Here is a 288,358-nt window from a genome sequence, read left to right as displayed (position 1 = left end):
GGGACATGCGGGAAGGAAATCATGCCTAGGGTACTGAGCCACAGCCGGGACTCAACCTGGCCTTCTGGTTTGCTGTGTGACCTCAGGCCAGGCACTCTGCTTCTCTGGGCCTTTACAGACTCAGGGGTTTGGCCAAGGTCGGCTCCATTCCCCAAGCATCTGCCTGGTTCACTCTGCCGGGGACAGCAGCCTGCTGAGGGCTGGGTGCCAACCAGCATCTGGAAATACTTCCCTGGGTACCTTCTGTTGCAGGTGACTCTCCCTCAATTAGGTGCCTTAGTTATTTATTTGCTTATTTTAAAGACATGAATCTTTAATTAACCAATAGCCCCACACGATGTGTCTTTGCTTGTTTTCGCTGGCAGGCTCCCCGGCCCCCTGACTATCCCGGGTGCCTGTCTAATGAGCCCCGGGGAGTGGACCTGTGGCTCACCAATATCTGTGTCCCTCCATCCCTGGACTTGGGTTTGCAGTCGCCTGTTAGGAGAGAGGGATGTCCCCCAAACGATGGCTTTGCAGTGAAACCTGAAGGCCCTGCTCTTTCCTGCCATGTCCTCACTCCAGGGACCTCTCGGCTTCCTGGGTGGACACAGTTGCCCACCTAGAGGAGCTGGGCGCCCAGCACAGGGCCTGGCCGGGCATTGTCTCCACCCCGCTGGGGCCCAGGCCACGCTGGAAGCTCTAACCTGTGCACACGAGGACTTGGCTTCCCGCTGCTCATCGCGGGGCAGGCGGGGGCACCTCCCCAGCTCTCTCCCCCACCCAGGGACCCGTCCTCAAGCTGGCAGAGAGGGGTGGGTCCCCCGATTGCCAAATGGAAATGCCTCAGGAGGTGGCAGAAAGGAGTCACCCCCAGGTAAACCAGGAGGCCGCGGAGAGGGGGAGCTGCTTCACTGGTCCTGAAGCTCCCCTCGGTGTGAAGCACCAGGGGCGACACCCAGAGAGAGGAGGCCTGCTCAGACCGCGCACGGAGGGCTGCAGGTGTGCCCCTCGACAGCCGTGTGAGTTCTCATGGAAGGCTGGACTCAGGCCCAGCAGGAGACCCCTCGTAGCCAAACGTGACCACAGGGTGCAGACTCCCCAGCAAGCCCCGGACAGAGGGAGGGCCGGCCGCGTGGGGGGAGGGATGTGGCGTGGCCTTGGCGGGACCTTCTTTCCCGGAGGGAGAGGTGAAAAGGATTTGGAGGAGGACTGTGGCACTCAGACACATCGTCCTGTGGGGCGCGGTGCATCTCTCTGGGTCTTCATTTGTAAAGGAAGGGTCTGGAAAGGTGGGATTGTACCAGAAGAGGAAGGGGTGGGAGCTCGGGCCTTGCAGGTGCTCGTGAGACTGGACCCTCCAAATCATGGTCCGGGGAGCCGTCTCCAGGGGCTGCCGGGGCCTTTGTCTGGAACTTTGTATAGGACGAGCAGCTTGGCAGGGGCCCTGGCTCGCCTTTCTGGGCCTGGGTAATGGTCATTCCCAGCGGTGAAGGTCCACTTTGGAAGACAGCAGAAGGGGGTTCAGGTCTGGGGGAGTGAAGGAGGAAGGGCTCGAAGGGCCCAGGGGACTGGCCTTTATATTTGGGCAGTGGGTGTTCTATCTTCTTCCCATTCCCTTTTGGAACCTAACGTTGCCCTTCTGGAGATCCCGGTCCAGCTTGTTGGGAACCTTGAGCATCCAGAGAGCAGGGCTTGGATTTGACGAGGGAGGGCTTGTCACCCTCCACAAGCCTCGGCTCCTACAAATGGAAAGCCGCGGGCTTGCCTCTTCCAGCTGGCCGAGCGGGGGTGGGTGGAGACGGCGTGGTCGCTGGAGCCACTGTGCCCAGACATCACTTTCTTGTCTGTAATCGGGCCATGTGGCCTCAGGCAGGTCACTGCTGATCCTCTCCTCCAAAAGATGGAGTGGCTCGGTGAGAAGCAGGTATCTCCAGTCAGAGACTCGTGAAGGTGAAATCCATGTCACTAGGTTCTCCGTTTACCTTTCGCTGTGGGGTGTGTGTGGGGGTCCAGGGCTGCCCTCCCAGCAGCCGGCCTGCACCCCGAAGCAGGGCCGGCTTCTCCCCCTGACATCACGTTGTGCAGGCACAATTGTCCTGAAACGTCAAAGAGAAGGCAATAGACTTTCTCTCACCAAAGAATCATGTTTTGAGCTCTGAGCCTTCTTTTATGGGATTCCCTTTTCTGTCCCCAGCTCTCAGTGTCCTGGTAAACCAGCACACATGGAGAATGGTGCGGGGTGGCAGGATTTTCAAGTGAGCCAAAGCCCATCTTTCCCCTGACAGACCTTGTGGACGTTCTGTCCTTTTGTAACTCAAGGATGTGGGCATCGCAGTGGTGGGTCTAGTAGCTCCATTGACTTGGCAGTTATTTATAGAGCGTAGTGAGCACCTGCTCGATGTCAGTCTCAGTGAGAGGCCACTGTGGTGAGTGAGCAAGATGGTCAAAAGCCAAAAATCCCAGTAGACAAAAGCCCCATAAGACAAAATCCCCGATGGACACGTCCTTTCAAGATGTGGGAGGTCTAGAACTAGAGCCAGACGAACAGGTGTTGGAACCAGAACTTGCCTCAGCAAATGTCTTACTTTCTCAACCTGGATTTTAGAAGTTGAGTAGAAAAATTAAAAAAAAATCCAATGACAGGGAAAACATGGTTAGTGGGAACCCAGTGGAGCAGAACCTGCAGTTAACAAGATTTCTCTCTAATTTGATGGCTTCCCAGAGAAGAACACATTCTTGAAAAAGGCTAATTATGTATTTGTTTTTTTTTTATTCAGCTTACAAGTAGCATCCTGACAGCCACTTGGGGGCTGGAGATGAACTTAAGGGGTCAATTCCATTTACCCTCTGCTTTACCAGAAATCCCCACTGCAGTGATGCTGCACTGGCTTGGGGGAAACCATTGGCATCACTGAGTAAAGTTTAAATAGGACAACAGATCAACCCCAAGTGGAAGCTTTGAGGATGTCTCGTGTGCCCAAACTGGTTGGTTAGGAGTTTTGCAATTAGACAAACATAGACTTAGGACAAAGACATCAAGGACGTTAAAGAGATTTTAAAACCACTGACTTGATTAAGAAGGAGGAAGAATTTCTAGTCTATTCCCAGTGGGCCAAGGAACTGCAGACACCCCCTCTGAGATACACTATTTTTAACTTCAGCCAGCTGTGTATCCTTGTACCTCAAAACATTTTTTACAGAAGACTCATTTGTGACCCTAGGCATAGAAAAAGTTAAGCTCAAATTAGGTCCAAACTCACACCCCTCGAAAGGATTGGCCTAGACTCACAGGGTGCATGCTGGGTGGGCCTTGGGGGGTGGGTCCTCGTGCGTTCACCTGGGGCGTGTGTGCGTGTGTGTTGACTGGGTGTCGTGGGTCTCTGGATTCTCTTGCTGTTTGCTGCACTCCTGGGCGTTTCCCTGGATTTGGTCCTGAGGGTGGTGATGTTGGAGACCCACCAGAACTCTCTCTGGGGAGGGTGATGGGAACCAGAAAACTTTCCCCAAAACTGGGTCAGCCATCCCAGAGTCCAGTGTGGCCGCATTCCGGGAGGATGTAGGGGTTTGTCCCCAAACACCGACAAGGACCTGCCTTCCCACGTTGGTGGGCATTTGGGACTTGGGTGATGGGCTCAGGTGTGGTCCAGGTGCCAGCTCATTGGTGGGGAGCCGCGCTGGATTTGGCAAAAGCCAGTGATTCCAACTCGACCCCAGAGAACCAAATTCCAAGAAGCCTACTGTTATTGTTTGTTTTCCTTTTGTTTCTCTTCTCTGGCCTTCTCCACCTGTGGAGAGGGCACCTTCACAAATGGCCTTAGAATGCCGTTCTGAAGTTTAACAGAATGAGACAACCATCAAGTGAATAGCAGAGGTATTTATTATCGCAGCTTACCTAAAGAATGAAAAATCAAAAAACTGTATCACCAATGTTTACAAGTCCACGTAGACATCCAGCCCAATGTAAAATATGTAATTTATGCAAGGGATTGCATCTTTCTTTTGTAACGAATGCACTAAGCAACCCTGTATATATTTTACAATGTCTTTACAGAAAAAAAAAGAAAGAATCATTTACTGTAGTGTTGTAAAATAATGCACTTTTCTAATTTTTTCATTAAAATCTCTATGGCACGTTTGCAAATGTGTCTTGGTCTTCCTTCGCTAAGAAAGGCTGGTCACGAGCTGCATTGGCACACCTTCTCCCTGCCCTTAAGCCACAGTCTGAAAGACTAAAGCCAGTGGGTAAGTCCTGATTGGGTATCACATTTGCTAATGGGCATCTCCCTTGCAGACAAGGCCCGAGGTAGGCTTCCCCCTCAAAACCCGGACCAAGTAAGAAGTCTGCCTGACAATACAAAATCCCTTCCTAGACTCCACCTGCCGACTTGGTCATTTTGTATGGCTTGACTTGGATCCTGGGATCGGGAGGCCGCTGGTGTTGTCCGAAGAGGGAAAGAAACCAAATCAAAATGTGGGACTGACCCCAGCTCAACTGACACCTGTTCTGCTGAGTTCTGTTTTTATTTTCTGGCCAAGAAACCTTAGTTCAAAACCCAAGCCAACAGCCCCGTGGCTATCATTTCCCACCGACTCCGTGTGTGGGGGGAGAGAAAGAAGGAAAGACTCTGGTGACTCAGAGGTGCTCAGTGTTGTCTCTAGGTGGACAGCACACCTGTCCCTAGCTTCTCCCTCCCCCACCCTAAGCCCTCCAAACCCCTGCTTCTCTTGATGAGCCCCCCATCTCAGCACAAAGCACTTCCATCCATTTAGCTGCTCAGGTCAACTGAGCCAGGAATTATCCTTGACTCCTCTTTTCCACCCCAAATCCAATCCTTTAGAAAATCTTGGCTTCAGAATAGGTCCGGAATCTGACCCTTTTTCCCAAGCCTTCTTAGTCCCCTCCTGAGTTGCCCAACCCATCTGTTTCCAATAAAGCAGCAACGCAACCCCCATTTTAAAAGTCAGGGTCATCGAGGCATGTTTTACATACAGGAAAATTTACCCTCTTTAGGCATAAAATTCTCTGAATTCTGCCAACATAGAGGCTCTTAAAGCAATCCTTTTAAAGGGTAAATGAGCACAGGTCCTCTCTGCTCCATCCTTCCAATGGTTTCCCAGCTCACCCAGGCAACAAGGCTCCAGGACCAGCTCCCCACTGGTCTTGGACTCACCTCCCATTTGCCTGCTGCCCACTCCCCTTCTCTAGCCATGCCATGCTGACCTCCTGCTATCACATCGACATCCAGCTGCCGTGCTGACCGCCAGCTGCCATGCTGACCTCCTGCCACCATATCCATCTCCTGCTACCACATTGACCCCCAGCTGCCACACTGACCTCCAGCTGCCACGTTGACCTCCAGCTGCCACGATGACCCCCAGGTGCTGTGCTGACCTCCTGTCATGCTGACCTTCAGCTGCCACGCTGACCTCCTGCCATGCTGACCACCAGCTGCTGTGCTGACCTCCTGCCCCTACACTGACCTCCTGCTGCCACACTGACCTCCAGCTGCCATGATGACCCCCAGCTGCCATGCTGACCTTCTGCCACGCTGACCCCCAGCTGCCACGCTGACCCCCAGCTGCCATGCTGACCTCCAACGGCCACGCTGACCTCCAGCTGCCATGCTGACCCCCAGCTGCCACGCCAACCTCTGTGCTGTGCATCAAACAGGCCGCCTGCTCCTGCCTTGGCCCGCTGCCCGGCTCTCGCCCCTGCCCAGACCACCTTCTTCCTCACCTCCGCTTGGGTCTCTGCTCGAATGTCACCCCTCAGTCACTGCTTGGGTCAGCCCTTGCCTCCCCTCCCTGCCCACCCCCCAATCTGTCGTCAAAATGGCAGCCTGTGCAATCCAATCGCTTTGCTAAAAGTCAAGTACACTCAGGTATTAATATGTTAAAATCATAGCATGTATCATTTGTCATGTATTATTTAGCCGTACCTTTTCGGTGAGGCCCTCCCTGCCTCCCTGGCCCTCGGGATCTCCTATTCCTCCGTCCAGCTTTATGTTTTCCCTAGCATTAATCACCCTCTGCTATTGCACAGTATATATTTGGCATATTTATTGGTGTGTTGTGTTCCCACCCGTGAGAGGGTAAGCCCCATGAGGACAAGGGTTTTTAGTGCTTTACCCCTCTCCATCCAGAGCCGAGATCAATGTGTGTCACGTGCCAGGCACTGAAGCCGCGTGGGGGCTGGAGGGAAGGCATGCAGAAGGCCAGCCCTGCAGAGGCGCCCCCCGCTCTCCTCCCCACCTCTGCCCGCCCCTGCTCGGAAGGCTGAGTTCATGGCCCTGAGGTGGGCTGGAGGGTCTCGAGCATCACACAGGTTGAGAGGGGTGTCCAGACCAGGGCTCGGCCCAAGGCCAGGACGGGGTCTGTCCAGGCTGCACAGCAGGGAGTCCGTGTGCAGGGCTGGTGGCCTCGGGAAGGACCTGCTGCTGGCCTTCGTGCGGGGTCCAGCGGCTCCGGCGGCGTGGGCTGGAGACCCAGGCAGGACCAGTTCTCCGTTGGGACCCAGGGCAGTGCGCTCTGGGAAGGCACCTTCTGTCCACCGCGAATGAGGACATTAGCATGCCCTCGGAACCGCCTGTGCTTTCCAGAATCTCCTCCAGGGAAAGCTGGGGAGGGCTCCCGTCTCAGCTTCCAGGGCTGCTGGAGCAAATCCCACACACTAGTTGGTTTAAGTACCAGGAATTGACTGTCTCACCGTTTGGGAGGCTAGCGGCCCACATCAAGGTCTCGACAGACCCTGCCTTCTCCCGGGTCGGCAGCCTGCCGGCGCTGGCTGCCCCAGCCTGCGGCTCCTGGACTTGCATGGCTGCCTGCGCCGCAGCGCTTCGTTCTCGGGCTTTTCTGGCTCCTGCTGACTTCTACTTCTGTATCAAATTTCCTTGACTTACAAGGACTCCAGCCAAATGGATTAAGGCGTGATTCAACTTGGTTTCACCTAAATGGGGTCTTTGAAGATCCCATCCACAAATGAGTCCTGAACTAATAATGGCATTGCCACAGCTCCTCTTCACACCCATAGGAACACAGACTGACGTCAATGTGTCTTTTGTGGGTTTCCTGTCTTTTCAATGATTACTTACCTGAGCCCCATCTAGCTCAGGGGCTGCTGAGACAGCCATTGGCATTGGCACTTTACAGTTCTGGAAGGTTTCTTGAGCCCTTCGCTAACAGGTGGAGGATCCCCAGCCTTCCCTCCACAACCCGGTTGGCATGCTACCTGCAATCAGAACACCCCAGGCTCTTCCAACCCCAAAGCTTCCCCCTCGAGTCCTGCTGGCGCATCAGGTAATCAAGGCGCACAGGGATAGCACATGCTTGACTTAGAGAATCAAGGTGCGCTCCCTACCTGCCGCAGGTGCAGGCCATGTCTTTAGAGCATGTTCCAGATAATCTTCTTTATCAACATTGTCACCATCCTCATGCACCTGTTAATAAAAGTCATGAACACTTTAACATAGTTCATAAGAGAGCTAAGTTTCTCTTCGCTACTGCATCCCATGGAAAGGACTGGCTAGAATTTCGCCAAGTTCGTAGGGTATGTGTGCAATGGACTGACACTGCGTCTTGACATCCCCAGCAGGAGGGACACATGGCATCCACTTTGGGAGTCACTGAAGATGACCCCCAGGGGAAAGACAGCTCTCCTCCAGGGCAGCTGAAATCAAGGGGCTCGAGACTCGTTGGGAGGGATGTGCCACAGAGCAAAGAACAGGAGGCTTCAGAGGACTTAGTTCCCTTCGCACAAATGAAAATGTGTCCCAGATTGTGGGGCCTATTTCTACTGAGCTGCTTCTCATACAGACAACTCCATATCCTGCTCGAGAGTGAATAGCGTTGGAAACTTCTTTTACGAGGATTAACGCGTTTTCCTGGAGAGGTCAGGAAATGGCCTATCCTATGGTTTTTCTGGGAAATCCTGCTGACCTGGACAGGTCAGCACTCCCACTGGTGATGGGCATGTCCTCAGTCACTTTCCTCACCTGTGAGTGGTCAGGTGGATGTTATTAACAAGAAGGTAGGCGCCCGCCCTTGCCGGGCTCTTAGTACAATCATTGGGTGCCAGGAGTTGTGCTTTTCGTGTAATAATCAGTGTTTCCCAAAGCATGTTCCGTGGACTGCTAGTCATGCAAGTTGCTCTCCCCCACCACCAAGAAAAGCAAACGTTCATGAATTTCTGCGTTCCATGTCCCCGCCTGGGAGATTTACAAGCCGCCACGCCACCAGACTTCTTTCAGCCTCACTCTTCTGAAGGACCTTCAGAACGGCGAGGTTCCCGAGCACGTCCGACCGAGGACTCCTTCCTCCCCCCTCACCTGGCACGTGCTGGCGGCTGGCGCCGCTGCGCCCCCGTTTCCAGCCCCCCGCCTGCCCACGGCAGGGCTGCGCTTCCATGTCCCTGGGGGGCGTGCTCATGCGACCTGGGAGGGGGTGAGATGGGCCGCTTCCAGGCTGACGAATCTTCACTGTGAGACATTCCGGAAGGCTTTTTCCTTGTCCACAACAGTCAAGTTCTAGGCTAGTGGCTGCTAAGCCTGGTCCCAAAGGAGGCGGTGAGGCGTGGCGCCCCAGTGGCCCACAGCGAACGCAAAAACGAGGGACTGGAAACCCCTCTTCGTGTCTAAACTGTCAGGGCTGTCAGCCCCCCCAGACATACCAGCACGTCCCTCAGGACCTAGCCCCTCGGGTTCTAGCGCCCGGCACGGGGGCCTGAGTGGCCGTCCCACGACCAAGGTGAGACGTCTTCTTGGAGACAGCCCCCTGCAAGGAAACCCCACCGGCAGGAATGTTTTTTTTTTTTTAGGAGGTACCAGAGCTTGAACCCAGGACCCTGTACATGGGAAGCAGGCGCTCATCCTTGAGCCACGTCTGTTCCCAGGAATCTTTCTTGGGGCTAAGCCTTGCCCACCCAGGCTCATCCCCATGCCAGCAACCTTGCTTTCTTGTCACCTCTTTTGCATGGCCAGTTCTTTCCATTTTATTATGTATGTATGTATGTATTTTTAAAGAAATTTTATTTATTTATATATTTATTTATTTTAAAAAATTTATTTCTTTCCCCTTCCCCCCTGCTCCAGTTGTCTGCTCTCTGTGTCCATTCGCTGTGTGTTCCTCTGTGACCGCTTCTATCCTTATCAGTGGCACAGGAACCTATGTCTCTTTTTGTTGCGTCATCTTGTTGTGTCAGCTCTGTGTGTGTGTGGTGCCATTCCTGGGCAGGCTGCACTTTCTTTCGCACTGGGCGGCTCTCCTTATGGGGTGCACTCCTTGTGCGTGGGGCTCCCCTACGAGGGGGACACCCCTGCGTGGCATGGCACTCCTTGTGCGCATCAGCACTGAGTGTGGGCCAGCTCCACACGGGTCAGGAGGCCTGGGGTTTGAACCCTGGACCTCCCATGTGGTAGGCAGACGCCCTAACCACTGGGCCAAGTCCGCTTCCCTCTTTCTGTTTTAAATGGCTCTTCCCTTCCAATTCATTGTATTCTCTCCTTACAACTGGGAGGGAGGCACTTCGGGGTAGTGACACCCTCCATAAACACGGTGGTCAGGAAAGCCATTGCTTTTCCCCACCGTGGGTGAGTCAGAAAGTGCCCTGGCTTTGGATGAAAATCCAGACCTTGTGCTTTAAAACTTGTTTTGAACTGGTGGCAGCAAGGAACAAAATGAGTCTCTGCCGTGATCGCCCCATGTCCAGTCCTCACGAAGACTTGACTCATCCAAGAACGGCCTTAAGAAGGCTGGATGGGGTGGGGGGTATATGGGAACCTCATATTTTTTGAATGTAATATTAAAAAAATGAATAAAGACAAAAACAAAAACAAAAACAAAAACAAAAAGAAGGCTGGATGGAGTCCGGGTGTGCATGGGGCAGGGGCACGGCCTGGACAGCCTTTTAGAGTCCCCAGCACGGGGCTGGAAAGCCCAGCGACTCAGAAGCTGAAGTCCACCGCTTCAGCAGCTTCAGGGGACTCAGCCTCAGCCAGAGGGAGAACCGTGTTTATAAAACAAACCCGGTCTGCAGGGCTGGCCGCGGCTGCCGGCGCTTCCAGCGCACCACCTGCAGCTGTAGTTGTACCTCAGGGGGGCCCTGAGCTCCGGGGGTGAGGAGGGGTCTGCTCTCTGCACGGCGCCTGTCTCACGGCTTCACCTGCACGTCACAGCCCTCTCATGGGCAAAGCTGGGCTCTTTTGTGGAATTATTATTATTACCATCTCCCCATGAGTGGAGGCACCAACTGAGAAAATACATGTAATACTCCTAATAAATGCCCGCTGCGTGCAGGCTCCGTTCCGGGGCTGCTTTCCTTGTTATTTGTAGTCCGCCTGTGTGCACTCACAAACACGCTCACCCCCGGCTGCGTGTCTACTGCAGGCCGTGTGTCCACTGTGCAATGGGACTTCTAGTGTATTTGTTTACCCCGTGTCCCCCTTCTTGTCATGGTCCAGCCACCCCTGGGAGGAAGGGAGGCTGGGGCTCTGTGAGTGAGGGCCCTGCCACTCTGCCCAAGCAAGTTCATCCTTCTCAGCCACGGCCATTTATCAGGGTGACTGGACTGGGGAACAGGAAATGATCAGCTTTTTGGGAGATGGCTGGACACCAATTCCAGGAGAACCCAAGGGTTCCTGTGGTCCAGCAGGCAGAGCAGGGGCTCGTGGAGGTCAGGTGACCGTCTCCCAGTGTTGTCGGCCAGTTCTGGAATCCACGACAGACACGGCCCTCGATGCGCAGCGCTTTCCCGCTTCCAGGGTTCGCCGCCCAGGCTGGGCTCCCCGGCCACACGAGGGTCGCCCCAGGGACCCCATGACCCATGCTGGGCAGGGTCCTCCCGCCTTGTCCCCGGCAGGAGGTGGCAGGGAAGAGCTCTCGCCGCCACCGGTGGCCTCGTGGGCTGGCCAGAGAGGACGAAGCCAGAATCCAGGCGTCCCGAGAGTGCCCGGCCTGTGGGCTGTCACCCCTGCGGTCAGACCCACTGCCCTGTCCTCTGGCTGATAACGCGAGCTGGTCAGTTTTCACTGAGCCCGCGCGGGCCTGGAGGCTTGTGACGTGAGCTCCAGCGTTCTGGGTAAAACTCTGTGCTGGGAGGCTTCTCTCTGCCCCTCCAGACCTCTCCCCACCTTTACCTGTTCTTCTCGGCGTCCATGGAAACAGGCCTCTGTGGCTTCCGTCTAGTTTAGCCAAGGGTGGCCTGGCAGGAAGTCAGAAGTTTGGAGGAAGAGAGGTGGGGGGCTTGATCCCCCAGTTTGCCCTGGGCCGACTCTGGGGGCTGGCTGTGTTCCCCGCAAGTGTCCCGGCCTTCCCAAGTTACCCAGTGCGGTCTCCTACCAGGACCCTGCCTGCCCTGCCCCACCCACTGCCACGCCCCACCTGCTGCCACACCCACACAGTTCAGCCTAGGTGAGTGGAACAGCACCGTGCTCATAAAAGCATCCCTTCTGAGAATGGGGGCAACTGGAACTGACCCACTCTTTTATTTTTTTCCTCACTCTAATCCATATTTTATTCCTCCATCCTGTGGACCCTGGGATGGTGATGTCCCCTCCACCTCTAGATCAAGAGGGGGCCTAGATTCCACATGGTGATGGATGGAATTCTCCTGCTTGCGGCTGTAGACTCTCTCTGTTCCCTGGCATGGTGGTTGACCTTCTTCACCTCCCTGTTACCTGACCTGGGTAAGTCCAATGAACCAGAGGGTAGGAGTTGCAACTCTGCGGAGGCTCAGGGCCCAACTGGCACATGGGCAGTCCAGAGAGTCAAGTGTCCTGAGTATGCACCATCTTTAGCACCAACCACAGGTTCAGTAAAAGGGACAGAAGAGGCATGTGAAGAAAGGTCACATCTGAGTCCAGCTCTGTCACACTCAGGAGCACAAATTCCAAAGTAGGGCCCTCTGACATGGCGCAGAGCCCCAAATCCACCTGCCATGACCACATACTCTGTGGATCTCCGTAGCCTTCAGGAGAACCAGCACCTAGGTTTGGATCTACTTTGGCTCTCTCTGGGCTGACCCACTCTTGGGGATGGCCTGGAGGAGGGCCGGCAGAGGACCTTGTGGCCTGACTTGTGCGTGACCTAGTGCCAGGGAGGAGGCCACACTGCCCCTGCACCAGCCGTCTTTCAACTCCGACCTCAGGGAGGGCTGGTCAAATCCGGCCTGCTCGCGGCACAGCCGCTCCAGTGCCTTAGCTCCAGTTCTCTTTGGAAGCAGGTGGACCCAGCCGTCCCCTGCGCTGGGTAACAGTGCCTGAACCCCCACACCCACGCCCGCAGGCAGGCCTTCTCGTCCCCGACATGTATGTAGGAACGCGTTTTCCTGTACTCCGCAGCCAGCACTTCTTCTCTATGTCCCTCCTGCCAGGTCCTCAGCCCCTGGGCCTGAATTTGGGGGGAAGGGGGACCGGTGAGGAGGGAAGGAAGTGGGCTCTGTGTTCACCGCTCGGAGCAGCTGGTGCTTGTGTGTACGGTCGCTCTGCAAATGATGCAGTCCCCACAGAACCATTGGAGAAGCCAGCCTGCTCCCTGGGCCACCTGCATTGCCCTGTTGCTGTGGCAACGCCCCAGGCTGGGCACCAGGAATAGATTTTTTTTTTTTGGTGGCAGGGAGCGGGGAGGCAATGGCATCTTGGGAAAACTACTAGCAGGTTAGGGGTTTGGGGTGAGGGAATTTTCCCTGAAGGGCTTCCCCGAGCCCATGTGGGGGCCTGCGCTCTCGGCCCATGGGGCCAGCTCTGCTCCGACGGAATGAGCCTCCTCCCGAGGCCCTGTCCTGCCGGGGAGTGGCTCTTCCTGTCCACGTGACAAGTGCTCACCACTGCCTGAAGTGTGGGGTGTGAAGGGCAGTGAGGTATAAAGTTGCATATGTGAGCAGATGCTTATTCATCCTGGATCCCGGGAGGGCAAGGCCAAGGGGGCGTGCGGGCTTTGGGTCAGGCAGCCTGGAGCCTCGCCCCGGGCTCCCTGCCCCCCGGGAGGATTTCCTCACCTTTTAATGAGATGTGGACTTATTCGTGAATAGGATCTTCAATGATCCTATTTATATGATGCCAGATTGAATCAGGTTGGGCCTTAATCTGTATTATAAGCAAGGAACTTGGACATGGAAGTAGGGTCAGTGGAAGCCAGAAGAAGCCAGAGAATGAAGCAGATGGCCATGTCACAGGGGCACAGGTGCAAGCCCAGGAACCCAAGGATCGTGGCAAACCAGCTCCGAAGGCTGGCGACTCGGGAGAGAGCAGGGTCTGCTGCGACCCTGATATTGGACTTCTAACTTCAAATCCATGAGACAATAAATTCCTGTTGTTAAAACCAGCCCAATTGTGTGGTATTTGTCATAGCAGCCCCAGCAAACCAAGACATCAGATCTGTAAATCCCCTCTTTAAACTCTCTCCAAGGAAAGCGTTGGGTGTCTCAGCTGTTTCCTGCTGGAACCCTGATGGACGCCATGGGACCTGGGGAACTGGGAGAGGGTTGACGGCATTGGCTGGAGGTAAGGCAGGAAGTAAGGAGGCCCCTCCAGCCTCTGCCAAGGACAGCACCCTTTCTGGAACTTGCATAAGACAAGCTAGGCTGGGCCCCCTTGGATGTCAAGGGAGAAGTGGTATGCCTGATGCCTTCTGATGTGACTGGGATAATCCTGGTTGTAGCACTAAATGTCCCATATCCTGGGAACCCCATCAGTCTGGGCAGACCTGGTCAGGTGGTCAGCTTAAGTGAAGTGACTTGGCTGTTTTTGCAGAGGATGCTCCCTGGGCTCACCCCTGTTGGAGATGCTCAAACTCTTCTCTAGGAGCTCTGGGCTGGGCTTTGATGGGGCCGTGTGAGGGAGCTGGCAATTGGGCAGGTACTCTCAGGCCCTGCTTTGCCTTAAGGAACTCACAGGCTGGAAGGGCCACTTCCCCCAAATGATTCTCCTGAATGCCTGGCTAGGTCTAATTGCTTGGCAGATGGCATCCCCAGGGCCCCAACACAATTATGACTATTTAATAATTAAAACACAAAGAGAGAAAGTGCTCCTCCTCTGTACCTACCACTGTAGGATCTGTATTCTCCAGGCAGACTTTTTTTTCTTTTCTCTTCTTTTATTTTTATTAAATTGTCTTTTTCTAAAAAGATACATAGATCACAAAAATGTTAAATTAAAAGATATAAGAGGTGCCCACATACCCCTCATCTCACCCACTCACTCCTTTCACATCAACAACCTCTTTCGGGAAGCGGACTTGGCCCAGTGGTTAGGGCGTCCGTCTACCGCATGAGTGGTCTGCGGTTCAAATCCGGGCCTCCTTGACCTGTGTGCAGCTGGCCCATGTGCAGTGCTGATGCATGCAAGGAGTGCCGTGCCATGCAGGGGTGTCCCCTGCGTAGGGGAGCCCCATGTGCAAGGAGTGTGCCCCATAAGGAGAGCCACCCAGAGTGAAAGAAAGTGCAGCCTGCCCAGGAATGGTGCCGCCCACACGGAGAGCTGACACAACAAGATGACGCAACAAAAAGAAACACAGATTCCCGTGCCACTGACAACAACAAAAGTGGACAAAGAAGAAGCGCAGCAAATAGACACAGAGAACAGACAATTGGGGGGGGGGCGGGGCGGGGAGAGGAGAGAAATAAATAAATAAATCTTTTTTAAAAAAAACCTCTTCCATCATGTGGCACATTCATTGCATTTGGTGAATACATTTTGGAGCACTGCTGCACCGCATAGATTATAGTTTATATTGTAGTTTACACTCTTCCCCCAGTACATTCAGTGGGTTGTGGCAGGATATATAATGTCCAACACCTTTCCCTGCAATATCATTTAGGACAACTTCAAGTCCCCAAAATGCCCCCACATCTCATATCTTCTTCCCTCTCCCTGCCCTTAGCAACTACCATGACCACTTTCTCCAGATCAATGCTACAGTTTCTTCCATTACCTGTCACAATAGTTGTATAGTAGAACACCTGGAAGTTTCTAACCCATATTTTATTCCTCCATCCTGTGGACCCTGGGTTGGTGATGTCCACTCCACCTCTATATCAAGAGGGGGCTTAGATCCCACATGGTTGATGGATGCGATTCACTTGCTTGTAGTTGTAGGTACTCTCAGTTCCCTGGCGTGGTGGTTGATCATCTTCACCTCCCTGTTAGCTGAACAGTGCAAGTCCAACAAACAGGAGAGTAGGAGCTGCAACTCTGCTGAGGCTCAGGGCCCAGCTGGCACATGGACAGTACAAAGATTCAAGCCTCCTGGGTATACACCAATCCCAGTACCAACCACAGATTAAGTAAAAGTGACAGAAGAGGCATGTGTAGAAAGTCCGCATCTGAGTCCAAACTCTATCACACTCAGGAACACAAATTTCAAAGTAGGGCCCACTGACAAGGCACTGAACTCCAGAGCCAACTGCCATGATCATAGAACCTGTGTGTCTCCATAGCCCTCAGGAGCACCAGTACCTGGGGTTGTATCTACTTTCACTGTCTCTGGGATCCTGCTGAAGTGTGTGTAAGCATGACCCCTCTAATGACCTCCTGACTTTTTTTTGAAGACACTTAGCCATGTTTACCCATTTGTCTTTACCATTTCCCCCTTTTATTCAAGGTCTTTTTCTAGTTGCATCACCAGTTGGTGATTGGTAGTAATCTGTCCTTGCCAGGGAGGCTCATCCCTGGGAGTCATGTCCCAAGGTGTGGGGAAGGTAATTTGTTTACATGCTGAGTTTGGCTTAGAGAGTGGCCAACTTTAAGCAACTTTTGAGGCTCTCAGGAGGTCATTCTTAGGCACCCTGTAGCTCTAGGCCTAGTTCAAATTTTAGGCACACAGGCACATAAACATAGTCATCAGTATCAAGAGCTTATCATTGGAGAATCCTTCTTCACTGGTCTTTGCCTTTGCACAGGCAAGGGATAAGATTGGGGCATAAGAATACCTTTGGGTGGGGTTTTGCAGGCTTGAGGGAGACTAGGGTTGGGAGGATGGATCAGATGGCTCAAGGAATTGGGGGAGGGGTGGGGGAACAGCTGAACATGGGAGATTGTTGTTTATGTGGTTGAAACTATAATATTGAGAAAACTCTTTAGAAAATTTTATAAGAAAGGATTACCTGTTTAAGGTGCTTAAGGGGGCCATCTGGCACAGGGGCAGGCTTCTAGGGAGTGCATGAGTGCTCATCTTGTCATAGTGTGTTATATCATTGGGTGGAGACCCATACAATGAGAGGAAGTTGTACCCACATCCTGGGGAGGCCTGATGTTCTCTAACAGAGGGACTTGTGTCTCTCAAGAGAATTGGTGGCTCCCAATGGGGGAGGACAGTCTAGTATGTCAAGCCCTCAGCATCGTTGCAAGTATCTGTGAATCTGGTCCTTCAAGCAGTGAAGATTGATTGTCACTGTGGGCCCTGAGGGGAGGGGGAGAGAGGAATAGAATAGATGGAAGCAAGGTAACTGGGGGGCAATGGAAGTGTTCCACAAGATCATGCAATGATGGATATAGGACATGTTAACTTACACCAAAAATGTATAAAAGTCTGTAGGCTAAAATATAAACCATAATGTAAAACATAAGGTAACTAAAAATTTAGAAAATTATACAGCTTAGGCAGCCTTAATTGCTGTAATGACAGTGTCAGCAAGCAGGCCACCTTCTCTTGAAGTCTGAAGAGGAAGGACGAGAAGTTTGTGTTTAATCCACAGTGTCTGGCAGGGCACTGGGGCTTCTCAAACCTGCCTTGGCATATGCTGTACTCTTTTCTTGGGCATTCTTCCCTCTCTGATAACAGATCCTGATGTCCACCCCCATGGGTTCAACAAATGCCCCACTGAATGCTCTCTCTCTGGGTTTGACATCCTCCAGACCCTGGGGGTGCAACACTAAGCAAAAGGAGCAGCACTGAGGCACAACCCCAGGGCCCATGTCTATCACTCTCCCATTGTCCCCAGTGGCTCAGAGCACCAGAACAATGTGGTGTGGATCAATGTGGGGTCCAGAGGGGACTGAGCCTCATCCAGCTCTGGTCCTCCCATCACTGAAGTCTCTAGTCTCACAAGGGAGTGAAAATGATCATCATCAGTTTTTGAACCAAATCAAAGCATCTGTTTGGGAAATGGCTCTGCTAGTTTTAGCCTTCTCTGGTAGGTGACAGCCACCTCCAACACAAGGACACCATGGCACTAACCACGAAGCTGCCAACGGGCTTTGGGCAGAGGATGGCCATTGTCTGAGCTCTCCACTGTCCAGGCTCCTCTCTTCTCCTCAGCCACACCCTTCTTCACCAATTGACCCTATCACTCAGGGCCTGGGCCCTTGCTCCCCATCTGCCGACAATGTCCTCTTCTGGCATCTGGTCAACTCCTCATCCTTCAGGACTTGCCCTTTGTAGCCCCTCACTATCAACTCTGTGTTCCTCTTGCACTCTCTCATTATGACCTGAACTTTTCTTTCATAGCATTTGTGGAAATGTGTAAGAAGACCTTAAGTAACTAATTATACAATGGTACATGCCTCCCCACAGCTGAGTAGGCTATATGGGGGCAGAATCTGATTTATAGTCACTGCCATGTTTTCAGTGCTTATGCTAGCACTCAATAAATGTTGGTTGAATTAAATGACTAAATAAATGAAGAAAACATGACTTCCTCTTGGAAAAAAATTGATACTTGTGGAATTGTCCTCTATGAAAAAAGAATTTTCCTCTCTTGTACTCCATCTACCCCCAAACCTCTTACATAGGAACAAGTCTATTGCACTTAGTATGTGTCAGGCACTGTTCTAAATGCTTTATATATATATTATCTAATTTAATTCTCACAGCAACTCTATAAGGTACGCATTATTATTAGCCCCACTTGACATGGGGAAAAGCCGGGTCTCAGGAAGTTTAAATAATCTTAAATAACTGAGAAGGCTGCAGAGATAATACAAATAGAAGAAGGCTGTAGGTGGTTTGTTCTGATCTTCAGTTCAGTAATCAAAGAAAGGAGAGAAAGGGTAGGTTGTCCCAGTCTGAAGAGAGAGTAGAAACTTCATGAAACTTTGAGTATCTGACTTCTTCAGAACTCAGATGCCTTTCTAGATAGTCATCTACTAATATTCTTTGGCAATCCCTGAATTGCACATCTCACTGCGCTTACTTTTGGTAGAAATATATCATCATAAACCCTAAATTTCTTTGATTAATTAAAATTTGATTGAAACCATACAAGAGTCACCTAATAATTAATGAGAAAACCTTTTAAAATAACTTCTATCATGAAGCTGCCCACAAAAGTGCTTTGAGAATGCAAAGCACTGGGTTAATTAACCATCAACCTTACTTTGGAAAGAAAGATAAGACAGCGAGCCTTGCATAACAGTACCCAGATAATTTAAGTTAAAGCTATACTTGCTCAGCATTTTGTCATCAAAAAAATTTGAAGGGAAATGATTACCAACTTAGAATTCTATACCCAGCAAAACTATGATAATAATCATATGGGAAGGTAGAATGAAAATACTTTCAGACAAAATGAATCCTGGATCTTACTAGTTATAGCTTCGTGGTTTCTTGATAATGGTAGTTCTCAACATGTTTGTCCCCAATTCACTCTTCTACTACCACAGACTAGTTGCTTGGTACACAGCAGTGAACTAGTTTGTATGAGAGTAGAATTCTGAGTTGGAAATACTTTCTCTCAAATTAGAAAGGTATTGCTTTAGAATTCTGCCTTTTTGTGTTGCTGTTGGGAAGTCTAAAGACTTTCTGATTCCTGATTCTAAGTTTGCAAGCTTGTTTTACCTCTGAAGGTGTATACAATCTTCTTTTCATTTTCACTGTTCTGTAGTTTCATGGTGATGTGCTTTGGTATGCAAGAAACTTGGTAAGCCCTTTCAGGTTAGAAAGTCATGTCCTTCATTTCTGGGGAAGCATTTTTAAAAAATCTACTAATGATTTTTTCTTCTTTTTCCTGACCTCCTATTATTCAAATCTTGTATCTTCTGGGCTGATCTTTTAATATTCTTATATTTCCTCTTCTATTATCCCTTCCTTTTTTCTTTGCATATTTCCTGGAGCATTCCTTAGAAATGTTTACAGCTCTTCTACTGAGTTTTTCATGACTGCACTTTATGTTTTCTAATTCCAAAACTTCTTCCCTGTTCTCTAGACTATGTTTCCCCTAAAAATAGCATCCTGGTTTATTTCATGGATGCAGAGTCTCTGAGGATAGCAATGAATTTTTTTTTTTTAATTCTTCCTGATTCATCTCAATTTATCCCCAACTTTGTTTTTTTCTGCTTGTTTGTTTTGGTCTTTTTTCTATGTGAGGGACTTTCCTCAGATTTCTGGGACTCTTTGGCCATCTGTTCATGTTCAAGAGTGGGGAATGATAAAGCTTACGGGGCCTTCGAGCACACAGTGGGGCTCCTGGATTGTCAAGGTCAGTGGAGGGTGATCTAGCAGGCCTTCCTTTTCTTGAGGAATCCCTGATGTTGGCCAGGGTCCCCAGGGTCTTTTCTGGAGGACTAAGTCTACCAGTGGTTGGGAGCTAAGGAAACGAGCTGGAGCGTTTCACCATTCAGAGTGCATGCCCTTGTGTGCTAAACAGTACATGTGCCAGGCTAGGGATCCCCTGTTGGGCTCCCTCCAGCGAATCCACTGTCCATCTTCTGCCAGGGGCGGGAAGGAAATCCTAGGGCTGTGGCTGGGGAGGGTTCTAAGGCAGCTTTCAAAGAGTCCTCCTTCCTTTAGCCCCCCTTTGCACCTCCACTTCCAGAAGTATCCAGCACCATCAGTTTCCAGGTCTTTTGTGGACTCCATACTGTTCATCCAGTTGTTGGTTTTCTCAGACAGACTGAGCTAAGGACTGCTGGCCCACCTGCTTCCCAGGTATTGGAGTTTGTTGCTGCCCATTGCACTTCTCTTCTTCCTGTCCTTCTGCATGTAGGCCTTTAAAAATACAATTTTTCTGTAGTTTTAGTGGGGATTCAGGAGAATGAAATCAGCTACGTTTGTGCAGGCTGCCATCTTCTGAAGAGACAGAAAGCTAAAAGAAAGGTACAGAAAGGTAAAAGATCTTCAGACAGACCTATGCTTTTTACCGGGTATCTGCCCACAGCCAGCTAGGTGACTTGGCCTGGTCCCTGCCCCATCTCCAGGTCTGAGTGTCTTATTTCAAAACACCTCCTCCCACCTTTGTCCAGGTAAGGAGGTTAACACTGGAGCACTCAGTGATTCTCTCACAAAGTCACGCTGTTGCAGGCCACAGCCCTGGATGGAACCCAAGAGCTCACAGAGGAGGTAAAGGGCCAACTGAAGAGTTTAAGAAACGTGATGAGGAGAAAAAACCAGTGAAACTGTCTGTACCTGAAGGTGGAAGTCTTCCTGGAGTGCTAACGCCTGGGACATCACGTGAGCAGCCCATGAGAGAAGTCTTCTAAATAAGGCAGTGATGGCCAAGCGGAAAGGTCTGGAGCTCAGCAAGAGCAGCCCCTCCATGCCCAGATGGGGAGACCGAGGTCTGGGAGGGCAGTGCCTGGGATCGACGTCCGCCATGGCTAAGGGGCTGCCTTGGTGGAGCTCGTGGGAAGCAGCCGAGGAGCAGAAGGCAGGATGGCGAGTGGTTTGTTGGGGATAAGGTCTGCAAAGAATAAAGCGGGAAGGTGGCAGGGCTGGGCAGGGGAGGCCTTCAGATCCCAGGGCAGCTCTGATGAAGCCCCCAGGAGCTCCAGGGCCTCCAACATTCTCGGCTGGTTCCGGAATCAGAAGGCGGCGTTGGGAGTCGTGAGCTTTCTACTCCTCTGACAGGTGATGCTTTCATGTGCGCTTCAACTGCTGTGGCCCACGTCACCTCCTTGAGTACACACAGAGCCATGGGTGCCACCCCCCTGAGCACTGAGAATGCTCGTTCCGTCACAGGCCCCAGCCAGCTCTCCTGACCCTCGTGAGGGACCTTAGGGTGGTAGCGGTGCTTCTGGAGCACTGTGACAGTGCCATCTCTGTGTGGCATGAGATGTCCATCAGAGTTCCGCCCAAACCCTTTTGGGGATTCTTACAAGGATTGAAAAGAGAACGCTCCACCAGGGCCAGCTCACAGGGCGTGAGGTCTCGAGTCCTGACACAAACAGGCCCTGGGACGGGGACCCTCGCCTCAGGTCAGCTCAGCCCATGCTGTTTCCGGGCTGTCCTGTGCTCTGCTCTTGTAGGCAGAGGAAGGCGATTTCTCGAGCTCCAGGAAGTCAGGGCTGGGCCTTATCCTGGTCACCTGCCTGGCCACTAGATGATGCATGTGCAAACGCAGTTTTCTTTTTGATTGGTTTGTTTTTTTAACAAACCCTGTAAATGTAAAGCAGAGAAAAGCAGCAGCCTTGATTTTTGTTATTTAGCTCTTGTCTCAACACATTGGAGAGTCAAGGCGGGTGACATGAGGCCGTGCTGGGCAAAGGTGGGAGTATGGGCTTGGGAGGCGGATCTGGACTCCCCCCCCAGACCCTCTCCATACAATGCTTGTTCTTTTGTGTCTGGCTTATTTTACTTAGTATAATGTTTTTACAACTCTCGCATGTATTGTAACTTCGTTCCTTTTTTGTAACTGAAGAGTATTTCAGGGTGTGTATATACCACATTTCGTTCATCTTTTCATCTTTGGATGGACACTGTGTTGTTTCCATTTTTTTTCCAGCTAGGAATACAGCAGCTATGAACATTGGTGTATGTGGTAGACTGAGGTATGTACCCCAGGAAAAAACATTTAGTCTGTGTTCCTGTGGTTGTAAACCCATGGTAACTAGGACCTGTGAAGATGTTGTTTTTAATTAAGGTGTGGCCCAGCCAAATGGTGGTGGTTTTTAGTCCAGATTACTGGAGATCTGATGAAGAGGACCTGGCAGCCACAGGAGCCAGAAAGCATAGGAGAACCTCACCGCAGGACAGGAGAGCCGAGGAGCGCCGAGGATTGCTGGCAGCCCATGCTGGAAGGCTGCAGAGCTTTGGGGAGAAAGCACATCTTATTGATATCTTGATTTTGGAACTCACCTAATCTCAAAACCACAAGACAATAAATTCCTGTTGTTTAAGCCAACTCATTGTGTGGTCATTGTGATAGCAGCTCAGAAAAACTACAACTGTGTACAAGTGTCACTTTAGACTATGGATAAAGGAGACCTCAAAAAGTATGAAGAACGCAAGAGGTTTGGAGAACAAAAATAACCCTTGAGACATGCCACCTTGGGACAAAACTACTCTTTTATTTGAAAAAAAACCACAAGCACACATGCAGTTGTATTTTTCTGAAACTATTGCTCTTAAGTATAGTCTCAATCACTTATTATATTAATTATATTCATTACTTTAACCAAAGTAGCTAGCTCTATTTATCAGAGAAAACTAGGGAGTGAATAATTCAGAGCTTTCTGTCACATACCTGCATTTTATTAGACTGTACTCTGAATGTACACAGTATAGCTTCTGTGTATTCATGCATAGTATGATGATATACCACCTGCTATACAACTTTTCAACATGGCAAAAATGAAAACATTCATTCACAGACCCAAATATACAGCCTCTTTGTAGTCATGAAAACAGTAAGCAAATCCATATAAGTTTGAAACTTTGCTTAGTAATCAATGTTTCACTATTCTGTCATGCTTGCAAACTATCTGGGCATCAAATGAATATTCATGAATTAACACAGTTTCGTATCACTCCAAGGTTTTAAGTTACCTAAAGACCTTGGAAATTATCTTTAAACTGATACACTACAAAACATAATGTTGAAATGTAAGCTTATCATAATAATAATTCAATATAGTTGAACACAAATTTACATTTTCCATAGTCTTAAACACTTAAGAATAATTTTAGCTTGTCTGATCAATAAAACTGTATTAGTTTAGGAAGAACACACCGAAAATAATAAAAATACATGCACTATTATACGTGACACTGATAAGTCTGGGAAGACATAGTTTTTTAATTAAAAAATTGAACTAAATTAAGCTAAATTAAATTGGTCTCGTTTGCCAAATATTTAAGTAAGTTATATTGACTTGAATTCTTAAAATATTTAAGAGTTGATTTTTTAAAAGTAGCTATTAAGGAATAATTTACCTACCATAAAATTCACTGTTTTAGATGTACAATTCAGTAGTTTTTACTGTATTTACAGAGTTGTGCAGCCATCACCACAATTGAATTTTAGAACATCTCCATCACCTCCAAAAGAAACCCCAGTGCATCAGCAGTCTCTCCCGCCGGCCCTAGGTGAGCTCTAATCTATTTTCTGTTTCCACGAATTTGTGTATTATGGACATTTCATATAAATGGAGTCAGACAAAATGTGGTCTTTTTCAGGTTCATCCACATTGTAGCTTGAGTTAGTGCTTCATTCCCTTTTATTACTGAATAGTATTCCATCACAAGTATATACCACGTTTTGTTTATCTGTTCATTAGCTGATGGACATTTGGGTTTTTTCCACTTGGGAGCTATTATGAATAAAGTTGCTATAAACATCTGTGAACAAGTCTTTTGTGGATATATGTTTTAATTCTCTTAGGTAGATACCTAGTAGAATTGTGGGGTCATAGGTAACTCCCAAACTATTTTCCAAAGTGGCTTCACCACTTTACATTCCCACCAGCAAGGTACGGGAGTTCCATTTTTTCCACACCCTTGTTGATGCTTGTTACTTTCTTATAGCCATTCTGGAGCATGTGAAGTATTATATCTCACTGTGGTTTTGATGAGTATTTTCCTAATAGTTAATGATTTTGAGCACCTTTTCATGTGCTTATGTGTATCTGCTTTGGAGAAATGTTAATTCAAATCCTTTGCTCATTTTCAATTGTCTTTTTTATTAGTGAATTTTAAGATTTCTTTATATATTCTGGATACAGGATATATGGTTTGCAAAAAATTTCTTCTATGAGATGCCATTTTACTTTCTAAATTGGTTTTGTGAGAATATATATTTTTTCATTCCAGCACATTTAAAGTATTTATTTATGAATTCCACAAATAAACATCAGATTATGTTTGTAAACTGGTCTGTTCCCCTGGGCATATTGGATTATATTGGATTCAGAGGTTTCATGTTTACTTGATTAAATTTTGATTAAGGCTTTGATTGGGCCACATCAGTAAGACATTGAGTCCCAACCACTTGGTGGGTAGGACTCACAGCGAAAATGACATGGCAGAGGAGTTAGTTGGAGTTTTTAATGCTGGAGCCCCAGAAAGTAAATACATAGAGAAGCAGATACCAGAGGAAAGAGAGAAGGCTCCACTAGACATGGCAGAGGCCCCAGGAAGAGAGATGAGCCTCTTGCCTGATAGTTTACCGCTGGCCTTGTGGAGAGACTAGAACAACTGAGCCCAGAGAGAAATGAGCCCTGGGAGAGAGATAAGCCTTATCCCAGCCTGCAGCTGATATTTCAAGAAGGTGGGACCACAGAGGCTTAAGGGGAAGAGGAGGTCTGATCTCTGGCAAACGCTGGCAGCCATCTTGCTCCAATACATAGAAACAGACTTTGATGAGGGAAGTAACTTACTCTTTTTTTTTTAAGATTTATTTAATTTATTTATTCCCCACCCCCTTGTTGTTTTGCACATGCAGTCTGCTCTCTATGTCCATTCACTGTGTGCTCTCTGTATCTGCTCTTCCCCTTTTCAAGAGGCACTGGGAACTAAACCTGGGAACTCCCATGTGGGAGAGAGGTGCTCAATCACTTGAGCACCTCAGCTCCCTGCTTTGTTGTGTCTCTCATTGTCTTTCCTCTTTGTGTCTTCTTGTTGCATCATCTTGTTGCATCAGCTTGCCATGCCTGCTGATAGTGCCAGCTTGCTGTCTTGCTTGTCCTCTCTGGGAGGCACTAGGAACTGAACACAGGACTTTCCATATGGTAGGCAGGAACTCAATTGCTTGAACCACATCTGTTTCCCAGTAAGTTACTTTTCATGGCCTGGAAACAGTAAGCTTCTACCCCAAATAAACACCCTTTAAAAAAGCCAACAGATTTCTGGTATTTTGCATCAGCACCCCTTTGGCTGGCTAATACAAATATGAATGCTTTCATTTTCTTATTTCCTGAGAATATTTAAGAATATTTTATTTATATAATATAAGTGCTTATTTATTTTAATAAGCTAATCAGAAAAGAGCTCCTTTATTTTAAGAGACAATTTGGACATAGGAAAACATTACCCATGTACACAATCATACACAAAGATCTTTCTGAATTACAGACACACACAGATGTAGAGCCATAGATAGACAGAGAGCTTGTAGTTTTCAATCTGTAATTTCAGCCATGGATCAAGAGTAAACACGGAAACAAAAAAAACTCACCAATCTTGATATCAAAAAAGATGTTTTCCTTCCTTGTGAACATAAAACTTTTAATTTATTGAGCTCAAGATGGACAAACAAAAGGAATAACAAACTAGATTCTCTGTCATCTCTTACCCAGCAGAAGACAGATCTCTAGAAACCATTAATCCATTTACAGAGATCACCAAATGGTCAATCATCAAACCAAATCCACAGTCATTGCTGCCATCAGTAAGAAATTTCTTAAAGTCCATAAATGAGCCAAAAAGCTAAACACAAAATTGGTAAGGAGGAAAATTAAAATCAGAAAAATAGAGCATAATAAAGTTTTATTGCTGCTTTGGATTCACAATGAAGCCAAGGAAAGGTGTACCTCTTACATGGCTCTTGAGGGGAACTTCTCCAGTGATGAAGGTGACCTGTCTCTGCTGGAGGCAGTCACTGGATAACCCAGTGGAAGACTGCCAAAATTGTTTCAAGTTAATTCTCCAAAAAAGGGTAAAATCATGACTTACGTATTCATTCATTCATTCATTGACTCTTATTTATTTTTTAAATTAAATTGTCTTTTTTTAAAGATACATAGATCACAAAAAAATGTTACATTAAAAAATATAAGAGGTTCCCACATACCCCACACCCCATCCCCTAATCCTCCCACTTTTCCCACATCAACAACCTCTTTCATTATTGTGGCACATTCATTCATTGCATTTGGTGAATACATTTTGGAGGACTGCTGCACCACATGGATTATAGTTTACATTGCAGTTTACACTTTCCCCCAGTCCATTCATTGGGTTATGGCAGGATATATATAATGCACCTGTCCCTGCAATATCATTTAGGACAACTCCAAGTTGTGAAAATGCCTCCACATCTCATCTCTTCTTTACTCTCCCTGCCCTCAACAACTACCATGACCACTTTCTTCAGATCAGTGCTACAGTTTCTTCCATTACTAGTCACAAAAGTTCTATGGTCGAATACCAGTAAGTTCACTCTAATCCATATTTTATTCCTTCATCCTGTGGACCCTGGGTTGATGATGTCCACTCCACCACTATATCAATAGAGGGCTTAGATCCTTCATGGTTGATGGATGCAAATCTCTTGTTTGGAGTTGTAGGCACTCTCAGTTCCCTGGTGTGGTGGTTGGCCATTTTCACCTCCTGTGTAAGTTCAACAAACCAGAGAGTAGGAGCTGCCACTCTGCTGAGGCTCAGGATCCAGCTGGCACATGGCCAGTCCAGAGATTCAAGCCTCCTGGGTATATACCAACCTCAGCACCAACCATAGGTTCAGTAAAAGTGACAGAAGAGGCAAGGTAGAAGTTCACATCTGAGTCCAACTCCATCACACTCAGGAACACAAATTCCAAAGTAGGGCCCACGGACAAGACACTGAACTCCAGAGTCAACTGCCATGATCGTATAACCTGTGTGTCTCTGTAGCACTTAGGAGAACCAGTACCTGGGGTTGTATCTACTTTTGCTGTCTCTGGGATCCTGCTGAGGCATGTGTAAGCATGACCCCTCTGATGACCTCCTGACTCTTTTTTGAAGACTCTTAGCCATATAAACTCATATGTCTTTACAATTTCCCTCTTTTATTCAAGATCTTTCTCTAGTTGCTTCAACAGTTAGTGATTAGTAGTAATCCCTTGGTGCCAGGAAAGCCCATTTTGGGTAAATTTATTTCTATATATCTTTTAGATTTATTGCTACGTGAATGGAATTTTATTCCATTTCCATTTCTAACTTTTTAACATTAATATAAAGAAAAGTTATTGAGTTTTTAATGTATTCTTATATTTCTTCTCCTAGGAAATTGCATCTATTTCTTTTACCTAAGTCTCTAGGGTTTTCTTGCTTTATATTATGCAATTATAGCATCTGTGAATAAAGATTTTGTCTCTTTTTCAAATATTTCATATTAGTTTTGAGCATCAAGTTTCATATTTTATCTATTAACATCTCCAATTATATTACGTAATAGATTTTGATAGTCTTTATAGTGTCTAAGAGCAAACACACTGCATGTGAAAATATTAAAGGTGTTTTTTTTTTAGTGTTTTCAATTAAAACCCAGAACACAAGTAACTTCCCATTTAATGCTGTTTCCTATAACTGGTATTTTGATGTACTCCTGAGGTCTGTGCTTTGCATGTATATTCATAAACACAATAGACACTTTTGGTTCTATTCTTTTTATTTTTTAAGGTCAATTGATTTTTTTTTTTTATTATCCTCCCCCCCTTGTGGCTTTTTGCCTGTTGTCTCCTCTTTGTGTCCATTCACTGTGCATTCTTCTGGGTCTGTATTTATTTTATTTCCCCTCCCCCCTTGTGGCTTGCTTGTTGTCTGCTCTCTGTGTCCATTTGCTGTGAACTTTTCTGCCTTTTTGCTTGTTTCCCCTTGTTTTTGGCTGTGTCACCTTGCTGAGTCGGCTTTCCATGGCGCTTGCAGATTGGGTGGCGCTCCGTGGTGTCTGCGGGCCGGGCAGTGCTCTGTGGTGCTTGCAGGCCAGGTGGCCCTCCACAGCGTGGCACAAGGAAGCCCTGGGACGTGAACCCAGGGCCTCCCATATGGCAGACGGGAACCCAACTGACTGAGTCACACCGCTTCCCTGGTTCTATTTTATTGGATTTTGATATTAAGATTTCTCTAGGTACAGAAAACTAAGTGACGAGCTTTCAATCTATCTCTGGTATTTAAAACCCTGGGTCTAAATGACCTTACCTGGAAGTGAGGTAGGTTGAATTATGTACCCTAGAAACACATGTTCTTAATCCATTCCTGTGGGTGTAACCGCACTTCACAGTGAACCTTTTGAAGATGTGATTTAAAAAATTTTTTTAATTGTCTTTTTTTAAAAAGATACATAGATCACAAAAAAAGTTACATTAAAAAAAATATAAGAAGTTCCCATATACCCCACCCCCCACCTCCCACTCCTCCCATTTCAACAACCTCTTTCATCAGTGCGGCACATTCATTGCATTTGGCGAGTACATTTTGGAGCACAGCTGCACTGCATGGATTATAGTTGACATTGTAGTTTACACTCTCTCCCAGTCCATTCAGTGGGTTATGGCAGGATAGATAATGTCCAACATCTATCCCTGGAGTATCATTTAGGACAACTCCAAATCCCGAAAATGCCCCCACATCACATCTCTCCTTCCCTCTCCCTGCCCTCAGCAGCTCCTGTGGCCACTGTCTCTACCTTAATGATATAATTTCTTCCATTAAAGTGTAGCCCTACTGAATGTGCTTGGGCCTTAATCCTATCACTGGAGATTTATGAAGAGAAAGCCACCTGGAGGAGTAGAAGCTGGAAGTCAACGGAACCCAGAGGAGAAAGGAGAAGGCACTGCCATAGGAAGAAAAGCCGATGACCAAGGCTTGCTGGCAGCCAGTCCCAGAATGCTTCAGGCTTCAGGCAAAGATCACCTTGTTCACGCCTTGGTTTGTGGTCTTTCCTGTCCTCAAAACCACAAGCCAAGAAATTCCTGTTGTTAAGCTAACCCACTGTATGGTATTTATTTTAGCAGCCGGGGAAGCTAAGACAGAAGGCAAATGTGAATAGAAAAGAGGTTCGAGGAGCAAACTCCAGGGCTCTCTTACGTTTAGAGTCTGGAGGAAGGAAGAGGATGCAGCGAAAAAAACTGAGAAGAAGAGGTAGGTGAAGTAGGGGGAAATGAGGAGACTGTTGAATGAAAGTTTCAGATGCTCCACAGGAACTGTCCTTTGATTTTCCCCTTGTAAGAGGAGTATTGGGGGGATCATCTTCTCCATTCCAGAGATCTTTGCGGAAGGGGTTCAATTTATGTCCCCTTCTGGCTTTATCCCACTTTATCCCAATTTGACCTATGGACAAACTGGGAAGAATAAACCTGGCCTGCTCAGCCCCGCCCTTCCTCTCCTGTTGGGCACAGGCATCCACAGGAGAACATTCTCCCCTGCTCCTTCAGGGACTGGCCAGGCACTGCAGTTCCCTGCTGGAGGGGGTGTGGTGGCTCAGGTTTGTGACTCGGTGAGCAGCTCCTTGTGGCTTCCCCCTGGAGTTACCTCCTCCAGCTTCGCCTTTGCCCATAATAACGCTGTTATTTGGAGTCCCTCTGCCACTCCATTCACGCTATCTAAATGTGTTCAGAAACCCGTGACTGTGGGGGTGAACACATTTATTAGGTGTGCCCCTCTGAAATACTTTTTTAAAACTGTAGCTTGCTTTTCCTACTCTTAAATTAATATCATGTTTCAAGTTTTTGTGGTAATATGATCCAGATTACTTTTCAGATTCCAGATTTCTTTTATTAAACTAGTATATCTAACATTATATATAGTCTCTTAAGAATAAATATACTTAAAAGATTGAATTCAAATATTAAAATTAGGCTTGTGCAAATGTGGAGTTAAGTGTTACCTATTATGTGTCATCTAATTTAGTTCTTCCAACAATACTAAGACTTAGATGCTTTATTGACCCAACTGTAACAATGTTTAATTGGCTTAAATTTAGTTCTTTTATACCACCCCTTCCCTTTTTTCAAGAAAGCTCTTTGGGAAGTAACCTCCAATGCCACAGCTTCCATTCATATATGAACAACCAAGTTTTATCTAAAATTGAAAGCACAACATGATACTATAAAAGAACTCTCCTCTTGACATAGAGGTGCAACGGACACAACCAAGGTCCACAGAGAAAAGGTGGCATTGGAGTGGGAAAAGTGGACATGGTGGCTGATGGGTATGGGGAATGACAGGAAGAGATGAGATGTGGAGGCGCCTTTGGGACTTGGAGTTGCCCTGGATGGTGCTTCAGGGGCAATCACCGGACATTGTAAATCCTCCCAGGGCCCACTGGATGGAATGGGGGAGAATATGGGCCATGATGTGGACCAGTGACCATGAGGTGCAGAGATACCCAGAGATGTACTTACCAAATGCAATGGATGTGTCATGATGATGGGAGTGAATGTTGCTGGGGGGGGGGAGTGGTGGGGTGGGGTGTTGGGGTTGAATGGGAGCTCATATTTTTTTTAATGTAATATTTTTACAAAATCAATTAAAAAAAAGAAAGTTAACTTAACTTGAAAGCCTGGAAAAGAAAAATAAAAGAACTCTCATATTAGGAGAGACAGAAAGTATAAATGATTTAAACTCACTTACTAAAAACAAAACAAAATACACCCAACTCTCAGATTGGGCTAAAGACACAAAATTCAACTATTTATTGCTTATCAGAAGCTCACATAATAAATGTGATTCTTCTATTTTCAGCGTTCTGGTTTTGTTTTGTCCAGGCTTTGCAAACAAAAAGAAAGCTAGGATGGAGATATTGATTTCAGACACAGTATGAAATGGAATGAAAGGCCATTATATATTGATAAATGATCCAGCTCACAATGGGGACAAAACTGTTGATGTTAATATGTTCAATACATAGGTTCACAATACAAATATACTCAAAGTTCTAAAATGCCCAGTTATGCTCTTATGCATGTCTCCCTCCCTTTTCCCAAATCCTGCTGAAATAACCAGTCTAATAAAATTGTGAAAATGCTTTCATGGTAGCCTGTACTTGGTGTTCTCGTTTCCTTGTTGCTAAAGAAAACACCACGCAATGGGTTGGCTTAAACAATGGGAATTTATAGGCTCACAGTTTTGAGGCTAGGAAAAGTCTAAATTCAAGGCAGTGCTATCTTCCTGAAGACTGGTTTTCTGGGGTTGGCTGTGGCCAATCTCTGGTCCTTGGTTTCTCTGTCAAATGGCAAAGCACATGGCGGCCTCTCCTGGTCTCCCCCTTCTCTTCTGGGCTCCACTGACTTTCAGCTTCAGCCGGTTCTCTCTGTGGCTTCCTCTCTGCCTGAGTTTCAATCTGCTTCTAAAGGACTCCAGTACCAGGATTAAGACCCATCCCAACTGCGCTGGGCCCCACCGTAGCTGGTGCAACTGCGTCAAAGGTTCTACTTACTATAGGTTCCCACCTATAGGAATGGGTTGTTTAAGAACCTGTTTTTCTGGGGTACATAGCCCCAAACCACCATACCTGGGGAGTCCTGTTTTGGACTTCAAATGGTTCCAGCAGGAATTATTGTAGCACCAGGGTTGAAAGGGACCTTGCTTATACCGTCTCCTCATCCTTAGGAACTGACATCGTCTACAGATATTTGAAGGACCTAGAAGGCCAAAATAGGAGATTAATCTGAGAAAATAGAACAAATATTCTCAGATGAAACAAAATAACTAGGGAAAATTGAAGAGAAGAAAAAAAATCTCAGAGGAAACACCATGAAATGTAAAAAAAAACAAACCAGGTGATGTATTTGTGAAGCTTCTTTTGGTCACGGAGGGAAAAAACTGACTTTAGCTTAGGGAAAAAACTGATTTTAGCTTGTGTTTCTGTTATTATGGCTGCGTCACAAACCACCCTGATTCTTAATGGCTTCAAACAATCATTATGTTCTCTCGCGGTACTGTGGGCTGATCGGGTACCCTTGGTGGCTCTTGCTTGGGGGCTCTCATGTGACTGTCGGTCAGATGGTGGCTGAGTCTGGAATCACCTCAAGGGGAGGCTAAGGTGGCTATGGCTCCCCCACGTGGCCGGCAGTTGATGCTGGTGGTTGGCTGGGAGCTCAGCTCTCAGCTGGTGCAGGTGCTGCAGGGCTTCAACAGGTCCTTTGCATGGACCGTGGGCATCTCGCAGCTCGGCAGCTGGGAGCCCAGAAGGGGCGTCCCCAGGTAAGCAGTGCAAGAGGGCCATGTCTTCAACCAGAGGGCAAGCCTCCCCAGGGAAGCCTGGACCATGTTCTTTTCTGGTATTTCATTTGTCTTGAGCTTGTGTGGATAAAGTTGTTGCTTTTCCTTCCAGGTGCTGATAGTGGGATCACCTGAGGACATAAAGTTCTGAACAGAACCATTCTGTGTTGACTGATTCTGCAGAACTGGAGGTGGGCAATGGAGCACCCAGAACAAACACTCCCGAGCAGCCTCTTCCTGGTAACCACGGTTCTGCCTGAAATCCCGCACAGGCTCTACTCTGCAATCTGCTAAAGGCCCCGACAGTGGTAGGTTTCTTTGTCAGCCAGGACTTATTCAGGAGCTTGCTCACTGACTTTCCCAGAATGGGCTCTTGTAACTATTCAGGCAAACCGAAGTCAGATGAGGACAAAGGGAGTTTGTTTATTGTATCTCCTCTTAGAGGCCTTTGTCAAATAGGGGTAATAGTACCCTTTCCTTAGACAGCTGGGTTTGTATGCTTGTTACTCAGTTTTTTAAAAGCTATGCAATATATTGTTTTGGAATTCCTATGTAGGATTTAACTTTATAAATAAAAATAAAAAAATTATAATCAGTATGCTAACTTTTGTGCTAATCTCTTGGGTACTTGCAGGAAAATTAGATGCTATTAACAAGTCTCGTAGAGGGCTTCTAAAGAACAGGCAATGTTCTATATTTAATGTGGGTAGTGGAAATACGGATATTAGTTTTATTATTCTTTAAATATATATGTAGTATACTCTTCTATATGAATGATGCATTTCACTACAAAAAAGGACAATGATTCTCAAAGTGCTTTAAAAGTAAAATCTCTCTCTTTGGTATTTCAAGACACACCACGCAGTTACGGGCTTAGCCAAATTTTCTACCTCATGTTGAGTCAGTTGTTAAAAACGTTTTTTAGTAAAGCATCTGTTTCTGCTAGATTTTAGAATTTGTCATAAAGTTGCACATAAAATTTCCTCTATGTTTTCAAATTTACTATCAAAGAGTTGCAAAGTAATTTAGTAAGTTTCTAGAGGGTTGCAAATATAACCACAGATACAGAAATGCAACACCTTTCTGTGGAATCTATTTTTTTTATGTATATATTCACATGGTTTTCTGTAAATCTAGAGAGTATTCCAGGCAGAGGAACAGTGTGAATGAGGCTCCGCACAAGGGACGGAAGCAAGTGTGGCCGAGGCACGGTGAGTACGTGGGTGAGAAGCATGAGATGAGGTCGAGAGGTAGGCAGGGCAGGGCACACAGGCCTCTACAGGAAGGAGTTTGGATTTTACCCTAAGGGCAAAGGAAGACACGGAAAAGTAATGTAATATCAATAAATATAGATAAGCCTCTTTATGTTTAATGGTCTGTGCTACAGTTTGTATGATGTACAACTATTTGGTCAAAATCCTATTAATGGATATTTAATGGAGTGTCAGTGTTTTATGGTCTTAAACAACTATGTGATGAGCAGCTGGTTTGTAGATTTGTGTGATTATTACCTAATAATAAATGCCTTGAATTGGTTTGGTGAGTCAAATGATATGCATATTTTAAATGCATATTGTTGTTGTTGTTGTTTATCAGATTGGAACCCCTACTGGTAAAAGTATAAATTTGTACTGTCTTTCTGGGAGGCAATCAACCTCATCGACTGGTGCTGCCAGTCCCTTCCACGCCAGCCGGGGGCTGGACATCATGATGCGCCTGGGTAGAACTTCAGCTGTAATTTGAGCTGCAGTATTGTCTGTTGCCTTTAGCACCATTCCTGCCCACCTCCAGGGCTGGTTCCTGGAAACTGTATTTTCCAGAATCCGTTTCCACATCCTTGAGAGGCCTTCAGGGAAGATTTGGAAGATGCCAAGGAGGCAAAAGCCATTCTTTTTCTCCTGGTGGTAGGAGGGAGAGAAATGGACTTCCTTAGACTGAAATCTGCAGAAAGCCCCCAGGTAAGGAGGGGGCATATTGGCAGTGGCTGCACCCACCACAATGGGAAAGGCCAAGGGATGGGGGAGGGGGAAATGACAGCCTTGGATGCATTGAATTATTGGGCTCCTTAACACTGGTGGGAACTGTGGCTAAAACTTTTTTGGAATCTGAGGAGCGATGTATAAAGTCTGTAAAAGGCATGGAAAAGGGAGTGTAATTCTATATTCTATTACCCATTTGCTAGGGGGGAATAACAAGCTTGCAATTCCAGGTTTGTGCCTGAGCCAAAATGGAGAAGTGGGCTCCAACAGATACTCACAAGGCAGCAGCAGAGGCGTCCTGGGGTAGAAGATAAAAGTGGTGCAACTGAGCCGAGGCGGTGACAGACGATCCCTGTCTAACTGCACATCAACATCAACAATATGAGAGTGTAAGATGGGAAAAAATGAAGACTCAATCCATACTCCAACCTTCCCATCTTTGTAAGTCTTTGGATTCCATCCTGTATTAGTCAGCCAAGGTTGGGGGGGGGGGTGGGATGCAAAGTACCAGAAATCTATTCATTTTTATAAAGTGTATTTATTTGGAGTAGAAACTTAAAGTCACAAGGCCCTGAAGAGTCCAACTCAAAGTTATTTCTTCACCAAACTCTCTTGTCACATGTCAAAGCAAGATGGTGGGCGACACCTGCAAGGAAGGGCCTTCCTTCTTCCTTTTAAGGCTCCAAAGTCCCAGCTTCTTCCTATTTCACCTGGCATAAGGCACAAGGCTTGCCTCTCTCCCCAGGGCTCGGTTCTTTCTGGGCTCAGCTGCTCTGTTCTCTTTGTAAGGTCAGCTGTAGGTACCAGGCTCATCTCTCTTCAAGGGCCTCTGTTGTGTCTGTGGCACTGCCTCTGTTCCTCTGCATTCTTCTGTGTGTTTACTTCCAGGTGAGAGTCGGTTTTATCCCCAGCAAGGGGGTGGGGACTCAACCCCGCTTGCCCTAATGACATGGTTAAATAAAAGCTGTAATCTTGAATTAATAAAGTAAAAGTGAAACCTCTGAATCTAATACAATCTAATATGCCCAGAGGAACTGTTGGAGAAAATACGGTGCTTACTGGGACACGGAGACTGATTGACTATAGACAAAGAAAGATTTATTGAGAGGCTCTCTCAATGGAAGGGGTCTAAAGAACAGACTTCAGCCCCCCCACCAGTTTGGTGGGGGTCTGAAGAGAGACTTCAGCTCACTCCTGGAAGGGGGGGACTTGAATTTATACAGAACTTTCCTAGGTGGGGAAATGACAGTTGGTGGGAGGGAGTTGAGGGTCCGAGTGATGTGCAGGGGCCAATGGGAAGCTCTTAGAGGTGGAAATTTTCCTGGTAGTTATGAGAAGATAGTGGGATAGGGAGTTGTGGTTTCTTGGAATCCTGCAGGAGCAGATGTTTCTTTGTTCTGTAGGAATTTTATCTCTCTCCGATATGTAGGTAGGTAAGATTTCCATTTCCCTTTACTCCGGTCTCTATGTGGTTTCTGTCTTTAACCTGTGGGAAAGCGCTGTGCCCTTAGACACGCAGGCTTATGGGGGATGGGGCTAGCCTTTCCCCAGTGCATATCAGGGGAAAATGAGCTACAGCTTGTTAATTATTGCAAACCTCTAACAGGAACTGACCACTTTATAAACATGATCCAATATCTATTTTTGGAATTTATAAACAATATCAAACTGTTACACGTCCTTTACATTTTATTAAAGAAGTTCTGGCATCTTAACTTCACTTACTGTAGGTCAACGTTAAACTCGTGTTTACATCAACCAATTGATTTACTGCTAGCTGCTCAAGATCACACATTAAATCTGGACATTTACAGTAAGTGCTCTATTATTGATAATTTTGGACCCATGCCATTTTAGTTTTCTTCTCTCCTGGTCCAATACTCTTACAATCTCTTTCTATACCCACTCCTAGATTTCTGCTGTTCCAACAACAGACTTACAAGTCCTGACAGTGTGTAAGGTGTGGCTTTCCATTTCACCCTTGTTTCCTGGGTATGTTTGGCTCTGTCTCATTGAGGAATTGAGTGTTGGTGGAGGTGCATTTTATGGAGCTTCTGAGGCCCCTTGCAAGGTAACATCCTCGATGAACTCAGTACAGGATCTTTAAATCCAGGGGAGATGAGAGGCTTCAGACAGGTGATGTGGAGCTACTTCTACATGTCTTCTGAGCTATTTCTGGAGCTCGCTGGGATTTGTGGGCACATAACTGATTTGAAATTATAGTATCCTGAGAACTAGAATGAGAATATTTGAATGAATCTGACTTTTATGTAAGAGTTCTGCTAGGGATATTAAGCTAAGTTTTGTGGCTATTTTTCACTCTATAGGATCAAAGGATCAAAATCTAGGCTTGATTTCTTAATACATTGACCCTCTACCTACTAGGGATAAGACTCTTTTTAGGGAAATCCTAGCATCTCTCTGATTCTCTGACAATGCCTTGCAGTGAAAATTTAAAGGCCTAAACTTGCCACTATCTTTCTGTAAGGTCTTCAGTGCAATCAGAAGTAGCCAGGCAGCTCCATTTTTTTTACGCCTCAAATACCATATAATTCAGGGTAAACAAAGCCAGAAAATCGCTTGGGGTATTTCAAGCAGGAATGATTTAATTCAGGGAATCACCTACTGACAAAACCACTGTATGGACTACAATGGTGAAAGTTAGAAGGACAAATTTAACTTTCAAGTTCACTGCTACAGAGGCAACTGCCACCCAGAGTTTAGGTCCTTAAGGAAATCACTAAAATTCTCATAGCTCCTCTAAAAGCAGGATATTAAGGGTAAGTGGAAGACATGACAGAAGCTCAAATTTGTCAAGCCTATCTATTAGAGATGAAGAAATGGATTCTGTTTCATTTTCACCTTTCAAGGCTTGCATGAGCATGTCTCATTAGGTGAATTCTTTCTAGAATACTGAAGGTCAGAAAGTCTGGCAAATATAGTTGCTAGACTTCTAGTGCCCTTATTGGGAAGAGGAGAATGAATTTTGATTGCCCTCCCCCAAACAAACTTAAAGAATATGCAGCAGAAACCGTAACAAATATGTTCATACAATTGCTGGCTTTAAAATGTGGAGGTTCTGAAATGGTGAAAAAAACTCCAATCTTGGCAAGAGAACTGGATAGAAAAAGAACAGTTTTTACTAACGAACTCTGACCTTGGACTTTGATTTATGCAAATATATAGAGATAATTTGGTTACAATTAGTGCTCAGCATTTGCAAAGTTTTGAAAGTAATTGTTTGGAAAGATGCCTTCTCAACAATCAATTGTAATACTTAATTGGAGACATAAAATTTCCATTCCCAAATTTGCGAGATGCTTATTTTAGAATCTTCTATTTGAAATATGTTTGTGTCTTGGCCAAGTAGAATGTTTTATAAATCTTATATTTCCCTAACAATTTACTCAGAAACTAAATGATTTATGGCTTCCAAGTATGCTAGACTAAAAATAACTCTGAATAATTGAAAAACAAAGATATATTAAACCATATCCCTTACACTTATTAATCAAAATTATTTTTTATTTAATTTTTCCTTTAGGAAAAGAAATTGTTTCATATAACAATCATGTCTGTATGGCTATCTGGACTTAGAAATCATTGAGAGAGAAAAGCTTTTGGGCTTAGTACATAAAAGAAGAAAAAGAAAACAAGTGAAAACATGTGCAAGTCATTATTTTTTCTGAGGCAACTGCCTCACAGTGAAAAGGAAGAAGTAGTGGTTTGGTTAGTTCCACTCTCCTTACCTTTTAAAAATTCACTTATTTATCTATTTATTTACTTTTATTAACATATTTTTAAAAATTAAAGTTAATAGATCACATAGAACATTACATTAAAAAAACATAAGAGGTTCCCATATAACCCACTTCCCACCCCCATCATTTTTGTAAATCGTATTTTTTTGAAGATACATAAATCACAAAAAGGGTTACATTATAAAAAACATAAGAGGTTCCCATATACCACCCATCCCCCCATCCCACTCCTCCCACACCAACAACCTCCCCCATCATTGTGGCACACTCATCACACTTGGTGAACCCATTTTGGAGCACTGCTGCATAACGTGGGTAATAGTTTACCCCGTAGTTCATGCTCTCCACCAGTACATTCAGTGGATTATGGCAGGATATATAATGTCCAGCATCCGACCCTGCAATATCATTTGGGACAACTCCAAGTCCCAAAAATGCCCCCTCATCAAATCTCTTCTTCCCTCTCCCTACCCTCAGCAACTACTGTGGCCACTTTCTCCACATCAATGATACAATTTCTTCTATTACTAGTTAAAATAGTTTTATAGGAGAATATCAGTAAGTCCACTCTAATCCATACTCTATTCCTCCATTCTGTGGACCCTGGGATGGTGATGTCCACTCCACTTCTATATCAATAGAGGGCTTAGACTCCACATGGCTGATGGATGGAATTCTCCTGCTTGCAGTTGTAGGCACTCTTGGTTCCCTGGTGTGGTGGTTGACCATCTTCACCTCCCTGTTAACTGACCTGGGTAAGTCCAATGAACCAGAGGGTAGGGCTTGCAACTCTTCTGAGGCTCAGGACCCAGCTGGTACATGGGCAGTCCAGAGATTCAAGTCCCCTGAATATACACCATCCCTAGTACCAACCACAGGTTCAGTAAAAGTGACAGAAGAGGCGTGTGTAGAAAGGTCACATCTGAGTCCAGCTCCATCACTCTCAGAAACACAAATTCCAAAGTAGGGCCCATTGACATGGCACAGAACTCAAAATCCATCTGCCATGATCATATACCCTGTGGGTCTCTGTAGCCTTCAGGAGAACCAGTACCTAGGGTTATATTTACTTAAGCTCTTTCTGGGGTTCTGCTGAGGCGTGCATAGTGTGACCCCTCTGATGACCTCCCAACTCTTTTTTGAAGACTCTTAGCCACATAAACTCATTTCTCTTTGCCATTTCCCCCTTTTATTCAAGGTCAAAAAGCCATTTTAAACACATGACTGTACATGCAGGCTGAGATATTCTGCTGGTCTGAGTTGACCCTTTTATTCAAGGTCTCTTTCCAGCTGCATCACCAGTTAGTGATTAGTAGTAATCCCTTGGCACCAGGGAGGCTCATCCCTGGGAGTCATGTCCCATGCTGGGGGAAAGTATTGCATTTACATGCTGAGTTTGGCTTAGAGAGTGGCCAACTTTGAGCAACATGGAGGCTCTCAGGAGGTAACTCTTAGGCATCCTGCAGCTCTAGTCTTAGTTCATATTTCAGGCACACAGCCACATAAGCATAGTCATCAGTATCAAGGGTTCATCATTGGACCATCTTTCCTTGTTGGTCTTTGCCATTGCACTTGGGTCTCTTTACCTTTCAAGAAGACTTGTACTAAATTAAGAAAATATTGAATACAAATAAGTTAAAAATCATTAGAAAGTGATTAAAAATAAACAGTAAAATAGAAGTAGGAAATTTAAGATTGCATTAGGGAAAACATTTATTTTTGTAGTATAAAGTGCTAATGGGTTTTAATTAATTAATGGTAACTACTTATTCCACCTCTAGAAAACCTGTAAAATTGCCAAAAATACAAAGTTGCATTGCACGTATACTTACTATAGACCGTGCAAAAATTTGGATACACGCACTAAAGGAAAAACTTAGATATTTGCTCAAGATGAAATAACTTCCCATTACTGTGTATTTCAGAATTTTGTGTATTTCTTTTCTATAGAAAGCCAAGGTTATCTACATCATTACTACTGTTGGATTATGACAACTTGGCTTTTGATGACTTAAATACTGTAAATAGTAAATGGGCCTATTCCTCATGAGAATTGGATAATTTTTAAAATAGCAAGTTTGATAATTTCCCCTAAAACCTTTAAATTATTTGAAGTAAATTTTCTGACAGTTATGTCCATCTTCCTATTCTACCTCTTACAGAGAATGCTAAGAAATTTTATCTATCACCAGAATCTCCTGCCTGAAAAATAATCAAATATTTAAACTTATGAAGATCTGGATTTGTCCATAATATGGGACAACCTGCAACTGGCCCAGACTGTTCAAAAATACCAATGTCATTTAAAAATGATGAGGGTAATGTATGAGATCAAAAGAGACTAGAGGAAAAACTTTAAAAGAAAGGTAAGAGAAAATGCTAAGTAAGAACCCCTGAATACCTGGTCCTCCATAAAAGCAATGAAAACAGTGAGAAAATCTGTCAAAATCAGCTTTTTCAGAACTCTGGAAATTAACCAAATGCTTGCAACAATCAGAAGAGTGTTTATTCAGGAAAAACAGCTGAATCTCATAAGAACAGTAAGCTTTGTGATGTTTTCACTTTTCCTATCCCCAGCTTCCTCTATCCAGAGTCATGGTAGCTTTGAAAATCAAGAGCCTTACAACTATAGTACCTATGAAAACCAGCAGCCTGGAAGGTACTGGGAGGGGCAGAACACTTGGGAGCACCCCCTAATCCCCTCCCCAGAGGATTGTCACTATTTGACTTGAAAAGCTCCCCTGAAAGCTCTACTCTCATGGCTTGTCTTTATTTGAACTGACACAGCATGATAAGCCATATGCTTAGTGTTTGTCAAAACAACCAGAGGCAATTGTTTAACATTGCAGCTGCCTAAGGAGGCATCACAAGTTGGGGCTAAGAAGAGGTTGACCCCAAAACTTAAAAGGAAATACTTAAGAATGAGTGGCTGTGGGGAGGTTTGAAAAGTTGCAACATATTCCTGAGAATATAGAAGGAGAAAAGTACAGGACTGTTGTATTCCAGCCTGAGAAGTCCATCACTTCTCACCTCTGGCTGACCTTGAGACTCTGTGGAAGTGAAGTGAAGGCTGAGGAAGAGCTGTAAGCTGCCTGCCAGAGCACTGCAGGCATGTCCCAATATATACAAATATCCCCCTGGCAAAGGCTGTGAAACTTAGTACCTCAAGACATTTAAGGAACTCTCAGTCAAATCATCAGCTGACTGATAGGCAAACTGTGCAGAGACTTCAGTGGCTACACAAAACTGAGTACAGACTTTACAAAAATAAGCCCAGGAAAATTACTACAAAAGTAAATGACAATAGCAGTGGCAGCAAACAGCAACAATAACAAAATCTGGTGGGTGGAGACAACAAGCAAGATGGTGGCAGAGTAAGAAGATCCTAGAGTCAGCTTTTGCTACAGGGCAGTTACTACACACCCAGAGCTCTCTGCAGCTAGCTGAAACACCTGTTTGGGGGCTCCAGGAGGCCAGAAGAGCATCCTGCAACATACTTGAAGGAGTGGAAGAAGGAGACTGCCCATCTGCAGAGAAGACTCTAAGTAGAGCACTCCATGCCCCAGAGGCTGATGCCCATCTCTACTGGAGGCACAAGCTGCCTTGAGAGCTGTTCTGTGGCTAGAATTGAAAGCTCCAGTTCCCCAAAACAGGGGAGGAAGAGATGGTTGGGCACCAACTTCAGCTACTGTTAAGTAAATGCAGTGGGCTAAAGTTTAATCCTAAGAACAGCTAAAGTTCGAGCCTGTCCAAGTCAGAAACTAGCTGGTAGCTGCCATCTTAACTCTATACCTGGCACGAGGGAAAGTGGAGCAGACTGAAAATCACAGTACTGGTGGGGACAGGCTTCTTTCCATTCAGATCAGATTGCAGCTCCAGCCTAGGCCCCAGTCCCACTTCTGGCAGAGAGGAAGCTGGGGGGATCTGCACCAGCCAGGAAATTACTGGCCAAGCTGAGGAGGCCACTGATTATCCTGCTTTGGCAGGGCAAGCTGCCCCAAGAGCTATTCTGTGGCTGTAATTGGAAGCTCCTTTTCCCAAAAACAGGGGAGGAGCAGATGGTTGGCCACCAGTTTTGGCTGCTGATTGGTGGACTCAGCTGGTTGGGATGTAACCCTAGGAATAGCTAGGGTGTGACTCTGTCAAGGTCAGAAGGAAGCCAGTGGCTACCATTTTGACTTTGCCACCAGCCTGAGGGAAAACCCGGCTGACTGAAAATCACAGTAATGGTAGGAACCAGTTTCTTTCACCCAGATAGGCCTGCAGCGCTAGCACAGGCTTCAGCTCCATCTCTGCCAGGGAAGAGGCTGGTGGGCCCTGCTCCAGCCTATCCAGGTAACTTCAGGTAACTTTGGCTGGCACAGCCTGAATACTCAAAAGTCTACTGGAGAAACTCAGTCATCTCGAACCTGCACTGTGCAGATTGCTGCCCACACCTGCAGCTCCATCCCTGCCCCAGGCAGGGAGAAAGGGGCATAAATCTTCACCAGTCTAGAGCAACTGTAGTGTAGAGCAACTACAGTCTAGGCCTGCAGGACTTGGATTATTCCACCTTACTCCTGGTAAAGGAGAAAGTTGGGAGAAGCTTCATTGCTTCCTGCAGCAATGAGGACAGCTTGAGACTCCACAGCTTACTGCACCAACTACATCCTTGGCTCCTACTGCACAACCAGCAAGGGAGAAAGGGCAGGAAGCCCTAAGCTAAAGAGAAAAACTGCACTGAGAATAAATACTCTAATAAACCAGATGCCAAGACACCAAAAAAAAATTACAATCCACACCAAGAAACAGGAAGATATGGCCCAGTTAAAGGAACAAGATAAGCCTCCAGATGACACAAAGGAGTTGAGAAAACTAATCATAGGTGTTCAACCAAATCTCCTTAATAAATTCAATGAGATGTCTAAAGAGATTAAGGATATTAAGAAGATATTGAATGAACACAAAGAAGAATTTGAAAGCATACATAGAAATACACAGATCTTATGGGAATGAAAGGTGCAATAAATGAAATTTTTAAAAACATTGGAGCCATATAATAGCAGATTTGTGGAGGCAGAAGAAAGGATTGGTGAGCTTGAAGAAATGGCCTCTGAATTTGAACATATGGTTCAACAATGGCAGCAGAGGAATACTGGTATAGGATACTATTGACAGGTGATATATGGCTGACAGGGAGCTATACAGGGCATATGTCCAGGGTGCATGGTAATGTTTGGATATACTCATAGTGGCAACAATTAAAAACTACAGCTGGGGGGGTACTGGGTTACTGGCCGGGGGTGCTCTCTCGTGGTCCCTAGGGGAGCAGCGGCAGTCCCCCAGGTGCAGCAGCAAGGACTGGGAAGGAATGAGGGTCCAACAGTGAGCCCCTGATACTAATGACTATGCTTGTGAGCCTATATGCCTTAAATAAGAACAAGGCCTTGAGCAGCACTGTGCCTGGGAATTTCCTCCTGACAGCCTTCATGTTACTCAAATGTGGCCAGTCTCGAAGCCAAACTCAGTATGTAAATGCAATGCCTTCCCCCCAGCATGGGACATGACACCCGGGGATGAGCCTCCCTGGCACCGAGGGATCACTATCAACTACCAACTAATGATGCAACTGGAAAATGACCTTGAATTGAAGGTTTGATGTGGATCAGCAGAATATCCCTGTCTACATAAAATAACATGACTTTAAAATGCTGTTTGACCTAATGTAAGGGGGAAATGGAAAGGAGAAATGAGTTTATATGGCTACGAGTCTCTAAAAAAGAGTCTGGAGGCTGTCAGAAGGATTGCCCTTATGCACAACTGAACAAAGTCTACTGAGACAGATAAAGTAGATACAATCCCCAGGTATTGGTTCCTTGGAGGGCTAAAGAGACCCACGGGTTCTATGATCATGGCAGAAGGGGTTCACTGCCATGTCAGCTGGCCCTTCTTTGGAGCTGGTGTTTCTGCGTGATGAAACTGGACTCAGATGGGATCTCTTTTCATAAGACTTTCATGCTACTTTACTGGAATTGTAGTTGGTGTTGGGGTTTAAGATATAATTAGGGGATTTGAATCTCTGGACTGACAATATGATAGCCAGGCCCTGAGCCTCAACAGACTCCAGCTCCTACAATCTGATTTATTGGACTCACCTCACTCAGCTAAGATGGAGTTGAAGAAGGACAACCACCATACCATGGAGCCTAGAGTGCCTACAACTGAAAGCAGGAGGATTGCATCCAGTATCCATGTGGAATCTGAGCCTCCTCTTGACATAGAGGTGCAACGGACACAACCAATCCAAGGTCCACAGAGAAAAGGTGGCACTGGAGTGGGAAAAGTGGACATGGTGGCTGATGGGTATGGGGAATGGCAGGAAGAGATGAGAGGTGGAGGCACCTTTGGGTCTTGGAGTTGCCCTGGATGGTGCTTCAGGGGCAATCACCGGACATTGTAAATCCTCCCAGGGCCCACTGGATGGAATGGGCTATGATGTGGACCATTGACCATGAGGTGCAGAGATGCCCAGAGATGAGCTTACCAAATGCAATGGATGTGTCATGATGATGGGAGTGAGGGTTGCTGGGGGGGGAGTGGTGGGGTGGGAATGGTGGGGTTGAATGGGACTTCATATATTTTTTTAATGTAATATTTCTACATAATCAATAAAAAAAGAATCATAAAAAAAACAATAAACAAAAGAACAGATGAAGAAAAGAATGGAAAAAATTGAACAAGGTCTCAGGGAACTAAATGACAGCAAAATGTATGTAAACATACGTGTAACATACATGTCATAGGTGTCCCAAAAGGAGAAGAGAAGGGAAAAGGGACAGAAGGAATATTTGAAGAAATAAGGGTAGAAAATTTCCCAACCATATTGAAGGACATAGATATCCATGGCCAAGAAGCACAATGTACTCCTATCTGAAAAAATCTGAATAGACCAACTCCAAGATACATACTAATCAGAATGTGAAATGCCAAAGACAAAGAGAGGACTCTGAGAACAGCAAAGGAAAAGCAATGCATAACATACAAGGAATATATAATGAAATTAAGTGCTCATTTCTCACCAGAAACCATGGAGGTAAGAAGACAGTGATCTAATATACTTAAGATACTACAAGAGAAAAACTTCCAGCCAAGAATCTTATGTCCAGCAAGACTGTCTTCAAAAATGAGAGTGAGATTAGAATATTCACAGATAAACAGAAAATGGGAGAATTTCTAAGCAAGAGACCAGATTTTCAGGAAATACTAAAGGGTGTGCCAGAGCCTGAAAAGAAAAGACAGGAGAGAGAGGCCTGGAAGAAAGTCTAGACATGAAGATTATATCAATAAAAATAACTAAAAGTATCAAGAGTGGTGAAAATAAAATATGACAGATAAAGCTCAAATAATCAGGAATAACCTTAAGCAATGATGCAAAGCACTTGTATTCAGAAAACTGCAACTCGATGTTAAAAGAAATTTTTAAAAGTCCTAAATAACTGGAAGAACATTCCATGCTCATGGATTGGAAAGCTAAATTCATTAAGATGTCAAATCTATTCAAATTGATATATAGATTCAATGCAATCTCAATAAAAATTCCAGCAGCATTTAAAAAAAATTGAAAACATGATTATCAAATTTATTTGGAAGGGTAAGAGGTCCTGAATAGCCAGAAACATCATAAAAAGTAAAAGCAAACCCTCTTCTCCAGACTTTACATCATATTACCTAGCTATAGTGGTAAAAACAGCATGGTACTGGCATGAAGACAGACAAATAGATCAATGGAACCAAATTTATGGTTCAGAAACAGACTGTCACAGATATGGTCAAGTGATTTTTCATTAGTCTTCCAACCCCACTCAGCTTGGGCAGAACAGTCCACTCAACAAATGGTGCTGAAAGAATTAGATATCCATAGCTGAAAGAAGGAAGAGGACCTCTAACTCACACCTTATCCAAAAATTATCTCAAAATGGATCAAAAAACTAAAAATAGAAGAAAGAACCATAAAACTTCTAGAAGAAAGTGTAGGAAAGTATCTTCAAGACCTGGTGGTAGGTGGTGGATTCTTAAAGGAGATAAGAGGAGGACTGAGTGGACTGCTGATGTTTAATGTCTGTGTAAGTTTTAATTAGCTTTACTGTAAAAGTGTGGAAATGTATAGAGTGGATGGTAATACACAGTGAGTAACAGCTAGTTTAAAATGGGGATGTGGCTGAAAATGGTGATCTAGGGATATAAATGCCAATTGACAGGATGCTAGGGAATAATCTAGGAACTGGATAGTACATTAAAACAAGAGGTGGATGAGAATTGTGGCTGATGGTATAGATGCAAGATTGTCCTTTGTGAGCTAGAGCAAATGTATATCAGTACTGCAGTATGTTGGGAATGTGGAGAAGCATGGGAAAATACAACTGGAGTGACCTATGGACTGTGGTTAGTAGTAATAATATATTCTTGCATCTATGCGAAAGATGTACTGTGCTGATAATGATGCAGTATGGAAAACATGAGCCAAATGTACACTATGGACATGGTAATAATTAGATGATATTATCTTATCTGTAGCAAATGTTTCAACACAGTGTGGTGTGTTGATGGAGGGGTGTTGTTTGGGAATTCTGCACATGTGCGTGATTGTTTTATAAGTTTACAACTTCTGTCATAATAAATATATTTAAAAAATAATAATTGGGGGGTTGGGGGAAAAGCACACCAAATGTAAGATAAGGACTTAATTAGTAATAAGAGTTTGACAATATTCTTTCATAATTTGTAACAAATGTTTCATGATAATGCAAGGTGTTGGTGGAGGGTTGATGTATGGGATCCCTGTATGATGTTATGCTTGTTTGCTTTGTAAGTCTATAAATTTTACTATACACTTAATTGTTTATGTATGTTCATATATAAATGATATAAAGATAATAATAATAATAGGGTGGGTTGGTAGTAATATTGGTTAGTAGTAATATTTTGACAATGCTCTTTAATATTAGTTAAAAAGGTTTAACAACAATGCAAGGTACTGGTTGTAGGGTGAGTTATGAGAGTCATGTATGATATTATATATATTTGTTTTGTAATTTCACAACTATTTTTTTACACTTATTGTTTATGCATGTTTTTGTATGAGTGATATACTGGAATAAATTTTTATAAATTAAAAAATATATATATATTTGGTGGGTGATGGACATCTGATTTCCACAGTTGCCAGTTATTCAATGTCAAGTTTTCAACCAAAAATGAGAAATGAAAAGAAAAAGGGAAGTATAGCCAATATCTTAGAAAAATGCAGTCAAAAGAAACTCTACTTGAGGAAACCTAAATTATGGGTAGCTACTATCAATTAGATACCATAAACATGTTCAAAGAATGAAAGGAAACCATGTTTAAATATTAATGAAAAGTAGGAGAACAATGTCTCAACTAATATTGATAAAGAGATAAAAATTTAAAAAAAACCTAAATGGAAACAGTGATGTTCAAAAATAAAATAACCGAAAGAAAAAATTTACCAGAGGTGATCAACGGTAAACTTTACATGTCAGAAGAAAGAATCAGAGAAGTTGAAGACAAGTCAATTGAGATTATACAGTTGGAGGAAAAAAATAGAAAAAGTATTGAAGAAAAATGAACAAAGACTCAGATACTGTGGGAAAACATCTAGCAGACCAAAAGAGAAAGGCACAAAATATTATTTGAGGATATCCAAGAATCTCAAAAAACTCCATCTGGGATAAACTTGAAGAGATACATGCATAGACATGTCATAATCAAGCTGTCAGAAGCCAAAGACAAAGAAAGACTCTTGAAAGCAGCAAGAGAGAAGTGATTTATCATATACAAGTCATTCTCAGTGGATTAAAGGCTGACTTCTCATCAGAAACTATGGAGGTGAGAAGGTAGTGGGATGATATCTTTAAAATACTGAAAGAAATAATATATTTTCACCTAGAATTCAATATCCAGAAAAATAATCATTCAACACAAAGGATTACTAAGAGAGATAAACAAAAAACTGAATGAATTCACTGCTAGCAGACCTGCCCTGCAGGAAATACTGCCCAAAGCGAGCAGAAGTAAAGAAACATTATGACAAAGATTAGAGTGGAGAGAAATGAAATAGAGAATTACAAAACGGTAGAGAAAATCAACAAGCCTAAAGTTGGTTATTTGAAAAGATCAATAAAATTGACAAACCTTAGCTAGATTGACAAAGAAAAAAAGAGTGAACACAAATTAGGAATGAAAAGGGGGACATTACCATCAGCCCTTCAGATACAGAAAAAGTAAATAAGAGGATACCAGGAATAAAAAAAAACTCATGTTGAACTTAATATAGATACGGATGGTTACATGCAGAAACATTTATAGATATGTATATACATGGCTTAGTATATACTCATATTTCTTTGCTCTATCAGCTGAGAGGGCCTAAAAGAAATGACATCCCAGTACCAGTAAGTACATGGAGCACTCACATCTTGGTTTCTAAAACTATTCTCGAATAAAAGAAACCAGGACTCATTGGAGAAATGGTTGATTCTAGGACCGGGCATGAAATCTACAAGGTGAGACTGGAGCATCTTGTGTTGTCAAAAAGTAAGGGGCTGTTGGTTCCGTGCGACCATGTGCCTTGCCTACAGGGAAGCCCTCCGGAGGCTTTGTTGTCCGTGGAGGTTTCTGAAATCTGCCTGAGAGCTGGGTAACTGCAACCTCTAGAATGACCTCCCACCTCACTTTTAAATCTCTTAGCTGTAAAATTTTTAAATTTAGTACTTTCCCCTTTTGGTAAGGTCTTTTCCCAGATACATTACTGGTTAGAGCTTGGTAATAATCCCCTGGTGCCCGGAAAACTCATCTCCAGGATTCATGTCCCACATGGGGACGGGGAGATGGCAGATAGTGAGTTCATGTACTATATTTGACCTAGAGAGAGGTCACATTTGAGCAACAAGGAGGTTTTTCAGGAGGTAACTCTTAGGCATTAATTAAAATTAGGTTAAGTTTCATTTTTACAGGAATAAGGTTCATAATTATGAGCATTAAAATTGAGGGCTTGGTGTATTGGCCTGTTTTGTTACATATGGCTTATATATTCCAGGGATTTTTACCATTTTATTTGGCCCCATTTGGGAATATATGATAATCTATTTCCTTAATATAACATAATCATCCTCATTTATAATTCCCCTACTCAAGATTCTTCTACTCCTTTTATTTGAGCTTTAATTTTAAATATACCCATTAAATATATCTCTCAGAGAGTTCAATCTTTGTGTTGTTCATATGCCAGTTGAGCCCTGAATCCTAGCAGAGTTGCAGCCAACTCCTACTCTCCAGGTCTTTGGGCTTGCCCTGGACAACCTACAAAATGATGATGATGGACAAGTGCCATCCAAAAAAACAAGGAGTAGCTACAACTGCAGACAAAAAAATTCCTTCAATTTGCCCCATAACACCTAAGTCCCCTCTCAGCCTGATGCAATCAAAATGGACATCATCCCAATTCCCTCAAAACTGAGGAATGAACAAACATGAGAGGGGGGGGGTATAACCATGGCCAAAGTCGATTTATTTTTATTGTAGTCATTATATTGTGCTAATAGAAGAACTTGTAACACTAATATAAAGATAGTGTTTGCCAGAGGTTCAGAAGGGATAGGAAGGGATGAGTAGGTGGAGCATAAGGCATTTTTAGGGCACTGAAATTGTTCTGTATGACACTGCAATGATGGACATATGACATTATACATCTGTCAACTCCTATAAAACTGTACAGCATAAAATGTAAACCATAATGTAAACTATAGACTTTGGTTAGTAGCAAAGCTTCAGTATTGGTTCATCACTTGTAACAAATGTACCACACTAATGTAAGATGCTAATAATAAGAGAAGCTATGTGTGTTGGTGTGAGGTGGGGATTATATGGGGATTCCCTACACTTTTGGTGTCATTTTTCTGTAAATCTAAAACTTCTCTAAAAATAAAGTTTATTATTGCAAAAAAGGAAGCTGGGGAGTGGATGTGGCTCAGGCAATTGAGTGCCTGCCTCCCCCATGGGTTTGGTTCCCGGTACCTCCTGAAGAAGACAAACAAACAATGAGCAAAAACAACAAGCAGACATCAAGTGAAAACAATGAGCATGACAACGAGCAGACAACAAGCAAAAACAAATGAGCAGGGAGCTGATGTGGCTCAAGCAGTTGAGCACCCATCTCCCACATGGGAGGTCCCGATTTCAGTTCCCCATGCATCCTAAAGAAGAAAAACAGAAAAACAAACAGACAACAAGCAAAAACAATGAGCAAACAGACCAGGGACCATCTGGGGGGTGGAGGGTAGGAGAAAGCTAAATATAGAACTACCGTAGGACCTGGCAATCCCACTATAAGGTATATACCTGAAAGAACTGAATACAGGAGCTGGAATAGGTATTTGCATACCAATATTCATAGCTGCGTTGTTCACAATCATTAAAAGATGCAAGAAACCCAAGAGTCCATCAACTGATGAATAGATGAATAAAATGTGGTATATACATACAATGGGATATCATTCAGCCATAGAAAAGAATGAAGTTCTGATACAAATGGCAACATGGATGTACCTTGAAGACATCATGTTCAGTGAAATAAGCTGGACACAAAAGGACAAGTCTTGTATGATAGCGCTGATTTGAAACAATTAGAATAAGCAAACTTATAAAATCAGAGTCTAGAATATAGGTTACCAGTGACAGGGTAGGAATAGATGATAGGAAGTTAAGGTGTAAAATGGACAAGGTCCTATTTGGAAAGATGGAAATGTTTGGGTAAGGAATGGTGGTGATGGTATCACAACATTGTGAAAGCAATTAACAGCACTGAAATATATGACTGAATATGAATAAAAGGAGAAATGTTAGATTGTATATATGGTAACAGAATAAAATTTTTTAAAACCCATGGAACTACACTATACCAACAGGGATCCCTAAGTTAAATTTAAGTAATGAAATTTAAGTAATAGTACAATTAGAAACATGTGCTATCATTAATTGTAACAAATGTTCCACACCAGTACAAGGTGTTGGAGGTGGAGTGGTTATGGGGACTCTGTATTTTATGCATGAATGTTCTGTAAACCCATAATTTCTCTAATAAAGAAAAAAATCTGAAAAGGTAAGGGGGTTCTCAAAAACAAGTTAAGCAAAAAAAACACTTTGATGGTGGTATATTGAAGGGATACACAAGCCAATTGAAAAAGTTTTCACTTGCCAAAGCTGGAGCAATTTGAGCAACAAAATAAATAAAATAGTATTGGATTATAACACAAAGTATAAATATCCTTGAAACCATACTAATAAATAAATGGAGAAGTGATAAATCTCCGAAGCAAATGATTCCAAATGAATTATTTAGATATTGCATTCTAAAAGAGAGGTAGCATAACTCCCTTCTCCTTATATGAGGAGTGTGCACAGTGACTTCTTTCCAAAGAGTACAGTAGTGAAATAAGGAAAAAGAATAACTTTATAGTGGAGAAACCTGAAAAATACCAATTTCAGCCAGGTGATCAAGGTCAACATTAGTAGTCATAAATCATGTTGAAAGGATATAACCTAGATACAATGCAATGAAAATGGGACTTAACCTCTGTGATCTTCCTTCTTCACATTAATAACTCTACTCTATGAGGGAAACATTAGGAAAATTCCAAGAGAGGGGCATCTACCAACATACCTAACCATACTCTCAAAATTGCCAAGGTCATCAAAAATAAGGAAAGTCTGAGAGACTGTCACAGCCAAGAGGAACCGAAGGAGACCTGACAATTAGATGTGTGTGGTATCCTGAGTGGAATCTTGGAACAGAAAAAGGATATTTGGTAAAAGCTAAGGAAATTTGAATAATGTATGACCTTTTATTAATAATAACATATCAGTGTTGGTTCATTAATTGACACAAATATGTCATATTATTATAAGATATTAATAATAGGGTAAACTTTGTACAGGAATATATGAGAAGTTTCTATACTATGTACTCAATTTGTCTATAAATCAAAATCAAAATAAAGTCCAATGATAAAACATATTTTAAAAAGACAACTGCATAAAGTAAAAATTATAAACCTACACTCATGGGCTTATAATATATACAGAAGTACATTGTACGATAAGAGTAGCACAAAGGAGAAAGAGTAGGATGGAATTATATTGGAGAAAAGTTTCTGTATATGATAAAATTAAATGGGTACAATTTGAATTAGATTGTTTTAAGTTAAGATGTTAATTGTAATCCCCAGGGCAACCACTAAGAAAATAATTAAAATACAGTAACAGAAAGAACAAGGGCATCAAAATGGTTAAACACTCCAACCAAAAGGCAGAGAATGACAAAATGAATTAAAAAAAAATGACCCAACCGTATGCTCTCTATAAAGAGACTTGCTTTAGATTCAGAGTTACAAATAGTTTGAAAGTAAAAGTATGAAAAAAGATACACCTTGCAAACAGTTCTCAAAAGCAAGTTAGAGTAATTATACTGTTTTCAGACAAAATAGACTTTAAGACAAAAGAATTATTTTGTGATGATCTAAGTCAACCTACCAGAAAGACATCACAATTATAAAAATATATGCACTAGCAACAGAGTGACCAAAATACATTAAATAAAACCTGAAAGAATTTAAAGGAGAAACAGGCAATTATAGAAGAGTAGTTAAAGATTTCAATATCCCACTTCAAATGATGGATAGAAAAACTGAACAGAAGATTAACAAGGAAAGAGTATACTTGACTAACTCTTTAAAACAACTAGACCAACTGAAAGAAATCACAAGGGAAATTAGAAAATACTTGAGATGAATGAAAACAAAAACATACAAATTTGTGAGAGGCAGCAAAGCAGTGCCAAGAGGAAAATGTATACCTGTGAATTCATATATTTAAAAAATATATTAAATCAATAATCTAATCTTTGACCTTAGGAAACTAGAAAAGAAGACCAAACTAAACCGAAGCAAGCAGAAGGAAGGAAATAATAAAGATTACAGCATAAACAAATGAAGTAGAAAAGAGAAAAATAGAGAAATCAACAAAGTCAAAACTTCCTTCCAAGGAGCAAAAAAATTGATAAATTCTAGTTAGACTGAACAAGAACAAAAGAGAAGACTCAAATTATAAAAACAGTAATTAATTATGGGATATTACTTTAAAAATTTACACAAATTTTTAGAAAGGATTATAAGGTGATAACTTGAACAATTGTATGCCAAAATTAAATCAACAAACTAGTAGAAAAATACAAAGTACTCAAATTGGCCTAAGAATTAAAAAATCTGCATAAATGTATAACAAAGAGAATAAATCAGTAATCAGATATCTTGCCACAAAGAAAATTTCAGCCCAGAAGACTTTATCAAATGTTTAAAGAAGAATTAACACCAATTCTTCAAACATTTTTCCAATAAAAAGAAGAGGAAGGCATACTCACCAACTCATTTACTTAGACCTGTATATAGCCAGATAACAAAACCAGAAGACATTACAAGAAAAATAAAACTTCAGACTTACGGATCAGAAGACTGAATACTGTTAAAGATGGCAATCTCCCCCAAGTTGATCTACATATTTAACACAAGGCCTATTAAAATCCCAGCTAGCATTTTTTGCAGAAATTGATGAGCTGATCCTAAAATCCATAGGGAAATGCTTGGGATCCCGAAGAGCCAAGCAATCTTGAAAAAGAACAAATGTGGAGGATTAATTTCCAAATTTCAAAATGGAATACAAAGGTCTAGTAATCAAGACGGTGTCATATATAAATGGAATGGGATTGACAGTCTGGAAATAAACCCTTATATTTGTGGTCAATTGATTTTTGACAAGGGTGCCAAGAAAATTCGATGGAGAAAGAAAAGTCTTTCAACAACTTTTGCTGGGACAATAGAATATCCACATGAAAAGAATCATGCTGGATTCCTATTTCACATAATACACAAAAATAAACTGAAAATGGATCATAGAGCTAAAAATCTAAAACTCAGATGAAAACCTAGGTGTAATCTTTGTAACCTTGGGTTATGCAATGGTTTCTTAGATATGTCACCAAAACACAAGTCAAAAAAAGAAGGTAAATTGGACCATGACCAAATAAAAAATTCTGTGCTTCAAAAGACACAAGTGAACAGAGAAAGAACTGCCCTCAGAATGGTAGCAAATATTTGCAACTTATGTTTGATAAGGCACTTACATCCAGAATATAAAGAATGCTTACAACTCAACAGCAAAAATGTGACCCAATCAAAAAATGGGCAAAGGATCTGAAAGGACATTTCTCTAAAATGCATATGAAAAAATGATGAACATTAGTCATTAGGGAAATGCAAATCAAAACCGTAGTGTGATACCACTTCACACTTACCAGAATGGCCAAAATAAAAGACAGACATTCACAAGCCTAATGAGGATATGGAGAAACTGGAACCCTAGATATTGGTGGTAGGATTGTGAAGTGGTGCATCCACATTGGAAAAGCTTAACCATTGCTCAAAATATTAAACATGGTTTTACTATATGACCCAACCATTCCATACTTGTAAGAAATGACACATATGTCCACATACTAATTTGTACACGAATGTGCATAGCTATATTATTCATATCTGCCAAAATTAGAAACAACCCACATGTTCCGTAGCTGATGAATGGATTTTTAAAATGTGATATATCCACACACAATTAATGTGATTTGGCTGTGAAATGGAATGAAGTACTGATACATGATATAACGTGGATAAACACTGAAGATATTATATGTGACAAAAGCCAGACACAAGATGTCACACATTGTATGATTCTATTTCAGTGAAATGTCTGGAATAGGCAAATTTGTGGAGATAGAAAGTAGATGAGTGTTTGCCAGGGGTGGAGGTTTAGGGAGGATGACCGGGAGGGCTGGGTTGGGTAAGTCCTGACTGTTAATAGTTACGTGTTTTCCTTTTGGGGTGATGAAAATGTTCTAAAATTTGATAGGAGTTGTCCTTGCAAAATCTATGAATATACTAAAACCACTGAATTGTACACTTTAAAAGGGGGTATTTTGTGTTAGATGAATTATAGCTCAATAAAGCTACTGCAAAAAAAGTTAAGAGAGAGGCTGAAGAGACAACCAAATGCAATGCAAAAACCTTAATTGGGAAGAGAGTATGTGGCAGTGTGAAGAAGAGCTAACAAATGTAGGAAAATGCTACAATTGGTGATCTGGATGATGGATACATTACTTTTTTCCAGCTTTCCAAAAGCTTTGGCGATTGAAAAAAATTGGGGACATAAAAATTATAAATAAGCATTAATGTTTTAAAAAAGAAAGATCTAAATGTTGGCCTGCAGAGCAAAGAGCTAGAAGTAAATTTTAGACAAAATGCCAAAACCAGTATCTTCCTGTGCTCTCCTTTTCATTGTTTTATGTAAGTACATAGACTCTATCTTCTGTTCCAGTATGTTCACTAGTGCACCCTAGTATGCCTTTGCTTTCAAACAGCATGGCTATTCTCAGATGATGCTGTCAGGAAAGATCATCTGGATCATTTCACAGTGGAAGTAACTAAGGTGATGATCTTGGTGTTTATAGAAAATCAGAGGGGGTGTTATATGGTGCCACATCATCCCCAGGTGAGCTCCACTTCGGTGCCACAGAAGCCTTTGAGGCCTTGTGTCTCATCCTGTTGTCCCACCTCCAATTTCATCCCAAAGGACTGAAGCTGTAAACTGCATCAAAATTTGCAGAAATTACCAGAAATCCCTTTGCGAAAATGGAAAAACAAAACCCTGTATGTTGTCTATCTGGACTCATTTTGCAATTTATAGATCTGTACAGAAAAAAATGGAAATAACTAGCACGTTAAGGAGAAACCTGGGAAGTCTATTTTATGTGACTACAATCAATAGACACAGACAAATGATTAAATAAGTTCATGTTCCAGTCTGGGACCATCACTGACTCGAACCCTAACAGGCTAACTTTCTGATTTATGACCCCCAGGATGTGCAAGACGAGGAAGCGGTGGGGACAGGTGGAGCCACAGGGGCCCAACTGAAGGTGTATTTAGGCAGGTGCAGCTTATAGGAGGTGTAATGAAATAAGAAGCATGGCAGAAAGGTGAGAAAGTTGTCTGGGGGAAAAGAATAATCAAGCAGATAGTCCTAATATGGAAAAAATAAATCATATAATATTTCTAAAATGTGTTAGAATAATTTGAAAATAACCTGCAAAAGACAGACATAAAGAAAATTTCTAAAAGGGCCCCAATCTATGCAACCATGAAGCGGTAAAATTTTAGCCAATTGTCTAGGAAAAAAAGGAAAAGAGGAACATCTTTGAGTATATACTTAATAAGGGTTTAGGAAAAATTTTGGACCCCCAATTACTGAAAATTAAGAGGACTTAATCCATTCCAGGATGGATCCCAAGACCTGGCTCTCCGAATAATGGCCTCTGATGTCCAGAGCTGGAGTCAGGACCCTGCTTCACATTCCAGGGTGGCCTGACTATCCGTGTGGCCAGGGCCAACGGAAATGTGGGCATAGAATGACAATTTCTGGAGTGAATGACGCTTGTCTGGGCCTTGCCCTGTGGGAACATGCGTCTCTGCACCTGTCAACATAGTCTCAGGCCCTGGGGTCCTGTTTATTGTTGCTTTGTCATAATGTTCATAGGTGAAGGATACAGAAAAATTGACTATTTGCTTGAGGAAAGAGCTGTGAAGACCACAGAGATCCTAATCATTTGTGTTGCCTTGCTATCTAAATGGTATAGCAGCCAGACTTAGCAAATAAATCCAGGAGATGCCCAGTTCGATTTAAACTTGAGAGAAACAATATATATTTTTTAAAGTGTATGTATGCACCCTATAATATTTGGGACACATGCTAAAAAATTTTTCAGGAACATTTCGTTGTACATATCTTAAACAGCCTTGGTTAAATTATTCCTAAGTGATTTTTTTTTCTATTGTAAATGGAATTGTTTTCTCAATTTCACTTTCAGATTGTTCATCCCTAGTGAACAGAATTAGAACTAGTTTTGCACATTGGTCCTGTATCCCGCAATCTTACTGAACTAGATTACCTCGATCAGTTTTTGTGTGTGTTCTCTTCAGGATTTTATATATGTAAGATCACATAATTTTTGAATAGAGATGGTTTTCCTTCTTTCTTTCTAACATGGATGCCTTTATTTCATTTTCTTGCCTAATTGTTCTGGTTAGACTTTCCAGTAAAATGTTGAATATGAGTACAAAGAGCACACTTCCTTGTCTTGTTCAAGATCCTACAGGAAAATCATTCAGTTTTTCATGTTAGTTGTTAGTTTTCTGTAGATGTTATTTACCAGATCAAAGGATTCTCTATTCCTAGTCTGTTGAGTGTTTTTTAGCATGAAGGAGTGCTGGATTTATTAAATTCTTTTTCTGCATCTATTGAGATATCATGTGCTTCTTTTACTTCTTTCTATTAATGTGGTGTACTACATTAATTAATCACCATATGTTGAACAAACCTTATATTCCTTAGATAAACTACACTTAGTCATTGTGCATAATCCTTTAATATGTCGCTGGATTTGGTTTGCTAGTTTTCTGTTGAGGAATTTTGCGTTTATATTCATAATGGATGTGATTTCTAGTTTTCTTGTATGTCCTTGTCTGGCTGTGGTATCATAGGATGAGTTAGGAATTGTTCCCTACTCTTCTATTTTTCTGGAAGAGTTTGAGAAGAATTGGTGTTAATTTTAAAAAATTGTTTAATAGAATTTGCCAGTGAAGCCATCTGTTTCAAGCTTTTTGATTAGTGATACAATCTCTTTACTTGTTATAGGTCTGTTCAGAAATTCTATTTCTTCTTGAACCAGTTTTGGTAGATTTTATATTTCTAGGAACATGTCATTTAGAACTCTGCCTTACCCTTCACTTCCTGCTTTTGTAGCTCCTAGTGTCACAGGAGAAAGCTCAGGGCCTTCTCAGATCTTCTCTGAGCATGTGCATGGCGTTTCGATTCTCCAGTGTATGTGGGAGATTTTCGGAGCCCTTATTCCCCTACTATTTCTTTTTCCAGTCTCTTCCTTCCCTCTCTTTTTTCTAATGCTGGTATCCCTTGCCCCAGGTGGCTGTGGCTAATACATGTGCCTTTAAGTGCTTTTGACAAAAGCCACCCAGGAAGTTGCTTCAGCCCTGGAGATACCCCAAGGCAGGCAGGCAAAAAAAAACAACAAAAAACAACAAAACGCCTTGAGCTTATCTTCATGGAGCCACCAGACAGATCAAAATGGACACCCACAATTCTTTTGGAATAAGGTTTGTTTTGCTCCCCCTGGCTCTGGCACTCTGCACCAGGAATGCTGCTATCTTCACGGCTGCTACTTGGCTGGGGAGAGTGAAGGTAAGTGGTAAGTCAGAATGCCGCGATGCTCTCTTACCAATATTCAGCAGTTTCTTTCATAATTAAGTATTCCCCTTTTCCTCTAAGTCTTTAATTAGTTTCCAAAATTTTGAAAAAGTTGATTCTTACAGTTTTTGGCAGCTTATTCATTGCTTTTGTGGGCCCCATTCACTAGCCACCATTTTTGATGACATCCTCGGAAGATTTTAGTTGCTATTCAGACTCTGATGAACAAAGGGACCAGCTTTATAAAATACGTGAACTCATGGACTGAATCTGTCATCACTGGTAGTCATTTTAGGGCCATGTGCACCAAGAAAAAGAGTTGGTCTACAAAGACGATTAAATGTGACAGAAGGATCTACTTCTCCATCTTTTATTCCTAGGGAAGACTATAACACTGACCCTTGATGGCTTTCTTAGTCCTACTTGCAGACATCCCTACAGCTCTAATGACCCTCAAAAAACCCTTGAGATACTCTTATATCCTGCCAATACCAAACCCCTCCTTTGCTTGAAAGCATGCCAGGGAGTCTGCTTCTTGCAACTGAACAATGTCTGAGATATCTGTCCAATATGGAGCAGGTTGTAAGTATTCAGTAACTCTTTGATTGAATGTACTCAGGAGAGTGTAAACTACAATGTAAATGATAATCCATGTGGTGCAGCAGGGCTCCAAAATGTATTCACCAAATGCAATGAATGTGCCACAATGATGAAAGAGGTTGTTGATGTGGGAGGAGTGGGGAGGTGGGGTGGGGTATAAGGGAAACTCATATTCTTTAATGTAACTTTTTTTGTAATTTATGTATCTTAAAAAAGAAAAGACAATTTAAGGAAAAATAAAAATATAACAAACAAAAAATAAAAATAAAGAAAAATTTTAATTAAAAATAAAATAAATAAATAAATAACAAGAGGCTCTCTGTCAGGATTACAAAGAGCATTGGGTATCACAACATCTGATGAACCCACAGCTACCAAGGCCATATAGCAATTTAGCCAAATTCATGTCTCAGGCATGGTTTGTTTTTTTTTTTTTAAATTAATTAATTATTTATTTTTTAAATTGCATTAAAAAAAAATATGAGGTCCCATTCAACCCCACCGCCCCCGCCCCCCACTCCCCCCACAGCAACACTCTCTCCCATCATCATGAGACATCCATTGCACCTGGTAAGTTCATCTCTGAGCATCACTGCACCCCATAGTCAATGGTCCACATCATAGCCCAGACTCTCTCACGTTCCATCCAGTGGGCCCTGGGGGGATCTACAGTGTCCCGTAATTGTCCGTGAAGCACTATCCAGGACAACTCCACGTCCCGAAAACGCCTCCACATCTCATCTCTTCCTCCCGTTCCCCACACCCAGCAGCCCCCATGGCTACCGTTCCCACACCCATTCCACATTTTCTCTGTGGACATTGGATTGGTTGTGTCCATTGCACACCTATGTCAAGTGAGGGCTTAGATTCCACATGGGTACTGGATGCACTCCTCCCGCTTCTAGTTGTAGACACTCTAGGCTCCATGTTGTGGTGGTTGACCTTCTTCAACTCCATGTTAGCTGAGTAGAGTAAGTCCAATAAATCAAAGTGTAGGAGCTGAAGTCTGTTGAGGCTCTGGGCCTGGGTGTCATATTATCAGTCCAGAGATTCAAATCCCCTACATATATCTTAAACCCAGCACCGACTACAATTCCAATAAAGTAGCATGCAAGTCTTGTGAAAAGAGATCCCCTCTGAGTCCAATTCCATCACGCAGAAACACCAGCTCCAAAGAAGGGCCATCTGCCATGGCAGTGAACCCCATCTGTCAGGCATGGTTTTAAGTCATTCCACTTCCTAACAGGAAGCTGGAGAATCCAAGGTGACAGTAGGGGAGAGAGGGCTGTTGTACAGTTCCCTAGTCAGATGGGACCATTATCTCAGCCTGTTTTGAGGAATGACACAGATACCAGGCCTGAGGGTCCTATGACCTGAAGTTTCCCATGGTTTCCACAGATCCAAGAGTGGACTTAAGCTATCAAGAGCTTTCCAGAAAGGCCGAGAGTGGACTTAGGCTATCAAGAGCTTTCAGAAAGGCTGAGAGTGGACTTAGGCTATCAAGAGCTTTCCAGAAAGGACCGGCTTTATTCAAGACAGAACAAAGTCATCCATCCTGCTCCACCTGAGAGGAAAAAACTCAGGTTATCAGCTGACAGTTTGCATTTAAGGTATTGATCCTGGACACTGATGTCATTTGCCTAAATAAGATCAGACACTGCTCATTTTTTCAAATGCCACGTGCTATAGAGTGACAACTGGCTGGGCAAAGCCACAGGAAAATTGCTCCTACTAAGGAACATTCTCAAAACTCAGATGAAAATTAGAATGGTGTTGGTTATTAGCTATGGAGGAAGCAAACTTGGAGGAAGAAGGAATAAGGAAGAGGCCTGCCTCTTCTAGACCTGATGATCAAGTTTACCAGATCTGTGGAAGGATGGTAAAGGGACCTGATGTTGATGAGAGGACAGGAAGATGTTACATCTAACAAAAGCCCATCCTACCTCGTCTCACTGACACACGTTGCTCTGCTGTATTCTTCTCCCAGTGCTCATGAGTCTCTCCCCACTAGAAGCTCCATGAGACCAGGGGTCTTGTTCATCTTGTTCCCTGATGAGTCCCTTGTACTGAGAACAGTGCCTTGTACAAAGCAGGCATCCATATTTGGTCAAAAATGGAAAATTTAGAGATCATTTGTTTATAAAACTGGACAATTCCTAGGGGAGTGCTAGGATCAATGTGGAGGTAAAGAGGGATGTAGAGTGCTATATTACCACCTCTGGAAAAAATGGAATGAGCTCATTTCAGAGAGGGAGCCTTTGGGCATAGGCAGAGAAATCCTTGCTCCAGCCAGTGTATCTTTTGCCAGCCATGGCAAACGCACCACTTTCAGAGGCCATTCCTCCAAAACCCCTGGAAGGGGAAGGCCCCGGTGTAAGATAAGCAGGGCATTAGCGACGTAGCTTCTGGTTACAGCCATAGGTTTACCCAATTGCTGGGGCAGGGAATGCCATTGGCTGCAGTTGAGGACATCCAAGGACAAGAGGGACTTGGGAACCTGCAGCATGTCTGTCTTTGTTTTACCATGTGCGTCCCCAGTTGACTGCACCTATGCTCATCATCCACCAGGTGGTCAACCAGCATCTGCTCAGCTACCAATAGGAAGAAGATACCTACTTGATTAATCAACTCATTGCACCTGTTGGCAGTGGGATGGAAACTTCCTCATTTTGAGCCAAAAGCTGCCTCGCGGTACATAGCCATAGATCTTAGACCTGACCTGGTGACTCATAACAGACAGCCATCTTTAAAAACATAAAGAACTTTCCTATTCCTAAGCCTTGAAGACAAATGGTCCCATTGTAAGCCATTCCCCACAAGACATGGATTCCAGAACTCTGAATCATGTTCATGTCATGTATCTGGAGCCAAATAGCTCACTCTTGATTAGGTGCTTAAGTGTCCAGGAAGTCAGAATTACTATTGCCATGTGTGTGATTCTTGATGTGGCTGCCACATGAGCTTCATTTAAGAATGAGCACAGAACCAGTAAAGACCATCGTAGAGCCTCTTGTGTTACTGGCACCAATTCTAGTATTCTATTTTCATTCACTCATCCCAAAGCCTCACTATACAAGTGAACATCTTCAGTGCTATCAATTATCATGGCAGAATCCAACCATAGGATACAAACTTCATCTCCCCTTGGAACGTGCTAGGTCTGCATTCATCCATCCAGCCCAGACACAGTGTCTTATGTTAACCATAGGGGTCAGTTGACCCCATCAGCCCTGCAAAACAGAATTCAAACTCTACTGCACTCAGACTTCTGATGAAAACATACATGTTACTAGCAAAGCACTCAAGCACTATCAATAAGTGGTCCCAGACTTTAAGATTTCAAAGTTAAAAATTTTCAGTGTGGGGATGATGTACTCAGTATCAACTTCATTTTGATGAGCAAGTCTAAAACAAGCATCTACTCAACGTTTTATTTGAGAAGGAACAAGAATGCCAAAAACATAGAATAATTCAAAGTTGTGCTTTATAAGAGTTAAAGCATTAGCCCTACTTCTCATTTTCAGAGAATTAGTGAAAGATTTTGAATACTGGCAGAGGACAGTACACTGTTGCTTGGGAACCACTGTTTTGACTGGTAAAGCAAACATCTTATGATGCCACCTTTTGAACGGTGATGATGCTAGTGTGCTAGGTACAGAGACAACATGGCCAGGACAGGAGTCAGGCTGTGCCCATCATGGGGTAATTTTCAGAAAATTTCCCTCATTAAGTGATAGGAAAGGAGATAGATTGCATTATTTTCTCTTCCATAAGAGGGCCTTAGTTTATAGCAGTGTCATCTGTTATGTAAGGACAAACTGACTGAGAGAAACACCACATTAACTTGTCTCTAAAAATTGGACTTAAGAGCTATTTTATAACTCTCCTCTTTATTTTCTTAAGTTTTCATCAAGGAACACTGAATATCATCCATAGAGTATAAAGATAGCTGGCACATTTGCTGTGTAGTGGCATTTTCAGTTGGTATCATAAAGTGCAGGTAGCATTCCAGTTCCAACAGATAGTGTCCTTGACTCTGACTTCATCACTCCCTGAAGTGAAATCTCATAACACCCTAGGAAACCATTCTTGTCTACAGGTGTGGGAAATAAGTACCAGATCATCTAGCAGACCCACACAAGGATTCATGGCTCAGTTTCACTGATTACTGGTGTTATGCAATATAGAGCTTTTGACCTAAACAGAAGACCTAGGACTCAGTTCCTTCTCTGCTAGTAACTTGTGTTGCTTTGAGCAAGTAACCACTAAACCCACTTTATCCCCTCTAAAATGGGGATCATGCTTTCTCTCTGTTGACCTCATACAGTGGGGAGAGTGAAATAGTGACATGCTTCCACACTGCCAACCACGAACCCCTCACAGTTGTCTGAGATCCTGGAATCATGTCACCCTATATGCAATGACAAAGCATCGAAGCACTGGGAGTTTCAAGAGATACTGAAGCATTAGGCCTGGCCAAGGAAGAAGACTGTTAACCAGAGTTTAGTTTATGTCAAATTGAGTCTTACTGGGCCAATAATATTTACTGAAATTACATGAACAATATCCATCAAATTCTTCGGTTACTATTTAATTCGCCAACAGTATGGTAAGCCTGGTACCCAGGCAGTGCTTCATGGCAGAGGAAGTTTAGTTATGAGGGTTTCCCAGGGAGCACTCACTCCTCACAAGCATGTCTGTTTCTGTCGAGGCTCCAACTATATCTTACATCCCAGCCACGGTTTATGTGTTCTAGTACTAGAGAGGGGCCTAGAGGCAACACCTTCACTTTTCCTCATTTACTAGAAGAACCAGCTCCAGAATTTTGGCCATGTTGTATTGTAAGCATCCTGCTGCGGTCACCCCTCGGGCTGAAGTGTGGTTTGCTGGCCTGGCGGGGGAGCAGCCGCGGCAGGCCAAGACGCTGCCCCCATAATAGGGTGGCTGGTCGGACTCACCGCCACCCCTGAAGGGAGCTCGGCATGGGCGCAGAGTGCCCTCGGGTCTCCCCTTCTCGGCAGTCATGCTTCCGCGGCCGCCCCTCCTCCCGGATGGCGCCACACGATGCCTGTGGGGCGGCACCCTTCTTCTTCTTTCTCCCTGCACAGGCGCAGGGCGGAAAATTCCAGTCTGCCCTTTTCCCCTCCCCCGACAGCAGCAACAGCCAGGCGTGGGCGGAAAAATCCAGTCTGCCCTTTTCCCTTCCTCCAACAGCAGCAACAGCCAGGCGTGGGCGGGAAACTCAAGTCTGCCCTCCACCCCAGCAACAGCAGCCACCAATCCCTAAACCCTGCCTCTTCCCCCAGCAACAGCGACAGCCAATCCCTAACTACCACCCCTCCCCCGCCCAGTACCGCCCACTGACCTTTTGCCAGCAACCAATCAGAACAGGGCGTGGCTTTGACCAATCAGCCTTCCCCAGCCCCTATAAAACTGTTGCCTCTCCCTCAAAAAAGGGACTTGCGTGTTTACCTTGTCTCCGCGGTAGTTCTTCTGCCGTGCACCCTCCAGTCCTGAGAGCCCCCGACAAGGGCCTGGCCTCCCTTGTCCCCAGTTCATCGCCTGCTTCTCCGGGCGACCCCTTCGTTGCCTGCTTCTCCGGGCGACCCCTTCGTCGCCGGCTTCGCCGGGCGACCCCGTCAGCCGAACCGCGCAACCCCTTGTGAGACCGATCCCTCGTCTGCTGCCGGACCGACCCCTCGTCCCAAGCGGGACCGACCCCTCGTCCAGAGCTGGACCGACCCCTCGTCCGCAGCCAGACCCCACCTCTACCGACCGAGCAAACCGTCGCATCCTGCCCTTTGTGATTCCACAGGATATCTACCACAATATAGATTTATTTGGATCAAAGGAGTGATATTCTAGAGCTTTACATCGATAGCCCTTGGTATTTCAAGGAAACATCACCCATCTGCTCTTCAGAAACCACGAGATGTACTGAAGTAAACAGCATCCCGAAGACAGGGCCTGGCTCTCAGTGGGCTCTGGCAAAGAGAACTTTTTTCCTCATTATACAGAGACAAAGTGGAGCATTGTGTATCTACCAATTAAGGGATCGATATGACCGATGATACTCAACAGAGAACTGCACCAGGGCTTGGCTCTCGCTAACAGAATTGTCGTGTTAAATAGAGATTAATGAGGAGGAGTTCAATAACATCAAGGAAAGCTTCAGTGCTTGGCTCGCCCACTAGTGCACAATGCTCCATTCCTCCAGCATTTAGCAACTCTCCATTGAACCCCTCCTCTGTTCCTCCCCTCCCCACCACGCAGGCATTGGGTATCGAGGGACATGTGGAATCCACAGTCTGTTGTTAGACCAGTAGAGTTCAGCCATCTCTGACCTGCCTTATGCTTCTGAGTCAATCCTGAGCCTCACTCTGGCTTACTGAACTAGGGACATTCAGTTTCTAAGGTCCATTATGAAGGACAGAAAAAAGGCTTTGAAGGAAATGAAGGCCCTTTGTCGGAAGGGGCCTGGTTCTGGCAGGACCTTCTTGGGGCCCCCCTCTGGGTCTCAGTGGACAAGGAGTTCATGCCTGCAGCCTCCTTAGATGTTCATAGGATGAAGTGATAGTGAGGGTGGGAGAGCTGGTTAGTGAGAAGTACTTGGGAAGGAGGCAGGTAGAGAGAGCCTTGGAAGACAAGTTTCCCAAGGAAAAACAAGGATGGAGTCAGCAAGCCTGTCTATCACTAAAAGGACTTCCAGCACCCTCTGAGAACCTGGCTCCCCAGGGCTCAGGGGCCACCAGGATAGCTCACCAGATGGGATCTGCCCACAGAGGAGGCATACCTGCTGTTGGCTTGCTCTACCTTCTTCCTTGGTCCCCAGCTAGATGGAACACTGTCCTAGGGCACTTACTCTTCCCCAGCTGCCTCTTCCTGGCTTTCCAGGGTTAAGGATGATCCTGGGGCTTTGAGGATTTTCAGAGGGCGGGTACCATGATCATCTCTAGCCAGGTGGGAAGAAGAGACTCTGACAAAGTGCTTGGTTTCCTTTGATCTATTTTGAAAAAGAAAACCATTCAATGGTAGTGTTCATTGGCACATTTGGGATGCAAGTAAACAAGAAGGAATAATGCTTTGGGACCTTGCTGGGGGTGAGTTTGGGGTTTCAGAGGAAGAAAAGACTACCGCAGTGGAGATTAAGTGCAGGGCAGGCCACGTAATTTGTGGGCTCCAGTGGCAAATGAAAACACAAGGCCCTTTGTTCAAAAATTATCAAGAATTTCAAGATTTTGACAGCAGAGCAGTAAGCCTAGTTCTGAACATGGGACCCTGTGAACCTGCAGGGTTCTCACATCTGGGATGCTGGTCCTTGATAAGACACTTAGATGGGAGGTGACATTTTAACTGGGCCTAAACAATGTCACTTATCTTTTCATGGGTGACTTTACTAATGAGCTTTAAAAATTACCCTAAGCTATGTCTGCTTCTAGATAGGCTACAGTAGAACATAACTCCTGCTGTTAACTAAAGAAAAACAGATCGATGACAAAAGTCACACTTTTACAGCATCAGAGAACCATGGAAGCAAAGAGGACTAGACAAACTAAAATTTCAGGGAAGGGAAACTGCTGACAGTGAAGTGCTCACAGTCAGCCACATCTTGCTGGTGACAACTGTCAATCCTGGCAGACGGCTGAGGATAGGGCTGGCCCAGGCTGGTGGGGGTTTCAGGCTGGGGAGAAAATCATACAGATGTGCTGTGACCCACTTGAAGGGCTTCGTGCACCTGGCCAGCTGTGCCCGAGGACACCTGCTGAGGTCTGAGTCCTGAGGCTGCAGGGAAGGCTGGCAATTCCACGAGCAGAGTAGAAACATGGGCAGTCTCGCCATGCTCAGGAAACGGACCTGCTGGGGAAAGGACCTGCCTCCAAGCACTGCGGCATCTCCCCTGGGGACAGCTGCCAGGGTTTGAAGCCGGGGGCCGAGGGGGTGGCTGGAAAGCTGGGCGGGATCCCTCTGACCGGCAGAGCTGGGTCTCCACACACTTGGAGTGATGGAAATCTAGAGGTAGACCGGCCTTAACCCACCTGAACCTCGCTCCCACCCAACTCAGACTCTGATTAGGGCAAAGGGCCAAGTCCCTCAATCCATGAGTCTAGCAGGGAAGGGGACTCTTCTCAGGTGGGAGGTCACATCGGAAGCCCCTCAGATTATTTTATCCACAGTGCCTGTGGTTCAACACAATTACTAGACATGTGAAGAGGAGAATATAGCCCAGAATCAAGAGAAAAAAAGATGATCTACAGCTCTACGGTCTAGATAGTAGTTCTGTGGACAAAGTCAGTGCTCCACACAGATGCTCTTTGCCTCTTGTATGGGAACAGTTCTTAACCCTTTGTGAGGCACGCTAAAAATGTCACAAGGAAGAAGGAAGACTATACACCAATCCCTCTTGTGGATATGGTTTCAAATATTCTAAACAAAATGTAGCAAATCAAATCCAGTGATATATAAAAATAATTCAGGCTGATCAAATTGTTTTCTCCCCCTGCCCCAGGAATGCAAAGCTGTTTTACATACAGTGTCAGGGAAATTCACAACATTAACAAAAAAAGCAAAAAAAAAAAAAAAATCATATGCATATCACTGAGATATGCAGAAACAGCATGACAAAATTATAACCCCCTTTTATGGTTCTAAAAAATAATGCCTCTTAGCAAACAAAGAAGGAAAAAACCCACAGTAAATAGTGAGAAAAGGATGTACAGTATCATTCAACAGTGTACTGGAGGTATAATGTGAGGAAAGACATAGAAGGCATAAGGATTCTAAAGGAACAAATACAATTGTTGTTATGCACAGACAACCTAATTTTCTATGCACAAAACCCAAAAGAAGATACAGACAATTCATAAGTACAAACAGTTTTGAACAAGTTGCTGGACGCAAAGTCAATATTAAAAAAATCAATTTTATTTCTATTCACAGCAAATAAAACTAGAAAATGGAATAAAAGTGCTATTTACATGAATGCATTTATAGCTGCAATTAAATTTCAATGTTTGCTTATGATGGGTAATTTTCTGACAGTATATTATACCTTAATAAACAGCTTACTTAATATGAAGATAAATAAACACATTCTGCAGTGGAACAAATACCAAAAGAATTTATCAGCAGCAGATTTGCACAAGAAGAAATATAAGATTGTCCTTCAGGAAGAAGTAAATGATTACAGATTGGAGCTTGAGCAGGCAGGATGGAATAAAGAATAACTAAGTACACATATAAATAAATACTGGCTACAAACAATAATTTTAAGTATTAATATGTAATATATAAATATATTAATATATATAAATAAAATAGATTTAGAAATAAAATAGGATTGGCTTTTGAGGAAGCCCTCCTGACTTTCACGTTGTCATGAGACAAGGACTTCGATGCCGTAGTTTATCGGGGTGATAATTCCAGGAAGCAGGGGTGAAGGAAAAGGGGGAAAAGGAATGTAGGAAAAGCCCAAATCAGGCAGCATTTTAGAGGTCACCTCTGTTGGCAGCAGGGCCTCTCAGAGCAGCCACTGCACACAGAAGATGGGAGCGTCTGTCCACTGGCTCCAGTACCCCACCCTCTAAGGGCCGTCCTGAGTCATTAGTGGACCCGCTTTTCTGGGCTGGAAGACCTAGTGGTTTCTGGGCACTGGAGAAGGCTCTGTGGCCAGAGGAAGAAAGGAGTGGGCTTGAGGTGGAGACGGTCCTGCTGTGTCCACCACCACCAGGGCTGAAATCAGAGCTGGGCTGATGGGGTGTGGCAGGAAGGCCACGTGGTATGCACAGTGGGGGCTTCGGGTATTTAGAAACTGCTTGTTTCCATGGTTTCTTCTTCAGCTCTATGGCTGACTTGATGGGTGGGAGACTATGGGAGGTGGCGGGAATATTCTAGGGTGTCATGACTGAAGGAAAGAGATGAAACAGGAAAGACTGAATAGATAAAAAGACCCCCTGTGACTTCTGAGACACCTAAAATGGAGAAGAAACCTGCCTGACAGGTAAGGGATGGGGCAGGTCTGGCCGGGGGTCCTGGAAAACATAAGCACAAGCAGAGATTTTTAGATGATTCCAAACTATTCTCTGGTCTTAAACGATTTCTCTGTTGTAGGGATAGCTCAATAAAAGTTAATTATAAGAAAGAAACCAAAAAGGACTCTTTGCTTAAAAACTGGCAGGGAGAGGAACTGGGGGAGCATAAAATTTCCCAATGTCAGACTTCTTTAAAAGCTCAGCATGGAGAGTTTCTGTCTGTATTTTCTTGGAGACTGAAACATTTTTCAAGATTGAGAAATATATTTTGAACATCTAAAGCAGGAGCAGATCAAGCTATCAGAGTTCAAGAAATTAATGGGGATAAACATGTTCCAGGGAGAACATTAACATCAGAAAGAAGGAATTGCAGAATGCCTACTATTTATATCCTTGTGCTAACACACACGAGGCACTGTTGCATGGGCTTCACTTGGGCTCCCACGGAAATCACATCAGCCTCCTAGGATGGGGGGGTATTGAGAGGGTTAGCACCAGACTTCAGATGAAGGTTAACCTTTCAGATAAAAGCTAACTACTTGTCCATAGTCATATCTACTAAAGCAGAGCTAAGATTTGAACCCAGGCAATCTGACTCCCTTGCTTTTTGGCCCCTCCTCACACTGCAGCTTAACATAAACATTAGAAATGTGCCAAGTAGGCATAAAGGAATTAAATCAAATGGAATGCAGCTATGGCAAATTTATACAGTTAGAAGCAAGGGTTGGAAGGAGGCAACCTAGAAAAGAAGAATTCAGTTAGGATGGTGCCATAGTAAATGGGAAGAAAAATGAGGTTGGTTTGAATTTGGATTTAAGCTCTAGAGAAAAAAGAATATAAAAAATTCCAGAGACTTATGATTAGAATAATCCAGAATTGGTGATGGGTTAGATTTGTTTGGGTGGTGAGGTGGAGAAAGGGGAGATATGTAGAGTGTTTCTAGTTTGACCTTCTGGAAGTAAGGCACTTCTGGAGAGAGAGGGAACAAAGGAGAAAAAGAAGATTTTAGGTAAACTGAGTCGGAGGTGACTGGGAGGCATTCACTGGATATGTGGGGGATCAGACATACAGATGGGTATATGAGTCTGACGCTCAGTTCAATTTTGGGCTGGAGGTATAACAGTTGGAAAAGAGCAGGACTTCCAGATATTGTTGCACCCATGGCCTTCATTGCCTTCACTCTGAGAGGCTGCATGTCTGAAAAGAGAAGTCCAGAATCTCATGGGACACAGCCAATAAAAAGAGCAAAGGTGGCAAAAGAGGGAGCCAGCAAAGGAGACATAGAAGCAGAGACCAATGAAGAAATCAGGGGAGTATCTAAGGAAGAGGCAGCAGAGCCTGAAGACGAGGAACCAGGGTCAAAGACATCCCAGCCCTTGGTGGGGAAGCCCACTCTGACATGGGCTGGTTCCCACTGGGAGGGATTTGGACACTAGGAAACTCTCAGAAGGTGTTCCTTGAAGCCCAGGGCTGTTGTCTTGCCTTCTAATTTTTTAGCACAATAAAAAAGAAGATGACCCTCCTAGAATCAAGTAGGGCTGAGGAACCCTTGGCCCAGAGTTTGCCAACAAAACTGACAAAGGGCCAAAAACAAAGTGAAAGAGTCCAAGAGAAAGTCCATACTCCAAAAATATCCAGAGATAATAGCAACATAAGAGAGTCTCTTTGGAAGAAGCCTGTAGTTTTTTGGGATGCTTCCATATTCATAGGACTCAATGCCTTTTCTGCTAATTAACAAGAAATCTTGCCTACGCTGTATCCTTACACAAGACCCTGGTCTAAGACCTGGTATGGGTTGCAGCTACTGAAGGAGAACCCAGTCTATGTGTCTAACTTGAGACCCATCTTCTCTCACCTCTAACAATAATCAGAGAACTTGATGTGAGCTTTGTCTACTGTACCTAACCTGAAACCAAGACACATGAACAGGATTCCATCTTCATTCTAGTCACAACCCAAAAGTCCTACCTGGTCTTGAACTGGATCCCTTAGCAAGCAACCAAGAAAGCAATTTGCCACTCCCCAGTAGAGCACAGAGAGAACAGACCTGGATCCCTTCTAAATTCTCCAGCTTTCTTTAACATCACTGGACTGGTCCCAACCAGAGAGGCACCAAGCTGGACTCAGTGGTCCCCTGGGCTATGTTTGTGGCTCAGGCTAGTCATGGTGTTGGAACACTGAGAGTCATTCAGCCCTCCACAGCACCCCATCTCCCCAGTCCAACATCCCTCAAGGACAGTGCCTTTTTTTTAAGGTTGGGAAACATTGATGGCAATCCAGATAGAAAGATGCCCCAGCCTAACTTCCTAGAGAGGACCTCAAACATACTGCTCTATCTTCTGAGAAACACTTTCCCCTCTTCTTCCTCCTTAAGATCTGATCATCTCCTCCTCCTGTGAGTGAAGTGATGGGCTGAGATGCCTCTGAGGCAGGGGAAGTTTGTGTGTGAAGAGGGAAGTGAATTGCCGACAGTGTAAGTGGGAAGCAGAATCTGCTGGGGCTGGCAAGTCGGTTCTTCTGGATTGTGGTGCAAGTTCCACTGGCAGCCACTGGAAGACCAGCAAGAACACTGGTCACATTTGAATAGTTTCATATCATGTTTTTATAAATAGGGCAATCATGTATTCAAAACAAATAGGAGCTCTGTAGTCTAGAATATAATATTTGTACCAGAAATAAGAAAACATTAATTTTAAACAAATGGGATATTATTTAATCTTTTATATTGTGGATACATTCTTCTCCTACACCCACATCAGCACAAAGCAATCTATCAAACTGAAAGCAGGTGGGATGTGAATGAAGAAAGAAACCGTGCATTTGCTTTTCAAGTCTCTTTGTAACTAGCACTTATTTTCTTCAACATCTCTATCATGTTAGATGATTAGGTTCGCCAAATTCAGGACCATAACAAAAAAGCAACCAGCCTTAATGGGACCAAAAGCATGCTGGGGCCCTCACCCTTTCCCTAATTCAGGTGCTATCTGTGAGGCGGGAAGCAAGGAGAGGGCGTGCCAAAGCAGAGGGGGCTGGTGGGTGTGAACTCAAGGATCTCATCTCCTGTGTCCAATTGCAGGGATGACACTTCTCTCCAGGCCAGGCTGCCCCTGTACTTCACCTTCAGGTCAGATCTGAAGGACTCAGAAAAGTCACCAAGGAGCTCTACACCCCGTAGTAGAGAATGGACGGTGGGAGAATCAGGTAAGGACTTACCTTTACTCTTTAGAGGAAGCAGCTTTCCGCTGAGCCACAGCACGTTTCACTTCAATATGTTCTCGTCACCTCTGTCAAGAGCCCTACCCCTTTCCCAGAGTCCACTGCTTCATCAGATGTACCTCTGCATTTGGAGACAGTTCCCTTACACCACCTGATTTGGATGAGGACATCGCCTGGAAGTTCTAGAAGCAGCTAAATGCTGTGGCCAGGGCACACTGGTAGAGGAATTCTTCAGCTTTGGAAGTGAGCAGGAGCATCCCCTGAGGTAGATTCCCAGTCTGGGAATGGCATCCTGGCTTTTGTGCTTAGTGCATGTGACCTTTCCACTGCACACTGCAGCCTTTGTCACTGGCTTTGGCTTAGCAGTGTTTTCCTCATGGGTTTCTTGCTAACACCCAGCTCAATGAATGCTTCATCCTACAAAGGAATCGCTGGTCCAGACTTGATTGGAACCAGAGGAGCTGCTCCAAGTCTCAGGAAATCTTCTCACGGTTGCAAAATCTTCTCACGGTTGACTGCAAGACAAATAGCTTTCATAGCTGGAGACACCATCAGGCCTCTTTCCTACCCTGCCAGAAGTGTCAGATGCCCAATAGTATAAAGGTCTGGGAAGATCAAAAACAGAATCTGAACCACATGAATCAGCACCCACTGAGGGCATTGTACAAAACATCAGCCCTTCCTGTGGACACTTGGTGCTGTTTGTGACCTAAACAGATTCCTTTGGCCTGCAGTTCAAAGACCTTTAATTGGAAGCTCCAAAAGCTTATGGCCTTTTCATTTCTGTACATCAATTGGAAATGGAAGAATAATTGCCTCTTTTTTGCCTTTGAATGACAAATCAAGGTACTTTCATGGTGACCTTTTGTCCTTGAGGATACTCAGAGACTACTGAGGTCACAGACTCAGTTTGATTTATTTTGGGAGAGGCTTCTAACAGAGAAGGGGGACCAGCTCTGCAGGCATTTGGTACTTTTGTCATTAGGCATGGAAAAAGGCACCTCTTGCCCAAAGGCCACCATCAAGCCCAGATATAGAATATGTAGTGGGGCAGGGGGGCATATGTGGAAAACCTCATTTTCATATTTTGACATCAGAGATCAAGGAAAATGAGTTCTGATGACAACATAATATTGTAAATGGAGAGATGTCCATGTTAAAACCAAAACAAAAAAACCAAAACCAAAAAACCCCATAATATTGGGCCAAGGAGGAATTCCCAGAGAACAATGTGCATGTGTGTGTGTATGAGTGTGTTGTGTGAAAGACAGAGAGAGAGAGAGAGAGAGAGAGAGAGAGAGAGAGATTGAGAGAGAGAGATTCCCTTTCTCAGTAGTGTTCAGAGATATTCCAGGTGAGAAGCTCTCTCAGTGGACTTCCTTTGGTCCATGCACAACTCAGGCCTGACTCTGGCAACACTGGTACCCGATCAGGGGTGAATGTGGCCTTGCAGAGAATAGTTCTTCTTCTGCATTATAAGTCCTCATCTTGTGGACATTAAAATATTGTGAGCTACCTTGGGGTCTTGGCTGAGTCCAAGACTTCTCTGTGGGATACCTGTAGCCTGTCATGGTCATGGTGGAATGAGGCATTGGTCCATTTCTAAGAGGTATGGGAAAAGAGTACTGGGAAGGAGTGGGTTTGGCCATAAGGTAAATATACTGGGTTCTGTTCCAGAAATTAAAGGGCTAAGTGATAAAAAATAAAGACAAGAACAAAACCTAAACAAAACAAAACAAAACAAAACAAAACAAAACAAAACAAAACCCTATCAGACCAGTCAGTCTCAAATCCATACCATAAAATTCAGAACCACAAGAACATATTATTGTGAACCATACATGACTTAGGTTATGCCAATTATAGCTCAAAACTGCAAGGTAAGGTATTTCATTCATTGCAACACTTAAAGAAACCAATTTCTTAACATAGGAAAAACAGATTCTCCCCTGAATGTTGGAAAAACAAGGTAATAAAGGGCCTATAATGGCCTGTGTCTGATTTTCCTACCCCAAACCCACATCCCTCATACTGCACAACCTTCAACCTGGAATGCATGCTGATCACCTCTCCTTGGCCCCAAGGCCTAGCACAATTCGTGAAGGATCCCTGAATGGCAGTTTGGGAAACAGACAAGACTAATACTTAAAAGAACTACAATTTGTACAACAGACATGGAGGTGTGATGCTTGGCTCTCCCTTCAAGAAAGAATTTGCCATTTTGTTGCAAGTCTCCATCTGTTAGGGACTTCAGGATCTGCCATAGCTTTTGAGCCAAGGCCACATTCTTCCCAATGACCAAGCATGGTGGGGCACTAGAGTCTGGTCCTGTCTGCCATATGCAGGACTTCCAACAATCTTTGCTCTGGAGCTCTAAGTTGGGTCATCTCTTTGTCAGATCTGCACCCTGCTCTGATGCTCTCCCTGCCCACTGCTGCCTCCTTTCCTTTTTTATCATCCATGGTGTTCACTTCCCCTCTCCTCCCCAAAACAAAAACAGAAACAAAAAATGATTGCTCTCCAAATTCCTTCTCAAAATCTATTTCCTTGAAGACCCAACTGACACAGCTGGTACCAAGTATGGTCTGAAAAAGCAAGTGGTAAGATGGGGTTTCTGGACTGGATCAGTCACCATCTGGCTGATCATGGGGAACCTACCCTATATTGGCATGGGAGGACATGAATATTCCATGATATTAGGCAGCGTCCCAATTTCCAAAACTTTCACCAATGGAAACTTGGAAAAATGTTCCTTGTGGAAGGAATGCCCTGGTTGGTGTGATGCTTCAGACATCTGAAAAGTACAGGTGGGAGGGTGAGCAGGAGACACTGCATACAATAGTGGAACTGCCTGGTTATTTATTAAAAGGAATATTTAAAAGCTGAGGGTGGTTAAACAAGTAAAAGCTCAATGGAGTCAGAGGTTGGCAGTGCTGTTCCTCAAAGGCAGCACCCTCTCCAGCAAGGGTCCCTGGGGTAGGCTGAATAACGCCCCTCCCCCATCAATGTCCACATCCTAATATCCAGAACCTGTGATTATGTTACCTTACATGGTGAAAAGGACTTTACAGATGTGCTTACAGGTCTCAATTCTCCTGGCACATCTGGGTGAATCAATGTGATCACAGAGGGGCAGGAGGATCAGAGTCAGAGAGAAGATGTCAGAATGGAAGCGGAGGCCAGTCAGGAGAAAAGAGGCTGTGCTACTGCCTCTGAATATGGAGGAAGAGGCCACAAGCCAAAGGATGCTGGTGGCCTCTGCATGATGGAAAAGGCAAGGAGAAAGATTTTCCCCTACCGCCTTGCTGACACATTGACCTTAGCCCAGTGAAACTGATTATGGACTTCTGACCTCCAGAACTGGGAGACAATGCATCTGTGTTGCTGTAATTCTTTGGGTTTGTGTTAATTTGTTACAAGAGCAATAGGAAATGAACACAGTCCTGTTAATCTTCAACCTATGCCCATTCTTGAGTACTTCAGGCTCCTTGTGCCCAGAAATCAGCAGGCAAAGAGGACTTACCATCTTGGTAGGGGCATTGACCTTGATCATCAAGGTGAGATTCTGTGGTTCTGACCCAAGGCAGGCAGGCTGGAGAGTCGGTCACACTCAGGAGCTCCACTTGGATACATCATGGTCTTCTGTGGGTCAACTGTGACAAATGGAGCAACCACAACCCTAGAAGAGATAGTTTTCAGGGACTCAGATCCCTCAGAAAGCCAGATAAACAATGGAGACTAGCAGAGACAATTGCTGAGGGAGACGATTCAGGATGGACAGTAAGGAGAAAGAACTTAAGTACTATTGTGGCCCAAGACCAACTACAGCCATGAGGCTATAGCTCACTCCTCCAACCTCCCTCTTCTAAGTTTCCCCAAGGAAGAGAGGCCTACCCAAGGCTGGGAAAGCTGCTCCCCACACATATGGGGAAGTGGACCCATGAAACAAATGATGGACTGTGGCCACCATGGAGTCAGCCCCTTGGATCTTCCTTTAAGACCTTGTTACCTTCAAGGAGAACAGTTATTTGACAGCCTCCAGCAGTGGTGCTTTCAGGATTCAACTCAGCATTTGAGCTGAAGCATATGCCAATGACTGAGCATGGTGGGAATAGTAAGGTCTGGCCAATGCATGTGTCCTAGTTCCCTGGCTGCTAAAACGTATACCATAAAATGGGCTGGCTTAAACACTGGGAATTTACTGGCTCATAGTTTTGAGGCTAGGAGAAGTCAAAAATTGAGTTATCACATCAAATCTCTTCTTCCCTCTTCCTACCCTCAGCAGCTACCATGGCCACTTTCTCCACATCAATGCTACTATTTCTTGTGGGGGCATTTTCAGGACTTGGAGTTGTCCTGGGTGGTACTGCAGGGACAGATGCTGGACATTGTATGTCCTGCCTGCCCACTGGTTGTACTGGGGGAGAGTGTAAACTACAATGTAAACCATTATCCATGTGGTACAGCAGTGCTCCAAAATGTACTCACCAAATGCAATGAATGTCACACGATGATGAAAGAGGTTGTTGATGTGGGAGGAGTGGGGTGAAGGGGGTGGGGAGTATATGAGGACCTCTTATTTTTTTTTAATGTAACATTTAAAGAAAATAGAGAAAAAATTGGGCAGAAAGCATCACTTCGCTGATGACTCAAAGACTGATGTTCTGGGGCTGACTACAAGTGATCCTTGGTCCCCGGCTTTTCCATCACAAGGCAATACATATGGCAATATCTTCTGCTTTCAGTTTTGTGACTTCTGGATTTTTCCCATGGATTTTTATGTCTGAGTTTTATTCTGCTTATAAAGAGCTCCTGTAATTCAGAGTTCAATCTGATTCATTTGGGCCACAGCTTAACTGAAGTAACATCTTCAAGAGATCCTATTTACAATGGGTCCATACCCACCAGAATGCAGACCAAGTGCAAGACCATGTCCAAACCAGGGTCCATAATGCAATCCACAACAATAGGACTCCCCTGTGTGGCAATCTATGCTCCAGAGTTCCTCATTGGTTCGTGGAAACATTGTCAGACCTGCATGGTGGTCTGGTCTGCCTAATCCTGCTTTCTTCCCCTCTTTTCTTTCACATCTTTCACCCCCCCCCAACTTACCCCCAATAAACCCAATGCACATTTTGCACTCCCAAATCCATCTTAGGGTTTGCTTTTGGAGGATTCAACAGCCACAACTTGTTTCTGTGGTTTATAAAAACCTGTGGCTGGCAGTGTCAGGGCAATTGTGGGGTTCCCAGTGGACTTATGCCACATCTGAGACTTGACAGACTGTTGCAAAATTTGCAAAGCACGTTGAACCCAACTTTGTATGTCACTTAGGATTCTTTGGTCATCTTCTTTCTTTGGGTGACCTACTATCAGACCTTCTACAGCTCCTGTGAAGTGGTAGCGAGAGGGGAAACACAGTGTACCATGTTGCTTCCCATCTTTCCCTCCATCGCTTATTTCTTCATCCTCTCTACTGGAGTTTGAGATCTTTCAAAGGATCAGCACTCTAATCTTTTGCCCCAGGCTCTGCTTTCTGGAGGACCCACACCAAAACACAAATGAAATCAATTTCCTTGACTTTCCTGAACTTCTCTTCCAAGGAAAAGAGTTAATCCCACTTCCCATAGTTTTCAACTGAGGGACTCATAGCACATCTGGAGCCATGGCTTTAGCCCTGAAACAGACAAAGTTCTTTGGCCTTGAATTCTGGAGAGCTCATAGGAAGGTTGTAAGATGCCACAGGAAGACATATATAGGTTTCAAGAGAGATGCCCTAGTTACAGGGAGCAGAAGGAGGACAGTGTCCTGGCCAGATGGAACACAGGATAGTAAGCCATGGATGTGGAACATAAAGTCCTTTTAACCATACTTAAAAATGGAGACCTGTCCTAACTATTCCCTATTCTATTTCCTCTGAGCTCTGCTTCATGCCATCATCTCAATGCCAACTTCCAACAGCCCTTCTCTGTCTGGAGTCATTTGACTCTGAAACTCTTTTATTTTTAGTGTCCCCTGGGCTCTCCTCTAATCTGAATCAGTTCAGGGAGGCTTGGAGTGTGGGATTGCCCCAGATCATGGAGATCTGGCCATGTGAGTCATAGGAAGAAGTCCACACCCTTTCCTGGTGGCAAGAAATCTCTGAAGACATGCTCCCACAAATGATCTTCTTCTGTTCCAAGGATCATTGAGGATTTTCCCTCCACTATATATATAGCCGCATATATATTCTGAGGCTTATGCCCTTCTCCATGCGTTCTGCTGTTGAATAATGCTGGTAAAATACAGAAAAAATAATGTAACTTAGAAGAAGCCTCACTTCCTCTGACTAATGTCATCATAAGCAATGTTAGGAATAAACTCTTCTAATTGATTCATTGGCAACTTCCACATTTGACTCTCCCATTATAGTCCTGTTCATGATGAGATGCATAAATACCACAAGAAAGCATCTCTCTCCAAATTCTGGGCAAGTGTAGAAAGGTGATTCATTTAATTAATGCCCTGAGTACCTAAACCCTTCAGAATTATGTCCGTCCATTTACAGAGCCATTAAGTACCTCTCAACAGAAGCACCTCTCCTGACCCCACCAAGAAACACCAATATAACTCCTGCCATAAGCTGTGTAAAACCCATTTTATGGGTCAGATTGGCATCCTTTCTGTGAAACTGGTAGACTATTTCCTACTGAAGTGGAGCCAGGGGTCTTCAAACTTCTTTAGATATACTAGACTCTTCCAAGGAAGAGACATGAGCATCATTTCCAAATACCTTGAGAACTGCAAGGGAGAAATTCTTCTAAGAAGTATTTGAATCAAGTTGGTCACAGTGCCAAGCAAATAAAGCAGAGGGCACAGTGATACCTTCATGGTTTCAGACAATTATGGGAACAGCTCTTCCTGTGCTCTGGTGGGCCTCCCTTCCTGGGGAGGTGTATCTCAGAGAAAAGGATAAATCAGGATAATCTACAGTCTATGTCACTGCAATTGGTCTCAGAGCTGCAACGGGCATCCATCGTTTCCCTCCTCCGTTCTGTGTTCTAAAAGTTTCTTAACCCTCAGCGCCACTCTGCAGCTCTTGCTGATTTTCTTTGTATTATGAACTAACTCTCCTTCCTGAGGGATCTGAGCACCTGATAATCATAACCTTCTCCAACTGGGATTGCTGCACTTATCCATTCATGGTCACAGTTGGACCAAGAGCAGGCCAAGAAGTATCCAAGTGATACACTCTTTGTCCTCCTTGTGTAATGGCAGCCCTCCCTCCACCTGATCCTCAGGGTTAACCAACCCTGCCAAGATAGTGCTTCTTCTTCCTGACTGCTGGTCTTTGGACAGCAGTAGTAGCTTGTAATTCAATGGGACACCTGCTGTGTTTCTTGAAAAAGTGAGCCCTTCACTGACCCTTTCCCCTCATCACTCCCCCTGGGACTAGGACCTCCAATCCTGCAGAACCCAGTGTTTGTGATGATGAGCACAAATTCGCCCCAGAGGGAAGGGTGGCAAGTGGGGCTGTACCTACTTCCAACCCTTGGCTCCCAGACATACGTGCTCTTTTTATTGAGGTGGAAGGCCATGTAGAGTTATGATTTACTGTGCATTCTGCATCCCGGAGGACAGCACCCCATCTTTGCAGAGTTTTGTCCTAAGCTGGTTTTGCAGCTGCACATACAACAGGCCATTCTTTTGCTCCATAAGGACAGCTCTTGGGGTTGCTCTAGGCAGATGGCATGTCTTGCTTTAGAACCCCAGGGGCTTGCAATGTGATTTTACCATGGGAGTTTCCCACTGACACCTCAACATTTCAGGGTCTGCCTAATCATACAGACCAAGTGTCAAGGCAGTTTGTCCCACAGCCCTTACCTTCTGCAGAGCCCTTTCCTGTTCCCAGCCCCACACGAATTTTGCAGCCTTTCAAGCCTCCCAGCATATGGTCTGAAACAGTACATCTAGGTTTGGAGTGTGGCCTCTTCCTACCAGGTTATAGATGTGAGGTGTCACAATTTGTCTTTTCCCAGCATGCCCTTGATCTCTTGAATTCTAAAATCTTTGCTGAAGCTGTAGGTTCCCCAAATTTTTGTAGGTTTTCTCTGAGGTGCTTCCACATGTTAGCCACCTCTTGCACATACTCATGATGTCTAAGTAACGGATTTGTGTGATGTTCTACAAGACATTCAGACAGTTCAGGTGTATTTAATATATATAATATAACAGAGTGGGGGAGTTTATATAATTTTGGTGCAAAATGTGAATGCATACTGTTAAATGTTCTATATAAATACAAAGTATTTCTTATCCTCTTTCCCCATTGGGATGTAGAGTAATGCATTTGCCAAGTCAATGTACAGCACACATGAGGTCATGATAATCTGCTCTAGCAATGATGTTAATGTGTATAGCAGTTTGATATGGTTATGAATTCCAAAAATAGATATTAGATTATGTTTGTAATCTGGTCTGTACCTGGGTGTGACTAAGCTATAATTAGGGCTTTGATTGGATCATGTCATTAGGGCATTGAGTCCCCACCCCTTGGTGGGTAGGGACTCACAGATAAAAGACATGGCAAAGGACAGAGTTGAGGGTTTTTGATGTTGGAGTTTGATGCTGAAGCCTTAAGTTGGAGCCCCAGGAAGTAAGCTCACAGAGGAAAGAGAAGCAAGCCCCAGAAAGAGAGGAAACCTGAGCCCAGGAAGAAGCAAGCCCTGGGAAGAGAGGAACCCTGAACCCAGCGAGAACCAAGACCTTGGAGGAGGAAGCCAGGAAGCCTGAACCCTTGCAGACATCGGCAGCCATCTTGCTCCAACACATGAAAATAGACTTTGGTGAGGGAACTTACGCTTTATGGCATAACTTATGCTTTATGGTATCCTTAGGCTCCTTCCCCAAATAAATACCCTTTATGAAAACCAACCAATTTCTGGTATTTTGTATCAGCACCTCTGGCTGATTAATACAATGTGGTATCTGGCACAGTCAATGGATAAGGCCCTACTTTGTTGAGCTAAAGGTCACCCATAGTCATTCTCTAAGATCTCTCCAATTGCTACTGGGGCAATCCAGGTGAACAAAATGGAGATGTGATAGGGATAACCATACCCGCTCCTTAATATACTTAAAAGTGGCATAAATCTTTGCCGTCACCCTAGGATGAAGTTTTGGATATATTATCTTCTTGGGGAGGAAACAGTTTAAGTAGCTTCCACCATAGCGTGCTCACTGTGACAGTCAAGAATCAGCATGACCAATGTCCACATAGAAGAGGTGGTATTGGATTGAGAAAAGTGGACATGGTGGACGATGGGTATGGGGAAAGGCAGGAAGAGATGAGAGGTGGAGGTGTCTTTGGGACATGGAGCTGCCCTGGATGGTGCTTCAGAGGCAATCACCGGACATTGTAAATCCTCACAGGGCCCACTGGATGGAATGGAGGAGAGTAGGGGCCATGATGTGGACCATTGACTATGAGGTGCAGAGGTGCCCAAAGATGTACTTACCAAATCCAATGGATGTGTCATGATGATGGGAACGAGTGTTTTGGGGGGGAGAGGGGGGGGGTGGGGGAGTGGGGTTGAATGGGACCTCACATATATATTTTTGATGTAATATTATTACAAAGTCAATAAAAAAAAATAAATGGATATTATCAGACAAAATATAAAAAAAAAAAAAAAAAAAAAAAGAATCAGCATGAGCTTCACCCTGCCCAGGGGATCATTTATACTTGGCCCCCAAGTGCTCTCATTTTAACTGAGGCCATGATGATGGTAGAAATTCTTGAATATCAATGTCAACTCATATCCTGCATCTAAATAATCCTTGAAATATCTGGGTTTTCTCCATTCCTCAGGGTACGGTCTCAAGTAAATGGCCATAGGTCTATTTGGGAAAAACCTGGGCAAATTATTAGAACGTACACTTGTCATGCTGCAGGATCTTTCTCTGGCATACCTGCCCACTTCTTCAGTCAATGGGTTCTGGGTCTGAAAATTGTCTCAGGTTCAGGAATTAGGCCAAGGATCATGGCTCTATTATGGCAACTAATTGCCCTTGGCTCCCTGCTCTCCATTCTCACTTTCTTTTGGTCATATATATAAAGCAGTACCCTTATTGGCTGACCATCTGTTTTGCTCCTACAGAAGACATGTTCTACTAATCATCTCCAGTGTCTCTGCAAGTCATGGGCCCTGGGCTACCACTGTCATCTTCCCAGTCTGTAGGTGGATAAATTAGCTACCTGACCTTTATTTCTTGGTGTGGGGGTAGGATGTGTGTGGATTGACCCTCATTGCTATCAGTGAGCCAAGTTCTGCAAAAGCCTCCCAAACCATCAGCCCTGGCCTGCAGGGGAGGCCACCACTGCATTTCTTAGTGATGCTGGTCCCCTGTCACCTGTGCATTCCTGATGGCCTTTGTGAAGGTTGTGTCCTCTGACCCTTTGTATGGAACACAATCCTATTCATCTTCTGAGCTCACATAATATACCTGTTCCAGTATGCTCACTTCCAGAGCCTTTTCATTCCTTTCTGTACTGTCTACCATGGCAACTCAAGCATTTCCACTTTGTTCAGCATTTGCTTTCTCAAGGCTTTAGGTGGCATCCAGCAGAGTTTGCACCTTCACCTGAGGTCCCTGATAGGGTGTTAAATCCTGTATCCCAAGAGAATGTCCCCAGGTCAATAAACTCTCCCTTATCCAGTTTTAATTCCATTCTCTTGGATCAAGCATCTTCACACACAACCCTACATGTACTGCCCTGGCTCCTGCTATCACATGATGGCTATTTTTTTGCAGAGCTTAGCTCTGGTTCTTCTGCCTCATCTTCTCCTGGACCCATACAATGGAAATCTGACTACATCCCATCAGAAGGGAGGGCTGCTTTGTGAAAAATTCCTACTCTTTGTTGGTAAGCCAAAGATGCTCCTACCTTCAGAGTCAAGGGAGGTGAGAATCAGGGCTGGGCTCCAGGGAGGCCCACTGTGAGTCCTCCAGGGGGATGGTGACCTCTGAGATCAGCTACACATCAAGGCCAAATGATTCCCAGAAGGAAGTAAATACTCTTGGGCCTGCCCCAACAGGGAAGAAGCAAACTCCTGGGAATAGCCCTAGTTTTCAAGAATAGGGAACTCCATGAATATGACATTAGCTTTCTAAAAAGTGTAATGAGGATCTTGGCCTTTAGTATCCATAGGGAGAAGTGGTCAACCATAGAGTTTGGGGTAGAGGAGGGTCCAGGAGCCTCAGGAGGAGGAGTGCCTGTATCCAGATCCCACCCAGTCCTGCCTGGCTCAGGGCCTGATCCAGGCACATCTCTACTCTTTGCAAATGAGCTATGCACTCATTCCAGTCTTGGCCTACTTGGGGGTCCCTTGACTCTGCAGAGAAGCGTCATTCCTGCTCTTGGGCTAAGGTTCAAATATTCAGCCCCAACGTATTCCACAGAACCAAAGAGCCCCTTTGTCTTGTGCTTCTTAGCTCCAAATCTTGACAGAAATATGGCACCTTTAGTGGGAATTTCAGAAAGCCCAATGGGATCATTTAATTAAGACTGAGAGTGACATCCTTGGGGATGAAGAGTCTCTGGCCTGCTTCCTCCTTCAGTGGCTCTGTGGTTTTCTCAGGCCTTTGAGAGACACCACTCTGTGGTCTTTCCCAGTCCATGGAGAGAAAGGTCCCCAGAAGGTTCACCAAAATCGCACCTCCTCTCACAACAGGCTCCACATTTAGACTGATTTCTTTCACCGCAACAGGACCAATGGAGGAAAAGTCCACAGGTTCTGGAGGCCTGTGATGACTAATTTTATCTGTCAACAAGGCTAGGCTACTGTATCCAGCTGTTTGGTCAAACACTAATCCAGATGTTTCTGTGATGGTATTTTGTAGATGTGATTAACAGCTACAATCAGTTGACTATAAGTAAAGGAAATTATCCTCAAGGATGTGGGTGGGCCTCATCCAATCACTTGAAAGTCTAAAGAGCAAAAATTGAGGTTTCCCAGAAAAGAAATTCTGCCTCATGAATACAAACATCAAGCCCTGTCTGAATTCCCAGTCTGCCAACCTGCCCCTTGGATTTCAGACTTGCCAGTCCCAGTAGCATGAGTCAATTCCTTAAACTCAATCAGTCTCTCTCTCTCTTTCTGTGTGTGTGCACGTTCTATTGGTGCTATTGGTTCTCTTTCTCTGACTGATAAGAATCTTGATTTAAATTTAGGTAGAAGCATTTCTGGTAGCAGTAGCCACAGAAGCAAAAAGTGCACTTCAGCCAAGCTGGCTGAGCCCCTTCCCTGGGTCTCTCAGCCCACAGCCTTGACAGACAATGTTCTAACCACAGACATCTCCAGTCCACGTACCTCAAGGTTTTCCCCTCCAGGAAAATCAGTTGCTCTGTTTTTCCCTTCTTGGCAACTTAAAATTTCCTTTAAATTTCACTTTTCATGTGGTGCATACTGATTTGCTGGATTGTGGATGGTCCCTCTGGAGAGGATGTAAGTCTTAATTATTTTATTTAACACTATACCAAAGATTCCCTTTTCCTATAAATTATTCATAATCATCACATCTGGTAGAATATTTCTATCACATCTGATAGAAAAATGGTAAACTAGCTAATGTAAAACCACAGGGATTTTTCCTATTCTGGCCATAATGACAAATTCATGCTGTATCTTTTCCATTTCATGATATTATATTAACTTGGAGTTTTGTTTGTTATGATAAGTTTAAAAGAATGGTTTGGAGCGAAACCATTTTCTAAATTAAAAAGAAGTCTCATAACAAACAAAATTGTACCTGACTCCAGACATACCCAGGAAGATTACATGTTACAAAAAAGTCAAAACTGGGAAATGGATGTGGCTCAACAATTGACTCCATATAGGAGTTCCAGGGTTTGATGACCAGTCCCTACTGGTGAGGACAAGCAAACCCACACAGAGTGCCAGCTCACGCAGGAATGCCACCCCATGCAGGAGTGCTAGCTGACGCGGATAGCTGGTGCAGCAAGAGGATGCAACAAGAGACACAAAGGAGAGAAAGTAAGAAGACAAAGAAGAACATGGAGTTGAGGAGGTACAAGAGAGTAATCACCTCTCTCCTACCCTGGAAGGTCCCAGGATCGGTTCCCAGAGCCACCTAATGAGAATAGAAGCAGACACAGAAGAGCACACAGCAAATGGACACAGAGAGCAGACAACAGGGGGAATGGGGATTGGGGGGAGGGGGAGAAATAAAGAAAATAAATCTGTAAAAAAAAAATAAAAACTTTCAGGGAGCAAAGTGTTTCCATGGGTCAAAAGAGCTGGAGGAGCTAGTCAAGCACCTGAAGCCATGAATCCTGGTGGCACTTCAATGAGAACCACTTACCCAGGCCCTGTAGTAGGAGACATGATCTTCCCCTTGAGGATGTGCTAAGAGGATGGTTATGGGTACCTTTCTGACTGGAAGTATGGAACCTGAGTTGGAGAAACACAACACTACAAACTTCCCATATTACTGTGGACATGACTCAGGTTAACTATCTTGCAGGGAGAGTGGGGGAATTAGCAATGACTATAACCTTTCCAAGGATGCCCTTATTCCCAGAATGAACAAATTGATTTCACTGGATTGATTAAAAATTTATTTGCCTCCTTGAAATGGGTTATCTTCTAGCCCCTTTTTAGCTGGAAACTTAGAGGGATATCATAGATAGTTTTGTGAATGTAAGAACTTATTTCTGCTCCAACAAAAGAAAATAAAACCCATCATAGCTTCTGTGAAATGCCTTGTGGCCTGTTGATCATGGAGACATAATAACTGAATTCTCATATGCTTTAGGTACTTATGGAAGCCTGGAAGTAACACCTTTGGAGATGAAGAGTCTCTGCCTGCCTCCTCCTTCAGTAGCTCTTAATAATTGAAATAGTCCTGTTAGAAGCTAGGTGTGTCTTTCTTCAGATTGGCTCCAACTTCAACAACCAATCCTCCCAAATATGCCTGGGAAGTGACGTGGTTCTCCTAGCCTTAGCTTTTCAAAGTCCCCTTGAAACCCAAAAAAGGAGAGCTTGGTCCATAGTCTGATACCATCTGCTTCTTGCCTCCTTAATTCCATGGGTCACAATCCCCACATTGGATGGAAACCTTCAAGTCAGCTCTCCTTTTGTCCTCCTTTCAGCTTAGGACAGAGACGACCCAGGGCAAGCTAAGAGAATGAAAATTCTACTTTTTGTCTTCAATCAGTTCCCCTTCACCTTCCTTTCTATCTAGTTAAGACCCTATTGCCAATTCGTTCAGCCTCATCTACTAATACCTCCAGTCCCTTAGCCTAATCGAACAGAGAAGTGATTATTTCACAGCTTAGCCATCCCCTGAGGGAATACTAATCTACTAGACGGCCTGGCCACTAGAGTTTTTCTAGTCTTGGACATCATACTACCTCATGCCCTAATGCTTACAAATTCAGTCGTGTCCTTTCTATATTTGAATTCCACTTTGAAAGAGCAGTTAAGTGAGACCAGCATGAAACAGGACCTTCTTCAGAAAACTGGGTACCTGGATGGATTTGTTTTTGAGAGTGAAACTCTGAGACACAAGGAGTCTCACAGTTATCTCAACCCTCAAAGTAACAACTCCCCCAAAGCTGTTCCCTGGCCAGTGTATGGACAAGGAAGCTTCATGAACCCAAAAGTGATCATGATTCTAGACCTCTCTGTCTAAAGGTTTTGCTACCCCGCTGTGGGGAATTAGGTCATCAGGCCATTTCAGCTGCCAACCCACCTAATGATTGAAAAGGGTGGGGTATAAGAACCTGGCTGATGGACCTATGGTTTTGTTAGCCCTGCAATAGCCCCTCTGCCCAATCTTACTTCCTCCACTTTTTTCTCCTTGGGTTCTAAGCCTAACAGACATACTTCATACCAGCCAGATTCCCAACATCTGCTTCCAGAGAATTCAACCCATAAAATATGGAGATGGAATAAATACAAGATTCAGTGAAAAATCTCATGTTCATGAGGTAGAGGATGATATTGGTCATTTTGGGAGTTTGCACCTGTTTTTGTCTGCATTCAGACATGATCACAGAGAGGTCTTTTATTGCCTTACTCCATCATTATTTCACAAAGTGATCTTATTTGACTTTGGTATTTTGTCAAACAGTGTATAAGTATGGACATCATGCCCTCCTCTAGTCCTGTTACCTGTTGAAAGCTATCAAGATGCTCCTGCTCCCCTTATTGTCCCATTTTGGCCAAGATGAAACCAGGCAGTCCAAATCCTCACCATGGCAACAATCTTGATGATTAGAAGATTAGCCATAGGATATAGTCTGTAATTAGCTGAGCAGGCTTAATCAACCAACTATAAAGGAGACAATTACTAGAACTAAAAGGTTTATTGGTCCTTCTACTGGGCCCCAGAGTCAGGAGCCTAGGTTAATTAATTCAAGTCATGAAAATATATAAAAGCATGGACCAAAATTCAACTGGGTCTGTTGTACAGAGCCAGGAAACTTTTTATTTTAACTTAGTTACAAATTTTTACTTGACTTGTATTTATGTAATTTTTCTCTAGCCCAATGTCACTCTGGGCTAGCTAAGCAAAAATCAAGTATTTATGAGTGTTCATCACAACTATGGCTAGTGTTGGGTTTCTAGAGAACTTTTGTCTCTTACACCTGCTAGGGTCAGAAGCAAATATAGACCACCTCTTGATCTGCATTATTCCTACTATGGGAATTGAAGCTTGAATAGCATGAATGAAGGGGAAGCTACTGCTCTAGGATTTTCTTCTGAGTAGGACATGGTTGCATTATTTTGGAGGTTTCTAGGTGTGCTTTGCATGGTAGTAGTTGTAAACATATGCAAGCCTCCAACAATTACCCCCTTACACAGAGTAAATAGTATGTGGGGTGGATTGGTAAGCAAGGCGTCTGCATTGGAGGTGTATTTGAGTAGGGCACACACAGCATTAGAAGTGTAAGTACTGTTTAGCACAACAGAGTGAGGCTGCCTACCCTTCCAGGTAGGCAAATTCATTGAGCAGGGTTAGTTCTTGCAAAGCAAACAGAATCTCTCTGCAGAGAACAAACTGATCATTGAAGCAAATAAAGCTTCAATATTAATAAGTATTCGTGGTGGGCTGGATTTTGCCAATAGGGTTGGAATGAACTCAGAAGTCCCAATTATGACAAGGAATTAATGACTCCAGGGGAAGGAAAGTACCAGAAAGATTTGTAGAAGAAAACCTACCTTCCGAAGTGTTTAAAGGAAGCTCTGTTCAACAGAGCTGTCGGCCCAGTACGGGGGTTACTGCTCCTGAGTCGGTTAAAGTCACAGCAGTTGTCAGGGTCTGAGAAAAACACTGGACTGCTTTGTTTTTGCTTAAATGTCAGAAGATGGTCATATGGGATCAAAAATAAAAGGATGAAGGTAAGGAAGAGCATTTAGAGAACATTTTTGTTGGTCAGTTGGGAGTATCAAAGTACAATAATAGGCAGTATTAGTAAATGAAAGGGAAATAAAAACAATGCTGGGAAAAATTTTAAAAAGGAAACTTATTTGATGCCTTGGGTGAAGCAGTCTATTCCTTGCAGTCAACAGCTTGCTCTGACAGTTTTGACCAGAAGCAGTCTACTCCCTGCAGTCATCTCTTTCTGGATGATTCCTAATTGTCAGTTTTAAGAACTCCTAATGGCATATCCTGAGGTTGAGAAACCCTGCTCTAAAGATCAGTGTGAGACGCAGACAGTGTACTAATAGAGGTTAAACAATCTGGGAATCCTTCTTCAGATTAGAGAAGGTTAGTTGTGTTTAGAGTTTACAGACGTGATGAGTAAAGAAGCAATATCACACAGGAAGAGAGGCTACAAACTGAGAAGTCCTGAGAGTTTTCTGTCAATTTAAGATTGTATACGGTGAAGATCTAGAACTTAAACAGCTGAAGATTTCACTCTAGCTTTTAGATAAGGTTCCTATGCCTTGGCTACTGGATCTTATGAAAGATGGAAATAAACAAGTCACTTCTGATGACTCTACATGTGGTGAATACTGATGTGTCACCCAGATCCCACTTCAATGAAGAACCTGTGGCCTTAGTTTCTGGGACCGCTGCCAGCCACAAGGTACTGTCTCAGCTATGACAGACAGTTGGCCAAAGGGCATGCCCCTTCCTGGGATGGCCAGTGTCCAATAACAGTGATGCAGAGGTATGAAGGATCGACTATTTTGATCCAACTCAGGACAGTTCTGAAGGCTTACTTTACCTTGGGCTCGAGCAGTCCCCAGGGGTCAACGGGGGCTGTCACTGGGTTTGAATTGCAGCTCAACTCCTCCTTCTGCCTAATCCTGCTTCCTTTCCCTCCCTTCCACAGGTGATAATGCCAGGGACATTTTAAAAATAAATATTCTGCCTTCCGACTGGGATCTTAACATCTGCTTCCTCAGGCATCCAACCTGTATCACCATGTAACAGTGCTATTATCCCTAAGGCCTGTACAGACTTCTTGTGAACAGAAAGGAAAAGGGTTTATGATAAGTAAGCAACTTCAGAGGGTTGCTCTGGGGGCACTGTTTGTCAAAAGCTTGTTTATATTTATTTTTCCATGGTAGATGTTAAGGGGCCAAAAGCATATGGGTATATCATATGAAAGAAATGAAATTTTAAGTTGAGACGCAATGCCTGCTATACTCAGTCAGCTTTAGAAATTTCATTCTGGTAATTGGTCCAGGAAAATTCTGGACAGTTGGTAAATCTTTCACTATTGAGAGATTTATTTTCCTGGTATATCATGCTCTAAATAATGACTTTTTTCCCTTGTAAAACTGAAAAATTTTTTGGAAGCTTTATGTTCCTTCTGAGCTAAATCAAGTCAACCTTAGAATTTTGTTAGTCCTTGGAGTAGAGCAAAAGTATCTATTATAGGGTACGAGTACAGATATAAGAAAACCATGTCTTTAGTTCTTGACTGAGGATTTAACAATAGGAGGTGGCTCCAGCAGACTCTTGAGGCATAATGTTCTCATTTTATTACCAATTTTCCCACAAGAAGACAAATGTTGACTCTGTATCTAAGAGTGTACTAAAGTGAGAATGTAAGTCTATGACAGTAAAGTGGATGACTTCAGAAGTATTGAGAACAAATGGTATTTGTTAGGGACTATGGGAAGGAGTCATAGGCTTGCTTATGGTGCTAAGATTTTGCACAAATGAATATTCATAAAATAGTCATCAAATTGGCCAGTGCAAGGAATAATAAACCTCCTTTTATGGACTCTTTCACAATAGCATCAGTCCATCCCTTGCTTCAGATTTTAAAGCAGGGGTTCTTAACCATGAGTCCATGGACTCAGGGGGTCTATGAGCTTGATTTGGAAAAAAAAAAAAAAAAACCATTATTCTTGTGGGGACATGTTGGTGTGGGTGTGATATATTTATTAAATGATACACAGTATAGTGTGGACTTAGTAAGGGACCCATGGTTTTCACTTGACTGGCAAAAGGGTCTGTGGAACAAAAAAGGTTAAGAACCCCTATTTTAAAGGGTTTTGAGCAATAGGTAAGGGAACAGACAAGTCAGAGTCTACACTGTTGGGTTCAGCTCCTAAGATCCCCTACATCAGTAGAACCACTGGCCCAAAGGGAATCAGAGATCTGACATAAATTCTCAGGTTGGGACTAAACACAAAGGGATGGACCAACTGACTGCCAAGCCAGCTATTAATAGATTGTGTACTGGGGAGTCCTCTGATTATTTCTAAAATAGTCTGAAGAGCATTTGATCTGACAGTTAATTTACATAGACATCTTCCTATTAAATCTGTGAAAGTAGTATGCAGTGATTTTAAAATATGTTCACAAATTCTATGAAGATCATCTCTCCAAAAAGTAGAGCCTAGTTCCCTTGAATAGTAGGCCAGATTTAATGACTTGTTTCTGACTAGTAGAAAGTGATGATATATTGCTGAGTGACTTCCAAAGCTAGATCCTAGGATGGCTTCTGCCTGGATCTCTCAAAGATGGCTCATTCTCGGGGAAGTCAGCTTCCTTGGCATGAGGACACTAAGTGGAAAGGTCCATGGAGGAGAAAGTGAGGCCTCTTGCCAACATCCATCACCAACTTGCCACCTGGTGATTATCTTGGAAATGGGCCTCCATCTTGGACAAATCTTTATCTTGATGACAACCTCATGAGGGTACCTGAATCATAAGTGTCCTGTTAAGCCTCTGAATTCCTGACCCAGGGAAATGGAGAACAATGGCTATTTGTGTTTTAAGTCACTGAATTTTGGTGGTAATCTGTCACACACCCATAGATAACAAATATATGTTAGCAGGGATCAAATGCTTAGTGAGTGGTTGGGTGAGGTGAAGAGTTTGATGGCTATGCAAAAGATCTACCACTGAGGGAGAAAGAAAAAAATCAGTGGGCTTTATAGTTGCCAAAGTACCACCTGTGGCTATCAGGAACGGTTTTTGTCCTAAGAGTAAAGATAGTTCTTTCTGCTGATTTAAAGGGATTCTTGGAAATTGGGCACTGTCTCCCTAGGAGACCTTGAATAATTCCTCAGGGAAGAGGTCTTAGAGTCCTTTTTTCCTTAGGTAGGATGAGTGAGTTAGTTTTCTAGCATTCCTTCTGTTTATAATGGTAAGCATCCCTGTCTAAAGGAGGATATTTTTTGCCCCTTGAGGGAGTAGTAGATCCATCCAATTGCTTTTTTTCTAAATTAATCAGTTTAGCTTGGATCTTTTCTCTTTTATCTAATGTCTCTTTAAATCCCAGCCAAATGCTGAAATTTATGTAATGGTGTAATATGCCAGTGAAATTTGTTTAAGTACCAGATTTTCAATTTCTGTTTTTAAAGCCTCAATAAAAAGCTGGAAATAGAAGCAGAAACATAAGCATTAGGTGTTAATCCTGATTATCTGAAGGTATCAATTTGTGTCTGAAATCTATGAAGTCATTGTTAACCAAGGTGAATCAAGACCTAGTTTATTTTAACAGGAAAGATTTGGGCATAGTTCTCCAAATGTCCTATTTTATCTTATATGCTTTAAGGTGTTTCATGTGAGTAAAGTTTGTTTCACTATTTTTAAGGCATTTCTGTATCCTCCCAATCAGACTTTTCCAACCAAGTCTGTGAATCTTGTCCCACCAAATCCTTTAGACAGACACTTAATATTATAAACAAAAGGATCAAATGATTTGGTAGAGTTCATGGAAGCTTAGGTTGTATGTTCCTAAGACAAGTATAAATTCTTCAATAATTTGAGAATTTGATAAGTCCTTAGCAGGGTCAGAGATCTGAATGTGCCCAGGAAGTAAAATCCACATAACAGCGTTTCCTGTCCCCCACACTGGGAATGCATTTTTAAGACACACTGAAGTACTGTGACCAGTTCATGAGGAGGAGGGAAAGGTAAAGAATATGAAGGTTGGGTAAGGTTCTGGGCTTAAAGAAGGAGAGGTATGTGAAACACAGACAGAAAAAGTAGAATAAATTTTTGAAAGGTCTGACAGTGAAGACGAAGCCAGTGTGAGGAGACCTTCTGAACTCCTCAGTCCCTAGGCTGGCTTAAAGATGGACTTAATGGTTCCATATCTGTTCTCTTCCTTGGACTTTTCTTACAACACACAAAATGTGAAAAAGCAAAATTAGAAAATGTGAAAATACTAGAAGGTAATTTCACCAAGGAACAATACAAACCTGATTAAGGTAACTTTTTTCCAGGAATAATGTTCCTTGGAATGTTTCAAAGTAAGCCCAAAGCTGAAGGGCATCACCAAAATAATCAAGTCTCAGTCCATCACAAAATGATTACAGACAGGATAATCTCCAACAGGTATAGATTCAAGGGGTCTCAGGTGTGTCTGCTGTTACTGAGTCAAGGGTCTGCATCCATGGCAGTGAGGATCTTAGTTGAATCTGGTTGTACCTCCATGTCCATTGATGCTCACCAGCTAAAGTTGACCAGAAGTACTCTTGTTATCAAACAGTGTTGGGTTTATTGCTTGTTACACCAAGAAGACTGAACACCATGGAGAACTGTGGAGCAACTCAATAAAGGGAGGGGCACATTATAGGATTTGTATTTGTATTAAGTGTTTTTGCCATGGGGTTTTGCTCTAGATTGGGTGCTGGTGGAAAGCAGAGGTAATTCTATGATTTGGTTAACTAATTTCTTATCTAGAAGATCAGAAGAATGGAGATGAGATAGTTACAACTTATAAAGAATCAATAATTACATTAGCCAGGAGAAGAGGATGTTTGGTCATTTTTGTGGCTTGCACTATTACTGCTTTTGTTTGTCTTCAGACATGATTGGGAAGTGGTCTTGTTTTTGCCTTGCTCCTTTGTGGCTGAAGGATGACCACATCTGATACTGCAGTTCTGTAAAGATTTTATATTAAATAGGCAAAGCCATCACCAAGGTGTTAGTCCTAGTTCAGCCGCTAACTCATAGTGATTAGGGCTTCTTTTTCCTCCTTTCCCAGGTGATACTGGATTACTGTTACATATTGGGGGCAAAGAAGAGGATACTGGGGCTTGGGAGACTCAGTGGAATGCTTCCTCATGCAGTCTATGATAAATTGCCCAATTTGTGGTTAACAACCATGGCTGACAAGGTCATAATAATAAGGGACAAATTCCACTCAAAAGTTGCTGGCCAAGAACAAAGGAAAAATGGAAGGGGTAGTAGAAGAATAAGTTGGTGAATATCAATTATCATCTCTGGATGAATTATAGCAGTGGGGGCTGAATCTTCTTTAACCCTGTGCTGTTGTTTTGTTTTAGAAGCTTTGACTATGCATCAGCTTGAAGAAGTAGTTTCAAAACAGATAAAGGACTATCTTAAGGTGGGGTCAAGTGGCCAAGAAACCTGTGTAGTACAAGGGATTGACTGCAGCAGAATCAGTCAGCACTGTACCCTATTACCCATGGACATCCTCCATGTCCACACATGCCAACCTGATGGCTTCCACCTGCAAGCAACTGAGACACTGTGCTTGAGGGCTTTCCAGAGTTTAATGTTCCTGGGAGCCACCCTCAAATAAGTACTATGGCAACAGCCCCGTGGCCCACAGATGGGGTGATTCTGAGGCACATGTCCACATGTTCTCCCAGAACTCCCCAGGGGAGTCAAGCTCCTGGGCCCACAGTGATAATCTACTCAATAGCACCCCCTGCACAGCTTCCTTCCCTTCCCTGTCTCACTCCCCCATTTCCATTCTAGTGTTTCCTTGGATCTATAATCTAGAAAATTACATTGCCATCCTGGTCTCGGGGTATACAATCTAAGAGCTCCCCAGATAATCCAGGGAGAGAGAAACTTTGGATCAGTATATGAAGTCCTGGGCCCTCTGTGCCTGGAGGTTTTAAAACACTTTGAAGATTTCTGGTTCTGGACAAGATGGAGTAAATGCAATCCCTTACACTTCTCCTGCTAATTGCAACAAAATACCACGGACAAAATAATAGATAAGTCACCTACCAGAAGACTCTGAAAAGTGGATAAAAGAAGGGAACCTGGCTAGGGATCTTGGGACTCGAGGAAGAACTCTGCAGTGTGTTTCGTGGGGTATTGTCTGGTCTCCTGCATACCCTGGCCTGGGTGCTAGAGAAGTCTGCAACAAGGATGGGCCAACAGGCATGAACAAGAAATAGTCCCAAGGAAAACCTACATGCTTTAGCCAAAGGCCTGGGAAAAGGGCAGATCAACATAACAGAAACCCTTTAAGCATACCTGCCCATTCTCGAGGTGAAAAAGTCAATGTATACCCTATTTAAATAAGCGTGGCAGCAGAGATTATGGGAAGAACTTTCTTATCTTCCACCTCCTCTGAGGTAATGAGGAGGTTCCCCCTTCTCCCAGAACTTATGGGCAAAACCCTGACTTCCAGTGCACTCCCCTCCTGCAGTAAGGAAATGGCACTCCCTTCCCCTCCCCAGCTGGTGCTGAGGAAATTCTGCAGGAGAGTCTTGTCCTCTGGGCCACATATGAGGGATCAACCTAAACAGCACTGTGGAAACTTTATAAACTAAATTGACATTTGAACCACAGCCCATAAAACTGACATGCATTCTGAACCTATACAGGTTGACTACACGCAAAAATGAAGGCAAATAGGAAACTCCCAAATGTCCAGGATACAATCCAAAATTACTCATTATACCAAGAGCCAGAAAAATCTCAACTTGAATGAGAAAAGACAATCAACAGATGCCCACGTGGAGAAGACACTGAGAAGATGTTGGAATTATCAGAAAAGGATTTTTAAAAATGCTCCAGCAATTATGAACACTTAAAACAAATGAAAAAAGAAAATTTCAAAGAAATAGGAGGACCAAATGGAAATTTTAGAACTAAAATACACAGTGTAAAATTTTTAAAATGACCAGATAGACTCAATAGCAGGATGGAGATGACAGAAGGATGAATCAATGGACTTGAAGACAGATTAATGGAAATTATCCAATATGAACACAGAGAAAATAGATTGGGAAAAAAAAAACTGAGCAGTCTGTGGAATCAGGACACATCTTGAAATTATTAAGTCCAATAATACAGGAAATTGGGCCAGCCTTGAGTGTCTAGATTGCATTTTCACTATCACTTCTACATTGAACTTTGGTCTTCCAAAAATATTTATGGAGCAGCCAGCTAGAAAAGTCCCTTCAAGAAGGTCAATAAAACTGAGTGTCTCAAGGGAACTCTAGTCAAGTTTAGGGAGAATGATATCATGGGCAGAGCTCTGCCCTGAGCTCTGCCAAGTAGATGAACTCTTCTGAGCATACTACTGTCTCTCCTCCACTCTTAAGGGCCAGTGCCAGACGGCAGCCACACCCCTGGGGCCCCAGTGAGTGGGAGGCCCTCACAGCCTGTCCTGATCCCTAACTCTCTAGGCAGATAGTTTTTATTGGGCTGGTACCTCCAGGCTGTGAGAACAGCTCTGACCTCAGGTCTACTGAACCCTGGCTGAGCAGGTCAGAACACATCCAGGTGAACGTCCTGCTTGTAGAGGTCAGCAAGGTGACAAACAACCTGCCTGGGCTTTAAACAGATTCAACGAGAATTCTCTAGGGAGAGGCACATCCCAGAAAAACTGGGGTCAGGGATTTAGAACTTGTTGGGAAATCCTCATCAAAATGAAAGAAATAAAAATTATGAAACAATAAAATAATAAGTAGTCAAGAAAATACAATAGGAAACCAAAATGGAAAAGATTAAAATGCCTGGTCTTTTATAATTTTTTTACCTGGATCCTTATTCCCTAAAATGACAAACTCCCTTTACAAAACATTTCCCTGACTTCTTCGAGGATGTAAGCAACTCTGCCAAAGAAGATCAGGAATCTCAACCTCCTCTGAGGGTTCTTGTGGCTGAATTGTGTACCCTGTTCACCCAATGGGTCCCAGGTCAGAATTGTGATGGAAGGGACACATTTAAGAACCTCAGATGATACACCACCACCCTTCCAGGAACCCCACCCTCTACTACTAATGTACTCAGGCTGTTGCCATAGTGGCCACTCTTCCTACTATCCTGACAAACGAATCATGATTCTCTGGGATTGTTGAACATTTTCCTACTTTCATCATCATATATTGACACAAGTGCCTTGCAACATTTTAGATGCCTGAACAGGAGATGTAATCATGACTGAATGAACTTTCAGCAACCCAAAATACTACTACCCAGCCACCAAAATGGCTGAACAGGACTGACATTACTAAGCACTGGTAAGCATGTGGAGCAATTGGAACTCTCAGATATCAAGAATGTAAATTCGGACAAATTTTTAAAAAACTGCTTTCATGTGTTTCCCAAAACTAAACAGACAAAACCTCAGACGTACAGATTCCAGTGCAAGATGCACATACTCCAGGGAAAATGTACCTATGTACACCAACAGCCACATTCAACAACATTATAGTTTAGTTTCAATAGGCACAAACTGCCACCTGAATTTCTGCAGATAATAAAATGGTAAAGCTGAGGTATATTCATATAATGGAATACTAACCAGCAATAGTAATGAGTGAACTACTGCTGCATACAACTTGTTTAACTCTCACAGAAAAGACAGAACAAAGAGACAAAAGCATATACAAATGGAACCACAGTATGTAATGTTCAAAACACAAGCAACGATCACTTTTCTATCACTTCTATAACCATAGATAAATTTTACCTTGGATTGTAGCAACTAGAGGGGACTACGGGTTGTTGGTAACATTCTCTATCTTCCTGGGTTGTGGTTTTAAGGGTATGTTCATTTGGAAAGTCACCACTCTATAAACTGTTTATTTATCCTTTTCAATATTTGTCACTTCAATTAAAAAGTTAGGGAGTGGGTGTGGCTCAGTGGTTGAGCGCCATCTTCTCATGTATGAGGTCCTGGGTTTAATAATAGGTACCTCCTTAAAAAAAATAGAGTAAAGTTAGATTGGGGGGAATGCTAAACAGTCCAGGCATTGCAGTCTGACCATCAGGATCGCTGCCCCATTCCCAGCAACTGGAGTCTTTCTGGCCGGGTTGTGAAGAACATGGGTGCAGACCCAGATCTCCCTAAGGACTTGTTGGCCACCATGGGCATGAATGAGCCTTGGCTTGACTGACTTCCAGGAGGTGTGGTAGAATTCCTAAGGCTGCCACATCTGGTAGAGTGACTATAATTCCCAGCAGACTCATAAGCACCATCCTCTGTTTTATTGGCTTGAAATGAAACTTATTTCTTTCAGTCTTCTGGGAACTGCAATCGTATCCTCTGGCTACTTGTTTGCTGGAAATCTATTGGTGTTCTTTGACAATTTTGTGAGTGTAGGAAGTTGTTGCTAGTTGAAAGCGTAAAGGAACAGTAAACACTTCCTGTCTAACTAGCTATCTAGTCAGTGGATTACTTACACTTGCTACAGCAGTCTGCTGTGGGCACCAGAGCGACACAGAGCAGCAAGAACAAATGACCATCTGTGCTCTACATATCCAAACAGGCTCTAACAAGCCTTCTTTTGGGGAGACTTTGGCATCAGCCGATGGCCCTCTAAGCTGTAACTCAGAGGGAAATTGAAATCATTCCATCTCAAACTTCTCAAGATACTATTAGAACTCCAAGAATATAAAGTGCTTTCCACAGCCTGATGTTTCTTCCTGTGATTCTTATACTGTATATATGCCCTTCAAGTCATCTTCCTCTTGGCCCCATTATGGTTAGCCTATTCCAGCTCACCCTCACTCCGAGTTTATGAAAACCTCCCTCTTAGCAACTATTTGATTTAGATTTGCTCTTCCCTTCACCTTCTCCTCTCTAGGAAGGCCATCAGAAGTCAACCATTTCTCAGCTACACGTTTACCACTTGCCTCAGTCCCTCAATGCATGTTTCTCAGGTCACCTTTCTTTTTTTTTAAAATTATTTATTTATTTATTTTTTTAAATTACATTATGAAAAATATGAGGTCCCATTCAACCCCACCACCCCCGCCCCCCACTCCCCCCACAGCAACACTCTCTCCCATCATCATGACACATCCATTGCACCTGGTAAGTTCATCTCTGAGCATCACTGCACCCCATAGTCAATGGTCCACATCATAGCCCAGACTCTCTCACGTTCCATCCAGTGGGCCCTGGGGGGATCTACAGTGTCCCGTAATTGTCCGTGAAGCACTATCCAGGACAACTCCACGTCCCGAAAACGCCTCCACATCTCATCTCTTCCTCCCGTTCCCCACACCCAGCAGCCACCATGGCTACCGTTCCCACACCCATTCCACATTTTCTCTGTGGACATTGGATTGGTTGTGTCCATTGCACATCTATGTCAAGTGAGGGCTTAGATTCCATATGGGTACTGGATGCACTCCTCCCGCTTCCAGTTGTAGACACTCTAGGCTCCATGTTGTGGTGGTTGACCTTCTTCAACTCCATGTTAGCTGAGTGGAGTAAGTCCAATAAATCAAAGTGTAGGAGCTGAAGTCTGTTGAGGCTCTGGGCCTGGGTGTCATATTATCAGTCCAGAGATTCAAATCCCCTACATATATCTTAAACCCAGCACCAACTACAATTCCAATAAAGTAGCATGCAAGTCTTGTGAAAAGAGATCCCCTCTGAGTCCAATTCCATCACGCAGAAACACCAGCTCCAAAGAAGGGCCATCTGTCATGGCAGTGAACCCCTTCTGCCATGACCATAGAACCCGTGGGTCTCTTTATCCCTCAAAAGAACCAATACCTGGGGTTGTATCTACCTTATCTGTCTCTTAGACTCTGTTCAATTGTACATAGGGGTATTCCTTCTGACAACCTCCAGACTCTTTTTTAGAGACTCACAGCCTTATAATCTCATTTCTCCTTTCCATTTCCCCCTTACATTAGGTCAAACAGCTTCCCGAAGTCATGTCATTATATGTAGACAGGTATATTCTGCTGTTCCGCATTGAATCTTTAATTCAAGGTCATTTTCTAGTTGCTTCTTCAGCTGGTATGTGGTAGTGATCCCTCGGTGCCAGGGAGGCTCATCCCCGGGTGTCATGTCCCACGCTGGGGGGAATGCATCACATCTACACGCTGAGTTTGGCTGTGAGAGTGGCCACATTTGACTAACATGCAGGCTGTCAGGAGGAAACCCCCAGGCACAATGCTACTCTAGGCCTTGTTCTTATTGCAGGTGTATAGGCTCAAAAGTGTAACCATTAGTATCATGAGCCCACTGTTGGGCCCTCCTTCCTTCCTGGTTCTTGCCGTTGCACCTGGAGGATTGCCGCTTCTCTCCCAGGGCCCACAACAGTGACCCCCCGGCCAGGAGCCCAGTACCCCCCCAGCTGTTGTTTTTGTTTCCACTATGAGTATATATAGACATTACCATATACCCTGGGCATATGCCCTGTATAACTCCCTGTCAACCATATATATCCTGTCAATAACATCCCATATCAGTATTCCTCCGCTGCCATTGTTGAACCACTCTGTGATCCAAAACTTCCCGTAAAGTGAATCTCAACATAATGTCAGCTTCAGAAGAGTCTTAGATCACCGAAATTCATATATGCAATATACAGTATTTCCCCAGATCCACCATAAAACCTTTTCCCTTCCACAGCAATAATCTTTTAACTTATTCATATCATATTTCCTGAAACTGATGTACAGATTCCAACACTATAGTTTTCAAACAAGGTGACATTTGTGCTTACTATGTGGTCCATATTTTAGGCTGTACAGTTTTCTAAATTTTTTAGTTATCCTATGTTTTGTCTTATGGTTTTCATTATTAGTCTGTCGTCCCCTATATGTTTTTGGTGTAATATTAGCTGTTTTATATTCATCCTCGTGTACTCTCACATAACTCCTCTTTTTCCCCCTTATTTACCTTTGTTCCATCCATTCCACATCCATTTTCCCCTCCCCTTAGGGCCCACAACGCCTGCCAATCTAATACCCTGGGAGCCGTCCTTTCTCACGAGAGATACAGTTCTCTCTATTCAAAGGCATTAGTCTTCCCCAGGATATGGGTCCACCCCACCCAATCGTAGAACCCACCTTGGCAAAATGAGCCTTCAGCTATTCCCTCCAGAGTCCATCACGCATCAGACCATACCCCCTGAGCGTCCTAACCAGGTAACCCTCCTACTTATAATTTGATACGTTTTACTCAACATTTAGTTCTCAACAAACTTCTGACACTCTCCCATATTCGTATGTTGCCCCTCCCTCCCACCTATTTCTTGGACAATATTACCCCTCTTCCCATCCCCAGCCCCCCTCAAACCCAGAAAACCCCACCCGAAGGTAACCCCTTGCCCCCATTTTGTCCCTTCTTTGTGCTCATACTTACCGCCAGCTCATCACAGATTCCACCCCTGCAGACATTAACTCACATCCTTCCTCCACCCCCCGATTTCCTGTAAGCCACTTTTCAAGACTCTAGCTCTCTGAGGCAGTTAACTTATTTCATATCATTGAGGTCATATAGTATTTGTCCTTCAATGCCTGAGTTGCTTCACTCAACATAAGATTCTCAAGGTTCATCTATGTTATCACGTGCGATTGTAGTGTATTGGTTCTTACAGCTGAGTAGTATTCCATTGTGTGTATATACCACATTTTATTGATCCACTCATCTGTTGATGGACATTTGGATTGATTCCAACTTTTGGCGATAGTGAACAATGCTGCTATGAACATTGGTGTACATATATCGGTTTGTGTCCTTGTTTTCAGATCTGATGGGTATATACCCAGCAGTGGTATTGCTGGGTCATATGGCAAATCTATGGATAATTTTTTGAGAAACCGCCAAACTGTCCTCCAGAATGGTTGGATCCTTCTGCATTCCCACCAGCAATGGATGAGTGTTCCCCTTTCTTCACATCCTCTCCAGCATTTGTATTCTACTGTTTTTTCATGGCTGCCAATCTTATGGGAGTAAGATGGTATCTCATTGTAGTTTTGATTTGCATTTCCCTGATTGCTAGAGATTTGGAGCATTTTTTCATGTGCTTTCTAGCCATTTGTATTTCTTCTTTGGAGAAGTGTCTGTTTAAGTCTTTTTCCCATTTTTTAAATGGGTTGTTTATCTTTTTGTTTTCAAGATATATGAGTTCTTTATATATGCAAGTTATAAGTCTCTTATCAGATATATGGTTGCCAAATATTTTCTCCCATTGTGTGGGTTCCCTTTTTACTTTCTTGACAAACTCCTTTGAGGTGCAGAAGGCTTTAATTTTGAGGTAGTTCCATTTATCTATTTGTTCTTTTGCTGCTCGTGCTTTTGGTGTGATATTCATGAAGCCATTTCCTATTACAAGGAAATGTAGATGTTTCCCTACACTGCTTTCTAAGGTCTTTATGGTCTTGGCTCTTATATTTAGGTCTTTGATCCATCTTGAGTTGATCTTTGTATAAGGTGTGAGATGGTAATCCTTTTTCATTCTTCTACATATGGCTATCCAGTTCTCCAGGCACCATTTGTTGAATAGGCCATTCTCTCCCAGTTGAGAGGGTTTGGTGGCTTTATTGAATATTATATGGCTATATACATGAGGTTCTATATCTGAACTTTCAATTCGATTCCATTGGTCTGTGTGTCTCTCCTTATGCCAATACCATGCTGTTTTCACTACTGTAGCTTTGTAGTATGTTTTGAAGTCAGGAAGTGTGATTCCTCCTATTTCGTTTTTCTTTTTCAATATGTCTTTGGCTATTCGGGGCCTCTTTCTATTCCAAATAAATTTCATAGTTAGTTTTTCTAGTTCCTTAAAGAAGGCTGTGTTGATTTTTATTGGGATTGCATTGAATGTGTAGATCAGTTTTGGTAGGATAGACATCTTAATAATATTCAGTCTTCCTATCCATGAACAGAGAATATTCTTCCATTTTTTAGGTCTTCTTTGATTTCCTTGAACAATCTTGTATAGTTCTCGATGTATAAGTTTTTTACCTCTTTAGTTAAATTTATTCCTAAGTATTTGATTTTTTTATTTACTATTGTGAATGGTATTTGTTTCTTGATTTCCTCCTGATCTTGCTCATTATTGGTGTATAGAAATGCTACTGATTTTTGCGCATTGATCTTATAACCTGCGACTTTACTAAACTCATTTATGAGTTCTAGGAGCTTTGTTGTAGATCTCTCAGGGTTTTCTATATATAGGATCATGTCATCTGCAAATAATGAAATTTTGAATTCTTCCCTTCCAATTTGAATGCCTTTTATATCTGGTTCTTGTCTCAGTGCTCGAGCAAGTACTTCCAAGACAATGTTAAATAGGAGTGGAGACAATGGGCATCCTTGTCTTGTTCCTGAGTTTAGAGGGAAGGATTTCAGGATTTCGCCATTATAAACAATGTTGGCTTTCGGTTTTTCATATATACTCTTTATCATGTTCAAAAAGTTTCCTTGTATTCTGATCTTTTGGAGTGTTCTTATCAGGAAGGGGTGCTGTATTTTGTCAAATGCCTTTTCTGCATCTATAGATATAATCATGTGGTTTTTTTCTCTGAATCTGTTTATATGGTGTATTACGTTGATTGATTTTCTTATGTTGAACCATCCTTGCATACCTGGATTAAATCCCACTTGGTCATGGTGTATAATTTGTTTAATGTGTTGTTGAATACGATTAGCAAGTATTTTGTTAAGTATTTTTGCGTCTAGGTTCATTAGAGAAATTGGTCTGTAATTTTCCTTTCTTGTGGTGTCTTTGTTTGGCTTTGGTACTAGGGTAATGTTAGCATCATAGAAGGAATTAGGCAGTGTTCTTTCTGTTTCGATTTTTTGGAATAGTTTCAACAGGATTGGTGTTAGTTCTTTCCGGAATGTTTTATAGAATTCACCTGTGAAGCCATCTGGCCCTGGTCTCTTCTTAGTTGGGAGATTTTTAATGACTGATTCTATCTCTTTGCCTGTGATTGGTTTGTTAAGATCATCAATTTCTTCTTTCATCAGTATGGGCTGCTTATGTGTTTCTAGGAATTTGTCCATTTCCTCTAAATTGTCATTTTTGTTGGAATATAGTTTTTCAAAGTATCCTCTTATGATAGTCTTTATTTCTGTGGGGTCAGTGGTGATATCACCTTTCTCATTTCTTATTTTGTGTATTTGCATCTTTTCTCTTTTTTTCTTTGTTAGTCTCACTAAAGGTTTGTCAATTTTGTTGATCTTCTCAAAAAACCAGCTCTTGGTCTTGTTTATTTTTTCAAGTGCTTTCTTATTTTCTATTTCATTTAGTTCTGCTCTTATCTTTGTTATTTCCTTCCTTCTTCTTCCTGTTGGGTTACTTTGTTGTTGTTTTTCTAATTCCTTCAAAAGTGCAGTTAGTTCTCCAATTTTTGCTCTTTCTTCTTTTTTGATATATGAATTTATGGCTATAAATTTCCCTCTCAGTACCGCTTTTCCTGCATCCCATAAATTTTGGTATGTTGTGTTATCATAATCATTTGTTTCAAGGTAGTCATTGATTTCTTTTGAGATTTCCTCTTTTACCCACTGTTTTTCTAAGAGTGTGCTGTTTAATTTCCAAATTGTCGTGTGGAGTCTGGGTCTCTGTCCCTTGCAAATTTCCAGCTTCACTCCACAGTGGTCAGAGATATTGTTTTGTATGATTTCGATCTTTCTGAATTCATTAAGCCTTTCTTTGTGGCCTAGCATATGGTCAATCTTGGAGAATGTTCCATGTGCGCTTGAGAAAAATGTATATCCTGCTGTGTTTGGGTGTAATGATCTATATATGTCTATTAGATCCAGCTCTTCTAATATACTGTTCAAATGTTTTGTTTCTTTAGTGATTCTCTTTTGAGATGTTCTGTCCAGAGTTGATAGTGGTGTATTAAAATCCCCCACTATAATTGTAGATGCATCTATTCTTTCACTTAGTTTTTCCAGCGTTTGCCTCACATATTTAGAGGTGCCCTTGTTAGGAGCATAAATATTTATGATTGTTCGATCTTCTTGACAGATTGTCCCTTTCACTAAAATATAGTATCCTTCTTTGTCTCTCACAATTGTTTCGCATTTAAAGTCTATTTTTTCTGATATTAATATAGCTACTCCTGCCTTTTTTTGGTTGTTGTTTGCTTGTATGATTGTTTTGCAGCCATTCACTTTCAACCTCCATGAGTCTCTGGGTCCAAGATGTGTCTCTTGTAGACAGCATATAGATGGGTCATATTTCCTTATCCAGTGTCCCAGTCTGAATCTTTTGATAGGTGAGTTTAGTCCGTTGACATTCAGTGTTATTACGTTTAGAGAGTTATTTATGGTAGCCATATTTTGTTTGGATTTGTGTTTGTTATATTTTGTTTGTATTATTTTATTTTCCCCTTCTATTTTTGTCTTTCTTGTTGCTTTTACACTCTCCTCCATCTCTGACTGTCCTGTTTTTTCCTTTCTTCCTGCAGAACTCCCTTAAGAATTTCTTGAAGAGGAGGTTTCTTGTTGATATACTCTTTCAGTTTCTGTTTATCTGTGAATATTTTGAACTCTCCATCATTTTTGAATGCTAGTTTAGCTGGATAGAGTATTCTTGGTTGGAAATTTTTTTCCTTTAGTACCTTGACTATATCATACCACTGCCTTCTTGCCGCCATCGTTTCAGATGAGAAATCAGCACTTAATCTTATGGAGTTTCCCTTGTATGTGATGGTTTTCTTTTCTCTTGCTGCTTTTAGAATTTTTTCTTTGTCTTGAGCATTGGATAATTTGACAAGTATATGTCTTGGGGTGGGCCTATTGGGGTTTATGACCAGTGGAGTGCGCTGTGCTTCTTGGATATGTACATCTGTCTCTTTCAGTAGATTTGGGAAGTTTTCATTCATTATTTCCTGCAACAGTCCTTCTGACCCCTTTCCCTTCTCTTCTCCTTCTGGAATGCCTATAATACGTATGTTTGAGCGTTTTGCGTTATCATTCAGGTCCCTAAGTCTTATCTGGATTTTTTCTACCTTTTTATTGACCACTTCTACTATCTGTTTGATTTCCAATGCACTGTCTTCCACATCACTAATTCTCTGCCCTGCCTCTTCTAGTCTGCTGATATTTGCTGCAAGTGTATTTTTGATTTCTTGAATTGTGGTGTTCATTTCCATCATATCTGTTATTTTTTTGTGCATGGCTGCAATTTCCCCTCCAAGTGTTGTCTTCATGCTGTTAACCTCTTTCATTACTTCATCAAATTTGTCGGTGATAAATGATCTGAGATCTTTCATTGCTTGTGCGAAGTCCTGCCCCCCTTCCTGATTGGATTCAGCCATGTTTTCCTGATTACTGGTTTGGTTTGTAGATTTTTGTTGCTGTCTTTCAACATTTTTTCTTGACGGGTTTAATCAGCTCCTTAGCTTCTTTGTCTAGTCTTGGAGATTAATTAACTGTTGTTTTTGCGTAAGTGTTATATCTTCTCTTTGTCACTTTGTTCTTCTTATTCCAATTTCTTATTGCTAGTTAAGCTCACTTTAAAGGAAAGTATTAGTGCTGGGGAAAGGCAATTGTGTAAGGGAGGAAAAAATGTGAAGTAGTATTGGTGATATATGTTAACAAAGCAACAATATGAGTTCTGGGAGGATGGAGGTTAGATCATGTAAATTGTGTAGCGTTATAGTAGTAGGAAAGTACCTATAATGAGGTAGACGACTGAATATGGGAGGAATGTGGTACGTACTAAGAGGCTATTGTTTCCGTGAGAGAGGGAAAGAGAAAAGAAAGGTAATAGTTTCAGGGATGAATACCAGATGGAAAACTAAACAAAGGTATTAGAAATTAAGAGTTAGATACTTTGCGGATCAAAGAAAGGGAGATGGAATATAGGAGAGATAGCAGATGGTGGAGGATATCAAGTTGTAGGGGAAAGGGGCTAGTGTAGATAGGCTAAATCTATTCACAGAAAAATGAGGCAGTGGAGGGTGAGGAAACCCAGCAAATGTGAGGTATTTCCTGTAGGACCTATTGTATTGTTAAGAGAAAATAGTATAAGAAGAATATTGGGGACAGGAAAGAGAGGATTAAAAAAAAAGCAACAACAACAACAAAAATAAAATAAAATAAAAAATAAAAAAAACCAAAAAAAAACAACAAAAAAACAAAAAACAAAGAACAGAAACCCTGCCGCCATGCTCGGCTGGGCTCGGCTGGGCTCCGGTCCACTGCCCTCTGCGGCTCGGCTGGGCTTGCCTGGGCTTGGGTAGGCTCCGCTGGGCTCTTGTCCCCCGCCCGTCGCAGCTCGCCTGGGCTCGGCTGGGCTCGGCTTTCCCGCCTGCCGCCCGCCGCGGCGCAGCGCGGCTCGGCCGAGCTCGTCTGGGCTCGGCTCCCTTGCCCGCCACGGCTCGGCTGGGCTCGGCTGGGCCCGGCAGGGCTCGGCTTCCCTGCCCGCCACCCTCTGCGGCGCAGCGCGACTCAGCTCTCCCGCTCGCCGCCCTCCGCGGCGCGGCTGGGCTCGACTGAGCTCGGCTGGGCTCGGCCCCCTCGCCCTCCGCGGCTCAGCTGGGCTCAGCCCGGCTCGGCTTTCCCGCCGGCCGCCCGCCGCCCGCCGCAGCTTGGCTGGGCTCGGCTCCCTTGCCCGCCGCCCGCCTCCGCGCAGCGCGGCTCGGCTCTCCCGCCCGCCGCCCACCGCGGCCCAGCTAGGCTGGGCTCGGCTCCCTTGCCCGCCGCCCGCCGCGGTGCAGCGCGGCTCGGCTTTCCCGCCCGCCACCCACCGCGGCCTAGCTAGGCTACCCTGGCCGCCGCCCGCCGGGGCTCGGCGCCGTGCTAGCTGCCTTGGCTCTGCCTACCCAAGGAGGGAATCCTCCACACATAGCTGGGATCTCCGTGTATATTTCACGGATGGATCCTCTCTGTTACCTTCCCTCCAAATCGATGTCTAAACACCTTGGGACCAGGAAAAATCCCGAAACAGCCCGGTCCCAAGGAGTCTCCGACGCCTCCCTCAGGTCACCTTTCAAGGCTCCTCATCTCAGGAGGTCATGGTAACAATGTGGAGGAGGCCTGTGTGCACACGACAGTTCTACCATATCCTAATGAACTCAGACAAGGACATTCAAACAAAACCCTGCAACATATTAAGTTTACATTGGAGAAAAGAGACTTATACCCAGACCAGCACAAAGCTGAAACTTCACAGAATTGGGTATCTTAAATGATTTGACAGCAAACCTTTGACAAACAGGACAAGTCTCATGGCCTTTTCTAGGATTAGTCTTACTCAGCCCTGATGGATTACTTCAATAATGGTGATGGATAGGTGATGGATGAGCCAATTGTCTAGAGAAGTGTCAGACCAGTGCTCCACCATCCATTCTGGTGGAAACAGGCCAGGTCCAGAAATTAGGACCCCTGCTCTTATTTCCTATGTGTCAGCTTCCTCCCTGACAAGTTACCTGTTAGATGGCAGCTAAAAACTAGCTGTCCACTTGTTCTAGCCTTTGTACAAGCCCTGAGTATACAAGCAAATCATGATCTAAAGTGCAAGACAGTTAAGCATCTTGGAGTCAAAGATAGGCTCACTTCTCGTAACAATGTGAGTCAATTCCGTCATTTTGAAAAGCAATTTGGCAATAATAATACCCAGAATAATGCCATTGGGATAAAATAAAGTAGGTAATCCTTGGTCACTTTGTGTTCACTTGGTAAAGTTAAAAATATCTTGAAAACTTTTCATAGGAATTTGCACAATATCCATTTGTATATATATATGCCACATTTTGTTAATCTATTCCTCAGTTGATGGACACCTGGATTGTTTCCATCTTTGGGCAATTGTGAATAATGCTGCCGTGGACATCAGTGTGTGAATATCTGTTCAAGCTCCTGCTTTCAATGCTTTGGGATATATACCTAGAAGTGAAATTGCCAGGTCACATGGTAATTCTATCCTTTTTTTTTTTTTTTCCCAATCTTTTATTTTTTTATTTTTTTTTTAAGAAAGTATACTTTAATCGTAGCAAAAAATAAGAAATAGAAAATAAGTTTCCTTTCTTCCCCAGCTACAATGTAACATTTTGATAAATATGAAATCCAACAATCCTCAAACTCCACATGAAGAGGTTGACTATTAGTGTCTCTTTAATACAATCTTTGATTTTCTATACTTTTATTTATTTTTCTTTTTTTTAAATTGATTTTGTAAAAATATTACATTAAAAAAATATGAGGTCCCATTCGACCCCACCACCCCCACCGCACCCCTCCCCCCCCAGCAACACTCACTCCCATCATCATGACACATCCATTGCATTTGGTAAGTACATCTCTGGGTATCTCTGCACTTCATGGTCATTGGTCCACATCATGAATTCTATCCTTAACTTTCTGAGGAATCCACAAATGGTTGGCAACAGCAGTTTCGACATTTTACTCACCAACAATGAATGAGTTTTCCTGTTTCTCTTTGTCCTCTCCAACACTTGTTATTTTTTTTATTTTTTTAAGAGTAGATATTCCATTTGGTATGATGGTATCTCATTATGGTTTTGGTTTGCATCTCCCCAATGGTTAATGATGCTGAGCATCTTGTCATGTGGTTTTTGGCCATATGTATACCCTCTTTGGAGAAATGTCTATTCAAGCCTTTGCCCATTTTTTGAATTTTTTTTTCTTCTCTTTATTATTGAGTCATAGGATTTCCTTATAAATTCCAGATATTCAACCCTTATCAGATAGATGGTTTCCCAATATTTCTTCCCACTTTGTAGGTTGTCTTTTTGCTTTCATGACGAAGTACTTTGACGCACTCAAGTTCTTCAGTTTAAAGAGGTCCCATTTATCTATTTTTTGTTGCTCAAGCTTTTGGTGAAAAGTCTAAGAAACTATTATGTAACACAAGGTCCTGAAGATGATTCCCTATGTTTTCTACCAGCAGTTTTATAATCCTACTTCTCATATTTAGGTCTTTGATCCATTTTGAGTTAATTTTTTTACATGGCATGAGATTGGGATCCCTCTTCATTCTTTTGTATATGGATAGCCAGTTTTCCCAGCACCATTTATTGAAGAGACGATTCTTATCCAATTGAGTGGATTTGGCAGCCTTGTCAAAAATCAGTTAGCCATAGATATGAGGGTTTATTTCTGAACTCTCAATTCAATTCCATTGGTCTGTATATCTTTCCTTGTGCCAGTACAATTGTTTTGATCACTGTAACTTTCTAGTAAGTTTTAAAATCAGATGTTTGAGCCCTCTAACGTTGTTCTTATTTTTAAAGATGGTTTTGGCTATTTGGGGCACCTTACCCTTCTGAATAACTGATGATTGGCTTGTCCATTTCTGCAAAGTAGGCTGTTGGAATTTTGCTTGGGTTGTGTTGAAACTGTAAATAATTATGGGTAGAATTGACATCTTAACAATATTTAGTCTTCCAATCTATTAGCATGGAATGTTTTTCCATTTATTTAGTTCTTTGATTTCTTTTACCATATTTTTGTAGTTTTCTGTGTATAGGTCATTTGCATCCTTGGTTAAATTTATTCTTAGAAATTGGAATCTTTATGTTGCTAATGTAAATGGAATCTTTTTTCTTGATCTCTTCAGATTGGTAATTACTGTTGTGTAAAAACAGTATTGGGGAAGTGGCTATGGCTCAATCAGTTGGGCTCCCATCCACAATATGGGAGGAGCTCCTGGGTTCATGTCCCAGGGCCTCCTTGGGAAGGCTGGCTCACCTACATGCTGCAGAGAGTCGCTGGCCTGCAAGCACCATGGAGAGCCGACTCAGCAAGGTGACGCAACAAAAAGGAGATAAGTAAAAACACAGAAGGACGTGCAGCAAATGCACACAGAGAGCAGACAACAGGCAAGCCACAAGTGGGGGAGAGGAAATAAAAATAAATACAGACACACAGAAGAACGCACAGTGAATGGACACAGAGAGCAGAAAGCCCCACAAGGGGGGAGGGGGAATAAAATAAAAACCAAAAACCAAAAAACAGTACAGATTTTTGTGTGCTGATCTTGCATGCTGCCAACTTTGCTAATTCATTAATTAGCTTTAGTAGCTTTGTTGTAGATTTTTTGGGATTTTCTATATATGTGATCATGTCATTTGTGAATAAAGAAAATTTTACATCTTCCTTTCCAATTTATCTACCTTTTATTGCCTAATTACTTTGGCTAGAATTTCTAGTACAATGTTGATAATGGTGGTGACAGTGGGCATCCTTGTCTTGTTTCATATCTTATAAGGAAATCTTTCAGTCTTTCACCATTGAGTATGATGTTAGCTGTGGGTTTTTAATATATAGCCTTTATCACGTTGAGGAAGTCTCGTACTATTCCTATTTTTCTAAGGGTTTTTACAAAGAAAAGATGCTAGATTTTGTCAAATGTTTTTCTGCATCAATTGAGATGATAATATGGTTCCCCCCACCTTTTTGGTGATATGGTGCATTATATTAGTTGATTTTCTTCTGTTGAACCTCCCTTGCATACCTGGGATAAAACCCACTTGACCATAGTTTGTAATTCTTTTAATAAACTGTTGGTTTTGATTTGTTGGTATTTTGTTGAGGATTTTTGCATCCACATTTATAAGAGAAATTGGTCTATAATTTTTTTCTTATAGTATCTTTATCTGGCTTTGGTATTAGGGTGATATTGGCCCCACAGAATGAATTAGGTAGTGTTTCCTGGTCTTCAGTTTTTTGGAAGAGTTTGAGCAGGATTGATATTAATTCTGCTTGGATAGTTTGGTAGAATTCACCCATGAAGGCAGAAGATCCTGGGCTTTTCTTTGCAGGGAGGTGCTTGAGAACTGTTTCAATCTGTTTACTTGTAATTGGTCTGTTGAAATCTTCTGTTTCTTCTATGGTCAATGTGGGTTGCATGAATGTTTCTAGGAATTTGTCCAGTTCATCTAGGTGTCTAATTTGTAGGCATACAGTTGCTCATAGTATCCTCTTATGATCATTTTTATTTTGTGGGGAGTAGTAATGGCTCCTCTTTATCAATTCTGATTTTATTTATTTGCATCTTCTTTCTTTTTTCTTTATCATTTTTAGCTAAGAATTTGTCAATTTTATTGATATTTTCAAAGAATAAACTTTTGGTTTTCTTAACCTCTTTTTAAAAAAATTCTCAATTTCATTTATTTCTGCTCTAATCTTTGTTTTTTCTTCTGCTTGCTTTGGGTTTAATTTGCTGTTCCTTTTCTAGTTCCTCCATGTGTGTGGTTAGATCTTTCATTCTAGCTCTTTCTTCTTTTTTTTAACGTAAGCATCTAGGGCTATAAATTCCCTCTCGGTATTGCCTTTGCTGCCTCCCATAAGTTTTGATATTGTGTGTTCTTGTTTTCATTCATCTCAAGGTATTTACTGATTTCCCTTGTAATTTCTTCTTTGACCCATTGGGTTATTTAAGAGTGTTATTTAACTTCCATGTATTTGTGGATTTTCCAGTTCTCTGCCTGTTACTGAGTTCCAGCTTCATTCCGCTATGGTTAGAGAAAAAGCTTTATATAATCTGTCTTTTAAAATTTCTTGAGACTTTTGAGACCCAACATGTAGTCTGTACTGGAGAACAATTCATGTGCACTTGACAAGAATATATGAAACTATTGTTTTGGGGTGCAATGTTCTATATATGTCTATATATAGCTATAGTTCATTTATCATATTATTCAAGTTCTCTCTTTCCTTACTGATCTTCTGTCTAGATATTCTATTATTGGTGAGTGATGAACTGAAGTCTCCAACGATCATTGTAAAAGTGTTTAGTTCTCCTTTCAGTTTTGCCAGTGTTTGCCTCAGGTATTTTGGGACACTGTGGTTAGGGGTATAAATATGACTGTTATTTCTTTTTGGTGGATTGACCCTCTTATTAATATATAAGACCCTTACTGTCTTTTGTAACAGATTTTGACTGAAAGTTTATTTTGTCTGATTTTGTATAGATACCCCAGTTCTTTTCTGGTTACTATTTGCATAGAGTACTTTTTTTTCCCTATCCTTTCACTTTCAACCTATTTGTGTCTTTGTGTCTAAGGTGAATCTTTTAAACAACACACAGTTGGATCGTGCTTTTTTAAAATTCATTTTGTGAATCTTTGTCTTTTGATTGGGGAGTTTAATACATTAACATTTATTGCAGACTCCTTTTGTGTGTAGGTGATCTTTTGTGATGTAACTGATTGATCCCTTTCTTATTTCTGTTTCTGTATATTTTTAAAATTCTTTCTTTGTGGTTACAGTGGGTTTGTATTTTACAGCCTAAGTTGATAACCTACTTGTTTGAAAAGATACCAATAATACACACATTCTCTGCTCTCTCATTCTTCAGTTTCCCCACTTTGTTGTTTTTGTCCCATATTCCTTCTTTATATTATGCATATCAATTTTAAGGAAATATTACTTGCTATTCAATTGTATTCTAACTATTGGTACACTTCATGCTGTCACACAGATTTGATGTGCTAACTCTGAGAGTCAAATTTTCCATCTTGCCCAGGTTTTATTATAGATTGTCTGTGTGTCGAGGCTCTTCAACACTTGGTCCAGCTTATACTGGACCTTTAGATCAGCCCGTGTTTAACTGTTCAGATTTTCTCATGTTCTCTACACCAGTTTCTTGCCCTGGGCATGCAATGCAGTACAACTTTTGAGATTGCCCTTTTATGGGTGAATGTTTCACCTCCAGAAGACTTCCTTTCCTCTCTTCCTTCTCCAGGAGTCCAGAACAAACTCCAGGGCTGTTCTGTTTGTTTTCATGCAGATTTTCCTCCCCTGTGGCATTGCTCAACTTTTCTTCTGTGCTCAGTGCTCCCTTTACATTACAACTTTCGGTCCTGGGGCCCATCCTGCCTTATTGCAGTTCATTTCCCCCTTTTTTCCATGAAACTTTTACTTCCATGTTCGGGTTTCCTGCCCCAGAGAGCCAGATGGATTCAGTGTTCAGAAACACCTGACTTTTTCTGTTCAGGTGTTCCAGCAATTAGAGACCTGGTTGGGTGTGTGTCCCCCTTACCAACAGTTCCGCCACAGGTCTTGTTTCCTGGGGACCCCACTGTACGCATTTGCTCACCAACTGCCTGGGCTCTGCCCAGAGTCTATGTTGTCTTGTGTCCCCTTGTCTAAGTGTGGGTGGGGTTCTAAATCGTGGCTTTGAGTGACTCTGCGTCCCACAACTACAGCAGGAGGTACCTGGGCTGGGATGCCACTGTGCAACTCTTCAGCTGCTCAGGACCATGTGAGAAGGAAGGCTCCAAACTGACAGGTCCAAGTCACAGATCACCTACCTCCTTTTTTGATTTATTTTGTTTTTCCCTTCAATTCAGCATTTGTGGAGTCCTTCTCCAGTCTTTATCATCCTCCAGAGTTCCAAGCAAGTGGGAATTTCCCTTTTATTAGTTATTTCTGAGGAGAAAGTTTTCTGGGGATGTCTTACACTATCACCTTGATGATGTCACAAGCAACCCCCAAAATGATTTTTAATTTTGGCTTTATCATGTACATCTCCAGCCCCAGTAACCTATTCCAGATTGCTAACAAGTCATCAACCTACACCTGCTAAAACTCCTGTATTAAAGGTTTTCCTCTAGTTCTAATTGCTAGCTCCTTACAGTCACTTAAGTTCTTCCTTATTGTGAAGAAAATAGCTGAACTGTTGTAATCATCCCTTGATGCTCATCCTGATGCGTGGACTAATCCCTCTCCTGCACCATGTAACCTCTTTTCATTAGCTCTTCACAAGGGACCCCTATCCCAAGTGAACATAGTCACCGCTCTCAATCATAGTAGCAGTGACACCAATTGGGCATCAAGCTTCAGCTCCCCTGGAGTGGAAATGGGTCTGTACTCTGGAAACCTAATATCTTCTAATGTCAACCACAGAGGCCATGTGGGCACCTCAGCCCCTTGTAGGATGGCATCTGAATGGTCCCAGGACAGACGTCAGAGGACATTGTGCAGGTCACTGGTGAAGTGAATCTCCCACCTGCATACTACCTAGTCAGTGAGTGGCCTCTGGACTTACACATCCAACATTTGACGGTGGTGATGGTGGTGATGGCGGCAGTGGGAGGGTTGAGAAGAATGGAAGATTAGAGGCATTTTGCTATGTAAAGACTAGAATGACCATCTACTCAACATTGTAGATGGCAAAATTCATGCCAAACCAAAATAAAAGGCAGTTCAAAGTTCAGCTTTAAAACAGTCATTGTGCTGTGCCTTTCCTCTGATTTCATTGAGAATTAGAAAAGGTCCCCCATTAACAAAGGTGCTCATACCTTTGTTTTGGGAACTACTGTTTGGACTGGCAAAAAGCTTAAAGGTGCCTTTTCTCTGTATAGACCACAGGCGGCTGGCAGCCTCCAGAGACTGGAGGAGAAAGTCAACCTTCTGACCAACACAGGACGGACACAGCGTCATGTTCTGTGGCTTCCTATAATTAAGCCCCTAAGAGCTAGACTGCAGTATTTTTTGCACAAGGGGACTTCAGGATGTATTGATATTCATCACAGGATAGCAACATCTAGGTCCCACTCCACATCGTTAATGTGCTCTCCAGGATACATGCTTATGAGGCATTTTCTAATCCCTCTCTGCATTTCCATGTTCTCTGCAAGGGACACCGACATCACCTGCATGTAAAGCAGGCTGCATCTGCTGGCTGATTGTAGGCAGCGTTTTGGGGCTGCCTCCAGTGGTCCAGTTGTGTCTCACTTCCAGCTGGATGTCCATTCCTGCACCTGCATAAAGTACTGGCATCTCCTGACATTGGGCACATCCCACACAGAGTGGGATCTGAGAAAGTCTCCACGGGAACTCCCTCCTCTCTTCGTTTTATGGCTGAGGGCAACTTAGCATCAGAGCAGTTAAGCCCAAGTTTCCAAGGTGAGGAGTAAGTGGAGCTACAGCTAAATTCGCTTGGCTCCCAGTATGAGGCCATAGGAGCCAGGGACTAAGAGGGCTGTGTCTCGGCTTCTTCCCCACCGGTCAGTGGTGATGTTGCTTTGAAAGAGTCCTTGGTGACAAGACATTTCTTACCTTCTCAAGAAGAGATGGTCTCCTCCACTTACCTCGTATGAATGGGAGGGGGCAGCAGAAGTGTGGAAGTGTCACCACGAAGGACTGTGGGATGGGGACCAAGGTCACTTCCCATTGGTGACACCGACAGTGACCAGAGAAGCATCAGAATTGGTAAGGGACACTGAACGCCTGCCAGGTTAAGGAGGGAAAAATGCAAGATTTTGGTTTGCCTAAGTGGAGTTACGACACACCAAATCTTAATGGCAGAATGACGTTTGTTGAATTTGCAGAACCCTCAAGTTCTGCTGTACACGTTCGCTAATGGCGTGGCACCCAGACTGCGCTCACGTGCCAGGAGGCAAAGTCACAGCCATCGGGTTTCTGAGCGACCAACTATGGCTACTGATGACCTCTTGCTCCCTAAAAGCTCTTTCATAGCAGGGATATTTAGTCCGATTGAATTCTTAAAGAGGTCTAAGAACAAGGGCCTTTGTTTTAGTCATTCCCTGCCCAGGAAAGGAACCGGCCTCCCGAATTTTAGGCAAAGTTGGTGGCAAGATCCTGGCACATCTCAATTCTGCTGGGCACATGCCTTGGTCTAAGGTTGTGGATCAAGAGACTAAAGCACCAGCCCAAAAGATGACTGGGCTGTGTTTCCTTGACCGTCACTAGTTCAGATTGGAGTGAGGCTTCTGCACTCACCAGGGAAACCTCCACTACCCCGAGAGCTGTCAATGAAATAGCCTCCAGGGGCCCTGGATGGCAGCTGCTGAACCCATCAGGCTGGAGTGGAGAATTCCACAGCTAAGCAGTGCTCGGCATCTCACAAGTTAGGATCTTGGTCACCTCTTGAATCCCCTGGGCTGGCCTCCGTTCAGCCAGAACGCTGCCCGCGGGATACCAGGCCCACCTCCGGGAGGCGGGCAGCGCTGAGCAGCAGCTTCAGGGCAGGGCCCATCTCTTCTGCATGAGCTTTGCCCTTGATCTCCCCACTCTGGTTCACAGGCTCTGTGGGGCCCTGCCTCTGGCTGCAGGAATCTGTGTTTCTTTTTGTTGCATCATCTTGCTATGTCAGCTCTCCCTGTGTGCCGAGCCACTCCTGGACAGGCTGCACTTTCCTTTGCGCTGGGCGGCTCTCCTTACGGGGCACACTCCTTGCCCGAGGCGCTCCCCTACGCGGGGGACACCCCTGCGTGGCAGGGCACTCCTTGCCCATCAGCACTGCGCATGGGCCAGCTCCACACGGGTCAAGGAGGCCCGGGGTTTGAACCACAGACCTCCCATGTGGTAGGTGAACATTCTATCCGTTGAGCCAACTCCGCTTCCCCACACTGGCTTCTGATGGCTGCAGCCTCTTCATTCGGATGAAAAGGAGAGGGAGAAAGAAGCCTGAGACTCCGGAGGAAGGGAGGCCACCCTGCAAGCAGAAAATCAAACGCCTGAGGAGCCGCCTCCCTGACCCGCCTGGCGGCCACCCCGGCAGCACCTCCGCCCCATGGAGACGAGGGCAGCGGCTCCAGCCCGTCCACCCCGATGGAAGGGGGGCGGCGCCCTCCTCTTAGGGTCCTCCCTCCGTCCCCCGCCTCCCAGGTGACAGGCGGGTGCGTCCCGCCATCAGCCTCCTGCCTCCAGGGCCCACAGGGAGCAGCGTGCTGGGAGCGCGGCTCCGCCAGCTGGGGCGGCGCCCTCGGAGGAAGAGAGCTCCCCGGGGAGACGGCCTTCCGGTGGGGGGCCCCGGGGCGCCTCCGTCCTGGGCGCCTTCCCCGGGGTAAGAGCCGCGGGGGGCAGCGCAGGGCAGCAGGGCTGGTGGGCGCTGTCGGGTACCACGGCGGGAGCTCAGCTGCCCGCGGTGCCTCTGCACCACCGAGCTTTCCACGCTACCGCGCACGCCCTGACTGCCTACCCGCAGCGAGTAAACGCCCCCCCTTACTCGCTGAAATTCAAACCATTTCTATTTTTGGTAGGACGTCTAAGAGATTTGTGAGACGGGTTAAATCTGTATCTATGAGTGTTTGTTAAAAATAACTCACCAACTGTATCCTTGGGGATTAGTTTTAAAAGTTTGTCTCCCCTCTGCTTGAGTAGGAGTTAAGGCAGGTTTTCGTGTGAGGTTCCCGTCAGTTGAGACAGCAGGTCCACAGGGCGACAACTGAGGGGGGAGAGAGGAAGATTTGGCGTTTGGACTCTCAAATGTTGGCGGGTTTGTTTACTTACTGTTATTTCTCCTCATGACTGGGAAATCTGGTGAGTTCAGGACAATTAAAACAGTTTTGGATTCATTTGCCAGCTTTGTGTTAAATCAAAGCACTGTCAAATGTATCCGTTTGTAAAATTTCACTGGTATGGGTAAGTGTGTTGATGATCTAAGCTAGCCAACTTGAAACTTACTGAAGACATTTTTATCCTGTCCATGTGTGCTTCAAGGAATGTCAGTATCAACAGTGAAAAGTGTTTGGTACCTTTAGCCTGTACCCCAAGGGCCTCTGGGACATGCCATATTCTAGAGGTACCTGCCGCCTAACCCTTCCCACACTGTCACCTGTTTCAGAAGGAAATTAGAGATCATTGCTCTTGGCAGAACTGAGGGCTGCTCAAGCCACGTGGCTGACTGGTAAGGTTCCGTGGACACCATGGCCTTGGTCTAGAACAGTCTAGAACCCAGCAGCCAGCAGTGCACGGTCTTCCCCGCAGGAAACGGCCTCTAGAGCCCCTAGGGGGTCTGGGTTTTCCTTCCCACCCCCTGCCTTCACAGGGGACTCCAATCCCCTGAACAGAGGGTTTCGCTGGTTCTGTGTTTGCCCCAGAGGGAAACTTTGGCCATGTTTATGGAATGCTTGAGGACAGTGTACGGACTTCTCTGAACTCGGGAAAATAGAGTGTATGGCCATTCCTGTGTGACTGCTATGGACGCTGCACATTTATCAGAGCGGAGTCGAAGAGTCGCCTTCCATGTAGTTTCCCCAGGGTAATGGAACCCCGGAGAGGAACATACCTCCCTCCTGCCTCTCAATGCCTGGCAGGGCTGATTTTAAAAGCAGGAACCTCACTCACAGCACAGAAGCTGACAACTGTTGAATGGTTAAGTTGTCTTATGTCATTGTGCAATAAATACCATTTTATGTATTTTAAAGTCCTAAATAAAACTTTTTTTGCCCTGCATTCAGATGAATTGGCTGTACCCATCTGCAAAGGAGTGACTTCCTATAAATGATTTTTAATCCCCTATAGAAAGGGAAACTTGGCCAACATTCACCGAATAAAAGAACGGGAGGGGTAGAGACTTTTGTAATCTCAAATCAGGTATCTCCTTGAATTTATACATTTATTCTACATGTTTGTTGAGCACCTCTTATGGACCAGAAAATGATATAGCTGCTCTGAACAGCAGTGCATAAAGTAAACAGAAAATATCTGTTTTCACAGAACTTACATTTTAGTGGGAGGTAGAGAGTAAGCAAATGGTAGATTTTCTTATTAGATGGTGACAGCACTGCAGAGATAAAGCAGAGCAGGACAACAGATGGCGTGGAGTGCCACTTTTTTTTTTTTTTTTTTTAAGATTTATTTTTATTTATTTAATTCCCCTCCCCTCCCCTGGTTGTCTGTTTTCTGTGTCTTTTTGCTGCGTCTTGTTTCTTTGTCCGCTTCTGTTGTCGTCAGCAGCACGGGAAGTGTGGGCGGCGCCATTCCTCGGCAGGCTGCTCCCTCCTTCGCGCTGGGCGGCTCTCCTTATGGGTGCACTCCTTGCGCGTGGGGCTCACCTATGCGGGGGACACCCTGCGTGGCGCGGCACTCCTTGCGTGCATCAGCACTGCGCATGGGCCAGCTCCACACGGGTCAAGGAGGCCGGGGGCTTGAACCGCGGACCTCCCATGTGGTAGACAGACGCCCTAACCTGCCACTTTAAACAGGGTGAAAGGCAGCATTAAGCAGAGGCTTTGCAAAGGTAAAGGACTGAGCCTGTATCTATTTAGAGGAGAATAACTTACTCTGGGACCTGGATGTGCAATGGTCCTCAGAATGGACTGTACTTGGTTTGTTCTAGAAACAGCTATGAGACCAGAGTTTCTGGGGGTGGTAAGTGAAGTGCAGGGTATTAGGGAATGGGCAGGAGAGGCCACTGTGGGCTCAAGTCACCAGGGTCCTTGAAAGTAATTATCAGGACTCTCTGGCTTTTCCTTTATGGGATATGGAAAGCCCGGAAAGTTCTGAGAAACACATTCTGACATATTTTAAAAAGATACAACAGCGGTTTTCCAAGCGTATGTGGTCCCTGAAGCAGAAGAATCAGTTGCACTTGGAATTTGTTAAAAGTAACATTCACAGTCCCACCCTAGACCTAATTAATCAGGAACTGCAAAGCGGCAATCTGTGTTTCAACAAGCCCTTCGTCTTCTCCAGGGAAATCAAATGCAGTATGTCCAGTTAAATTTGAATTTTAGATAAACAATGAATACTTTTTTCAGTATAAGTGTGTCCCAGGCAATATTGTGGACTAATACTAAAAATTATTCAGTTTATCTGAAATTCAGAATTTAACCGGGCAACTTGTATTTTTATTTGCTAAACTTGGAGCCTGACCTCCGGGTGATCCTGATGCACACTGAAGTTTAAGAACCACTGTGCTGGAAGCTGTCGGTGCCTGCCCAGATGCCCTTCGCCAGGGCGGATAGCATTCCCCACCTGCTGGGCCTGTTGACTGCAATGGTTCTCAGCCGCACCCCTTCTCTGGAAAATAGCCCTCAGTTGACCAGAACCACCACTGGTCTCTGATGGGGGATGCAAAAGGCCAGATCTCTCACCTCAAGGGGCAAAAGCTCAGCTGTAAGATTTATGCTTCAGAGCCCTCCCTGCTGTGGACCTAGCCAAGCCAGACTTTACTTGAGACCCCACCCTTGCTCAGATCTTCCTCCTTCCCTACTCTGCTTCCCACACTCCCTGACTTTTTTCCTGAGAGCACACCCTGAATAAATCACATGTATCCACACCCTTGTCAGGGGCTCCACTTCTAGGGAACCTGGCCTAAGACAAAAGATCCCTTTGCTGTTTTGAATATAGACTCTTAAGGCAAGTATAGAAAAAGAGAGATAAATGAGCAATTTTATTGCAAAAATCTAGTGGTTTGGCCAAGGTGGTGGCAGTGGAGCTGTTGGCTTTTAGACAAGTTTGAAGAGGGAGCCAGCTGGATCTGCTGGTGAGTTTGGATGAGATGTGAAAGAAGGATGATTCGGGGGTTCTGCCATTTACCAAGATGGGTAAGACAAGGAAAGGCATAGGTTTCCTGGGGGGAAAGATCAGGACTGTGGTTTCCAACACGAGAAATTTCACCTACTTTTTAGCCATCCCAGCAGGTGTACTGAGAATGCAGCTGGGCACCAATCTGAAGCTCTGGGTAGAGTCTGCGGTGGACGGTAAGTTTAGAGCTCTGAGGATGCAAGCAGCAGTTAAAGCTGTACTGTGGGCTGGGACCACCCATGGAGGGGTGCAGACAGAGAAGAGGAAAGTTGCTCCCTGGGTGCGCTCTCTTAAAAATCAAGAAGATAGGGACAGATGAAAGGAAACTGAGAAGGAGCTGCAGTGGGTGGAAGGACCACAAATGGAGGTCACTGTGCTGGAAGGCAGAAGAAATCTTTGCTCTGATGGAAAGAAAGAAGTATTTGGTTAGATGGTTTCTTTGTGTGTGGAGATAATACTTGTTGGAGTCTATGAACTCCATGATACACATCAAGGTGCCCCTGTGTCCCCCCCACTCACATACGCCACAGCCACCACCACCTCCTTAGATGGCAGTGGGGGAGGAATATTAGAAAGCTGCACCTGTCAGAGAACAAAAGCTCACCGAGTTGTGGAGAAAAAAAGAATTTTATTAACGTTCTTGCAAAAATGGGCATGAGACCTGGATAAGATGGCCGGTGCACCAAACAACACGTAACAACATTTATACCCTAAGCCTAACACACAGGTCCCTCCCCTGTTCCCCACTGATTGGGTACTTCCGAGGTTACAGCCTATCTGAGGTCTAATTACTTACGTGGTTTCCTGCTCTCAACTGCTGCTCCCCTTCCCTTCATTCCAGTAGTTGGTGCCGCTTTCAAACCTGGTGCCACTTTTAGGTTTGGCACCACTCACATTTGGTTCCACCTTCACTTTGGTGCCACTTTCAAACTTTGGCATCAAACCACTAGAGCCCCTTTCCCTCCCTCCACCTGCAGAGCCAGCTTTAGTTTCACTTTCGTGTGGAAGCTAAACTTAACCCTTTCCTTACAAATCCCCCCTTTCTTTAATTTTTAAAATTTATTTAAAAATTTGTTTTTAAAGATACATAGATCACAAAAAATGTTACATTAAAAAATATAAGAGGTTCCCGTATATCCCTCACTCCAACCCCCCCACTCCTCCCACTTCAACAACCTCTTTCATCATTGTGGCACATTCATTGCATTTGGTGAATACATTTTGGAGCACTGCTGCACCACATGGATAAGAGTTTATGTTGTAGTTTACACTCTCCCCAGTCCATTCACCAGGTTAGGGCAGGATATATAATGTCCTGTATCTGTCCCTGCAATATCATTTAGGACAATTCCAAGTCCTGGTCTAAGGTACCAGACTCAAGCATTGCTTCCCCCCTCTTTCTTTTAGACTTTTTGGTTTTCACAATTTAGTTTTTCAAATTTGCTAAAAGCCTCCTCACATTCTTCATCACAGAGATCTTCTTCTTTAAGGGGATACAAGTTGTTTTGCTTGTACCGTATGGGCATCTGTTTGGTTAGGTCTGTTTCAATGAGTTTTTGAACTAACCTTTGGGCACATGGAATGATGTAATATTCAATTGCTGTAAGTACTCCAGCTATGATGATAAGGGAAGTCAGAACAGATAGTGCCACCCCTTTCCATTTCCCAAACCTGCTCTCTAACCATCCTGTAAGTGGGTTGTGAATGCCAGAATTCTCTGCCAACTCTTCAGATAAGGCTGTTAAGTCTTGCAAGGCCTTGGTGACAGTCCTGTCTGGGGCTGTATTATTGGGGAGGAATGTACGGCAACGACCTCCAATCATAATGCAGATGCCTCCTTTCTCTGCTAGCATCATGTCTAAGGGCTATCCTATTTTCCCAGGCCATTTGGCTAGTAGTATCCAACTGTTCTGCTATTCCCTTAACTGCCTCCCTGGAGTAATTGATAAATCTTTGTTGATTATAATATATATAGTTAATCCAATCCATATTTTTGTTAACAATGACTCACCAGAACAAGAATGACTCAAATCCTGCAGCGAAGATGGTGGCTGAGTGAGCTTGCCTTGCCGTCTCTCCTGGGAAGAGGCAGCTGGGCACCGCTGGAGGTTCTCCGGGACCAGGCTTTTTCAGGATTTTTTCAGGGCAGGAAGTGTCTGGACATCGATTTGGTGGGAAGGTAACGGAAAGGATTGGTCTATAAGATATAATTTGGGACTTTTCAGGAGGGGGAGGCAAGATGGCGGCTGAGTGAACTTCCTGGTTACTAGCTCCTGGGGGGAATCGGCTGGGAGGCGTCGGAGACTCTTTGGGACCGGCTGTTTCGGGATTTTTCCTGGTCCGGAGGTATCTGGACATCGATTTGGAGGGAAGGTAACAGAGAGGATCCATCTGTGAAATATACACGGAGATCCCAGCTACGAGTGGAGGACTCCCTCCTTGGGTAGGTGGAACCGAGGCAGCTAGCACCGCGGCGGGTGGCGGGCGGGAGACCCGAGCCGCGCTGTGCCGCGGCGGGCGGCGGGCGAAGGAGCCGAGCCCAGCCGAGCCCAGCCGAGCCACGGCGGGAGGGGAAGCCGAGCCCAGCCGAGCCGCGGCGGGCGGCAGGCGGGGGACCCGAGCCCAGCCGAGCCCAGCCGAGCCCAGCTGAGCTGCGGCGGGCGGCGGGCGGGGGACCGGGGCCCAGCTGAGCCCAGCCGAGCCTGGCGGCGGGGTTTCTGTTCTTTGTTTTTTTTTTTTATTTTATTTTTTATTTTTTTATTTTTTGTTATTGTTGTTGTTCTTGTTGTTTTTTTTTTTTCAATCCTCTCTTTCTTGAACCCAATATTCTTCTTATACTATTTTACCTTAACAATACAATAGGTCCTACAGGAAATACCTCACATTTGCTGGGTTTCCTCACCCTCCACTGCCTCATTTCTCTGTGAATAGATTTAGCCTATCTACACTATCCGCTTTCCCCTACAACTTGATATCCTCCACCATCTGCTATCTCTCCTATATTCCATCTCCCTTTCTTTGATCCACAAAGTGTCTAACTCTTAATTTCTAATACCTTTGTTTAGTTTTCCATCTGGTATTCGTCCCTGAAACTATTACCTTTCTTTTCTCTTTCCCTCTCTCACGAAAACAATAGCCTCTTAGTACGTACCACATTCCTCCCATATTCAGTTGTCTACCTCATTATAGGTACTTTCCTACTACTATAACTCTACACAATTTACATGATCTAACCTCCATCCTCCCAGAACTCATATTGTTGCTTTGTAAACATATATCACCAATACTACTTCACACTTTTTCCTTCCTTACACAATTGACTTTCCCCAGCACTAATACTTTCCTTTAAAGCGAGCTTAACTAGCAATAAGAAATTAGAATAAGAAGAACAAAGTGACAAAGAGAAGATATAACACCTACGCAAAAACAACAGCTAATTAATCTCCAAGACTAGACAAAGAAGCTAAGGAACTGATTAAACCCGTCAAGAAAAAATGTTGACAAGACAGCAACAAAAATCTACAAACCAAACCAGTAATCAGGAAAACATGGCTGAATCCAATCAACAAACTGAAAATCAGGAAGGGGGGCAGGACTTCGCACAAGCAATGAAAGATCTCAGAACATTTATCACCGACAAATTTGATGAAGTAATGAAAGAGGTTAACAGTGTGAAGACAACACTTGGAGGGGAAATTGCAGACATGCGCAAAAAAATAACAGATATGATGGAAATGAACACCACAATTCAAGACATCAAAAATACACTTGCAGCAAATATCAGCAGACTAGAAGAGGCAGAGCAGAGAATTAGTGATGTGGAAGACAGTGCATTGGAAATCAAACAGATAGTAGAAGTGGTCAATAAAAAGTGTAGAAAAAATCCAGATAGGACTTAGGGACCTGAATGATAACGCAAAACGCTCAAACATACGTATTATAGGCATTCCAGAAGGAGAAGAGAAGGGAAAGGGGTCAGAAGGAGTGTTGCAGGAAATAATGAATGAAAACTTCCCAAATCTACTGAAAGAGACAGATGTACATATCCAAGAAGCACAGCGCACTCCACTGGTCATAAACCCCAAGAGGCCCACCCCAAGACATATACTTGTCAAATTATCCAATGCTCAAGACAAAGAAAAAATTCTAAAAGCAGCAAGAGAAAAGAAAACCATCACATACAAGGGAAACTCCATAAGATTAAGTGCTGATTTCTCATCTGAAACGATGGAGGCAAGAAGGCAGTGGTATGATATAGTCAAGGTACTAAAGGAAAAAAATCTCCAACCAAGAATACTCTATCCAGCTAAACTAGCATTCAAAAATGATGGAGAGTTCAAAATATTCACAGATAAACAGAAACTGAAAGAGTATATCAACAAGAAACCTCCCTTCAAGAAATTCTTAAGGGAATTCTGCAGGAAGAAAGGAAAAAACAGGACAGTCAGAGATGGAGGAGAGTGTAAAAGCAACAAGAAAGACAAAAATAGAAGGGGAAAATAAAATAATACAAACAAAATATAACAAACACAAATCCAACCAAAATATGGCTACCATAAATAACTCTCTAAACGTAATAACACTGAATGTCAACGGATTAAACTCACCTATCAAAAGATTCAGACTGGGACACTGGATAAGGAAATACGACCCATCTATATGCTGCCTACAAGAGACACATCTTAGACCCAGAGACTCATGGAGGTTGAAAGTGAATGGTTGGAAAACAATCATACAAGCAAACAACAACCAAAAAAAGGCAGGAGTAGCTATATTAATATCAGACAAAATAGACTTTAAATGCGAAACAATTGTGAGAGACAAAGAAGGATACTATATTTTAGTGAAAGGGACAATCTGTCAAGAAGATCGAACAATCATAAATATTTATGCTCCTAACAAGGGCACCTCTAAATATGTGAGGCAAACGCTGGAAAAACTAAGTGAAAGAATAGATGCATCTACAATTATAGTGGGGGATTTTAATGCACCACTATCAACTCTGGACAGAACATCTCAAAAGAGAATCACTAAAGAAACAAAACATTTGAACAGTATATTAGAAGAGCTGGATCTAATAGACATATATAGATCATTACACCCAAACACAGCAGGATATACATTTTTCTCAAGCGCACATGGAACATTCTCCAAGATTGACCATATGCTAGGCCACAAAGAAAGGCTTAATGAATTCAGAAAGATCGAAATCATATAAAACAATATCTCTGACCACAGTGGAGTCAAGCTGGAAATTTGCAAGGGACAGAGACCCAGACTTCACATGACAATTTGCAAATTAAACAGCACACTCTTAGAAAAACAGTGGGTCAAAGAGGAAATCTCGAAAGAAATCAATGACTACCTTGAAACAAATGATAATGATAACACAACATACCAAAATTTATGGGATGCAGAAAAAGTGGTACTGAGAGGGAAATTTATAGCCATAAATTCATATACCAAAAAAGAAGAAAGAGCAGAAATTGAAGAATTAACTGCATATTTGAAGGAATTAGAAAAACAACAACAACGTAACCCAACAGGAAGAAGAAGGAAGGAAATAACAAAGATAAGAGCAGAACTAAATGAAATAGAAAATAAGAAAGCACTTGAAAAAATAAACAAGACCAAGAGCTGGTTTTTTGAGAAGATCAACAAAATTGACAAACCTTTAGCGAGACTAACAAAGAAAAAAAGAGAAAAGATGCAAATACACAAAATAAGAAATGAGAAAGGTGATATCACCACTGACCCCACAGAAATAAAGACTATCATAAGAGGATACTTTGAAAAACTATATTCCAACAAAAATGACAATTTAGAGGAAATGGGCAAATTCCTAGAAATACATAAGCAGCCCATACTGACGAAAGAAGAAATTGATGATCTTAACAAACCAATCACAAGCAAAGAGATAGAATCAGTCATTAAAAATCTCCCAACTAAGAAGAGCCCAGGGCCAGACGGCTTCACAGGTGAATTCTACAAAACATTCCGGAAAGAACTAACACCAATCCTGTTGAAAGTATTCCAAAAAATCGAAACAGAAGGAACACTGCCTAATTCCTTCTATGATGCCAACATTACCCTAGTACCAAAGCCAAACAAAGACACCACAAGAAAGGAAAATTACAGACCAATTTCTCTAATGAACCTAGACGCAAAAATACTTAACAAAATACTTGCTAATCGTATTCAACAACACATTAAACGAATTATACACCATGACCAAGTGGGATTTATCCCAGGTATGCAAGGATGGTTCAACATAAGAAAATCAATCAATGTAATACACCATATAAACAGATTGAGAGAAAAAAACCACATGATTATATCTATAGATGCAGAAAAGGCATTTGACAAAATACAGCACCCCTTCCTGATAAAAACACTCCAAAAGATCGGAATACAAGGAAACTTTTTGAACATGATAAAGAGTATATATGAAAAACCTAAAGCCAACATTGTTTACAATGGCGAAATCCTGAAATCCTTCCCTCTAAAATCAGGAACAAGACAAGGATGCCCATTGTCTCCACTCCTATTTAACATTGTCTTGGAAGTACTGGCTTGAGCACTGAGACAAGAACCAGATATAAAAGGCATTCAAATTGGAAGGGAAGAAGTCAAAATTTCATTATTTGCAGATGACATGATCCTATATATAGAAAACCCTGAGAGATCTTCAACAAAGCTCCTAGAACTCATAAATGAGTTTAGCAAAGTCGCAGGTTATAAGATCAATGTGCAAAAATCAGTAGCATTTCTATACACCAATAATGAGCAAGATCAGGAGGAAATCAAGAAACAAATACCATTCACAATAGTAAATAAAAAAATCAAATACTTAGGAATAAATTTAACTAAAGAGGTAAAAAACTTATACATTGAGAACTATACAAGATTGTTCAAGGAAATCAAAGAAGACCTAAATAAATGGAAGAATATTCCCTGTTCATGGATAGGAAGACTGAATATTATTAAGATGTCTATCCTACCAAAACTGATCTACACATTCAATGCAATCCCAATAAAAATCAACACAGCCTTCTTTAAGGAACTAGAAAAACTAACTATGAAATTTATTTGGAATAAAAAGAGGCACCGAATAGCCAAAGATATATTGAAAAAGAAAAACGAAATAGGAGGAATCACACTTCCTGACTTCAAAACATACTACAAAGCTACAGTAGTGAAAACAGCATGGTACTGGCATAAGGAGAGACACACAGACCAATGGAATCGAATTGAAAGTTCAGATATAGAACCTCATGTATATAGCCATATAATATTCGATAAAGCCACCAAACCCTCTCAACTGGGAGAGAATGGCCTATTCAACAAATGGTGCCTGGAGAACTGGATAGCCATATGTAGAAGAATGAAAGAGGATTACCATCTCACTCCTTATACAAAGATCAACTCAAGATGGATCAAAGACCTAAATATAAGAGCCAAGACCATAAAGACCTTAGAAAGCAGTGTAGGGAAACATCTACAGGACCTTGTAATAGGAAATGGCTTCATGAATATCACACCAAAAGCACGAGCAGCAAAAGAACAAATAGATAAATGGGACTACCTCAAAATTAAAGCCTTCTGCACCTCAAAGGAGTTTGTCAAGAAAGTAAAAAGGGAACCCACACAATGGGAGAAAATATTTGGCAACCATATATCTGATAAGAGACTTATAACTTGCATATATAAAGAACTCATATATCTCGAAAACAAAAAGATAAACAACCCATTTAAAAAATGGGAAAAAGATTTAAACAGACACTTCTCCAAAGAAGAAATACAAATGGCTAAAAAGCACATGAAAAAATGCTCCAAATCCCTAGCTATCAGGGAAATGCAAATCAAAACTACAATGAGATACCATCTTACTCCCATAAGATTGGCAGCCATGAAAAAAACAGAAGAATACAAATGCTGGAGAGGATGTGAAGAAAGGGGATCACTCATCCATTGCTGGTGGGAATGCAGAAGGATCCAACCATTCTGGAGGACAGTTTGGCAGTTTCTCAAAAAATTATCCATAGATTTGCCATATGACCCAGCAATACCACTGCTGGGTATATACCCATCAGAACTGAAAACAAGGACACAAACCGATATATGTACACCAATGTTCATAGCAGCATTGTTCACCATCGCCAAAAGTTGGAATCAATCCAAAAGTCCATCAACAGATGAGTGGATCAATAAAATGTGGTATATACACACAATGGAATACTACTCAGCTGTAAGAACCAATACACTACAATCGCACGTGATAACATGGATGAACCTTGAGAATCTTATGTTAAGTGAAGCAACCCAGGCATTGAAGGACAAATACTATATGACCTCAATGATATGAAATAGGTTAACTGCCTCAGAGAGCTAGAGTCTGGAAAAGTGGCTTACTGTAAATCGGGGGGTGGAGGAAGGATGTGAGTTAATGTCTGTAGGGGTGGAACCTGTGATGAGCTGGGGGTAAGTATGAGCACAAAGAAGGGACAAAATGGGGGCAAGGGGTTACCTTCGGGTGGGGTTTTCTGGGTTTGAGGGGGGCTGGGAATGGGAAGAGGGGTAATATGGTCCAAGAAATAGGTGGGAGGGAGGGGCAACATACAAACATGGGAGAGTGCCAGAAGTTCGCTGAGAACTAAATGTTGAGTAAAACGTATCAAAGTATAAGTAGGAGGGTCACCTGGTTAGGACGCTCAGGGGTATGGTCTGATGCGGGACGGACTCCGGAGGGAATAGCTGAAGGCTCATTTTGCCAAGGTGGGTTCTACCATTGGGTGGGGTGGACCCATATCCTGGGGAAGACTAATGCCGTCGAATAGAGAGAACTGTATCTCTCGTGAGAAAGGACGGCTCCCAGGGCATTAGATTGGCAGGCGTTGTGGGCCCTAAGGGGAGGGGAAAATGGACGTGCAATGGATAGAACAAAGGTAAATAAGGGGGCAAAAGAGGAGTTATGTGAGAGTACACGAGGATGAATATAAAACAGCTAATATTACACCAAAAACATATAGGGGACGACAGACTAATAATGAAAACCATAAGACAAAACATAGGATAACTAAAAAATGTAGAAAACTGTACAACCTAAAGTATGGACCACATAGTAAGCACAAATGTTACCTTGTTTGAAAACTATAGTTTCGGAATCTGTACATCAGTTTCAGGAAATATGATATGAATAAGTTAAAAGATTATTGCTGTGGAAGGGAAAAGGTTTTATGGTGGATCTGGGGAAATACTGTATATGGTATATATGAATTTTGGTGATCTAAGACTCTTCTGAAGCTGACATTATGTTGGGATTCACTTTACGGGAAGTTTTGGATCACAGAGTGGTTCAACAATGGCAGTGGAGGAATACTGATATGGGATGTTATTGACAGGATATATATGGTTGACAGGGAGTTATACAGGGCATATGCCCAGGGTATATGGTAATGTCTATATATACTCATAGTGGAAACAATTAAAAACAACAGCTGGGGGGGTACTGGGCTCCTGGCCGGGGGGTCACTGTTGTGGGCCCTGGGAGAGCAGCAGCAATCCTCCAGGTGCAACGGCAAGAACCAGGAAGGAAGGAGGGCCCAACAGTGGGCTCTTGATACTAATGGCTACACTTTTGAGCCTATGCACCTGCAATAAGAACAAGGCCTAGAGTAGCATTGTGCCTGGGGGTTTCCTCCTGACAGCCTTCATGTTACTCAAATGTGGCCACTCTCACAGCCAAACTCAGCGTGTAGATGTGATGCATTCCCCCCAGCGTGGGACACGACACCCGGGGGTGAGCCTCCCTGGCACCGAGGGATCACTACCACATACCAGCTGAAGAAGCAACTAGAAAATGACCTTGAATTAAAGATTCAATGCGGAACAGCAGAATATACCTGTCTACATATAATAACATGACTTCGGGAAGCGGTTTGACTTAATGTAAGGGGGAAATGGAAAGAAGAAATGAGATTATAAGGCTGTGAGTCTCTAAAAAAGAGTCTGGAGGTTGTCAGAAGGAATACCCCTATGTACAACTGAACAGAGTCTAAGAGACAGATAAGGTAGATACAACCCCAGGTATTGGTTCTTTTGAGGGATAAAGAGACCCACGGGTTCTATGGTCATGGCAGAAGGGGTTCCCTGCCATGACAGATGGCCCTTCTTTGGAACTGGTGTTTATGCGTGATGGAAATGGACTCAGAGGGGATCTCTTTTCACAAGACTTGTATGCTACTTTATTGGAATTGTAGTTGGTGCTGAGTTTAAGATATATGTAGGGGATTTGAATCTCTGGACTGATAATATGACACCCAGGCCCAGAGCCTCAACAGACTTTAGCTCCTACACTTTGACTTATTGGACTTACTCCACTAAGCTAACATGGAGTTGAAGAAGGTCAACCACCACAACATGGAGCCTAGAGTGTCTACAACTAGAAGCGGGAAGAGTGCATCCAGTACCCATGTGCAATCTAAGCCCTCACTTGACATAGGTGTGCAATGGACACAACCAATCCAATGTCCACAGAGAAAATGTGGAATGGGTGTGGGAACAGTAGCCATGGGGGCTGCTGGGTGTGGGGAACGGGAGGAAGAGATGAGATGTGGAGGCGTTTTTGGGACGTGGAGTTGTCCTGGATAGTGCTTCACGGACAATTACGGGACACTGTAGATCCCCCCAGGGCCCACTGGATGGAACGTGAGAGAGTCTGGGCTATGATGTGGACCATTGACTATGGGGTGCAGTGATGCTCAGAGATGAACTTACCAGGTGCAATGGATGTATCACGATGATGGGAGAGAGTGTTGCTGTGGGGGGAGTGGGGGGCGGGGGCGGTGGGGTTGAATGGGACCTCATATATATTTTTTAATGTAATTTAAAAAAATAATAATAAATATTTAAAAAAATAAAAAAATAAAAAAAATAAAAAAGAAGAAAGATTGTAAATTATTCAACTGAAGATCTAACTTCAGAAGTAGAAAAAGAAAAATAGAAGAAACACAAAGGATACAGAAGGAAGGAAAGAAATGACAAGATAAGAAAGCAAATAATAAACTAGAAAATAAAGACATAATAGAGAGAATCTGAAAGCCTAACAGCATGTTCTTTGAAAAAAAGTTAATAAAAAATAGAAAACTCTTTGGCAAGACAGTTCAAGAATAAAGACAAAATCCATAATAATGATTTTTAAATCCATGGTCAAAAAGGGGATTTCACTACTGATTCAGAAAAATTAAAAAATGAAAGAGAATATTGCAAATAGCTTCATGCCAGACAGCCAGGCAGACTGCAAATTTTCCTGGAAGGGTATAACTTGCCAAAACATTTCAGAAAAAAGAAAAGAAAAGAAAAGAAAACCCATATAGAGCCTTAACTATGGAAGAAATGGACTCAGTCATTGAAAATCTACCCAGCTACAAAAATGGCATGTCTATAAGAGTGTCCATAAGATGACACACGCTTCAGCTCCTTCCGTGAGACTGAGGGTGACTCATTTGGGAGATGAGGAAGAAGATCCCCGAAGCTTCACAAGCCTGTAAAGAACAGGGACCAAAGAACCATCACAGGGTAAGAGAAGAGCGCCTCTGACTGCATTTTGGATCTTAAAAATATACGCAGCAGTTACAATCGATATCGTTTCGTTAAGGACCTCTTGGATTACAGTTCATGTCTGCAGTTTTTGTAGAAGATACAATTTATTTAAGTAGCTACAATCAGGATCAATATCTCTATTCTGCCATCTACATAAGGATCCATGGAGCTTTCCAGACAAGATTAGGTATTTAAGGAGATTGAATTAATCAAGAACCCTAATATAAACTATGGACGATAATTAATAATATAATAATAACAATAATGTCTCATTAATTGTAACAAAGGTCCACACCAATGTAAAATATTAAAAATAGTGAAAACTGAAAAAAAAATCCTGCAGCTACCTGATTTCTAGCTTTAAATTCATTTGGGACTCTCTGGGGAACTGCTATATTATCTAGATAAATTCAGTCAACAAAGGAACCAGGTAAACTTTCCTTTCTCTTTCCCTAATTTTGTGTTTCCTCCTCTTTTTCAAATGCCAGGGTAAATGGGATGGCCAGTTGAACCAGAGCACAGGTTCCTCCCCACTTCTCAGGTAACACTGGTTGGAGGATGCCCTTTCCACAGTACCACCAAAGGTCTGCTCAGGGTGTGGCCAAACTGGAGAAATTGCCAGTACTATCCTTACTCACGTTCCATACTCATATATATAAGGCCATGGTCCCAAGGTCCTGGAGCCCTTTTCCCCATCTAGAGAGACAGGCAGAGTGACTTCCTGGACCAAGGCAGGAAGCTGGTATAGCTTCGATGTTTCCCTTTTTGACAGGAGGAAAGAGAGAGGACAACATTCCACAATTTTCACCAGAAGTAGCATTTTGGAAGAGGAGCACCATGCACTTAAACTCCCTTTCATGCTCTTCCATACCTAATGGAAAAGGCACGATATGAGCAGTGGGCCAGTCTATTGCACAAGCATAACAGTTGCTTTTGTTCAGACTCTGGACTGTATTTTTTAAAATTATTTTCTAATTCATTTTTTAAAATTATAATTTATTTTTATTTTTTAAATTCATTTTTAAAAAATATTACATTAAAAAAATATGAGATCCCCATTCACCCCCACTGCCCCCACCCCACCACTCCCCCACAGCAACACTCTCCCCCATCATCATGACATATCCATTGCATTTAGTGAGTATATCTCTGGGCATCGCTGCATCTCATGGTCAATGGTCCACATCATAGCCCATACTCTCCCACGTTCCATCCAGTGGGCCATGGGAGGATCTACAATGTCCGGTAATTGTCCCTGCAGCATCACCCAGGACAACTCCAAGTCCTGAAAATGCCTCCACATCTCATCTCTTCCTCCCATTCCCCGCACCCAGCAGCCACCATGGCCACTTTTTCCACACCAATGCCACATTTTCTCGATTACTAACCACAATAGTTCATGAATAGAATATCAGTAAGTCCACTCTAATCCTTACTGTATTCCTCCTTCCTGTGGACCTTGGATTGATTGTGTCCATTCCACATCTATGTCAAGAGGGGGCTTAGATTCCACTTGGATACTGGATGCAATCCTCCTGCTTTCAGTTGTAGGCACTCTTGGTTCCATGGTGTGGTGGTTGACATTCTTCAACTCCATGTTAGCTGAGTGCGGTAAGTCCAATAAACCAGAGTGTAGGAGCTGAAGTCTGTTGAGGCTCAGGGCCTGACTATCATATTGTCAGTCCAGAGATTCAGATCCCCTAGATATATCTTAAACCCCAGCACCAACTACAATTCCAGTAAAGTAACAGGAAAGACTTGTGAAAAGAGATCACATCTGAGTCCAGCTTCATCACGCAGAAACACCAACTCCAAAGAAGGGCCAACTGACATGGCAGTGAACTCCATCTGCCATGAACATAAAACCTGTGGGTCTCTTTAGCCCTCAGAAGAACCAATACCTGGGGTTGTATCTACTTTATCTGTCTCTGAGACTCTGCTCAGGTGTGCATAAGGGCAATCCTTCTGACAACCTCCAGACTCTTTTTTAGAGACTCAAAGCCATATAAACTCATTTGTCCTTTCCATTTCCCCCTTAATTTAGGTCAAACAGCATTTTTAACTCCTGTTATTACATGTAGACAGGGATATTCTGCTGGTCTGTGTTGAACCTTTAATTCAAGGTCATTTTCTAGTTATGTCATCACTTGGTACTTGGTAGTGATCCCTCGGTGCTAGGGAGGCTCATCCCCGGGTGTCATGTCCCACGCTGGTGGAAGGCAGTGCATTTACATGCTGAGTTTGGCTTCAAGCTGGCCACATTTGAGTAACATGGAGGCTGTCAGGAGGGAACTCTTAGGCGCAGTGCTGCTCTAGGCCTTGTTCTTATTTCAGGTGTATAGGCTCACAAGCACAGTCATTAGTATCAGGGGCTCACTGTTGGACCCTCATTCCTTCCTGGTCCTTGCCATTGCACCTGGGGGACTGCCACTGCTCCCCTAGGGACCAAGACAGAGCCCCCCTGGCCAGGAACCCAGCACCTCCCCAGCTGTTGTTTTTAATTGTTTCCACTATGAGTATATCTAAACATTTCCATGCACCCTGGACACATGCCCTGTATAACTCCCTGTCAACCATATGTCCCCTGTCAATAACATCCCATACCAGTATTCCTCTGCTGCCATGTTGAACCACTCTGTGATCCAAAACTTCCTGAAAAGTGAGGCCCAATATAATGTCAGGTTCCCTTAATAGTAAAATGGAATATAGTGATGAGTTTAAAGGTTAGATATAGAATACATACTGATTTGGAAAAATTCTACATCCTATCTTTTTCTTTTCTTTTTTCCTAATTATTAAGCTTCTCCTCACAAGAGCTATAGATCACAGTAATTCATATATACAATATACAGTACTCCCACATATCCAATATAAAACCTTCTCCCTTCCACAGCAATAATCTTTTAACATATTCATACCATATTTACTGAAACTTATGTACAGATATTGAGACAATAGCTTTCAAACAAGGTAACATTTGTGTTTACATTGTGGTTTATACTTTAGGCTATACAATTTTCTAAATTTTTAGTTATCCTATGTTTTACATTATGGTTTACATTTATTAGTCTGTTGGCCCCTATATGTTTTTGGTGTAATATTACATGTTTTATATCCATCCTTGCATACTCTTGTGAAACACTTCTGTTGTCCTCACAGTTACATTGGTTCCATCTATTCAATATCTATTTCCCCCTCCCCTTGGGGCCCACAGTGACATTCAATCTTCATTCCTTGAGGAGCTATGTTCAGAGATACTTGCAACAGTGCTGAGGGCTTGACTTGCTCAACTGCCCTAATGCCCTGGGAGCCACCATTTCTCTTGAGAGATACAGTTCCCTCTATTTGATGGCATTAGTCCTCCCCAGGATGTGGGTATACCTTCACTCTCATTATATGGGTCTCTACCCAATGGTATAACCCACTCTGGAAAATGAGCATTCAGATATTCCCTAGGAGTCTGTCCTACATCAGATTATCCCCTTTAAGTATCTTAAACAGGTACCTTTCCTAATAATATTTTGAAAAGGTTTTCTCAACATTATACTCTCAACCAACACCTGACAATCTCCTTTGTTTGTATGTTGCCCCACCCTTCCCCCAATTTCTTGGGCAATATTACCCACCCATCCCTAGCCCCCATCAAGCCCGCAAAGCCCCACCCAAAGGTAACCCTATGCCCCCATTTTATTCCTTCCTTGTACACATACTTACCTCCAGCTTATCATAGATTTCACCCATGTAGATGTCAGCTTACATCCTTCCTCTACCCCCCGATTTCCTGGAAGCCTATCATCCAGTCTCTAGCTCTCTGAGGCAGCTTGGTTTACTTATTTCATATTATTGAGGTCATGTAGTATTTGTCCTTCAATACCTGGGTTGCTTCACTCAACATAAGGTTCTCAAGATTCATCCTTGTTATCACGTGTGTTTATAGTGTATTTGTTCTTAAAGCCGAGTAGTATTCCATTGTATGTTTATGCCACATTTTATTGATCCACTCATCTGTTGATGGGTATTTGGGTTGATTCCAACTTTTAGTGATAGTGAACAATGCTGCTATGAACATTGGTGTGCATATATCGGTTTGTGTCCTTGTTTTCAGTTCTGCTGGGTATATACCCAGCAGTGGAATTGCTGGGTCATATGGCAAATCTGTGGTTAGTTTTTTGAGAAACCGCCAAACTGTCCTCCAGAATGGTTGGATCCTTCTGCATTCCCACCAGCAGTGGATGAGTGTTGCCATTTCTTCACATCCTCTCCAGCATTTGTATTCTTCTGTTTTTTTCATAGCTGCCTTTTGACCCATTCTACCCAGACATTTGTGTCTCCATATCCTATCTCTATTTCTATGGTTCTTTAAATCTTCTGCCTTAAGTATCCTGACTGCTTTGGGATCGCTCTGCATTGGGGGCTGGCCTTTGTGGGTTTTCCTTGGCATCTCTGAAGAGCTAGCTGGAGGGGGCGTTGTTGACATCATATTTGCAGGGGAGGGAGGACTCGAATATGGAGCCTCCCCAGAGGACCTTTACCTGTAATGTCCATCCCCATCCCATAGACTCTGTCAGGGGAAGAATAACGGATATTATTGCTGAATCTGTCTTCCTTTCTAATGGTTACCACCACTGGGTTACACTGGAGGTGTATTACCTTTATAAAAGGCTATTTTGTCCTCCAACGGTTTCCAGAGTACTGCCTCTGCCATTCCAAGCGGTCAACCCCTAGCACTCGGTAGTCCACCACACAAAGCTCCAGGTGAGATGGGGGAAGGTTGAGATAACCTCTCAGTGACTCTGGGCATAGATATTTATTTTGCCCACTCGGCCACTGCTGATGTCCTAAATCCCTACAATTTATCACTTGGCAGGTGTCAAACTGCACAGTCTGGGAATCTAAGCCTTGGGTTACGTTTACTATCAATTTAATGGGACTCATCATGACTCGAATTTGGAACATCATAGTCAGTACAATTATTCTCATTCTCAGAATGAGCCTTAAACCCTTCATCTGTCAGTCTCCCGAGGCACTAGGGCAAAGTGACTATGGGTAGCAGCCTGCCCTTTATAAGTTATGTTCAAGTGGAGGGATACCTTCCCACAAAGTTCACTGATATAGGGTCCGACCAATCCCACTCCTTTTCCTGATATGCCCTCCCAACTATTGTTTTTTCAGAGTGATCCTTAGGGGACCCAGAGTTAAAGTTATTTTCCAGGACTTGGACAGTGTTGTTGGGTACTTAAAGTCCGGTTCAGGTACTGGTCCTTTTCCTCAGCTGGAGCGAGTCCAGCCTTTTTCTGCTGTCTGGGCTGCAGTCTCAGTTGTTAACAAAACTTGATAGGGTCTTTCCCAGGTTGGCTGAACTTTGGACTCCTTCTATGACTTGATCAGAACCCAACTACAGGGTCACTGTTGATGGACAGTGAATTCAAGAGGCAGAGTCGGGCCAGCAAACCACGGTGCCTGAGGGATGACAAAGCGGAGGACAAAGCCAGTATATAATTCTTAAGGAAGAGATCCTTTGACTCTAAGGAAGGGAGGGCTCCAGTCCTCCTAGGAAAAGGCAAGCCAAAGAGCATTTCATAAAGAGAGATACCCAGTTCTTTCCTAGGGGCAGTTCTAATCCTCAATAGGGCTATGGGTAAGCACTTAATGCAGGGTAACTTTGTTTCTAAGACCAACTCAGTAAGATGCTTTTTCAAGATTTGATTCATTCTCTTCACTCTCCCTGAGGACGGTGGGTGCCAAGGTGTATAGAAGTTCCATGTAACACCCAGGCTTCGCATAACGTTCTGCAGCACATGGGAGTAAAGTGGCTACCATTGTCTGAATCTATATTTCCACTAATTTGTAATGAGGAATGACTTGCTCAAGGACAATTTTTGAAGTTCCTGATGCTGTAGCTGAAGTCCACCCATCCTGTCAGATGGTCTACAATAACCAGAACATATTTTCACTGACCCTTTGGGGGCATTTCAGTGTAATCAACCTGAATACTCTGGAATGGCCTGAGGCCCGACTTCCAGTTCCCCTTGTTCTTGCTTCCTTAAGACTTTCTTACTGACCTTTTGGCAAATTATGCATTGTTCACTTATTTGTTTAACTATAGTATAAAGGCCTGTGCATCCAAAATACTTAAGAACCAGATCACACATGGCCTGTACCCCCAATGACTCCCTTGGTGTCAGACTGCTAGTACCTCTCTCATCATTTGCTTATTCAACATTTGCCTGCCATCTGGGAGGAACCATCTCCCTTGATCATCTAAGGTCACTCCTAATTGTTCTAGCTCTTTCACTTCTTTTTCAGAGAACGTGGGAACCACAAACTCCTCGGAAATAGAGGGTATCAGAACCATCAACCTCAAACAGGGACAGAGAAAGAAAAGCTTCTTTAGCCTTCTCATCTGCTAACCTATTGCCCTTTGCCTCAAAAGTATGACCTCTCTGGTGTCTGTTAACATGCATCATTGATATTTCTCTGGTTAAGAGTAAATTGGCTAATACTTGCCTTACTAATAATTTCCCATGGACTAGCTCTTTTCCTTTGCTGCTAATTAATTCCCTCTCTTCTTGAATTTTTCCAAAGGTGTGGACCACCCCAAAGGCATATTTAGAATTGGTATTGACTGTACTATCCTTTTCCTCTAATAATTTGAGGGCTTGATTTAATGCATTCAGCTTGTAAATTTGAGCTGACCAGTCATTGGGCAATTGGCCCGCTTCTTTCACCTCACAAGTGAGTCCATCTACAATTGCACAGCCATTGTGCTTGCTTCCTTCTAGGGCCCTAGAGGACCTGTCTTTGAACAATTTTTCCCCTTGAAGCAGGTCAGACTGGACTCAGGTCTGATACTCAATCAGTTCTAAACAGTCATGCTCAGGAACCTGCATTTGGTCAGATCCCTTCCAGAGGAAGGAGGGTTTAGGCTGTGGTCTGTTGTCAGTATCAAGTCATTTTTTCCATTAGGATAGCCTCATACTTCAGAATTCACAACCCAGTCAGCCACCTTCCCGCTTCCTAGACAAAATCATCCTGACCTAATGAGTGCTAATGACTAAAGCTTCTCCGAAATCCAGCTTCCTGCTCTCTTCTACCAGGAGAGCAGTTGCCACCACAGCTTGAACACAGCCCAGCCATTCCATGGAGACAGGATGCAGGATTTTGGAAAGGAAGGCTACAGGTCTCCTCTGACCTCCCCAGATTTGGGTCAGAACCCCCAAGGCTGTCCCTTTATCTACTGCAACAAACAGATAGAAAGGTTTCTCATGGGAAGGGAGGGCTGGAACAGGGGCCTGCACCAGTGCCTGTTTGAGCCCCTCTAAGGCCTCTATTTCCCCTTTTTTTCATTCTAATTCCTTCAACAGTTTTTTTTAATATTTTTTCATTAAAAACATTTTTTTTTTAGTTAGGCCAGTAATTTATCAAGGTAGAGAGGGAAGAGAAATGGGAGAAAATAACAGATCATGGGGCCCAGGTAGAGAGGAAGGGGCTGAAAAGTGATAAAGGGAGCTGATTTACAGACTACAGTTCCCCATTATAGATTATAAATGCCCAGATTTTACTTGTGTGTTCATTCTGGAATGGCAAGAGCAGGGCACAGAAGGCAAGAACAGGGGTCCAGAGGCAAGACAGAGAGTTGAGCCTTTGTGCTTGTTCTTTAAGCTATTAATTATTCTGCCCCCCTTTTTAATAGATTAAAAATATTTTTTAAAGATACATAGATCATACAAAACATTACATTAAAAAATATAAGAGGATCCCATATACCTCCTCTCCCCACCCCTACTCCTCCCACATCACCAAATTCTTTCATCAGTGTGGCACATTCATTGCATTTGATGAATACATTTTTGGAGCACTGCGACACTGCTGTATTATAGTTTACACTGTAGTTTACCCTCTCTCCCAGTCCATTCAGTGGGTTATGGCAGGATATATGATGTCCTGCATCTGTCCCTGCAATATCATTCAGGCCAACTCCAAGTCCTGAAAATGCCTCCACATCACATCTCTTCCTCCCTCTCCCTGACCTCAGCAACTCCCCTGGCCCTTGTCTCCGTATCAATGATATAATTTCTTCCATTGCTAGAGTCATAAAAATTCTATAGTAGAATACCAGTAAGTCCACTCTAACCTCCAACAGTTTTGATATAACCCCTTAGTTTAGGATGTGTAAGTGTCTATCCATAGTCTACAATATCCCACCAAGTCCAAGAATTTCCTTAGTCCTCTTTTTGTCTGGGAAAGAGGTAATTCAATTATGGCCTGAATTCTCTCTGGATTTATCTTCCTCCTCCCCTCACCAATGATATGGACCAGGTACTTAATTTCCCTTTCTAGAAATTTACTTTTTGATACTCTTAACCCTTGATCTCCCAAGAAGTTCAATAGTTTCTTTGTAGTTTGGGCCACCACCTGCCTTTTTCACCTGATACTAGCAGATCATCTACATATTGTAAAAGGATGATTTTGGATGGAATTGAAAATTTCTCCAATACTTTCTCTAATTCTTGCCCAAAGAGGTTGGGGGCTTCTGTGAAACCCTGGGATAGGACCGTCCATCTGAATTGCTGCCTCCTTCCAGTAAAGGGACACTCCCATTTGAATGTGAATGCGTCTCTACTCTCTGGGTCAAGGGGGCAGGCCCAGAGGCCATCCTTCAGATCTACTACACTAAACCATTTGTGATGATGGGGGATCTTACTGAGGGGGGTGTAAGGGTTAGGGATTACAGGGTGCCAAACCTGGACAATTTGGTTGATGGTCCTTAAGTTCTGCACCATCCTCCAGCTACCATCCAATTTTTGGATGGGTAAAATAGGAAAATTGAAGGGGCACATACAGGTTTCTTAGAGTCCATCTCGAAGAAGACTCTCAGTAATGGGTTGGAGTCCTTGTCTCCCCTGAAGGGGAATGGGATATTGTTTCTAACAAACAACTTCCCCTTCCTTCTTCCATTTGATTTTTTTTGGAAAATTTTTTAAATTAGAGAAGTTGTAGGTTTACAGAAAATTATGCAGAAAATACAGAGACTCCATATATCCCATTTATATTTGCAGTTTTCTCTGTTATTAACTTTTCCTTAGTGTGAAAACTTTGTTATGATTGATGAAAAATATTATAACTGTGCTACTAACTATAATCTGTAAGTTACATTACAGTTTACTGTTCATGATGTCTAGTCCTATAGTTTTTTAAAAATTTATTTGAAATATATCATACATAAACATACATAAACAATAAGTGTTTAATAGTTGAGATCTTACAAAACAAACTTATATAACATCAAACAAACATATATAACATCTCACCCTATCACCAATAACTTGCATTGTTCTTAAAATTTTTAAACTAATGATTAAAGACCATTGTCAAAATATTACTACTAAGCAAAGTAGTTTTCACCTAACCAATCTGATTGTTATTATCTTTATATCATTTATATATGAATGTACATAAACGAGTGTATAGTAAAAGTTGTGAACTTACAAAGCAAACATGCATAACATCATACAGGGGTCCCATACATCAACCCTCCACCAACACCTTGCATTGTCATGAGACATTTGTTACAAACTATGAAAGAACACTGTCAAAATCTTACTACTAATCCTAGTCCATATCTTACATTTGGTGTGTTTTTCCCCCAACCCACCCTATTACTACTTTTTAAATATACTTTTTTTATGACAGAAGTTGTAAACTTATAAAACAATCATGCGCATGTGCAGAATTCCCAAACAACACCCTTCCATCAACACATCACAATGTGGTGTGTCATTTGCTACAGATAAAATATCATCTGATTGTTACCATGTCCATAGTGTACATTTGACTCACATTCTTCATATTGCCTCAGTATCAACACAGTACATCTTTTGCATAGATGCAAGAATATATTATTATTACTAACTACAGTCGGTAGGTCACTCCAGCTGTATTTTCCCCATGCTTCTCCACATTCCTAACACCCTACAGTAGTGATATAAGTTTATTCTAGCTAACAAAGGGCGCTCTTGCATCTGTACCATCAGCCACAATTTTCACCCACCTCTTGGTTTACTGTGCTATCAGTTCCTAGATTATTCTCAAGCATTCTGTCACTTGGCATTTACATAACTAGACTACCATTTTCAGTCACATTCCCATTTATAAACTAGCTGTTACTTACTATGTGTTGCCATCTATTCTGTCCATTTCTACACTTTTACAGTAAAGCTAATTAAAACTTCTATATACATTAAACATCAGTAGTCCACTCAATCCTTCTCTTGTCTCCTTTAAGAATCCACCACCTACCACCAGGTCTTGAAGATATTTCCCATAAATTTCTTCTAGAAGTTTTAAGGTTTCTTGCTTTTATTTTTAGTTTTTTGATCCATTTTGAGTTAATTTTTGGAAAAGGTGTGAGAGAAGGGTCCTCTTTCCTTCTTTCAGCTATGGATGTCCAATTTTTTCAGCACCATTTTTTGAATGGATTGTTCTGCCTGAGCTGTGTGAGTTTGACAGGCTAGTCAAAAATCACTTGACCATACCTGTGAGGGTCTGTTTCTGAACCACAAATTTGGTTCCACTGGTCTATTGTGTCTGTCTTTAGGCAAGTACCCTGTTGTTTTTACCACTATAGGTAGGCTTTATGATTTAAAGTCTGGAGATGAGGGTTCACTTTTCCTTTTATGATGTTTCTGGCTACTCAGGACTCCTTACCCCTCCAAATAAATTTAATGATTGTGTTTTCAACTTTTTCTTTAATGCTGGTGTTAGTTTTATCAGGATTTCATTAAATCTGTATATCAATTTGAGTAGAATTGACATCTCAATGATAGCTAGTCTTCCAATCCATGAGCATGGAATGTTCTTCCAGTTATTTAGGGGGTTAGGGTTTTTTGATTTGTTTTAACATTGAGTTGCAGTTTTCTGAATACAACTGCTTTACATCATTGGTTAAGTTTATTCCAGACTATTTGAGTTTTATCTGTCATATTTTATTTTCACCACTCTTTTGACACTTTTCGTTACTTTTATTGATATAATCTTCATTTTAAGACTCTCTTTCAGGTGGGGTTGAATGGGACCTCATATTTTTTTTAATGTAATTAAAAATAATAATAATAATAATAAATATTAAAAAAAAAAAGACTCTCTTTCAGGCCTCTTTCTCCTGTCTTTTCTTTTCAGGCTGTAGCACACCCTTTAGAATTTCCTGAAATTCTGATCTCTTGCATCGAAATCCTCTCAGTTTCTGTTTATCTGTGAATATTCTAATTTCACCCTCATTTTTGAAAGACAGTCTTGCTGGATATAAGATTCCTGGCTGGAAGTTTTTCTCTTGTAGTATCTTAAATATATCAGACCACGGTCTTCTTGCCTCCATGGTTTCTGGTGAGAAATCAGCACTTAATCTTATTGGATATCCCTTATATGTTATGCATTGCTTTTCTCTTGCTGCCTTCAGAATTCTCTCTTTGTCTTTGGCCATTGACATTCTGATGAAGTATGTGTCTTGGAGTTGGGCTATTTGGATTTTTTCAGATGGGAGTATATTGTGCTTTTTGGACAGGGATATCTATATCCTTCAATAGGGCTGGGAAATTCTCTACCATTATTTCTTTAAATATTCCTTCTGCCTCTTTTCCCTTCTCTTCTCCTTCTGGGACACCTATGGCATGTATGCTTGCACATCTTTTGCTGTCATTTAGTTCCCTGAGACCTTGTTCAATTTTTTCTATTCTTTTCTTCATCTGTTCTTTTGTATGTTCACTTTCAGAGGCCATTTCTTCAAGCTCACCAATCCTTTCTTCTGCCTCTTCAAATCTGCTATTATATGATTCCAATAATTTTTAAATTTAATTTATTGCACCTTTCATTCTCATAAGATCTGCTATTTTTTTATGTATGCTTTCAAATTTTTTGTGCTCATACAATGTCTGCTTAATATCTTTAATCTCTTCAGCCATCTCATTGAATTTATTAAGGAGATTTGGTTGAACATCTATAATTAGTTGTCTCAACTCCTTTATATCATCTGGAGGCTTATATTGTTCTTTTAACTGGGCCATAGTTTCCTGTTTCTTGGTGTGGATTGTGATTTTTTGTTGGTATCTTGGTATCTGGCTTACTAGAGTATTTATTCTTGGTGCCGTTTTTCTCTTTAGGCTAGGTCTTCCTGCCCTTTCTCCTTTGCTGGTTGTGTAGTAGAAGCCAAGCATGTGGTCAGTGCTGTAAGCTGTGCAGGCTGAAGCTGCCCTCATTGCACCAGGGATTAATGAAGCTTCTTCCAACTTTCTCTTTTGCCAGGGGTAGGGAGAGAGTCACAGCTATGTGGAATAATCCACGTGCAGGCCTCGACTGTAGTTGCCCAGAGAGACTGATGAAGCTTCACATTCCTTTCTCCCCTACCTGGGGCAGGGATGGAACTGCAGGTGTGGGCAGCAATCTATGCAGTGCAGGTCCAAGATGACCATAGTTGCCCTGGTAGACTTCTGATTTTCATTCTATGCCAGCCAAAGTTCCCTGCAGTTACCTATATAGGCTGGTGCAGAGCTCCTCAGCCTCTACCCTGCCAGAGGCGGGCTGAAGCCTAGGCAGGCTGCAGGCTGATCTTTATGAAAGAAACTGGTTCCTGCCAACACTGAGAGTTTCAGCCAGCCTGGCTTCCCCTCAGGCTGGGGGTGGAGTCAAAATGATGGCTACTGACCTCTTTCTGACTTGGGCTGGTTCTCACTCCAGCCATTCCCAGGGTTATCTCTTAGCCAGCCAAGTTTACCAATCAGTAGCCAAAATCAGCAGCCAACCTCCTCCTCCTGTTTCTGGGAAATGGAGTCTCCAATTCCTGTCAGAGAACAGCTCCTGGGGTGGCTTATGTCACCAGAGTAGGATGTCACTGGCCTCCATGGCTTGGTTGGCAATTTCCAGGAGAGGCTGGCACAGGTCCAGCTTCCTCCCTGGTGGAGTTAGCCCTGGAGCCTAGGCTAGACCTGCTATGATCTGGATGGAAAGAAGCCAGTCCCCACCAGCACTGGGATCCTCAGTCCACCCCGCTTCCCCTTGTGCCAGCCGTGGAGTTAAGACAGCAGCTCCTGGCCTCTTTCTGACTTGGACAGGCTCAAACCCCAGCCGTTTTCAGGATTCTACTGCAGCTCACTGAATTTCCTCATCAATAGCTGAAATTGGTGCCCAACTGTCTCTTCCTCTCATTTTGGGGAAGTGGAGCTTTCGACTCCAGCCTCAGAACAGCTCCCGAGGTGGCTTGTGCCTCCAGCGGAGGATGGGCACCGGCCTCCAGTGTGTGGAGCCTCTACTTATGAGTCTTATCAGCAGATGGGCAGTCTCCTCCTTCCACTCCCCCAAGGACATTGCAGGATGCTCTTCTGGTCTCCTGGAGTCCCCAAACAGGAGCTTCAACTAGCTCTGGGTGTTTGCTAACTGCCCTGTAGCAGGAGCTGACTCTAGGAGCCTTTCACTTGGCTGCCATCTTGCTGGTTCTTCAATTTGATTTTAATAGGGGAAACCTGCAACTTCCCTCCCCACCCCCATTCCCTTCCTTCACCCATACTTCCTCCTTGATGTCCTTTATGTCTTCTTTGGTGAGTAGGGCTAAAAGAACTTCTACCTGTCCATCCTTACTTCCAAATCCAGTCACATGGGTATTATCAGGTCCCTTCCCAACAAATTATTCCCAGCTTCTGGGATGTACAACAGAGAGCTCATACTTTGGTTAGCCTCCCAATGAATATCAGTAGGCTCAAGAATGGGAACTTTAAACCCCTCTTCTTTTACCTCTGAGACTGTGAAGGAATTACCAGAGAGTTTGGTTCCCATCACGAAATGGTTCACAGAAGATTGAACCACTCTGATGCCCACCAAAAATGTAATTTCTTCTTGATATGGGTTCACCTTTAGATTTACTAGAGGCTCCCAGTGGGCTCTTGATATTAAGAGCCTTCAACTCCCCTAGTCCTCAGAATTCATGAGGGATATGACCCAAACTTCTTTCTTTAAATTTGGGTACTCCCTCTTGAAATGACCAGGTTTCCCACAGTGATAACACGCTGTGGAGTCCTGCACTCTCTTAGCTCCTTTATCGAAGCTAGCCCAACCTACTCCCCTATCTCATCTCTGCCTGCCTCCTCCCGGCCTCACTTCTAATCTTTTTTGGACCACGTGGCCAACCATGCTCATCATGACTTCGACTTTTTTGCTTCTGCTTTCCCCCCTCCCTTCTTACAAACACTTTCTGAGACTCTTTCAATAACTCCTCCAGTGGTTCATCCACTCATCCATCCATTTTCTGGATCTTTTTCTGAATGTCAAGCTAAGATCCCTTTACATAGCTGACATTTAGCATTCCCTGGGCCACAGGGTCATCAGGGTCCATTCCTGAATATTTCCTTACCTTGTTCCCCAATCTTTGCAGGTAAGTAGAGGGAGTCTCGTCTTTTTTTTGATTCACCTCAAAGGCCTTATTTAAATTTTTAGATTTAGGCACAGCCAATATTATACCCTGTATAATGAGGTCTCTAAGATCCTTCATTTGTGCTCTATCACCCTGACCATTATTATCCCAGTTAGGGTCTACATTGGGGAACTTTTGCTTTGCTGCCATTATCCCTTGTCCAGGTGGGTGCTGCCTTTCCCATTCCTTCATAGTTGCCCTCCTCACTATTCCCCTTTCTTCTCCCATAAAAAGGATACTCAGTATAGACATAAGTTCAGGCCATGTATATAGACTCAGGCCTAGGAATTGATCCATTTGCTCAGCTAGCCCTGCTGGCTCTTGCATTAATGACTTCATCTCCTTTTTAAAGTCTCTGACTCCCATACTTGTCAATGGGACATTTACATAACTGATATCTCCTGGCCCAAGTGGTACCTCTCTTAAGGGGTATAGAGACTCAGTGGAATTATGTTCCCCCACCCTCTTTTCTTTGGGGGTCTTTGAGAATGGAAAGTTCTGCACATCCTTCCTGCATTGTTCCAATTCTTTACTTAACTGCCAGTGGGTTGTAACTGGTGGGGTGGTGGATACCAGTTGGCCCTCTGGCTCCCCAGGGGCCTGGGTGGGTCCTATTGGACCTTCTGAATCCACACATCCCTGCCCTGGGGAGGGGAGGGGAAACACAGGGAGGAGGAAGGCTCGATATGAGGCTTTTTCTGGGTCTGGAGTGTTGACTTTCATGGGATAGATAATGGTCTCCCTCCCCTTCAACCAGCACATGGCAGAGTCAGACTACTCCTTGGAAAAGGGTTTCTTTTTCATTAACGTAAAGCACAAGGTCAGCACACAGTCAATTCTCATCTGCCCTGTATTTTGGAGAAAATACATCAGTTGATAAAATGCTTTCTTTGGCCCAATGTAACAGAAATATTTAATCATTTTCTTTTTACCCTTTGGTAATTGGTCCAATGTTTCAATGTCCTCCTTAATGGCCTATCCAGAGGAATGTTCCTGGGGACCCTACAAATACCCCCTTTCCTCTTTTCCTGGCTGGCTGATTGCCCTTATTCCCCATTCTGAGACTTGTCTGGGTTTCTTTGTCTCAGATCTTTTCACTTTGTCTGTCTCTGGTCTTTTCCCTTGCAGGAGAAGGGACACACGGATTGGGACTCCACAGTCACTTTGCGCAGTATGTCCCACATCTCATACAAACACAGTCAATCCCAGACTCATCAGAATTTCCCCACCACAAAGGCAATACTTAATAGCCTCCATGAACAGAGTTGCCTGGTCAATGACAGGCAGATTTTCCCTTCCCCTTTCCTTGTCCACAATCAGCAGATCTAAATGTCTGATCTCGGGTCCTTACAGCTGTCAAAGGTAGGCCCCCAACAGCAGAGTACAAGACTGCTCGATCAGTGGGGCACACCTTCCCCTCGTCTGCCTCAAGCATCCCCCTCCAAAGTTTTGGATCCCAGATGAGCCCCCAAGGATCATTAGAAAGAAAGCTGCACCTGTAAGAGAACAAAAGCTTGCCTGATTGCAGAGAAGAAAAGAATTTTATTAATGATCTTGCAAGAATGGGCATATGAACCTGGATAAAATGGTTGGTGTACCTAACAACAAGTAACAACATTTATACCCTAAGCCTAACATACAGGTCCCTCCCCTGTTCCCCACTGATTGGGAACTTCAGAGGTTACAGCCTATCCGAGAGGTTTAATTAACTTACGTGGGTTTCTGCTCTCAACTGCCACTCCCATTCCTTTCATTCCAGTGGCTTGGCACTAGCTTACAAATTTGCCACTTTCAAATTTGGCACTGCCCACATTTCGCCCCACTTTCACTTTGGCGCCACTTTCGAACTTTGGCACCAAACCACTAGAACCCCTTTCCCTCCCTCCTTCAACTGCAGAACTGGATTTAGTTTCACTTTCATGTGGAAACTAAACTTAACCCTTTCCTTACAGGAATGAGAGGATGGGGTGAGGGAGGGAGGCTAAAAGGAAAGGAGAAAGGAAAAAATCTAATTGTAAGGTTGTAAGGGATGGGTTATGAGGCTTGACTTGAAAACCTCAGGCATGAGTGACACAGCAAACTGACACTGTAAAATGAGCTCCTTTGCTACTCTCAGATTATGCTGGTGATGCTCCCTCTTTCCCTCCCTTGGCATAGTAAAATCTTCTAAAATGTCCCATCCTGTCTCAAGTATACTAAAGGATACACACTTCATCTTCTCTCAGGCAGAAACTTTCTAGGGGTGTGAGAGAGAGAGAATAATGCCCCTCCCACCTCTGAGGGGTCCACATCTTCATGTTTCCTTGCCTTTTTCACTCTCAGGGGCCACCTGCATCCACTGGTTCCTAGCCCTTCCCTCTGCCTTAGGCCCCCAAATCCATATGTGTTACCCTACAGGGCAAAAGGGCATGTGGAGATGTGATTAAGGTAAGGATCTTGAGATAGGACGATTATCCCTCATTATCTTTGGTGTGGGGGGTCAGCAATATGATCACAGGGGTCCTTATAAGGAGGAGGCAGGAGGGTTGGCATCTGAGAAAAGGAGTTGTGATGAGAGAGGGCTGCTGAAGCTGTTACACTGCTGGCTTTGAAGACAGAGGAAGGGGCCACAAGCCAAGGAACGCAGGTGGCCTCTAGATGCCCAGCAAAGCAAGAAAATGGATTCTGCCCTAGATCCTCAAGAAGGAAGCTTCCCTGCTGGCCCCTTGACTTTAGTCAAGTGAAACCTATTTGTCCTGCTGACCTCCAGAACTGTAAGATAAATTTGTGTTGTATTAATCCACTAAGCATGTGGCATTTTGTTACAACAGGCATGGAAAGCTGATATGGGGGAACCAGACCCCTTAGAGTGTGGGTCCATTTAAGGGAAGAATGACTCAAGGGGAGAGATTTGCACTTAATCTGCATCTTGCCCTGCTCCCTGAAGGCTTTGTCAAGGTAAAGTTCTCTATGCTCTCTTTAAATCAGGGACTTTTAACCTTTTTTGTTTCATGGACCCTTTGCCAGTCAGGTAAAAACCATGGACCCCTTCTCAGAATGTAGCAGTAAATAGTTTTATGACACTCAACATCAGAGGTCAGAGAAAATATAGATGGTAAGTTGATTTTTTTCAATTCAAGTTCACAGACCCCCTGAAATCTTTCGTCCATGGACTCCTGATTAAGAACCCCTGCTTCAAATTATGAAGGCTGCATCTTCAAGACATGTGGATGGTTATCAGTAGCTCCAGCTGGATCCAGAAGATGCCTGGACTTTCCAGTTTTACAGTGTTTTGTTCCCTTCTGGAAAGAGTGTGCTCACTGATTTGCTATGTTGTGTTAACAGGTTGATATTTAATCTCTGGGTGGGTACCACTGGGTGGTTGTTTGTTCCCCATGATCCTAACATAATTTATTTCTGCTTCCATTATTACAAAGTTGAACCATTTCACCTCTAAAGAATCCATATTTAGAAAAATGGCCAGAATACTAATTATCACCACTTTATGAGAAGAGTTTTCTGCAAAATAATCCAAGAGGACTTCAGCTTCATTAACACATTATGTCCTCAAATTTCCTGCGTTTCCATAACACAAAGAAGAATGTTTTAAAGGACAAGCCTGCTTTCTCACCATTATATGCCTACAGTGAAAAAGGATCCTAGATTTGGAATCTAGGGTCGGTTGGCACCATAGCAGACTGGTATAATGGAAAGGAAAATAAGACTTGGGGATCAAGAAGATCTGGATGAAAATTCTACATCCTCAATACTTCCTGGTTTGTAGTCTGCGTGTGGATAAGTTGTCTAAGCCTACGTTTTTCGCATCTGTAAACTAGTACTACTCAATCTCAAAACACTGCCACCCCCCCCCCACTATGTTAGTCAGATCTGCATTCAAGAGGGACCCTATGAAGGCAGTGTATTAGCTGTCTGTCTCCAGTTTCCACACATTTGGGATCTGCTATAATTTTAACATTGAAGGAGTGCCTCCCCTGGCTACTCCTAGCCAGTGACTGAGCACAGGGAGGTTATCAGAGATGGAACATCTTTGCCCCATGCAGGAATTCTTCCAATGGGAAATCTTTCCTCTGGGGCATCCAGCTGGCCTGGCTGAGATTTTTCTCAAACTTCACTGTAGTCTCTTTCTACCAAATACCCCTTCCTGCTCTCTTTTTGCAGAAGTCAGACAGGCACTGCAGTCTGAAAGTTTCCTATACTTACCAGGCCCCTCTCCCCATTACTATTCACAGGCATTTCCCCAATGCATCTCTCACATGCCTAAATCACTCTTAGTGTCTGCTTCCTGAAGGATCCAAACAGTCACTGCCAGATTCAGAAAAAGTGGCATTTCATTGCTGTACAAATCAGGAAACTGAGCAGCACAAGATCTAGAGAGGAATGTTAATAGTACCTGAAAAGTCCTCTGTATTCCCTTGCATTTCTACCATCACCTAAGGGTGCCACCACCCTGACTTTTAACAGCATCATCTTGATACCAAAGCCTCAGAAAGGCACTACAAGAAAGGAAAATTAGAGGCTACTGAATCTTGTGAAAGAAAATGCAGAGTCTTAACAAATATTAGCAAATTGCATGCACCAACAGAGCCACTTCCCCCAGGCTCAGTGTCTCCTGTAACGGTGGACTTCAAGCACTTTTTCACCAATGATTATTTATTTCTACTTCTGATTTTATAATCTACTAGTCTGGAAATTTAGGTTAATAGATAGCTATGGTTAGTGTGTTAGCTTTCTGATATGTCAACTAGGCTGAACAAACCAGTTATTCAATAAAATGCCGATCAAAATGTTGCTGAGAAGGGATTTTGCAGACGTAAAACTCCTAATCAGCTGACTTTAAATTAGGGCATTATCCTGCCTGGGCCTGACTTAATCAGTTGGGAGTCTTAAAAGAAGGTTCCAGCTCTCCTGGGGCAGAGAACAGATTCCCATCTGTGGACAACATGCCTGGGTGGTTCCAGCCCTTGGTAATCTTCCCTTCCTGTTGGCCCTCCAGACTTCAGACCTGTTTAGCCAGCCCTCACAACTGTGTACACCAATTTCTTGTCATAAATTCACCTTGGTCTATCTCTCCCTAGCCTCTCTTTCTTTCTCTCTGCACACACGTATACAGGTACAGATGAACACACATTCATGTATATCTACCTGATTCTTCTTCTCTGATTGAACACTCACTGATTCAATTCTTTGTTGCCAAGGCAATTATTTTATTTGTAGTTTTCCAAAAACCTTAGGGGAGGTGGTTTTATTTTAGATAACATTTTTAAAAAAATTTATTTTATTTATTCATTTTTAAAAATATACTACATTCAAAAAATATGAGGTCCCCATTCACCCCCACCGCCCCCGCCCCCACCCCACCACTCCCCCCACAGTAACACTCTCCCCCATCATCATGACACATCCATTGCATCTGGTGAGTACATCTCTGGGCATCGGTGCACCTCATGGTCAATGGTCCACACCATAGCCCACACTCTCCCACGTTCCATCCAGTGGGCCATGGGAGGACATACAATGTCCGGCAATTGTCCCTGCAGCACCACCCAGGACAACTCCAAGTCCTGAAAATGCCTCCACATCTCATCTCAACATTATACCTTGAATTGCTGGTTTAATAATGTGGAATTGATAAAAGAACTAGCAGTCAGGAGACAGAAGTTTCCAGTCAACCAAATTTACCAATTAGATGTATGATCATGGGCAAGTCACTTAAACTCTCCGGAACTCTTTCCTTGTTGACAGCATGAGAGTAGTGACTGAGCTGTTCTCAGGAGGGCCCCTCCAGCCCCAACATTCCCGTGGGCTTCATCAGTTCTGGACAGAGCCTGCAAGAGGACAGTGGTGGGAAGGGAGATGCAGTTTTGCAAAATCCCTTGCTCAGTCCATGGCTGCTCTTTTGTTCAATGACCTCTTCCATTCCTCATGTCATTTTGGGCTTTTGGCTTTTTGCCCAGTCAAGAAAATACTCTACAAAAGGTGAATATAATAGAGGCCAGTTTGAGGGCGGTCACCGCATGCCAGTGGATGGTGATAAATGGTACAATTGATACAATCGATGAAAGAGCTAGAGATCTTATTATTTCATACTTTGGATTCACTTCACTTGCTCAGAGGCTTCGTAACATGAATAATAGCCCTTTTACAGTTTGAGTCTAACTCTACCTGGCAATTGAAATCACATAAAGAGCTGTAGGAATGATTTAAAGGACAAAACAGATATTTTGACCTGAGTTGGTGACCCAAGAAGGTGACAAGCATGACACCTTCCTCAACCATTCCACATTCCAGCCCTGCGTAACTACCTGGACTTCCAGAAACTTTTCCCCATTTGCAATTGGGTTCAAGCTGTTCCTTCTGGCAGCATATGCCTTCCTTCCAACCTACTGACTGTGAACTTAACGTCTCTCAGCCTCAGATTCCTCATCTGTAAGAGATGGGGCTAGGCTAGATAATTTATATGGCCCTTTGAGTCCAGCTGGGAAATTTCATAATCACACATGAGTAAGGGTCAGCATCATCGTTCTTTGAAAAATAGAAAACAGAGCAATGAGAAAATTGCCTTGGCTCATTATTTGAAAAATGAAGGACTGAAAAAAATCGAAGTGTTTGCCCAGGACAAAAAATGAACTTGGATGCAGGGTTTGTAAAGTGTACCCTTCATGAACTTGTGAGCTTTTTCAACACGAAGAAGTTATATAGTCTTGGGGTTGCTGCTCATCTTGAGGCATGGAGGTTATTTATAGCTCATGCCAGGACTCAGAGCAAAAGTGAGAGAGAATGGCCAGCAATTGGCATGTTTCGTGTACGCTGTTACATTCTAACGTTCCTCTCACCAACTCTTGCAGAGATGGTCATTCTGTTCTTTCTCCTTCCCACCTGGGTCAACCTGCTCTCCCCTGCCCTGACTCTCCATCCCCACTGATGTATCCTTTGTCCTACCAGCTCACGTTCTTCTTGTTCAGGCCAAGGGAATGTTGCCTTTGGCCAAAAACCCCAGAAGTAATGGCATAGGGAGTAAAATTCCAGCTGACATATTCATGGATTTAGATTCAACTGACATTTTTCACATGCCTCCTGGGTGCTGGCCACTTGCTGGAGCTTTTAAATACTCTGTCCCAGGCAACTCTGTGGCTGAGTGTAGCAGACTCAACAGTGACCCACAAAATGACATGTCCACATTCTAACCTCCAGAACCTGTGAATGTGACATTCTTTGGAAATAGGGTCTTTGCAGATGTAGCTAAGTTAAGGATCTTGAGATGAGATCATCCTGGATTATCCAGGTGAGCCCTAAGTCTAATGACAATGTTCTCCTAAGAATGATGCAAAGGGAGATATAACACAAGAGAAGAAGGAGAAGCAATGTGTCCATGGTGGCAGAGACTGGAGTAATGCAGCCACAAACCAAGGAACACCTGGAGGTGCCAGAAGCTGGAAAAAGCAAAGAACGGATTGTTCTCTAGAGCCTCCAGAGGGAAAGCAGCTCTGCCAACACCTTGATTCTAGACTTCTGACCACCAGAACTGCCAAAGAAGACATTTCTGCTTCTTGAAGCCACCCAGTTTGTGGTAATTTGTTACAGCATCCCTAGGAAACTACTACACACTGGAATCCTTCAAGGGGTCAGCCAAGAAGAACTTTTGATGTCACTGGGGTCAATAGTTTCCTAATATTCATATGAAATGGGACCTCTTTTGAAAATCTCTCTTCTTCCTAATGGAAACCTAACTTTTTCTGAGTATCCCTCCCTCTTCCAAGCAATGACATACCTCAGGGAAAGGTGACCCCGCTCCAGCTTCAGGAGGTGCACTCATTCTTCCCAAAGGAACATATGGCCGTACCCTGAAGGATGAGTTATTAGATAAAGTTTGGAGACTTCTGGGAAAATATTGTTTGATCCTGAGAACCACAAGGTGACACTCTCTTTCCACAAGACTATATTTGAAACTTGAAAGTACGAAAGCAATCTTCCTTTCAGCCTAATGATGAAATCAAAATGGAAAGCTAAAAAAACCAAAGCCCCCCAAAAAACTTGGTCCTGGCCGATATCTTTACAGTTCTGAAACCTACATTACCTCTGTAATTAACATTAAGTAAGTTGATAAATTTCCTTATTTTTATGCCATTTTGACTTGGGAGTCCTTCATTGGCAGCCAGAATCTCACACCTAGATGCAGGTTCCCCAGGGGTTACCTGTCTCCTGTTCTGCTGCTGAAGTCCCTCCAAAGATCTTTAAGGCTCCAAACAATATAGGTTGAAATCACAAATTGAGTACAACTCTTCTTTGGAGGTGCAACAAGGCAGAAAATAATTTATTCCCTGGGTCCAGAGAACTATGTAAGCTATCCAACCATATTTTGTTTTGATTGGTTTACTCTGAGGACAGTTTCTATCTCCATATTCTATGAAATATTGTTGTTGTCTGAGGCTGTGTACCAGGAATTGTACAGTGACATTTTATCTTTACAATAGCCCACAAGGCATTAGCCCTTTTACACATGAGAAGATTTAGGCTCAGAACTGAAGTATCTTGCACAAGTTCACATAGATAATAACTTGTTGGTTCAGATTCAAACCCACATCTTTCAGATTCGTAAGGCTGTGTGATAATTAGCTGAATGAAATAAGGCTGTACTCTTCACTTTTACATCAGATGGTTGCAATTTATCAAATTTTTTTTTATCTTTTTGAGTTTTACTTTAAAGGAAAACATTTTAAAAGAATTGAAAGATTTTGTTCTGGTGCAGTACTCTGCTAAAATAAATGAAGACTAATTTATTATCTAATTCAGTTATTTTGTAACAAAATAGTGGCCAAAAAGTTCTCAAAAAGGGACCTAATGAGGAAAAGGGGAGCATCTTAGAAATAGTCTGGCCTTGGTTCTGGCTCAGCCACTAACTAACGTGTCTCCTGGAGAAATTTGGGCTCTGTAAGTCTTAGTTTTCTCACCTGTGAAGTGGACTGGTTATTTTCCAGCAGTGCTCTGGGGGTCAGTTGTTATAACGCACGCAAACGCGCCTCCTGAATGACAGTGGTAGCGCTATGTTAAGGGCTTTGAGTTCTCTGGCTGCCAGGGACCGGTCGGGACAAAGGAACAGTGCCAGTTACCTGAAGTTAGAGAATTCAACATAAAGAATGTCAACTAGGTTTAGAGTAGTTAACTGGGTAAGCAAAAGGATCAAAAGGGAATTCTTGTGTATTACAGAGGCAGCAACTGCAGGGCTCAGAGATCAAAGGGAAGAATGACAAGTATAAAACCTACAAGATTAGAGGAGGGGTCGTAGAGCTGAAATTCACAGTGCAGAGGAGGGGCTGTTCCGCGGTGGCCGGGCCTGATGGAAGAACTACAGACTGGATTCTGCCACTGCTGTGGGAAGGACTGGGCCATGCGCGAGAGGAAGACGTCTCGCGGGGTCAAGCACCCGCAACAGGAAATGGACCGGAAGTGCATGGGGCGCCAACAGGAAGGGGCGGTCCTGCCTTGCACCTCCAGCCCCTGGCTACCTGCAGAGCCCTTCACGGCAGAGTTCAACCGGGAACCACCTGACAAAACAGAAAGGTGGTTTGTACCCCTCCCAGTCCCCCTACCCCAGCATCAGAGAAGACTTGCAAAGGGTGGGTGTGGAGCTGGGACCCCGTGATTTCAGACTTGCACTGGTCCTCCTTTCTCATTTCCCGCAAGATCTTTGCAAAGTAAATATGGGCATTTCCATTTATGTCTTAGAAAACTGTAGCTGAGAGACATTAAACCTTCCCAGATTTCAGCGAGAATGTTCCCGAACCAGGCTTATAACCCAAGCCTGTATGACTCTGAAACATTCTTCTAGGGTTAGCTTCTGACTCAACTACAACATTCAGTAATATCCATCACTCTCCTAAATGCCAGGCACCAGGGCATGGAATGGGGATAATGTAGTGAATAAATTATAATCCTTCTTCTCCCAGAATTTATAGTCTAAAGGGTTACCAACATATATATAGAGAGACATGATATTGAAGGTTTTATTTTCACAATTTTAATGGAATTTAATAAAATTTTGACAGTGTGCATAGCAAATGAAAGTTGCAATATTTTGCAATGAGAGAATTTTAGAACCAAATATTGATGGGCCCTGAATTCTGAGTTTTCAACAGACTTCTCTATAATTTCCTATATTCCTTGATTCTTTTTTTTTTCCCTAGCTTGCTGAATATTTGATTCGCTTAGGTTTACTTTCTTGTCTTTTGTCCTGTTTCTAAATGCATACTTGTTTGTTTCTTTGTTTTACTCTTTCAATGTTGGCTTCTAATTTACTGTATGGCAAGAGATTATGAGCTGTATATCAGTTCACTGAAATTTGTTTAGACATTCAATGATTTAGTACCTGAACAATTTTCATCACTCCAAGAAAGAAACCTCATACCCACTAGTACTCAGTCTTCATTACTTCCATCTCCTCAGCCCTAATGAACCACTGGTCTATTTTCTCTCTATTTTCTTTTTCTGGTCATTTCATATAAATGGAATCATACAATAAGCAGCCTTCATTCTTTGTATGGCTGAATAATATTTAGTTGTGTGGATATATCACATATGGTTCATCCATTCATCAGTAGATGGGCATTTGGGTTTCCACTTTTTTGGCCATTATGAGTAACGTTGCTATGAGTGTTCATGTACATATTTTTCATGGACATGTGTTTTCATTTCTATTGGGTCTGTACCAGGAGTGGAATTGCTGGGTCATATGCTAACTCCATGTTTAACATTTTAAGGACCTGCCAGACTGTTTTCCTAAGTGGCTATGCTGATTTAATTCTCCACTAGTAATGTTTGAGAGTTCCAATTTATCTACATCATCACCTACATTTGTTATTGTCTGATTTTTTGATGACAGCTACTTTAGTGGTTGTGAAGTGTTATCTCATTGAGGTTTTGATTTGCATCTCCTAATGACTAATGATGTTGTGCATCATTTCACATCTTATTGGCCCTTTCCATATCTTCTTTGGAGAACTGTCTACTCAGATCCTTTGCCCATTTTTAAATTGTGTGATTTGACTTTTTATTATTGAGTTGTAGGTATTTTATATATTCTGGATAAAAGTCTCTTATCAGGTATAAGATTTGCAAATATTTTCTTCCAGTCTATGAATATTTTCACTTTCTTCATGGTATCATTTGAAGCACAAAAGTTTTTAATTTTTTGAGTTCCAGTTTATCAATTTTTAATTTTGCTGCTTTCCTTTTGATGTCCTATCTTAAAAAAAATTGCTTAACCCAAGGCTAGAAGATTTACTGTTATGTTTTCTTCTAAGTGGTTTGTAGTTTTAGCTCTTACATTTAGATCTGTGATCCATTTTTAGTTAGTTTTGTTTCATGGTATGAGAGAGGGGTTCAACTTCATTACTTTGCATGTGAATATCTAGTTGTTTCAGTACCATTTGTTGAAGAAATGATTTTTTTCCCCCCCATCGAATTGTTCTGGCACCACTGTTGAAAATCAATAGACCATAAATGTGAGGGTTTATTTCTGGACTCTCAAGTCTATTCCATTGAGCTACATGCCCTTCCTTCTGCCAGTATCACACTGTCTTGATTATTGTACCATTGTAGTAAGTTTTAAAATCAGTTTTAAAAAAAGTACAAGTTCTCTAACTTTCTTCTTTTTCAATATTGCTAGGTTATTGTGGGTCCCTTGCATTTCCAAGTGATTTTTTCAATCATCTTGTAGCTCAAATTGGGATTCTTGTCATCTTAACAATATTGTCTTCTGAACCATGATCATTGGTTTCCTTAACATTTATTTAGATCTTATTTAATTTCTGTCTGTCAACATTTTGTACTTCTAGTACACAAGTCTTGTACTTCTATTTTTAAATTAATCTCAAGTATTGTTTTTTTTTAATGATCCTGTAAATGGAATTGTTTTCTTAATTTCCATTATAGACTATTCATTGCTAATGTATGGAAATACAGTTGATTTCTGTGTATTGATCATGAATAGTGCAACATTGCCAAATTCATTTATTAGCTCTGTTTTTTTGTGTATTCCTTAACACTTTTTGTATAATAGATCATCTAAAATAGAGATTGTTTTACTTTTGCCTTTCCATGACTTTTATTTCTTTTTCTTGCCTAATTGCCTTGGCTAGAACCAGTACAATATCAATTAGAAGTGGTGAGGGTGGTCATTTTTGTCTTGTCCTGATGTTAAGGGGAAAGTGTTCAGTCTTTTGTCATCAAATGTGATGGTAGCTGTGGGTTTTTCAGAGATGGTCTTTTATCTCAGGTTAAGGAAGTTACCTTCTGTTCCTCGTATGTTGTGTGTTTTTATCATGAAAGAATTTTTTCAAATACTTTTTCTGCATTGATTGAGATGGATCATGCAGTTTTTCCTTTTTATTATATTAATATGGTATATTACATTGATGGATAAGTTGTCACCTGGCTATAGTTTTATCATCAGGGTTTTTAAGTCTCTGTTTATTGACTAGGGCTCCCAACCCAAGTGCTAGTCCAAGCAGTGAATGTGCTTTCTGCCTTCCTTTGGGATTTGGGAAATACGCTCTCAGCAATTTTTTCTTCTCTGTGTTTCCACTATCTAGGAACAGTGTGCACCATCACAATACTTAATTTAAGTGCTGAGGACCTTTGTCCATCTGCTCAGAGATGTATACTAATTGTCTAGAATAGTGAATGCATCATCAAACAAATAAACGAAAATTTGAAATTGGGAAAGACTTTTTAAAAGATCAGCTCTCCCAGACCTGGTCACTCAGACACTCTTATCCTCAGGATTTATTTTCCTTCTTTGAGCACAGAAAAATCCTTATAACATGTGCTGGCCTCATCAGCATAAATGGCATTACTCGGCTTTGTTTCTGATCGATATAGTATCTGCACTTTCTCCAGCTGGGCTCACATGACTAAAGGTCTTAAAACATGGGCGTCTATCTGACTTAGATCTTGAAGAACCATGGGAAGTTTATATTACATAGAAGTAACGTGATGGTTTGCGTGGTCATAGTCTAGAGGGTGATTCTCAAAGTGATGGCCTTGGACCAGCTGCAGCTTCATCTGGGAACTCTGAAAATGCAGATTTATGGGTCCCATCCCATCCTAACTGAATCCAAATCTCTTCTACATGCTCTGAGGGCCAGAGATCCACATCTTAATAAGCCCTCCAAGTACCTCTCAGTGCATGTTAAAGTTTGAGTACCACTGGGATGAGGAAAGAGAGTCCTGGGAGAGGCCAGCAGGAAGATGAAACCAAAAAGAAGGTAAATAAGAAATGTTTAAGAAATTGAGAAGTCAGATACTGGTGATTATGTGGGTGTGGGTGGGGAAGAGGGAAAGAAGAATTGAGAATGATGCTGGTTTTGAGCTGGGTTGACTTGGCAATGCCGTGGACCAAAACAGGGAACAAATAAAGGAGGAGGCACAGGTTTAGAGGAAGAACAGGATGGGCTGTGAACCTGACTCACCCATGCATTTTGGACTCAGAAGACCTGGCCACAAATCCCTGAGGAACCACTTTCAAGATGTATGACTTCTGAGTGAGTCACTTTAAGCTCTCTGGCCTTGGTTACTTTGGCTTCAGGTAGAGACTATTAATAGGAACATTTTCGTGTTGTCTTGAAAATAAAGAAACTAATAGCTGCTTGTGAAAGTTCTTTGTTAGGTATAAAAGGCCAAATCTATGAGCAAAGTCTTCAGCTTCAGAGGGAACTGAGGTCAATTCCCTGCCTTGCCCTTTATTATTTAGGAGGCTTTGGGTAAGTTGGTCAACCACTTTTTCCCATGGTTTCTTTGCATATAAAATGAGGATACTAGACTCTACCTCAGTGGTGTTGTAAGAATTTAATGAGGTAATGTGTGTAAGTCAGTTAGCATGGAGCCTGGCACTAGGGAGTGCTTAGTAAATAGTAACCATCATCATCATTATTATTGAAAAAATAATATGGCTGACACTTAGCTTGTTTTCAAGTTTGTGATGTAAATTTCCAAAGCCTAGGTTCTCACGCAGAGTCAAGGCAGCAGTCCATGGCCATCTTGACGCTGATGGTTTTCTTTTGAGTGTCATGAGACTAGATCAGGAAAAGCTTCAGAGCCCAAATTGGGGCCTTTGCTCATTATGTAAGTCTTCTTTTTTGAGGTGAGTATATTTTTGGTCCTATGAAATGGGAATGATACTGAAAATAACCTGAGTTCTATTTTGAAGGAATCCAAAAAGACCCTAAAATTAATACAATTATTTTTACAAGAAACAGGTGCAAGACAGATGCTGTGTCATGTTAGTTCCTCAGGTCTGCTTTGTCGTGGCAGAAGCTGCCTTTCTCCTGATCACTGTCCTCTAGGACCCATCCAAAATTCATGGCCCGCCATTGATATCATCATTAAATAGCCCATGTCTCTTCCCGTCACCACCACTGATGCTTCCCCTAAAATTCAACCCAAGAACAAAGCTGGAGCCCCTCGTGCTGAGCCTCTGATGATAATCATTCTGAATTGGGTCTCTAGCCCTGGGATTTTCATTTAAGTACATTGTAAAAGTGCTCATTTTAATCAGCAGCATCAACATAGCACTTCATCTATTATTCACATGTTCTAGTCCATCTCCTGATTCTGAAGAGGCAGATAACAAGGGCTTCATTTTACCCAGTTGGTGAATACTGAGTTCTGTTGGTTTTCCCCCAAATGTCTCCTCTCTTCTCATTTCTCTCTCTCCTAAGCTGGGCCATCTTGACAGCCTCCTCATTGTTCACTGCCTCCAGTTCCTCTTCCCCCTAATGAAATATATTTAGGGCTGCAAGCATTTTCTTTGAATCTAGGTCTAATTGGGCCACTTCTCCACTGAAACCCCCTGCTGAGACCTACATTCCACCAGGAATCAAATCTAAACTTCCTAGAGCACATTCAAGGCCTTAGCAACCTACTTTTCCAACCCCTTCTTCTCCCTTCATTACTCCTTTCCTTCAACCACAGCTGATGACTCATCTTTCCCTGAGCGCCCATTGCCAGACCAGCTGACTGCACCTTCTCATGGCCTTCCCACCATAGAAATATACCCATTCTCTCTCTCTGAGGAATAATACAATCCTATTAGCCTTCAAGATTTGGCACAAATGTAACTCATTCTTGAGGACCCTCTCCATTTCCATCCCACCATGGGATTTAAATGCTGTTCTCTGGATTACATTGTCCTTTATGATATAAGAAAGAAACCAGATATGCCATAAAATAAAGAGTTATTTATGTTCAAGGGTCTCAGCCAGTTGCTGAAGCTATCTGGAGGCAAGAGCTATTTACTTTTCTTTCTATTGCTCATAGCCAGATAATATGGGATCTGTTTGCCCTGCATAGACCTGGGCCATACCAGTTATATTAGTGTCCTATTCATTTTAGCATTTGTCTCAATTTGGCATTTTTACTGAAGTGTTATTTAAAGTAGCAATAAGTTGGTCTGGAAATCTGCATTTTATGCACTTCACAGTCTGAGAACCACTATTTCAGACATTCTTATGTGGAGGGTGGGTTCTTATACACTATAAGGCTCCGGCTGGAGAGCCTGGCCCTAACCCAGCCACTCTGACACCAAGGGTTTGCTCTGAGAAAACAGCTGGAGCTTGTGAATATAAACTCATTGACTCGGGGTACAGGGCTTTAGCATCACAAATATGGGGGCCATCCTTTCTAGAAGGACCAGAATAGTGAAAGCATCAGTGAAGCAGAAGGGTCATTTCTTAACACAGTGTGTCAGGGCCAGAGGCACAGAACCAGAAAGCAGGGCTCCAGCTTGGAGTGGTTAGTCTCTCCACTTTCTGTCTGCCTTGTGTTCAGAAGCAGAACTGGCTGCATTAGATCATGTTAACCCCTGGACAAGAGAGTGTCCTGACAAAGCTGATCTGTGCGCTTACTCGCACCCTACTCTGTGGAAGTGGGTCATCCTGAGAACACGCCTGACTTGATTTAATCTCAGTGACTATCCCACCAAGCAGCAACTACTTGACGCCAATTCCTTTGCAAATCCACGCCTGGACTCTTCCCAATTCTGGCTCAATCTTCTGGTGATGCAGGGCTAAATCAAACAATAGGCATATTTCTTGCCCTGACTGATATAAAATATTTAGTGAGGAGTAGGCTTGACTGTGCCTGGAATTCGAATGAACGAGCAGACGCTGGAAAGCTGCTGTTTGGGCAGTGTGGGCAGAAGTGGGGAGGCTCTTTCCCCTCACTCAGCCAGCGTGCTGACTCCCCCGGGAGGTGCTGGTCGGGCGCATTAGCCAAATGGGGATGCACTGAGGGGCTTTGGTCTGGCCGGGACACTGCAGCGGGGACAGTGGTGTTGCAGCGGGGTCTGTGTTTGCACAAGTGTGATCTCTTTGCCCGGAACGTCCGTCATTTCTCAGTCAACAATGCCAACTCATGGCCACCTTCTCGTCCCCCCACCCTCTCCTCTTGGCCTCGGTTTGCAGACATGCTGGGTCAGGATCTACATTCCCCCACTTGCTGGGTGGGCATAGGTCTGCCAGGTCCATTCCTACACTGCAGGTGAAAAGCCTGTGCCAGAGAGAGGACCGAGCCTGCTCTAAGTCACCCAGGTGCCTGGTGCTGTTGCCAGTTCTCTGAGAGCACAATTTTGGGGCCCAGATGTGACCTGGGCCTCCCTGCAGGCCTGAATCTCTGACCTCAGAGCCTAGGTGAGTTTGGTACCCTCCCCGTATCCAGCAGGTCTCCCCATTACTTTCTCTTGGTCTCCTCTCCACATCTACAGTGTCTGTGTCAACTTAGCTACTCAGTGTTAAGTAAGCCCCTCCACCATTTTTCTCAATAAATCTAACTTCATTCAAGATTTGTGTTGTGGAAAACTTTCCTGAGGCTGTGAGAAATTACTGGGAATGATTGTACAAAGTCCCCATAGGTTTTTCCATTTCCCTGCACAGTGACAGCCTTTGCAATGGTTCTCACTCCCCCCAGGTGACATTCCTGCCTCATGCAGGCCCCTGCCTGGGAAATGGGGCCCAGCGCTACCATGCCACTGGCTTAGAGGCAGGAGGGGCAGGCTACTCACCTGAGCTCTGGTTCCACATTCTTTGGGTTCAGACCTAGGCCCTGCAACTTACCAACTGTGAAAGCTTTGGTAAGACAGTGAAGCTCTCTGTGAATGTTTCCCCATCCAAAAAATGGGGAAAACAGTGGAACCCAAACCATAGGATTATTGTGAGTTTTCAGGGAGATACAACTATGCTTTCCTGCTTTCTCCGGATTAATACCTCACCTCTGCATTTTATCAGAGAACTCCTGAAATCCCTTTCATGACTTAACCATTATCTTACAAGTAAAATTTTGTCTTCGCTGAATGACAAACTGTTGAGGTAGATATTGCCATTTTATTCATAAGTACAATGAAATACAGGGACTTTGTAACTGCTTCTTAATCATATAAGTGTTCTGTGGTACAACCTGAACTAGAAATACATCTTCTAATACCTGACTCCAAGTCTAGTGCTCCTTCTACTGGTGTTGTATAACAAGCTGGCCAGAAACAACTCAAGAGGCACATTTATGGCTGATGTTGGATAACTGCACACACAGTCACATACACATTCATTATACACTTCTGTGGGGGATAAGAGAGTCCAATTTTGAGACTGTATGTTTACCCAGGATAATACCTCTTCAGTCAGTTTAAGAGTTAAGTGCTTTACTTTTTGAATCATAATATTCCAACCGGCACAAACCAGGTGCTCAAAGGTTTCTGTTTCCCTTTCACTGTTCTGTTGGCATTTTGTCATCTGACTTGTTTGGTTAAAATGATAATCTAGGATAATAGCCCACATTTACTGGGTGCTATTTATATCTAGGACTATTCTAAGTGCTTTAAAGGAATCAAATCAATCTGTACAACAATCCTTTGAGTAGGTCTTACATTACTCTGATTTGCAGACTTGCAGAATGAGGCACAGAACTTTTAAGTATTTGTTCGAAGTCACAAAGTTGTTAAGTGCTAGAACTAGCTTTTGGATCCATATTGTCTGATTTCAGACTCTCCGGTTTTTACCATTAAGCAGTGTAGCTGTGATAACTTTTATTGAATGTGGACTTGCTACCTGACCCACTCACATTTTAATACTATAACTTACAACAGCCCTGAGAAGTAGTGTATCTGTCAGAATAAAACCAGGAAAGAAAACACCATTCCAAACCTTTCAGATAGAGGGAATTTAATGCAGGGAGTTGGCTACGGGGTGATAGAATAGCGGATAAATCAATAGGGGATGGCGAACCAGAGAGCCACTGCCTTCACTGTTTGGAGTGACCACGTAAGGAGGCATGCTACTGGATCCCAAGGGCCAGCGTCCCAGGTGAGAGCGGCACCACTGTGGACCCATCCGACAAAAGGCAAAGGCGTAGTCATTCAGATGTAAAGTTGCTGTGGAAGCACTTCCTGAGTCACATAGGGAGGAGAGAAATAACCTCACTTCTCTTCTATAACCCTTCACGACGCTCTTCCCATTTGATAAACCCACCTGAAAATCATCTGCTGGGGTCTGCCCCTTTGATGCAGGCAGAGCAGGGGACAGTAAGGGATAGATATAAGGGAACGTAGATTCTGGGCAGGCACAGTCCATCTCTTTGGACCTTCTCTCACTTCCATCCATAGATAACTCTTATAAAACAACTGTATGCTTCTGCCTAGCATGAGATAGGAATACATCATATAAATGAAGACTTTCCCACTATGTCTCAATGAGGGGAGACACAAAAGACCATAAATCAATGATATCAAGCTCAAGTTCAGGATCTCTAGGTGATAAGGGTTCCTCCTGTTAAAGTCTTCTCATGAATTGGTGATCTATGAACTAAATTGTAAAGTTCAGCATCAAGAACAACTTTCAGTCAAATAGTAGTGGAAGGAAAATGGAAAAAAGAAATCCTTTTTTAACATCAAAATATGCATAGCTTTATAATTCCCATATCTATGACAGTCAGGAGGCCATAGTTGATATTTGCTACTTCCTTTTTTTCACCCCCATTCCATGCCACTTTGGTGCTCATTCAGCCTCTAGTGTGGTAAAGATTTATTCCTGAAGTCTGAGTTCTTCGTGGTCCTGGGTTTTCCAGGGAGTTGCTATATTCTCTCATTGACACTTAGCTGTCAAACTTAGATGTTCTAAGAAATGGACTTAATGAATTGTCCACATTCCACTCACCATACTCCCTGCCCCTTTGTATAGTACTCACCCAAATTTCCCTTGGTAATTTGAATCAATCACTCTAGACATAACAGTAGCCCCAACTCTGCCTGATTTATGGCATGAGAAGCCAAAAATAGCAGGTGGTGGCTGCAACTTCCAGTTTAGTGAGACCATTTTTCAGTCACTCAATGAAAGAATTCTTCCCTTGGGAACTGAAACCTTTGCCAAGGTTTCAAGACAAGTGGTAAACATTCTGCCTGTGGGTTATTAGGTGTTATAGTGATTGGGGCCCTTCTACTCATATCCCTTACCTTGGACCCTTGTATTTTGACTGTGAAAGAAACCGTGCCATATATACCATATATCCTATAGGACAGGACCCCAACTTTGCAAACTTTTCTTTTAGTTAATGCCGTCTTCAGTCTTCAGTAGGCAAATGCATCTGGATGCTAGCAGAGGTGACTGGTAAATACCATAAACATGAGTCCACTATTGTGCTTCCTTTGTGGTCAACAGAATTCCTGGAGCAAAGCAATGATGCACATCATGCCATGGTAATGAACAAAGAATTCTGTGCTCACACAAATGGGGTGCAAGCAGAAGCATGGTGGACAGGGAAATTACACCCATAGGAAGAATATGTGTATTTTCCAATGATAGCCAATCACTGTGCCTTCTATCATGAACTAGATCCAAAACTGCTATTGGATGATCTATTCAGGAAAGCAGACATACTAGAGACTCATCCATGGCCTGTGCTATTGGCAAATTGAACCCAAAGCATGGGTGGTAGACAGAGCAGCCTTCTTGAACACATGTCCATGGTTTCAAACCTGTGCAGAGCCTTTTCATGAACTGACGATCTATGAACTAAATTGTATCACTCTGAGTACGTACCAGGGTGGCTGGGCAGAGATCACAGGATGGGCCATCTCGTCCATCTGATTTAGCATATCTTCTACATTGAATACCTTTTGAAAAACATTTACATATGTTGAATATGGAGCAAAGATACTACACTTGCACCACAGCTACAAAAGAATGGAAGGCTGGGGAATGGCTCTGAGGACAAACAGACCTGGACTGGCAGAGGTAGGTTGTTATTATCTCCATTTCACAGATGACAACACTGAGGCTCAGAAAATTGAAATGAATGCTCATGATCACAAAGCAAGACTGGGCAGATTTGAGCCTTGGACACAAATTATCTAATGGCAATGCCATATTTTCAAACTGCAAGTATTTTCTTATGAATTCCATTGAGAAATAATTATTTGTTCCTCATCGAATGTACTTTGAACTAAATACAGAGTTTTTATTATTTTATTTTTTTAGCAAATTTTTATTGCCTTTTTAAAAAAGATACATAGATCACATAAAATGTTACATTAAAAAATATAAGAGGTTCCCATATACCCCACTCCCTACTACCCCTACTCCTCCCACATCAATAACCTCTTTCATCAGTGGGGCATATTCACTGCTTTTGAAGCACTGCTATACCGCAAGAATTGCAGTTTACATTGTAGTTTACACTCTCCCCCAGTCCATTTAGTGGGTTATGGCAGGATATATAATGTCCAGCATCTGTCCCTACAATATCCAGGACAACCCCAAATCCTGAAAATGCCCCCATATCATACCTCTTCTAACTCTCCCTGCCTTCATCAACTCCCATGGCCACTGTCTCCACATCAATGAAACAATTTCTTCCATTGCTAGAGTCACAGATGTTCTGTAGTAGAATACCAGTAAGTTCACTCCAATCCATATTTTATTCCTCCATCCTGTGGACCCTGGGATGACAATGTTCATTCCACCTCTAAAATGAGAGGGGGTTTAGACCCCACATGGTTGATGGATATGATTCTCCTGCTTGCAGTTGTAGACTCTCAGTTCTCTGGTGTGGTGGTTGATCACCCTCACCTCCCTGTTAGCTGACCTGGGTCAGTCCAATGAACCAGAGAGTAGGTGTTGCAACTCTGCTGAGTCTGAGGGCCCAGCTGGCACATGAACAGTCCAGAGATTCAAGTCTCCTGAGCATACACCAACCCCAGCACCAATCACAGGTTCAGTAAAAGTGACAGAAGAGGCATGTGTAGAGAGGTCACATCTGAGTCCAACTCCATCACACTCATCTTGCTACGTCAGCTTTCCATGTGTGTTGCACCACTTCTGGGCAGGCTGTGCTTTTTTTTTTTCATGTGGAGTGGCTCTCCTTGAGGGATGCACTCCTTGTGCATGAGGCTCCCCTATGCAGGGGACACCCCTGCGTGGCATGGCACTCCTTGTGCACATCAGCACTGTGCATGGGCCAGCACACCACATGGGTCAGGAGGCTCTGAGTTTGAACCCTAGACCTCCTATATGGTAGGTGGATGCTCTATCAGTTGAGTCAAATCCTCTTCCCTACTCCATCACATGCAGGACTGCAAATTCCAAAGCAGGGCCCACTGGCAAGGCACTGAACTCCAGAGCCATCTGCCATGACCATAGAACCTGTGTGTCTCTGTAGCCCTCAGGAGCACCACTATCTGGGGTTGTATCTACTTTGGCTGTCTCTGGGATCCTGCTGAGACATAGGTAAGTGCAACCCCTCTGATGACCTCCCAACTCATTTTGAAGTCTCTTAGCCAAACAAATGTATTTGTTGTTACCATTTCCCCCTTTTATTCAAGGTCTTTTTCTAGTTGTATCATCAGCTGGTGATTGGTAGTAATCCTTGGTGCCAGGGAGGCTCATCCTTGGGAGTCATGAACTACACTGGGGGGAAGGTAATGCATTTACATGCTAAATTTGGCTTAGAGAGTGACCACATTTGAGCAACGTGGAGGCTTTCAGGAGGTAACTCTTAGGCAGCATTTCAAGCACACAGACTCATAAGCATAGTCATCAGTATCAAGGGCCCATCACGGACCATCCTTCTTCACTGGTCTTTGCCCTTGCACTTGGGGGATTGTTGCTGTTCCATTGGGGAATGCGACACAGCTCCCCTGGCTAGGAACTCAGCGCTCCCTCAGTTGTCATGTGTAACTCTATCTACTATGATAATATCCAACGAATATCTGAACATATTTATATCCCTATATACATGCCCTGGAGAAATCCCTCCCACCCATGCATCCCCCATCAATGACACCCCACAGCAGTGTTCCTCCCCTGCCATAGCTGAACCCCTCTGTAGTCCAAAACTTCTTCAAAAATGAAGCCTAATATATTACCAAATTCAATTAGTAGGAAAATGAAATAGTAATGATAGGTTTAAAGATTAGAAATAGAATATATAATAATTTAGAAAAACTAAAATATAGTAAAAAATAAATTGGGGTATTAAAAAATGAAAAATATCATAAAACTTTATTTTTGACATTTTGCCTTTCATCACAATACAGGGTTTTTAAAGTCATGATGATATTGATTACATTTATCCATTTCCATTTGGAACTGCACCTCTGTCCTCAGCCTCGGGACTCAAGAAGGGGTTGAGGTTTAGGTAAGGAAAGGTGATGTGGACTTGTCAATGTTTAGATATGTCTTCTCATGTGATTTCATTGTAGATATTGGATTGGCTATTTAAATCTGAGTGTGAGAGGGGATTTGACATTACAGGTTTATGGATGTAGGTGAGGGTGCAGAGGGTCCTACTTAGTGGTTCACCAACAAGAGGAGAAGCAGATTGCATCTTTGTGGACACAGTGTTGGTGTGAAGGTTGTAATGAGTATTTTACAAGCCCCTGAGACTGTGTTGTATCTTTAGAAGGAAGTCAAATCATAATTGTTTTATGAATAGCTATTTAAGTCAATGATAAAATAGCTTAAATTAGTCATGCTATATAATTTCATAGGAGAGAGAAAGATGAGGCTAAACTGATTGTTTCAAAGCTAGACCTTGACAGGTAGGGTACATAATCAGAGAATATTGATGAAGGAGTGAATTCAGCAATATTCAAAACCATGGAGTTTTTGAATAAGGAAACTTTGTTTTTTTCATTTTCCAAGTAGTCCAGGTTTGGTCCTCTCTTCTTTAGTAATGCCAAATATGTTGTTGGGAGTGTAGCTTTTGGGGTACCCTGAGTGCTGGTGTCAAACTGTGTCTGTTGGTACATTTAACACACCTGAGAGTAGGGCAGAATCTGGTATACCTGCCCTCTCTGCTTCAATCTCAACCATCTTGACAAACTCTTCCAGTGATGACATTCCTGAATATGTACTCTTTTGTACATTAAAAAAAAGCTCTTCTGATTGATAAACCAAGTAGAACATATCATTCTTATAACCCACTTTAGCCACTAAAAATAAAAACAATAGGATCAGTGTCCTGTTTTACAAGAAAAAGAGATCTTTAATTGTAGACCCAAGATTGCAGATTTACACCTGGCTTCATCTTATAGAATAAACCCAGGAATTTACTTTCTTTTAGCTTATGCCTCTTTGACATTCCAGAGTTTGCCCTTTGCTTTTTAAGACATGCCTTCCAGGAACATTGTCAAGAAGTGTAATCCTTTCTCATCTCAAAACCCAAACTATCAGAGTCTTATTTAAAACTTCCACTGGCTACCATATATCCTTTAGATTTTACCACCATTCTGAAATTAATAAAATCTATTTTTACTTCACTGGTAGAGATTAACAGTTGTTTTTACTTCAAACTATCTATGTTATAGCCAAACAGGGCAAAGGATATTGGATGGCAGAGACTTACAATTGGGTTCAGAAAAAACCTTTGAGGGAAATTTCTTGGGATGCATCCACTGGCATCTAGATTATATTCAGGTACACCATTTGGGGGGAAAAAGAAAATAAGAGGTTAGTTTTTATATTTTGGTAGATTGTAAAATGTTTATCCTATTACTTCCACTACATCCTCTTGAAGTGAAGAAGAGTGAACTCTTCCACTGAAATTGTGATAAACTCTACATTTCAGATTTAACTGTAAGAAAGTTGAAATATTTAATGTGTATAGAAAGCACTTAATTCTTTTTAAAGGTGTTTCAAAATTGCAGAGGGTATAAAAGTTAGGATTTCTTACAGAATTCCACATTTTCACCAAGTTTTCCATTGGGGAAATAGGCTTGACTTTGATGGATTGTGTTGTACTAAGAGGTTCTCGTGCTAATGTATGAATCAGGCTAAGGTCTCATTATCTGTTCATCTTTGCAATTTTCATCCCATGCACATTTCATTAAAATTCATGCACACTGAAACTTATTTCTCATGAAAAATAATATAACAAACAGGTCGTTTCTTAATGTGTGTGAGCTGGAAGATAAATGGGTAGTGCTGGTGTTCCTTCCAAGTAAGAAGATGTGCTCCAAATTGAGAGTAAGATGGAAGTGGTCCAGGAATAGAAAGGAGGCCAGTGTGGTTGGAAGTTACTGAATGAGAGGCAACATGCTGGCCAAAGGAGTGTGGTAGGAGGCAGGAGCCAGATCCGGTGAGGTCTTTCCAATCCAGGTAGCTCATACAATTTCTTTCTTTCTTTTTTTTTTTTAATTATTTATTTATTTTTAAAAATTACATTAAAAAAATATGAGGTCCCATTCAACCCCACCGCCCCCAACCCCCAACCCCCCCCCCCCACAGCAACACTCTCTCCCATCATCGTGACACATCCATTGCACCTGGTAAGTACATCTCTGAGCATCACTGCACCCCTAGTCAATGGTCCACATCATAGCCCACACTCTCCCACTTTCCATCCAGTGGGCCCTGGGGGGGATCTACAATGTCCCGTAATTGTCCGTGAAGCACCACCCAGGACATCTCCTCGTCCCAAAAACGCCTCCACATCTCATCTCTTCCTCCCATTCCCCACACCCAGCAGCCACCATGGCTACCCTTCCCACACCCATTCCACATTTTCTCTGTGGACATTGGATTGGTTGTGTCCATTGCACATCTATGTCAAGTGGGGGCTTAGATTCCACATGGATACTGGATGCACTCCTTCTGCTTTCAGTTGTAGACACTCTAGGCTCCATGGTGTGGTGGTTGACCTTCTTCAACTCGATGTTAGCTGAGTGGGGTAAGTCCAATAAACCAGAGTGTAGGAGCTGAAGTCTGTTGAGGCTCTGGGCCTGGGTGTCATATTATCAGTCCAGAGATTCAAATCCCCTAAATGTATCTAAAACCCCAGCACCAACAACAATTCCATTAAAGTAGCATGCAAGTCTTGTGAAAAGAGATCCCCTCTGAGTCCAATTCCATCACGCAGAAACACCAACTCCAAAGAAGGGCCATCTGCCATGGCAGTGAACCCCATCTGCCATGATCATAGAACCTGTGGGTCTCTTTATTCCTCAAAAGAACCAATACCTGGGGTTGTATCTACTTTATCTGTCTCTCAGACTCTGCTCAGTTGTGCATAAGGGCATTCCTTCTGACAACCTCCAGACTCTTTTTTAGAGACTCATAGCCTTATATTCTCATTTCTCCTTTCCATTTCCCCCTTACATTAGGTCAAACAGCATTTTAAAGTCATGTTATTATATGTAGACAGGGATATTCTGCTGATCCGTGTTGAACCTTTAATTCAAGGTCCTTTTCTAGTTGCATCTTCAGCTGATATGTGGTAGTGATCCCTTGGTGCCAGGGAGGCTCATCCCCGGGTGTCATGTCCCACACTGGGGGGACTGCACTGCATTTACATGCTGAGTTTGGCTGTGAGAGTGGCCGCATTTGAGTAACATGAAGGCTGTCAGGAGGAAACTCCCAGGCACAGTGCTACTCTAGGCCTTATTCTTATTTCAGGTGTATAGGCTCAAAAGCATAGCCATAAGTATCAGGAGCCCACTGTTGGGCCCTCCTTCCTTCCTAGTTCTTGCCGTTGCACCTGGGGGACTGCCGCTGCTCCCCCAGGGTCCACGACAGTGACCCCCCAGCCAGGGGCCCAGTACCCCCCCCCAGCTATTGTTTTTAATTGTTTCCACTATGAGTATATCTAGACATTACTATATACCCTGGGCATATGCCCTGTATAACTCCCTGTCAACCATATATATCCTGTTAATAACATCCTATATCAGTATTCCTCCGCTGCCATTGTTGAACCACTCTGTGATCCAAAACTTCCTGTAAAGTCAATCCCAGCATAATGTCAGCTTCACAAGAGTCTTAGATCACTGAAATTCATATATACAATATACAGTACTTCACCAGATTCACCATAAAACCTTTTCCCTACCACAGTGATAATCTCTTAACTTGTTCATATCATATTTCCTGAAACTGATGTACAGATTCCGAGACAATAGCTTTCAAACAAGATGACATCTGTGCTTACTATGTGGTCCATACTTTAGGTTGTACAGTTTTCTAAATTTTTTAGTTATCCTATGTTTTGCCTTATGGTTTACATTATTAGTCTGTCATCCCCTATATGTTTTTGGAGTAATATTACATGTTTTATATTCATCTTCGTGTACTCTCACAAAACTCCTCTCTTGCCCCCATATTTACCTTGTTTCCATCCATTCCACATCCATTTTCCCCTCCCCTTGGGGCCCACAGCGCCAGCCAATCTCCATTTCCCGAGAAGCCATGTCCAGAGATACTTGCAGCAGTATTCAGGGCCTGACTTTCTCAACTGCCGTAATGCCCTGGGAGCCATCCTTTCTCACGAGAGATACAGTTCTCTCTATTTGATGGCATTAGTCCTCCCCAGGATGTGGGTCCACCCCAAATCTTACTTCTTGGGTCTCTTCCCAGTGGTACAACCCACCTTGGCAAAATAAGCCTTCAGCTATTCGCCCAAAGTCTGCCCCGCATCAGCCCATACCCCCTGAGCATCCTAAACAGGTAACCCTCCTACTTATACTTTGATACGATTTTCTCAACATTTTGTTCTCAACTACCACCTGACACTCTCCCATGTTCGTATGTTGCCCCTCGCTCCCCCCAATTTTTGGACAATATTACCCCTCTGTCCATCCCCAGCCCCCTTCAAACCCATAAAGCCCCACCCGAAGGTAACCTCTTGCCCCCATTTTGTCCCTTCTTTGTGCTCATACTTACCGCCAGCTCATCACAGATTCCACCCCTCCAGACGTTAACTCACATCCTTCCTCCACCCCCCGATTTCCTGTAAGCCTCTTTTCCGGTGTCTAGCTCTCTGAGGCAGTTTGCTTATTTCATATCATTGAGGTCATGTAGTATTTGTCCTTCAATGCCTGGGTTGCTTCACTCAACATCAGATTCTCAAGGTTCATCCATGTTATCACGTGTGATTGTAGTGTATTTGTTCTAACAGCCGAGTAGTATTCCATTGTGTGTATATACCACATTTTATTGATCCACTCGTCTGTTGATGGACATTTGGATTGATTCCAACTTTTGGCGATAGTAAACAATGCTGCTATGAACATTGGTGTACATATATCTGTTTGTGTCCTTGTTTTCAGTTCTGATGGGTATATACCCAGCAGTGGTATTGCTGGGTCATATGGCAAATCTATGGTTAGTTTTTTGAGAAACTGCCAAACTGTCCTCCAGAATGGTTGGATCCTTCTGCATTCCCACCAGCAGTGGATGAGTGTTCCCCTTTCTTCACATCCTCTCCAGCATTTGTATTCTTCTGTTTTTTTCATAGCTGCCAATCTTATGGGAGTAAGATGGTATCTCATTGTAGTTTTGATTTGCATTTCCCTGATAGCTAGAGATTTGGAGCATTTTTTCATGTGCTTTTTAGCCATTTGTATTTCTTCTTTGGAGAAGTGTCTGTTTAAATCTTTTTCCCATTTTTTAAATGGGTTATCTTTTTGTTTTCAAGATTTATGAGTTCTTTATATCTGCAAGTTATAAGCCTCTTATCAGATATATGGTTGCCAAATATTTTCTCCCATTGTGTGGGTTCCCTTTTTACTTTCTTGACAAACTCCTTTGAGGTGCAGAAGGCTTTAATTTTGAGGAAGTCCCATTTATCTATTTGTTCTTTTGCTGCTTGTGCTTTTGGTGTGAAATTCATGAAGCCATTTCCTATTACAAGGTCCTGTAGATGTTTCCCTACACTGCTTTCCAAGATCTTTATGGTCTTGGCTCTTCTATTTAGGTCTTTGATCCATCTTGAGTTGATCTTTGTATAAGGTGTGAGATGGTAATCCTCTTTCATTCTTCTACATATGGCTATCCAGTTCTCCAGGCACCATTTGTTGAATAGGCCATTCTCTCCCAGTTGAGAGGGTTTGGTGGCTTTATTGAATATTATATGGCTATATACATGAGGTTCTATATCTGAACTTTCAATTTGATTCCATTGGTCTGTGTGTCTCTCCTTATGCCAATACCATGCTGTTTTCACTACTGTAGCTTTGTAGTATGTTTTGAAGTCAGGAAGTGTGATTCCTCCTATTTCGTTTTTCTTTTTCAATATGTCTTTGGCTATTCGGGGCCTCTTTCCTTTCCAAATAAATTTCATAGTTAGTTTTTCTAGTTCCTTAAAGAAGGCTGTGTTGATTTTTATTGGGATTGCATTGAATGTGTAGATCAGTTTTGGTAGGATAGACATCTTAATAATATTCAGTCTTCCTATCCATGAACAAGGAATATTCTTCCATTTATTTAGGTCTTCTTTGATTTCCTTGAACAGTCTTGTATAGTTCTCGGTGTATAAGTTTTTTACCTCTTTAGTTAAATTTTTTCCTAGGTATTTGATTTTTTTATTTACTATTGTGAATGGTATTTGTTTCTTGATTTCCTCCTGATCTTGCTCATTATTGGTGTACAGAAATGCTACTGATTTTTGCGCATTGATCTTATAACCTGCGACTTTGCTGAACTCATTTATGAGTTCTAGAAGCTTTGTTGTAGATCTCTCAGGGTTTTCTATGTATAGGATCATGTCATCTGCAAATAATGAAATTTTGACTTCTTCCCTTCCAATTTGAATGCCTTTTATATCTGGTTCTTGCCTCAGTGCTCGTGCAAGTACTTCCAAGACAATGTTAAATAGGAGCAGAGACAATGGGCATCCTTGTCTTGTGTCTGAGTTTAGAGGGAAGGATTTCAGGATTTTGCCATTGTAAACAATGTTGGCTGTAGGTTTTTCATATATACTCTTTATCATGTTCAAAAAGTTTCCTTGTATTCCGACCTTTTGGAGTGTTTTTATCAAGAAGGGGTGCTGTATTTTGTCAAATGCCTTTTCTGCATCTATAGATATAATCATGTGATTTTTTTCCTTCAATCTGTTTATAAGGTGTATCACATTAATTGATTTTCTTATGTTGAACTATCCTTGCATACCTGGAATAAATCCCACTTGGTCATGGTGTATAATTTGTTTAACGTGTTGTTGAATACGATTAGCAAGTATTTTGTTAAGTATTTTTGCGTCTAGGTTCATTAGAGAAATTGGTCTGTAATTTTCCTTTCTTGTGGTGTCTTTGTTTGGCTTTGGTACTAGGATAATGTTGGCCTCATAGAAGGAGTTCAGCAATGTTCCTTCTGTTTCGATTTTTTGGAATAGTTTCAACAGGATTGGTGTTAGTTCTTTCTGGAATGTTTTGTAGAATTCACCTGTGAAGCTGTCTGGCCCTGGGCTCTTCTTAGTTGGGAGATTTTTAATGACTGATTCTATCTCTTTGCTTATGATTGGTTTGTTAAGATCCTCAATTTCTTCTTTCGTCAATATGGGCTGCTTATGTGTTTCTAGGAATTTGTCCATTTCCTCTAGATTGTCATTTTTGTTGGAATATAGTTTTTCAAAGTATCCTCTTATGATAGTCTTTATTTCTGTGGGATCAGTGGTGATATCCCCTTTCTCATTTCTTATTTTGTGTATTTGCATCTTTTCTCTTTTTTTCTTTGTTAGTCTCACTAAAGGTTTGTCAATTTTGTTGATCTTCTCAAAAAACCAGCTCTTGTTCTTGTTTATTTTTTCAAGTGCTTTCTTATTTTCTATTTCATTTAGTTCTGCTCTTATCTTTGTTATTTCCTTCCTTCTTCTTCCTGTTGGGTTACTTTGTTGTTGTTTTTCTAATTCCGTCAAAAGTGCAGTTAGTTCTTCAATTTTTGCTCTTCTTTTTTGATATGTGAATTTATGGCTATAAATTTCCCTCTCAGTACTGCTTTTGCTGCATCCCATAAATTTTGGTATGTTGTGTTATCATTATCATTTGATTCAAGGTAGTCATTGATTTCTTTTGAGATTTCCTCTTTGACCCACTGTTTTTCTAAAAGTGTGCTGTTTAATTTCCAAATTGTTGTGTGAAGTTTGGGCCTCCATCCCTTGCAAATTTCCAGCTTCACTCCACTGTGATCAGAGATATTGTTTTGCATGATTTCGATCTTTCTGAATTCATTAAGCCTTTCTTTGTGGCCTAGCATATGGTCTATCTTGGAGAATGTTCCATGTGCGCTTGAGAAAAATGTATATCCTGCTGTGTTTGGGTGTAATGATCTATATATGTCTATTAGATCCAGCTCTTCTATTATACTGTTCAAATGTTTTGTTTCTTTAGTGATTCTCTTTTGAGATGTTCTGTCCAGAATTGATAGTGGTGTATTAAAATCCCCCACTATAATTGTAGATGCATCTATTTTTTCACTTAGTTTTTCCAGCGTTTGTCTCACGTATTTAGAGGCACCCTTGTTAGGAGCATAAATATTTATGATCGTTCGATCTTCTTGACAGATTGTCCCTTTCACTAAAATGTAGTATCCTTCTTTGTCTCTCACAATTGTTTTGCATTTAAAGTCTATTTTGTCTGATATTAATATAGCTACTCCTGCCTTTTTTTGGTTGTTGTTTGCTTGTATGATTGCTTTCTAGCCATTCACTTTCATCCTCCATGAGTGTCTGGGTCTAAGATGTGTCTCTTGTAGACAGCATATAGATGGGTCATATTTCCTTATCCAGTGTCCCAGTCTGAATCTTTTGATAGGTGAGTTTAGTCCGTTGACATTCAGTGTTATTATGTTCAGAGAATTATTTGTGGTAGCCATATTTTGGTTAGATTTGTGTTTGTTATATTTTGTTTGTAATACTTTATTTTCCCCTTCTATTTTTGTCTTTTTTGTTGCTCTTACACTCTCCTCCATCTCTGACTGTCCTGTTTTTTCCTTTCTTCCTGCAGAACTCCCTTAAGACCTTCTTGAAGGGGAGGTTTCTTGTTGATATACTCTTTCAGTTTCTGTTTATCTGTGAATATTTTGAACTCTCCATCATTTTTGAATGCTAGTTTAGCTGGATAGAGTATTCTTGGTTGGAAATTTTTTTCCTTTAGTACCTTGACTATATCATACCACTGCCTTCTTGCCTCCATGGTTTCAGATGAGAAATCAGCACTTAATCTTATGGAGCTTCCCTTGCATGTGATGGTTTTCTTTTCTCTTGCTGCTTTTAGAATTTTCTCTTTGTCTTGAGCATTGGATAATTTCACAAGTATATGTCTTGGGGTGGGCTTGTTGGGGTTTATGACCAGTGGAGTGCGCTGTGCTTCTTGGATATGTACATCTGTCTCTTTCAGTAGATTTGGGAAGTTTACAGTCATTATTTCCTGCAACACTCCTTCTGACCCCTTTCCCTTCTCTTCTCCTTCTGGAATGCCTATAATACGTATGTTTGAGCGTTTTGCATTATCATTCAGGTCCCTAAGTCCTATCTGGATTTTTTCTACCTTTTTATTGACCACTTCTACTATCTGTTTGATTTCCAATGTACTGTCTTTCACATCACTAATTCTCTGCTCTGCCTCTTCTAGTCTGCTGATATTTGCTGCAAGTGTATTTCTGATTTCTTGAATTGTGGTGTTCATTTCCATCATATCTGTTATTTTTTTGCGCATGTCTGCAATTTCCCCTCCAAGTGTTGTCTTCATGTTGTTAACCTCTTTCATTACTTCATCAAATTTGTCGGTGATAACTGTTCTGAGATCTTTCATTGCTTGTGTGAAGATCTGCTCCTCTTCCTGATTTTTAGTTTGTTGATTGGATTCAGCCATGTTTTCCTGATTACTGGTTTGGTTTGTATATTTTTGCTGCTGTCTTGTCATCATTTCTTCTTGACGGGTTTAATCAGTTCCTTAGCTTCTTCGTCTAGTCTTGGAGATTAATTAACTGTTGTTTTTGCGTAAGTGATATATCTTCTCTTTGTCCCTTTGTTCTTCCTATTCCGATTTCTTATTGCTGGTTAAGTTCACTTTAAAGGAAAGTATTAGTGCTGGGGAAAGGCAATTGTGTAAGGAAGGAAAAAGTGTAAAGTAGTATTGGTGATATATGTTAACAAAGCAACAATATGAGTTCTGGGAGGATGGAGGTTAGATCGTGTAAATTGTGTAGAGTTATAGTAGTAGAAAAGTACCTATAATGATATAGACGATTGAATATGGGAGGAATATGGTACGTACTAAGAAGCTATTGTTTTCGTAAGAGAGGGAAAGAGAAAAGAGAGGTAATAGTTTCAAGGGCAGATACCAGATGGAAAACTAAACAAAGGTATTAGAATTTAAGAGTTAGACACTTTGTGGGTCAAAGAAAGGGAGGTGGAATATAGGAGAGAGAGCAGATGGTGGAGGATATCAGGTTGTAGGGGAAAGGGGTTAGTGTAGATAGCCTAAATCTATTCACAGAGAAATGAGGCAGTGGAGGATGAGGAAACCCAGCAAATGTGAGGTGTTTCCTGCAGGACCTATTGTATTGTTAAGATAAAATAGAATAAGAAGAAGATCAGGGACAAGAAAGAGAGGATAAAACACACACACACACACACACACACACACACAAAGAACAGAAACCCTGCCGCCGGGCTCGGCCCAGCTCCCCCGGCCGCCGCGGTGCCAGACGCCTCGGCTCCACCTACCCAAGGAGGGAATCCTCCACACGTAGCTGGAATGTCCGTATATATTTCACAGACGGATCCTCTCTGTTACCTTCCCTCCAAATCGATGTCCAGACACCTCCGGACCAGCAAAAATCCCGAAACAGCCCTGTCCCGAAGAGTCTCCAATTCCGCCCAGCCGATTCCCCGCAGGAGCTAGTGACCGGGAAGTTCACTCAGCCGCCATCTTGCTCTCTCCTCCCATACAATTTCTTTTGACCTCAATTTCATGGCTTGGTAAAATGGGGGATTTGACTGAATAATGTTTCCAGATTTAAATTTTCACAAAAAATTGATTAAAAAAAAAAAATGAGCAGGTGGACACAGAGCCACCATAAGGTTGGATGCCAATTTTTTATTCTGTTAAATAAGAACATTAAAACCTGATCAACAAAAAGTCCTAAAATCTACTAACTCTAGCATTTCACAAGTGATTCAAAACACCAGAAAAAGCAGCTGGGGACCTCATCTGGGAATCAATAAAATTGTACTTATTTGACAAGCATGTAGCGTTTACCACATGCCAGGTGCTTTGCAAACTTTATTTAATCCCCAAATCGACACAATGTGGTAACACATTATTTTCACCCCCATTTTACAAATAAGTTAATGGAGGCTGAGAAGAATTGTACAGCTTAGCCAGGGCCATGTGGCTGGTTAGTGGAGGAACTGGGATTGGACCCAGGCAGTTGGGCTCCGGATCCACTGTATCCTTCACCCCTTTGATATGTAGACTGTCAATCCTTTAGTTGAGCAAAAACAGCTTTTTGTGGTCTAATACTCTCACTTTTATCACTCTATGATGACCCAGGAGCAAAAAATCAGTACACTGACTTCCAGCTCAGATGGTCTTTGACTCTGAAGAATGGGGGCCAGGCTGGGAGGTCATGAGGCCAGGCATGCAACTCGTGGGGCATGCGCCTTTGCACGTGCTTATGGGCTCAGTTTTTGGTGGAACATGCATGTGACTGCTTTGGAATGCTCTCAGCAAGCGAATTTCCCTTTGAGCACATTTACTTAGCTCCTGTTTATACCTTTGACAAAGCACAGATTAATCCTGTTTGCAGTATCGCCTTCTTCACTTGGAACATTTGCCAGCAGCCATTAAGGCAGTGCCTTGGAGGCAACAGAGGATCCTTTACTGACTCCATCAAAGTTAGAAACATCCTATCAGGCAAGAGGCTCTAGTCATTACTCCTCCATCCTTATTAATAACACTGGCTGATCTTTAGGCATCGCATTTATTTATAAAGCTTTTGAGCTACGTGAGGGCTCACACAGCTCCTGGGGTCTACTTGCCGCTAAGGGCCACAGAAGATGGGCTGTGACTCTATTCTGAATACTCTGGAGACCCAGTACCTTACTGAAAACTCTGTGCATTTCCAGTGATGGGGTGGAGTGGATAGACGCATATTTTCATCATTATTTCTGGCTTCAGGCTCCATTCTCTGCTGAGTTAGTTCATACCACTACCTGCTTTGTCTCCATTTTGTCCCATGTAGGTCCCAACATGGAACTCAGCCCCTTCTCTCAGATGTCACAGGCACATGCACACAGACACAATTGCACAGTATTTGTGCATTTAGTCACCTTTCCTGGGAGGTGGGGAAGAAGTAGGGAGGTTGTTTACATCGACACGATTGGAGTCATGTTCACATTTAGTGCTAGGTTCCTTGACCTTCAAAGGTTCACAAGCCAGCCAGCAACCGCTCATTCTCCGCTTTCACAGTGCTCTGTATCCCCATGCACAAGGGTCTGTTCTTTATTAATGTTAAACTTTTCAACTTTCCCATGTGCTGCTGCTTCTCCTGCATACTCAGGGTTTTAGTGCCTTATTGATTACTATAAACTGCTTGTCAAGGTACCTTCCTGAATGAAGACCCTTTACCATCTAAGAGGGATTGGGTTACCAGTTCTTAGAAGCAGGCAGTGTGTTTGCTCTCTCTCTCTCTGTCTCTCTCTGTCTTTCTCTCTTACACATATACACTCTTTAATCTTGCAAATCCTCCTCTCACAGATGCTTATAATCAAGGTGGGGAGGGATATATGGAGGGATGAAGGGGAAGGACAGAAATATCTACTAATAATATGGAGACAGGAGGGTAAATGCGTGCAATAGTGTTGCAAGTTTTGAGTTGCTGCTGAATATGTCCCTGGTTAATCTCAATAAGTGTTAATTAAATGCTGTGTGTTAGGCACTGTGCTAGTCCTAAGGTGGCAAAGAGGGAAAATACATTGTTCCTCACGGGGGTCAGGGGTGGTACAGGTGCTCATAAAATCTAGTCGATGCTGATGCCACATTCTGGATGGTGGTAGGTTCAGGGTTTGGGTGAGGACAGAGAAGGGACAATTCCCCAAGATTGAGGTTGCCTCTAAATAAATAGAGCTATGTTGGAGTGTAATAGATACTATTTCTGATCCCTATTCCATTTATTTTAAGAGTGCTTAGTTCTGGTGATGGGGTAGAGGGGAAAGGAGCCATGGATAACACCGGGGAATGTCACGCGCTCCCAGCTCCCAGATCCAACAGCTCTTTATGACTTATCGGGGTGGATGCTGCGCATAGTGAGATTGCATTTGAACGATTCCCTCCAGACCTGGACCGCTGTGTTCTGATCTCAGCAGTGATGATTACTGTCTTAAATTTGGAAACATTTCTTGCTTTTGCTGTTCAAATAAGTGATATGTGTTTGATACATTGAGATTCCTAACACACGTATTTATAACAGAACATTGCAATTACCCATAAGCCCTTCAGGCAGGTTTTTTTCATTTAGTCAACCAGGTAATAATGTTTCTGGAGCATTTACTATGTGTCAGACATTTTCCTACATTCCTGGAAAATCAGAGGTGAAGAAGAAAGACAAATCCCTACCCTCTTGGCCCTGTCATTTAGGTAAGAAAAACAATAGCAAGCAAGTGCATCTATAGCATCAGATATTGATAAGTGCTTTAAGGAAAAATGAAGCTGAATAAGGAGAGAGACTCTGATTTGGAAATTATTTTAGGTAGGGTAATCAGTAAAAGCTTCGCCAAGGAGGTGACACTTGGGCAGATCTGTAAGAAATTTCCAGAGACAGTTCTGGGTAGATTTTAGAGAAAGCCTCCAGGGGCAGGGTAAGTCTAGGGCAAAGGGTTGAGAGTAGGGCTGTGTGTGGCATATTCGGGGAGGACGACGATACCTAGAAGAGCTGGAGCCCAGCTGGAGGCAGATGTCAAAAGCCAGGCCATGCAGGAATTCGAGGCCATGCAAGGAGTCTGGGTGTATCACGAGTGGCGTATCCTGCAGGAGCTTCTGCAAGTAGAGCTGTCAAATGTGGCAAATAGAAACACAGGATGCCCAGCTGAATTTGAATTTCAGATAAACAACAATACTTTGCAGTAAAAGTATATCCTATGCAGTATTTGGGCTATACATTTACTAAAAACCTGTAAAAGCATTGTTTATCTGTATTTTAGTGGGCAGCCTGAACTGAGGATTTTAAGTGCAAGAGTGGCACGACCTGATTTCTTCTTGTGTAGGGTGTCTCGTGGTGGCGTGGCATAAAGAAGAGCAAGCCCACACCGGACACTGTCGCCCTGGTCTAGGAGGGCAGTGGTGGTGGCCTGGGCTGGCTGAGCCCAGTTGAGGCAGTAAGAAGAGAAGACTAGGTTTGCGGATTGATTTTGAAAAGAGAGCCAGCAAGACATGGACAGACTGTGCGTGGAGTACGAGGAGAACAGAGTAGTTATGGGTGGCACCCAGGATTTTAGCTGGAGCCATTGGGGGTGCCAGTGACTGAGCTGGTAAAACTTCAGGGAGCAGCAGGCCTCGGAGTGGGGAGTCAGGAGCTGTATTTTGGAGTGACATTGGTTTTCACTCTTCGAGTCTAAATAGATGTGGAGCAGACAGACGGTGGCACAGAGAACCTGGAGCTCGCAGATTAGCATTGCCTATAAATATAAATAGGAAAGCCGTCGGCAAGGCAGTGGTATAAAACGCTGTGGGACTGGCCGGGACCAGGTCCAAGTGCAGAGACAGATGAGCCCTGGGCGCCTGACCGCTCAAGCTCAAGGTCAGTTAGGCAAGGAGGGATCAGAAATGGGGGAGAGCCGGATGGCAGGAGCAGGGAGTCAGTGGGGGGTGGGGCCCGAGCAGGAAGGCTCAGCTTTGAGTGCTGCTGAGGAGGTGGGTGCGATGAGCTCTGCGGGTGCTCGCTGGACTTCATGGGGTGGAGGACAGGGGCTCTGAGTGAGGGCAGTGGTCTGTAACGTTAGCTGAGAAGAGAACCAGAGGGGAGGAGCTGGAGATGGGCATTGTGGACAGCAAGGCTGAATTTGACCAAAATAAGGATACTGATAAAAGGGCCATCTGTGTTCCTTCAAGAAACAATAAAAATGTTAATGTTTTCCGTTAAAAATCCATCTTTCATTCTGAAATAATGCTTAATTATTTTCACTTTAAATTCTTGGGTTTTTAGTTGCCTATAATTTATTATGAAATTTTATGGCAATATTTCAAAAGTAAGACTTCAAAATTTTTCTTATGCTATCCTTCATTAGGTTGCAGAAACAAGGTTATATACCAATTTGTAAAATTGAGAGTGTTTTCATGTGTCTACATTCTAGCAGAGCTTATAAAGGATAAGGATTTTGAAGGGAAAAAAGTCTCACTTATAAAACTGTCTTGGCTGAGCTCTTTTCAGAAGTAATTCCATAGTGACTTTTTTCCAGTTTGCGCTGTGATTATTTTCCTATTCAAGTGAACTGTGTTTTCCTCACTTATTTTCTTTTAGTTTTTGTTACACAAAGACTTCAATTCAGATTTTCTAATGAAGGTAGTATTTTTGTATTTTTAATCTCCTCTGAATCCATTATTCTATTTCTGGTTTGAGATACTAATTTGGATATTTGTATTTTCATCTGTCTACTTTTCCTCTGCAACCTGGGATGGTTTTGCAAATTTGTCATCCCTCTCTGTTTTCACATTCACTTTAAAAGTTATTTTTAGGGCCCCGATATGATTTTCAGTACTCATATTACTTTAGCCCATTCTAGCTTCTCATTTGTTGAACCTCTAAATACTTACATTTGTTCCATTTAGTATTAAATTGGATATAGTAACTTTTATTTAGCACTCTGTAATTTACAAAGAGAATTTTGTACAGATTATCTCATTATCTTATCGTAACATTTCTGTGAAATAGATAGCATAAATTATCTATATTTTACATTTGAGGAAATTAAAGATGAAGAAATTGGCCAAGGAAGCATAGTAACGGCTGAGGGAACAGAAAGAACTAACTTTGTCAAGTTCTCTGTTATTAACATTTTCATTTTGTGGATGACAACATAGAGACAGAAGTTGAGTAAGTTGCTCAAAGGAACACAGATAACTGTGTCGGAGCCAGCATTTTGAATCTTAGTCTATGTTAGTCCAAAACCCTTCTTCTTTTCTCTTTATTCACAAGAACTCAATCAAGCTTAGAGCAGTAAATGTGTTTCCTTTGAGAGTTTAAGTCCCTTTCTCTCAAAAAAAATTGTAAGGACATGGAAGGTAAAGTCGCTATTACGGTTATCGCGCTCATAGTCGCTATTGTCCTCTCCTTGCTTTTCAAGGCTCTGAGCAGCCGTGCAGACCCCCAGGCCGAGATAAGCACTTTCTCCGCTGGCCCCAAAGCACACTGCTGTGCTCACCTCCACCTTGGAAGGTCAGGGCTGAGCACGGTTATTTGTGTGTGTGTCTCTTCTTGTAGATCCTGGAGGTAAGGTTCCATGAACCAATACAACACCTGACACATCTTAGGTGCCCGCTAAATATATGGGATGTCCATCTATAACTTGAATTGGGGACATGTACAGTCCCACCAGACTTAAACAACATTTGATTGGGGTACTATCAGATTGTGAATTCCTGACGACCAATACAGTATTACATATTTGAGGGCATCTTTGTTATTCTCAACTTTGATTGTCATTAACAATAAATGGAATTGGCCAAGTTTCTGTAAAAACAAACTCAAGCATTGTTTGTCCATAATTTGGTGTCAGGATGCCTGACACCATTTTTCTTTGATCTAATCTTAAAATGGTCCCCTTGCTCAAGCCAGACCATTAACCTCAGTGACTCTGGAATCTGTCCAGTTCTAGGGCTCTAATATCTTACATCCCATCCCTGAATTGCTGAAACATCTGTCTCTGGAGGCTGGGGCTGCCCTGGACACACATTTTCTCCTGTAAGGGATGACTCCCTCTGCTGAGTTGTCAAGACGCTTCCCTGTCTTCTCCCATTGCCAATGCCCTGATGATTTCTCCATATTTGACCAACATGTTTTTACCCCTAGGCTGGGTTATGCACCACCTGTGTACTCCCTCCATACCCGGGCATACCTTGATCCCAGCTCTTAAGGAAGATTCATGATTGCAACGGACATGTGGTTGTTTTAAATTCTCTTTTCCTGGCCCAGTGCATGATACATAATAGGAATTCAAGGTTACATTTGTTGAATGAATAAATAAAAGAATAAATGGATAAATGTGTGGTCAGCAGAATACTAGTCCCTCAAAGATGTCTGCATCCTCATCCCCCTGACCTGGGAATATGTCACCTTAGATGGCAAATGGGGCTTTGGGGCTGGGGTAAGGACTTTGAGGTGGGGCAAGTGTCCAGCATTCTCCAGATGGGCCCACTGTCATCACAAGTGTCCTTCTACAAGGGGCAAGAGAGCAGAATGGGCAGTAGGAGATGTGATGACAGAAGCAAGAGGCTGTAGGACATGGGGAAGGCTCATGGGGGAAGGACTGCAGGTGGCTACTGGAAGCTGGAGAGGGTGGAAAGTGGATCTTCCCCCAGGGTGCCCAGGAGCAAACCCTATGGGCGTCTTGACTCAATCCAGGGAAACGATTTTGACCTTCGGACCTCCAGAACTAGAAGAGAAGAACTCGTGCTGCTTTAAACCATGAAAGTTTAACAAACATGGGAGAGTGCCAGAAGTTCATTGAGAACTAAATGTTGAGTAAAACGTATCAAAGTATAAGTAGGAGGGTTACCTGGTTAGGACACTCAGGGGGTATGGTCTGATGCGGGACGGACTCCGGAGGGAATAGCTGAAGGCTCATTTTGCCAAGGTGGGTTCTACCATTGGGTGGGGTGGACCCATATCCTGGGGAAGACTAATGCCGTCGAATAGAGAGAACTGTATCTCTCGTGAGAAAGGACGGCTCCCAGGGCATTAGATTGGCAGGCATTGTGGGCCCTAAGGGGAGGGGAAAATGGACGTGCAATGGATGGAACAAAGGTAAATAAGGGGGCAAAAGAGGAGTTATGTGAGAGTACACGAGGATGAATATAAAACAGCTAATATTACACCAAAAACATATAGGGGACGACAGACTAATAATGAAAACCATAAGACAAAACATAGGATAACTAAAAAATGTAGAAAACTGTACAACCTAAAGTATGGACCACATAGTAAGCACAAATGATACCTTGTTTGAAAACTATAGTTTCGGAATCTGTACATCAGTTTCAGGAAATATGATATGAATAAGTTAAAAGATTATTGCTGTGGAAGGGAAAAGGTTTTATGGTGGATCTGGGGAAATACTGTATATTGTATATATGAATTTTGGTGATCTAAGACTCTTCTGAAGCTGACATTATGTTGGGATTCACTTTACGGGAAGTTTTGGATCACAGAGTGGTTCAACAATGGCAGCGGAGGAATACTGATATGGGATGTTATTGACAGGATATATATGGTTGACAGGGAGTTATACAGGGCATATGCCCAGGGTATATGGTAATGTCTATATATACTCATAGTGGAAACAATTAAAAACAACAGCTGGGGGGGTACTGGGCTCCTGGCCGGGGGGTCACTGTTGTGGGCCCTGGGAGAGCAGCGGCAATCCTCCAGGTGCAACGGCAAGAACCAGGAAGGAAGGAGGGCCCAACAGTGGGCTCTTGATACTAATGGCTACACTTTTGAGCCTATGCACCTGCAATAAGAACAAGGCCTAGAGTAGCATTGTGCCTGGGGGTTTCCTCCTGACAGCCTTCATGTTACTCAAATGTGGCCACTCTCACAGCCAAACTCAGCGTGTAGATGTGATGCATTCCCCCCAGCGTGGGACACGACACCCGGGGATGAGCCTCCCTGGCACCGAGGGATCACTACCACATACCAGCTGAAGAAGCAACTAGAAAATGACCTTGAATTAAAGATTCAATGCAGAACAGCAGAATATACCTGTCTACATATAATAACATGACTTCGGGAAGCGGTTTGACCTAATGTAAGGGGGAAATGGAAAGGAGAAATGAGATTATAAGGCTGTGAGTCTCTAAAAAAGAGTCTGGAGGTTGTCAGAAGGAATACCCCTATGTACAACTGAACAGAGTCTAAGAGACAGATAAGGTAGATACAACCCCAGGTATTGGTTCTTTTGAGGGATAAAGAGACCCACGGGTTCTATGGTCATGGCAGAAGGGATTCACTGCCATGACAGATGGCCCTTCTTTGGAGCTGGTGTTTATGCGTGATGGAAATGGACTCAGAGGGGATCTCTTTTCACAAGACTTGCATACTACTTTATTGGAATTGTAGTTGGTGCTGGGTTTAAGATATATGTAGGGGATTTGAATCTCTGGACTGATAATATGACACCCAGGCCCAGAGCCTCAACAGACTTCAGCTCCTACACTTTGACTTATTGGACTTACTCCACTCAGCTAACATGGAGTTGAAGAAGGTCAACCACCACAACATGGAGCCTAGAGTGTCTACAACTGGAAGCGGGAAGAGTGCATCCAGTACCCATGTGCAATCTAAGCCCTCACTTGACATAGGTGTGCAATGGACACAACCAATCCAATGTCCACAGAGAAAATGTGGAATGGGTGTGGGAATGGTAGCCATGGGGGCTGCTGGGTGTGGGGAATGGGAGGAAGAGATGAGATGTGGAGGCGTTTTCGGGACGTGGAGTTGTCCTGGATAGTGCTTCACGGACAATTACGGGACACTGTAGATCCCCCCAGGGCCCACTGGATGGAACGTGAGAGAGTCTGGGCTATGATGTGGACCATTGACTATGGGGTGCAGTGATGCTCAGAGATGAACTTACCAGGTGCAATGGATGTATCACGATGATGGGAGAGAGTGTTGCTGTGGGGGGAGTGGGGGGCGGGGGCGGTGGGGTTGAATGGGACCTCATATATTTTTTTTAATGTAATTTAAAAAAATAATAATAAATAAATATTAAAAAAATAAAAAATAAAAAAATAAAAGATATAATATAAAATATAATACTATTTAAAATACTTTTAGTTATAATTCAAGTTTTAATTGACATTGCTTAACCAAAACCAAATAATAAAAATAATAAAATTCTAAAAAAAAAAATAAAATAAACCATGAAAGTTCTGGCCTTTGTTACAGAAGCCACAGGAAGTGAATACAGGCTGAGCAAGTTCATGAACTGAGGCCCCCACCTCACAGGTCCTTGCCAGCTCCCTGAGCCCCTCGTCTGCTCGTGCGGCCAGCTCCTTCCCACTGGCCTTCTTACATTCTCACCCTGTCTCATCCATCAACACCCAGCTCAGCAAAGCCTTTCTTTCTCTCACCAGTACTTGCCTTATCTCTCTCCTCTGCATTCCCCAAACACAAAATGCCTCCACCAGGCTCCATGTTAATAAATAATTGTTCCAATCTCAAGATGAGGGCTCATTATTCTCCCCATACCTATTATGCTGCTCTCTTCTGTATCGTTTAATGCATTCTGCAAGGGATGATAATGGCTTGAGTACTTTTCCTATGTCCTGTTTAGAGAAGAGGTGGTAGCATAGCAGGCCTGAGACTGCTCTCCTGAGACAGGCCTGCTTGCAAGGGTGGCCCTTGACTGGTGTTTGGGAATTTGCATTCCAGGACGGCTCTCGTCATTCTCGGAACTGGAAAGTGTGACTCACTGGGCCTCCGCTCTTTGTGTAAATAACGTGCTGTCTGCTGAACACCTGCTTTCCTCCTGGGAGCCTGGAGTTTGGGTTCATGCTAGGCAGAGGGCACCCACAAGAGAAACCTGGGGCCCTGAGTCTCTGAGGAGCTTGCCTGGTCCGCAGCACTTCCCACGTGTGGCCACAACTCATTGTTAGGAGAATTAGGTGCATCTTGTGTGCCTTCCCTGAGAGAGGATGCTTGGAAGCTTGTGCCTCTTCCCCTTGCTGATTTGCTTTCTATGCTTTTGCTGAAATAAATGGGTGCTACTCATGAGTGCTACTGTATGCGGGGACCTGGGAGTCCTAGTGATTCATTACACCTGGAGGTGATCTAGGCAGCCCTTGACACCATTAGCTTGTAAATGCCATACAGCTGGGAACCATGTTTCAGCATCCCCACTGACTACCCAGGGTGGGCTGCATCCAAGTCACACTGGTATCTTCCATTTTTTGTACCAATTGGGGATATTATTTATTTTCAGGAGAAGAAGACCGGCCCCTGGGAGGGTTGCAATTGAAGACTAGGGTACATTGAGAAATTCTATGTGTTTAACCTCCTTTTGGGAACAAACTCAATCTAGGCATTTATATGCTGAACAAGTTGTGCGTGTTCATGCTACCTTATGTTACTCATGGCGTTCTCCCGCCTATTGTGCCATTTTCCTCCATTCCCACCATTGCCCCCAGTGCCTTACCCTTTTTCACACATTAGGACAGATTACCTACCATTTACCAGGCTTCTGTTAAGTTTGTATATAGAGCATTTGCTGATTTTATACAACCAATGGATCAAGTTCTCTTCTAGGGCTTACAAGTCTTGGGAGGAATCTGGGCAACTATGGAGAACTTCCTAGGAAGGTACTTCAACGTGTCTACTGTTGAGTGATCATCAACTTAATAAAAATCTTTAAATCATACTGGAGGCATTAAAGGCTTATGAGACTGAGCACAGAAATGAAATGTTTGGGCTCATTTTAGATGAAAGGGGACATATTTTTGCATCTGTTCTTTCCATCTCATTATACTATCTCCCACAAGCTCAACAAATTAAAACCTGGCTTGTTTCCACCCCATTAGCAATCAATTTGCATGAATTATAGGTTTGCATGATCTAAGATTTATGTTTAATTATAAGAGTTGTGCTTTAAAAAAAAAAAGAAAAAGGAAAAGAAGTAGCCTTCACCTTTAAGCTCTTTTCATTGGTATCAAATTTGCCTTCATTACCAAAGTTTGGAAAATATTTTAGGGTTGAAATCTGCTGAAAATGTATTAAGCTCTCCCTTAGCTTATGGACTTTTCTCACCCTAAAACACCTCCCAAGTTCTTTCTGCATTTTCAAGTCTTGCTCCTCGCTGGAGGCTGGTCCAGTATGTCCCTCTCAGGAGAAGCAGCACGTGGAGGTCAGAGGCAGAAGAGATTCCAGATTAACCAGATGCAAGCCTGACTTCCAGGCACACAGAGGCTGCACTCCTGCTCTGTGATGGACACTGTTGTATATGTTTTCATAGATGAGGTTTTACTTTATTTTATTCTCCCAACAGCTCTGCAGGGTCATCCCAGTTATTCCCATTTTACACACATGCAACTTGAGGCTCAGAAAGTCAAGGGACTTTCTAAAAGCCCCAAAGTTGGGAAACCATGGTGGCCAGACTGAAACCTGTGGCAGTCTGTCTGAAACCAAGCTTTCCAAGGACGGTTATTAGGAGACAAATGATGTGCCTTGTTTCGCTCTCCTCTGCCTCAGCCCTGTTCCTTGCTCCTGTGTCCTTACTCTCTGCTCTGCTTGTCCCTCCAGGGAAATCAGAGCATTCTTTTGTCTATTTGGTTAGGAGCCAGGCTGAGGCAGGATCAAATGCTCAATCCACCTCTTTTTGTTCAACTTACTTACAAGTAAGTTGTATCAACTGTCTTAAACCTCAAATTTTACATCTGCACATTAGGCTTATGAACTCTAATCCACAGGGTTTTGTAAGCATGGACTGAAAGAAGATCCATAGAGTACTGAAAGAATACCTACAAAGTACTCAGCACAGGGCCTGGCATATAATCAGAGGTTGATAAATTACATGCAAATGTGATGTACACCAGGAGCTAAGCTTATCTGAAATCCCCCAAACATTACTGGAGAAAGGTATTATCTCCATTTTCAAATAAAGAAAGTGAAGCTTGCAGGAGGTTAAATAACTGATCCAGTAGCACATGGCAAGTGGACGGTGGGGCAGAGATGCACACTCAGGCTTACTGGACTTCACTGCCTTCATCTTCCCCATCATACTTTTGGACCAGACTTCTGAAATGGTGTTTTTTTTCTTTTTCTTTCTTCCTTTTTTTGGAAGATTTATTTTTTATTTATTTCTCTCCTCTTCCCCTCCCCCCCTCAGTTTTCTGCTCTCTCTGTCCATTCGCTGTGTGTTCTTCTGTGTCCATTTGCATTCTTGTCAGCAGTCCTGGGCTCTGTGTCTCTTTTTTGTTGCACTATCTTGCTGCATCAGCTCTCCGTGTGTGCGGTGCCACTCCTGGGCAGCCTGCACTTTTTTGTGTGGGGTGGCTCTCCTTATGGGGTGCAGTCCTTGTGCATGGGGCTCCCCTGTGCCGGGGACACCCCTGGGTGGCACGGCAGTTCTTGCGTGCATCAGCACCACGTGTGGGACAGTTCATCACATGGGTCAGGAGGCCCTGGGTTTGAACCCTGAACCTCCCATGTGGTAGGTGGACCCTCTATCCATTGAGCCAAATCTGCTTCCCTGAAGTGGTGTTTTAAACAACATTCAGCTCCTCCTCCCTACTTTGCAAGTGCCTCTTATGATAATGTAAATACACCCAGATCATTCCCTTCCACCTGTGGCACCTCCTGGCCTGTGGACTAAATTCAAGTTTTCAGGCTGAGTTTCTGTGATCCCAGCTCCAACTCTGGAATAGTCATCATGTGTGGTGGGCAAGCACATGTGTGTGCATGTGTATTTACATACATAGATTTAGTCACACAGAAAATAAAATATCTGCATGGATCAGAAATCAAACTAAAACACTGCTGTGATGGGCGCTCACTGTGTAAACTTGCTGGACCCTAGACCAGGTACACTGATATGCAGCCGAGTGTTCAAGTTCTGTAAGGACTAATGGGGGCTCGGGCTCAGTGGGTGGCAACGGGTGTGCCAGGATCTTTGCATGAAGGATGGGGCTCCCAGCAAGGGGTAAACTTGCCCTTAAAAAGAGGCTGATAAAAGTTGTGCTTAAGGTCCAAGGCTGTGTCAAGTGGAAGCTGCTTGACCAGAGAAGCACAACCGGCCAGAGGTGGCTCCAAGTCAAGAGGTGGGAGAAAGAATGTCCTGCTCCAAGGACAGGATCAGCAGCACCCTGGGGAGGTGAGAGCCCTGAGCTGCTAATAGTAAATGTAGGGTTGAAATGGAGACCATAGGAGACTATACAGAGAGAAAAATACCAAGAAGCAACTGCCGAAGACACAATTTCAAGCCAAATTTAAAATTCCTAAAAGTGTACCTGTTTGGAAGTAGAAATAGGAGAGCACATCAAAAGGAAAAAGATGTAAAGCAGTGGTGCGTTATGACAAAAACAACAGAGACCAAATAAGAACAGGCAGATAAGATACCAAAACATTGAGAAATTCTTGGAAACTTTAGAAAAGCTGCTAAAGTGAAGACACAATGGGCAGAACAACTCTAAACTGGTTACAAAGAGAGAACTGGAAGATAACTGTGTTGAACTAACCCAGAATACAGGGCAGAAGAGTAAAATGATGACCAAGGTAAGAGAGGTTTTACAAGACAGGGACAGGTTGTAGTGCTCCAGCACTTACTTAACTTTCCTTCCAGAACCAGAAAAATAGCAGGAGTGGCAAATGTAGCAATATTTTAAGAGAAAACATTTCCATAATTGAAGAAAGATATGAGTCCCACTTAGCAGAATGAAATAAATTCACTCCTCGTCATGTGGTGGTGGGAGCATCAGGGCAGGGAGTGTAAAGGGAGAGGCTTAAAATCCCTAGAAAGGGAGCTACGTATGATGTGCAGGGGAATGACGATTAGACTGCTAGGAAACTTTCAGTCATCTCGAATGAATGCTAGATTACCAGCTACAAACAGTGGAGGAGAAATAAACATCAAGTAGGAATATTAAGCCCAAACGACATTATTATTAAAAAATGAGGTGAAATAAAGATGTGTTCAGACATATGGAGCATTTATCTCCTGAAGGGTATATTTCAGCAAGAGGAGAAACCAATCCAGAAACTTGGGGTAGGATTCAAGGAAAAGAAAACAACAACAGAGAAACTAGTATGTGGGTAAATCTAATTAAATATTGCCTTTAAAAATACACAATAGGAAACACTAATTATTCATCTTTATTCAAAGCAGGAAAATACTAGATAATAACATTTATGTTCATAAAGAGGGAGTCTATAGGGTAATGAAAAAATGCTAGATACTTCCCTATACTGCTTTCCAAAGTCTTTATGGTCTTGGTCTTATATTTAGGTCTTTGATCCATCTTGAGTTGATTTTGTATACGGTGTGAGTTGATAAAATGGCGGCATAGGGGTACCTTTAGGTGGGGCTTTGTGGGCTTGAGCGGGGCTAGGGATGGGAGGATGGGTAATATTTCCCAAGAAATTGGGGGAGGGTGGGGAAATATATGAACATAGGAGACAGTCAGATATTTGGTTGAGAGTTTAATGCTGAGAAAACTTTTTCAAAAATACTATAAGGAAGGCTACCTGTTTAAGATGCTTAAAAGGGATAATCTGATACAGGACAGGCTTCTAGGGAGTGTGTGAGTGCTCATTTTGTCATAGTGGGTTATATCATTGGATAGAGACCCATATAATGAGAGTGAAGGTATACCCACATGCCGGGGAGGACCGATGTTCTCGAATACAGGGAATTGTATCTCTCAAGAGAAGTGGTGGCTCCCAATGCGTTAGGGCAGTTGAGCATGTCAAGCCCTCAACATTGTTGCAAGTATCTCTGAACATGGCCCTTCAAGCAATGAAGATTGACTGTCACTGCGGGCCCTAAGGGGAGGGGCAAAGAGGTATTGAATAGATGGAATTAATGTAACTGTATGGGTGATAGAAGTATTCCACAAGATTATGCAAGGATGGATATAAGACATATTAAATTACACCAAAAATGTATAGGGGCCGATAGGCTAAAATGTAAATCATAATGTAAAAACATAGGATAACTAAAAATTTAGAAAATTGTGTAGTCTAAAATATAAACCACAATGTAAACACAAATGTTACCTTGTTTGAAACTATTGTCTCAATATCTGTATATCTGTTCAGTAAAGATATTATGAATATGTAAAAAAGATTATTGCTGTGGAAGGGAAAAGGGTTTTATGTTGAATATGTGGGAATACTGTATATTGTATATATGAATTACTGTGATCTAAAACTTTTGTGAAGACAAGCTTAATAATTACAAAAAAAAAAAAAAAAGAAAGACATAGACACTGAGGAAAAGATGGAAGAAGTTGCCTTGCCAATTTGCATACAGGGCAACACTTATTGCAGTGATGGAAGGCAAAACATCAAAAACAAAGCTTTTGCATCTTTTAATTTTTTGATGCCCCAATTTATTTTTACCTTAATTTTTCTAAATTAATATGTATTCTATATCTAACCTTTAAACTCATCACTATATTCCATTTTACTATTAATGGAACCTGGCAATATATTTGGCTTCATTTTTTAAGAAGTTTTGGATCACAGAGAGGTTCAACAATGGCAGGGGAGGAATACTGGTGTGGGATGTTATTGACAGGGGACACATGGTTGGCAGGGAGTTCTCCAGGGAATATATCCAGGGTACATAAAAATGTTTGGATATTTTCATAGTGGTTACAATTAAAAACAACTGGGGAAGTGCTGAGCCAGGGGAGCTCTATCACATTCCCTAAAGTAACAGCAACAATCCCCCAAGTGCAATGGCAAAGACCAAAGAAGAAGGAAGGTCCAACAATGAGCCCTTGATACTAATGACTATGCTTGTGAGCCTGTGCACCTGAAATAAGAACAGGGCCTAGAGTTGCAGGATGCCTAAGAGTTACTTACTAAGAGCCTCCGTGTTGCTCAAATGTGGCCAGTCTAGAAGCCAAACTCAACATGTAAATGTGTTGCCTTCCCCCCAGTGTGGGACATGACTCCCGGGGATGAGCCTCCCTGGTGCTGAGGGATTACTACCAAGTACCAGCTGATGATGTAACTAGAAAATGACCTTGAATAAAAGGGTCAACTTGGTCCAGCAGAATATCTCAATCTACATATAATACCAGGATTTAAAAATGCTTTTGACCTGAATCAAGGGGGAAATGGAAAGGACAAATGAGTTTATATGACTACGAGTCTCCAAAAAGAGCTGGAGGTTATCAGAGGTGTTGCCCTTATGCACACCTCAGCAGAGTCCTAGAGACAAAGTAGATACTACCTCAGGTATTGGCTCTTCTGAGGGCTACAGAGACCCACAGCTTCTATGTTCATGGCAGATGGAGTTCAGTGCCATGTCTGTTGGCCCTACTTTGGAGTTTGTGTTTCTGTGTGATGGAGCTGGACTCAGATGTGATCTTTGTTCACAAGCCTTTCCTGTTACTTTTACCAGATCTGTAGTTGGCGCTGGGGTTTAGTGTATACCCAGGGGACCTGAATCTCTGGACTGTCCATGTGATAGCCAGGCCCTGAGCCTCAACAGATTTGCAACTCCTACACTCTGGTTTATTGGACTTACCCCACTCAGCTAACATGGAAATGAAGAAGGTCAACCACCACACCAGGGAGCCAAGATTGCCTACAGCTGAAAGCAGGAGAACTGCATCCAGCATCCATGTGGAATTTAAACCCCCCTCTTGATACAGATGTGGAGTGGACACAACCATTCCAGGGTCCACAGGATGGAGGAATAGAGTATGGAGTAGAGTGGACTTACTGATACTCTATTCATGAACTATTGTGATTAGTAATCAAAGAAAATGTGGCATTGGTGTGGAGAGAGTGGCCATGGTGGCTGCTGGGGGTAGGGAGTGGGAGGAAGAGATGTGATGTGGGGGCATTTTCAGGGGTTGGAGTTGTCCTGGGTGGTGCTGCAGGGACAGTTACCGGACATTGTATGTCCTCTCATGGCCTACTGGGTGGACTGTGGGAGAGTGTGGGCTATGGTGTGGACCATTGACCATGAGGTACAGGGGTGCTCAGAGATGTATTCACCAAGTGCAATGAATGTCTCATGATGATGGAGGAGATTGTTGTTATGGGGGGAGTAGTGGGGTGAGGGGGATGGGGTATATGGGGACCTCATATTTTTTTTAATGTAACATTAAAAAAAAAAATAAAGACCAAAAAAAAAGGAAAAAAAAAACATGCTAGAGTTCTAATCTTTTTTTAAAAAACAATTTCGTTCACATACCATTATCTAATCTTTTTTTTGAGAGAAAGATAGTGAAAGATAGTGAAACAAATGATTTTATACCTGGTTAAAAATGAGTATACATTGGAAATATAAGAGTAAACCACATAATCTATACTGGCAGAGGAAAAACAACAAACATCTAAAAATACAAGAAAAAGCAGGGAAGAGAAATGATGCTTGTAGAAATGATCAAATGTAATCACAATGTAAGTTAATAGTTTATGCTCTTATATTAGAAGACAGAGTGGATTAGATTTGATAACACAAAAAAATGATTCTTTATGTTGCTTACAAAAGTTATATTTACACTGAAAACAACAAAAAATAAATCAAAATAGTTGGAATTAAAATGATGGGAAATGGCAAAACATCAATGTATCAATATGAATGCCAAAAATGTGAAAAGGAGTACTATATAAGGATAAAAAAAATGTACTGAGATGTAATAATGAATTATTAACACAGCCACCAACTGCATATAGCCCAGTGAGAGTCAAGGTCATTACCAAGGCTTATAACACCCTTTGAGGTCTGGCCTGTGATGGCCTGTCAGTTTCCACCTTTGTGCCACTCCAGGCCCCAGGACACAGCTCTCCAGGTAAAGGCTTGAGTGTGGCAGACCTCCTGCCTCTGCCTCAATATCTCAGGTCTCTAAACTGCCAGGCTACCTAAAATCTCAAATCCCTTTCTCATTGAGAAATTTCCTCTGGGCGTCGAATCTTTTCCTCTCTCCAAATGAAAACTTCTTCATAAATCAATTGTTTTGCAAATAGATATGGAGTTTCCCATTTTGGTAGGTGAGAGAGAGACCCCTGCCCCCTGGCCCATCAGGCCGCCCGTGAAGCTCTTCCTGGTATGAACCATCAATGGAGTTCAAGTGTCTTACTTTAGCAAGGGTGAAACCAAGACCCAGAGGGGAAAAATGAATTTCCTAAATTCATACAAAGTGTCAAGATTAGGATTAGAACTCAAGTCGGTTGCTGCTCAGCATTATTTCCTGCCGTTGTATCTCCCGTCACAAACTACAGGGGGCAGTGAAATGTAGACATTTAGGTCTAGAAAAGCCCTTGTAGATGACCTCAGTCCAATCCTGCCTTCTATAGATGAGAGTACGAAGGCCCAGAGAAGGGAGGTGGGGCCCTCGCAGAGGTGAGCTCCCATACATAGCTGTAGCATCTATCATCCGGTTTTTGGTGTTCAACTGTGCAAACTTGGGGTGTGTAGAGCTTTGTTTACATAATGAAGTATAAAATGGCCCTTGTTATGTATACTTCCCTTTATTTTTAAAAACTTTTCATTCTTTTCAATACAATGTATTTTCATTATAAGAAATCAATAATGAAGACCTATACAGAACAAATGTGAACATTCGTCTTTACTACTTCACTCCAAACCAATTCCTGAAACCAAAGGCAAATGCTCTTAATTTATGGTCAACTTTCCAAATCCTGCTTTATGTACATAGAAATCCATATACACACACACATGGACACTCCAATGAAGTGGTGGTGATGTCCTTTGAAAACAAATTGTGCCATATCATACTTGTGTTTGGGACTTACCTTTTTTCACTTACTCTATTGGGGATATCTGTGGTAAAACTTTTAAGTCTATATTACTCGTTTTAAAACTTGAATATGAATGTAACATATTAAAGCCCTCTATTTTATAGGGAGGACCAATGAAAGGATTTTGAGGCCAGAATATCACAGACCAAGGGACAATATCAAGACACTTTGGAATCAGAAGGCCTGGCTTGGATGATCCCATTTCTTCCAACACAAAGCAAGTTACTAAGCTTGAGTTTCCTCATCTGTAAACTATAATAATCCTTATATCGCTGCATTTCTGGGAAGTGCAATAGATCAGAAATTTCAGACAAAGCATTACACTTAGAAAGTATGCCCCCCAAAACCCAAAGAGCTCTTTTTCCCTCCATGAGAAATGTGTCCCTTCTCATCAGCCTTTAAGCCCACCAAGAACAAGGAATGTGTACAAAAATCCCTTTGTTTCCCTTAGCGTACTTTGGATGGGGCTTGGTGTGTTTAATACAACCCCCCAGATTTGGAGCACATTCCCCCTGGTACCTGCCTCCATGCATTTTAATCCTGCCAAGACCCTTGACCCAGTGCCCCGACCACCTGTGTGCTGGTCATTCGACATGCCAGGGTTCCTGGACAAGTCACTAAATCACGCCCTTTTGTACACCCACCCCCTCACCCCCTCTTGCCTTGACTCTCTTGGCCAAACCCCAAACCTGGGAAAGTAAATCTCCCTCTCCTCTGTGCCCACGCTCATATAGCTAAATAAGGCAGAAGGAAAACAGAAGGCTACACTGACCAGTCTTGCTTTAAACTTAAGTCTCCAACCCCTGACGTGCTCCTCGTGTGGTCCCACCATTGTTCTAGCCACCCTGGTCCATCCTCTCTCCCATGCTCTCTAAACAATTGCATACCATCTCTCTTTTCTCAAACCTCAACTATTTCTCCCCCATCTCCTCTCTCAGGTGATGATATTGCTTCAGAAAATAAAGTGGTAAGAAAAGAAACCCTGCACACTTCTACTCCCACACCTCCCCACCTGGCAGCATCTGCACCTACACCTTCTGCCTTGTTCCCAGGGCTCTAAGTAACATGCCAGAGTCAGCCCCTCCTTGCACACTCACTCTCACTGACTCAAGGACACGGGGGGGGGGGGGGGCTACAGTAATTTTCCACTCTCTTCCTGCATGGTCATTTTCCCCGCTCTACTAGACCATTTCCATAAGCATGGAAATATGTTCTTATTTTTCAGTGTTGCTTTCACTCTCCCTTCTCTGAGCTGCTCCATTTACTGCTCCTGTTTACAACAAAACTCCCTAAAATAGTCGTCTACCCATTCCTCTCCTCCCCTTCTCTCTTCAGCACACTCTGAGCATCCCTGTGCCATCACTCTCTAAGGAAATTGCCCTTGATAACATCAACAATTTTTCCATGCCGTGAAACCCTGTGGTCACCTCTCAGTCCACATCTTAATTAAACTGTGAGCAGCATTGGACACAGTTGATTTCTTCCTTCTCCTTCAAACTTTTTTTCCCATTTTTTTTCCAGGACAACATATGCATTCATCCGGGTCTCAGCAGATGCAGGTGGCATACTCAGCAGGGAATTTTAAAGAAACACTTTCATAAAAGGATGATTTGGAGAGGTGTGACAAGATAAGGGATGCTGTTGTGCCCAGAGAACAACAGCCATGGGAAGCTGTTAATACCCCCAGACATGAAGGGGTGGATGGTGGAAGTGGTGTTACCAGAACTGAGCTGAGAACTGGAGGCAAAAAAGGGCACCATAAGCATAAGTCATGGTCCTAGGAGATGTACCGCCTGCCAGAGCCGTGTTGAAGAGGATGGAAGGGGAGGAACGATGGCCCCATCTTTCTCTTTCACTGCACATTCTGGTCTCTTGGCAGTATTTCCCATTGACTAAACCCAAGTGGAAGCCAGAGGGCAAGGAAGCCCAGGTGATGGATAAGGTGAGGGGTGACCTTCCAGGGCACAGAACAGGTAGAAAGGACAAGGAATGAATCTCAGGTGGTGGTAGCAAGTGGGGACTAGACAACATGCTAAACTGTCCTGCCATTCCTCCTAAGTGGTTCACGCCCCTTCTGTCTCCTTTGCTGGGTGCCCCATCACCTCTGAAAGCTGGACCTCCCAGGATTCCCTCTTCAGGTTGCTTATCTTCTGTCTATATTTCCTTGATGATCTTTTTCAGGCTCATGGCTTCAAATATCCTCTCTATGCTGACGACACCCACATTTCTAGCCCTACTGGAACTTTCCTCCTTTGAAACTGACCCTTATGTGCTCACTTACGTGCTCAGCAGACCCCCCTTGGATACTTCCTGGGCCCCCCATATTCAACATGTCTAAAGTTAAACTCCTGAGTTTCTCCATGTTAGTTCATGACAACTTGATCTTACTAGTCACTGGGCCAACAATCCTGGACTCATTCTGGTTTAAACTTCTTCTCACTCATCAAACTCCTAATTTTCAACAGGTGATTTTGCTCTCCTTCCAAATAGCTCAAGGATTCACCCACTTCTCACCACCTGGACCACTAATGTCCTGGTCTAAGCCTCCGGGGCCACCTGCATGGATGGCTGCAGTAGCCTCTGCTGTAGATGCCATGGTGTGCTGCCCTTCACCTGCCCCTGCAGAACTGAAGGATTGGGAGGGCTGGCGGTTGATGGCCTTCAATGAGTTCCTCTCTGAGAATTGTCCTGCCTTGAGGAGACCTTCCCAAGTCACAGCTCCACCCAAGGGTCAGTGTGCATCCAACGACTGGTCAATGTGGGGTTTGAAAGGCTCAGTCCTCTTGTCTTAAGACAGGTCAACTCCAAAGGGCCATTCCAGCTTCAGAGTGTCCTGGGATCGGATGAGGCCTTTGCTCTCACCCTCCCTCTGCTACCTTCTGCTTTCTTCCCTCCCACAGGCTTCTCTCCCATCCACAACAGTCCCAAGGAAACTTCCTGCATGCACATCTCCATCTCGGAGTCTGGCAGAGAAACACAGAGGGCTGCCCCTGCTGGCCAGAGCTCCCTGTGTTCATTCCAGTCTTTCTGTAGTCAATCCCAAACAGTGCATCAAGAGTGCCTTGGAAAAAAGCCCACAACTTAAGTCTGGGTGTGTCCTGGCTCTGCACAAACCTTCCCAGTGATTTCCCTTTTGCAGGGAGTTGGGCCACAGCCTCGAGGCCCTCTGTGATCACCCATACCCGCCCCCCCACTCAGCCACACAGCCCTCCAGGTGTCCCTCAAGCCTTTCAGGCTTGTTGCTCTTTCATCTGCCAGAAATCCCCTTACCCCCAATATTTGCATTGCTCACCCCCTCCCCTCCCTCAAGCCATTGTGCACCTTCCTCAGTGTGGCCTAGTTGGTCACAGTGCTCCCTCCCCCACCCCTTCCTGTCACTGCTCCAGACTCCACTGTTCCCCCGAAAACTTAGTACTTCTCACATACTTCATAATTTACTCATTTTAATTATTGCATCCTTCTCTTGCCTCCGCTAGAATGCCTCTGTTAGAGGCGTTTTTGTCTTTTTTCCCTACTGCTGTATCACCAATGCTGGTAAAGTGCCCAGCACATACTAGATGGTCAGTAAGTATGTGTAGAATGCGTATCCTAGGAGCTGGATGTCTATTTTTGGTAATGAAGTGGAATTTGCTTGTCCCTTCCCCATATTTAGGACAGGTAAGATGGGGTTGTAAACTCTGATGCTGTTTGGAATACGTCTTTTCTTCCTCAAGAGGAGAATCCAAACAAGGTGATGAAGTCTTTGCTTAGACTGAAGATGCAACTTGAGGTGACTGCTAAGGGATATGAAATGTTCTACAGCTGACTGTGGTGATGAATGCACCAGTCTGTGAACATACTAAAAGCCACTGATCGTATACTATGGATGGATTGTTTGGTATGTGAATATATCTCAATTAAACTGCTTTATTTATTTATTTTTTTTGGTACCAATTTTAAATAGATTTATTCAAGACATTGCATTTTTCACTTACAATACAGTGCTATAAAGTGCAATGTAATTTCCTTTCACTGTACACATTCCATCTTTCACTGTAAATCATACAAAACATTATATCTGACCACAGTGGAGTCAAGCTGGAGATTTGCAAGGGACAGAAGCCCAGATTTCACACCACGATTTGGAAATTAAACAGCACACTCTTAGAAAAACAGTGGGTCAAAGAGGAAATCTCAAAAGAAATCAATGACTACCTTGAAACAAATGATAATGATAACACAACATACCAAAATCTATGGGATGCAGCAAAAGCAGTACTGAGAGGGAAGTTTATAGCCATAAATTCATATATCAAAAAAGAAGAAAGAGCAAAAAGTGAAGAACTAACAGCACATTTGAAGGAATTAGAAAAACAACAACAAAGTAACCCAACAGGAAGAAGAAGGAAGGAAATAACAAAGATAAGAGCAGAACTAAATGAAATAGAAAATAAGAAAGCACTTGAACAGATAAACTGCTTTAATAAAAGAGGCTCTTTGATTTTCTTCATGGTACTGGAGGAGCCAGCTTGAATATTTCTGTCCCACTTTTGGATGCATTCAGGCTAAAGTTCCTGGGAAGGGAGATGTCCTTGTGAGAGAGGCTTGAGTGATGTGTCTAAGGACTTGGCAAGGCTTCTAAGATAAATGATCCAAGCAGGTCTCCACAAGATAGAGGCAAGTGAAGAGCAGTAAGGTTTAACGGCAGGGATGGAGAACTTCAGCTACTACCTCTGAGCCACTGCTATACCATAAATCTATTCTCATCCACTTCTTTGGCAAGAGTTCATGGGAGTGCTGCTTGTTAGGAACTATCTGCTCATGTCTTCAAGACTGAAATTCAGTGAAACAATCTGCTGAAGACACACCATGATGTCAGTTTATAATCTATCTCCCAAACTGTAGGGCTGAAGGAGAGAAGATGAATTATATATTTAATTGGAAATAATTGGAACATTTATTTAGATAAATTTAAAATCATAATGGTATGCATTCCAGGTTAATCACATGCAAAGGTGTTCATTGGCTCTCCTGAATTCAGCAGATATTGACTCTGCCGGCTCCAGCGTTTAGCCTGTGGTCCTGCACTGAACACTGACACTCAGCCTTCAGCTAGCAGGAGGCCAATACAGATGGGACAGTGCCATTTGTTACAGGGCTCTACTTTTATACTGAAGAGGCTTTCAAGTGTGTTGGGTGATAAAACCTTGTATTTTGCCCCAAACTTGCCCATTTATAACTTTTTTTTTTCAAATTCAGATAGAGGAGAGATTCATTTTCTTCTGGGTTGTAACTAACAGAGACTTCCAATTTAATTTATCAATATTCCAGAGCCTGTTTAGTAAATAAGGATGAATACAAGGTGTATTAGTCAGTCAAAGGGATGCTGATGCAAAATACCAGAAATTGGTTGGTTTCTATAAAGGGTATTTATTTGGAGTAGGAGCTTACAGATACCAGGCCATAAAGCATAAGTTACTTCCCTCAACGAAGTCTATTTCCATGTGTTGGAGCAAGATGACTAGCAATGTCTGCCAGAGTTCAGGCTTCCTGGGTTCTTCTCTTCCCAGGTCTTGCTTCTCTCTGGGCTCAGGTTCTCTGTTTTCTCTACAATTTTCACTAATATTCAATGATGTAAAACAGAAAAATTGTAAAATATTTAAAATATAGACTGATTAATAAAAGTAATTCTATAGTATTCTAAGTATGAAAGCAGTATGAATGATGGCTATGGCTTTCAGTGGTCACTTTATTGGTAAAACTGTCAAATTTCTACATAAAAAATGAATTAACTAAAGTATTTAGTTGCCCTTTCTTACTTATCTGACCTAAATTTTAATGAGGGATATTGATTATGTCAATGAGGATTTTTTAAAGATCCAAATGAAACATAATAATTAATTAGGTCAAAATAATTAAAGTAATAAATAACTAACAATTTTTTAAACTTATAGTCATAAGGAGCTTTAATTTTTTGTTTTATTTTATTTATATCTTTTTTTTAAAAGATACATAAATCACACAAAACATTACATTAAAAAATATAAGAGGTTCCCATATACCCCACTCCCTACACCTTCCAGTCTTCCCACACGGACAACTTCTTTTATTACTGTGGTACATTCATTCCATTTGATGAGTATTTTAAATGCTCCAATTTGACCCTTGAGCAATATAAAGAACACATCTGTGGAGGGTGGGGCAAGATGGCATCTGAGTGAGTGCACCTCATAATCTCTCCTGCAAAGAAGCGACTGAGTAGGGTTGGAGTCCTGCTGGACCGGGCTGCTTAGGGTGCTTGCAGGGCAGGAGGTGTCTGGACATCAACTTAGTGGGACTGTGACAGAGGAGATTCTTGCAAGAGGTAGAATTTTGGGTCTCTTTCACGGAGGTGGGTGTTGTGGGCGGGACCCTTCCCTGTGGGGCTAGCGGCCCAGTGGTGGCAATTCCTGAAGGCTTTGCTGTGCTGGGGAGTTCCCAAGCCCTGAGTGGGCTGTTTCGAGGGCCTGCAGGGTGGGAGGTGTCTGGAAGTCAGTTTGGTGAGACAGTGATGGAAGAGATTCTTGTGAGAGGTGGAATTTTGGGTTTCTGACATGGAGGTCAGAGGTTGTGGGTGGAGCCTCTCCCCCTAGGGCTGGTGGCCGGCTGTGGTGATCCCTGGGAGCTTTGTTGTGTGGGGTATTACCAAACCCTGTGTGGGCTGTTTTGGGGGCTTGCAGGGCAGGAAGTGTCTGGATGTTGATTTGGTAAGACAGTGACAGAGGAGATTCTTGCAAGAGGTGGAACTTTCGGTTTCTGACACGGAGGTCAGAAGTTGTAGGCAGAACTCCTCCCCCTAGGGCTGGCAGCCCATCTGCGGCAGTCCCTGAAATATATGTTGTGCAGTGGTGCCCCCAGGGGGCTGTTTCGGGGGCTTGCAGGGCAGGAGGTGTCTGGATGTTGATTTGGTGAGACAGTGGCAGAAGAGATTCTTGTGAGAGGTAGAATTTTGGGTTTCTGACATGGAAATCAGAGGTCACAGGAGGGACCCCTCCCCTTAGGACTGGCGCCCAGCTGTGGGGATCCCTGAAGGCTGTGTTGCATTGCAGTGCTCCCAGGCCCCCTGTTAACTGGATGTATGTTTCCCAGTTCTGTGTTCCCTAAACCTTGGTGGCCCATGCTCCAGAGACTCACACCTCTTGAGTCTGCAGTGTCACAGACTTCCCATCCCTGAATCCACCATGCCCTGAGGTCCATCTGGGTCCTTGATTACCCTAGCCCTCAGCATTTGTGTTGGTTTTTTTTTCTTTTTTCTTTTTTGTTTTTTTTTTGTCTTGGTTGCTAATATGGCATTGTCTCCTGGTATTTTGTCCCATTTTATCCCCCAAGGTCCTTTTTCATTTATTGAGTTTTTTCTCCTTTTCTTTTTCTTGCTTGTTTCCCCCCCTTTTCTTTGCCCACCCCCTTTTTCTCTCCTCTTTTTTTCTTTTCTCCCTCTCCTCTCCTCTCCTCTCCTCTCCTCTCCTCTCCTCTCCTCTCCTCTCCTCTCCTCTCCTCTCCTTTATACAATAGGTGCTGCAGGGAGCGCTTCACACTTGCTGTGTTTCCTCATCCTCCATTTCCTCTTTTCTGTGTGTATTGATTTAGGTCACCTGCACTATCCCCTTTCCCCCACATCTTTCTATCCTCCATCATCTACTATTTCTCTTACATTCCATCTCCCTTTCTTTGGCCCCAAATTGTCTGAATTTTAATTCCTAATACCTTTGTTCTGTTTTCTGTCTTTTATTCACTCTTGATATTATTGTCTTTCTTTTCTCTTTCCCTCTGTCATGAAAATACTGGCTTTTTAATTCATGCTATATTCCTCCCCATATTCAGTTGACTATCTCATTATAGGTACTCTACTTACTGCTATAACTCTACACAACTTACATGAGTCTAATATCCATTCTCCCAGATCTCACATTGTTGCTCTGTTAACATTTATTACCAATACTACTTTACACATTTTCTTTTCTTACTCATTTTGCTTTCCCCAGCCCTAATATTTTCCTTCAAAGTGAACTTAGCTAGCAACAAGAAAATAGAGTAAGAAGAACAAAGTGACAAAGAGAAGACATAACACTTTCGCACGAGCAACAACTAATTAATCCCCAAGACTAGAAAAAGAAGCTAAGGAACTGATTAAACCCATCAAGATAAAATGATGACCAGACAGCAACAAAAAACTACAAACCAAACCAATAATCAGGAAAACATGGCTGAATCCAATGAACAAACTACAAACCAGGAAGGGGAGCAGAATATCAGACAAGTAATTAAAGACCTCGAAACATATATTAGAGACCAACTTAATGAAGTAAAGGAAGAAATTAACTATATGAAGAAAACAGTGGAAGAGGAAATTGTACACATACACAAAAAGATAACAGATATGATGGTGATGAACATCACAGTTCAAGAAATCAAAAATACACTCTCAGCAAATAGCAGCAGACTAGAAGAGGCAGAGGAGAGAATTAGTGATATAGAAGACAGTACATCTGAAATCAAACAGATAGTAGAACTGATCGATAAAAAGATAGAAAAAATCCAGCTAGGACTTAGGGACCTGAATGACAATGCAAAACGCATGAACATATGTATTATAGGCATCCCAGAGGGAGAAGAGAAGGGAAAGGGGACAGAAGGGGTGTTGCAGGAAATAATGGCTGAAAACTACCCAAATCTACTGAGAGAGATGGATGTACATGTCCAGGAAGCACAATGCATCCCAAACACCATAAACCCCAACAGGCCCACCCCAAGACATATACCTGTCAAGTTATCCAATGCTCAAGACAAAGAGAAAATTCTAAAAGCAGCAAGAGAAAAGAAAACCATCACATACAAGGAAGGCTCCATAAGATTAAGTGCTGATTTCTCATCTGAAACCATGGAGGCAAGAAGGCAGTGGTATGATATAGTCAAGGTACTAAAAGAAAAAAAATTTCCAACCAAGAATATTCTACCCAGCTAAACTAGCATTCAAAAATGATGGAGAGTTCAAAATATTCACAGATAAACAGAAATTGAAAGAGTATGCCAACAAGAACCTTGCCCTTCGAGAAATACTAAAGGGAATTCTGCAGGAAGAAAGAAAAAAACAGGAGAGGCAGAGTTGGAGGAGAGTGTAAGAGCAACAATAAAGACAAAAAGAGAAGGAAAACAAACAAACAAAATATGACAAACACAAGTCCAAACAAATATGGCTAACATAAATAATTCCTTGAAAGTAATAACACTGAATATCAATGGATTAAACTCACCTGTCAAAAGATTCAGAATGGGACATTGGATAAGGAAATATGACCCATCTATATGCTGTCTACAAGAAACACATCTTAGACCCAGGGATTCATGGAGATTGAAAGGGAATGGCTGGAAAACAATCTTACAAGCAAACAATAAACAAAAAAAGGCAGGAGTAGCTATATTAATATCAGACAAAATAGACTTTAAATGCAAAACAATTGTGAGAGACTAAGAAGGATACTACATATTAATGAAAGGGACAATCTTTCAAGAAGAACGAACAATCATAAATACTTATGCTCCTAACAAGGGCACCTCCAAATACGTGAGGCAAATGCTGGAAAAACTAAGTGAAAGAATAGATGCCTCTACAATTATAGTGGGAGACTTTAATACACCACTATCAACTTTGGATAGAACATCTCAAAAGAGAATCACTAAAGAAACAAAAACTTTGAACAGTATATTAGAGGAGCTGGATCTAATAGATATATACAGATCATTACACCTGAATACAGCAGGATATACATTTTTCTCAAGTGCACATGGATCATTCTCCAAGATAGACCATATGGTGGCCACAAAGAAAGGCTCAATGAATTCAGAAAGATTGAAATCATACAAAATAATATCTCTGACCTCAGTGGAGTGAAGCTGGAAATCTGCAAGGGCCAGAGGGCCAGATTTCACACAAAGATATGGAAATTAAACAGCACACTCTTAGAAAAACAGTGGGTCAAAGAGGAAATCTTAAAAGAAATTAATAACTACCTTGAAACTAATGAAAATGATAACACAACATACCAAAACTTATGGGATGCAGCAAAAGCAGTACTGAGAGGGAAATTTATAGCCATAAATTCATACATCCAAAAAGAAGAAAGAGCAAAAACTGAAGAACTAACTGCACATTTGGAGGAATTAGTAGAAAAACAACAAAGTAACCCCACAGGAAGAAGAAAGAAAGAAATAACAAAGATAAGAGCAGAACTGAATGAAATAGAAAATAAGAAAGCACTTGAAAAGATAAACAAAACCAAGAGCTGGTTCTTTGAGAAGATCAATAAAATTGACAAACCCTTAGCTGGACTAAAAAAGAAAAAAAGAAAGAAGAGGCAACGATACAAAATAAGAAATGGAAAAGGAGATATCAGCACTGACCCCATAGAAATAAAGACTATCATAAGAGGATACTTTGAAAAACTATATTCCAACAAAAATGACAATTCAGAGGAATGGACAAATTCCTAGAAACACATAAGCAGCCTATATTGATGAAAGAAGAAATTGATGATCTCAACAAACCAATCACAAGTAAAGAGATAGAATCAGTCATTAAAAACCCCCCAACTAAGAAGAGCCGAGGGCCAGACAGCTTCACAGGTGAATTCTACAAAACATTCCAGAAAGAACTAACACCAACCCTGCTGAAAATCTTCCAAAAAAATCAAAACAGAAGGAACATTACTGAACTCATTCTATGATGCCAACATTGCCCTAGTACCAAAGCCAAACAAAGACACCACAAGAAAGGAAAATTACAGACCAATTCCTCTAATGAATCTAGACACAAAAATCCTCAACAAAATACTTGCTAAATGAATTCAACAACACATTAAGTGAATTATACACCATGACCAAGTAGGATTCATTCCAGGTATGCAAGGATGGTTCAACATAAGAAAATCAATCAAAGTAATATACCATATAAACAGATTGAAAGGAAAAAACACATGATTATATCTATAGATGCAGAAAAAGCATTTGACAAAATACAGCACTCTTTCTTGATAAAAACACTGCAAAAGATCAGAATACAAGGAAATTTTCTGAATATGATAAAGAGTATATACGAAAAATGCACAGCCAACATTGTCTACAATGGTGAAATCCTAAAATCCTTCCCTTTAAGATCAGGAAAAAGACAAGGATGCCCACTCTCACCTCTTCTGTTTAACATTGTCTTAGAAGTACTTGCTCGAGCACTGAGGCAAGAACCAGATATAAAAGGCATTCAAATTGGAAAGGAAGAAGTCAAAATTTCATTATTTCCAGATGACATGATCCTATACAGAGAAAACCCTGAGAGGTCTACAACAAACCTACTAGAACTCATAAATGAGTTTAGTAAAGTCACAGGTTATAAGATCAATGCACAAAAATCAGTAGCATTTCTGTACACCAATAATGAGCAAGCTCATGAGGAAACCAAGAAACAAATACCATTTACAATAGTCAATAAAAAAAATCAAATACCTAGGAATAAATTTAACTAAAGATGTAAAAAACTTATACACAGAGAACTATACAAGACTGTTCAAGGAAATCAAAGAAGACCTAAATAAATGGAAGAACATTCCCTGTTCATGGATAGGAAGACTAAATATTATTACAATGTCTATCCTACCAAAACTGATCTACACATTCAATGCAATCCCAATAAAAATCAACACAGCATTCTTTAAGGAACTAGAAAACTAGCTATGAAATTTATTTGGAAAGGAAAAAGGCCCTGAATAGCCAAAGACATATTGAAAATGAAAAATGAAATTGGAGGAATCACAGTACCTGATTTCAAAACATACTACAAAGCTACAGTAGTGAAAACAACATGGTATTGGCACAAGGAGAGACACACAGAACAATGGAACCGAATTGAGATTTCTGATATAGATCCTCATATATATAGCCATATAATATTTGATAAAGCCACCAAACCCTCTCAACTGGGAGAGAATGGCCTATTCAACAAATGGTGCCTGAAGAACTGGATATCCATATGAAAAAGAATGAAAGCGGGTTACCATCTCACACCTTATACAAAAATCAACTCAAGATGGATCAAAGACCTAAATATAAGAGCCAAGACCGTAAAGACTTTGGAAAGCAATGTAGGGAAGCATATACAAGACCTTGTAATAGGAAATGGCTTCATGAACTTCACACCAAAAGCACGAGCAGCAAAAGATAAAATAAATAAATGGGACTTCCTCAAAATTAAAGCCTTCTGCACCTCAAAGGAGTTTGTCAAGAAAGTGAAAAGAGAACCTACACAATGGGAGAAAATATTTGGTAACCATATATCGGATAGGAGACTTATAACCTGCATATATAAAGAACTCCTATATCTTGAAAATAAAAAGATAAACAACCCATTTAAAAAATGGGAAAAAATTTAAACAGACACTTCTCAAAAGAAGAAATACAAATGGCTAAAAGCACATGAAAAAATGCTCCAAATCTTTAGCTATCAGGGAAATGCAAATCAAAACTGCAATGAGATACCATCTTACTCCCATAAGATTGGCAGCTATGAAAAAAACCAGAAGACTACAAATGCTGGAGAGGATGTGGAGGAATGGGAACATTCATCCACTGCTGGTGGGAATGCAGAAAGATCCAGCCATTCTGGTGGACAGTTTGGCGGTTCCTCAAAAAACTAGCCATAGATTTGCCATATGACCCAGCAATTCCACTGCTGGGTCTATACCCAGTAGAATTGAAAACAAGGACACAAATCGATATATGCACACCAATGTTCATAGCAGCATTGTTCACTATTGCCAAAAGTTGGAATCCACACAAATGCCCATCAACAGATGAATGGGTAAATAAAATGTGGTATATACATACAATGGAATACTACTCAGCTTTAAGAACAAATGCACTACAAACACATGTGATAACATGGATGATTCTTGAGAACTTTATGTTGAGTGAAGCAACCCAGGCATTGAAGGACAAATACTACATGACCTCAATGATATGAAATAAGTAAACCAAGCTGCCTCAGAGAGCTAGAGACTGGATGATAGGTTTAAAGGAAAATGGCGGGTAGAGGAAGGATGTAAGCTGACAACTACGTGGGTGAAATCTATGATGAGCTGGGGGTAAGTATTTGTACAAGGAAGGAATAAAATGGGGGCATAGGGTTACCTTTGGGTGGGGCTTTGTGGGCTTGAGGGGGGCTAGGGATGAGAGGATGTGTAATATTGCCCAAGAAATTGGGGGGAGGGTGGGACAACATACGAACATAGGAGATTGTCAAGTATTTGGTTGAGAGTATAATGCTGAGAAAATTTTTTCAAAAATATAATAAGGAAGGTTACCTGTTTAAGATGCTTAAAGGGGATAATCTGATGCAGGACAGGCTCCTAGGGAATATGTGAATACTCATTTTGCCAAAGTGGGTTATATCATTGGATTGAGACCCATATAATGAGAGTGAAGGTACACCCACAACATGGGGAGGACTGATGCCATCAAATAGAGGGAACTGTATCTCTCAAGAGAAATGGTGGCTCCCAGGGCATTAGGGCAGTTGAGCATGTCAAGCCCTCAACACTGTTGCAAGTATCTCTGATCATGGCCCTTCAAGCAATGAAAATTGACTGTCACTGTGGGCCCTAAGGGGAGGGGGAAAGAGGTATTGAACAGATGAAACCAATGTAACTGTGTAGGCAATAGAAGTGTTTCACAAGAGTATGCAAGGATGGATATAAGACATGTAAAATTACACTAAAAATATATAGGGGCTGATAGGCTAAAATGTAAATCATAATGTAAAACATAAGATAACTAAAACTTTAGAAAATTGTATGGTCTAAAATATAAACCACAATGTAAACACAAATGTTACCTTGTTTGAAAGCTAATGTCTCAATATCTGTACATCAGTTTCAGTAAATATAGTATGAATATGTAAAAAGATTATTGCTGTGGAAGGGAAAAGGTTTTATGTTGGATATGTGGGAGTACTGTATATTGTATATATGAATTACTGTGATCTAAAACTCTTGTGAAGATAAGCTTAATAACTATAAAAAAGAAAATAAAATGATAGGACATAGACACTGAGGAAAAGACAGAAGTAGTTGCCTTGCCAATTTGCATACAGGGCAACACTTATTTGCAGTGATGGAGGCAAAACACCAAAAACAAAGCTTTTGCATTTTTTAATTTTTTGATACCCCAATTTATTTTTACCTTAATTTTTCTAAATTAATATATATTCTATATCTAACCTTTAAACTCATCGCTATATTCCATTTTACTATTAATGGAACCTGGCAATATACTGGGCTTCATTTTTTAAGATGTGTTGGATCACAGAGAGGTTCAACAATGGCAGGGGAGGAATACTGGTGTGGGATGTTATTGACAGGGGGCACATGGTTGGCAGGGAGTTCTCCAGGGCATATATCCAGGGTACATAAAAATGTTTGGATATTTTCATAGTGGATACAATTAAAAACAACTGAGGAAGTGCTGAGTTCCTAGCCAGGGGAGCTCTATCACATTCCCTAAAGGAAGAGCAACAATCTTCCAAGTGCAACGGCAAAGACCAAAAAAGAATGAAGGTCCAACCATGAGCCCTTGATACTAATGACTATGCTTGTATAGCCTGTGCACCTGAAATAAGAACAAGGCCTAGAGCTGCAGGGTGTCTAAGAGTTACCTCCTGAGAGCCTCGGTGTTGCTCAAATGTGTCCTGTCTTGAAGCCAAACTCAGCATGTAAATGTGTTGCCTTCCCCCCAGCATGGGACATGACTCCCGGGGATGAGCCTCTCTGGAGCCAAGGGATTACTACCAAGTACCAGCTGATGATGTAACTAGAAAATGACCTTGAATAAAAGGGTCAACTTGGTCCAGCAGAATATCTCAATCTACTTATAATACCAGGATTTAAAAATGCTTTTGACCTGAATCAAGGGGGAAATGGAAAGGACAAATGAATTTATATGGCTATGAGTCTCCAAAAAGAGTCAGGAGGTTATCAGAGAGGTTGCCCTTATGCACACCTGAGCAGAGTCCCAGAGACAGATAAAGTAGATACAGCCTCAGGTATTGGTTTTCCTGAGGGCTACAGAGACCCACAGGTTCTATGCATGGCAGATGGAGTTCAGTGCCATGTCAGTTGGCCCTACTTTGGAGTTTGTGTTTCTGTGTGATGGAGCTGGACTCAGATGTGATCTTTGTTCACAAGCCTCTCCTGTTACATTTACCCGAACTGTAGTTGTTGCTGGGGTTTAATATATACCTGGGACGTGAATCTCTGGAATGACCATATGATAGCCAGGTCCTGAGCCTCAACAGACTTCAGCTCCTACACTCTGGTTTATTGGACTTACCCCACTCAGCTAACATGGAGTTGAAGAAGGTCAACCACCACACCAGGGACCCAAGAGTGCCTACAACTGAAAGCAGGAGAATTGCATCCAGCATCCATGTGGAATCTAAACCCTCTCTTGATATAGTTGTGGAGTGGACACAACCATTCCAAGGTCCACAGGATGGAAGAATAGAGTATGGATTAGAGTGGACTTACTGGTATTCTATTCATGAACTATTGTGATTAGTAATCAAAGAAAATGTGGCATTGGTGCGGAGAGAGTGGCCATGGTGGCTGCTGGGGGTAGGGAGTGGGAGGAAGAGATGTGATGTGGAGGCATTTTCAGGGGTTGGAGTTGTCCTGGGTGGTCCTGCAGGGACAGTTATAAGACATTGTATGTCCTCCCATGGTCCACTGGGTGGAATGTGGTAGAGTGTGGGCTATGATGTGGACCATTGACCATGAGGTGCAGCGATGCTCAGAGATGTATTCACCAAATGCAATGAATGTCTCATGATGATGGAGGAGATTGTTGTCATGGGGAGAGGAGTGGGGTGAGGAGGGTGGGGGGTATATGGGAACCTCATATTTTTTTAACGTAATATTAAAAAAATAAATAAAGACAAAAAATGCAAAAAAAAAAGTACACATCTGTAATCTAAAGCCAAAATTTAATTGTATGGCTTCACACCAATGGATCAAAAGAGTAGAGTTGTTCCTAAACCAACTCTAATATATCATTTCACACTCTAGTTTTTGCCTTTATATATACCCTTTCAAATACCCAGACCAACAGTTTCAATAAGTTGCTTCCATATTAAGAGGTAACAAGTGCAAGCAATCATGTATTTAAGATATGACACTTGCTTGGCTAAAAAATAATTAAGGTTCTTCTATAGGAAACCAAGTTATTCATGACAGTAATATTTTTGAAAAAATCCTGCACTATTACCAACTTAAATTTACCCATCTCTAAACTAGACAAAGACTTTATTTAACAGAGTGTGCTTATGAAAATATTTATAGAATGGTCTACGTTTAATTAAGCTTCAAGTAAATTAAGGATCATTTACAGGATCTACAAATGGCCAGTATTCAAATAAATACCTATTCCTTAATTGCTATTCCTTAATTGCTAGAGGCAGGACTGATGTAATGTTCCTGAAAGTCAAGATATAAAGCCAAACTTTGGAAGCTTTATCATAATGTCCTTGGTAATTAGCACTTTACTAGTTCCCACAAAATTTACTGTTTTGTGTAAAATTTTCAATACAGAAATAAAATATTCTTCAAATAATCCATTTTAAAAGATGATTAAATTTTGCAGAGAAATAGCATAAATAAAGTAAATTAACATTTGTTTTTTACAGCATAAACTAACCAATTTGAGGAAAACTGTAACAGACTAAATAAAAACCCATAAATGTCACAATATGAAACAGATTTAAATCCTCACCTATTATTGACCTAACATAATGTACTGAAATAACGTTTGATTCACTCTATTAATACATAAAAAGAAATTGCAAAAAGGTTTAAGACTATGTAAGAGCTGACAATTACATAGCACTTCACATGTAAACAACCTATAGTACAACTGAAAAATTTTGGTACCAACCTATTAAAAATAAAACCAGAGTTCTGTTTTTCTTACTCATTTTTTCTTCAAAAAAGTACAACCAAAGATTAAAGAAATTGTGCATAAAGTGGAGTTAGGAAGGTATTAAAGAACTCTAGTATAGAATTGTTTTAAATCAGTAAAAAAAGTAGAATACTTAACTAGAAGTTTACTGATATACTATGATATGAAAATTCAATTTAATATTATTAAATTGAAACCACATTGTGGCAGTTGAGATTATTTTATGAATCCCCCCAAAATAAAGATTATGTTTGTAAACTCATCTATTCCTCTGGGTGTGATACCCTTAGATCCTATTAAATTCAATTGAGGTGCCTTTGATTAGATCACCTGGTAGGATTGCTCTGAGGGTTTTTCGATTCCACCATATCAGTAAGGCGTGACTCAGGCTGGGTCCCTGCCCCCTTGGTGGGTCTGATATAAATGTACACTCAGACAGACACACACACATATCCAGGAGGAGAGAGCTCTGTCATTTTCGATTCTGCCATGTGACAGAAGGAAGAAAGCTCCACCCTGGGGGAGAGATTAGCCGTTTGCCCCAGAGTTTGTAGCTGACCTTGGAAGAGAGCAGAACAGCCGAGACTGAGACTGATAGAGAAGGTCTGCAAAGAAAACCAGCCCTCTGCCAGGAGACAGGACTGCAGGACCACTTGAGCACGAAACCTCAAAAGGCTGGGTCGATGGAGCTCAGGAAGAGGAGACCCACAGGGAAAGCAGAGACCTTTTCGAAATTAATCCAGTTCCCCCTCCACCAAAAAAATAAAAAGCTGTTTGGGCAGTTCAAATCTTAATTTTGATGTTTTACATAATTTTAAAACCCTAAGACTTGATGTAATAAAACTATTGTTGATTGGACATTCTTATTCATGAAGTTGAGATACTTGGAATCATTTCAAATAAATGAAAGTATGCACTTACTATTTTTGAATGATACATCAAGCCACAGAAAGCCAAGATGCCTTGCTGGTAAGTAATTCAAGAGCCTGAACAATGAGAGCAATTTTGACAAGACCTAATTCTTCCAAAATAGGATGAGGCAAAGAGAGCCTTTCCTGAGAGACACCCAACTTTTTACAAGTGCCAAGAATTTTTCCTACGTTTCTTCCACATTCTGCCCTGCTCAGTTAGGCATTGCTGGGGAAGATACATGGGTACTGGCTACAGATCGTGGTCTCATGATTAGCTAAATGGCAAAGACCGACCCCACCCATCAAGGTAGCTCCAGGGTCACCAGGCAAAACTACCTGTAACCTGGGTTCAAGGTTACCGTGAAGTTGTCCTGTTTGCCCTCGTTCCTCTTGTAAGTGCCCCTCCCCATCTTCCCCACTGCAAATCCAGGTGCACGGCCCCATCTTCCTGGCGAACTGAGGGGACCACGTGTGAACCATGGGCTCTTTTGTCTCCATAGGGATTTGAACTACGACAGGGGACCCCTCAACACCCGCCAATGCTACTTGTCCTGCTCTGGCTGTCTCTGGAGGCCACGTTCTCCAACCTGGTGGCTGCCGGGCGGGGCAGGACTTCTGGCTGCCTTGCAGCCGGACCTTCTTCCTGCCGGCTGGGGGTCTCCACGTGGTCTCCATGGACAGGGAGCAGCGGGAGCTGCTTACAGCCTGGCTCCCTCCTGGCGCTCCTCTGACACCTCTGTACCACCTCACGGGCTCTGGAGGGGGGACTTCAGGCTCCCCGCTGGGCCTGGGGTGGTAGAGGTGAGAGCAGGGACGCGGTTTGTTCTGTGGTGCTTGGCAGTGGGCACTGTCTGACAGCTTGATGCCTTCCTCGCAGTCTCTTTCCAGGTCCTGTGGCTAGGGACAGCAGACTCTTGTTAGGGCTTTGTTCGGCTTGTGCCCCTTTGCTTTTCCAGATTGTAGCTCCAAGTCTGGGATATATGTGGAAAGAAAACCCAGAGACCTCCTCACCAGGGGGCTCCTGGGGCTGGGAGGTCCCCAGCCCATCAGTCCTCAATCTGCTACAGTTCTGAGCAGCATCTTCTGCCAAGAGGTGGAGTCCATGTTGGCACCCTTTGACTCTGCTGTGGGAACGATGGCATGCCACTGAACACCCGAGCCTCCAGAGCGTCCACTCTAGCTCTTGGAGTCTTGCCTCCGTGGGGAGAGGAGGATGGGGCTCTGTATGCATTCCAGCTGGGCCTCCAGCCGTGCAGGCAGCTGACCAGCCAATGAGCCAGTCAAGATCAGCTCAGCCCGGCTGGACAAGCAGCACGGCCAAATGAGACAAGCCCAAATTACAGACCCCAGGAACCGAACCGTAAACTCAGTGGATTGCTACTTCATGCCCATCGTGCCAGCTGACGAGAACCACATTTAGAAGAGGTCTGCCTTGGAACATGTGAAACAAACATTTTTTATAACCTAGGTTTTTCCAGAAGGGAAGAACAATTAGAAAATCAATTATGCTTCTGCTTTATATTTGTTCACAAGGCTAGTTACCTCTTTGCTTAACTAGGGTATTCTGCTTTGATCTCTAATCTGATTGCATGGATCTATTAATGAAGACTATTCTTGGTGCTAAATACGATAGGGAATACAAGCATACTTTGGAATAGCTAATATACTAGAACTTATTATCAAGGCATTATCACATCAGCTAAGGGGAGAGTCAATAAAAGTGTAATTCTAGTTCACACATTTTAGAATATTTATCCTCTACGAACTACTATTTATATGCCACATATGAAACATCCTGCTATTTGGATTGCCTTTACCTGTTAATTTTTTTGGTTGAAATATAGAACGTTAAAGCTTTATTTAGTAGTCTATTTTTTCCTTGTAATGTTTTAACCCTTCTTCTTTATTCTATAAAGGCACTGCCCCTACTTAATGTTTTTTTTTTAAATCTAGACTTGTATTTTCTTCTTTTATGGGTACATTTTAAAAAATATTTAGTTTTTAATTTATATGCAATGAATTTTATATAGTGCTAGTTGAGATTATAACTTGATTTTCTCTAAAATATAACCAATTTTCAAGGAACCATTTAGTTCATATTTTTTATTAACCATTTAGTTAATATTTATATAGAACAATCATGCATAAAATAGAGTCCACATATAACGCCCTATTATCAACATCTTTCATTGGTTTGATACATTTGTTACAATTCATGAAAGAATAATTTTATAACTGTAATACTAACTATAGTCTATCATTTACATTAGGGTTCCTGCCTTTCTTAAATATTTATTCTAGTAACATGTACAACCTAAAATTTCCCCTTTTAACCACATTCAAATATATAATACTGTGCTGTGAATTATGTTCACAACATTGTGCTACCATCATCACCTTCCATTACCAAAACTTTACAAGCCACACAAATAGAAACTCTGTACAATTGAAGCTAATTTGAAAAGCTACCCTTTAATATTCGAAACAATGTAATATAATTTATGGATTACATGTTTTATTCCAGGTTTCTGTGTATTTTTAGAGCAGTACCATACAGTTTAAATTATTTTAGGTTTATTATTCTTGCTGTCTGGAAGGGCATGGGCTACCCAGGGTTCTTCTTTTTCAAAACATCTTGCTGGTTTCCTATGTTTATTTTTTCCCAGATAAACTTTAGAAACCCTTTGTGAAGTTTTACATCACATTAAGATTTAGGTTGGAATTGTATAAACATAACTTAGTTTGAAAAGAACTTACAACTGTACAATATTGAGTGTGCCTGTTTGGGAACATATGACAAGTCTTTATTGAAATTTGCTTTATGCCCATCAATAAAGTTTAGTCAAATTTTAGTGGGTGGGGTGGTGGTTTGGGTATTTTGGTTTTCATTACTTTGTTTGTTTTCAAATAGGTCAGTTAATTTGTTTTGAGTTTGTCTAGGTATTTCATAATTTTCGTTGCTCTTATGAGACAAGAATTTTTAATGTACTTCATAGTAAATGTTCAGGCACATTAGAAGAAGCCATTAAGAAACACTTAATGGGGTGATTTAATTAAAGTCAGCTCTCTGAGACTCTTTACTAGGCATCCCTTCATTAGCTCTCTTTGCATATTTGCTTGCACTTGAAAGTAGACAAATTACATCCTTCTTAACAGTTTTTTTAAAGTATATGGCATCCACAGGTCTCCTCATCAAATAGTCACAGCTAATATTACTTCCCTTAAGTACCTGCACATCAATCACCACAACTCTTCTGGCGGTTTTGGTCGCACCTTCCAGGACTTTTGCTGAACCCCCTGGAAAGTTTTCAGTGACTTTTCTGTGACCCCCGTGGTCCCTGGTCTCCATCTGGGCTCCACCTTGGCTCCTGACACACCCCTGTCCCCTGCTCCCACCTGCCAGCCAGAGTCTGCTATCCCAGGAATTCTTGCCCTTGTTGCCCAGTCCTGTGTCTGCTTCACGTGCCCGAGGTGTGTGGTGGAGAGTGCCCCTCCTGGACTCTTCCTTCCCAGGGTTTCTGTGGGCACCAGGCGGCTCTCTGCGCTGAGACAAGGTGCTTTCTGCAGGTACCCCTCAGATACTCTCATTTCCAGTTGACAGATGGTGGTTTTCACTTCACTGCTTCATACATTGGCAGCCCAAGCCCAGGCTCCAGGACACTCCAATCTGTCTTTGGCTCAGGGAAAAGGCAAACTGTTGTTGAATAATTTCCTGTGCCTAGGAGTTGGGAACCATGCCAAGTTAAACTCATGTCAAATCATGCTTGTCCATTCTTTAAGAATGGTTTTCCTAATTGGACTGGGCAGTCCTCAGTTAACCTAATTTGATTGAGTGTAACACAGAGAGAATTTGGACTTATTTTCCTATGATAATGACTTCATGACATTGTGGTTGCTTTGTCTTGAGAAGAGAAGGTTCAGTATGGATGCCACTGTCCTCTACCAGGATTGGAAGGGCTTTCTGTTGCTAGAAAGAAATACTCCTTCCAAGCTGCTGCAAAGGGAGAACTGTAAGGTAAGGGTGAATCTTTAAGATGACATTTGTTTCCATATGAACAAGTTCTACATTCAGATGTTCAAAAATGAAAGTGGCTACCCTGGTCCATTTACTACCAAGGAGGTATTCAGGCAAGGACGGATGCTCATTGGTGGAAGGATTTGCTTGCCATTCACCTATTTTTATTTTGTGCAATGTTGAGCGGGGACCCTGCACTTAAGAAGAAGAGCAGAAGAGTTGAAATAATGTGGGCACTGGAAACAGACCTACCTGGGTTAAAATCTTGTTTCACTTACTTTTGGGCAAATCACTTCATCTTACCCTCTTCTGTGAAAGGGAGGTTGCCCAGGTGTCACTTCTCTTATCCTCTTTTTTTTTGGGTCCACAGATACTTCCCTACACTCATCACCAATGAGTGGACACAGTTCTAGTTCATCTTCATTTTGGACTAAAACAATCTCCCTGTAGAAAAGCCTCAAGGAGCAAAGTAGCCTTGCTTGGAGGTTTTGCAGGGAAAGGGGAGGAGGGGCCTTAGGCTGCGCCCTCTGGAGCAAACAACTTATAATTGTCAGTCAACTTTTCTCTCTTTTTCAGACAGATGAATCACAGGCACATTAGCCCCTCACTGAGCACCCTCCCTGCTTAAATGCCTCCATTGCTGGAGAGCTCAGCATCTCCCAAAGCAGCCACTTTCATTTTTGAACATCTGAGTGTGTAAAAATAAATCTTCCTCATGTGGAAAACAAATGTCATCTTAGAAGTCTCAGCTGGTACCTCGGCAGCCTCCCTTTGGAGCAGCAAGGAAGCAGTGTGGCTCTCTAGCACCTGTGCCTCTGCCGTGATGGTTTAGTTGTTTGTGTTTTTCCTCTGTTCTCTTCTCCACCTGCTCCTTCAGGAACACTAGGGCGTCAGTGCTCCTCTCTCTTTACAGGTTCCACCCCAGCCCCAGCGTCAGGATTCTCCGGCCTCGGCTAAACAGAGCTCTCTGCCTGCACAGGTCCCCTTGTGCTCACTTGCCCGGGGCTAAGCTGTCCACCTCTTAACAGGACACTTCCTCCTTAGAAAACTACTTTCAGAGGACCTTTCCAGACTCATTCCCTGCCCCAGGAGGCTCCCTACAGGATTTTCTCTGAGTGTACATGGGGCTGTGCCTCTCTCTTGCTGGGAAATTCTGCCGAATAACATTTTCTCCAGTTTGATTCGTCAGGCTAATGATTGAATGTGCTTCGGGTGGGGAAGGGGGAGGGGCAGGCGTGTTCTCCATGCTCAGGGAGGCTTTTTTCCCTGAATGAATGAATGGATGCCGTAAAGAAATTCAAACCCTCAAAAGCCTACTATGGGAGTCGGCCCTAAGATGACTTCGATGTTCTTATCTCAATGGGTGCTCTATAATTCAGCATGTTCTGCTAATGCTGGCTTTGGTTCCTTCCCATTCCCCCTACAGTCCTGTGTAAATACGCCGATTCACAAAACCCGCTCTGAGGAGGGACCCTGGCTATGGCCCATTCTAACCTGGGGAAACCGAGACAGAGAGAGGGTGGTGACCTGCTCAAGGTCATGCAGCAGAGGCAGTGATCCAGGCTCAGGCGTTCTGGGTCCAGACCCCACAGGGTAAGCCCACCACTCTGCGCCCAACAAGGCAGTGTTGTGGTCAGGAATGTCTGGTGTCCGAGCTGGGGGGTGGGCTGGTTAAATGGCAGCCAAGAGGAAGTGCAGCTGCACTGGAGGATGAGAGTACAAACGGAGCCGGAAGACTCTGAAGTCCGCAGAACGCTGGAGTTCAAAGGTACTCGTGGTGTCACTTAGTTCAGTTCTCCTGCCGGCTGCTCGGACCACTCTGCTCAGCAGGCTTTTGTGGATTGGGATTCAGATTTCAGATCTGACATTTTCCAGCTCAGCTCAGGGTACTACTTACAGTTCTAAGATCGTTTCACCTTCTCATTAAAATGAGTATTTTAAAGCCTCCCTAACAGTTATGGTGAGGCTGAAATTAATTAATAAAGTTATTAGTATAATGTATAGAATACAGTATGGGCTGAAGTGTTGTGAGCTGCTGTTAGCATCATCATCTTTGTGAGGCCGGTATTTCACAGTTTACATGGAATGTTCACCCATTCCAGTCTAATCGGCAGTAAACAATAAATAAATAAAAAAACTATCTTGTAGAACTAATATTTTTCCTAGTTGCAAGTAGTGATAGCGAGTCTCAGAAAGTTAATTGATTTTTTCCCAAGGAAAAATAAGCTTATAAGTGATAGAGCTTATGTGTAGTCTTAGGTCATCTGTTTCAGAATCTGAGTTAATTCCTGCATTTGTTACTGTGCTACTTCATTCATTTGACGGATATTTTATTGGCTTTATGCCACATGCGGGGCACTTCTATGTGTTGGAAACACTGTTCTGGTGTTGGAACAAAACGTTCAAGGCCCCTGCTGCACTGGGGCTTCCCTTCTGATGGGGGCACACAAACAAGAAGCGGATCATAAACACGATCATTTTGGATCACGATGAGGGATGGGGCACATGTGAGTCGTGCAAGCTACTTAAGACTTGTGGTCGGGGAAGGCTTTTCTGAGAAGCTGATGTGGGAATCCAGACTTGAATAACGAGGCAAGACTCACCCTGAGACGATCTGGACAAAGAGAATTTTAGGCTGAAAGGAAAATGCGTGCAGAAGTCCTTGGGCATATCTTGAGGACCAGAAAAAGATGCCTTTTCTGGAACTGAGTGAAGATGGTGAGATCAGAGGTGAAAGAAGCCGGAAGACACCTGGCCTTTTAACTAAATTAAAAAGGACCAGGCGGCTGGTAAACTGCACGTATATTTGTCACAACACTTATTTCCAGGCGCCAGAACGCCAAGTCAAGATGACTTATTTTAAAAAAAAAAAGGATTTTACCATTCCATCCTGGTGGAATGTAGTTTGGGGCAGCTTAGAGGATCACAGAAGAACATGAGGGGCGAAGCTGTGGGCCCCAGTCTGAGGGCTGAAGTCCCAGGGCCCTTTCTTCTGTCCGTCTCTGAAACTCGGCTGCCCTCCGCACAGTGTCTTCATCGCCCCTTCCTAAAGCACAAGGGGACTTCTTCTAGGGCCTGTGCTACCTCCAGAGGTGGGTGCCCATCGCCCCTTTGGCTCCCTTGACCTTTCCTTCGGTCATTTCTAGGATGTGAGATAATTAGTCTTTTTTTAAAAATGAGCATTTATTTATTTTTATTGTAATTTTTTGAAGATACATAGGTCACAAAAAAATGTTACATTAAAAAATATAAAAGGTTCCCCTCTACCCCACACCCCACTTCTCCACTTCTCCCACATGAACCACCTCTTTCATCATTGTGGCACATTCATTGCATTTGGTCATACACCCTGGAGCACTGCTGCATCACGTGGATAATAGTTTACACTGTAGTTTACACTCTCCCCCAGTCCACCCAGTGGGCTATGGCAGGATATGTAATATCAAAATGGAACCATATTTGATAGCTATGTTTCAATATCTGCACATCAGCTGCAGCGAATATAACATGAACATGTAAAAAGATAATCAGTCTTGCTAAGGCCACCAGAGGCCAGGTTGTTGGAGGAGGCAGCGAGCTCAAGTGAGCAGCGTGAAAGCGTGCTGGGCACAGAGGAACAGATGTGCTCCACAGTCCCCGGCACCGCGGAGGGGAGGCGATCGTGCCTCGGGAGTAGGACCCCGAACTGTGGCCTGCCCACCCGAGGGTCTGCAAGTGGCATGGAAGGAGGATCGCGCCGGCCGTGACTCCTCTCCCCGGAGCCCAGAGTTGAGCGAGGCGAGCTGAGGGCAGGAAGGAGAAATGAGCCGAACGGAGAAATAACAATCTGTGAAGGAGCATCACAGCGGTCCCTTCCTGTCGCTCCTCCTTCAGCCTTTGACATGTGGAGTTGTCCCAGAGGGAGACTGAGCAGGCAAGAAGAGGGCGCGGGAAAGGGTGAGCATGGCGGGCAGGAGGTCGTGGGAGCAAGGCGCAGCACCTCGGGGAGGCGAGGCAGCACCCAGGCCGGGGCAGGTCGAGACTGTAGGTAGCCACAGAGGACTGGGGGCTCCCCTGGCTGTTCTAAGGCCTGTGCCTCTGTTTGCCAGATCAAGGGGTCCTACGTAGGCTGATGTATTTTAACATGGCATGGTCTGTGTTTGGTAGTGTTTTCGAATATTGTTCTCCCTTCCTTGAAGAGGATTGTTTATGGCGGTTTCTTAATTTTCTGTGTTCCAAGGACTCAAAGCTATGACCACCCAAAGCAGAGGGGATGACTGGATGCTCTGAATGCCTAGCATCCAGCTGGAGACAGAGGCCACGGTGGTTGCTAGGGCAGGGAGAGGAAGGAGGAGATGTGATGTGGGGGCGTTTTTGGGATTTTGAGTTGTCCTAAATGATATGGCAGGGACAGATGCTGGACTTTATATATCCTGCCATAACCCACTGAATGTGCTGGGGGAGGGTGCAAACTACAGGGTAGACTGTCGTCTATGTGGTACAGCAGTGCTCCAGAATGTGTTCACTGAGTGCGATGAGCATGCCACAATGATGGGGGAGGTTGTTGGTGTGGGAGGAGTGGGGTGGGGTGTGGATGGGTATACGGGAGCCTCTTGCATTTTTTTTTCTTTTTTTTTTGTCTTTATTTTTTTAATGTTACATTCAAAAAATATGAGGTCCCCATATACCCCCCACCCCCCTCACCCCACTCCTCCGCCCATAACAACAACCTCCTCCATCATCATGAGACATTCGTTGCACTTGGCAAATACATCTCTGAGCACCGATGCACCTCATGGTCAATGGTCCATACCATAGCCCACACAGTCCCACAGTCCACCCAGTGGGCCATGGGAGGACCCAGAATGTCCGGTAACTGTCCCTGCAGCACCACCCAAGACAGCTCCAAGTCCCAAAAATGCCCCCACATCTCATCTCTTCCTCCCACTCCCTACCATCTTGTATTTTTTATGTGATGTATGTATCTTCAAAAAGATATATTTATAAAAATGATGTGGTGGGGGGGGTGGGGAATGGGTTGTATGGGAAAAAATAAGTAAAGAAAGAAAAATAAATAAATAAGTAAACCTCCAGCAGTGGCTAAGAAAGTCCACACACAGCACTGAAAGGAAGAGGCTGGTTACTGATGTGGAGAGATAGCCGGGAGAGGTTAAGTGGAAAAAGCCAGTGGGGGAAAGCTGTGAGCAGCCAGAGCCCAAGGATCTAGAAAGAAAAGAAACATCCACCTGAGGCAGAGGCCTGAAAGGGAGCACAGAGGCTCACTGAGCGGGATCTGCAGAGGTCAGGTGGGCAGGGGGGCGGTGGGCAGCACCGCGGGCCTGGGCTTGGAAACCTGCTGCAAGGCCCTTTGCACACGTGCATTTTTCTGGGAAAGAGGCCTTTCCTTCCATCCCATTGCCCAAGGTCCCAAGAGAGGTGCAGACTCTCCTCCTAGGGCAGAAGCCCTGCTAGGAGCCAGGCGGCCTCAGGCCCGGGAGGCTGCCCACTGCGATTCTGAGCATGACCATTTTCTTTTCTCTGCGAATGGGGCTCTGATCATGCCCAAGCGTGGCGTTACCCCAGGCCCCCTAATCGGATTACTTAGGCAGGAGGATGCCTCACTGCTAATTGGCGCAGGGAGCACGTCCGGCAGCCAAGGTGTCCGTCTGGAGGGGGCAGAGAGAAATAAAGCGCTGAGCGGTACCTTTGGAGACGCTTAAATGGGTTTGAGAGGGAGCCTGTCACATCTGGTTGTTGTGATAATTAGATTAGAAAGCAGAGAGATGGAGGGAGAAAAGCATCAAATGGAATCTGCAGAGGCTCTGCCGCGGCCTGGAGGTGGATCTTTAAATAGACGGTGTGCGGAGGTGACCTCCAGAGCGGCACACCCTTCGCAGCCCGAACCCGTGGCCGGCGGCCCCGGGCGTTTGGAGGGCTCCAGTGCAGAAACATCCTGGGGCTGGATGAGTCTTAGTGTCACCTGCTGTGCTGGCTTGAGAGTCCAGAGCCCAGTGCCTGCACCTCCGGGGTCAGTCGGCCTGGGTTTGGTCACAGGGGTCAGGATTTTAAGCAAGTTCCCGGTTGTTTCTGAAGCACTCATAGTTCAGTAGTCACTAACCTAGCTCAATGACAACATTTGAGAGAACCAGAAACCAAACAGTTGCCAGTGCTGGACTTCCGTCCTCCCTCATTAAATCCTCCGTGGCAGCTCCGCAGAGGGGCTTCTGTTTTCCCATATTAGCGTTGATCTCTTCATACACATGTTGGCCATTTGTGTATCTTCTTTGGAGAAATGTCTATTCCAATTCTTTGCCCATATTTTAATTGCACTACTTATTCTTTACCGAGTTGTAAGAGTCCTTTACATATACTGGACATGAGGATCTGAATAGATGTATAATTTCCTTGTATTTTCTCCCATTCTATGGATTGTCTTTTCACATAAAAAAATTCTTTAAATTTCCCTCTCCTTCTCCTCCACCCCCCCTCATTGTCTGCCCTCTGTGCCCATTTGCTGTGTGTTCTTCTGTGTCTGCTTGCATTCTTGTCAGCGGCACTGGGAATCTGTGTCTCTAATCGTTGCGTCATCTTGCTGTGTCAGCTCTCCGTGTGTGCAGCGCCATTCCTCGGCAGGCTGCACTATTTTTTTCACATGGGCGGCTCTCGTTGTGGGGTGCACTCCTTGCACATGGGGCTCCCCTACACAGGGGACACCCCTGCGTGGCACAGCACTCCTTGTGTGCATCAGCACTGTGTGTGGGCTAGCTCGTCACGTAGGTCAGGAGGCCCTGGGTTTGAACCGTGGACTTCCCATGTGGTAGGCAGATGCTCTATCCATTGAGCCAAATCCATTTCCCTCTTTTCACTTTCTTGATGGTGTCCTTTGAAGCACAAGAGTTTATCATTTTGATTACATCTAATTTATTGACTTTTTTTGTTTGTGCTTTTGCTTTCATGTCTAAGAAACCATTGCCTAAACCAAGAGCTACTTCGATGTTTTCTTCCAAGAATTTTACAGTTTTAGTTCTTCAATTTATTTAGATCCATGAAGTATACTTACACTTATGGACAATTAACTGAATTGATTGAATTTAGTCATAAAGGTGTGGGCTGGGAGAAGGAAAAGCACGTGCTGCACCCAAGGTCTAGCAATAGAGCAAGATCTGATGATCCAAAGGCCTAGGGGTGGGCAAGGAGAAGGAGTGACTGCAAGAAGCTGGCATGAAGTAGGAGCTGTGCCTGTTAGTCGAGGGACACAGCCAACCCAGAGTGACCAGTGGGTGGCCGGGCGGGGGAGCAGGGGAGAGAACATCCACCCCACCCTCCCTCGCCTTGCCTCCCCACATCTCTTTAACTCTTCCCCATTGCCTGAACTCATCCAGAAACCAGGGTGCCAAGAGCCCCTATCAGTCAGGATCCATTCGGGGAGCTGAGTCACTGTGAGATCAGGGGGCTGGAGATTCATTATAGGGTTTCAGCCCTACCCAGCTATGGGGGAGCTGGGGCATGGAAGTGCAGGAGGAGCAGTAAGAGGGCCAGGGAAGGGACCCCAAGCCATGGGCCTGAGAAGACGTGCCCAGCTGCCAAGGGCGGCTTGGGGAGCCCCCGTGCGTTGACGCCCTGTGGGTCACAGCCAAGCATTGGTGGTGGACGTGGAAGCACTGTGGGGTGCAGAGCAGTCTGGAAGAGCTGGAACGTCGCAGAAGAGAGGGCGGCCTGCCCGGAACCCAGTGGGCACCTTGGTGTGTCTCTGTCCCTGCATCTGATGACCTTCGGAGGATAGGGGTGACTAGCTCACTCCTGCCTTCCAGACCGTCAGTACTTCTTTTAGGAGACGTTAACATGGAGCCACTCGGGGAAGGAGATTCTGGGAAATGCAGTCACAGCTAAGCCAGGTTGACGTGGCACAATCCCCTGTATTGACATCTCCTTGTCAACGTGACATCCAGAGTCACATCTTGTAACCACATTTGCCTTTCAAATGGAAACAATTAAAACCCTGTTTCTGCGTAACACTAAGGGACTATCCCTGTGCAAGTGAAAACATGCTCATCCTCTGCCCAAATGCCACATGCTCACCTTATCCACCTGGCCATGTGCACTTCTCTTTTAGCTGAGTCACTTTCCCCTTTGCTATCTGGTAACACCTCCTGAGATATGTGCTTAACTGCTAAAAAGGCATCATATGCTACAGGGTTTAAAATGGGAAAGAAAAAAGAAAAAGACCCACTTGGTTAATATTATGCAATTTGATTCATGTAATTACAAGAGAGAAATACTCAGGACTTGTGCAGTCCTCATTTCTGCAACTGCTTGCATGGTTGCTGGACACAACTTCCTTCGTCCCCAGTGCAGGTACCTCAGATGATTGTGTGTTCCCTATACCTTAATTCTTTTTTTTTTTTTAATTTAATTTAATTTTTAAATTCTTGATGCACCTGTTTTGCTTTCAGTTCTGCCTGTATTGTGTTGTAATTTTTGATTAACTTTTATTATGTTTATAGGGGTAGTAAGAGGTGGCCAGAGGGTCTCTTGCATACCAGACTTACTTCTTACAGGAGCAACTTAGTATCCTCTTGATGGTCAGAACCAATCATTCCAGCAAGTATAATAGTCCTAGTTTTTTGCCTTAATTCAGTGACTGAAGAGGTCGAAGTGGCCAGGTAGCAATCCAACTTTGAGATTAGTGGAGCAGTTTTTGTGATCCCTTGTGAACTCATCCCTCCCATGGGAACTGAAGAGTGCAGTGTTGCCGGGATGAGTCACCAACCTATTGCTAGGGCTCATTTTGGTAACTGAATATCTTCTCCTGCTTCCACCCCTCGATTCCTGGACTTCTGAGTCCTGGCTGGCAAGAAGCCACCTTCTATTGATGGCTGATTCTGAGCATATACCACTACACTTCATTCGCTCTGAAATGAGTTTCTTGTCATAACAAAGTGTGGATTACTGTGATGGTGAATAAGGCATCTTATAAGTCCAAAGAGGTTTCGGAAGGACTGTGGACAGAAAGGGCAAACGGAGATCAACGGAAGTGGCTTGTTCAGTGCGTATCAAGTACTGTGCCTTCTGTGATGGAAATAGTTCTATGTGGTCAACTTGCCACCATGGGGCTGCTTGGTGCCATACAAGGGAACGGTATCACATCAGGGGCTTGTTCTTGGTCCCTGTTGCTGGCAGTGTGGGCACTCAGCAGCAGCTAGCACCGGATGGCCTCAGTGAGTGTAAGACCATGCCACTGAGCCCATGCGAATCCCCGTCCCTGTGGCCATGTCCTTTGTTGATTAGCCCATTGGTCAAAGACAGGGGTGAATGGGGAGAGAGATGAGCTGGCATCCAGAGGATGTGCTATTTTACCCATCTGAGTACTGAGATTCTTCTCTTCTGGAATGGCTCTTTACTGAGCCCTCACATGTGATGCATATACCTTCACAGTGCCCGTTGGAGAGGTCTGGCCACAGACCAATTCCCCAGACCTCCTTGTCACCAATTTTTCCAGTCATGTTACTTCATGAACCAGTGTAGATACATACCTCTGAGAATCTCTTATTTTAGGAGAATTGTGCAGCCAGGTGCCTTGCTTGAAGCTCTGGCCACTCTGAGAGTTTGCCCTCACTGTCCTTTAGGTTTACTCCTGAATGTACCTGAGGTGCCGCAGCTGTCCATTTTTTTGTGCCGTGCCAGAATATTGTACAGAGCCATTTGGAGACAAGGCCTGAAGTTCTTCCTTAGTTAACTAGTCATTGGGAATTCCCCCCTAGGCAGTGGATTCTAAATTGAGAGATAAGAGGCCAGGTAGCAAGAATAGCAGGCAAGGGGTCAGAACAACTTGTCAATGTAACTTACTGGAGTCCTCAGGTTCTCTTCAAGCTGGATCTTGTATATACACCATTTCCATTTGATCATGGAAAGCTGTTGTGCATGGGTCTTGTTTGATCACACACTCTTCAGTTCATGATGGGGTACCTCAGGTTGCATAGTAATTCGATAGTTCAAGGTCAAGTATCCAGTGGGACCCAGAGCAAGCCAACGGATAGTGTCTGCAGAGGATGGCATAGCTTCACTCTAAATTCCTCAATGTTTCTCCTGCAGCACTTCTCTAGGGGCCTGGCAAAGGCTCCATAAAGCATTTCTATCAACCACAGATACCCCAAACACCATCCTATCTGCTGCTTTTATAGTCCAAGTGGCAGAGCAGTGTGAATGACAGCTTTGACATGCCTTTTCTTCCCCTGGTTCTTATACAAAATGGGCATTCTTTATGTTACGGGATAAATAGGTCAGAGAAGCTTGACCAAACAAGGCCTATGTTGCCTCTGAAGTCCAAAGAAATCCTCCAGGCATTCTGCCTTTATCTTAATGGTAGGAGGGACCAGGTCCCCCAAATTGCACTTCACCTTAGAAGGAATATATCAGCATGCCCCAGACTACTGTTTCCCTAGAAATTTCACTAACCCGATAGTTCTGAATTCTCATGGAATTGAATACTCTGAGGATCAGCAATTTGGAACAGGCTGGATAGTTCTGGTTTCTCCCACGTTCCTGGAAGCAGGTGCAGTCACCTGGCAGTTGGACTGGAGTTGGTGGTCTAAGATGGCCCCACTCACATGTCTGGAAGTTGGTGTTGCCCCTCAGCTGGGCCGTTTTCTCCATTTGGCCCCTTGTCCCCATGGAAGCTGACCTGGCTTCCCCAGCGGATGGCCTCAGAGTTCCAGGAGAGAGTGGAAGCTGCAAAGTGGCTTCAGGTCCAGGCTCCGAACACCCACAATTTTATTTTTGCTCCCTTCTCTGTGTCAAAGTCAGTCACACAATAGCTCAGATTCCAGGGGGTGGTGGGCGGTGGGAGGCAGAGACATAGAGTCTACCTCCTGAGGCCAAGAGCAGCAAAGCCACATTACCAAAGAGCGTGGATTCTGGGGAGGAAGGACGCAGTGGCTATTGCTTGGCATCTACCTGGGGTTCCATTGCTGTCCTCAGCCTCTGAGGTCCGGAGCAGGGTTGGCAAGCAGATGACACACAGCGTATCACTTTAAGAAAGCACAGAAAAGAAAAAAAGAGAATGCCTCTGGGAAAAAACATAGCAGAATGCCAGCAAGAGAGATGCTTTCATGGAGGTAACCTTGAATTTTCCCTAAGTTATTTAGGAAGGACATCATTTGCACACATCAATTCTTTAATGGTTATTAAAGTCAAATTACTTGTGACACATCTCTTAGTTCACTGAGATAACCAGGGAGTTGATACCACATTTGAGAACTGCTGTTCTAGACAACAGGCGATATCTGAGAAGATGCAATAGAAGACACCTTTCCTGGAATGTCTGTGTCCTGATCTCTTCTGGACCACTCATATTTCTGGAGTTTAGACTGATCAGTTAAAATGAGAATTTTAGGGTAGGGAATAGGAAGTTAAGTTTAAAAATGCACAGAGTTTTTATTTGGGATGAGGGAAAAATTTTGGGAATGGATGGTGGTGATGGTAGCACAACATTGTGAACGTAACTAACAGCACTGAAATATATATCTGAATGTGATTAAAATGGGAAATGTTAGGTTGTATATAGGGTACTAAAATAAAAGTTAAAATAAATCCATGGAACTCCACAACACAAACAGTGAACCCTAAGTTGAAGCATGAACTTTAGTTAATAGAACCTTAAAAATATGCTTTTATCAATTGTAACAAATGGACCACACCAATGCAAGCAGTTAATCATAGGGTGGTATAAGGGAATCCTGTATTTTATGGATGATTGTTCTGTAAACCATAACTTCTCTAATAGAAAAGAGAATTTCATTTTCTAAAAATTAAATGATTTAATCCAGCCCCAACATCATCTGGATATATTCTCTTGGTTTTTCCTTCCACTATCGGAATTAAGAAATGGAATGTCGAACATAGCCATCCACTATTACAAATGAATGTCTCACAATGCTTGCTGCCAACTAAAACAAAACTGATTTTGAAAAGCCACAAGTCTTGTGCAATCAGCAAGAACATTCCAGTGCTATTGAATTGGTCCAGAGAGACCTCACTCACGTAGTCACACGGGGATTACTGGTCCATCACTCATGAGCATGGACTAGAGACACTGGGTCTTAAATCTGTAAATCAGGTGTTTTTTAGAGGGATGATTCCAAAGAAATTTCAGGACAATTCTACTATGGGATGCTTCTGATATTTAAACTCTTGGATGTAACTTTTGTTTTTACTATAATTCACTCACTTAAAAATATTTATTCTATACTTGCTAAACAACTGAGACCTTGTAGGCATTAGGGAAATATCAGTAAACAAAATTGACAAACATTCTTGCCCCCAAGGAGCTTACATGTTCCTCTGCATGCAAAGGATTTTGTTAAGGGGAAGACTTCTTAAAATAATGTTAGTAGCAATTAAAAAGATACCTGACTAAAAGTAGTTTAAGATCTTTAGACTCTTATGATATACTTAACAAGCAGCCCCGCAGCAAGCAGTCCCAGTGTCGATTCCAAGGTTCAAAGATGTCCTCACACTCTGAGGCTTCTTCTGTCCTTGTAGTCTACCATCAGAGTGTGGCGATGTGTCTCCTCATGACTGCAAGATGGCTGCTACAGCGGCAAGCCATGGTCCTCACACCATTCCAAGGGAGGTATCAAAAGGAGAAGGAGTAAAGGGATTTTTCTTTTGCTAGTCTTTGGAGAACAACCTTTCTCAGAAGCTCACTCTCACTTCTGCCTTGTTTCATTAGCCAGAAGCAGGTCACATGTCCCCTACTACACCCAGTTGCTTACAAAGGATAACAAGATTGCCTTAGACCAACCATGAGTTGTGTTCTGGGCTGGTGGGCATGTTGCTGCCAGAACAAATCTTGAGTCTGTTACTCGGATGGCAACCTTACCTTTAATTGAATCATTCTTGGCTTAAACTCTGTAGTATTTGAGTTTTGTAGACATTTGCTATGTTCTGACATTTGCTCTTGATCGGGAGATGTCTTTGACCTGCCCAATGTTTCACATTACTTTGTATGTGATGTAATTTTTCCACCTGAAAAAAATGTTTTTATTGTTAAGTATATCAAGTAGGATATACCACAGATATGAGAATTTTTAAGAGAAATTTTCTTGTATTTTACCCTAAATATGTTCTCTGTACATATTGTTCTGTTTTCTGCTTTAGAGGCACCGATTATAATTACATTGGCTTGTTTTGTCCTACATATCTATTAGTTTATCTCTAACTGCTTCAATATTTCTCTTTTTTAAAAATCAGAAATCACTCTTTGAAACCTCTCTTCTGTCAGTGATTCAATTGTCAATCATGTCTATTCTAATAAATGTATTAGTTTCGTAATGTGAATTTAACGAATTTTCCATTCACATTGTTTAGGATAAAGAATCAGATGGACTCAGAATTTTTAAAAATCTGGTACACAAAGGGAGAAGATAAAGATAATTCTAAGATTCTTCTACAAAGATGTAGCTGTTAGCATATATTCAAATATTAATAGAAATTAAATTAAATATTGTTGTCCAGGCCAACTCAGTTGTATATTCTGCATTTGTGTTTCAAAAATCCACTTCCCACCATTTTCCCTTTGCTGTGTGCCTCAGTAGGCTAAACTCAACGGTCTGTATCAAACAGGCATCTCCAGCTGCATTCAGCGAATGGGAGTCAGTGGTAGGAGATTGGAAGAAGGGAGCAGAGGGGTCAGTGCGGCAGTTGCCAAGGCCCATGCCCTGCTGAGCCCTGGTTGGGCAGTAGCTGAGTTCCTCCGCCTCTGCGCAGCTCTTGTGGGCCACCTTTCCTACAACGGCAGTTCTCAGTGGCTTCCAGCATGGGCGTCTCCTGTTTGTCCCCTCAGGACTAGTGTCTAAGGTCATAATGATTTCTTGCTATTGTTTGCCCATTGTGGTCACCATTTCTTGTTACTTTCCCTGAACTATTCCCTCACCTTTAATAGGCCCTTTGCTCCATGGTTTTCATTAACCCCCTTTGTTTTCTGTTTGACCTTGACTGATAATAATCACTTATAAGCATAAAAAGTCTTTGGATATTAAGGCTTGTATACCTCTGGAGAAAATCGAAGCCTTGGAATCTGGATGTCTGAAGCTAGATTGGTTTGTTTTGCCTGCCTATTTTTTGGCTGCATCCCTTTTCTGTAGTAAGCTTGCGTGGTTCATATGTCCCTTTTTTTGTTGTTTTGGTCATCCTTAGATGACTCAATCTTTTCTATTTGCCCTGATTTAGTGAGGATAGTTTCTTGCCTCATGGCTCATCCTATGGAGGCAACAATTTTTCTCTAACAGCTACAATTTCAGAACAGAGTCTACCCACTTTCCGACTTAGGGAATTGGTGGTTAGCTGCAAGGGTGTTAAGTCAGTTGAGATGCATTTGGGGTCATTGTCAGACAAAAAGGAGTGTAGCACTTTCTTTGGGGATTTGATTAAATGTCTTGTGGCACCTTGTACCAGGGTGAAGACAGTATCCATGGGGGATAACTTTGGGCTTCAGTTTCCTCCCAATGGGTCTTTCATACCCTCATTTCATCAAAGAGAGACTTCAGCGAGTCACCTCTGGCAGATTAAAGATGATCACAGAGTACCTGGTCCTCTTCCCATTGAAACATGCGGTCACTTCCCTTCTCCCGACTGGAGTCAGCTCTGACTTGGGGGGAAGTGACCCCGTGCCTGCTCTGGGCCCAGCCTTCAAGACCTGCAGCTTCTGCCTTGTCCTCCTGGAAGGCAGCCACCACATAAAGAGGCTGACTGTCCTCAGATGGCCATGCTGTGAGAAGCCCAGGCCACAAGGAGAAGCCCTAGCAGGGGAGAGGCCACGTGGAGGCAGAGGCTAAAGGACACCATTGACCATGTGAGCCACGCAGTTGTCTTGAGAGCAGGCCCTTCAACCACAGTTACACCAGTTGACACCACGAGGATGATAAGATTCACCCAGCCCAGCCAAGGCCTCCCCATATTCCTCACTCACAAAATTGTGAGACAAGTAAAATGGTTGTTTTAAACCACTAATTTTGGGATATTTGGGGATATAGTAATAGGTAATGGAACAAAATTTTTCACCAATTTTGCCCCAGTAGTTATTTCCACTACTCTCCAGTCAGATGGGAAGAAAGAGAAGTGTTCTCATTTGGTTTGGTTTCTCAGTGGGGTGGGGGGTATTATGTTGTCAGGATCTTATTGATCTGGGGTTGGCAGTGGTGCCATGCTCAGATCCCAGGACATGCCCAAGGGGAGAGAGAAAGAGGAAAGGGCCTGGAGAGTAGGTGAGTATAGGGAAACATGGGTACCAACAAGAAAGCAGGAAGATCTTATGTTTATTCTTTTCTTATTTGGCCAACATTTATGTGCCACCTGTCAGGTGTCAGGCTGTGTACTAACCACAGCAGGCAGATGGATAATGCAACATCATGCCTTGAGGAGTTTGCAGATTGAGTACATAGAAGCAGAAAACAGTGACCAGGGAGCCTCAGGATACGTGCCTTATTTAGACTGCAGGAAGGTAGGGTCCTGTAAATGCTCCCTTAGAGAATGAACGCTGAGCCAAGTGCTAGGGAACAGGGAGGCATTAGAGAGGCAAAGGCGCATGTGTTGGGGCAAAGGAAGTCCATGCAACAAGAAAGAACACAGAGCCGCATCAGGGATATATAAGAATTTTGGGAACCCCAAGTTTAGGACACCAGTCAGAGAAGTTTGGTCATGAGTTATGGGGCCTATTTGGTGGTACGTTGGTAAACTGACTCTCTGGAAAAAAAAAGAAGAAACAACGCTGACTTATAGCATTCACCAATTTTGTCGAGTAAATACTCACATCATGGTCAATTTTAGGCTACGAACAGTTTAACAGTAGGCTGGCAAAGATCCTGAATATTAATGATTCATGCTCGGAAGATGGTCTGAGCAAATACACATACTATTGGGTCAGTCGAAAGATTGTGAATGTAAGTGGCTGTTATTAATCAACCAAAGAGGTGTTGATGCAAAGTACCAGAAATCTGTTGGCATTTATGAAAGGTTTTTATTTGGGGTAAAAACTTACAGTAACAAGGCCCTAAAGAGTCCAACTCAAAGTACTGTAAGAAGTACTTCCCCACCAAAGTCTGTGGCCATATGTTGAAGCAAGATGGCGCGTGATCTCTGCCTGGTCTCTCATGACTTAGCTGCTCAGCTGCTCTGTTCTCTTTGGCTATAACGTATCAGCCAAATGGCTCATCTCTCTCTGGGGCCTCAGGATCATAGTTCGCGCCTCTTCCATATCTATGGAGCTCTCTCTTTTTCTCATGTATCTTCTCCTATGTTTCTGTGTGAGTGTCCATTTATACAGCCCACCAAGGGGTGGGTTCTCCACCCTGAGTTACACCCGACTGAGGTGGTTGAATCAAAGCCCCAGTCTTAACATAATTTAATCAAAGACATCTCAGCTGATTCTAATGCAATTAAAGAGGATCACCTCCAGACCAGTTTACAAACATAATTTCTCTTTTTGGAATTCATAAATAATTTCAGACTACCACAGTGGCATAATCCAATTTGTGCTTTAAAAGATCACTCTGGGTGATTGGCTAGGAGTCCATTGTGACAATCTGGATGAGATATTCTTAGGACTGAACTAAAGAATCATTTGTAGATATAGAAAGAGGAGTCTATATATGATGCACTTTACGAGAAAAGTTAGAGAATTTAATGATACTTAATTCTAAGAGCAAAGAAAAAGGGCCAGAAACAAGCAGAGAATGTGGAAATTGGGGGATCAGGTCACAAAGAACATTTTGTGTACAACAAAGAATCTTGTCTTCAGTAGATAATGGAGAGCCACTGCAAGATTTTCAATAAGAAGAAATTATTAGATATGTTTTTTTGTGTGTTTTTCTTAAAGATTTATTTATTTATTTCTTCCTACCCCCTCATTGTATGCATTTGCTGTGTCTGTTTGTTGTGTACTTGTCTTCCTTTTAGGAGGCACCAGGGACCAAACCCAGGACCTCCTATGTGGAAGGGAGGCACCTAATCACTTGAGCCACCTCTGCTCTCTGCTTTGTTGGGTCTCTCATTATGTTTTTCCTCCGTGTGCCTCTTGTTTCATCAGCTTGCTGTGCCAGCCCTTTGCATTAGCTCACTGTCTTGCTCATCTTCTTTAGGAGGCACTGGAAACCAAACCCAGGACCCCCTCAATGTGGTAGGCAGGAGCTAAATCTCTTGAGCCACATCCACTTCTAGATATGTGTTTAATCTTGAAGACAAATGACACCTTCCAGGGAATATTTCTATAGAAAGGCTCTAGACATAACCCAATATTAAACTAGGTTAAAGTAATTGACTTTAATTTTCTTTAAAAATTAAAAATTCCTTTAAAAATAGCAGCATCTTATGCCAGATTAACATCAGAACATTCATTAAGGTGATTCAACACCCTAACATGTTTAAGGAGGGAAAAAAATATGGTTGCCTTATTTAGCACAGAAAAAAGAGCTTTGAATAAAATTTAATACTTTTTCAGGATAACAATCCTTAGAAAAAAGCAATAAAATGAATTAGTTATTTTTTAAAAAATCTATAGCAAGCATCATTACTATGGTGAAATGTTAGAAGCATGTCCATGTTTTTAAAAGCAGAATCAAATACTTCCTATCAACATGTCTAATTAATAATTACTGGAGATCTTCATCAGCACAGTAAGATGGGCAGAATTTTTAATACTGAGAGATATAAGAGTTATAAACGAAGAGAAAAAGTTGCCTTTATTTACAAATAAGATTGTCTATGCAGACAACCTAAGAACTAGAAATAGACTAATCAAAGAGGTGTTGAATACAAGTTTGCTGGATAAAGTTTGCCAGATACAACATGAACCCACATAATTCAACTGTGTAGGAATACCCTAGTAATAACTACTTAGAAACTGTATCAACCAAAAGGAGATAGTAATTCGATTATTAGATAGATTGGATAAATCTGACAAACCTGTACAAGGACTTCATGCAGAAAATCATGACACCTTATTAAAGGATATAACAAAAGACAGAAAAACTGTGATATATACTATGTTCATGAAAGAGTAGATTCACTATAATATTCTGATTATCCCTAATTTAATATAAAATTTTAATGAAATTCCATTCCAAAGAGCCAAATATATTTTTCTTTTCTCTTGGAAATGAAACTGATTCCAAAATATATATGAGTGAAAAAAGGACCAAATTTGTTAGGTATCAAGTTGTCTTATAAAGATAGGGCAATTAAGACAACATGCTCTTAGCATAGGGATAGTAAAATAGACCAAGGGAACAGAATAGGGATATGTTTGATATATCAGAGAGCTAGCATTAAAAATTAGTAAAGAACATGCTAAAATTATTTATGCATGTATAATTTATACTGTATACAGAAATTAAGCACAATCATGTTAAGGACCCAAATATAAAAGGTAAAAATTTTTAATTATAGAAAAAAATAAGAAAAATATGTTTCTTTCCCTATAGATGGGAAAGGATTTCTTAAACAAAACAAATATAAATAGATCATGAAGGCAAAAGCAGTGAAAAGTGAGAAACTATGTATCTGCTTAGATATATTGAAAGCATTTGTTGAATGAAAATAGCAAATTGTAGAATGATGGGATTAATATTATAGTATTATATAAAATTTGAAAGCATGAATAAGTAAATATAGTTGTATAATTATATAGTTACATGTTTATATTTTACACAGGATATCTTTGGGTAGGGAGGGAAGGGAATCTGTATGGAAAAACTACATAGAAACTTTCTGTTCTATCAATTTTATTTAAAACTATGAAATATACAGTTATAGACACAAACAAATATATAGATTTTTGGTGAAGCTTATTGGTGGGCCAAAGAGTTTTTAAAAAATATTATTCTCTGTATTTTATATGTTCAAAATTTTACAACTTAAAATTTTCATATACATTCTCAGTAAAAAAAATTCCAACACAGAAGTTGATACAATGTAAACCGATTTTCCCACCCATCTCTGATGTCCAGCCTCCCAGTTCTCTTCCTCCCCTGTGTATTTTTGTAGAAATACTCTCTGAAAATAGAAGCAACTAGGTAGTTGCATATTTATGTGTGCATATACTCATCTTTATTTACAAAAGTTGTCATGCTATATGCACTGTTTCCCACCTTGATTGTTTCCCTAAATATTTTATTTGTTCCATTACAATTTTCAAACATCCTAAGCGAGGCAGGAGCAGCTCCCCGGCAGCGCTTGCCTGCTCCAGGCTGCCTGCCCTTGAGTGACCTCACTCTTCTCTCCGGATCATTCCCATCTCCAGGGTCCCATTATTCCTCCCATCTCTCCATCTCCAGGGTCCACACCCCACCCCCTCCCTAGTTGATACTCCCTAGGATAGAACCCTGTGGAGACAACTTTCAAGGGCCAGGCTACCTGTTTTGAACCCTGGCTCCACCACTTCCTTGGGCAGCTTGAACCTTTCTGTTCCCAGACTTTCCTTGTTTGTAAAATAGGGCTCGTAGTACTGGTCTCACGGTGAAATGTGTGAGGGCTCAGAAGAGTGATTTGACAAAAACGACTTAAGCTATGAAGAGTGTGGTGGGTGGACTTACATACCCCATAGACACGGTCTCGGTCTGTGCCCTGTGGATGTGAACCCACAAAGCACCTCCGGGGGACATTATTTTTAGTTAAGGTGTGGCCACCTGAATCAGGTGGGTCTTTACCTGGGCTACTGAAGGCCTCTAAGGAGAACCCTGGAGTCACAGAAGCAAGAAAGGAGAGAACATGGCCATGGCGGGGAGGCCAAGGAATGCCTGCGCCAGCACCAGAGCTCACAGGGCTTTGGGGAGAAAGCAAGCCTTGCTGAAATCTTGACTTTGGGCTTCTTCTACTCTCAAAACCATTAGCCAATGCATTCCTGTTCTTAAGTAAAAACCAGTTTGTTGCAATGAATGTGCCACACTGATGAAAGAGGTGGTTGATGTGGAAGGAGTGGGGGTGAGGTGAGGAGTGGGGTCTATGGGAACCTTTTATGTATTTTTTAATATAACATTTTGTGTGATCTATGTATCTTTAAAAAAAAAGACAATAAAAATAATTTAAAAAACAAAACAAAAACAACCAATTTGTGACATTTGTGATAGCAACTGTGGAAAACCAAAACAGATAATCTGTCTATTATCATCTCCCACCCCTTGGTCTACGTAGTCAACCCTTTAGGCTGCCCTCCTTACCTCTGTCCCCTCCCCACCCACTCCCCAGCTGGCTGCAGCTGGGCTTCTGCCTTCACTTAGGTTGTTCTTGGGAAACCGCCCACCCCTTCCCCTCTCCAGTGCCCTCCTCCTAATGTCTGTGCTGCGCTGGCTTTCCCAGCCACTCTCTCCTTTTTACTTTTTTAAAAATTCTATTGTTTTGAAGATACATAGATCACCAAAAATGTTACATTAAAAAATATAAGAGGTTCCCATATACCCCAGTCTCCCCTCCCCCACTCCTCCCACATCAACAACCTCTTTGATCAGTGTGGCACCTTCATTGCATTTGGTGAATACATTTTGGAGCACTGCTGCACTGCATGGATTATAGTTTACATTGTACTTTACACTCTCCCCCAGTCCATTCAGTGGGTTATGGCAGGATATATAATATGCAGACTCTGTCCCTGCAATGTCATTTAGGACAACTCCAAGTCCCAAAAATGCCCCCACATCACACCTCTTCTTCCCTCTCTCTGCCCTCAGCAACTCCTGTGGCCACTGTCTCCACATCAATGGTACAATTTCTTCCATTGCTAGAGGCGCAATAGTTCCATAGTAGAACACCAGTAAGTCCACTCTAATCCATATTTTATTCCTCCTTCCTGTGGACCCTGTGATGGTGATGTCCACTCCACCTCTATATCAAGAGGGGGCTTAGATCCCATATGGCTGATGGATGTGATTCTGCTTGCAGTTGTCGGCACTCTTGGTTCCCTGGTGTGGCACTCTCTCCTTGAAAGCTGCCGGGCGGCTGCCCTCACCTGTCCCCCGCACACCTGCCTGGCTGCCCCAACCCTGTCACACTCAGGCCGGAGGTCCCTTCGGCTCCCATCTCTCCTTCCTCCTCTGCTCCAAGTTTATTCCCACCCAGCCTGGCTGTCTGCCCCTCTCTGCTCCGTGCACTGCTGACTCTCCCGCCCCCAGTCTCCTGCCCTCACCTGGACGTGGACTCAGGGCTTGTCTCGCTGCCTCCAGGGCAGCCCTCCTGCTCCGCCTGCAGGCTGCCCCTCTCCGCCTTGGGGCCTGTCCTCTGTCCATGGCCCTGCCATCTTCCTGACGCCTGAACTGTCACCATATCCTGCTCATTAGACCACAAGTATCTCTGTAAATATAACAGACAATAGCACTCATCATTAATGTTTAATGAACGCGTTTCGTTTTGCAGGCATTGTGCTAAGTGCTCTCCAGTTGTCATAGTAGTCTCATAAGTGTACCGTAAGTATTCCTACCCTCCTCTCCTAAATTTTCAGACCCTGAATAATGAGGTTAAGTAACCTGTTGGTTAGCTAAGAGGTGCAGCCCCTTCATCAAGGAGCCTCTCCTTTGCTTCCCAATGTCTGCATCTGCCCTGCAGTCAGAAAGAGCATTCTAAAACCAAATCCATCACTTCCCTGACTTAAAAACCCTCAAGGGATCCCTGCTTGTAGGAAAACCCCCACCTTCTCTGCACGGGTGGCCACCTCCTCGTGACCTGGGCCCTGCCCACCTGTCCATTCTCAGATTCTGCTAATGCTGGGCCAGTCTTGGGCTTGCCTGAGTCCCTGGCACCCAGCAAACCCTTCTCAGGTGAGACCCCTCGCCAGGCCCTGCGTGGCCACCTCAGGGCTCCTAACAGCACCTGAGAAGCTCTTTGCTGCCCCCTACTGGCCCTCGGGGGTATCAGCGAGGACAATGGACGCAGACCCGTAAACTGGCCCGCGCTAGCTTTTGGGACTTCATATCCCAATTTCAGTGAATTTTACAGGGCTCCTGTTGTGCATGATGCCGCGTTGCCCAATTTTGCTTCGGCACTGAAGAGTTTGTTTCGCCAGCTGCTGGGAAGGATTAGCTAACGGTTAGTAGAACAGTTCTTTTTCTACTGCCCCAGCTGGAGAGGACCACCCGCCCTGGCCCCAGTCCCACTCTTCCCAGGGAAGCGCGCATCCAGCGACCGACGGGTGGAGGTGCGTGTGGCGTAAACGTAGGGGCCCTCCTGCCACCTCAGGCCAGTTCTGAAGAGCGGCCGGCTCCAGCGGAGCCCTGAAGCCCTGACCACACCTGCGAGGCTTCTTCCCGCACCTGCGCTCCCTTGAGCCAGGTGCCTCATTCTCCTCATCCCCAAACCTGATCAGAAGGTCCAGAGGCGGGGCCTCTGGAACCTGAATTTTTGGTTTGCATTCCGGGGTATCTTGTGTTCAGGAGGACTCATAAAAGTCTAGGGAAGCCTCAGTTAGGTGTCAGACACTAGTTCTGCCAAGTTCTGTGTCACCCCTGACAGCCACTTAACAATGCTTTTCATCTGAAAAACGAATTAATACTTACTTCAGAAACCCTTGTAACTGTGACGTGGGAGGGAAATAATGCTTGCTAATGGAGGGTGTCGCAAAGCTTAGCCCGGTGGCCGCACAGAGCAAGGGGTCAGTCTGTGCTAATCCCCAGCCCTCTTGGCAGGTGGAGAGAGGTGAGGAATCCACAGGGGTTTCAGCAGCAAAGGTGGCCCAGCAAACCTCCTGCTCGGCTGAGGCTGCTTGAACTTCTATCCTGGGGCTCCAGGCACTGTCTATCACCCTTGTAAACATGCGTGTACCCTCAGGGCTAGTTCAATTGCCACTCAAAAAATTCTTCCAGCTTTTCAGATCCTTACCCAGTAGCCACAGCTGTGTTAATTGGAAGCTCTCCAGGGCTGGTGTGCGAGGGACTGAGAGCAAAAGGCACTGAAGGCTTCTGGGGAGCTAGGGGTGGGGTGGTCAATTCCCCCGGAGGTGGGGCCTTGGGGCCTGGTAAAGGAGCTCAAACAGAGAAGTGCCTGAAAGCAAGATTCCCCACCTGCTCGTGGGGCCTCCACCCCGAGACACCCGGCTGCTACTCGCCCCCCCCACCCCCATTTCCCCCAGTCAATCCCAGGGACCTGGTGGTCCAGATAAAATTCTGAGAACATGACTTCAGTGCGGAGAGAACCATCATCACCTTGAAATGAGAAGGGAATGGGCCGGAGCTGCTGGCAGCAGCCCCCCTGCTGGGTGACAGGCCGCAGGGTTCTCATTTTCAGGCCTGAGATTGCCTCTCGCACCTCCGTGAGGTCCCATCTCCCAAGCCCTTTCCCTCCCCTGAGTGTGACTGGCCTGGGCACTGCCCTCCTCTCCCGCCCCGCCCTTCACCTTCTCCTTCTGCAGTAGGAGGAGAATATTCTGGAGGGAAAGGGAGTCTTCCAGAGCTTGGCTCCGGACACTCTGGAACTCTGGGCTGGACAGAGGGGAGGGGGACGTTGGACTGATAGAGCCTGTGCATAAATTCAAAATTGTCTAATTCTGTATCCAAGTGTACCCAATCTCTAGAAATCCAAATAAGTAATATCGGCCCTCCAGGCTTTGAATGTTCAGAAAGGATGTAAGACTGAGTGTATTCAAAGTTGCATCCAGACGGAATGCGTGGAAGATTTTAATTCAAGCTCACCTGAAATGTGGGGGATATGCTAATTTAAGCTCACCTGAAATGTGGGGGGTACTTTAATTCAAAACCTATCTGGTACTCACACAAACACTTAACAAGGAAAGTCATTTGCTTTCATAAAAGCACCATTTAACTCCCCACCCTTATAACTTTTCTGTATAAAAGGGAACTCAAAATTCTATTTGGGGCTTGGTTTTTATTAGGACAGAAGTCCGCCGAGTGCGGCGGGTTGAAATAAATCACCTTCCTTCTCAGAGTTCTCATGTCCTGGCCTTCGATACCATGTACCCCCGACTTCTCTACTACAGTACCTTCCCTTCAATTCTTCAAGTTCAGTCCCACGAAGGTCCCTGCACCTAAACGGCTCTGTCCCTGCCCGCCCCTCTTCTGGAGGCAGGTGCGGATGGAAGCCGGGTGTCTCTGGCACAGGCTACTTCCTCCGCCGCAGGGCTCAGGTCTCTCCTTGGAGCGTGGGGCAGCAGCTGAACACAGAGGTCCCGGAGAGCAAGCAGAGGCTCTTCGTTCATAGCCTGCCCCAGCAGGGCAGTGAGGCTCAGGCAGGAAGTCGGGGCAGGTGGGGAAGCCTTGTGGGGGGCCAAAGAGAAGGTGTCCTGTGTGGCCTGCTCGGAGATGCCGGCCCGGATGCTGCAGGCGGGCTCACTAGAAATGGGGCATCCTGCATCACTGGGGTGGGAGCACACTTGGCTTTCCCCTGTTGGCCCTGAGTTGGAAGCAGGAGAAAATCCTAGAGAAAACGGCAGCCCTTGCCCAAGTCCTGACCAGGTGCGGCCGCTGGTTACAGAGGCTGAGGTTTGGGTGCCGGGGGCGGTGGCTGCAGAGGGGATGGGTGGGTCATTGTCCTGTTCTCCTCTGTGGTCTTGCTGAGGTCAGCCTCACATCCTCGTCTTGGCCACACCCTGGAATGGAATAACCTGGGAGTGAAAAGCAACAGCTGATGCCTGGGCCCCGGCTGAACAGATCCTGATTTAACTTTCTGGGCACTCTCCAGACATGGGGGCTCTTAAATGTACCCCAGACAATTCTAACGTCAAGGTTGCAAAGTGCCACCTTAGAGGCAGGGCCAACAAACATTTTCCATAAAGGGCAAAATAGTAAATCTCTTAGGCTTTGTGAGCCATGTGGTCTCGGTTACAACTACTAAGTCTGCCCTTATGGCGTGAAAGCGGTCATAGACACCAGGCAAATGAATGAGCTCAGCTGTATTCCAATACAACTTTGTTTAAAAAATGGGCAGAGGGCCAAATCTGGCCCCTGTTCTAAAGCAGTATTTCCCAATTTCTTGATCATAACGATCCTCTGGGGCATTTGGCTACAATGCAGACTTCTGGGCTCACTGCAGAGCTGCTGTATCAAGATCTCCAAGGTAAGAGCCCCTGGAATGTAGATAACACACATTTCTTGTCTCCTCTAAGAGAAGGTGAGGCCCATGGCTGCATCTCATTCTCTTGCATGACCTACACCTACCTTAGGTTCCATAATTTCTGTCCATTAAAAGAAGGAAAAAGCAAAAGGTAGGGAAGAAAAGTGCATTGGTTCAGTAAGCAGACACCGAGACAGAGTCAGGCATGCGAGGGGTTTATTGGGGAGAACATGTAAAAGATAAGCGGGGCAAAATGGGATGGGGCGGGACATCCTGCAGAGCCCAATGCACACCTCACACCTGTGAAAGGAAAGCGGGAGGAAGCAGCGTTGAGCCAGCAGCATTGAGCCAGAACAAAGACTACTCCTGCGAGGCGTCCCTCAGTGGGTGGAAATGGCCGGGCCACTTCCCTGCTGGGCTCAGTCATGGGCTGGGGCTCTCAGCTGACTTTACTCCTTGCGGCTAATGGGCAAATTCTTTCTATTTTTTAAAAAACTTTTATTGCGGTAACATATATACAACACAACTCTTCCCATTTTAACCATGTCCATGTGTACAATTCAGTGACATTAATTACATTCACAATGTTGTGCTACCATCAGCACCACCCATTAGCAAAACAACTTCATCACCCAAACAGAAACTCTTTACCTATGAAGCATTAACTCTCCAGCCTCCCCTCCCCTGGCCCCATGTAACCTGTAATCTACCTCTATCTTTATGGATTTGCTTATTCTAGGTAGTTCATATCAATGAAATCATACACTATTTGTCTTTTTGTGTCTGTCTTATTACACAAAACACAATGTCTTTAAGGTTCATCCATGCTGTAACATCTACCAGAATTTCATTCCTTTTATAAAAGGCCAAATAATATTGCATTATATGTATATATGCCACATTCTGTTCATTCATCCATCTGTTGATGATGGACACTTGAATTGTTTCACCTTTTGGCTATTGTGAATAATGCTACTATGATCATTGGTGTATAAATATCTAACAGTCCCTGGTTTTCAAGTCTTTTGAGTACATAGTTAGAAGTGGAAATGTGGGTTATATGATAATCCTATGCTTAAATATCTAAGGAAATGCCAAACAGTTTTCCATAGCTCTGCACCATTTCATATTTCCATCAACTATGTACATGAGCTCCTATTTCTCCACATCCTTGCTAACTCTTGTTGTTTTCATTTAAAAAAAATTCTAATCATCCTACTGGGTATGAAGTGGTGTTTCCTTGTGATTGTGATTTGCATTTCTCTAATAGCAGCTAATGATATTGAGCATCTTTTCATGTATTTTTGAATATTTTCTTTGGAAAAATGTCTTTTCAAGTCTCTTATCCATTTTTTTAAATTGGGTTTTTTTGTTTTTGTTGTTGAATTGTAGCAATTCTTTCTATATTCTGGATATCAAACCCTAACCAGATATATGATTTCCAGATATTTTCTCTCACATTCTTGACAGCATCCTTTAATGTAAAATTAAGGTTTTAAATTTCAATGAAGTCCAATTTATCTATTTTTTCTTTTGTTGCTCATTACTTTGTTGTCATACCTAAGAATCCACTGCCAAACTCAAGTTCATGAAGATTTCCCCTCATGTTTTCTTCTAAGAGTTTTATAGTTTTAGCCCTTATGTTTAGGTAATTGATCCATTTTGAGTTCATTTTTGTATATGGTGTGAGGGAGGGGTACAAGTTTTTCTTGAAGGGAGATCCAAGAAGTGAGGTCCATGAGTATCACAGAGAAGAAAGATGAGAGGGAAGGAGACAAAACAGTGAAAGAAAGAGAAATAAAGAACAGGAAGAAGAAGACTGGTAAGGGCTGGGAACAGGGTTAAGAGTGATCTAGGAACAGTTCTTTCAGGTATCTCTCATAGTCTAATTTCAAAGCTTATCAGGTCCCTGAATCCACTTTAAGTCTTTCCTTTAAGAGTCAAAGCTGATTTTCCACTCAGCTACATTATCTCCTCTGGGAGAGGGCAACCAATCATTTCTTAAAGTTATAGTAATAACAAGATCCAACATATTTATAAAACCTTACACTTTTCATCCAAGTTTTACCTACCTTCTTGTATTTAATAGTCATGACTTCATTGTGTTGAGTTAGTTTCCCATTTACAAAGTTCTCTTCATGTACCATACTACTTGAGGTCTATCAGAACTTTGAGACACAAATACTACCATCATATTTCTCTATTTTCAGGTGAGCAAACTTAGAGAGTGAAGGGGTTTGCAAAAGGCCACTCAAATGGTTCGTAGCAGCAGTGGTGGAACTTGAATCTAGGTTCTCTTACCGTCAACCCTGAGCTTCAGCTTGTGGAGGTCTGACAGGAGGACCCAGGGGTACCCTGCCACCTTCAAGTTGAGCATGGTCTCATCTCCTCTTGGAGATGGGCTTCCCCACCTCCAACAGGCATCCTAAAAGCCATCAACAGAGAATTATTTCAAAGGGAGGGAAAGCTCTCAAAATTAATCTTGTGCCAGGGTACCTTAAAAGCTAGATATTTTTTTGAAAATAGCAAATGTTGTATTTCTATTTCCTCATGAAAGAGAAACAATAATAAAACCATGGTGAAGAAGACACCCAAGATATCAGGTCGGGAGAAAATAGAAAAGAAACTCAAAATAATAGCTCCTTAGTGGGGAGCCTTAAAAAAATAACTCTCCGGTCTTCATCACACTCCTCTCTTTCCAAAAAAGAAGTAAAACAGCATCTGATTTTCTTAGAATAAATTTGTGAAAAAATGTGTTTTCTCTGTGCTCTTCCATCCTGGTGGGGTGTCACCTTCTAGGAGGTGTTTCATCCCTCCACCCCAGTGAGAGGCACTCACACGCCCCTCATGCTCATCCTCCGCCCTGTGGAGCACAAGGCATTAATCTACTGACTCGTCCTGAGCCAGACAAGTCAGAACCTTGCCTGCTGTTGGCTGGAGACTTCAGCTTTTGCCACGTGGTGCTCCATGGGGCAGCTCACACACTGGCAGCTGGCTTCCCAAGAGCGAGTTCTCTGAGAGGGTGAGGGAGGACCAGCAAAGTGGAGGCCAGTTTTTGGTACCCTCACCTCAGAAGTGACGCCCCATCCCTTGGCCATTTTCAAGTTACTGGAGTGAGTCACTAGGTGCAGACCATACCCATGAGGAGAGGGTTCCACAGGGGTGGGGCTATCAGGAGGACCTGCTGTCGGGGACTGCCGTAGAGGCTGCCCACCGCACTTTATACATATATTCTTTTATTGTCTTTTTAAAAAAGAGATACCTAGATCACACAAAATGTTACATTAAAAACTGTAAGAGGGCCCCATATACCCACCCCATTCCTCCCACATCAAGAACCTTTCTCATCAGTGTGGCACGTTCATTGCATTTGGTGAATACATTTTGGAGCACTGCTGTACCACATGGATAATGGTTTACATTGTAGTTTACACTCTCCCCCAGTCTATTCAGTGGGTTATGGCAGGATATATAATGTCCAGCATCTGTCCCTGCAATGTCATTTAGGACAACTCCAAGTCCCCAAAATGCCCCACCACACCTCTTCTTCCCTCTCCCTGCCCTCAGCAACATGGCCACTGTCTCCACATCAATGATACAATTTCTTCCATTGCTAGAGTCACAAAAATTCTATAGTAGAATACCAGTAAGTCCACTCTAATCCATCCTGAGGACCCTGGGATGGTGACATCCATTCCACCTCTAAATCGAGAGGGGGATTTGATCCCACATGGCTGATGGATGCGATTCTCCTGCTTGCAGTTGTAGGCACTCTCAGTTCCCTGGTGTGGTGGTTGACCATCCTAACCTCCCTGTTAGCTGACCTGGCTCAGTCCAACAAACTGGAGAGTAGGAGTTGCAACTCTGCTGAGGCTCAGGGCCCAGCTGGCACATGGGCAGTCCAGAGATTCAAGTCTCCTGAGCATGCACCAACCCCAGTGCCAGAAGTCAAAATGCTTGGGTTCAGAAACATTGTCTTCCAGGTAGTAGGTGAACATATAGACACCTGGGGCTAAGAAACACTGGCTTCCAGGTAGTAGGTGAAACTATAGGCATGCAGATGGTGCCTGGAGAGGGTGCAGTGTGAGAACAGCAGCTGATGAAGAACATAAGTGTGGGGTCTTTGTTAGGGAAGTCACGGACCCCTGGGAAGCAGTCATCACCCAGCCCTCCCCTCCCCCCCTTCTGCTGTGCCCTTCCACAACCTGGGGGAGATGCTAAGTCTAATGAAAAGGCCCCACCAGGCCTTAAGTCCCAGAAACTAGAAACGAGCAGCGCAGATGCTTATCAGAACAGGAGTCTCGGTGGCAGGGCTCCTTGCCCCCCAGGTGGATAGAAACCAGGCACTGTAAGGTGGTCTTTCTTCTCCGGCCCCCAGTGGGGCGCAGGGAGCTGCCATCAGAGCAGCTCTGGCCTCCGCGGGAGACCGGCTGTGATGAGACTGCCTCCCTGCTCTTTTGGACTCTTTGTGCTAAGTGTCAAGGCGGCCATTTCCCCTTTCTGCACTCTTCTGTACAAGTAATAAAGGGCTCATTTGCTGAAAGTTTCTGTTGTGCCCTGAGCTTGTGTCCCCACAGCACACCATGTAGCAACCTGCTCTGCAGTCACCAGCAGGCCACGGGGTGGGGATGGGGCGGGGTGGGATTTTGGGGTATGGGTGGGCTTACTTGGAGGGTTTGAGGTGCTGTCAAGTAGAAATGACTATCAGAAGACAGCTATTAGAGCAAAAGCTATGTGCTGCAGCAACAGGAGATTTACTCTATATGTCTATGTGTATATTATTATTGAACACTAGACCTCTTGAAAACCAACCTATCCTGCTCCTGAATTCAATTTCAAAGTAATCAATTCACCATGTTCTTAAATACAACGTGGGTATTTAAGAGTCCTGGGTTGCACTTTGGGTCAGTTTTCAGGAAAAGAGGAGAGAGAAATCCAGGAACAGAGAGATCCTTCTGAAACTAGGCTGTTTCCAAGGACACCAGGTTTGCTTAGCAGAGAACGTCCACGGGCATGAGGTGGGCAGGGCTGCTGGAAGGCACTGAAGCCGATGTGGCATCTGTGCTGACTGCCTAGTCCACGGGGGATTGCCAGAAAATTCCACTTACACAAGAAAACTGAGTGACTGTGTGGACAGACTTTAGTTGGCTTTCCAGGCAGGATTTTTGATAAGGTCCCTCACAAACCACACGACCAAGTGCCATGATCACTTGGAAAAGGAGACTCCGGATGGAAGGGAAAGCTTCCAAGGCACAGGACATAGAATGAGACCAGCCCTCCCTACCCTGGGTTGTAGAACTTCTGCAGGAAGAGACCCCGGTGAGGCAAGCAAGAGGACACTGAGATGGAAGGACGCTTGGCATGTATGAAAGAAAGAAGAATAACGCTCTAGCAAGTGTGGCCGAGCAGAGGAGCAGGATGGCGTGTGCTGGAACATAAGGCCAGGACTGTATTCAGGGGCAGTGACGTGTGGCCTGGGGGGCCAAAGGAGTTTGGGGACTTTATTCTGAGTGAGGTGGAAAGTTTTGTTTCCTTTTGTTATGTTTTAACATCGAGCTTTGTAGTCATAAGTCAATGCAGGAGAGGTGAGCAGAGTGAAAACAGAACCAAAGCAACAAAAACCTAATTAAAGAATCACAAAGGACTTTTGAAACTGGCTTCAGCAGACCAGCATTTCAGTGATTGGAATAGAAATGATTCCAGCGCACATTATGAGTTTAATTTCTTATATCACATTTGATAAATTAGGGGCGAGATGACTTTTGGATTTAGGACACCACTCAACTTGGATTCAGAACCCAGCAGGTAAACTGTCTCTGCCAGTTGTCAGAGAATCCCCTTGGGTAGGTGTCCTGCAGGAGACTTGACCTTGAGACTGTGGTCACTGAGGCTCGAGTTAGTTTTCTTCCATTTTGAAATATTTTAAATATGCAGGAAAGAACAGAAAACAAAATTAACAAAACCAAACAGAGCAGGCATATAATCACCACCCAGTTTCTAAAACCCTAACATCTTGTCATACTTGCCATAGATGATTTTTAAGAAATGAAATATAGATACAGTCGAAGCCTGCTGTGTTATAATAGTAACAACTGGTCAGTTTGTCCAGTTGGTCCAAGGTCTTGGGTATCCTTATTTTAAGGAGGAAGAAAGTGAGATACACTTGCTCAAGGTCACACTTGCTGGTAGGCAAGCTGATGTCTGAACCAGATTGAGTTCTTAACTACTTGGACCCGCTGACTTTAAATATAAAGTAGATTTTTACATTGCTCCTAATTTTATAAAATCAACATAATACTGTCTTTATCATAATTCAAATTATTCTTTCTACTGTGTTTGTGAGATTCACCCATGTTGATACATTTAGATGTAGTTCACTCATTTTCAAACACGTTATAGTATTTCAATGTTAAATATCTTCAATTTTACCATGAATTCTTTTGTGCAACAGCTGCAGATTCTACCCTTCTCTCTGACAGATAGTACGAAGAGCATTCTCACCTCCATGTGCACATTTAGGACGGTTTCCCCAGGCAGTCTTTCAAACTTGCTGTACCTTAAGAGAGAGTTAAACACTTCACACACGTGCAGGCTGCTCTCCGCACCCCTGCCCCTCCTTCTGATTTCATTTATCTGTTTTCATTTTGTTTGTTTTGTTTTTGTTTGTTTGACTCATAGCTTGCCAGGCAATTCTAATGTGCATCCAGGCTTCAGAAGTTTCCCCTTAAGCCAGATACCTCCACGTGGAATTTCAGGATTGTTCAATTTTGTACCTATCCCCAAATTGCTCTACAAAGCAGTTTTCTCAATTTACACTCCCGTCAGTGATGCAACAGAGTTTGATTTTCTTTATCATCATAACATCCACTATTGTCGAACTTTTAATTTTTGCCCCTCTGGTGGGTGTGCAGTGGTATCACATTGTGACTTAAAGGTGCCTCTCTCAGGTTATTAAGGAAGTTGATTATCTTTTTTCTTATGTAATTGTTCCCTGGCATTTCCTTTTTGTGGAAATTGCCAACTATATCCTTCACCCAATTTTCTATTGGGGTGTTGATTTGTAGTAGTATTTTAAATATTTGGAAACACGTTTTTTTCATATGCAAATATCTTTTCCCAGGCTGTAGTTTGCCTTTTAAAAAAAATCCAGTGGCGAATTGCATTATCCACCAGCACTATAATTATACAATTTTATTCAGTACACTTTCTATAGAAGTATAGCACACAGAGAGCTGAACAAATTCTATGCCAGTTAGCACTCCCCAGTCACCAGCATCCCAGCATGGCCCTGTGCCACTGAGTCCAACCAACCCTGCCTAAACGCTAACAGCTGTTTGACTCCTTGACACCCTACATTTCTGCTACCTGCTTCTGAAAGCCTAGGCAGTGGACTCTGCTGTATCTGGCTCACTTTCTCTCAACAGTATGTTTGTAAGATTTACTTGGAGTGCCTGAAGCCATAGTTCTTTCATTCTTATTACTTTCTATTTTTTTGAGGTACCGGGGCCAGGGATTGAACCTAGGACCTCGTATGTGGGAAGCCAGTGCTCAACCACTAAACCACATTGGCTTCCCTGAGTTGGTTTTTTGTTTGTTTTCTGTTTTTTTTTTCGGGAGGCACCAGGAACCCAACCCAAGACCTCCCGTGTAGGAGGTGGGAGCTCAACTGCTTGAGCCATATCTGCTCCCATCACTCATAACTTTTTAGTATTTCATATTGTATCTTTATATTCCAAAATATACCAATCCATTTGACTGTAGATGACCATTTAGGAGTTGTTCATGTTTTGACTGTAATAAATAATGCTGCTATGGAGGGTCTTGTGCTTGCCTTTTGGTAAACTAGAAATAACTGGCAGTATAGTTACTTCATCCTGAGGTATATGCATGTGAAATGCCTATTCCAAGTGACACTTCTATTAAGTATGTACAAGTTCAAGTTGTTCACATCCTTGCCAACACTTGGTATTGCCTCTATTTTTATTTTATTTTTTTCATTTAGCCACTTAGTGGGTGGGTGTTTGTATCACAGTATAGGAATTATTTTTATTTTCTGATGTACAATTGAACAACCTCTATATGATCGTTGGCCATGTGGCTACCCTGTTTGGTGATGTGCTTGTTCAAGCTTCTTGCCCATTTTTATATTGGGTTGCTTGCCTTTTTCCTGATCTGTAAGAGTTTTGTCTATTATATAGATTATGAGTCCTTTCTCATGTATTTATATTGCAGTTATCTTTCCCATTTTGTAGCTTTCCTTTCAACTCTCTTAAAGATGTCTCTCTTTTTTTTTAATCACTACAAGCCCTTTACCTTAAAATAAAACAGTTTACTATTTTTCCCAATATGATAAGTGTTATTTCACATCTTGTTTAAGAAATGCTTGCCTAGTCCAAGTTCAAAATGCTATCCTCTTGTGTTTTCTTCTAAAGGACACATTGTTTTACCTTTTAAATTTAGACCTACAATCCATTTGGAATTACAGTTTGGGTAAAGTACTAGTGTTTTGAACTCTCTATTCGATTCCATTGTTCTCATTTTATATCCACACTCTATTAATTACTATAGATCTATGATGAGCCTTGACATCTGGTAGTGGAGCCTTCCAGTTTTAGTTTTCTTTAAACTTGCTTTGTTTATTTGGCCTTTTGTGTTTCTCTGTAATTTATTTTGACCAACACACACATACACACATAACACATACCAAAAAACAAAGGCTGCTGGAACTTTGACTGGGATTGCATTAAATCTGTAGCTCAATCTGGGGTGAATTCTCATCTTCACAACATTGAGTCTTTCAATTCTTGAAATATGACTCTGTTAGTTTAGATTTAAAGATCTGAAAAATATCTCCTAGTTCTTTTATTTGTTTGTTTTTTCTCTTTATTTTTTAAAATGTTACATTAAAAAAATATAAGAGGTCCCCATATACTCCCCACCCCCCTCACCCCACTCCTCCCACATCAACAACCTCTTTCATCATACTGGGATATTCATTGCATTTGGTGAATACATTTTGGAGCACTGCTGCACCACATAGATAGTGGTTTACATTGTATGTAGTTTACACTCTCCCCCAGTCCACCCAGTGGGCCATGGCAGGGCATACAATGTCCAGCATCTGTCCCTGCAGCACCACCCAGGACAACTCCAAGTCCTGAAAATGCCCCCACATCACATCTCTTCTTCCCTCTCACTGCCCTCAGCAGCTACCATGGCCACTTTCTCCACATCAATGCTATAGTTTCTTCCATTACTAATCACAGTAGTTCCATAGTAGCATACCAGTAAGTCTACTCTAATCTATGCTCTATTCCTCCATCCTGTGGATCCTGGGATGGTGATGTCCCTTCTATCTCTATATCAAGAGGGGGCTTAGATTCCACATGGATGAGGGATGCAGTTCTCCTGCTAGCAGCTGTAGGCACTCTTGGCTCCCTGGTGTGGTGTTTTAAGCACAGAGGTCTTATGTTCTTTCTAGGCACAGGTTCCCCAGAAGGAGGGCCTAAAAGGGCGTCTTGATCTGGAGACTTACTGAGGGAGTAAGTAGGGGTGTGAGGGGAACAACTCAGCCAGGTGGCCCCAGCTGGAGAGTAGCTGCAGCAGCCCCGGGGTCCTCTGGAGTGACCTGCGCTGCCGAGTTGGACTCATCTTAGGGCAGGGCCAGGCTTTTGCCCTGCGTCACTCAGCCATTAGCTATGGGCTGCCTGGGGTGGGGGCTGAATTTCGTGGGTGTGGAAAGTCGCACTGGGCTAAAGGCAACACTCTGGAGAAGGACGCCGCTTGCAGCCCTGACCAAGTAAGGCCACAAGAGCTGGCGGATGCCTGCACGCCCCGGGGCAGGGACCAAAGGCCCCTTGGAGGCCACGACACTCACCAAGGCACTGAGAGCCTTGGCATATTGTGAATGATAAGGCTTTGAAAGGTCATTTTCTATTTGCTGGGTGCCAGTATAGAGACACGAACTGTTTACATTGATATCGATTTTTATTTGGCATTGCTGTTTTATCCAGTTATCTGGATGAATATACTTATTAATTCTAATAGTTCACCTGTATCATCTTTTGGATTTTGCAGGTACACAATCATGTTGTCAGTGAATAATTCCTTCCTTTTTGAGCTCTGTGTAATTTTCATTTTTCTTGACTTATTTCACTGGCTAGAAACTTGAGTATAATGTTGAATTAAAGAATAATGTGCATTCTTGTCTAATTCATGATCTCAGGGCCAAAAATTCAATAAATCACTATGAAGTTACATGTTTGCTGCAGTTTTTCTTTTAAATAGATAATGGTAAACAGATTAAGGAGTTCCTAGTTTGGTAAGCATTTTTTTTCCATTAATAAGTGTTAAATTATTTCAAATCTGGATTTTTTTTTTCATTTATCAGGGTAAGCACATGATTTTTCTCCTGTATTTTCCCATGCAAATAAATTACATCATTGTTTCCAACTGTAAACCACCCTTGTATTCCTGAAATAAATCTCAGATAGTTGAGATGTATCATTCTTTTGATTATTTTAACTAAATTTGATTTTCTGATATTTCATTTAGGATTTATGTCGCTATATACATTTATATGATTAGTCTAGATTTTTTATCTTTAAAATTGTCATTGTCAAGTGTTGATATGAAGCGTACATTACTTTCATTAAAAAGTTGTAAAATACTCCAGCATTCTCTATTTGCTGGAAGAGTTGGGTATGCTTAGCATAATTTTTCTTAAAACTTTGAAACAATTCACTAATGAAACATCTGAACCAGAAGTTTTTATTTGGCAATGATGTACAAAACAGATTAAATTTCATGAATCAATCTAAAATCATTCTTATTTTCTATTTATTTTAGTGTGAGTTTTGTTTTTGTTTTCAAAAAATTTGTTCATTTCATACAAATTGTCACATGTTTGTATTGCCATATTATTTATAATATCCTCTCACTATCTTTCTAATGGCAATGATCTGTAGTTGTTTCCCTTCTTTTGTTTCCTGATGTTGGTAATGTGTGTTCATTCTCTCTCTTTCTCTTTTGATTATTATTGCTAGGTAATTATCAATTTTATGAATATTTTCAAAGACTACACTTTGGCTTTTTCTTTGCTTATATGTATTTTTTCTTTTTCATTGACTTCTGTTTTTCATTACTATATTTTCCCTCTTTGTTTCCTTTTCATTTGTTTTTATTTTTCTAGCTTGTTGTGATAGAATTAGAGTAATAATTTTATTTTTTCTTTCTATTATAGCTTGAGGTTATGCTTTTCCTTCTAGGAACTTTTGTTTTGTCATTCAGCTAAAAAGGTTTCTGATATTTGTTGTGATTTTTTTTCTTTGACACAGAGGCTATTTAAAAGTGTATTCCTTCTAGTGGATGTGGCTCAAGTGGTTAGGCACCTGCCTTCCACATAGGAGGTATCAGGTTTGGTTCCTGGTGCCTCCTGAATAAAGAAAAACAAACAATAAACAAAGCAAAAAAACAACCCAGGGATGCTGGTGTGGCTCAGTGGTTCAGTGTCGTCTTCTCACATACAATGTCCTGGGTTCAATCCCTGGTGCCTGGTACATTAAAAAAAAAAGAGTATATTGCTTAATTTACAAGGAGTTGATGATTTTTAAATGATCGTTTAGATATATATTTCTATCATACTTCTTCTGTGATCAGAGAATAAAATATGAATCCTTTGAATTTTGTTAAGGCTTGCTTTGCAATCCAACCTACCATGGATGTAAATAAATATTCATGTATACTTGCAAAGAAAGCATTTATAGTCAACGTTCAGTGCAGTATTCAAAATGCATGCAATAATTCAAGGGTATTGTTTTGTTTAGATTTTCTGTATATCTATGGATTTTCTCCTGCTTGATCTATCAGAAACTGTGAGGTATGATGAAATTGTCAGTATCATTGTCAGTTTCTCCCCCTTTAGTTTCTGTCTCGTTTTTGTCATGTATGTTTTGAAACTGCATACAGGGTCAGAATTATTTCTTCCTTATGGATTGACCCCCTTTTTAAATTGAGGAGCTTTTCCTTTTCTTTTTTTTTCTTCTTTTTTAATATTAAAAGGATAATACAATTAGGGTTTATTTCAAGAATAAGTGTTGGTTCAACATTCACAAATCAATTACTTATAGTTTCTCATCAAACTAAAAATGAAGAAATCATATGATCATCTACATAAATTCAGAAAAGGAAATTGAAAAAACCCACTTAGCAAAATGCTCTCAGCAAACTCAAAATAGAAACAAAATTCCTGAACTGATATAGGATATCTACTAAACATCTACAACTAACATCACTCTTTTTTTTTAATCTTTATTTTTTTAATATTACCCTAAAAAAATGAGATCCCCATTTACCCCCCACCCCTCTCACCCCACTCCTCCCCCCATAGCAACAATCTCTTCCATCATCAGGATACATTCATTGCATTTGGTGAATACATCTCTGAGCACTGCTGTGCCTCATGGTCAATGGTCCACATCATAGCCCACACTCTCCCACAGTCCACCCAGTGGGCCATAGGAGGACATACAATGTCCAGTAACTGGCCCTGCAGCACCACCCAGGACAACTCCAAGTCCCGAAAACGCCCTCACATCTCATCTTTTCCTTCCATTCCCTACCCCCAGCAGCCACCATGGCCACTTTCTCCACACCAATGCCACATTTTCTTCAATTACTAATCACAATAGTTCATGAATAGAATACCAGTAAGTCCACTCTAATCCATACTCTATTCTTCCATCCTGTGGACCTTGGAATGGCTGTGTTCACTCCACACCTATATCAAGAGGGGGCTTAGATTCCACATGGATGCTGGATGCAATCCTCCTGCTTTCAGTTGTAGGCCCTCTTGGTTCCATGGTGTGGTGGTTGACCTTCTTCACCTCCATGTTAGCTGAGTGGGGTAAGTCCAATAAACCAGAGTGTATGAACTGAAGTCTGTTGAGGCTCAGGGCCTGGCTATCATATGGTCAGTCCAGAGATTCAGGTCCCCTGGGTATACACTAAACCCCAGCACCAACTACAGTTCTGGTAAAAGTAACAGGAGAAGCTTGTGGACAAAGATCACATCTGAGTCCAGCTCCATCACACAGAAACACAAACTACAAAGAAGGGCCAACTGACATAGCACTGAACTCCATCTGCCATGACCATAGAACCTGTGGGTTTCTGTAGCCCTCAGAAGAACCAATACCTGAGGTTGTATCTACTTTATCTGTCTCTGGGACTCTGCTGAGGTATGCATAAGGGTGATCCCTCTGATAACCTCCCGGCTCTTTTTGGAGACTCATAGCCATATAAACTCATTTGTCCTTTCCATTTCCCCCTTGATTCAGGTCAAAAAGCATTTTTAACTCCTGGTATTATATGTAGACAGAGATACTCTGCTGGTCTGAGTTGACCCTTTTATTCAAGGTCATTTTCTAGTTACATCATCAGCTGGTACTTGGTAGTAATCCCTCGGCGCTAGGGAGGTATTCCTTTTCTTTAGTAAAGTTTTGCCTTGAAGTCTACTTTAGCTGATATCACTATAGCTAAACACGTTTCTTTTAATTGAAATTTGCGTGATATTCATTTTTCATCCTTTTGTTTTACATATTTCCGTGTTCTTATAATAAAGGTATGACTCCTGTAAGCAAAATATTGTTGGGTTTGTTTTTATATCTACTCTGACAATCTCAGTGTAAATAATTAATCTATCAATGATTAAAATAAGCACAAATATATTTGGAGTCCTATCTAACCTTCTCACAATTTGTTGTGTATTTGACCCACATACTGTATGTTCCTATTTCTCTTCTTTTTTTGTCTTCTTTTAGATTAAAAAAAAATTCTGTTCCCTTTATCCTTCTATTAACATGCTATACACGCTATTACTATTGTTTTAGAGGTTATACTAGTGATTAGAATGTTGAGACTTGACCTATTGTTGTCTAAAACGACAGAAAATGTGGGGGATATCATTGGAATTTGAACAATCCAAGGTCTTAGAAGGATCAGGGAACTGGTCAAAGTGATCATTTGTACTAGATTTGTAATCAGTCAGGGATGCATGGAGAATTACTAAAATGCTGAAAGGAAGCAAATATCATCCTCTATCTCTACACCTAGTAAAAGTAACTTCAGAAATAAAGGCAAAAGAAAAATAATTTAGGAAAAATAGAGGAAATTTTAATGTTAGCAAACCCACACTAAATATCAAAGGATATTCTTTAGCTAGAAGAAAATGTTCCTATGTGAAAATATGGAAATGCAGGAGGATGGAATGAAGAGTTATATTTTAATATCTATGTAGAACTGGAATTCAAAACAACAATGCAAAGGATGGGAGGGGTAAAAGGAATCAGAGGTATTAGGTTTCTATTATTTTGAGAAAGTAGAATATAAATCTTTAAGCATTTTAGCCTCCTGTATCATGCAGCTTCAGAATTCAGCAAAGGTCCTACGCAGTGGTCAGCCAGGTCATAAATGGGCTCTGTGGCCATACAATCGCTGTCCCTTACTCTGCAATGAGGACGTCATAGACCGTCTATAGAAGAATTGACATGACAGTATTCCAATAAAACTGATTCGAAAGGCCATTTTTGGTACACACACATATATAGTTTGGTATATATATAATTTTCATATTTGAGTATGTCTCTATTTCTGAAACTCACAACGTCACCTTTGGGCTATTTGTTAGTCTTAGTGTCTGATTTTTTAAATAAATCTTTATTTTGGTTAGAGAAAATCTTCAAACTTGTTGACCCTCAAAATTCTCTAAGCTATTCTCGAGCTTTTGCTCTACAATGTGCATTTTAAGATCAGTTTGTCAAGTTCCTGAAAAGCCCCAAAAGTCAGACTTCTTGGGGTGATGGAAGTGTTCTCTGTCTCGATTGGGGTGGGGGTTATGTCAGTGCAAGTATTTGCCAAACTCATCAAACACTTTAGAATGGTGGTTTTTATTGAATATAAATTATCTCAAAAATTGATTTCAAAAGATTAACAAACCTATTAATCCCTACAGGATTTTAATTGAAATGACAACAAAGTATCTGCTTAGCGTAGGGAGAGGATTGACATATTTCCAATGAATTCTCTTGAAGCTATATAGAATATTTACCACACATCAGTCCCTTTTTAGGTTCTGACAGTAAATTTTCCCATCCTTGACTATGGAATTCATATCTCTATTTACACAGATTTTATTTTATATTTTACATATTTTTCTTAATTTCTTTGGGATGGAATTGCACGGATTTGGTTACATTTATTCTTGGTTACTGTAGGTTTTAAAAGCATAAATGTTTCAGAGGTTAATGTTGGTGTGTAGGACTGCTAATGAGATCGGACGAACTTCTCTAAGTGTGGGCTTCTCTGAATTTCAGAGCCTGCACTGGTAACAAAAGCAGTTGGATTGCTGTAACTGTGAGCTCCCCGTCAGCAACGTGATTCTATTTTTTCTTTACTTTGGGCCTGCTAAAACCTTCGAGAATGTCAAGGACACTTTTAAGATTACATCATCAAAAGACCTTTCCTATTTCTGTTTAAAGCATGCCCAGTGCCAGTCTGGGGCACACTAGGGCACTTTCCTTTGCAATTTATTCCTGTTGTCTGAGAAGGCATTGTCTGCAGATAATTTGCTTTTTTTATTTTTTTTTTAAAAAAAAAAGGAAAACAAAACAAACTTTATTTTCCTTGCAGGAAAAAGCAAAATGTACTGATGTAAAATATTGGAAGACACAGTCATGTATAATTGGAAAAGTCAAATCCCCCTGGAATCTCATCTGAGAGACACAACTACTCCAACCAGTTTGGGATCTACCTCCCCACTCTTTTTGATGCTTATAGGACATATCCATATGCATACCTTCAACAAGCACTGGTAGAGCCCCTCTCCTGGGAGGCGGATTTCTTATGCTCAGTTCATGACATTAGGCTGCTCATTAGTTCCCTGCGTAAAACCTCCAGTGCCTCCCCACATCTTAGCAGGAGGAGCGCGTCTTTCCCACGGTCCCGTGCCTGCTGCCCAGCCTCGCCTCACAGGGCTCTGCCTCCGTTCTCCGTTCCTCCCACTCCAGCCACTTAAGCACTGCATGGTTCATCCCAACACCGGCCTTGTACACATGCAGCAGCTCCCCTCCTATAGAGAAGCCCTCTCCTTCCACCCTCCTCTCCATCTTTAACTCATGCCGGCCCCCCAGAGCTCAGCAGGCCATGGTCTGGCTTCTGTCTTGCCGAAAAGTTGAGGCTAGAGGTTTCTGGACTCTGTTGCCTCCTGCTGCTCCTCTCGCCCCGCCCCTGCCATCAACCTTAGCCCTGGCCCTCCCCCTGCTGTCCCCTGAGAGGTGCCCTGCCTGGCTCGCCTGCCCAATGCTGGCTCTCCTGGACCCTCGCAGCATGGCTCTCTTCTGCAGCCCGGGCTGCTCTCTCTCAGACAGTCCCCTCCCTGTCACAAGTGCCCTGGGACTTATTACTCCTGGGAGATGCAACGGCAGGTCTGCTTTGATTTCTCGTCACTTTTCGGGCAGCACCTATGACATGGCACAAAATTATTTTTGTATTATGGAATTAATTATGCAATTTCTCCCATCAAATGGATCCACTCTCCCATTGGTATCTGCAGGGCTAGGGGTCAATTGTGCCAGGTCAACCTCAACAGGGTTTTCTTTGTAGCCATCATCAATAATATGACATATCTTCCAGAAGCTGGGAGATCCCAGGTCCTGGGATTGGGCAATTGTCCACATTACACACCGTCAAGAGAGGTACCAGGGCACTTCTCAGGAAGGCAGAATGAGCACCTTGCAACGCTGGGAGTAGGCAGCTCATGGGATGGTCACCTGTTCTGCAGCCTGCACACGCTATCAGAACGCCAGTCCAATTGATTTCAGGGGCAGGCTGAGACTGATGTTGAATGCACTGCCAAGACCTTGAGGTCATTTTGCATCCATCTCCATTCTGCAATGACCACGGCTCCTGAGGTCCCTGGGGTGGCATCTTTGCCTGCCGCAGGGTGGAGACTGCTGCTGGGAAGTCTGTCCTGCTTGTGGACTGAGCTCTGCATTGGAAGGTCTAGGCTCCCGTCCTCTGTCTACCATTTTGGGCTATAGATTTTTCAAATCAAAGCTACTGTAAAAGTCATTCTTATTCAGTGAGGACTTGAGAGGCAGCTTGACAAAACAGACTAAGTATTTAATTAGGTCTCCTTAGAGATGAGATGTAGGGGCGTTTTCGGGACTTGGAGTTGTCCTGGGTTGTGCTGCAAGGACAGTTACCGGACATTGAATGTCCTCCCATGGCCCACTGGGTGGAATGTGGGAGAATGTGGGCTATGATGTGGACCATTGACCATGAGGTGCTACGGTGCTCAGAGATGTATTCACCAAGTGCAATGAACGTCTCATGATGATGGAGATTGTTGTTATGGGGGAAGGAGTGGGGTGAGGGGGAGGGGGGTATATGGGGACCTCGTATTTTTTTAATTTAATAAAAAAATGAATAAAGACAAAAATAAAAATAAATTTTTAAAAATATTAGGTCTCCTTGTACATTACAATGTCAGAAGAGCAGATACAGGGAACTGTTTAACCATACAGATTTTGAAGGTAAAATATCTGCAGTAGATCCTGGCTCCACCATTCTTGAGCTATGTGACCTTAAGCATGGAACTCAACCTTTCTGTTTGTTTCTTGCTGCAAAGAATGAGGGGAATAATAGTGACTTCCTTGTCAGATAATTAAGAGGATAGAATAAGCCAAACAAATATAAAGCATTCAGGTATAGTAAGTGCACACCGAAGGTCAGTGTTGACCTTTTCCAGCATTTAAAAAGCCACCTCAATGCCTGTTCAGTGGTTTCCCAAGCTGGCATCCAGGAGCAGTGGCCTGCCTGGAAGACCCATGGAGGTTCATCAGCACAGGCAGAGGGAGCCACGGTTGTTTCCAAGAGGTAAGTGCGAGAGCAGAGCCGCGGGAGCCAGAGAAAAGGAGGCTCTGATTTGCTACCTTGCAAACAAAATGAATAGGGGCATTCAGTGAACTAATTCTCCACTGGTTAAAGTGAAACTCAGCCTCCACGGCCAGATCTATTTTTGGTCTCTGTCCAGAGGGCAGGTCATTTGATCTTCTGAGCCCTGGAGAAGCCCTTGATGGATTCTCATCAGAGAATTGGAATGGGCAATTTAAGTGTTGCATCTTGCATGTGTGGACCAATAAAGAAACTGCTCTCTGCAAATTTAGGAGGACAGATCTTTTGTGGCACTTACGTTGCAGAATATCAGAGCAGGAAGGAACCTCAAAGAACATCTAGTGATGCAGTAAGGCTAGAGAGGGAAAGTAACGTCCTTAAGAATGCAGTGTGGTAGTGAAAGGGCAAGAAGGTAAATATGTGTCTTTTGACTCCAAATTCAGTTCCTGTAGCATGTCTCTTTATGACCTCTGCCTCCTCAGATAATTTATACCACAATTTTTTTTGTGGGGTGGGGGAGGGGGAGTTGAGTGATCATGACAACCTCATCAGATTTTACATGAGAAACCCAAGGTTCTAGTACTGGATCTATCACCATGAGCTGTGTGACTTTGGGTGGAAATGAGCACAATATATTGAGAAGAGCCTTGGACAAAGAGTAAATGGATCTGGCTAATCTTCATTCTGCCCCAATTCACTGTGAGACTTTGCACAAGCTGCCTTGTCTCTTGGATCTTTACTATTTTCCATCTGTAAAATGAGGGGGGTGCATTCTGAGTTTCCAAAGATGTCTTTTCTTTTTTAGCATTTTTAACTTTTATTGACAGTATGGGCTTACAGTGGAATGATCATTCCTAAGTATACAATTCTGTGAGTTTTGATAAATGTATATAATCATGTAACTATTAGACCAATCATAAGATAATTTTTATTGTGCCAGAAAACTTCCTGGTTCTGGCATCTGGTCAATGCCCACCTCCTATGAGCAAACTGATTTTATTTCTTCATCACGACTAATTTGGCTAACCTCGAACTTCATAAGAATAGAATAGTGTGCCATATACACTTGTTCTTAGTATATCTGGCTTCTTGCTCAGCATAATATCTGCAATATGCTGTATGTGTCAGTGGTTGAATACCTTTTATGGATGAGTAGTTTTCCATTGTAGGAGTATTCTCTCCTTTGTGAATATTCTGTTTGTTTCCAATTGTTTACTATTATGAATTAAGCTGCTAGAAGCACTCTTATACGAAGTAATTTTTTGTGGACATAAATTTTCACTTCTTTTAGTTACATATCTAGTAGCAGAACCATGGTGTCGGTGCATATTTAAATTTATAAGAAACTGTCAGACAGTTTTCCAAAATGGTTGTACCATTTTATATTCCAACAGTTACTGTATGGTTATTTGAGGATTATATGAGGACTCCAGTTGCTCCACATACTCACCAACATTTGGTGATATAAGTTTTAAAATTTCACCATTCTATGGAGTTTTTCTTTTTGGAATAATGAAATAATTTAAAAATTTTTTTGTGATGATGAATGCACAACCTTGTGATTATACTAAGGTTCAACTATGGCAGGGGAGGAGCATTGGTTTGGGGTGTTAGTGATGGGGGATGCGTGGAGGGGAGTTTACCTGGACATGCATATAGAGTATATAGATATGTTTGGATGTTTGTTGGATATTTACACAGTGGTAGAGATTCACACAACTGAGGGAAAGCTGGGTTCCCATCCTGGGGAGCTCTGCCACATTCCCCAATGGAACAGCAGCAATCCCCCAAGTGCAGGAGCAATGGCTAGTGAAGAAGGATGGTCCAATGATGGGCCCTTGATACTGATAACTGTGCCTATGAGCCTGTTGAGCTTAAAATTTCAACTAGGCCGAGAGCTGCAGGGTGCCTAAGAGTTACTCTTGAGAGCCTCCAGGTTGCTCAAATATGATCACTCTCTAAGCCAAATTCAGCATATAAATGTATTACTTTCCCCCCAGGGTGAGGCATGATTCCCGGGGATGATCCCTACCTGGTGCTGAGGGTACCAGCTGGTGATGCAACTGTAAAGAGATCTTGAATAAAAGGGGAAAACTGTAAAGACAAATGAGTTTATAAGGCTAAGAGACATCAAAATGTGTTGGGAGGTCATCAAAGGGGTTGCACTTAGGCATGTCTCAGCAGGTTCTCATAGACAGCCAAAGTAGCTACTACCCCAGATTGTGGTGCTCCTGAGGGCTACAGAGACACCAGTCATGGCTCCAGAGTTTGGTGCCTTGCCAGTGGACCCTAATTTGGAACTTGTGCTCCTAAATGTGATGGAGTTAGACTAAGATGTGACTTCTCTATCCATGCCTCTTCTTTCCCTTTTATTGAACCTGTGGTAGGCACTGGGGTTGGAGACTTGAATCTCTGGACTGTCCATGTGCCAGCTGGGCCCTGAGCCTCAGCAGAGTTGCAGCACCTACTCTTCAGTTCGTTGGACTTACCCAGGTCAGCTAAAAAGGAGGTGAGGATGGTCAATCACCATACCAAAGAACTGAGAGGATCTATAGCTGCAGGCAGGAGAATCACACCCATCAGCTATGTGGGATCAAAGCCCCCCCTTAATTGAGAGGTGGAGTGGGAATCACCATCCTAGGAACCTCAGGATTTGGGAATAAAATATGGACTAGTATAGACTTACTGGTATTCTACTATAGAATTATTGTGACTCTAGAATGAAAGAAATTACATCATTGAGGTGGAGACTGTGGCCACTGCTGTTGCTGAAGGCAGGGAGAGGGAAAAGGAGGTATGATATGGGGGCATTTTCAGGACTTGGAGTTGTACTGAATGATATTGCAGGGATAGATTCAGGATATCATATATCCTGTCATAGCCCACTGAATGGACTGGGAAAGAGTGTAAACTACAATGTAAACTATAATCCATGCTGTGTAGCAGTGCTCCAAAATGCATTCATCAAATGCAATGAATGTACTGCATTAACGAAAGAAGCTGTTGATGTGGGAAAAGTGGGGAGTGAGGGGAGTGGGGCATATGGGAATTTCCTATATTTTTTAATGTAACATTTTATGAGATCTATGTATCCTTTAAAAATAAATAAATATATATACATAAAATAAAAGCCATTTATTATTCACTTTAGCTAGATTGTAGAGTATGTGAATATATCCCAACAAAACTGCTTAATAAATAAATAATTGTGCAGGGACAGCCAGAAAGAGCAGGTCTGTACAACAGGGGAAACAGAGATTGAGAGGTGAAGAATTTTCTTGTTTATCTGTTTTTTGTTTATTATTATTATTATGGAAATAATGAAAATGCTCTAATGGTAACTGAAGTGATGAATGCACAACTCTGTGAGTATACCAAATACTATTGACTGTACACTTTGGATGAACTGTATGCTTTATTAAAATGTATCGATAAAATTGATTTGTTTAAAAAAAAGAAAAAAATTTAGCCTTTCTAGTGGGTGTGAAAACACATCACAAGATGATTTTAATTTCCATTATCATTTTGATATTGAACATCATTTCATGTGCTTACTGGCCACTTTCACCTATTATTTTGTGAGGTGTCTACATCTTTTACCAAATGTTGAATGGAGTTGTTTGTATTCCTATTATTCATTTGTAGAACTTCTTCTGGAGATGAGTCTTTTTTTCAGATATGTACATTTTGAGTATTTTTCTCAATCTGTGATTGACTTTTCCATTTTATTAGCATGGTATTTGATGAGAAGTTTTAAATTTTAATTAAATTAAATTTAACATTTTTTTCTTTTGAATGCTCATTGTAACCTATTCAAAAATAATTCTTACTTCAAGGTTGCAAAGATATTCTCCTATATTTCCTTCTAGCAGATTTAGATTTATAGTTTTATCTTATGTTTAGATCTATGATCCATCTTGAAATAATTTTTCTGTTTAGCATATGGGAGGCGTTGATGTTTACTTTCTCTTTTATTTATCTAGTTCCTCCTGCCCTATTTGTTGAAAAGTTATTCCTTCCCCATTGAAATTATACATATATATGTCTATTCCCCTGTTCTATTGATTTGTTCATCTATTGTTACATTAGTACCTCACTCTCTTAAATGCTGTAGTTTTATGTTAAGTTTTCATATCTATCAGGCAGTGTATTCCATATTCCAACTATTTCTTAGGCTATTTTAGGTCCTTTGCATCCTCATATAATTTAAGAAACAACTTGTCTCATTAAAGTTAGTAACACTGAATATTAGTAGCATTTCTTGAACACATAGCTCTGCCACATATGTGCTGGGGAATATGCTAAGCACTTCACATAAAGATTGCATTTAATACTCAAAATAATCCTAAGTAATAGGTATTATTATTAATATAATTTTATAGATGAGAAAATCAAGAGTTGAGAAGTTTAAACAACTTTATTAAGGTTTAAATACATTTCTGTCTGTCCCCAAATCCAATGGTTCTAACACACACTCAGTGATGTTGTTAAAACTATCAACCTTTTCCATTATTAAGAGGGACTTAATTACATTAAGCTCAAGTAAATGGAGTACCATGGCCATCAGAGACAGAAAAAAATGTCAACCAAATTAAACACCTCCAAGTATCTTGGAAAAAAAATTATAATAAACAATAGTTATCAACAATAGTAATTAGTACGTTCATTGCTGAAGAAAACTCAACAATGATGGTTTGAAGGACTTCACTGTGAAGTAAGATAAAATATTTCCTTTTCTTCCCATGACTTGTTCAGTAAGTCTCTGTTTCTACAGGGTTCTCATTTTTTTAAGCCTCGAGAATTAATCCTAGTTCTAAATTATGAAGATTGCTTTGGTGACACTTCCATGTAGGCAGTGAAGTGTTTATAGGTGAACTATAGCAGAGAAATATATTGCTCTTGGAAGTGTTTTCAAATTCAACTGAATGTGAAACTTTTGGGGTCTTTTTCACTCCAAACCTTTGACTCTTACCCACATCTCTGTTCAGTCCAGAGTGAGGAACCCCGAAAGTCTTTTAGAGAATCAAGCACTGGCACGGGCAGGGGCCCTGAGCATATTTTCTAATGAGCTCATTTCTACAGTAGACTGCACACACTGTTCTGAAACAGCACACACTTATAGCCCAAGGAGACGCCTTCCTACAGGTTGCAGTAAGGGAGAGAAACTTATTTCCAAATATATATCTGTTCATCTCAGAGTCTGAAGATATGCTATTGACAAGCAAGCTCTCTCCTCCAAAGGCGACTCTGAAGCTTCAACCAAGAAGCAGATTCTTGAGTCCTACCACTTTCTGAGTTCCTATTTGGGGATAGCTCTAAGGATAACACATTCTCCTTTCCATCCACCTAAAATAAGCTGCATATAAAATTCCATTCCCTTTTTTGCCCTTTGGATGAAAACAAAAGACAAGGCCTCTTCTTTGAGACTGTTTCGCCACCTCTCAGGAGAGCACAGGCATTTGTATAACATCTTTTTTTTAATTGATTTTGTAAAAATATTACATTAAAAAAAATATGAGGTCCCATTCAACCCCACTATCCCCACCCCACCACTCCCCCCCCGCCCCCAGCAACCCTCACTCCCATCATCATGACACATCCATTGCATTTGGTAAGTACATCTCTGGGCCTCTCTGCACCTCATGGTCAATGGTCCACATTATAGCCCATACTCTCCCCCATTCCATCCAGTGGGCCCTGGGAGGATTTACAATGTCCGGTGATTGCCCCTGAAGCACCATCCAGGGCAACTCCAAGTCCCAAAGGCGCCTCCACCTCTCATCTCTTCCTGCCATTCCCCATACCCATCAGCCACCATGTCCACTTTTCCCACTCCAATGCCACCTTTTCTCTGTGGACTATGGATTGGTTGTGTCCGTTGCACCTCTATGTCAAGAGGAGGCTCAGATTCCACATGGATACTGGATGCAATCCTCCTGCTTTCAGTTGTAGGCACTCTAGGCTCCATGGTGTGGTGGTTGTCCTTCTTCAACTCCATCTTAGCTGAGTGAGGTGAGTCCAATAAATCAGATTGTAGGAGCTGGAGTCTGTTGAGGCTCAGGGCCTGGCTATCATATTGTCAGTCCAGAGATTCAAATCCCCTAAATATATCTTAAACCCCAACACCAACTACAATTCCAGTAAAGTAGCATGAAAGTCTTATGAAAAGAGATCCCATCTGAGTCCAGTTTCATCACGCAGAAACACCAGCTCCATAGAAGGGCCATCTGACATGGCAGTGAACCCCATCTGCCATGACCATAGAACCTGTGGGTCTCTTTAGCCCTCAAAGGAACCAATACCTGGGGATTGTATCTACTTTATCTGTCTCATTAGACTCTGTTCAGTTGTGCATAAGGGCAATCCTTCTGACAGCCTCCAGACTCTTTTTTAGAGACTCGTAGCCATATAAACTCATTTCTCCTTTCCATTTCCCCCTTACATTAGGTCAAACAGCATTTTAAAGTCATGTTATTATATGTAGACAGGGATATTCTGCTGATCCGCATCGAACCTTCAATTCAAGGTCATTTTCCAGTTGCATCATTAGTTGGTAGTTGATAGTGATCCCTCGGTGCCAGGGAGGCTCATCCCCGGGTGTCATGAACATCTTATGTGCCAGGGCTTTTCCACTGAGCTTTCAGTTCACACTCACAAAAAGTCTTGTGGGATAAAGGTGGTAAAATTATTCTCCCCATTGGACAGATGGAAGAGGGTGTTGTGGGTTACAGGTGCATGAAGTTTAAGATAATTCTGGGTTTCAGATAGATTGGCAAGTAAATAGGGTATAGAAAGGAGCTGAAGCCACTGAAGGACATGGAACCCGACAGCCTGAGAATATACAACAGGGGTTATGAACTCCCTGTCACTGTCATCTACATTTCCACATATGTGTTTGCGGGCCTTGTTTGGGGAGGGGATCAAAAATGTTCACCATGTCCTCAAAGGGGAATTCATAACCCCTAGTGGGAGAGAAGAATCCATAGCCCCAAATGGGAGAGAAGAATGCAAAGCTTGCACACCCAGTGAACATCAGCCATTGAAGGTTCAGGCCGAACAAAGGCTGGAAAAATTAGTTTGACCCCAAAGACACTCATGAAGATATTTTTACATACATTAGACCTGAGAGACACATTTCTGTTCCTCCCAGTTCCAAATGCTCCATTAGTTCCCCCATTTCCTGATATTTGCGTTCCCTTGCTGAAGTCTTACTCTTTCCTCTTCCCATCCCCTCAATATCTCTTTTGAGAAGCAGAACCCAAGTTGCCTTTTATAAATAACCCAGAAAGGGATGCCTGTCACCACTTGATAGTCACAGAACTGTCTGGCTCCGGAGGATGGCAACTTGTTCCATCTCTCGCTTGCCGTGCTGGCAGCTGATCTCTGCCACCAGCCTCCTCTTTATTGGCTGGGAAGGGACTTGGATTCAATTCCATTCTCTTTCCTCTCCACCCCACATAGCCTGACAGAGACATATACAGGGAAAATGAAAAAGTTTCTGCAGCAGCCCTCGATTCAGACCCCATCCTTTTTCCTGGTGGGCTTATCGGAGGAGGACTCTAACCTGTCGGCTCAGGCTGCCCCTGTGGTGTCTGATATTGGCACCTGCTGCCGTAGCTGTGAGAGTCATTTAGGAGTTAGACCTCAAAGGCTCCTGGAACCAGAAAGCATGCTCTCTCCCCTCTTTGAAACTCCCTGTCTTCATCTGTAAGGCTGGAAATTGGACTAGATATTTTTAAAGATCCCTTATCATTCTTAGTCACTGTCTCTTCCAACCACATCACCTATGGGTTTGGAAAACAGAATGTGCAATTTGCCCACGAGCATGCAGCCTGCTCGTCGGAAAGGCTGGATTGGGACGGGGTTGTATTAGTGAGAAGAACTGACCTCTGAAAAGAAAGACACCAACAGATAGCTTTGAGAGAGTTTTCAAGCCAGCTGAAGGGTTTCCTTCCTTGTCCTCCCTCCTCCTGCCATCCCCACAGCCAAGGATCCAGAAACCTCAGCACTTAACCTGGAAGCTCGCTGCCCACAGATCGTCTTTCCCAGTAAGATGGGCTCCTCCGTGAAATGTCGTTGGTACAAAGTCCTCTATTTGGGAGGCTGCCACTGTGCTTCTGGCTCCATTTTGAAAGGGAAGCACCTTCAATGCCTAAGGGAAAGCATTTCTAATTGTTAAATGTCACTGCACACTTATCCTTGCGAGGGACAGTGCCGGGAGCCATCTAGGGTTAGCCATTCATCTTCAAGACAGGTGCTAGCTGCGGCTGAGCGGAGGCTATGCCAGCTCCGGTGAGGGGCCCCACATCCATGGCCTCATTGTGTCCTCCTAGCTGCTCCCCAGGGAGCCCTTCAGAACCCGGAACTGCCTCTGCGGCATTGCACAGACCAGGAAGAGTGGACGCCAGCCATCGCCTCCGTCGGCCTTTGCGGGGGAGCAGTGGGCGCCAGGCCTCATTACCCCATCCATCAGACCAGGGAACAGGGCCAGAGGTTGAGCAAACTTCACCAAGACCCCACGCAGTGGGCGAGGCCCGCTCTTTCCGTGCCGCCCCACCGCCTCCTGGGGGGCAGAGGAGCTGGGGGCGGGCAGCTACCTATGTAGGGCAAGGTCAATGTTTTCTGGAGGACGCGGGGCTGGGGCAATTAGCTCACAGGCCTCCTTCTTCACGGTTGTTCTGCTTCTCCACCTCCCGCTGTGCCATTGCAGGGTCACCGAGGGTATTTCAATAAGCGCCAGGGCGAGGGGATAATGAAGCTGGAAACGGTCTCTAATAAGCTGTTTCCCAAGCCAGCTTCGAGGCGTCCTTGCCCTTGCTTGTTTGTCTGTAGGAGAGAGAATGCCCGTTTGCAGGTTCGCTCTGACCCTGGCCTGGACCAGCAGGCATGGCTGGGGCTAGGGGCAGCTCCCAGCACATGGACAGGGCTCCAGGGCCCGGCCCAGATCACCACCCCCCAGGGGCAGAGCTGCTCTGGGCACTGGAGGTAACGCATGTGCCGTAGACTATGCTGTGTGGAGATGACAAAGCGCCTCCAGCGCACGGGACGCTGCGCCCTGCATCCTGACGCCCTGGTCTTGTCATCGCAATTTTGCACGTGCGGACAGTGAGGCCCAGGGCTGTCCACTGACTTCACAGCAGAAGTAAGACTACGAGGGCATGCTACAGTGCTGGGTACCACGATTTACGAAAGACCAGACATGAATCAGAGTGTGATGGGAGGAGGGTAACCAGGTGTAAGTGGATGGGCAAGCATGTCCAATCCATGCATTAATTCCTTCAACAGCTAACGCCCTTTCTCTCAGGGAGCTTTTGTTCCAGTACGGGTGGGTGCCAGGGTGGGGGGCAGAGGAGCATGCTGCATAGGTGCACACACGCACACATCCGTGCAGACACACGGAGTTCTATCTGAGGTGGAACAAGTTCCACAAAGAAAATCAGAGCAGGGGAAGTACGATGGGAGCACGGGAGGGGAGGCTGCTTGGTCTGGGAGGGGTCAGGCAGCCCCTCTGAGACCTGGGGGATCCTGAGTGTGGGGCTGCTGCGAGCCTTCTTTCCTTCCAGCCCCACGTTGGGTGCCAGTTGTTGCGATCAGCTCAGCAATAGGTTGGCTCGAAGGGAAGGTGGTGTAGAACTTAAAGAAATAAAGGACAGACAGAAAGACACAAGAGAGGAGATAAAGATGGGACCAGGGGTCTCACAGCTTCTGGACCTGAGAGCCTCGACCCTAGTTTCCACCTCATATTTATTAGGAACACCAAAGCAGCTGTTCCTCATCAGCATGGCAATGTTTACAATAACTGGGGGCAAGTGCAACAAATAGCGAACAGGTAAGCCAGTTTCCCACAACATGGGGCAGTGGGGGGGGGGATGCATTCCAGGCAGACGGGCCAGTGGGGCAGGGCTGCTAGAGGTGTGAGCTCCTTGGATTCAAGGAGCAGCACGGAGGCCACACAGCTGGACTTGCACCAGGGAGGGACACAGCGGGAAGAGCTGGGAACAGAGGGGCCTGGTGGACCACAGTGGGGCACTCTGGAATTTGTTCTGGATGTGCTGAGAAAACTCAGTTAGCTTTAAGAAAATTTAGATAATTGGGAGAAACTGGAGTTGAGGAGCTGGGTGAAAAAAAAACAGAGTTTTTCACTCATTTGATTTCTGATCCATAGAACTTGAGCTCTTTTACACAGTGGAGGGATTGGGAGTTCTTTTATGGCACAAGCAGCAGATCAAGGAGAAAGGGACAGGAGCTACAAAGAAACAGAAATGTTCCCTTCTATTTTGAACTCAAATCCAATGGTCGGATTTGTCAAAGATAAACTGGATGACTGCAGGAGTGCCAAGCTGCCTCTGGCGGAGAGTATTCCAGCAGAGGAGGGGCCCATCTGACCGCCCAGTGGGGTTCTCGGTGGGGGCATTTCTGTATGTAATGGGTGGTTAGGTAAGACAACCTTAAATATCCCCTCCATGGATATTGAAATAGGATTCTCTTTTCAAAATCCTTTTATCACCTTCTTGGAATGTATGAGTTGACTTTTTCTCTTTTTTTTTGTATTTCCAAACGCATAGGTAGTAGCCCCAAATACCAACCACTGAAAAAAAAGAGTTACTTATTAGATTAATAGACAGATAGACCAAGCACAATTACAGCAGGAAAAAGCCACATTAACTGTGCTTTAAAAATTCCAGAGCAGTTGCCTTGACCTCTGCTTGCATTTCTGATCTGCTGCTACTGAGCAATCACTCATTAGTCTGTAGTCATCTGCCAATCAAAGCAGGCACTTGGTGGCACAGTGATTACACTGGACCTTTCCACCTTTTAAAGGACAACAATTCATCTTGAATGGAGTGACATGTATTCTAAGTGCTTTCACCTCTTGCTCTCAGTGCCTCGGCAAGCACCACCGCCCTAGAACTCACAGTGTCTGGGTAATGACAGAAGTCCTGCATAGCATTGCTTCCATCCAAGCGGCACCCTGTGCAGCAGAGGAGGTGCAGCAGCTAGCGCATGGCCCCTGGGACCTGCTGGTCCTGTCCTCTGCCATGCTGCCTGGTGGCCGGGCTCACAGAGCCCTGAAATAACCTGAGGATATGTGGGAGGCACCAACCTGGAAACGGCTCCCTTTATCTAGCACCATGTTCTCAGTGGGTAGCTGCCCCAGGTCAGGGCACTTAGGGAGTGGTCTAGTTTGCCTTCACTTCCTGTTCTTGCAACTTTAGGTTCTGTGGGTCTAAAGGTCCTGGGTCCCAGAGAGGGAGCCTTGCTCTAGGGGATGCTGTAAGAGTTCCACTAAGAGCCACAGCTTCTGCTTGGTCACTTCGGATTCCTTGTGCCAGCAGATCAGCAAGTGCAGGAAGGGTTGGCTGAGCTGGCAGGTGTAGCTGATGCTGTGGTTATGTAGTTGGGGCAGGGAGGGAGTCCCTGGGGGTGTGTGTCCCTTGCTGCTCCCAATACAGCTTTAACTGTAAATGTGCAAGTTCAGGGACCATGGCCTCCTGAGCCAGAAGCTTATTCCCCAGATAGGAGTTGGCTCCATCCACCAGAGAAGCAGCTAAGCCACACAAGCACTAGCTGAAGAAGAGAAAATCTAGAATGATTGGTAGGAGAGGGAGATAACTATCATTGATGGCCTTGAGGTCAACTGTACCAGTGTGGCAGGAGCTTGCACCATCAAAACTCCTTTTTTATTTTTTAAACTTTCCTCAGGAACTGTGACCGGCCAGAATTCTGGAGAAGCCAGTATGGGATGGACTGGACCTATTGTGAGAAGGAAGTGGATGTGCGCCTGAGGGGTGGGCAGGTGCAGGTGCTGCTGAAGCCTGCCCAGATACCTTTTCCTGGGCCGGGCAGCAACTTCTACCTGTTAGCAACCATCTAACCTTCCAACAACTCAAGCCACACCATTTCCAGCAAAGCCCCCTTGTCTATGTGAGTTGTCTTCCCAGATATACCTGAAGCTCGGTCCCCTTCCCACCGAGGGTGGGCACAAGTCAGTGCCTGACTGACCCAGGGGTGTAAACATGTGGCCTTCTTCCCTCAAGGAAGGACAAGTCAGACTTGGGCAGATCTCACATCTTTGCCTACTTCTATCCTGCCCCATAGCAACTCCAGCAGGGAAAGGGGGGCCAGAGGGTCAGTGGGAGGGAGGGAGGAAGGGATACCATGATAGCAAAGGCCTGTCACACCACCTCAGGACTTTGCCAGCTCCAAAGCACTTTGGTTCTCAGAGGTGACGATATGGACCCTGGTGGTGAGCTGAGGATGGCCACGAGGTCCATGTGTTTTGGGTGTGTGCTTTGTGTCATCTCAACACAAAGGGCAGTGGCTTTGGTTTGGATGACGTGCCTTACCTGAAAGAAAGAGAGCATTCTAATTTGTCTATAGAGACCCACATTTGGGTGGCATCTGGAAATTTCATTGTCATAATCACTTGGGTTTCCTCCTATTTAGGCTTTTAACTAATTAAGAATAGAATTAAGAAGTCCATGAGGGTCACTGAGTTGGGACTCAGTGTCACTGGTGACTCAGCAGCACCAGCATCCACACAGGGTGCCCCTTGCACTTGATGTCTGAGGGCCCAGCTAGAGCCTGAGCTAGAAGATAGTTGTCCTTAATGATCCCAAATGGAGCGCTTGGGTCCTAACCCTGGGGAGAGGTGGAGCTGTACTGCCACCCTGCCAGCACACCTGGTACCAAGAGAAGCACTAGAGGATGGCCACAGCCAAGCCCAGGTTGCCTTGAAATGCTGTGGCCACATCCAGGGCTGACATGCCTGGCAGGTGCCAATGCCTCTCTAGTTTACCAGTGAAATGGGTGGATAGGTTACCCCTGTGAGGAGGGGTCAGGCTGGGGAAAGAACCAGAGTCATTCACTGCAACAGTGTCTGCTGCTGGGGAATGCTGTTTTCTGAGAGACATGAGCCAAGTGGTGTGATGTTTCCCTCTGTCATGGCACCCAAGTCAGGCAAAATGTTCTAGAGTGGCCATTAGGAGACCAAATTATGGTGTCCTCACCTGTGTTACTATTTAAAAAGAAAGGAATGCTTCTGAAAAGTGTGGCTTCACCTTGAGCCTCCGTAAGAACCGACAGTAACCCAGTAGTGAGCTGTAGGCCATGGGGTGATTCTGCAGGAGCCTGAGAAGATGTGTTCCAGAGAATGCCCTTCAACTGACCTTTTTCTTCAGAGGTCTCAGCGAATCCTGCCCAAGGTGTCTGCCCCTTCCTTTGGAGCACCCCCAAATCCTCCCCCTGGAGCTCCCTTACTCACTCACCCAAGAGGAACATCTGTAAACTTTCCTTCCTGGTCGGTGCCCCAGGCTGAGTGGCTGTTTGTCCCATCCAGGATGTCTTTCACTCAGTTCATCTGAAGTGAATGTCCTTTCATCTTCCAACACTCAGCCTTGTTTCCTGAAGTTCTACGGGAGGTGGAGGGTTTGGTGGGCTGGGTGATGGCCCTCAAAGAGACCTGGGTCCTTATCCCTGGAACCTGTGACTCAGACCTTATATGACAAAAGGAATCTTGCAGATGTGATTAAATAGGGATCTTGAGATGGGGAGATGTTCCTGGGTTGTCTGAGCAGGCCCTAAATGCAATCACATGTCCTTAGAAGAGGGAGGCTCAGGGGGATTTGATGAAGAAGAAGGGATGTGGCCACTGGCGTGAGCTGCTACATGACTAGCCGTAATGAGGGAGGAAGAGGCCCTGAGCCAGGGCTGTGGGTAATGCAGCTCTAAGGGCTGGGACGGGCAAGGAAACTGTCTCACCTGGAGCCTCCAGGTGCAGCTGGCCCTGCCGACATTCTTTCACCCAGTAAGACTGAGTTAGGACTCCTGACTTCCAGAATTTTAAGAGAATACAGGTGGGTTGTTTTAAGCCACAAAATTTGTGGTGATTTCCTTCAGCAGCAATAAGAGACTGATGCAGAAGTGATCTTCTTTGGACTTCTAAAGGATGCAATTTCCCCCACATAGCCATCTCTTTTGCTTTTATCATCATCTTCATTGAAAACTCTGTTGCTATCATTTATTGAGTCTCTGTTACGTGCCAGGCTAAGAGCTGATCTCATGTTATAAATGCTCACAACCCTGAAAGGCAGACATGGTGATGCCTGTTTGGAGATGAGATGGTCGACCATCACAGATGCTGCCCAGGATACCCCAGCTAGAGAATGTCAGAAAGTGGCATCTCCGCTAAATGCGCCTCACTGCAGAGCTGCACCCCACGCTCACTGCCCTGGCCACACTGTGCTGTGGTGAGGGGCTCTTGCTGCATCCTCTTCCATCAGGCAGGGAGCTCCTTGAGGGCAGGAACCAGATCTTTTCCAGTTGGGCACAACTGGTACCAAGAGTCCCCCAAGTCCAAGGTAGGCTGCACAGAGTAAATCAGAGGGACCTGGGGCTCAAGGACAGCCACCTGCTGGTTCTTATTTCTTTGTGCCTGCCAAGGTTTCAGATAAAGAGTTCACACATCAGAAAATGGACTTTTTCTTCGAGGGGTACAACACCCCTGGTGAAAGACTCAGGTAAAGTTGCTGAGAAGCTAATTTTGCAAGGTCAGCAGGTGAAGACACAGAGTGGCCCTATACCCTGTATTCCCACGGGCATGTCCCACCCAGTACATCTTCACTAGTGTCAGAATGAGGACCCCTTCCCCATATTAGCCCCCCCAGGCTTTGGGTTAGCACATCCTGAGTATCTGGGTCCAAACGTTCTCTTCATAGTTTTTTCTAGTACACTTCCTTTCCCACATTCACTCACTCATTTGTTCATTCTTTGATTCTTTCATCACCTTTAATGACCACATATTATGTACTAGGCCTGGGGCAGGCCTGTGAACAGTAAGATAATAGCTCTTGACTCATGTAGCTAATGTTAGGAGGTGGGGAAGTTAGCCAATAAAAGTACAGACATAAGAAATAAACCAACTGTAGAGTAAGCCCAAAGGCGAAGAGCGCAATGGAAGAAGTGGAATGTGGGGCTCTTGGGAGCCAGGGAGGAGACATACAATTTGAAAATGTGCTCTGGGTAGGTCTTTGAGAAAGTAATCTATGAGCAGATCTTGGCCAAGGTGAGGGAGTTCAGCCTGCAGATGTCTTAGGGGGTCCTTTCGGGCACAGGGGCCAGTCAGTGCCTAGCTCCTGTTACAGGAGCATGTCTGATGTATTTAGGGCCAGTGGAGGGGCCCGTTTGTCTTCAGGGGCATGAGCAGAGGCTCAGCCTGTGGTAGACAAGGTCAGAGAGAACTCAATGCTTTCCAGGCCATGGCAAGGACGTGGGATATTACTTGGTGTTGGGGCTCCCCTGGTAGGAGGGGAGGTCCTTCCTAACCACGTGGGGTTCCATGTCCCCACTGGGCCCACAGCATTCTGGAGCAGCTCTATGGCAGCAGTCACCCCACCCTGTATTGTAATTCTCTCCCTGTCCTGGCACCCCACAGCCTGGCAGTCCTCTGGAGAAGGGGACCCAGTTGCATTCCTCCCTATAGTCCAGTGGTGGGCATGGTGTATGGCACGCAGTGGGTCTCCAGTGAAGGTGCAGTCAATTGACGTGGACTTCTGAGCCCACTCCCAGCGGGGCCTGTACTCCAGGACTGACAGCACATTCCCTTAGAGGCTATAGAAGAGGAGAGGGGACTTGTTAAGAAAAGACATTTTCATCTCTACGGAAGGCCCTGTGGCCTTCAGCTTACCTCCCTCCTCTCCCTGCTGGGCTGGGAACATGGGTTGGGCAGGTGGCAGTGAGCCTGGAAGTCCTGCCCCAGCTCCCTAAGTCCACACTCAAAATGTCAGTCCTGGGGGGAAGCAGGGTTTGGTGGATGCAATTGTGAACTTTGCTCCATAATTTTTTTTGGACATAGTTGAGATGTAATTATTAATGAAAAAAATGCTTAATCATATTCATATCTCACAAAACCAAACCCTTATTCTTTTTTTGACCTTTGGCATTAATATAGTACTGACTTTGCTTTTGTTTCAAAAATATTACAATGTTAACTATTGTCTATAAATTACATTAGTTATATTTTCCCATGTATCACCAGATTGCTAATACCTTATGGTAGAATAACATTCTTGTATTTATATTATTAACCAGTATCCTCATCTGCAGCCAAAATCATTGTTATACATTCCCTGTATTATCCTCCAGCTGTCCTCCAACTAACATTAATCCCCCTGGACTACTTGTTTCAGCCGAATCACATCCATAAATTGACAGTGTTTCTTACATTTACTACACTGCCTTACCACCAAGGTGGCCCTCACCACATATTTACAGTGGACTTTGTTAAACGTTCTACATATATCCAGCAGCAGCAGCATCCCACACTCCATCTCCCGCCAACCTATACTTCATAGTCCAACTCCATAAGTCTCCTCACTTATTGAGTTCATATCGGTGAGGCCATACCATAATTTAACTTTATGATTATAGTTGCTCCAAGAGTCACCTTTTCCAAAGAAACTCATGGCTTGGTTTTGCTCCCCCTCCCTTTAAAAATGACCATTGGTTTAAAGATAACACGACGTTATCTGACAGCTCAGCTTTCAGAAAACAATTACTTCCGGAATTACGGGTGAAAACTCCCAAAAGCTTAACCTGAGCTTCTGTAGCATTCCGGGGAAGGGGGCGAGGTGTTGCCCAGTTACTGTCAGCCCTCCCTGCCCAATTCTGACCACCCAGGAGCATTTCCCTGACAGTGTAGCCTGGAGGGAGGCCCTCGGGGGCACTGTGCCGGCCATTCTCCCAGGGAGGAGGGTCAGTGGGTGGCGAAGGCGGCCGTCCTGCCAGGTGGGCTCGCCCCAGGATTGGTCCTGCAGAGCTATCGAGGCAGGGACCCCTTGCCTCAAAGCGGATGGTGCTCACACTGACCTACAGGAAAACCTGGCTCCAATTCAGGAGTCGCCACTTTCCAGCAGTTCCCCTGCTACTGTGTGGATTTTAGAAGATCATTCATTCTTATCAGATGCCTACTATGTGCTGGGCACGATTCCAGGCATGGAGCTGTAACAGTGAGGAAAGAAAAAACTTTCTTCCTTCACTGGGACGCTGCTGCGATGTGGTGGTGGGAGGTCAGGCGGGGGTCCAGGCAATTGCAAAGTAATGTCAATGGGCACTGATGCGGAACAGTGCAGCAGAAAGAGGGCCCCAGAGGGTCCAGGTGAGGTGCAGCTGTGAACTAAGTGTCATGTCTGAGCAAAGACCTGAAGGAAGTGAGAGCATGAGACACGAGAAAGCGTGGGGCCCAAGGCCCAAAGGGAGGGCGAGGGCAGAGGCTGCTGGGCAGAGCGGGATGGGGTGGGAGGCAGAGGGAGATGGGGTGCCGGGCAGAGCAGGATGGGTGGGGGGCAGAGTGGAATGGGGCGCTGGGCAGAGCAGGATGGGGCGCCAGGCAGAGCTGGCAGGCGAGAGTGGGAGTGAGGGTTCTACTCCCAGACAGAAGGAGGCGCCGGCGGAAGGAGCTGTGGCTTTCTCCCGCAGGTGTGGACATGGACTGGCCCCCACCTGCCAGTGGCTAACCAAGGAAGCACTGGTGTATCTGCGGTTCCTGGCAAACTAGTGTGGGGAAGGCCACTGTCCTTTACCTTTTCAACCTGCCCCCGGCACACGCAGCCTTGAAGGTCCCGCAGAAAAGAAAGAGAAGCGAGTGGGACCCACAACTGCCCCAGACACCTCTAGGGGGAAGCCGTGCACCGGGGCTGCTTGCCGTCCACCAGGCAGAGGTATCACGTGGCTGCGGGGTGTCCCCATCCTGGGGCTCAGGCAGGAGCCGGAAATGGACGCGAGAGAGCCCTGCATTCTCCACCACAAAAGAGGCATTTTCGTGCCTAGGGCAGTGCTGGAACACAGTAGGTGCTTCTCAAGGGCCGCTCCTCCTCCCAGCACCTCTCCAGCTGCTGTCCCTCTGCCCCTGCCCCGGCCACCTGGGATCCGCTACCCTCCACCCTGCTGCCACCAGAATGACCAGGCTAGCGTGCTGAACACTCGCCCCCATCCTCGTCGGAGGTGTCGACAGTCCTGACACGGGCACAGCGGCTCCCAGCTCATAGCCCGATGCCAACCACCCCACCATTTAACGGGTAAGGGAGACGCGGGCGTCCCCAGCCTGCAGGAGAGCGCTGACCCTTGTGCTAGGTATGCAGAGGCACAGCGTATTTGTTGAATGACTTTGCTGAGTGAACATTGGCGATGAGGAGTCAGGAGCTGTGGACAGGGCGGGGATCTAGGAAGGGACTTGTGAGCGTGGATGGAATGCTTGAAAGTAGAATAACAAAAATAGCTAAATGCTTAAATTGCTGTCAGACAGGCCTCTGAGTTTCACTAGAGTGAGTCATTTATTCCTCACAATAAGGTGAGCTTAATTAGAATTGCTCCTGTTTAGACACAAGGAGCTGAAGGCCTGGAGGGGGCGGGGACGCTGGGGGCCCAGAGCGAGGCAGGGGCGGAGCCTGGATTTGGTTCCGCCCCTTGCTGCGCTGTGCGGTCTTTCTTACCTGCACCCCACAGCCTCCATCTGGAGTTCTGGTCAAGCTTCCTCTGGGCTGGTGAAGGGCTCGTAAACAGGTTAAGCTCACTACAACCTGTTATCAGAGCAGCTGCTTTCCCCGTGGGCCAAATACCCAGGCACGGACGGAACTGAGCGAGTGTGCGCTGGGCCCGCAGGCTGCTGTCTGCTTGGGGAGGGACTCCGGCTGCGCGGTTCGCCAGTGGCCCAGGGAGCCAGGCCTCGGGTTCGGGGTTCGCTCCCTTGGCGCACACCTGGGCCTGCAGGAGTGGCTGCCACCCCTGCAGCCCATCCCGGGCCCATGCAGCCCCTCAGGAGGTAGCTTCTGTTTAAACCACGTGGCAGGTAAGGGTGTAGACAGCTGCAGATGACAGAAAACCCCACATTGGGGGGCTCCAACGAATGCAGGCTTATTTCTACCTGGAGATAGGTTGTCTATGTCAAGGACCCGACGTATTTCTAGCTGTCGACGACCAAGTGCATTTCTTTCTTTTTAGGTTTCATTTTTACGGTTGCAGGATGGCTACTGATTTTTAGGAGGCTAGAAAGAGAAAGAGCAAAGGAGGACAGGGTTCTTTTGGGGTGGCTTAAACTTTTTATGAGAGCAGCTTGACTCAACTGAGGGACTCTCTCAAGTTTAATTGGGCAGAAAGAAGTCCCTTGGCCACCTCTGTTATAAGGAATCTGGAGAGGTGAATCATCTTAGCTGTGCTCATTCTCTCCCCAAAGAACCTTCTTTATCTAGGTAGAGGGATGAATGGGCATTGAGTAGACAAATTACAGGATCTGCAGTGTAAGTTAAGGGCACCTGCTAAAAACTCAGCCAGGGAGCTCAGGGAGCAAGAACTCGTCCTGCAGTTAGGGTCACGTGGGCAGCTAGCCGGAGCCTCTGCCGGCAAAGCAGAGTTGGGCATCACGTGGTAGGGCCAGGAGCTCACCTCCTGGGGCCATCTTTGTCCTGAGCAGAGGCATCCTTTAACTTCATATAACTGTTCTCACAGCAGGCTCCTTTGGTGATGTTGGATAATGACAAATGTTTATGTGAAAATTAGAGATCCAAGCCCATGTAAAGCTTCTCTCAGGACTGAAGAGCAGAGGACAGGCTTTAAATCTGCTCTTTTGGAAATGAGAGCTCTTTTGGAAATGAGAGCTCTGTCTCCATCAGTTTTTTTTGGGCATTGATCTCCATGAGATGTACTGCTCACCCACTAGTGAAATAGGGGCAATGAATCAAAAGGAAGTCCTGGCCCTGGCACACTGGTACCTATCGCTGCCCCCAAGGTGTTTCCAGGACTAGAAAAAGCTTCTCCCTAAGCTCCAGAATCCTTTGGGTGTGAGGCAGAGAGAAAGACGCTCAACAAATAAGAGGTGTTTAGTGCCAGCCAGGTGTCAGGTGCCAGGTGGTCGCAGGTGAAAAGCAGTTGGGGAGAGAGGCTGGGATCCCCAAAAGCTTACCTGGAGCCTGAGTCTGGAGAATTGCTGCTTATCAACATTGTTCTTTGGGCCCAGGTAACACTCAATTAACTGACAGTAGGATCAAGTAAAAGGAAGTAGTCATCTACACATCTTCTTTGGGGAGGGGCCAGATAAGCTTCTTCATCATATCTTTCGATATGTGGTTTTTATTATTATTATTATTATATTTTTATTTTCTGAGCCTTCATTTTGCCAATTGCCCCTTGAGGTGATTTTGTAACTATATATACCCCAGAAAATCATGTTCTCAAAGCTAGTCCATTCCTGTGGGTATAAACCTATTGTAAGTGGGTTTTCACAAGGTTACTTCAGTTAAGGCTTGGTCCAGGGTGGGTCTTAATCCTCTTACTGGAGTCCTTTATGAGAGAATGAAGTTCAGACAAAGAGAAAGTCATGGGAGCAAGAAGCTGAAAGCAATGAAACCTGGAAGAGAAGGAAGAGACCAGCAAATGTTGCCATGTGCCTGCCGTGTGGCAGGATCACTGACAGCCAATCTTCAGGAAGAAAACATTGTCTTGATGCCTTGATTTGGACATTTTCACAGCCCCAAAACTGTAAGCTCAAAAGCTACTAAATTTGCCGTTGTTAAAAGTCAACCCATTCAAGGATACTGCTTTCAACAGCCTGCCAAACTAAAACACCCATCTTCTGGTTATCGAGGTGTCCTCTCGTTTTAGTAGCTGGCCTCATGCTAGGTGTTCCCATTTTGGTACCTGAACCTGCAGTGAGCTTAGTTTAGTGCCCGTAGTCAGGCCCCTTCTGAACCTTCAGGCTGTGTTACCTGTCTGCTCTGTGCGCCCCTCAATTCCTTTACCTACCTGTCGTAACACATACCATGTTGCTTTCACTTTGGGCTGTTATGTTTTTCTTCTTTTCTAGGTCGGAATTCACCATGGCAACCTGGGAGGTGGAAGTCTAATCATTTCACCTTGCCGGCTCCCCATTCCCTCATCTATGAAATGGAAATGATAACAACCCAATTCTTTCTTCTCTCCTCGCAGGAGATGGGAATGTATTCTAATCAGTCAATGCCCAGAACTAAGGGATCAGCATTGAATGGGGCTTGCTCCTACCAGCATCAACTTTATGCAACAATTTTGGTGGAAGAAAAACGAAGTGATTTAAAAATATGACCTTGATTTGAAAAAGAGAGCTGATCCATTAGGAATGAAATATAAAATGTGTGTGCCGAGCAGCAGTACAGCCGCCCGGGTGGCTTTCGAGTCGTTGCCTCCTTCGGGTGTGAGCACACTCTTCTGCCCTCACGAAGCAGAGGAGCGAGACACTGGGGTCCGTCCAGCTCCTGAATCCTAGGCTCTTCCCAGGAGGTGTTTCCCATCTGTCTCTGGTGGCTCCCAAGCCAACCTCATGTCTGTCACCACAGCAAGGAGCAGCCTCCCATGAACATAACAGAGTGAGAAGGGACAGAAATAGAGCAGGGAAGGGAGCTGAGCTGCTGAAATTTTGCTCTGTTTGAAGGTTATCATAAAGACCTGCCTTAGGAGAAAACCAGTGCTCTTTACACACTGGGAATGGTGTCTGTCCTTCTCTTAGTCCTTCTGTCCTAGAAGAGCAGACGTGAATGAATGAGGGCCTCAAAGTGCTCTGAGCTGGCCTGGGATCTGCTCGGGGTGATTTCTCTCCCTGGACTGCCTGGAAGGGCAAGGAACAGGGGCACACACTCCCTGAGCTTCTACCATGCCTAACGCTGGGCCGATTTGATTCCTCTTCATTATATCCTGTCACTGACACAGCAACCCCCGGAATAAGTACTGTTACCTCCGCTTTGCAGATGAGGTAGGTACAGGAGGCTACAAGAAATTCATTAGATGTCCAAGATCACTCTCTCATAGATGGTGGAGCTGGGATCAGAACACAGGGCTCTGAGCCCTGCCCTCCATGCCAGTCTGTCTGTGGTGCTTGTGTTCTTTCCACTCCAATAAAGAAAAATGTCCAGCCTGTGCCTGCCACATAGCAAGTACTCAAGGCGTGAGACTTCATCTTTCAACACACCTTCCTGATCATTTGGAAAGAAGGCGCATCTGGCTGCCAGCAATCCTGCATTTTCTTGCATTTGTGCCTTTGCTCCCACTTTGCTCTGTCCTTGTAAGGGCCTCCTTTGCTACTACTCCTTTCAAAGTTCTGGCCAGTGTCTTCCATCACCCTGGATTCTTCTCTGTTCTTGAGTCTTGATTCTCTGCTTGACTCTTGGTTTGCCTTGGTTCCAGGACACATTTTCCTCTTCTTCCTAATCCCCAGGCACTCAGCACCTGCTTTGGGGTGTGCTTTCTCTGTTGTGGGGCCCAGTGTGGGCACTGGATAGGGTAGAGCTCCGAGAGACAGAGACTTTGGAGTGTGGCAGGCCAGGAGAGAGACAGCTGCATATGGAAGTAATAGGGTTTCAGGAAGGACACTGCTGCCCGGGTGGAGTTCAAGACAGTGCCTTGTGATGGCTCTCAAAACATACCCCATTAGCCTTTTGTTTGAACATGTCCCAGCCATTTCTCACTGACTCCTACAATGCCGAAGGCTTAACCTTTAGGCCACCCACACTGGAGATGAGGAGACCCAGCCTTCATAAAAGGTTCACGATCTGGAAGGCGTTTAATGGCTTTTAAAGTCCAAATGTCTGATGTTAACATTAGCCGGGATGTTAAAAGAACTAATGGACAGTTTAGAAAGCACTTTTACATCTTCCCTCTCGCTTGAGGTCCACAAAACCCTTGGAAGTCGCACGTTATTATCCTAGTCCATCTATAACAAAGCTGGAGGTCAGGCGTGGCGACTCTAAGTCTGCTCCCGTTGTAGGGCTCCCTCGTCCCAGCAGGTGCACTCCTGGCTCTGGGCACGGTGAGGAGAGGAGAGGCTCTGGCTACCATCACTCCCAGCCTGTGACTGGCTTTGGTTTTCCCATGCCCTGCTTCCTAGAGGGGGAAGGGAGGCTGAGGCTGAGGCTGAGGCTCATAGGAAGAGCTGCATCTTTAAGTTGTGGGTGCTGCCCGGCAGGGCATGCCCAGAGGGTGCACAGCCTTTGCCGTCACACAGGGCCCCCTGCTCAGAAGGGCGCATGCTTGCTTCATGCTCTGCTGTAACCACCATGAAATTCTTGAACATTCTGGAGCATTTTCACTTTGTACTGTGGTCCACGACTTGTGTAAGTGCTCTTGCTGCCTAGTCACTGCAGCCCCCTCAGGCCAAAGACTCCTGCCCCTCTTTCTCTCCTGGTGTCTCTGATGTGGTTTGGGACAGTGTCTTTACAGACCTCACTCGCCTTTGCGAGGCTGCAGCACACAAAGACCTCTGGCATGAAGAAGGAAATTAGAGACTGTGGAATCTAAAGAACTCTTTTTACCAGTGGGAAAACCAAGGACCAGAAAGGGAGAACGAGCTGTTCAAAGTCACACAGCAGGGCCAGGATAGTCACCAGTTTTCAGGCTTCTCATTCATTCATTAATTCATTCATTCATTCATTCATTCTTTCAAACAAACATGTAGGCATTTTAAACACCTGCGCCATCCACTGAGTTAGGTGTGGTCCACAGCAAAGTGAAGGAGACATTATCTCAAGAAACTTACAGATGCATTGGAGAGACAAGCACATTCAGCTAGTGACAAATACAACATGACATGCCCTGGGGTAATAAGCAGGATAGGCGAGGTTTGATTTCTAAGATTGCCACTCACTAGCCGGATGGATTTTGAGCAGGATGATTCAACTTCAGTGAGGCTCAATTTTCTCCTCCTAAAATGAGACTAATAATTGCTATACTTCCAGAAGGAGAGGATGTGAGAAGATTGTTAAGGTGCTTTGGGTGGTCAGGGGTTTATTTTGAGAATTCTTTTACTATTTATTTTATTTTGAGAATTAGGAATGTGCACCCTTAAAGGATTTGCTGGGGGGTGGGGTGGGGTGCACATATTAGAGTCCCAGTTATGGTGTAGGGGAACAAAGGAGGTAAGATTTGGTCATAATTCCTATCCAAGGTCAAGGCCTTCAAGTCCACTATAAATAACCTTTTAAAAATTAAGAATTTTAAAAAGCTACTTCTGAAAGAGGTCCATCGTAGCAAGTCTAAACTATTTCTACGAGTGTACTGAATTAAACTTTTGAATAATCTTGGTAGGCCTTCTCCCTTACAGTCCACAGTGATTTGTCCCCAAATGTTGAATATAATTTGTGTGTTTTGATTGTGGGCCCTGAAGGATCAGCAAGGAAAACAGTAGAAGGGGACACGGGCCCTCTGGCCTTGAGGAAGACAGGCTGCACCCACCAGCTGCTCCAAAGTCTTGACATGGTCGCTTGTCCTTGGCCATCATTTCATATTTGGTCTGATCTCAGGATGGTATCTTCCTCTCAGCTTCACAGACAACTTTGCTTATTCTATTTTCAAAATCTCTGTCCTAAAGCAGCCAGGAGATTGGCAGTGGGAATGGACACAGTTCCAGCCCATTTGGCTGTTGTGGCCTCATTTTACAAACCTTCTGTGTAGGCTTGACACACTAGGCACGAAAATCAGAGGCTGTTTTGGAACTTAGGAGAAGAAAATGAATCTGTAAGTCAGAAGCCCAGGTACTTTCTCCTTCTTTGCTTAAAGAACCGGGGTGCCCATTTCTCCCCACCACTCCAGTTATAGATATGGGCTCTCTCTTTGGAGAGGCCTTGGGGCATGGGTTCTGGCTTTATCTCTAAGGAAATATTTGACCTTGGACAAGTCTCCTCCCTCCTTGGGCCCTCAGGCTCTGGATGA

General features: G+C 43.4%; 1 pseudogene; it reads right to left on the bottom strand.

Annotated features, from left to right (window-relative positions):
• Nucleotides 1-122,106: 122,106 nt before the first annotated feature.
• LOC131273341 (uncharacterized) lies at nucleotides 122,107-248,060 on the bottom strand (annotated as a pseudogene).
• Nucleotides 248,061-288,358: the final 40,298 nt, after the last annotated feature.

Source organism: Dasypus novemcinctus, chromosome 14, assembly GCF_030445035.2.
Source record: "Dasypus novemcinctus isolate mDasNov1 chromosome 14, mDasNov1.1.hap2, whole genome shotgun sequence".
NCBI classification, from domain to species: domain Eukaryota; kingdom Metazoa; phylum Chordata; class Mammalia; order Cingulata; family Dasypodidae; genus Dasypus; species Dasypus novemcinctus.
Note: the sequence above shows the minus strand (reverse complement) of the source record. Positions and strands in the feature narration are given on the sequence as shown.